We start from the raw sequence: 256,255 nt of genomic DNA, 5'->3' as shown, positions 1-256,255 counted from the left end.
GCACCACCTTCCCAAGGTTAGGAAATCCATTTGTTCTGTCCAAGTCCCTAGCACTGACCAGCATTCCTACCTTAATTTAAATGTGAACACACCTTGTGCAGCAGGAACTGTTCCACACTTACCCAGGATACAAAGCCTGAAACACGTTGTGCACAGAATGAATCAAGGATGTTGCTGGTCTTCTGGGCTTTGGCAGGACTCCTTATTCTCCAGTTTTTCTACTTCCCTGCCTCACCACGACCCTCCACAAATGCCCTCTCCCTCGGCCCCTTCCCAAAAATACCCCTACACTTTTCCTTGCTTTGTCTTTGGTTAGTTCCTAGAGAGCCAGTTGCTACCAGAAACCAGTCTGGCCTTTGAGGTTGACAATGCCTACATACACAGAAGATACACACCTAATGGTGGATAAAATGTTGCCACTAGATTGGAGCATCTTGAAATTGTAAAGCCTCAACTTCTGTGTGTCAGAAAAGAAATTAACATCCTTCAACCTAGATTCGTGTTGCCGGCTCTCCTTGGAAATTCAAGCCTGTGGCTTCTGTACTCTAAATGGTAAATCCCCAATCCTGAGCAACCTTTGTATCTGGCTAAAATTGTAAATGCAAACTCTACATTTAGCAGATGTAATTCCTGTAGGCATTAATCAATCAAATTCAGAGTAACTTCCCTTCCACCAGTTTGATATCTCTATAGAAAACACGTTTTTAAAATTTCTGGGAATTGCATTAACTCTTTATAGTCCCCTTTCATCCTGGTGCCTTAGACTACTTAAGATTAATCATGAAGCCTGCTACATTGCCAGGAGGCAGTTTTATGAGTCTCTTTATATAGCCTGGTAAATGAGAAATTACAGAGGCCACATGACTAATGACTGGAGTAGGAAACTGCCCAAGATAGCAAGGCCTTTCCTTTGATTTCCTCCCTGTTTTAACAATTTTACTACTGACTCAGTCAAGAAAACATAAGGCCAGAAACAAGATGACAATGAAGTCAAAACCTATATAAACAGATTCGAACTGGATTTATTTATTCTACTAGGGTGAATTACAGAATCTTGACAGTATTATTTTAGCACTGGATTTGTGTGTTTTGTTTAAACGGAGGAGAAGCCTACCTCAGCTCTCACCTTTCCTTTTTTAAAGGGAAAAACACATTGGTGCAAAGCCCTATAACCCTCACTATAAGTTCTCTGGACTGGTAAAAGCAGGAAAAAGTCACGTCTTTTTCACATCTGATTTTTACAGCAGCTTCCTGTAAAACGCTGGAGCTCAAAACAAGCAAAGAAAATTACTCTGGTAATTAAAGGGTTACTGCTGTTATTGCTGCTAATCCAGTTTCGGGAAAGCTCCACATAGCCAGAAACAGGTAACCAAATCAAACTAAAGAGAAAAGCAGAGGGAAAAAGAACAGGGGGGTGGGGTATTAGAGAGGACTGCTCAAATAAAAGAAAGCAATCACGGTGCAGAGTAAGTACTTTCTAGAGGCACCCAAACCCACACAATCAGGAAAGGTCAGGAGAAAAACATGGTAAGTACCTGGAACCAAGCTTAAGGAAATACCCAAATGCCACAGCTTAGTCATAGAAGGAATTAGCTTCATGTGCTAGAAGGGAAGAAGTGGAGTGTTAGTGACTATGGAATAGTCATAAACTGTTCAGGTTTCTAAAGGTTATCTTACTGTTCACTAACTGTATTCAACATGGAGGAGGAAGTCAGTTCAAAGTTTGGAAGAGCGCGTATTTGTTACAGTTCAAGCTATTCCAAAAGGCAAGTCTCTGAATTCCTTATAGAACCAACTCTTGCTAATAATCACATAGAAATAGTCCTTTGGTTCCAACCTGCAGATAAGCGGTAGCCAGTTATGCCCTGCCTTTTAGATCCAGAGATAAAAGCTCATATACCAGACTTCACATAATGGGGCCAAAATCCAAAGAACTTGGATAGCCAACATTGGAAATATGGGGAAAGGAAAATTTTCATGAATTCACTTATTCACTCACTTTATTCATTCCTAATGGTTTCTGGGAACTTCAAGGGTTTTCTCTGTCCAATTCAAAGAGTTAACTCTCTAGAATAGAAGAGTCTTGATATATAAAATCTCATTCAACCTGGCACCTCCACAGTTTGATTTTGAAAGCCAATTCTAAGAGAAAAACTATAGTTTTCTCAGGTAACATGGGTCAGTAAAGGCGAGAGTCACTCTTTTTGAGATATAATTGAGATATAATTCACATACCATACATTACACCTATTTTAAATTGTAAAATTCAGTGGGTTTTAGTATATTTACAGAGTTGTGCAGCCATCACTGCCATCAATCTTGGAACATTTTCATCACTATCTCCCTTCTGAAAAAATCCCTGCATCCATTAGGAGGTCACTCTCCCTTCCCCCTAACCTTAGGCAACCACTAATCCTTCTGTCTCTACAGATTTGCCTGTTCTAGACATTTCATATAAATGAAGTAATATAAGATGTGACCTTTCACATCTGGCTTATTTCACTTAGCATGATGTTTTCAAGGTCCATCCATGTTGTAGCATGTATAGGTACTTCATTTCTTTTTATTGCCAAATAAAATTCTATTGTTTGAGTATACCACATTCCGTCTATCCATTCATCAGCTGGTGGACATTTGGGTTGTTTCCACTTCTTGACTCAGAAATAGAGCTGCTATAAACATTCATGTACTATAAGCTTTTGTGTGAACAAATCTTCATTTGCCTTGGGTATATACTTAGGAGTAGAATTAAATTGCTGGGTTATATGGTAACTCAATGTTTAACTTTCTGAGGAACTGCCAGACTGTTTTTCAAAGTGGCCGCTCCATTTTTACATTCCCACCAGCAGTGACAAGGAAAGATTTACTCTTAGATTCAGATGCCCCCTACCTGTTAGATGTGGGACCCTGCACCAAGTATACAAACGCCTCCATTTGTCATCTGTAAACAGGAATAATGATAGTATCTACTTCACAGGGTTATAATGAAAAATAAATGAAACGATGTATGCTAATATTCCTGGTACAAAGTAAGCCCTCAGTAAATGTTATTAGTTCCCTTCCTTCTGCTTTTGGTATTTGGTTGGCAACATTTATTCTGTAATAAAGTCAGATAGAGATAAAATTATAACTCCCTGTTAACAATGTGATGCATACACATAGTTGGTGCTGAGTAAATATTTTTCATGGATAGTTGGAAAAGCAATAGCACTTGTATATATATATATTTTTTTTTTTTTTTGCGGTACCCGGGCCTCTCACTGTTGTGGCCTCTCCCATTGCGCAGCACAGGCTCCGGATGCGTAGGCTCAGCGGCCATGGCTCACGGGCCTAGCCACTCCGCCACATGTAGGATCCTTCCAGACTGAGGCACGAACCCGTATCCCCTGCATTGGCAGGTGGACTCTCAACCACTGCGCCACCAGGGAAGCCCTGTATATTGTTTTAATACCAAAATAAATTTATTTTTTTTCTACCTCTTGTGGAACTAAGACCTAGACTACAGGAGGAAAAAGCATAGAAACACATCAGCTTTTTGTTTGGTCAAGATTTTTTAGATTTTCCCTCAAACATTTTTTTTTAATTTCTCCATCTTTTTATTTTGAAGAGTTTCAAATATACAGAAAAATTAAAAGAATATTACAATCATCACTCATACACTCACCATCTAGAATCAACAATTGTTAAAGTTTTGAGCATTTGCTTTATCTATATGTGTGTGTCTTTTGTTAAGCTATTTGAGAGTAAGTTGCATACATCAACACATTGCACCCCTAAATGCTCTAGCCTGCCTCTTCTAAAAATAAGAGCTTTTTCCAATATTACCAAATGCCATTACCACACTTAAGAAGATAAGGTATAAGTCCCTAAATCTTTCACTGTCCGGCCAATACTCAGTTTTTCCAAGTTCTCCTTGAAATATCTTTTACAGATAACTAGAACAAAGATCCAATCAAGATCTTTTCTAACCTAGATCCAATCAAGTTTCACTCATTGCCTTATTGTTATGTCTTACAAGCCAGCTTTGCTTTTAATCAGTCTGAGCGCCTGTGACTATTTTGAATCTCTAACATCAGCAGAGAAAAAAAATGTTTTGTTGTTGTTTTCAGATTTAAGCTCAGCTGGTGTACCTCTATCCTACCCAGCCACCTTCTTTGTCTTGATTCTGAGTAAGCCTGAGATGGTTAATAGTATAAAACTGTGTGTTACTTTTGAAGCGTGATAATATCCAACTAAACAGAATGGATATTGATTGTCGTAGACATTACTTATTTTGGCTCCTCAATATCTATTTCTCTCTCTCTCTCTTTTTTTAATACTACCTTGAATGTTCTAACCATGTAGCCTATTGGTTATTGGCCATGGATGGATCAATCAGTTTATCCTATCTCCCATAGTGATTAGTCCAGGGAAAGATCCATGACCCAAGTCAAGCCAATCAGGGAAGACACAATAGGGCTTATGACTGAACTATTGAGAGAGTAAAGTTTCTCTTTCCTGCTAGACCTAAAGAAGGAATCCTATAATTTCATGGACTACGGACAGCCATCCTGGATCCAAAAGGGAAGAGCCAGTCTGAAAATTTTCCAGAGGAAGTAAAAGAACCTGAGGCGTCAAAAGAAACCAGGACCTGGTCACAGTGTATAAGCACTGATCTAAACCTCATCTGCAGCCAGCATGTCCACCCCCTATTCTTTAATTACATTAGTCAATAAATTATCTTTTTTGCTTAAACCAGTTTGGGTTGTGTTTTCTGTTATCTGCAGTGAAAAAAGTCCCAAGACCTTCAATCCTTTTAATTTGCTGATCAGTATAATATGCTGTTATGAAGATAAGGAAGTAACTACAAAAAATGATGATGATAAGTACAAAGAAACACAATTGTACAACTGAACAAGTTATTGAGAAACACAGCCATTTAACTACTATCCAGAAATAGAACCTTGCTAATACTCAGAAGTCTCCCATGTATTCCTTCCTATTCAAAACTGTCTCAGTAACCACAAAGTTAACCATTTTTCTGATGTAATATAGTGACTTCCTCTTCTTTGTTTGACCACCTAAGTATGAATCCCTAAATACTGTAGTTTCCTTTGCCTGTTGGTGAATTTTTTATACATGAAATAATATGGTAACTGTTGTTTTGTGTCAGGCTTTTTCTGCTTTATATTGTGTTTGAGATTCAGTTATATTCTTGGGTGAAACTGCAGTTCATTCATTTTCACTTCAGTATAGAATTCTATCTTATGAATATAACACTATTATTTATTTATTCTTCTATTTATGAACATTTGGATTCAGGAACACCCAGATTCCAGTTTGATGCTACTATGAATGATGCTGATATCAACACTTCTGCAGTTGTCTCCTGGTGCACATGTGCACACATTTCTCTTGAAGAGAACTGCTGGCCCAAGGGTCCGCAGGTGTTCAACCTTCTTAGATAACTCCAAACTGTCTTCCAAGATGTTTGCACCAATTTACACTCTCAACAGCACTCTGTCAGGGTTCCTATTACTCTATATTCTAGACTGCAATTAAGGTTGTCAGTCCTGTTAATTTTAGCCATTCCAGGGGAGTTTTTAGGTTGCATTTCCCTAATTGCTGATGAGGTCAAGTTTGTTTTCATATATTTGGTGGCCTTTTATATTTCCTCTTTTGTGAATTGTTCAAGTCTATTACCCAGTTTTCTCCTGGGTTATTTATCTTTTGCTTTTTGTTTTGTAATCCTTTGTATATTCTGAATGGAAACCCCTTGTTAATTATATATGCTGCAAAAATCTTCTTTTGTTCTGTAGCTTCCCTTTTCATTCTCTAAGTGGTATTTTTTTAATGAACATAATTTATTCATTTAAATTTAATATTTTTATGTTTAATACTTGTTTTAAGCATGTTTTCCTCCTTCTCCATAGAGCCTTCCCTGTCATAAATCAAGTGTACATATCTGAGGAGCTCTGTTTCTGAACTTTCTGTTCCAAACAACTGATTTGTTTGTCTATGCTTGTGCCAATACCAACAGTTTCAATTACTCTGGCTAAAGAAGAAGTCTTGATATGTGGTAGAACAAGTCTTCGCACCAGGTTTCCTTTCTTCTGTTTTGTTTTCTTCAAGAGGATCTTGGCTCTTTGCATTTTCTTATCAATTTTGGAGTCAAATTTGGAATTTTGGCTTGTTGAGTTTTCCAAGACACCACTGAGATTTTAAGTTTTCAGCATAGAGGTCTTGCATATCTTTTATTACATAAATTCCTAAGATATTTGAGGATTTTTATGCTATCACTAACGATAATTTAAATTGTATTTTGTTAGACTTTGAGGATATAACAGTACATCTCAAGAGTCCCTGCCTTCCAGAACTTCCAGTCTCATGAGGTTAGGGACAAACACAGAAATGGCTTTAATACGAAGTGGACTGCATTGGTTATGACAGGTAGGCAAAGGTTACCATGGAAATACAAATAAAAGAGATTAGCCCTGGATTCAGAAATCCTACCCTTGGCTTATAGATGATGTATCCATCATCACATGGCCTTTATACAGGACATCAGTCTTTAGATCCAGGGCACATCATAATCTAGTAAAAAGCTCATCTGAACTTAACTAACTATACGTACAAAAACTTTATTTCCAAATATGGTCACATTCTGAGATTCCAGATAGACATGAATTCTGCGGGGGGTGGGGGGACGGGGACACACACACACACACACACACACACACACACACACACTATTCAACCCAGTACACGTTCTGTGACTGTGCAGTCTGCTGGCTTTCCTCCTACTTCCTGGCTGGCTCCTTCTTGCTCTTCTTTGGTAGCAACTTTGTTTCCCCTGCCTCAGCTCAAAACGTTGCAACCACCCAAGGCTTGGCCCAGGGTCCCCTTGCCTTCTCTAAATGCACTCTCTCATGAGGGAATATTATCTAATACCATGATTTTGAAATTCCACTGATGACTTCCAAATTTATGCTCCAGCCCTCACCTATACTCAAATCCCAGCCACATATTGATGATAGTAGTTAACATTTATTGAATACTTACCATGTGCCAGGTCCTATAGTGAGTGCTTTATATGTATTAATTCATTTAATCCTTAAAACAAACTTATGGGTTGAGTGCTCTTTTTATCCCTAATTCATAGATGAAGAAACTGAAGCACAAAGGGGTTAAGTAAATTGTTCAAGCCCACATAGCAAGGAGAAGCCAGGATTTGAAGCTAGGTAAATTGGGTCCAAAGTCTTCTCTCTTCTCTCTTGACCACTACATACTCTGGCTTTCTACTGGGCTCCAGGCTCACATATTCAACTATACACTTGACATCTGTGCCTAGATGTCTAATAGACATCTTAGACATGAACTAAATAGAATGTCCCTTAATCTTAAACTACCATCTTAATCTTTCCTTCCCTGTTTCCGCATCTCAGTATATGGCACCACCAACACCCAGTTGCTCAAATTAAAATGTGTAGAAATCAAATTTGATTCTGCTCTTTCCCCATCCACCCTTTCCTCCATTACCACCGCCAACAAATCCATCAGTGAGCCAATCAATTAATCAATAAATCCCTGATCTGTCCATTTCTCTACATTTTCACCACCATTCCAGTTCACACTGAGTTATCATCATCTCTCGAGTTACTGCAATTACCTTCTACCTGGTCTTTCTGCTTTCACTTTTGTAGTCTATCTGTAATCCAGCAGCTAATTAGTTTTTTTGAAACATAAATCAGAATGACACACCCAAGTTTCAAAGCCTCCAAAGTACCTGCTTACATTTAGAATAAAATGCACACTTTTATTCTTAGCCTACAAGTCCCTGCTTGATCTGGCCCTGCTCACCACTCTGCCCTCAATCCTACCACTCTCTTTTTTGCTCATGCAGCTCCAGACACGCCCTCACCCCTGCTTTTCCAGAACACCCTAACCTTGTGCCTGTACCAGGTCCTTTTTACCTGTTCATCTTCAAGCTGGAAATGCTGTCATAAATGCTCTACCCTAATATCATCTTCCCACTATGCAGGTCTCAGCTCAGAGTCCTTTTCTGAACCCTTGTTTAATTTTGTTCCCCAATCACTCTCTATCACACCACCCTATGTTTGTGTTTTAATAGTATTTATCACTATTTGAAAATACCTTATTTATATATTTGTTTATTTGAATAGAGACATCCTCTGTCTTAATTACAGTTATATCCTCAATGCCTAGAATGGTGTCCAAGGCATAGCAACTGTTCTGTATATATTTTAAAATGGATGAATGAATGAAAATGAGTGAATATATGAGTGAGGTCAATCACGGAAGGCTGTTTGGAGGTCAGTTTTAAATCATAGTCTGAAAGTAGGGAAGATGATGAATTATTAGAGTGGCAAAAGAACATTTTTAGCAAAGAAGATATTCAAAGAAGTGATCCAGTCTTGAATAAGTGACAAACAGAGGCCAGTAACCATACTAATTCAGGTGATGTGGAAAGTTGGTCAATACCCAAGTAAAATTAGTTTATCAGAGCAGGGAGTCATCATCATTTGGTTAATCATACTGAACATCAACTTAAGGAGTTTAAATTCATTTATGCCTTCAACAGATATTTATTGAGTTTCTGCTGGGTGCTAGGTACCATCTAGGTGCTTTTTATACAATCATGAGCAAGAGAGATATATCTCTGTCCTCATGGTGTTTACAGTCTAGTGGAAGATTGACATCAAATAATAATATTCCATAAACATTTGCAATTGCCAAACAAACCACGAAAGTGTATGCTGGGTTAATATTTTGATAACGTTAATCAATGTGGTTTCTGTTCCCAGTATTTTCTGTTCCCCTTTGGTCCTTACTCATTCACTCAGCTTAGTATTCTGTATGTAATGACTCAGAAAAGGTATGACACAGCGGAACCCAATATACAACTAACAGTAATCTTGTCCCAGCTTTTGTCTTTAAAATCCCAGTCTTCAGGAAGCACAGAATATAACTCTGGCATGAAGAGTGATTTTGGAAAATACTTGATGAGTCAAAGCAAATCTTCCTGGCCCAAAGACTAGCACATTTCCAGGTTGGAGAAGAGGAGAATCAGATGGGAAGTGATTAGAGCTTAGATGTTGCTGGATCTCTGGGCAAAGGAGCCTCTATCCTATCTCATTGCCAGCCCATGATCTGGTGAATGAACAGAAATCCAAGGTAGGTTTGTGGTGCATGAAACCAGAAGAGAATGGTGGTCCCCTTCTCACATGGAGCCCAGGCAAGCCGACCAACCTCAGAGTAGAAATGGCTTTGTGATAGGTCTAGGCACTTGACTTTTGAAGCCTCGCTTAGTCGCCAGTGCTTCTCTTTGGTGCAGAAAAGCAAAGTGATCCAAGGGCATGGAGGAATAAAACTCAAAAAAGCTTAGTAATGTTTTGCTGACAGCAAGGCCTGTCGTTTTCCAACAACAAACAATTCTCTAATTCTCTGATACCAACAGGGTGTCCAACAATTCAATTCATTCTGATCCTAACTATGTGGAAATTAGTGCCTACACATAAGTTAAGGGGAGTTTGTGGCTCAGGCCAACAAAAATGCCCCTACTTTGCATGCCAGCCACAAATGGGATCCCCAAGCTACTCACACCTGCCCAGCTGATTATGCATTTGGGAATTCCCACTCTTCCCCTTTCCCCAGGTTCAGTAACTCACTAGAACAACTCATAAAACTAAGGAAAGCTCTATACCTACCATTACAGTTTTACTATAAAGATACAACTCAGAAACAGCCAAATGGAAGAGATGTATGAGGCAAGGGGTGGGGGTGGGGTGAGGCATACATAGAGAGCTTCTATGTCCTCCTTGGGTGCACCATCCTCCCAGCACATGGATGTGTTTGTTCACCAACCTGGAAGATCCCCAAACCTTGCTGTTCCGAAGATTTATTAAAGCTTCATTACATAGGCATGATTGATAAAGTCACTGACCACTGGTGACTGAACTCAATCTATATAGCCCCTCTTCCCTCCCCAAGGTTGGAGGTGTGGCTGAAAGTTCCAAACTTCTAATCATGTGGTTGGTTCCTCTAGTGACCAGCCCCCATCCTGAAGCTATCTAGAAGCCAAGAATCACCTCATGAGCATAATTTCAGGTATGCAGGAAAGGGGCTTGTTATGAATAACAAAAGACATTCCTATCAGAAATTCCCAGGGTTTTAGGAGTTCTCTGCCAGGACCAGGAACAAAATTCTGGGCTACGGGGATTCTGGCTACAGAATCCCTGTTATAATGAACAAACAGGCCTCAGTGTGCTGGGAGAACACAAAAGCCTAAGTCCCAGACAAATCATGGTCAATTTGTATCCTAATTGCCATCCTGCCTGAAAGATAACCCAAATTGCTTGGTTTAGTGTAACTGTCTGCTTCATCTGTCCATTTAATTCCAGGAAGTTTTTTTTTTTTTTTTTTGGCGGTACGCGGGCCTCTCACCGCCGGGCCCCCTACCGCCGAGGAGCACAGGCTCCGTACGCGCCGGCTCAGCGGCCATGGCTCACGGGCCCAGCCGCTCCACAGCATGTGGGATCCTCCTGGCACCGGGCAACGAACCAGTGTCCCCTGCATCGGCAGGGCAGACTCTCAGCCACTGCGCCACCAGGAAGTCCTATGACTGTCTTATATTTGTAAAAGTATGGGTGCATTCTGAACTGTCATATATATTTTTTAAACTTTTACTTTATATTGGAGTATAGTTGGTTAACGTTGTTGTGTTAAGTTTCAGGTGTACAACAAAGTGATCCAGTTATACATATACATGTATCTATTCTTTTCAAATTCTTTTCTCAAAAGAATTTGTAGGTTGTTACAGAATATTGAGGCAGAGTTCCCTGTGCTATACAGTATGTCCTTGTTGTTATCCATTTTAAATATATCAGTGTGTACATGTCAATCCCAATTCCCTAACTATCCCTCCTGCCACACTTTGCCCCTGGTAACCATAAGTTCGTTCTCTAAGTAATTCCAGGAAGGTTTAGAATTGCAATTAGAGATAATGGAGTAAATGATGATAACTGATTAATTCAAACTTATTATATTGATATATTGTGGTAAGTAGAGGAGTAATAGGGGTATGCTTGCTGTTTAGAATACTTGTAGTGTTTTGGAGAATTTTGTATATTAGCAAATCAAACAGAATTGCCTGTGATTTCAAATTGTAGTATAAATTGAACAATCATTTGATTTGTGATTTTAAGTTCAGTTAATAAGAACATTTTACTAAATTTAAAGACAGTATTGAAATACTTAAGAGAATCTAATATTCACCATATTTATGTGTTTAATATATTAGTTACTTAAATTATTTTTGTTAGACAATTGAATGACAAAATAACAATTACACTAAATTTATAAATGTAATTTAAAATGTTTGAGAAGCTAAAATTAAGTTTGTAAATGACCTCACACATTAATGAAGGTCTCCTTAAAAGTAAACACAAAAAGTCTTGTCTAGTGGCTTCCCTGGTGGCACAGTGGTTAAGAATCCGCCTGCCAGGTGCTGGGAAAACTGGACAGGTACATGTAAAAGTATGAGATTAGATCACTCCCTAACACCATACACAAAAATAAGCTCAAAATGGATTAAAGACCTAAATGTAAGGCCAGAAACTATCAAACTCTTAGAGGAAAACATAGGAAGAACACTCTATGACATAAATCACAGCAAGATCCTTTCTGACCCACCTCCTAGAGTAATGGAAAATAAAAACAAAAATAAACAAATGGGACCTAATGAAACTTCAAAGCTTTTGCACAGCAAAGGAAACCATAATCAAGACCCAAAAGACAACCCTCAGAATGGGAGAAAACATTGCAAATGAAGCAACTGACAAAGGATTAATCTCCAGAAATTTACAAGCAGCTCATGCAGCTCAATAACAAAAAAACAAACAACCCCATCCAAAAATGGGCAGAAGACCTAAACAGACATTTCTCCAAAGAAGATATACAGAATGCCAACAAACACATGAAAGAATGCTCAACATCATTAATCATTAGAGAAATGCAAATCAAAAACTACAATGAGATATCATCTCACACCAGTCAGAATGGCCATCATCAAAAAATCTAGAAACAATAAATGCTGGAGAGGGTGTGGAGAAAAGGGGACAACTCTTGCACTGCTGGTGGGAATGTGAATTGGTTCAGCCACTAATGGGAGAACAGTATGGAGGTTCCTTAAAAAACTACAAATAGAATTACCATATGACCCAGCAATCCCACTACTGGGCATATACCCTGAGAAAACCAAAATTCAAAAAGAGTCATGTACCAAAATGTTCATTGCAGGCTCTATTTACAATAGCCCGGAGATGGAAAGAACCTAAGCGCCCATCATCGGACGAATGGATAAAGAAGATGTGGCACATATACACAATGGAATATTACTCAGCCTTAAAAAGAAATGAAATTGAGATATTTGTAATGAGATGGATAGACCTAGAGTCTGTCATACAGAGTGAAGTAAGTCAGAAAGACAAAGACAATACCGTATGCTAACACATATATATGGAATTTAAGGGGAAAAAGTGTCATGAAGAACCTAGGGATAAGACAGGAATAGAGGCGCAGACCTACTGGAGAACGGACTTGAGGATATGGGGAGGGGGAAGGGTGAGTTTTGACAGGGCGAGAGAGAGGTCATGGACATATACACACTAACAAACGTAGTAAGGTAGATAGCTAGGGCAAGCAGCCGCAAGGCACAGGGATATTAGCTCGGGGCTTTGGGACAGCCTGGAGGGGTGGGAGGGGGAGAGTGGGAGGGAGGGAGACGCAAGAGGGAAGACACATGGGAGCACATGTATATGTATAGCTGATTCACTTTTTTATAAATCAGAAACTAACACACCATTGTAAAGCAATTATACCCAATAAAGATGTTAAAAAAAAAAAAAAAAAGCTAAACATATTCTTACCTATGATTCAGCAGTTGCACAACTAGTTATTTACCAAGTGAGATGAAAAGTTTTGTCCACACAAAATCTGCACAAGAATGTTTATAGCAATCTCTATTTACAATTTGTAAAAAATGGAAGCAAACAATATGTTCTTCAAGAGATAAATGGATAAACAAATTGTGGTAAATCTATACAATGGAATATTATTCTGAAAAAAAAATGAGCCAAAAAAAAGATAAGAAGGAAACAGTGCATATTTCTAAGTGAAAGAAACCAATCAGAAAAGGCTACATACTGTATGGATTCAACTATATGACAATCTCGAAAAGGCAAAACTATGAAGACAGTAAAAGATCAGTGGTTTGCCAGGAGGTGGGAAGAGGATGGGGAAGGAGGGTTGCATAGGTGGAGCACAGGGGATTTTTAGGGCACTGAAACTATTCTATCTGATACTGTAATGGTGGTTATATAATATTATGCATTGGTAAAACCCATAGAACTATACTACACTAGGAGTAACCCTAATGTAAACTGCAGACTTTAGTTAACATTGTTGTATCGGTATTGCCTCATTGATTGCAACAAATGCACCATACAATGCAAGATGTTCACAGGGGAAACAGAGTGCGGGGCAGGGAGGGGAGGACACAGGGCATGTATAGCGACCCTCTGTACTTTCTGTTCAATTTTCTATAAATCTAAAACTTCTAGAAAAATAAAATTTATTAACAAAAACAAAACAAAAAAAAAAAAAAAAAAAAAAAGAATCCGCCTGCCAACGCAGGGGATACGGGTTCGAGCCTTGGTCCGGGAAGATCCCACACGCCGCAGAGCAGCTAAGCCCGTGCACCACAACTACTGAGCCTGCGCTCCTAGAGCCCAGGAGCCATAACTACCGAGGCCCACGTGCCACGACTACTGAAGCCTGTGCGCCTAAGGTCCGTGCTCCGTAACAAGGGAAGCCACCGCAATGAGAAGCTGGCACCACAACAAAGAGTAGCTCATGCTCACCACAATGAGAGAAAGCCCACGCACAGCAATGAACACCCAACACAGACAAAAATAAATAAATTTATTTATGGAAAAAAAAAGTCTTGTCTACTTATAAATAGAGCAATGTATTTTTATTTTGAATTCAGAGGCTTGTGGACAAAAATATTGCCAGCTATTTCAGTAAACAAAGAATGTTGACCTGCCGTTCCAGTAAACTACAAATGTTGCCCACAATCAAGCCATCAGCCACTGCAGGTGTCCTCCAACGGTACACCCTGACAGGAATTCATGATGGAGAAAACAGGATGCCGGCCCTAGATAGTTAAGATGCGTTTCTAAGGAATGATTTCAGTGAGCTCAGACTTTTGCATCTTCCATACTTAGAGAAGCGCTAAAATCATTAACTTGAAATGTCTGTTTTTTTTAAGATTAGCAACAATTTTTTCATGTTTGACAGCTATTTTTTTTTCCAGCCAGAACTTCTATATATCCTGGTTCCTCCTTTAAGTTTTTTTTTTTTTTTTTTTTTTTTTTTTTTGGCAGTACGCGGGCCTCCCGCATGTTGTGGCCTCTCCCGTTGCGGAGCAGCAGGCTCAGCGGCCATGGCTCACGGGCGCAGCCGCTCCGCGGCATGTGGGATCTTCCCGAATCGGGACACGAACCCTTGTCCCCTGCATCGGCAGGCGGACTCTCAACCACTGCGCCACCAGGGAAGCCCCTCCTTTAAGTTTTATGAGCTATTTGAGAGGCTGTCTCCTAGGCTATAGTCCGTAGTAAGATCCCCGAATAAAACATAACCCGCAAATTTTAGGTTGTTCATTTTTCTTCAGTCAACAGGCTTAAAGATGAATAGATTTTTGATATTATAACCTTAAGTGGAGTATTAAATTTTAAAATCAAACTAATCATTGCTAATCTTTTCTAGACACAAAAACTGCCACCAAAAAGCTCACACTGACAGAACCCACTATAGTACCTTGAAGACAAAGAGTATGATGCCATGAAAGAGAGTAATTGAAGGAGTTTAATTTAGATTAGGGGTTCAAGGAAGGCTTCTCTAAGAAAATGTGTTGTGAGCAGAAACCTCAGAAAAAGGGCTTACCAGGGAAAGAACAAGGAGAGGGGAGTTCCAGGTGGGATCCTGGAAAGAGTTTGGTGGGGTGGAGGAACTGAACAAGTCCAGTGTACCTGGAACAAAATGAATCAGAGGGAAAGAAACACAGATGGGGCTGGATGGAGAGGGAGTTTGGGCCTGGTCATACAGACTTTCGGAGGTCATGTTAAGTCATCTATTATACAAATACAAATACTATACAAATTCCTAAATGTAATGGAAAACCACTGAGGATTTTAAAGAGAGGCCATAGGTGCTGAGTATGGGCACTGTACCACTCCATGGGACACTGCTGAAAAAGTCCCTAGTGTGGCACATCGCCTCCCTGAAGGTGACACAGTAAAATTAGGGTTTTTAAAAGAACACTCTGGGTACTGTGTGGAAAAGAATTATAGGGCTAGAGTGGAAGCAGGGAGCTCATTTAAATGGCTAATGCAGTCTTCAATCAAGTAGTCTAGCATAATATTTGTGATAGGGAAAATTGGACAGATCATATTTGCTGTTTCCATGGTAGGCAGTAGAAGCTCAGGTAGATTCCTAAATTTGAGAGCAACCTGTTTTAAATGTGCTTTAGAAAAATTAATCTTCCAGCCAGTGGCAGGTCAGAGCCGATCTGTAGCAGCACACACTGGCTCATTAAAGCTAATTGTGTACACTTCTCCTTAATTCCTCATTCAGTGACACCAAGTTAATAGTCTGAAATCTGTCTTGGTCGGGATATTTAAACCACGGAAATTGGCAAGTGCTACAAACGGAGCTTCTTTCTCCAGAGAATTGGTTGTGATACATTTACCAGCACACCACTCCTTCCAGCTCTTCTTGATATTTCAGCACTAGAATACTATTTATAGAATCAGTGCATAAGATATGGTTTGAAGTTATGGAACATTCACAAGGCTGCTATAGTTAAAATGAAAGAGATAATTATGAGAGGCACTGGGAAGAAAAAATTCTGTAAGATTTGATGGTTTATAAATGGCAGCAATAGGAAGAGAGGAACAGATAGTATTTTATCACCTGGAATAAGGAATCATTTCCATCTCTGGTGAAGATAACAGAGAGAACATTACACAGTTTGGTTCCCTGTCATATGTATTTTAAATGTTCCTGCTTCAGCTGTCAAGGATTTTAAGTACCTTTTTAAAATTCCACATTATTGTAGCTCAGAGTTCTGAATTCTATCACCATTTACTGGTGGAATTAAATGAATGGAATACTAATTGAATCCCAAACTTTGAGTCACTGAGTGTAACTGTCTTGCCAAAACAAAAGCTCTGCAGAGATCTGGAGAAGAACATTCTTTAAAACTCAAAAACATCTTCCACTTTGTGATGTCGCAGAATCAAGGCAGCATGGGTGGAGACAAACCCTGGCTTTAAATAGATGTGTGGAAAGTTCACATAAGGGCTTCTAAAGGGCATCAGCCAAGGAAGTAGAAGGAGATACTAAGGGATTGCTCCAAACATTTTTTTACATGAAAATAAGTATTCTGTAGAATTGAAAACTTATGTCCCAAGAATAATACTAAACACCCTTTATCATAAACTCGTACATCCAGCATTTCAGAGGTACTAAATGTATTAACTCCTAATTAATATTAAAAATATAATTACATAAAAACATATAAATATATAAAATACATTAAAAAACAAATTCAAAATGGATTAAAGACTTTAAATGTAAAACCTGAAGCCATAAAACTAAAAGAAAACATAGGCAGTACATTCTTCAGTATCAGTCTTATCAATACTTTTTTGGGGTATGCCTTCTCAGAAAAGGGCAACAAAAGCAAAAATAAACATATGGGACTGCATCAAACTGAAAAGCTTTTACACAGTGAAGGAAGCTATCCACAGAATGAAAAAGCAGCCTACTGAATGGGAGAAGATATTTGCAAATGATATAACTCATAAGGGGGGTTAATATCTAAAATATATAAAGAACTCATACAACACACCAAAAAAACCAAAAAACCCAATTAAAAAATGGGCAAAGGACCTGAAGAGACATTTTTCCAAAGAAGACATACAGATGACCAACAGATGCTCAACATCATTCATCATCAAGGAAATGCAAATCAAAACCACAATGAATATCACCTTATACCTGTAAGAATGGCTATTATCAAAAAGACAACAAATGGGCTTCCCTGGTGGCACAGTGGTTGGGAGTCCGCCTGCCGGTGCAGGGGACGCGGGTTCGTGCCCCAGTGCAGAGGGATCCCATGTGCCGTGGAGCGGCTGGGCCCATGAGCCATGGCCACTGAGCCTGCACGTCCGGAGCCTGTGCTCCGCAACGGGAGAGGCCACAACAGTGAGAGACCCGCATACCGCAAAAAAAAAAAAAAAAAAAAAAAGACAACAAATAAGTGTTGGTGAGGATGTGGAGAAAAGGAAATCCTCTTACACTGTTGGTAAGAATGTAAATTGGTGCAGCCAGTATGGAAAACATATGGAGGTTCCTCAAAACATTAAAAATAGAACTACTATACAATCTAGCAATTCGAGTCCTGGGTATTTATCCAAAGAAAATAAAAACACTAATTCTAAAAGATACATGCACCCTTGTGTTCATTGCACAATTATTCACAATAGCCAAGATATGGAAGCAAGCTAACTGCCCATCAACAGATGCATGGTTAAATAAGATGTGATATTTTATACATATATATATATATATATATATACACATATAATATATACACAAAGGAATATTACTCAGCTATAAAAAAGAATGAAATCTTGTCATTTGGAACAATAAGGATGGACCTAGAGGGTATTATGCTAAGTAAAATAAGTCAGATGGAGAAAGCACATATCATATTATTTCACTTATATGTGGAGTCTACAAAACAAATGAACAGTCATTGATACAGAGAACAAACAGGTAGTAGCCAGAGGAGAGGGGAATGAGGGGAACTAGGGAAATAGGTGAGGGAAATTAAGAGATACAAACTTCCAGTTTCAAAAATGAGTCACAGGGATGAAATGTACAGCCTGGGAAATATAGTCAATAATAATGTGCTATCTTTGTATGGTGACAGATGGTAACAAGACTTATCACGGTGATCATTTTGTAATGTATAGAAATATCAAATCACTATGTTGTACATCAGGAACTAACATAGTGCTGTGGATCAAGTATACTTCAAAAACAAAGAAACAAACTCAGAAAAAGAGATCAAGTTTGCGGTTACCAGAGGTGGGGGTGAGGGGAAGTTGGATGAAGGTGGTCAAAAGGTACAAACTTCCAGTTATAAGAGAAATAAGTACTAGGGATATAATGTACAAGGTGATAAATATAATTAACACTGCTGTATGTTATATATGAAAGTTGATAAGAGAGTAAATCCTGAGTTCCCATCACAAGGAAAAATGTTTTTTTCTTTTATTTTGTATCTATTTTAGTTGATGGATGTTCACTAAACTTATTGTGGTCATCTTTTCATGATGTATGTACGTCAAATCATCATGCTGTACACCTTAAACTTATACAGTACTGTATGTCAATTACATCTCAATAAAACTGGAAAAAACCAATAAAGAAATAAAATAAAGTGATAATGATTTTGTTATTTCTTAATTCTTTCAGCAAAACTTTGTTGAAGGTTTCCATGTGACAAGTAGTTCCCTAGATCCTGGAGGTAGGAAAATGAATAATTTGGGCACACTAATTGGGGAAGATAGAGTCATAAACAGACTAGAGTACAATGTGGACAATGAAGGAATTCAGTATTTAGAAGATACTACGGAAACCCAAGCAGTGCACACAACTCAGTGTTGGAAGAACAGAGGCGGCTTCTTGGGGAGATGATGTTAATCTGAATCTTAAACTTCATATTAACCAGATGAAGTGTGTGTATGGAGTGAGGAAATTCCAGGCAGAGAGGAAAGCATGCCAAAAGACACAGAAGTGAGAAATGACAGAGTGATGCAGCTTTAGATCCTCACCTGAAAGGCAGATGAAATAAGTGAGGAGGTTGGAGACTTTCAAATTTTCAGTGGTATATCAAGGAGAGGGCAACTGGAGGGGTTTGCCCCAGGTGCAGGCAAAAAGGGGGTGCACTATCTGTGGGGTATTTGAAAGCAATAATGATTAAATTGCCAACAATTCTAAACAATAATAAAACACTCCTCTCTTTCAAGGTGGGCACCCCACTGAATGCACCACTGCATGTTTTTCCTGAAGATCTGGGGCAAGGAAGTGACATAATCAGCTTCCTGACCCATGCAGATACAGAGATCCTGGTGGCAGTAACATGTCAGTGAGAGAACCTTTTGTTTTATCCCTACTTGCCATCCCGGACAGATGAAGAGCACCTCCAGTGAACATCCTCAGAGCACTAAACACTTTTCCTTAGTAACTTTAGCAGTTTATAATCATATCTACCAAATGAAGGAGAGAGAAAGAAAATGCAGGCGAAAGGTTTCCAGAAGATACATAGAGTTTGGGATTAGTTGAGTTGTTTATTGGCTTGTGGGAGATCAAGAAGAGATATATAGCAACTGGACATAGATTTTGTGCTGGAACTGTAGATTCAGGAGTCATTAACCTAGAGGTGGTGGTTAAATCTTTGGGAATGGAAGAGGTAACCTGGAAAAACTGAGAGAGACAGTGGGCCAAAGAAGGAACACTGAGAAGCTGAAAATTTCATGGGCAAAAGATGGAACAAAAGTCCAAGAAAGAGACAGTGAAGGGATGCTCAGAGACCTAAGAAGAATCTGGATAGCACAAAACTGTGGCAAGACTTCCCAGGACCAAGGGGAGAGAGAGAATCTAAGATAATTCCAAAGAGTTAAATATCAGTAAGTGTCCTTGAGGAAAGAGGTCAAACTCGTGGTATCTGTATTGGGAGGTGGCTAGAAGGTTGGGAATACAATGGCAAAAACCCTAGAAGTATTTGAGAATTACAGACTCTCATTATATGGCTTAAGTGGATCTACGGTTTCCCTACCCAAGTCCCATATTGAGCCCGGGAGGTGACAAGATCCCAGAGTTTACCCACAGGCCAGGGTGTAAGGGAATAAAGTGGACATGGCCCAGTATGGCTCAGGAGCCCGGTGAGTGTCTCCCTTGTCTTAAAAACAGCATGTGCCCACCAAAGAGACTCACCAGACCAGAAAAGTCAGGATCCTAGGTGGACGGATGACCAAAGACGAGGTGGGATGAGGCACATCTCAGAAGATGCCATTTTTCTAAGAGCTGAGGCCCAGATGTTCCCCACATGTGACTCAACATTACTTAAGCCTGTGCCCCCCACCCTGCCTCCACTTAAATATTATCTCAGAAAAACTCACATTATCTAAGGATAAGTTTTTGTCCCTGGGTGGAATAATAACAAAAAATAAAATTAAGGTCCAAATTTAGAAAAATAAAGTCACATTTCTTACATACTTAAGTTTGTGCACTGGAATCCATATGTTTATTATTATAGAAAAAAACAGTGTAAACTTTGTAAGTCTGAGACTCATTGGCTCTTTTCACTATATGACATTGCGTTCAAAGAAGTACAATCCAAACAGCTAAGAACAATGCAAATGAAATTCTGAGCTTTAGCTTGCACTGCTCAAAAATCTTCTAACCCCCCAGGAACATTCTTCTTCTGTGCTTTCCTCTCTTCCACATTCTCCTCATACCTACAGTTTGCACTGATATTTTGTTTTCTAAATTCCCTAATCTTTCTTTCTTAGTTTTTTATTAGATCGATTTAACTTTCCTTTCCTTCTTCCCCTCCTCCTCCTCTTTCTCTTTTTCTTCCTTCCTCCCTCCCAAGGTAGAGAAGAATTGTGAATCTACTCAGGCAAAGAGAGCAGCACCTTTATAAGAGGATAGTGGGGAAAGAGAAAACTAGAAAAACTTAAAGGTTAATTTCTTAAGCACATCTCTTAAGAAAATATGGATAAGCAAAAGAGGAAACTAAATTACCTGAAATTCTACTACTGTAAACACGTTGATATACTTTCAGACTTTTTCCTATTTATAACACACAAAATATAAATGACAAAAAATAGCCTCATAATATATATACTTTTGTAGCCCCATTCAAGCAACTTAACTATATTATGAATTTCTTTCTGTCTTACGCTTTATATGCACATCATCAATTTGAAGAGCTACATGACATTCCATTGTTTGAATATGCCATAATTTATGAACTTTGTCTCCACTGTAAGACACTTAGGTTGTTTCCCCTGTTATACAATTATAAACACTGTTGTTGTCCTTTATTCAGTTGTGCAATTATTTTCATATGATTAATTACTAGGTGTGAATACTCTGGTCAAAGAGCACACATACTACATTAATTTTCTAGGGCTGATGAAACAAAGTATCACACCTGGGTGGTTTAAACAAGAGGAATTTATTGTCTCATAGTTCTGGAGGCCTGAAATCCAAGATGAACCTGTTGGCAGGGTTGATTTCTTCTGGGGACCGTAAGGAGAATCTGCTCCATGCCTCTCTCCTAGCTTCTGGTGGTTTGCTGGCAATCTTTGGAGTTCCTTGCCTTCTTCTGCATCACCCTGATCTCAGCCTTACACTCCGCATGGCACTCTCCCTGTGTGCCTGTTCAGGTCCAAATTTCCCCTTTTTATAAGGTCACAAGTCATATTGGATTAGGGGGCCACCCTACTCCAGTATGACCTCATCTATAATGACCCTATTTCCAAAGAAGGTGACACTGAGGTACTAGATGTGAGGACTCCCACGTACAAATTGAGCGGACACAATTCAACTCATATCATATCTTTAATACTTTTTATATACGTTTAATAAAATTTTAGAGTGCATCTTTGAGAGATGTAAATGAGGTAGCACTGACAGGACTTGGGGTGACTTATTATAATTGGGAAAGGGATCAGAGGAAAGGAATGTATTGGGTGATTTCTAAATACTGTCCATGAGCAACTGAGTAAAATTCAGGAAAAATATACTGGGAGAGTGAATCTGGTTGGTGATGAGTTACGTTTTAGATAAACTGAATCTAAGGCATTACAGAACCAACAAGTGGAAAGGTCTAATGAATAGCTATATTCAGAGTTTAGGAAAGACACCAGCCCTGGTCTGGAGTTTAGGAAAGACACAAATTTGTGAATCACTACTTAAGTGGAAGTTGAAAGTCATGAAATCACCCACTAAAGTCACCCAGTAACATGAGATAGAAAGAGGACCAAGGACAGAATCCTAGAAAGAAAGAATGAGTGAACTTAATAAACAGAAAAGGTTGGAGAAGATGGGAGAATGGGCTGCTGTTATTGGAGAAAGGAACATGGATGGGATCTTGGAATTGGATATAATGAATGTTTCAGACAGTGGAGATTTCATAGAATATTAACAAAATTTTTTACTGAGGTGAAATTCAAATAACATAAAATTCACCATAGTAATCATTTTAAAGTTTACAGTTCAATGTCTTTTACTACATTCACAGCATGGCCCAGCACATCCTTCACTTCAACAATAAACATCTCTAGACAAGTGCTGGATTTTGGTTTTTGTCCACACAACTTGAAAACAGAAGTGATGCAGCTTCTAATGAGCCTATTTCTGAAGATCAGAATCATAGGAATCTTTGGATTATCATAGGAATGATAGGAAATGATAATCATAGGAATCATAGGAAAATCTTTGCTTTCTCCTAAAGTAATTTGGATATTTTCTCTCTTGGCTTCATTCCTATTAGGTGATCATTCCAAGCCTCAAATGGAAGATAGAATTATAATTCTTAAGATACTGTCTTACAACTGTAGACTATTTAAATGTGAATCTTAAAAGTAAATTGTTTCCATTTTATTATATTTGTAGGTAGAGTAATTACAGTATTTTTGTTGTTGACACATCCACTAAAATAATCCAGAAACACAGTAAGAATTTTGTCTTCTAAAATAATTTTGATTATATTCTCTTTTAGTTTCATTGCTATTAGTTAACTGATATAAAAGTGCTCAAATGGAAGCATGATAGAAATATTCTCAGGATGTTTTACACACATACATTATATGAATGGGAGTTTTATTAGTAAATTGCTTCCATTTTATTCAATATCTACATATACTATTTTTGATGTTGCTATTTAACAAGTCTCTTCTATTGGTCAAGCAAAACACAATAATTTTTTCTCTTAAAGTATTTCTCAGCGTTCTCTTCTTTAGTTTTTCTGCTGTAGTTATGTGATTACACAATTGCTCAAATGGAAGATCAATGGAACTGTAATTTTAAAAATAGTGTTTATAAATTTATGTAAAAGTGAATGCCATCTTCTTCTATCTGTAGACAGTATGAAAACAGTATTTCAACTCTTGTTGTTTACTTTAAAGTCCACAATAACGTGAACTGTAGTTGTAGTAAGAGTTTTATATGAGCAATTATAACACATAGAGACATTTGAAATTCAAAGTCTAGTTCTTTATACCAGAGGCTGAATTTACTCTAAAGGCTAATGTCTTTATCAAAACAAATTTTAGCTAAAAAAAAAGCTGTGTTAAAATAATTTCCTCTTCTGTATGACTTATAAGAGGCAATCTAGGAAAAAGCTACATTCTCAATTTTCTTATGTCAATCATGCTATATGGATTCTTGGGGATCTGGGTTTTCTTTTACCATTACAACCTTATACCAATTAAAGACAAAATATATCTTTAAAATAAAGGAAAAATGTCTGCCTATAATGTACTTTAGAGACTTACAGAGACAGCAGAAGCAAGAAGAACTTCAATCCTGCATCCTGTGGAACAGAAACCACATTCACAGAAAGATAGACAAGATGAAAAGGCAGAGGGCTATGTACCAGATGAAGGAACAAGATAAAACCCCAGAAAAACAACTAAATGAAGTGGAGATAGGCACCTTCCAGAAAAAGAATTTAGAATAATGATAGTGAAGATGATTCAGGACATCGGAAAAAGAATGGAGGCAGGGGCTTCCCTGGTGGCGCAGTGGTTGAGAATCCACCTGCCAATGCAGGGGACACAGGTTCGAGCCCTGGTCTGGGAAGATCCCACATGTCGCGGAGAAGCTAGGCCCGAGAGCCACAACTACTGAGTCTGCACGTCTGGAGCCTGTGCTTAGCAACGGGAGAGGCCACTACAGTGAGATGCCCGTGCACTGCGATGAAGAGTGGCCCCCGCTCGCCACAACTAGAGACAGCCCATGCACAGAAACGAAGACCCAACACAGCCAAAAATAAATAAAGAAATAAAGAAATTAAACAAACAAACAAACAAAAAAAGAATGGAGGCAAAGATCGAGAAGATGCAAGAAATGTTTAACAAAGACCTAGAAGAATTAAAAACAAACAGAGATGAACAATACAATAACTGAAATGAAAAATACACTAAAAGGAATCAATAGCAGAATAACTGAGACAGAAGAACGGATAAGTGACCTGGAAGACAGAATGGTGGAATTCATTGCCATGGAACAGAGTAAAGAAAAAAGAATGAAAAGTAATGGAGACAGCCTAAGATACCACTGGGACAACATTAAACACAACAACATCCACATTATAGGGGTCCCAGAAGGAGAAGAGAGAGAGAAAGGACTTGAGAAAATATTTGAAGAGAATACAGTTGAAAACTTCCCTAACATGGGAAAGGAAATAGCCACCCAAGTCCAGGAAGCTCAGCGAGTCCCAAACAGGAAAAACCCAAGGAGAAACATGCCGAGACACTTAGTAATGAAATTGGCAAAAATTAAAGACAAAGAAAAATTATTGAAAGCAACAAGGGAAAAATGACAACATACAAGCAAAGGAACTCCCATTAGGTTAACGGCTGATTTCTCAGCAGAAACTCTACAAGCCAGAAGGGAGTGGCATGGTAGACTTAAAGTGATGAAAGGTAAGAACCTACAACCAAGATTACTCTACCTGGCAAGGATCTCATTCAGATTTGACAGAGAAATCAAAAGCTTTACAGACAAGCAAAAACTAAGAGAATTCAGCACCACCAAACCAGCTCTACAACAAATGATAAAGGAACTTCTCTAAGGGGGAATCACAAGAGAAGAAAAGGACTTATAAAAACAAACCCAAAACAATTAAGAAAATGGTCATAGGGGTCTTCCCTTGTGGCGCAGTGGTTGAGAGTCCACCTGCCGATGCAGGGGACACGGTTTCGTGCCCCGGTCCTGGAAGAACTCACACGCTGCGGAGCGGCTGGGCCCGTGAGCAATGGCCGCTGAGCGTGAGCATCCGGAGCATGTGTTCCGCAACGGGAGAGGCCACAACAGTGAGAGGCCTGCATACCGCTTAAAAAAAAAAAAAGAAAAAATAGAAAATGGTCATAGGAACATACATATAGATAATTACCTTAAACATTAAAGGATTAAATGCTCCAACCAAAAGACACAGGATTGCTAAATGGATACAAAAACAAGACACATATATATGTTGTCTACAAGAGACCCACTTCAGATCTAGGGACACATACGGACTGAAAGTAAGGGGATGGAAAAAGATATTGCATGCAAATGGAAATCAAAAGAAAGCTGGAATAGCAATACTCATATCAGGTAAAATAGAATTTAAAATAAAGAACGTTACAAGAGACAAGGAAGGACACTACATAATGATCAAGGGATCAATCCAAGAAGAAGATATTACAATTATAAATATATATGCACCCAACATAAGAGCACCTCAATACATAAGGCAACTGCTAACAGCTATAAAAGAGGAAATCGACAGTAACACAATAGTGCGGGACTTTAACACCTCACTTACACCAATGTAAAGCTCATCCAAAATTAAAACAAATAAGGAAACAAAAGCTTTAAATGACACAATAGACCAAATAGATTTAATTGATATTTATAGGACATTCTATCCAAAAACAGCAGATTACACTTTCTTCTCAAGTGCGCATGGAATATTCTCCAGGACAGATCACATCTAGGGTCACAAATCAAGCCACAGTAAATTTAAGAAAATTGAAATCATATCAAACATCTTTTCTGACCACAATATTATGAGATTAGAAATGAATTACAGGGAAAACAACGTAAACAACACAAACAGATGGAGGCTAAACAATACGTTACTAAATAACCAAGAGATCACTGAAGAAATCAGAGGAAATTAAACACTACCTAGAGACAAATTACGATGAAAACACGATGATCCAAAAACCTATGGGATGCAGCAAAAGTAGTTCTAAGAGGGAAGTTTATAGCTATACAAGCCTACCTCAAGAAACAAGAAAAATCTCAAATAAACAATCTAACCTTACACCTAAAGGAACTAGAGAAAGAAGAACAAACAAAACACAAAGTTAGCAGAAGGAAAGAAATCGTAAAGACCAGAACAAAAATAAAGGAAATAGCAACAAAGAAAACAATAGCAAAGATCAATAAAACTAAAATCTGGTTCTTTGAGAATATAAACAAAATTGACAAACCATTAGCCAGACTCATCAAGGGAAAGAGGGAGAGGACTCAAATCAATGAAATTAGAAATGAAAAAGGAGAAGTTACAACAGACACCACAGAAATACAAAGCATCCTAAGAGACTACTACAAGCAACTCTATGCCAATAAAATGGACAACCTGGAAGAAATGGACACATTCTTAGAAAGGTAGAACCTTCCAAGACTCAACCAGGAAGAAATAGAAAATAGGAACAGACCGATCACAAATAATGAAATTGAAACTGTGATTAAAAAGCTTCCAACAGGGCTTCCCTGGTGGCTCAGTGGTTGAGAGTCCACCTGCTGATGCAGGGGACACAGGTTTGTGCCCCGGTCTGGGAAGATCCTACATGCCGCAGAGTGGCTGCGCCCGTGAGCCATGGCCGTTGAGCCTGTGCATCTGGAGTCTGTGCTCCGCAACGGGAGAGGCCACAACAGTGAGAGGCCCACATACCGCAAAAAAAAAAAAAAGAAAAACTTCCAACAAACAAAAGTCCAGGACCAGATGGCTTCACAGGTGAATTCTATCAAACATTTAGAGAAGAGCTAACACCCATCCTTCTCAAACTCTTCCAAAAAACTGCAGAGGAAGGAACACTCCCAAACTCATTCTATGAGGCCCCCATCACACTGATACCAAAACCAGACAAAGATACTACAAAAAAGAAAATTACATACCAATATCACTGATGAATATAGATGCAAAAATCTTCAACAAAATACTAGCAAACAGAATCCAACAACACATTAAAAGAATCACACACCATGATGAAGTGGGATTTATCCCAGGAATGCAAGGATTCTTCAGTATATGCAAATCAATCAATGTGATACACCATATTAACATATTGAAGAATAAAAACCATATGATAGGGCTTCCCTGGTGGCACAGTGGTTGAGAGTCCGCCTGCTGATGCAGGGGACATGGGTTTGTGCCCCGGTCCGGGATGATCCCACATGCTGCGGAGCGGCTGGGCCCCATGAGCCATGGCCGCTGAACCTGCGCGCCCGGAGCCTGTGCTCCACGGCGGGAGAGACCACAGCAGTGAGAGGCCCACATGCCGCAAAAACAAAACAAACAACAAAAAAAACCCACCATATGATCATCTCAATAGATGCAGAAAAAGCTTTTGACAAAATTCAACACCCATTTATGATAAAAACTCTCCAAAAAGTGGGAATAGAGGGAACCTACCTCAACATAATAAAGGCCATATACGACAAACCCACAGCAAACATCATTCTCAATGGTGAAAAACTGAAAGCATTTCCCTAAGATCAGGAATAAGACAAGGATGTCCACTCTCACCACTATTATTCAACATAGTTTTGGAAGTCCTAGTCATGGTAATCAGAGAAGAAAAAGGAATAAAAGGAATACAAATTGGAAAAGAAGAAGTAAAACTGTCACTGTTTACAGATGACATGATACTATACATAGAGAATCCTAAAGATACCAGCAGAAAACTACTAGAGCTAATCGATGAATTTGGTAAAGTTGCAGGATACAAAATTAATGCACAGAAATCTCTTGCATTCCTATATGCTAATGATGAAATATTTGAAAGAGAAATGAAGGAAACGTTCCCATTTACCATTGCAACAAAAAGAATAAAATACCTAGGAATAAACCTACCTAAGGAGACAAAAGACCTGTATGCAGAAAACTATAAGACACTGATGTAAGAAATTAAAGATGATACCAACAGGTGGGGAGATATACCATGTTCTTGGATTGGAAGAATCAATATTGTGAAAATGACTCTACTATCCAAAGCAATCTACAGATTCAATGCAATCACTATCAAATTACCAGTGGCATTTTTTACAGAACTAGAACAAGAATCTTAATATTTGTATGGAGACACAAAAGATCCCGAATAGCCAAAGCAGTCTTGAGGGAAAAAAACCAAGCTGGAGGAATCAGACTCCCTGACTTCAGACTATACTACAAAGCTACAGTCATCAAGACAGTATGGTACTGGCACAAAAACAGAAACATAGATCAATGGAACAAGATAGAAAGCCCAGAGATAAACCCATGCATCTATGGTTAACTAATCTACGACAAAGGAGGCAAGGATATAAAATGGAGAAAAACAGTCTCTTCAATAAGTGGTGCTGGGAAAACTGGACAGCTACATGTAAAAGAATGAAATTAGAAGACACCCTAACACCATACACAAAAATAAATTCAAAATGGATTAGAGACCTAAATGTAAGACCAGATACTATAAAACGGTTAGAGGAAAACATAGGAAGAATACCCTTTGACATAAATCACAGCAAGATCTTTTTTGATCCACCTCCTAGAGTAATGGAAATAAAAACAAAAATAAACAAATGGGACCTAATGAAACTTCAAAGCTTCTGCACAACAAAGGAAACCATAAACAAGACGAAAAGACAACTCTCAGAATGGGAGAAAATATTTACAAATGAAACAACTGACAAAGGATTAATCTCCAAAATATACAAGCAGCTCATGCAGCTCAATATCAAAAAAACAAACAACCCAATCCAAAAATGGGCAGAAGACCTAAATAGACATTTCTCCAAAGCAGATATACAGATTGCTAAGAAACACATGAAAGGATGTTCAACATCACTAAACATTAGAGAAATACAAATCAAAACTACAGTGAGGTATCACCTCACACTGGTCAGAATGGCCATCATCAAAATTCTACAAACAATAAATGCTGGAAAGGGTGTGCAGAAAAGGGAACCCTCTTGCACTGTTGGTGGGAATGTAAATTGATACAGCCACTATGGATAACAGTATGGAGGTCCCTTATAAAACTAAAAATAGAATTACCATATGATATAGCAATCCCACTACGGGGCATATACCCTGAGAAAACCATAATTCAAAAAGACACATGCACCCCAATGTTCATTGCAGCACTATTTACAATAGCCAGGTCATGGAAGCAACCTAAATGCCCATCAACAGACGAATTGATAAAGAAGATGTGGTACATACATACAAAGGAATATTACTCAGCCATAAAAAGGAATGAAATTGGGTCATTTGTTGAGACATGTGTGGATCTAGAGATTGTCATACAGAGTGAAGAAAGTCAGAAAGAGAAAAACAAATATCGTATATTAATGCATATATGTGGAACCTAGAAAAATCGTACAGATGAACCGGTTCGCAGGGCAGAAGTTGAGACACAGGTGTAGAGAACAAACGTATGGACACCAAGGCGGGAAAGCCACGGGGGGTTGGGGGTGGTGGTGTGATGAATTGGACAATTGGGATTGACATGTATACTCTGATGTGTGTAAAGTTGATGACTAATAAGAACCTGCTGTATAAAAATAAAATAAAATAAAATTAGAATTTTTTTTTTTTTGCGGTACGCGGGCCTCTCACTGCTGCGGCCTCTCCCGTTGCGGAGCACAGGCTCTGGACGTGCAGGCCCAGTGGCCACGGCTCACAGGCCCAGCCGCTCCGCGGCATGTGGAATCTTCCCGGACCGGGGCAAGAACCCGTGTCCCCTGCATCAGCAGGCGGGCTCTCAACCACTGTGTCACCAGGGAAGCCCTAGAAAATTTTTTAAAAAAGAAAGTATTTACAAAATGCCAAGATTGTCTTGGTAGTATAAGTAAATTCAGTATATAACACTATTGTTATATGAGAAATTAGAGGTAAAACATAAAAAGAGAAAAAAAAAGACTTACCGTGCACACTGACAATTAAGACTGCAATTTTCCTAGGGAGGAGACGGGAAAAGCAGGTAACAGATGTGTTTACACTCAGATCTCATCTCTCCCATATACTTGCCCTCCTTCAGGGCATTTTTTCTTCCTTCTGCCAGCTGGTAGTTTGTGATACTGCAGGTGCACAACAAATGTTGAGTGAGTTAAATTCCAGTTTGAACCCACAGATACTAATTATAGTTATTTTTTATGATGTTTTAAAGACTAAAGAATACCAACAACTTCATTTTCCCCCACAAATGAATTATGAATGCAATAATAGCATTCTAAGTATTTGGAAGGGGTGTTTAAATTTTTCCTTTTGAGTGGTGTGATTGTAAAAATTTCCATGCCCAAGTTATGGATTATTTCAATTCCAATACGATAAAATTTGGGGAAAGGCAAAGAAACTTTTACAAAATCATAACGAAGATATAATAGTACAGAGAAGTACTGGGAGAGGCAAAATAAAGGGTTAAAAAGGCATACTCTAAAGCTACGTTACCCAGTACAGTAGCCACCAGCCACTTGTGGTTACTGAGCAGTTGAAATATGGCTAGTATGAACTGAGATGTGCTCTGAGTATAAAAGACACAATGGATTTCTTTTTTTTTTTTCACATCTTTCTGGAGTATAAATGCTTTACAATGTTGTGTTAGTTTCTGCTATACAACAAAGTGAATCAACTATATGTATACATATATCCCCATAACCCCTCCCTCTTGAGCGTCCCTCCCACCCCTCTAGGTGGTCAAAAAGCACTGAGCTGACCTCCCTGTGCTATGTAGCAGCTTCCCACTAGCCATCCATTTTACATTTGGTAGTATATATATGTCAATGCTACTCTCTTACTTCATCCCAGCTTCCCCTTCCCCCACCTGGTGTCCTCAAGTCTGTTCTCTATGTCTGTGTCTTTATTCCTGCCCTGCCTCTAGGTTCATCAGTACCATTTTTTAAAATTCCATATATATGCGTTAGTATATGGTGTTTGTTTTTCTCTTTCTGACTTACATCATTCTGTATGACAGATTCTAGGTCCATCCACCTCAATACAAATAACTCAATTTCATTCCTTTATATGGCAGAGTAATATTCCATTGTATATATGTGCCACATCTTCTTTATCCAATCATCTGTTGATGGACGTTTAGTTTGCTTCCATGTCCTGGCTATTGTAAATAATGTTGCGATGAACATTGCGGTACATGTATCTTTTTGAATTATGGTTTTCTCAGGGTATAGGCCCAGTAGTGGGATTGCTGGGTTATATGGTAGTTCTATTTTTAGTTTTTTAAGGAACCTCCATACTGTTCTCCACAGTGGCTGTATCAATTTACATTCCCACCAACAGTGCAGGAGGGCTCCCTTTTCTCCACACCCTCTCCAGCATTTATCATTTGTAGACTTTTTGATGATGGCCATTCTTACCTGTGTGAGGTGATACCTCATTGTGGTTTGATTTGCATTTCTCTAATGATTAGTGATGTTGAGTATCTTTCATGCATTGTTGGCCATCTGTATGTCTTCTCTGGAGAAATGAAAAGACACAATGGATTTCAAAGACTTAGTATGAAGAAAAGCAGATGAAATATCTCATTAATTTTTTATATTAATTACATGTTGAAATTATAATATTGTGGATATATTGGGTTGAATAAAATTGTGTTAAAATGGATATTTCCTGTCTTTACTTGTTTTATGTGACTACTGGACAATTTAAAATTATACATATGTGGTTCAAATTATGTTTCTATTGGATAATTTTGCTGTGCAGTCAAACTACCTGGGTGCACATCTTCCACTAACTCCTTGGTGTGACTTAAACACTTCACTATGTCTCGGTTTCCTTATCTGCACAATGGTGTAATGATAATACTTAACCTGCTAGAGGCATTTCTTAGGACATGATGATATGCCACAGGTGTCAGCAGTTAGTAACTTAATAATAAGGGAACCAGCAGAATGATCAAAGGGTGAGCAGTTCAGAAAACACAATTGGAAGTGGGAATATAACTCAGAAATGGAAGGATCACTGGAGCAGCTTATGAAACAAACAAAAACAGAAAGCAAACAGGCACCTAATTAAGTAATGTCTGAAGTTCCATTTCTCATGATCATAAAAGCACCATGTCCCAAATCAGTTGATACAGAAGACATCTGGAGAGAATAGTACCAGATATCAGATGTGCTGACCATTGATTAGAAATAATAATCCAATATGACTAAAAAGCAGTGCTAATGATATGTCTTGTGACTGTTTATTGGAGTCCTAAGTTTGCATTCTCCAGCCTTGTTGAGGGATCAGAAACTGAATTAAACCAAGGTTAAAAGTAGAACATCAAGTAACAAATTGTGCTTTTAAACAGACAGCTGCCCGTGATTTTCTCAAACAATGAGTAAAATGCAGAATATACAGTTTGCTCTTTAGTTTGTTATGAGAATTAAGTGAAGTAATACAACTAAGGTGCTTACATGAATAAACAATAGCTGTTAGCATTGTCATTGTTTAATTAGCAATATTATTATGGGAAAGTAATGAAGAAAGAAGTTATACTTACATTCACTATACCAAAAAGGGAATAGTAACTGTGACTCATGTCAAAATCAGAGTTATTCAAATGTAATCAAATTCTGAGGGGCAATTCTAAGAAGAAAATAATGGAGAGATTTGTGTTAACGTTTTAAAATATTTGAGAACCATGAACCTAATTTGGAACTATTTAATATTTCTTCATATGTTTGTAGCAATGATAGCATAAAATACATTTGCAGGTGGTAGAATTTAAAATTTGTGTAAATCCAGTTTGGCAGGTCCTCAAAAAGTTAAACAATAGAATTACCATATGACCCAGAAATTCCACTTCTAGGCACCTACCCAAATGAATTGAAAATGTATGTCCACACAACTTGTACACAAATGTCTATAGCAGCATTATCTATAATGGTCAAAAAGTGGAAACAACACAAATATCCATCAACTGATGAATGAATAAACAAAATGTGGCATAGTCACACAATGGAACCATAAAAAGGAACAAAATACTAATACAGATGAGAATATGGATGAACCTTTAAAACACTATGATGGGCTTCCCTGGTGGCTAACATGTCGCAGAGCAACTAAGCCCGTGCGCCACAACTACTGAGCCTGTGCTCTAGAGCCCGTGAGCCACAACTACTGAAGCCCGCACGCCTAGATCCCGTGCTCTGCAACAAGGGAAGCCACCGCAATGAGAAGCCCGCGCACGGCAACGAACAGTAGCCCCCGATTGCCGCAACTAGAAAAAGTCAATGTGCAGCAACGAAGACCCAACACAGCCAAAAATAAATAAATAAATAAAATTTAAAAAAAACCCACAACACTATGTTAAGTGAAAGAAGCCAGACGCAAATCCACACACTGTATGATTCCATTTATATTAAATGTCCATTGTAGGCAAACCGGTTTGAGACAGAAAGCAAATTAGTGATTGCCAAGGGCTAGAGGAAGAGGGAAATGGAACACCGAACAAATATTGGATCACTTTGCAGGGTGATGGAAATTTTCGAGGTTAGATAGTGATGACGGTTGTGAATATACTAAAATTCACTGAATTGTACAGTTTAAAATGGTGAATTTTATGGTGTTAAGAAAACATAAAATAAATATTCGTTTCAAACAAAATAAAATAAAATTAGTGTAAATCCAAAGAGCTGAGATATGGATGGAGAGGATGAAAATGAATGATTTTGCTTACAGATAAAATGTGACTATTACTAAAGAACAGAGTGGATAAATAAATATTGAATTAACTAGAATGTTAAGAAGAGAAAAAGAATAATATTGAGACCTGTCAGGAAGAGAATTAACACCCTTAACTATCAGTATAGAAGATACTTCAGGAGTGGCTGTTTGACCTACAGGGAGGCCTTCTTCCCTGAGAACCCTCCCCAGTAGTCAAGGCAGGCTTAGGCAGAACCTGATGCCCTTGAAGGAGTTGACTAGTCCAGAGACAGACATGTCACCTAAGTTACGCCACCACAAGATCTGATCCCAGGATTTGGGGATTTGAAGTTGAGTGATACAGAGACTGGGAGTCAGAGTCGTATTAATAGCAGTACTCTAATGATAAGGTCTGTGGATTTATTGTGAAAGATCTTAAACTTGTCTTGGTACCTGGTTCAGCAACATTTAATTAATACCCTCTGTCAGGTACTGTGCCCTTGTAATACTTCCCTTCTTCCCCACCCCAGTCCCCACTTTTTTAACACAAGCTAGCCTGATTAAGTTTCTGTTAGTTAACACCATAAATAATATTTCAAAACAAATCACTTGAGGTAATACTTATACAGCATCAAGAAAAAAATGTATCACTTTGATATTATCAATGAAATTTTAAATACTAAATGTAAATTCTCTATGAAATTTATTTCACTATGAATAATGAAGCTCTGGAAATTCCAGGAAGGATAAACACAGACATGAGAGAAGTAATAAAAGATATCAGTGAAAAAGAACATGATTTTTCCATTTGGCTTTATGAAAATGCACTACGTGATCTTTATATTTCTAATTTTGAAAGTGAAAGGTTGATGGAAACCATGACACAAATAGGTCCATAAGCTGTTGTTTGAGAACTATTGAATTAAAACCTAGAGATTTTTTTTTTTTTTTTTTTTGTGGTATGCGGGCCTCTCACTGTTGTGGCCTCTCCCGTTTCGGAACACAGGCTCCGGACGTGCAGGCTCAGCTGCCACGGCTCACGGGCCCAGCCGCTCCTCGGCATGTGGGATCCTCCCGGACCGGGGCACGAACCCGTGTGCCCTGCATCGGCAGGCGGACTCTCAACCACTGCGCCACCAGGGAAGCCCTTAATGATTTTTTTTGATATAGACCAGTTTTTTTTTAAGTCTTTATTGAATTTGTTACAATATTGCTTCTGTTTTCTGTTTTTTCGGCCTCGAGGGATGTGGGATCTTAGCTCCCCGACCAGGGATCAAACCCACACCCCCTACATTGGAAGGCAAAGTCTTAACCACTGGACTGCCAGGGAAGTCCCCTAGATATTTTTTTTAAATAAATATATTTATTTATTTATATTTGGCTGCATTGGGTTTTCGCTGCTGCACGCGGGCTTTCTCTAGTTGCAGTGAGCGGGGGCTACTCTTCGCTGTGGTGCACAGGCTTCTCATTACGGTGGCTTCTTTTGTTGCAGAGCATGGGCTCTAGGCACGCGGGCTTCAGTAGTTGTGGCACATGGGCTCAGTAGTTGTGGCTCGCGGGCTCTACATGCAGGCTCAGTAGTTGTGGTGCACAGGCTTAGTTGCTCCGTGGCATGAGGGATCTTCCTGGACCAGGGCTTGAACCCGTGTCTCCTGCATTGGCAGGCAGATTCTTAACCACTGTGCCACCAGGGAAGCCCTAGAGATTTAAAATATAGAATTTAAAAGCATCTTTTGGTTATTCGATTAGCTCATTTTTATAAACAGGTATTGAGGTCAGGGGAAATTGATTACCTCAAAGTCAGGATAATTTTAGGCAAGGCTGCCTCTAGAACCCCATCTAATGCTTTTTGGACATTAACACATTGCTAAAGAAATGTTTCCTGACAATTAGAAGTATAATGAATAAAACAATGGTAAACTATTCATTACAGATAGCTTATTGGTGATCAAAACTTGCTTTGTCACATTGTAAATGTTTAGATTCTAACAGTCTAGACATTTCATTAATATTTATTGAAGTTGGGAGACATTAATTTATCCACTTATGAGTCACTGTGGATATAAAAAACAAATAAATGAAATTGCCCTCATAATGTGCAATACTGCAACATAATAACAATTTGATGCTCTTGTTTACGATTTCAAATTGAATGTTGATTAGGTTGCAGTATATCATACTAAATTTTTCATCTCAGAAATAGTTCATTAGTCTAGAATGTGTGGGTAGGGACATTTGTAATTATTTCTCACATGATTAAGAAGATATTGTCTCCTATGCACATGACTTTGGATATAAACCAGAAGCACAGGTTTTACAGTTAACACTCTGCATGTGTAACTGCCTGCAGGGATACTGTACTGTATATCTAGAATTGTTTTTAAGAGGATAGATCCCACGTTATGTTCTAAATCCAATTTTAAAAATTAAGCCTATTTTTAATATATATATGTGTATGTTTTGTTTATATATGTATGTATATATATATATATATATATACTCTGTTTTCAAAATGAAAATTTAAAAAATCACTTTTTTATTAATTTTAAAAGTAATACAGAGACTTCCTTTTCCGGGATGAGGCAGAGTATTTGCATTTCTCCCCATTCCTTCTGCCAAGTACAGCTAAAAACCCTGGATGCTATAAAACAAATATAAGAAGACTGAAAGGTGGAGAGAAGGCAGATTGGCTAGTTACCTGGAAAGACAAGGGAGTGAGTTCTCTAGTTACCTGGAAAGACAAGGCAGTGAGTTCTCTGAGTTTTCTTTTTACTTCATAGTTGGGGTGCTAGAGATACTGACAACCTGGAAATGTCAGTGGGCTCAGACAAAAGCCTGTTCTCTCTAGGCAAGAACCAGGAAAGCCACAGCCTAGCAAGGGAGAAAACATTTAGTTAATAACCACTTGTGCAGAAAGGAGTCAACGTGGGAGGCCTGAGCCTGTTGTCACCAGAAAGTCCTGTTCCCTTGGCTGGCATCTGGGAACTTCACTGATATTTTCCTGCACTGATATTAAACCTTCCCTAAATGAGAAGAGTGTCTCACTGTGCCTAGATTGTTCATGGAAGCCACGTGGTTTATGCTGCTCACCTGCTTTCCTTTTGGGAGTCTGAAATTGATATTAGCAAGTGAGTACCTACATGACCACACCTCCAAAAACCTTGGGTAAAGAATCTCTAAAGAGCTTCCCAGGAGAAAACCCTTCATATGTGTTGTCACAATTCACTGATTGAAAAACTGAGCACACCATGGGCCATTCCACTGAGAGAGAATTCTTAGAATCTTGTGCTTTGTTTCCTCTAGGCTTCATTCCTTGAAATTTTTCCCTTTGCTGATTTTGCTTTGTAACCTTCTGCTGTAAATCTCAACCGTGAATACAACAATAAATTGAGTCCTGTGAGTCCTCCTGGTGAATCATTGAACAAAGGAGTGTTCTTGGAGACCACTGACACATTGCCATACTCCAACCAAATATCACAAGAAAAAGTGGTGGTTCCACCACCTCTGTCAGCAGTAGCCCGGTGGGAAGTCTAGCCTTTCACCCTTGCCAGGCTATAATGAGGTACTCCAACTCCCTTCCAGGATGGTGTTAGAGAAGACTGAGTGGGAAGCCAGAACTTTTACTATCTTCCAGTGGAGGCCATGTGGGGTATAGTGATGAAGCACCCCTCTACCTCCCAACTTGGGTGGTAACACTGGAGGCTGGTGGAGAACCTGAACCCTCACCCCTGTACAAGAGTAACGGGGTGCCCTTTCCTGCCCACATGGGGTGTCAAAGGAGGCCTAATGAGGAGCTTGTATTTCCACCACAACCACGAAAAGTATGTGAAGAAATAACGTCTAAAAATTCCCAAACTGGCAAAAGACATAAACATATAGAATAAAAAGGTTGAGTGAATCTCAAACAGAATAAACCTAAATAAATCTCCACCAAGACACAGCATAGTCAAACTTCTGAAAACTAAAGACAAAGAAAAAAATTCTTAAAAGCAGCAAGAAAGAAACAATAGCTTATAAACAGCAGGAAAAACAATTTTTTTTTTTTTTTTTTGCGGTACACGGGCCTCTCACTGTTGTGGCCTCTCCCGTTGCGGAGCACAGGATCCGGACGCGCAGGCTCAGCGGCCATGGCTCACGAGCCTAGCCGCTCCGCGGCATGTGGGATCTTCCCAGACTGGGGCACGAACCCGTGGTCCCCCGCATCAACAGGCGGACTCTCAACCACTGTGCCACCAGGGAAGCCCAGGAAAAAACAATTTTATTGACAGATTTCCCTTCTAAAACTATGGAGGCCAGAAAGAAGTTGCACAGTTTTCAAGTGCCAAAAGAAAAGAACTGTCAATCCAGATTCTATAAGCAGTGAGAATATGCTTTAGTAATAAAGGAGAAGTCAAGACATTCTCAAATGAAGCAAGCCTGAAAGAATTTGTTGCTAGCAAACCTATCCTAAGAGAATGACTAAAAGAAGCTCTCTAAACAAAAAGGAATCCTGGGACATTAGGAAGAAAGAACAATGGAAAGAATAAAAATATAGGTAAATACAACACTTTCCTTCTTGAAATTTCTAGGTTGTATCTGATGATTGAAGCAAAAATTATAACGTTGTTCAATACAGTTCTCAATGTATGTAGAGGAAATATTTAAGACAATTATAAACTAGAGACAGGAAAGGAACTTAATTAGCGGTCAAGATGTTTATACGTCACTGGAACTAGTAAAATATTACCACCAGTAGACTGCTAAGTTATGTATATATAATAGAGCAATCACTAAAAATTTATACAAAGAGATACACTTTAAAACAATACAGACAAATCAAAATGGAATTCTTAACTCATGTTTGAGTAACCAACAGAAAGACAGGAAAAAGAAAATAGAAAAATCAAAACCAGAAAACAATAAAGTGGCCGACTGAAGTCTTAAAATATCAATAATTGCATTACATACAAATGGTCTATTTTATTTGTAAAAGCCAAAAAGTGGAAACAGGGCTTCCCTGGTGGCGCGGTGGTTGCGAGTCCGCCTGCCAATGCAGGGGACATGGATTCGTGCCCCGGTCCGGGAGGATCCCACATGCCACGGAGTGACTGGGCCCGTGAGCCATGGCCGCTGAGCCTGCACGTCCGGAGCCTGTGCTCCTCAATGGGAGAGGCCGCGGCAGTGAGAGGCCCGCGTACCGCAAAAAAAAAAAAAAAAAAAAAAGTGGAAACAACCACAATGTCCAATAGGTGGTTAGACAAACTGTGATAAATCCATACCAGGGAATCATTCTCAGCCATAAGAGGAAATGAACTACTGATACACACAATAGCTTGAATAAATCTCACAGGCCTTATTCTGAGTGAAAAAGGCCAATCTCAAAAGGCATATACCATAGATTTCCGTTTACATAACATCTGGAAATGACGAAATCATAGAGATGGAAACCAGATTAGTGACAGAGGGTTAGGAATGGTGAGAGAAATGGGGTTGGGCGTGAGTATAAAGAGGGAGCACAAGGCGTATCTTTGTGGTGATGGCAGAAGTCTGTACCTTGATTGCAGTGGTAGCTATATGACTCTACATGTGATAAAATGGCATACAATTATATGCACACACATTGTACCCATGTCAATATCCTGGTTTGATATTGTACTATAATGACATAAGATGAGATCATTAGAAAAAACTGAGTGAAGCGTACACATAATCTCTTTTTGCAACCTCCTGTGTATACATAATTATTTTAAAATATGTATAAACTGTGTACACGTGTATATATCTAAAGCACAGAAAAGATTTTCAAGGATAGGCCTAAAAATTAATAGTGGTAAGGATATGTTTATACTATTTTTGTTGTTGTTGTTTTAGGCCATGACACACAGCATGTGGGATTTTAGTTCCCCGATCAGGGATTGAACTTGTGTTCTCTGCAGTGGAAGCAAGGAGTCTTAACCACTGGATCACCAGGGAAGTCTTGTACTATTTTTTTTAATTATTATTATTTTTTGGCTGCGTTGGGTCTTTGTTGCTGTGCACGGGCTTTCTCTAGTTGCGGCGAGCGAGGGCTACTCTTTGTTGTGCTGCGTGGGCTTCTCATTGTGGTGGCTTCTCTTGTTGTGGAGCACGGGCTCTAGGCGCGCGGGCTTCAGTAGTTGTGGCACGTGGGCTCAGTAGTTGTGGCTCACGGGCTCTAGAGTGCAGGCTCAGGAGTTGTGGCACATAGGCTTAGTTGCTCTGTGGCATGTGGGATCTTCCCGGACCAGGGCTTGAACCCGTGTCCCCTGCATTGGCAGGCGGATTCTTAACCACTGCACCACCAGGGAAGCCGCCTTGTACTATTTTTAAAAAAAGAGAAAAAGAATGCAAAACTATTGTAAAAAATTCAAATACAGAAAAATATAAACAAGGTGAAACTCACCTGCTCTATGATGCCATTGAGAGATAATTTCTTTCGTTCATTTAACAAATACTTACTGAGTGCATCCTATGGTGCCATGAACTGTTAACATTTGGTGTGTATTTCAGAAATTTCCTGCGCAACCAGAGTCAATTACAAATTATAATCATTATAAATCACCGATGTTATTATATGTATAATATGCATTATTATATAATCTCTCTATTCTCTACATTCTATTCATCCATTATTCATCCATTTGCAAATATGTATTGAGTACCTGCTTTAGCCAACATCATGCTATGCTCTGAGGATACAGTGGTGAATAGAGCAGACATGGTCTGTTTCCTCACAAAGCTTACAGTATAGTAAAAGATTGTCACTAAACAAATTGTCTGAAATAGACAATTACAGATTATGTCAAGTTTAGACAAATGCAAACAATGCTTTGAAATGCCCAACTGTGAAAAGAAAGGATAGTAGTTATGACAGCAAGATACTGTAGCATGTTTATCATTGATGGAAATGAGCCTGTAGAGAGAAAGAGGTTAAAAATACAAGAGCAAGAGAGAGGGATACTGGATTTATACAAAGTTTCCTGAGAGGGAAGGAGCCAGAGCACAAATATAAGGGTTGACTTCGGGTAGAAGGAAAAATTGCCGCATTGAAACAAGCAAAAGAAGTGAGGACAAGTGCAGATATAACTTAGTTTGTAGATTTGGAGGTCTGAAGTTCAGGCAATTCCTCTTTGAGACTTTCTATTTTCTTAACAAAATATGAGACAATGTCATCTGCCAAAAGCAAGGATGTAAACTGGAAGATCTGAGGTTGGAAGAGAGTTGACGTTTTAAGTAGTCGTTTGGGAAAGCAAGATGAATAGAGAAAGGCAGTAGTTCACTGGCCAGGGTGAGTTAAGGGCCCGCAGAGTCTGTTCTATGGGGTAGATTCTAAACATTTTTAGCTAATTGCAGTCAGGGAAAAAACAAGGGTATAAACATTAAAAGAGAGAAACAAAGTGCTGTAGTGCACTAAATAAAAAAAAAAAGAAATTAGAAAGAGGATTGTTTTTCAACTGGAAGGACAGGAAGAAAACGGCCTGAGAAAGGGAATGAACTAAAGAAGTCAGGGGAAGATGAAGATACATGCAGAGGGGTGGTAGCTTTCTGTCTGGGGTGCAGGAATGTCCTTTTGTCTTCCAATCCAAACATGGGCACAGTGGTATCAGCAGTTTACCATCCGATTTTTTTTTTTTTTTGCGGTACGCGGGCCTCTCACTGTTGTGGCCTCTCCCGTTGCAGAGCACAGGCTCCGGACGCGCAGGCTCAGCGGCCATGGCTCACGGGCCCAGCCACTCTGCGGCATGTGGGAACTTCCCGGACAGGGGCACGGGTGTCCTGCATGTCCCCCGCATCGGCAGGCGGACTCTCAACCACTGCGCCACCAGGGAAGCCCGTACCATCTGATTTTTTGAAATTGTTCCACATTTCTTTTAATCACTTAGATGTGACAACCTATCAAAACCCTATGCAGGAATTCCCAGGCACCTTTAGTTGCTGCAGAGAAGTATGAGTGAAGCACAAGTATATCATCCTCCACACATTAGAAAAAGGCTCTAGTGAGCAACAGGAGGCAGACGTTTAATTTTTCTCTTATTGGAAGTTGTGAGTGGCTCTGAGTCCCCTTTTAGGTCCACTTTATATACATTCCTAGTTATCACGAGTCCAGTTCTTTTATTCAATGTTATCTTTCAATCCACTCCAAGTGTTTTCTTAACATTATTTTTGATTTAATGAATGTTTAGTTAAATATAAATGGACTTGAAGGAACTGAAATATAGGCATAAGATAACTTAAAATCATCTGGTAAATGGACCAAGTCTAGAAATGGACTTGGAGGAACTGAGATTTGGGCATAACTTAAAATCATCTGGTAAGTCTCTGCTACCATTATTCTCTGAGAAATACTACTGTTCAACACTTGGCTAGATAATTTGTAATTATTAAATTATTTACACTCTAGACTTATCATCAGACTCTTTGTACAATGGCTATTCCATGATTAAAAGGAATCTCCTTATGTATCCTGTTGTTTAGAATTAGTGAAGCTTAAAAATGTTTTAGTTCTCCGTTCTGTTAACAAAAACAAGTTTCTCTAACCACAACAGCAAGAATATAAAGTCGCCAAGAAGCTGTTTGGCACGTGAACAAAGCAAAAAAGAGATTGGTGTGAAAGAAAATTCATTCTGGAGTCCAGTCCCTTGTCTTTTGGCCATCTCTTTGGCTAGACTGCTAATGTGTGACTTTTGTACAAATTCTTTTAACTTTGGGTTTTCCGTTTCCCATTGTTTGAAGGATAGCGGGAATACTTGTTACTGAAAATACGTTTCATTTTTAAAAATGAGCAGATACTCATACATTGCTAGCGCAATAAAAATTACCAAAAGAGGGAAGGAAAACGTAAAATAGTTTGTCTTAACTAAAAAACTGTTAAGACACAAAACTTGGCTCTTTGCTTCCATTCCATGACAGCCAAAAGGGAAACATGGATCAGTGACACTGCTGTCAACTAGAAGGAAAAATACAAGTAATTCAAGGACCTAGTGCATACTTAGGGCCAATATTATTTTCTCCCTTTCCCTTCCTTTTCAAAACGTAAGTTTTGTTTGCCGCCACATACAACAATCTAGTAGGCAATTATTAACTTCTTTTTCTTGACTATCATAAAGTGATGCACGTTGGGAGTTCGCTGCTCCGAATTTCCATTAAACCCTGGAATTCTTTTGTCAGGGTTTGTAATTGGCTTTCTTAGCATTCTGCAGGAAGATGGAATGGACCTGGGAACGGGCGGGTGGAGACTAATTCGATACAAGACTACAGTAATCTCGATGCAGCTCTCATGAGATTTGCTTCCTTGGTTCTCTGAGACTTGGGCTTGCCCCTTCCCTGACGATCCTGTTTCCTCTTCCATTGGATAAAACGGGTAGAATTCTAAACTCCTGAAATTACTAGTGTTGGTGGCCCCTGGTGCCAGGTAGAGTTCTCAAGTCTTCAGACCTCAAATATCACCTTTCAGGCCTCAGTCGGAACATGAAAAAGCCACACAAGTTTTAGGCCCGAGTCCCAGGAAGATCTCAGCACACCTAGGGAAGTCAGTGCACCGACTCCAGCTCCGACTTTGGAGAAACAATACCAGAGACGTCATATCCCCGGCAGGGCTTGCCCAACTCAAAACCCGCCAGCGGACGCATGCGCAGAACAGGCGAGGGACGGAAGCCATTCAAGACTCGCAGGCATCCGTACAGCGGTCACATTCTCGGAAAGGCCTGGTTCCCTCGTCGCGGTGAGGAAGTCCCTGGCAACGTCTACGTAACATCGTTGCCCGGAGAGAAACAAGGGAAGCGTCCTTCCGCTCTCCGGCGCGCTTCCGTTTCAAACCCTAACTTCCGGTTCGTTAGCCGGTTCCGGTGCCCGCCTCTCACTTCCGGTCGCCTTGGATTCCGCTGCGGTCGGTTCCTGCGTCCACTCCTGCCGGTTCTGCCGCGCTCCAGGTGAGGGGACGCGGGGCACCCCGGCGCGCCGTGGGGCTGGGGGACCGCAGCTTTGCTGTCCTCAAGACCCGGCCTCCACTGTGGCCGGGCGGGCGGGCTGGTGGCTGCTCGTGAGGGCCCCGCCCGCGGCTGCCCAGGTTCGCGGCCCAGGCCTCCGGCCCCGGCCGGCTCTTCACAGGGGCCGACGCCCTCCCATCCAGCCTCGTCGCCTAGGTGGAGGGCTTCCGGCGCCTCAGTGGATTTTGCGTCCCCAAACCTTTATTCCTCTCTCTTCTGGGGTTTGTCCGTCTCTCCCTCCTCCCTGTTGAACGGATCCCGGCCCTCTCGGGTTTTGGGGTCTCTGCCTGCCTTCTGTGCTGTCTCATACCAGTTACTTCCCACAGCTCTTTCCTCTGCACTCCCTCGCAGTTGCTGCTGCCCTGCTGCTGTTGACAGTACTTCAACAGTTACCCTTTACTGGGCGTGGTTAAATTTAACTCCCTCCCCTCAATTCCCAAGGTGTTAACTTTTGCTGCTGTTACTTTCAAATTAACCGCCTTTGCTACTTTTTAGTTGTGTGGTCTCGGGCAATTTGTTTTTCCTCTTTTTCAATTTTCTAGTCTGTATAATGAAGACAGTAGTTGTCAGTTTAGGATTGTGAAGATTAAATGAGATTATTCAATTAAGTTGTTGAGCATGTTATCATTTTCCTATCTTCACCACCATTCGTATTGCTTTTTATAGTATACAAAGTGATGTCACGGCTGTTATCGCAGGGATTAACACTATTCTTGTCAAGTAAACATTCCTGCCCTGACTGGGCAAGTCACCACTGTATGTTAGGTAGAAGAATTTACCCAAACAGCCGTTCTTGACTGTAGTTTCACCATAAAGGTGTGCTCCTTGCTTACTTGTTCGGGTTTGATTGCCACATTTACCCCTAAAATCATTTTTCAGTTTATAAATCTGATAGGGTCCGCAGTGATACAAAACATTAAAATTGTGTAAGAATGAAGGCTAAATGTGAAAACATAAAATGACTCATGCATTTGCATTGCATTGCTCCATTGTTGTTAATGATCTGAATATTGAAGGAATGAGGTTCAGTAACTTTGAAAAACAGTTTTAAGGACTTTATGCGGTAAAATTTTTTATGGTGTTTGTTTTGTTGTGCTTGGTCCTTTAGAGCAATTGTCAACTTGGAGATCCCACTTGTGGCATGGGTGATGATATTTGTATACTGCTTTACTAAGCACATAGAGCCCATGCCATCTGGCACATTTTTTTTTAAGGCTGAGAAAATTGAAGAGCCTAGAGCGCTGGCTCTCACTTTAGCATGCCTCAGAGATGGGGGGAGGGGGAGACAGAGATTGTTAAAACCCAAATTGCTAGGTCTCTTCTCTCCAGACGCAGTTACATTCCCAACAAGTTACCACGTGGGGTCAATGCTGTTGGATGGTCTGGGGACCACACTTTGCGAACACTGGTCTAGAGGTGCAGTGACTTGTCCATGCTTACCTAGACTTCAGGTGATCTCACTTCACATGTTCTGCTCTGCCCAACACAGTATGCTGTATTAGTGCTATTTGCATTCCTAGCTCTTGTAAATTTTCAGTTTTATTTCCACTTCTCACAGAAAAATAATATTTAAATATCTCAGTTTGACTCAAAAGGGCCATTTGGCTTTTTATTGAGGATTATAAGGTTTGTTAGAGCAAGTTCTCTCCAAATAGAATACATTGCCCTAAAGTAACACACCTTCTTTAAAGTTTTAGTAGAGCAGGTTGTAAACATAGAATAAATGTAAGTGAATTTATGGTGGTCTTTTCTAATGGGCATGTTGAAGACATCTTAAATTTTCAAATTACGTTTGCATGTTAAGATTTATAATTTGCCTTCTTTCTTGCAGTTGGTTGTAATACTTGAAGAGTGAAGTCAAATGTTGTATTAAATATATGACAGCATTTGGAAATACCACTACTTTGAGATTAGAAAATCTAGTTCTCTGACCTGTTGGGGGAACCAACTTATGAAAACTGGTAGAAAGCTTTATGGGGGGAGGAGACCTACATGCTATTGTTGATGAGTGGCAGCTGCTATATAATCTTTGTGTACTTATATCTGTGCCTGTGGGTTTTGTATTTACTGATATTTGGTGCCTTAACTCCTGTAGGTGCAATTCAAGAGAGACAGTTGTGTAAGGGAAGAAAATGAGATTTAGTCAGAAGACTTGTTCTGTTATCAGCTATGTGCCAATGAGCAGATTACATAACCTCTCTGAACCCCTATTTCCTTAATTGTAAAAGAGGGACAGTTCTTATCAAACAACCTTGTTAAAGGAGATTGAGTAAAACCTGTCCAGTGTATTAAATATGAAACAAATAATGGCCATTTACTATTTAGCGCAGTGCCTGGAACACTTCAGTTCTAGTTTTTAAAACAACTTATGTAACCAGTACTTACTTGTTTAGAGCTTACTATGTGCCAGGTAGTATGTGACTTACAAAAATTAATTTATTCCTCTTAAGAACCCTGAGAATTAGGCAGTATTAGCATCCATGTTTTACAGATGAGGAAACCTAGGCACTAAGAGTCAGTTAGCTTTCCAAGGTTAAATAGCTAATAAGTGGGAGAGCTGACCTCTGAACCCAGGTAATCTGTCTCTAGAGTTTATGCTCTTAACAACTCACTGTCCTACATTGCAAATGGTAAATGAACGTGGACGGTCCATCATGGAGGAACTTGCCAGTAGCATAAACCTGATCAGAGAGGGAGGAATAGTTAGCTCATTTATTGCAGCTTTCCACTTGAACAAGGAGAATCTGATAGAATATTAGGAAGTTGTAACTTCAAGCCAAAAATTGAGAGGGTGGGAGAATTTTAACTTTGACTCCTGATAACTTTTGGCATTCCGAAAACATTTCTGTAAGTAGAAAATCCTGTTTCTCTATCATCCAGTTGTAAAATAGGACTCAAATGACACAGTTTATAAAACTTAAAGTTGCAAGTTTACATACATCTTTGATATATCTATTTTAACTTGTATATGCCTTTCTTTCTAGGTATCTTTTTCTGAACAAAAGCTGCCTCATCGTATGTTTCAAGGATGGCTCTTCCTATCATTGTAAAATGGGGTGGACAGGAATATTCAGTGACCACACTTTCAGAAGATGATACTGTGCTAGATCTCAAACAGTTTCTCAAGACCCTTACGGGAGTGCTACCAGAACGCCAGAAGTTACTTGGACTCAAAGTTAAAGGTAATTTTCTCCCTTCTTCAAATTTATTGCATTGATATATTTATGAATCTTTATATTAGCTATTACCTGTTCACTTTAATAAGTCTTTCCCCTTGGAGATTTCTTTGATAGGGATATCCCTAAATTTTTTTTGATGGTACAAGTAAGAATATTTAAGGATACCTGAAAATACCACCACTATTAAGATTACTTTTGATTTCCTCTGACAGTTGATGTTTGCTTGTTAAACCTGTGACACGGAAGTCCCAGGTAAACAGTGTAATTTCTTTCTTTCTTTCTTTTTTTTTTTAAGACTTATGTATTATTTATTTATTTAATTAAATTTTTTTTTGGCTGTGTCGGGGTCGGGTCTTAGTTGCGGCACTCGGGATCTTCGTTGAGGCATGCGGGATCTTTCTTTGTGGTGTGTGGGCTTCTTTCTAGTTTTGGTGTGCGGGTTTTCTTTAGTTGTGGCGCGCAGGCTCCAGAGTGCATGGGCTCTGTAGTTTGTAGCATGCGGGCTCTAGTTGAGGCGCACGAGCTCAGTTGTTGTGGCGCGCGGGCTTAGTTGCCCCGTGGCATGTGGGATCTTAGTTCCCTGACCAGGGATCGAACCCGCGTCCCCTGCATTGTAAGGCGGATTCTTTACCACTGGACCACCAGGGAAGCCCCCAGTGTAATTTCTAGTATCTGTCTTCTAGCACAGCCTTTTCATTACAGTTTGGGCCTTTTACTCTCCCCAAATTATCTTTTCTGTTTCGAAAGTATTAATGATTTGTAAATTATAGGCAGTGTTCACATTCAGTTAAAAGGCATTTTCACGGTGTTTGTCTTATCATTGAATGGTGAGTTCTGAGTAGCAGTAAATGTACAGTTATCTCAGGCACTCAATTTTCAGGACTTTCTGGAAAACAGTCATCTTAATCTTGAACAACAGAATAAAACATGAATTTATTTTGTTTAGTTAGTTGAATTAAAGGTGTTCCTCTAAGAGTTGGGGAAAAATTCCAACCTTGTGTTAATCACTACTTCTTAGTGTGTTAGAAATTGCTAATTCAGCAGTAACAGTTTGTTAATTTAAGGAAAAAAACTTGCTGTGGAATCTGTACCAAACCTTTTAATGTTAGGGTTTTAAAAATGTAATGGGATAGTGAAACCAGCACCTGAACTTTAGTGAGAAAACAGTCATTTGCTTGTATTGTAGGCAAACCTGCAGAAAATGATGTTAAGCTTGGAGCTCTCAAACTGAAACCAAATACTAAAATCATGATGATGGGAACTCGTGAGGAGAGCTTGGTAAATGTTTACTTTTGTTACCATTTGTCCCTTTGAAGATATTATGGTTTATAGCACACTGTTGTATCATAGTTTTAATTGTGGTAAAATTGTCAGTTTAGCAGTCAGTGAAAAGTAAAAGCTGCACAATGAATGTGTTATTAACTCAGCAGAAACCAAATACTGGGAAATTTGTTAGTGTATAGCTAGATGTAAGTGTAGTAGTAGTGCTAATGGTCAAATTTAACATGGTAAATCTGCCCAGTGAACATATATAACAAAATATAAAATGTGGAAGTCTTCCCGTAGTGTGTGCTTGCAAGACTCTTGGACTCAAATCGTACCTCTTATTTGTTTTTTATGCTATGAATGTATTTGTTATGTTAATGATAATATGGCCAAACAAAACTATTTTTCATCTTAATAGGAAGATGTCTTAGGTCCACCTCCTGACAATGATGATGTTATTAACGACTTTGATATTGAAGATGAAGTAGTTGAAGTAGAAAATAGGTGAGTACTTTTCATCATCAAAGGAAATTGGTTGTAATTTGAGAACAAGTGAATATTTCATCTGATCTTATTTTTCGTTAGGGAGGAAAACCTACTGAAAATTTCCCGCAGAGTAAAAGAGTACAAAGTGGAAGTTTTGAATCCTCCCAGGGAAGGGAAAAAACTTTTGGTGCTAGATGTTGATTATACATTATTTGGTAAGTCAGCTAAAACTGTGCTCTATCTTCTGTTATCCACAATGGCATTTTCCCCTTTTATTTGTTTGTTTTTCCCTTGCAATATGAAATATTTGAAAGCTTTTCTTTTTATTTTAAAAGTAAATCATTTTATTGTAAGGGAAAAAAGAAGTCATCCGTAATCCCAAGATCCAAAGATGACCACTCATATTTTTATGTGCATCTTCCAGGGTGTTTGTATGTATGTCCTTTTTATGTTTACTTAATGATATATTGAACATCACAGTCATTTAACATTCATTGTGAGTTAAATATATGTATTTTTTGGTCAGGCGCTTTTCTAGTTTATGGATGTGTGATAATTTAATCAAGTGATTCCCTATTGATTAACACTTAACATTTTATGATTATTTAAAAATCATTTTTGATATTTTATTCCTGGTTTTCTATTTAATTATGTTCAAGGCAGATTCTTTTTTTTTTTTTTTTTTTTTTTTGCGGTACGCGGGCCTCTCACTGTTGTGGCCTCTCCCATTGTGGAGCGCAGGCTCGGTGGCCATGGCTCGGGCCTAGCCGCTCCGCGGCATGTGGGATCTTCCCGGACCAAGGCACGAACCCGTGTCCCCTGCATCAGCAGGCGGACTCTCAACCGCTGCGCCATCAGGGAAGCCCTAAGGCAGATTCTTGAATTTAAAATTTCATGTCAACAAAAAAAGAAATTTGTTCTTTCATCCTCTAATATTGCCAGAAATGATTAGTTAGCTCCTGATATTAGAATGGATTTATTTACCTCTAATCCTTAACTTTAAGTACATGTCGTAAGTTAGCGTAAATTTTTAAAAAAATTTGATTAACTTAATCAAACCTGTTATTTTGGTGAAATATGATTATATTTGGTAGGTAAACGGCTAAAATGTGAGTATATGTGGCCCTAGTTTGTTTTTCATATCCTAAAATAACATCTACGTTTTAGAGATTAGATGAGAAAAAAATTTACTGTTTATTATATAAGCCTGAATTCTGGATATTGGTCTTTGCAAATTGAACAGAATTGATCAATTAAAATTGGATTGCAAGAATATTGAATTGTGTGTTTTGAAGACATCCCTTTGTCAGCTGATGTAAGTTAGTCTGAAGTAGTTTGCATTTGAGTGTTTATATTACATTTCAGAAGTTTAATTGATATTAGGTACTTGTCCATGATAATAAACTAATCATCGTCTCTAACTGATTTTCTTTTAGACCATAGGTCTTGTGCAGAGACTGGGGTAGAATTAATGCGGCCATATCTTCATGAATTCCTAACATCTGCATATGAGGATTATGACATTGTTATTTGGTGTAAGCTATATTTCTTGTTTAGATTTCCATGAAAATAAGTTGTTCCTTATATTACTCTGCTTTATAAAATGTGACTTAAATTTTATATTTTGCAAATTTCTGATGAAGCATGTTTGACTTTCTTGCATCACAATATAAACTTATGTGCATTTGCCAAATACCACTGAAATAATTAAATATAGGAAGAGAGTAGATTATGGTGTGAAAAAAAAATGGCCTTATTTTCACAAGACCCCACCTTGATTAGGATCTTTTCTTTCTGATCTTTGCTGTAGAATCTTTGATGCTTTAGTATATTGTTGCTTTCTCCTTTCTTCATCACTCTAGTCTCAAAACACTTGGAGAAAGATATGTATTTAAAAAAATTTTACAGTGATGTAGTTCAGAAATAAAGGCAATATGAATTTACTCAAGGAAAATTAATAAATGGGCTAAAGCAGTGTTACTCAGCTTGTGGTCTGCCATTCCAGGAACTTAAAAGTCTACGGTAACAGTGAGTTTGCTCCAAAAAGTAAATTTACTACATTACTGAACGCACTGTTTAGTTCAGGTGACAATCTTTTTGTGGTACGACCTTCTGAAAAGGGAAGGGGAGTGTATTGATTTACATCTCACCTTCCCACAGACATTTAAAGTTACGTCTTGGCAATGTCATAAGCAGAAAAGAGCTATCCTAATTGTGAATTAAATAAAATCCCTAAGGATGGTAATCGTACTAGATTTTTGATGAGAGGCCACATAGTTGTTCTGCAGTTTGTAAATTTCCTTTGTATTTTCTTTTATTATCAGAGTATCTCAATAGTTTAGTGTTATTATGCGTACATAGCCATTACAATTCAATACATAGTTAAATACATAATTTTCTGGTTTTTAAGATACAGAGGAGAAAGCCTTCTGGGAAATAGGTTTTTGTTCAGCAACTCTGACATCTGAGACGACATTTGAGAAAAAAGTTTATCCTCTAAATGTTATTAGAGTAGACTTAGGGACTTTGAGGACATTTTACAATCATATGCTTAAAATAAATTTTTTTTTTAAAATAAATTTCATGGTAGTATGTTGAGAAGGGCACCTCATTTTGGAGCTAAATAGACTAGGGTTTTAATCCTGGCTCTGACCTTACTTTGTGACACTAGGCAGGTCAGTTAATTGCTCTGAGCCTTAGCTTCCTCATCTGAGAAATGAAGATAAATAAATCTACATTACAGGGTAGTTGTAAGAATAAAATATTGGTAAAGCAACTAGTAACATGTCTGACATGTAATAGTTTCTTAATAATTAGAAACTCTTTTTTATTAGCTGTAAATCTTTCTGTTTTTCATCTGGGGATTATAGTCCCAAAATGTATACTGAATTAAAAAAATTGTTTTTCCCTGTTGCCTGATTGTTGTCGTTGTAGATACATCACTCCCTAAAATTTTAGTTCAACTGACCAGTTTTGCATGTAAGGTAATTTTGGTTCTTGTATGTGTGCTAAAGATTTTTTTTTTTTTTTTTTTTTTTTTTTTTTTTTTTTTTGTGCTAAAGATTTTTATTTTGAGGACTCAGCTACCTCTTTGCCCTTAAAATAATAATACACACACTCATATATACACTTTAAATAATTGAACTCCTTTTTCCATTTTTAAACATTTTACTTTGTAATACCTATATAGTTTAGTCCAATAACTTGAGATGAGTAGGGCACATAAAACTGAAGTTTGAGTTTTTATCAGTGATCTCAGAAGTGGTTGGTGTGTGACAGTGAGCAGGAACGTGACATAGATAGGGTTTGTGAATTTAGTTGCCTCAGACTTCTTGTTAAAAGCTGCTGGATTCAATGAGCACTAAGTTTGCTGAGCCTGGCAAAATGCTAATTTTCATTAGCATTTTTCGACAGTCTTCAGCCTAGCAGTCTTCAACATAAACTTTTGACACATAACATTAATCTGCTTATATTGACATATATACCTGTGTGTTGCCTGGCAGTAGGAACGCAGAAGAAAATGGAGATCCAGGCACCCGAAATTCAAGTTTAGAACTGATAGAGAACAGTATTAGGGCTGTTTTTAAAAGGGTGGTTAGGTCTTGATTTATGAATTCCTAGGTTCAGAGTTCTTTTGAGCATTGGTTACCTTACCTTTTAGATAAAAGTTGTTTAAATGTTATTGTCTTGAAGACACACTAAAATAAGTTTATTTTTATAAACAGTTAAAAGGAATTTACCATAAATATGCTAGGGATAATTTGTGATGTATTTGAACTTATAGTCTTGCTTAGAAAACTTAACTAATTTATACAGAAGAAAGATTTTTTAAATGAAATTCAAGCTTTTCATACATATTGTGTTATCATTCCTCATGTTTTAGCTGCAACAAATATGAAGTGGATTGAAGCTAAAATGAAAGTAAGTGTTAGAAAACAATCCATTTAAGAACGTTTTGAAACTGCATTTGTCTTTTTAGAAAATTCCGAATTGAATTAATTTCATTGTCATTGGAGGGCATTTAGTAGCAAAACAAATGCCAGTATCAGGAGTTAGAGGTGTGTTTAAAGTCTGCTTAATGGTGGTTTGCATTGATTACCTATGTCTTTTTCAAGAAAAAGTACAGCAAAGCTTCCTCTCCTCTTTCTCCCATTTTACGCTAATACTTTCTTTTCCTTCTTTTCTCTGGTGTGTGATATTTAAAGGAGTGATGCTCTTCTAAATGTTAAATTGGGAAGTAACCTGTTTCTGGTAGTACATTGAAAAGGGCCCCTCATTTTAGAGCTAAATAGACTAGGGTTCTTTGGACTATCATTTATCGATTTCGCTTCGTGAAACTAAAATGCTTGTTAGTCGTTGAGCGAGGTGTGGTAGCCAGGGGGTAGAAAGTTGGCATTATGGGAAATTATAGCTGGACTTTTCATAAAGCCTGGGATTTTCCACATTATTATATTTTAACCACATGAATATTTATATTTATAGGAGCTGGGAGTGAGTACAAATGCAAATTACAAGATTACCTTCATGTTGGACAGTGCTGCTATGATAACAGTGCATACTCCAAGGAGAGGATTAATAGATGTAAGAAGTCATTTTACTTTTTATTTAAAGACTTGCTTGTTTTCTGGTGTACTTTTATATTTATATTGATGGAATAAACTACACAGTGTTTAGAAATACATCTGAGTGGATAATAAAGTATCAGTTGAGTTTTGACATAAGATGTATTTCAGGTTAACAGATATGAATTTTAGTGACAAAGTTAAGGATCTTGAGGAAGGACTGTCAAGAAAGGTCATGGTTAATTGTCCCGTGATGATAACAGCGCAGTGTTGCTAAAGACAGAGTAGGTGTGAAAAAATAATGTTGTCAAGGAAGATACTAGAAACAGACCAGGACACACTTGCCCTGCCCTCTATGAAACTGATAAATAAAAGCAGGTATATCATGGTGCATGTACTTTGGGGTTATGTATGTGAAGCCCTAGAGAAAGCAATAAGAACCATCAAGAAAGAGTTGGGCTAAAAAGATTAAGGTTCTTCACTTTGTTTACGTGTCAAGTAACTAGTCATATTATGAACTTCTGCGATCTGCAAGGCCCTGTAATGGGCACTGTTGGGAATAAAGAGATGGGGAGACATGGTCCGTACCTTTTGGAAACACAGACTAATAGGAATTGGGGAGAACTTAGCAAACTAGGAAAGCTTAGGGAAGACAGTATTAAAATTGTCAAAGTCATAAAAGTCATGAATAGCATTATGTGTGTGTGGAGTTTTCAATAAAGGAAATACTGCGTACATCAAGGAAAAGTATAATTTATTACCTACTAAAGTGGTACATGAAAAAAGTCTAAACAGTAAAAAGAAGTTTGGGAAGTGTTAAACAGGAGTGTTTATAATAATGAAAAATTAAAGGAATAAAAAGAAATCCTCAATAACAAATCCCTACAACAGTAGGGAGTTGGCTGTACACATTTTTGTTCGTCCATTTAATGGAATGCAGCTAATTATTATTATTATTAATTAATTATTTATTTATTTTTAGCTGTGTTGGGTCTTTGTTTCTGTGCGAGGGCTTTCTCTAGTTGTGGCGAGCGGGGGCCACTCTTCATTGCGGTGCACGGCCTCTCACTGTCATGGCCTCTCTTGTTGCGGAGCACAGGCTCCAGACACGCAGGCTCAGTAGTTGTGGCTCACAGGCCCAGTTGCTCCACAGCATGTGGGATCTTCCCAGACCAGGGCTCGAACCCATGTCCCCTGCATTGGCAGGCAGATTCTCAACCACTGCGCCACCAGGGAAGCCCCGCAGCTAATTATTTGATGCAGTATTTAGTGCTTCAGAAAATTTTCATGATACATTATTAAAGTGAAAGAAGTATTTTAGCAGTATTTGCAAAATGTTAGAAAGTAGTTTTTAACCTTTGTTTGGTTCAGGGGTTCCCTTAGCTTTACAAAAGATCTGTGAACTCTTTGAGGTTGCTGCTGTTTATCAGAAAGACTGGAGAAATATATCAGAATATCTAGTTGCATTCTTTGGTACTAACTGGATTATAGGTAATTAAATATTTTCCTTTGTGCTTTTTTGTGTTTTCAGATTTTTTTCTACAGTCAGCAATATTACTTCCCTAATAGAAAACAAGGTAGCTCATGTTTTGGAGAACATATGGTGCTTGACCTAATTGCAAAATGACAGCACTATTTAAGAAGATGTAGGATTTCTAACCCTGGGTGTCATAAAGCTCTTATATTTTTTGAGGCTTTATGTTGGCTAAGAAAACCAAGAATCTGGTTTATTGTGTCAGTTTCTGTATATTTGGCTTCAAGTATTTGGGGGGTTTGTTTCAGTAGTAAACAAATAGTGCAAACAAATACGGCAAATAAAATTTTAGTGAAATTAAAATATTTGAATAACATTTTTTGCAGTAATGAGGACACTAAGAAAAAGGCTTTCTCCGTATTAAAAGAAATTATAGAGGAGAAAAAACATTTTAAAATTAATGACAACGCTTGTCACCATTTATTTCCTACCATTTAATCTCATATAATTATTATCATCATCATATAATCTCACATTACCATCAATGAGACTACTGCCTTCAGCAAAATGTACTTCTTCTTCTAAAAGTTAATGTATTTAAAATATTTTTGTGAGTGTGTAAAATATATTCACATGATTCACAAATAAAGTGTATAGTGGAAAGTATTCCTCCCTCCTGGACCCTCCAGCCACTTAACTTTCCTTACTACAAGCAATCACTATTATTTCTTGTGTGATCTTGCAGAGAATTTATGCAAGTATCAATAGATATGAATAACTGAGAAATTACCTTTTTGGAGGCTCATTTTAAGAATTCAGAAATAAAAGCAAGAATTTACAAATTACGGTGTTTTGAAGTTAAATAATCAGATGCCCTAGAAATTGTGCACCTATACCACTGAACTAAGGAGAAAGTCCATTTTTCCTTTACAAAATATTTAAATATTGTAATAAAAGAACCAGGTACATTGTCATTAAGGTTTTCTAGTTTTGAAAACAGACCCCATGTGAAACCTCAAGCCCTGAGGGGACATGTGAATGCTCAGCAGACATCTAAACAAATACTAGATTTTTAAAAAATTAACTACTTTTTTTGATCCCGAATCTTCATATTAAAATTATAGGAAGTCTTATAATGGGCTTAGTTCCATCAGACATGAACAGACCTTTCAGAAGTTGACATTGAGAGATATGTTGTGCATTACAGTGTGTTGCATCTTGATTCTGTTCTGTTCACACAGCCAGCCATCACTGCCTCATGGTAAAGGAACACTCTGGCATAGTTGTGCAGGGCATTTTGCAGTATTTCTGCTTTTAAGAAAGGATGAACTGTTCATGAAACTTGAGTTTAATCTAAACTTTTATTCTAAGGTAAAGCCACTTGGTGTTATATGGGGAAAGTTTTCGGAGTTTTACAGCAAAAAAAACACCATCATGTTTGACGACATAGGAAGAAATTTTCTAATGAACCCACAGAATGGACTAAAGGTAAGACATAATTTTACTTGCTATTCTCACGTATGCTGGATTATGTAGTAGAACGTTAGCACTATTGAATTTCATAAATTTTTGGAAGTAGTGTATTATCCTGTCAAGAAAAGCTGAAGTGTTTAGAAAAATTCATATAAAATTGAGCATTCTCTCTTTTTGCTTGGTATCTCCTTAGTTAACCAAGTCATCCAGATGGTTTGTTTTTTCTAATTTTTTTTTTTACATAAATTAATTTTATTTATTTATTTTTGGCTGTGTTGGGCGTTTGTTGCTGCGTGTGGGCTTTCTCTAGTTGTGGCAAGCGGGGGCTTCTCATTGTGGAGCACCAGCTAGGTGCACAGGCTTCAGTAGTTGTGGCATATGGGCTCCATAGTTGTGGCTCGTGGGCTCTAGAGCACAGGCTTAGTAGTTGTGGTGCATGGGCTTTGTTGCTCCGTGGCATGCAGGATCTTCCCGGACCAGGGCTCGAACCCGTGTACCCTGCATTGGCAGGCAGATTCTTAACCACTGCACCACCCGGGAAGCCCCCATCCAGATGTTTTATTTTCAGTTAGCTCTGTGGAGCAACATGAGCTTACTGACATTGACTTTTAGCATCAAAATGAAAGCATCAGACATTCTATTAGAGATACAAATCTTGAATTTCTGATGTTCTAGTTAGCTGGAAAGCTGGCAATAAGGGTATTTTTCCTTTTTTTTTTTTTTTTTTTTTTTTTGCCGTACGCGGGCCTCTCACTGTTGTGGCCTCTCCCGTTGCGGAGCACAGGCTCCGGACGTGCAGGCCCAGCGGCCATGGCTCACGGGCCCAGCTGCTCCGCGGCATGTGGGATCTTCCCGGACTGGGGCACGAACCCGCATCCCCTGCATCGGCAGGCGGACCTTCAACCACTGCGTCACCAGGGAAGCCCTAATTTTCCTTTTTAAACTGAAACTAATAAAAGGTTTTTGAAAATTCATATAGTGTAAGTGGAGAGCTTAGAACTATGAAATGCTGGAGCTAGAAGGAACCTCAGTCATCTTTTATAGAAACAATCTGAGGATCAGAAAGTTCATGACTTGCCCAAGGTCATGATTGTAACTGGTTAATGATAGAATTTGAGTTAGAACCCAAGTAACTTGGTTTCTAGGCCAGTGTTGATCTTAACATTAAGTCACATGCAATCTTATATAGGCATCATAGTGATACTTAACCCTGGTAGCAGCATAAAATTGGTAAGAGAGAAATTTGAAACTTAAAATTTCTGGTACCAAAAAAAAAAAATTTCTGGTACCTGTGGTTGCCTATGTGTAAATACAATATGAAAATGGAAAAAATAGCTCTATATTATGGTACAATGCAAATGGAGTCTCCATTTGAAGTGTAAATCCTGATACTAAGATACTTTTAATCTCAGTCCTGAACTTTTCCACCAGCTGAATTCTTTTTTTTAATGTTTTTTTAAAAATTAATTAATTAATTTATTTTGGCTGCATTGGGTCTTCGTTGCTGAGCGCGGGCTTTCTCTAGTTGCAGTGAGCGGGGGCTACTCTCTGTTGCCGTGCGTGGGCTTCTTATTGAGGTGGCTTCTCATTGCAGAGCACGGGCTCTAGGTGCATGGGCGTCAGTAGTTGTGGCACGTGGGCTCAGTAGTTGTGGCTCGCAGGCTCAAGAGCACAGGCTCAGTAGTTGTGGCACACGGGTCTAGTTGCTACGCGGCATGTGGGATCTTCCCGGACCAGGGCTTAAACCTGTGTCGCCTGCATTGGCAGGCAGATTCTTAACCACTCTGCCACCAGGGAAGTCACTACCAGCTGAATTCTTGATAACTTTAAAAGACAAGAGAGAAAAACTTGAAGAAGCTTAAATTTTTGAAGCTCTCCATGCAGACTGTTGATGTCGTCTTTAGTGTACAATGAGGATAGTTTAGGGACTGAATATTAATCTAGGTAATGAATTGCCACAAATATAAAAGCTGTTGACTTGGAAGAAAAGTACTTGGGGTAGACTGGTGATTATGCTGTCCTTTAAAAATGATTTCTGTTTGAGGCTTTAGGAGAAGTGCTTTTCCTGTGTGTAGTTTACGAGGTATAAGGTACAAAAGTATGTTCTTCAGTCTTGAGGAAAGATTCAGTTGATCTAAGCCAAATTTTGTATGAAACTAATGGTGTCTGTACTGGAAAGGAGGTAAAGTCATGGTATTTAAGGAATGATTAAATTTTTTTTAACTGAGGTATAATATTAGTTTCAGGTATACAACATAATTTGTGATTTGATATTTGTTTATATTGTGAAATGATCACCACAGTAAGTCTAATTAACTAACATCTGTCACCATACATAGTTACAGAATTTTTTCTTCTGATGAGAACGTTTAAGATCTGCTCTCTTAGCAATTTTCAAATATGCAATATGGTATTGTTAACTATAGTTGCTGTGCTATACCTTACATCCCCATGACTTATTTATTTTATAACTGGAGGTATGTACCTTTTGACTCCCTTTACCCATTTCTCCCACCCACCCGCCTCTGGCAACCACCAGTATGTTCTTTATGTTCTCTGTATGTATGCTTGGCTTTATGTATGTGTTTTGTTCTTGTTTTTGTTTTTAGATTCTACATATAAGTGAGACAGGGAATGATTTTTGAGAAGAGCTTTAACTTAAAAAAAAAAATTATTACTTTCATGTGTGTTTTTAGAAGAAACATTATTTTCCCAGCCAACATTTGGGCCCTCCTCATCTCTGGATGCAGAGAATTGATGATATAAACTTCTAGTTCTTCATGTTACTTTAGAGCAAGTTGTTTGTTTGTTTGTTTTTTAGCAGAGTACTCAGTAGAATCATTGAAGGAATTCCTAAAAATATGTAAGTTTCTGCCTCCAAAAATTCTAATTCAGGAGAGGTATTTTTAAGCATTCTACAGGTAATCTCTCGCGTGTCTCCTTTTGAAAGCCTCTTTTAAGAAGGTAGTAATTAATGATCTGCCCACATTGACATAGAAGTGGTTTTGAAATTGTGAAATATTCTAAATTCTGTTTTGTTATCACAGTTCCATAATGTTTCTGGTAGAAACCTCAGAGATTTCACAGAGATCTTAAAGACTGCTTATTTTTAAAGTAGTTAACTTCTAATATAAGCTTGCTAATCATAAGGTTTGAAATATATAACATAGGAGGCTTTGTCAATTATGAATATAGTACTGAACTAAAGGAACTTGAATTTTGGTCATGGATTAATCAGTAGTTACTCTGAACTTCACTTTTATTATCTATTTAAGGAAATGGTGATTTAAGAGAATGCAGATAATCTAAACATTCTTAATTTCCTAAAAATGTTTTTTGATATGAGACAGAGGTGGTAATATATGTTGTCTGCCCTTCTACTGATCACTTAGATCATTCTTGAAGAATGGAACAGTGATTATACTGAAACAATTGAAGTCAGTTAGGTGAATTTTTTCCACTTAACTAGTTTAACTTTTAGATCCAGAATCTTTGGGGTATTTTAGTTTTGTTATTTAATAATGCTTAAGACCAAATGTTTAGAAAGTAAAAGTAACTTAGCAGGGCCTTGGGTTGAAAATCTTATTTACCAGCCACTGACTCTGTACTTTCTCTTTCAGTCTAATCCCTTCCTGCTTCTATACTTGGAATCACTTTGGTACATTGTATATTAATAGTTTAGAAGTCAATATGTTGCCTTTACAATCTTTTTAAATGAGGGAGTACTTTAAAACATTACAATATTGCCCAGGATTATGCTGAAACTCATTTCACTACACTTTGATATCATGCCTATTTACACCTAGCTGTAGGGCTTAAGCAGGTCCCTGCAGAGAGTTTTCTTGATCTCCTGCAGTCACTGCTGCTGCTGTGAAGCAGCACTGCCCGCACTGCCTGTTTGGAATTAGGATCTCCTACAAGAGTTTGCTTCTGTGCAGACTCTGACAGCTCTCATTGGTGCCCTTCAGCCAGAGCTCAGCTAACAGCTGTGGAGGTCCTTGGCCTTAAACTGTTCTGATGTGAATAGAACCTGGAACGTATGGGAAAATTTTCTTCTGTCCGTTTCAAGCTGGTGGTGTGTTTTTCCAATGACAGAGAAGTAAATAAAAAAATATTTAAAACCTCTGCTCTTGATAGATATGGTAACGACTCCTATGGGCTCATTGTTCTCAACAGGTGACAATGATTAAATGTCATCTGTTTTTAAATGTCACTATGTAAAAGTGACCGGTTTGTATTTTCTCCCAGTCACAATAAGGATATATTAATGCTTTACTAAAATGATTTATTCAGTACTTACAGGCATATGTGTGATTTTTAAAAGATATATATTTTTTATAATGGAAAAGTTCAAACGTAAAAAGAACTACATTGAATTGTATAAACTAACCCCCATGTATGCATTATCCTGTTTAAACAACTTGTTAATTCATGGATGTTTGCTCTATACCTTACCTACTTCCCTCTCTGATATTTTGAAGCAAATCCCAGATACATTATTTCATCTAAAATTAGTTAAAAGTTTTTGAAATGCTGTCTTGAGTGCTATATAGATGAGCTGGTGTCTTTAAAAAAGTAGAAATCTATTGGAAGTGTAACATAAAGAAAAGTGCATAAAATGTGCAGTTTAACAAATTGTTTTACAGAGAACATATGTAACTACCATTCAAGTCAAGATGTAAAATCCCTTACTAATTATAGTCTTCAACCCTGTCCACCATCCTGACTTTTATGCTTTTGAAATGAATACTTTTTATCATAAAATACATTGAACTTAAAAATTTAGAAAATATGGCTGATTTTTATGGGAAAACTCATATAATTAAAAATATTTTAATGGAGACTTTACTGATAAAAATGCTTATAAAATGTGAGTGAAAGTAGGTTATACAAATGTGTAATATTTTAGCTATATAAAAATTTCATAGAAAATACTGATGTGAAAATCATCAGTGTTAAAATTTATCTCACTCCCCTGTAGATCAAGCATGTATTGGGTACCTTTTTATGAATGAAGTGATGTGAATGAGATTATTTAATTAGTAAGAAGCAACTGGATTGATAGAAGGGGGAAAAGTCTAAGCAGTTTTGCAAAGTAGAGAAGCCACATTAGGTTCAAGTGCTATAAGACAGCTGGTGTTGTGAGGTTCAGACTGAAAAGATAACAGAAGGTAAATTAAGTGGAAGAACTTCTCCTGTAAACATACCATGACTGTCAGTGAGATAATGTAGAAGTAATTCTTAGTATTGACAGCCTTGGTGATATTTTAATCTCATTAACTGTAATTTAAGTGATAGAATAGTGTAGATTTGTACTAGTTTTCTTACTACAATGTGAAGTGTTGGATAATGTTTGTTTTCTAATAGATAAGACCTTTTATGAAAGCACACCTAAATCGAGATAAAGACAAAGAACTTTTAAAATTAACCCAGTACCTCAAGGAAATAGCAAAATTAGATGACTTTTTGGACCTAAATCACAAATATTGGGAAAGGTAAGTGCTAATTGCTTATTCATTTCTTCTTTACATTAATGAATGAAAAATTGTCTGGCAGCTCTGGTATACACATAACTCTTATTTTTTGTTTAAAATGGGTGAATTCTAAAGCTATTTTCTAATCCAGTGACATCTCCCCTGGAAGTATTTTTCCCTTTCTCTTAACCTCTAACTTGTTCATAAACCCACATCTCTTAAGATCTTTAATACTTCTCTAGTAGAGAGGATTTAAGAGACTAGTACATGTTTGTGATGCTACCTGTTAATTATTTTGTGACATTAAATGGGTCACTCTTTTATGAATCTGTTCTCATACTGTAAATTAATGTCAGGATAAAATAAAATATACTAAAAAGTTTTCTGTTAAAAATTACAAGTAACCTCTGTGTAGCAGAAAAATTAGAAAATTTATTCCTTTAGGGAAACAGTTACTTGTGATTATGAAAGATAACCACTGTTACCAGCTTGGTGTCTAGTCTTCTAGTCTTTTTTTCTGAGCACAAACATAAGTACAAATCTACATATGGACTGCATGTAAACGTCAAGATTTTGAGGCAGGAAAAACCTCTGGAGAAGTGAACAGGATTATTATGTACTGCAAGTACTTTTTTGGAAGTAAATCTTTGAAGAGCTGATTTCACCAATACAGCAACAAAAGAAACTTCATGTAATATAACACTTTGGCTTTTCAAATTACACTTTTTACTTTTCAGATCACGCATATACTTATGTACTTATATACCTACATAATACTTATTTATATACTTCTTATTAGAGTCTCATAATCCTATTAGGAGGGTAAGGCTGGGATTTTTTTTTTTTTTTTTTTTTTGCAGTACGCAGGCCTCTCACTGTTGTGGCCTCTCCTATTGCGGAGCACAGGCTCCGGATGTGCAGGCTCAGTGGCCATGGTTCACGGGCCCAGCTGCTCCGCAGCACGTGGGATATTCCCGGACCGGGGCACGAGCCTGTGTCCCCTGCATTGGCAGTCGGACTCTCAACCACTGCACCACCAGGGAAGCCCAAGGCTGGCATTTTTAATCCACATTTCCTGTAGATGGTGTAACTTAGTCATAGAGATAGTAAATGCCACAGTTTGAGCAAGTTTTACCATCAAAACTTGTCCAGGTCTCCTGATTTTAAGAACTCTTTCCCCACCCCCATAGCTCTGAGTATATAGTAATTCATAAATGTGAGAAATACAGATGTAAAAATTTTAATTTGTTGGTAGACTCCTATAAAATAATATGAAGAAAAATTTGCTTGGTGAATTAACATCTTTGCATGTTTACACTCTTGATCAGAGTTCTTTAGCAGCTTTGGCTCACTACCTTTATGCAAGAAGATCTTCAAATGAACTTTGAGTTTTGGGGGGAAATTATAATACTAGTTAATATATTGCTTTCACATTTGGAAGTAAGGCAGTGTGGAGTGATAGTGTGTAGCCTCCAGAGCCTTGTTTTCAATCTGAACTCTGCCACTTTCTTGCTGTATGAACTTGGGCAAACTGCTTAACCTCTCTGTGACTGTAAAATAGAAATAAGTTCTCACTGAACACTCAGAACTGTTGTGAGGACTAAATGAATTAATGCATGTACTTAGAACAGTGCTTGGCACATAAACAACACGTGTTAGCGATTATTAACAGTTATTACTTACCTTGAAAAGTGTTGTTATTAAAATAAACAACTTCCTTTAGGGAGGAGAGTTAGATTGTTAAGTTAAATTTAGTGTGATACAGCTTAGACATCTTATTTTATTTCTTGCAGGTATCTCTCAAAGAAGCAAGGACAGTAGTTACAAGCTATACTGGCAGTTATTGAAGATACTTGAGATCCATGAACTTCTTTTTGCTTTTATGCTAAAGATCATTATGATAGTGCTGGACACTGCAGCAAATATCAGACTGCTTATACTTGGTCTTCCAGTTTTTTGTAAATTTAATTTTATATTTTTTGAAGATCATAGCAATACGCCAAAAAAACACACAAAAAAACCCACCTTTTTTCCCCTGTATGAATATACTGTAACTCTTGAAAAATATTTTCTCCAACATAGAGTACTGAGTTTTATTCCCACACACACACACACAGAAAGTGGACAAAAATGTATGCTTAACAATGTCATTTTGTGACTTTGGAAATAAGTATGTCTTGTGTGTTTGTCTCACTGTGTTGTTGTCTAAGCCCAAACCCACCTTGAAACTACTGTTTTTAAAACCAAAAAAAGAAAAGTTTTTAGTAAGGAACCTAGTTTAGTATGCTTAAAACCACTAAGAGTTTTTCTTATTCCTTTGTCATAAACATAATTTCTCTTATTACTCCACTACCTACATCTCTAAATTCTGAGCTGTCTCAGTTTGGTGTGTATGTGTGTCAGTGTTCTTTGAGTAAAACTGGAAAACGTCTGCTCTGATACAGATATGTCATAGTGGGACAAATAGAAAACATGAGAGTGAGGAATGAAACTAAGGAACAAGAGTGTGTTTCTTTGTGGTGGCCAAGTAGAAGCACTCCTGCCTAAAAACCGTTGTCCCTAAAAGCGGTTAAAGGCAGTACATTTTAAATGGGGCGTATCACTGGTTCAGTCCTAAAAAGCATGAACAAAAAGTTTTTGTTCTGTTCCAGCTCTGTCTTCTCTAAGTGCAAACACTGTGTTGCAGTGAAAAATATCTAGCCATAAGATTAACGAAATTTATTTGCAATGCTTTTGCCTGCAGATATGTAATGTGACCACTGTTTTGTGTTGACAGTATTGCTTTATACAGTTCTTCTATTTGAAAGGAATCTGGTTCTTTCAAATAAACATGGTATGTATTGTTCTTACGGGGGACTATTTCAGTGGTGTAAATAATAAATTCCTTTTCTTAAAACATCAGTTATCTGCTCTGTATTATCCCAAATATTTTGCCTCTTTGTTGAATCATGAAACAAACACTAGGTTCAGGCAGGCGTCTCTTGAAAAAAATTAAATGTGTATGGTTTTAAAAGTTTGGGAACCCCTAATTAAGATGATTCAATGAAAACGTCTTAATTATGAGGCTCAATTTAAATATTTAAGGATCGAATAGAATTTTTTAAAGCATTTCATTGGCACATTTTCCCAGTGTGAAAAGTAGTTTACTATTCCAAGGTAAGGCTTTATCCTTTTTAAAAAACTGAACACTTAAAAGTATTTATATAGGTTGATAAAGAGCAAACATTTTCTAAATCAGTATAAACTGAACTGCAAAAATTAGCAAGCCTCAGGAAGCAAAGCAAAGTAGGTTCTAAAAAAAAAAATATTTCCTGCCATTAGGTGGTGCCCAAACCAAAGTTTATTAGCAGGTATGCTAAATTAAGCAGTCCTGGGAGAACATTGTCAGCTTATTGAAATCACATGTCCTTGTGTGGTTAATACATTCATAGAGTGTGAGAATTTTAGTGTGTCTTGTGTGTCTCATAATTTATTGAACAGATCTATCTCTATTTCTATGTATGTGGCGTACACAGCAGAACCAGGAGATGACTTAATTCAGATGCATGTTCTAGTGAAATAGCAAATTAGTTTTATGATATATATGTTTCCAGACTTTCAAACAATTAGTGCCTAATAAAGTATATTTAATCTAAAAACTGCAGAAACATCATTAAATCTTTGATTTAGAAGGCAGGTTTGAGACCTGGTAGCCCCTCAGGTCCTTTATGAAAATCAAGTTACTGGATTAATGATAGCTGTAGGATTTACTCAGTTTTAAAGGTAAAGAATAGATAAGCAGGTCATTACAGTAAGGAACTGCAACATGATCTTCATTCATAGAAAGGAAAATGGTTGTCTTTTGGGAGGAGGTGGAGCTGTGTGGGAATAGGGATTGGTAAAGAAGGGTATGCAAAACAACAACAACACATGGGAAAATGCAAATTATATAGGGTATTTCTTGGTTTTTAAATGACAGTTAGTTGCCAAGAATAGTAATAAAATATGTGAATAGTGAATAAACTGGTTGAGCATTTTTCTCATCCCAAGCAATCAACAGAACTCTCTCAAGGAACAGATTGTTAGTTTTCCCTGAAGTATTGATACATCAAAATTTATTAAATCTGGGCTTACTTGGTGGCACAGTGGTTAAGAATCTGCCTGCCAATGCAGGGGACATGGGTTTCGAGCCCTGGTCCGGGAAGATCCCACGGAGCAAATAAGCCGCGGAGCAAATAAGCCTGTGCACCACAGCTACTGAGCCCCTGTGCCACAACTACTGAAGCCCATGCACCTAGAGGCCTGTGCTCTGCAAACAAGAGAAGCCACCGCAGTTAGAAGCCCGTGCAACCGCAACAAACAGTAGCCCCCGCTCACTGCAACTAGAGAAAGCCTGTGCAGCAACGAAGACCCAATGCAGCCCCAAATAAATAAAACTAAAAAAAACAAAATTATTAATCTTATTAGCTGGAATAGCAGCCCAAGTGGTGTCTCTAGAGATTAAGTGCTTAGATATTTATGTAAGGATATGCTGGGTTTAATTTTATTTTTGGCTGCGTTGGGTCTTCGTTGTTACGCTCGGGCTTTCTCTAGTTGCGGAGAGCGGGGGCTACTCTTCCTTGTGGTGCGCGGGCTTCTCATTGCGGTGGGTTCTCTTGTTGCGGAACATGGGCTCTAGGCGCACGGGCTCCAGTAGTTGCGGCACACAGGTTTCAGTAGTTGTGGTGCACGGGCTTAGTTGCTCCGTGGCATGTGGGGTCTTCCTGGACCAGGGCTCAAATCCGTGTCCCTGCATTGGCAGGTGGATTCTTAACCATTGCGCCACCAGGGAAGCCCGATATACTGGTTTTTTAGAATTGCCTTGGAAAAGCTGTGTGGGGCTGTGTGGGAATGCTAAGTATATAGAGCTTAAGGAGAAATCCTTGAAGATTAGTTGGATAGATTTATCAGAGACCTCTGAGAAACTAATGCATCTTAACAATTGAAACAGAAATCAGTATCAGGCATCCTGTAGGTTTAGAAAAGGGTGTCAATCATTTAATGTCAGCGAGGTTCCACGTAGAACGTAAAATCTTAAAAACCTCCCATGCTAATGATTTTTTAAAACTCTGGATGTAAGCAAGCACTTCTTAAATGCTAGTATAAGGATATTTCCTGATAAACAGTGTTACTTATTAAAACACTGATTTCCTTCTGAAAAGCTTTAAAAGTTGAACCTGTAGTTTGTATTAATAAAAACTATGGGAAACCAGTCTTTAAAAATACCAAAACCAAAGGTATTTCCATAAATCAGTATTGCCACAACAAACACAGATTAGATTGTGTATAATTTGTGATGCTAAAGGCCAAATTGATGACTTTTCAGGAATATATAGATTATCAGAATGAAGTAATTTTTGATTGAATGCCAATCACTTAATTCTATTTACAGTTCTTTTTATGTTTCATTATAATGCCTTTGAGATTTTTTTATTTGAAGTAGAGTTGCTGTACAATATTTTATGAGTTACAGGTATACAATATAGTGATTCACAATTATTAAAGGTTATACCCCATTTATAGTTATGAAATATTGGCTATCTTCCCTGTGTTGTACAATATATCGTTATAGCTTATTTTATACCTAATTGTTTGTAACTCTTACTCCCCTACCCTTATATTGCCCTCCCCCCTTCCCTCTCCCTACTGGTAACCACTAGTTTGTTCTCTGTATCTCTGAGTCTGCTTTTTTTGTTGTTATATTTACTAGTTGGTTTGTATTTCTTAGATTACACATATAAGTGATATCATAAACTATTTGTCTTTTTCTGTCTGACTTGTTTCACTTAGCATATGCCCTCCAAGCCCATCCATTTCGTTGCAAATGGCAAAATTTCCTTCTTTTTAATGACTGAGTAGTATTGCATTGTATATCCATTCATCATTCATTGTATATTCCATCTTTATCCATTCATCTGTCGATGGACACTTAGGTTGCTTCGAAAAGATATGTGCACCCCAGTGTTCATCGTTGCATTATTTACTATTCCCAGTTCTTAATTCCCTGGAGTACTTTAGATTGCTATCACTTCTTGTTGTATAATTTGTAAGGAGAACAGTGATGATTTCCGAGATGAGGCCTTAAGAGGAAAGGGCAAGTGATTTGTCAGAAAAACACTTGGGGAGAATCCCTCCTTACGAGTGGTGGTACCTTGGGCAAGTGTCTCTAACTCGTTGAACTTTTCCTTCTTCACAAAAGTGCTAATGATATAACTCATAGGCTGTTGCAAAGGTCAAATGAGACAATGTTTAAGTAAGCACTTTGAAGCAGCAAAGTCTTGTGTGAATTAGTTGTTATTAAAAGTAGTTTAGAGCATGTGGCTATGATTGAACTATATCATTGAAATTATAATTAACAGGAGTGTAGTATTAAAAGGAAAACTTTTCTTAAGTATATTTTTTACAAATATTACCTTGGCTTTCTAAGAGTTCTAAACAATCAAGGAAAGTAGAATGAGGAAACTCTTATGATCTAGATGTTTTTGTAAATATCCAAATGCTTTTAAGTCTGCAAATGCCACTTAATAATGGTCTGGATGGAAGATCTGCTGCCACCCCCCCGCCCCATAGGGGTGTATATGTTTGAAAATTTCACAGTGTTATAATATGTCTTGTATGGTGGAATATTAACATTATTTTAATCTGTTCACTGAAATTAGAAGCTTGCTAATTTTGCCATGCCATGTAAAAAATAACAAATCATTCCAAAGCAATGCATTTTTTAAAACATCTTTTTTTCTTAGAAAGATACACTAAGGTAGATACTAGTTTTTTCCCCGACAGCCTTGGCAGAATAAACTGTCTATGCAGGAACCAGGCAATCAACATTTAACTTGTATTTGTTAGTACCTACTGTGTGTTTCAGGCATGTTCTTCAGAGGTAAGCAACAAGATTCTCTACTCTCAAAGAGTGTATATTCCAGTAAGGAAAACAATTAAAAAAATTTTTTTTCAAAGAGTGAGAAGTGCTATAAGTAGTAATATGATAGAAAGTGTGTGGGGTGGTGGAGTTGTAGAGTGGTGATTGACAATAGCGTGGGCTAACATGGGACAACCTGAACGGTAAGAGGCATCGCTCAGAATATGATGAAGAGTATCGGACAAAGCTAAGAGCAAGTGCGAGACCTTAAGGCAGGAACAAGATGGGCAGATTCAGGGACTAGTGGGAGGCAAGCGGTGATGAGAGCTGAGAATGGAGAGGGAGGCAGAGCCCATGGGATAGGTAGGATTCTGTAGGTCATTGTAAGTAACCTGGTGAATTCTGAGTGACTAAGTGAAATGGGAACAAGTGAAAGGTTTTAAGGGAATGACAATTTTTAAACAATCTAATTGAGATATAATTTACGTACTCTTAAGATTCACCCATTTGAATTCAATGTGCAGTTCAGTGGTTTCTAACATTTACGGAGTTGTGCAACAGTCACCATGATCTAATTTTAGAACCTGATTTATTGTTTAAAAGATCATCCTGGCTCTTGTGTGGAGAATGGATTATAGAGGAGTGAAAGTATAAAGGACAAGATCAGGAGGCTACCGATGTTAACCCAGGTGAGAGATTTTCAAAGTGACCGAAGAAAAGTTGGCATTTTTTCACTCCTTCATTGCCTCACTTCCCAACTACCTGTTGAGCCCCTGTTTTGTGCTGAGCCCTATGGCAGGAACCAGGTCTCCAGTGATGAAGATGATGTTAGCCGTGATCCCCCCCGCCCTGTGGAGCATGCAGCAGTGCATGGACTGTGTCTCCTCGCAGGTTTGATGAGGCTGCTTATCTCACCACACTTGCAGGGAGAGTCTCTGAGTGCAGCCTGCTAAAACAGACTTGTCTTATGTGACATGAGGTAATCACGGCAGTGACACCCCACCACGTTTGCCATGTTCTGTCAGAGTCAAGTGACAGGTCCCTCCCACACTCAGGGGAGGAGATTACACAAATGTGTGAACACCAGGAGGCAGAATCATTGAGTTATTTTATGGTCTCTCTGCCACAGTCCCTGAGCCTAATCTGTAAAGTTGGTATAAAAATAACCTATTTCACAGGGTGTTTATGTGGATTCAAAATGAGGTGTATAGCAAACTCAGCCCTTTGGGCTTCACCACTTGCTAAGAGATTTCATTTGAAGAATAGAGAACTCACATATCAAAGTCAACATATAAAGAGCCTTTCTCACTTCACCCGCCACCCACAGTGAAAAAGCCCTCTGTGCTGTCCAGAACTGGACCCAGGATGGAGTGTCCAGCATGAGTGTGAGTGGCCTTTGACAGTGTCAGGAGAGTGCTCAGGAAGATAGAGCAGAGGGCCCGCCCCTTCTGTTTCTCTGGGGAGTCGCAGTGAGAACATCTCCTTCTAGCCATTTAATACACAGGCAGCCAAGAAAATCATTTACAGAGTATTTTGCTTTCGTGCTCAATATACTGCCACTTCTTCCCAGTATCTAATGGGGTTACAGTGTTTGCCCTAAATCTGTGGCTGACTTCTGCCAGATATTTCCTTAACTCCCAACCCCTTGAACCCCTTCCTCCAGCCTTCTGGGGGCTCATCTCCTGCAAACTGATTCAAAGGTGCTGCGTTACAATCAGATCTTTCAGAACATGCACTTCTATAAAGTTTTTGACGTTTTAGTCAAAGCAAAAACAAAAAATAAGCCTGAACTTATTACCCTCTACTGAGGGGATTAATGAAGGAACACTTAAGCACTATTGTATGTATCACTCAACTTTAAAAGACATTTTTTTTGGTCTACTTTTTTGGTTTTGTTTTTTTGTTATTTTTCCCCTTGGCAGTGAGAGTGCGAAGTCCTAACCACTGGACCTCCAGGGAATTCCCAAGACATATTTTTTTTAAAAAAGAATATGAGACTGTTAATATTCTTTCTTTTCCCCTAAATGGTTCTTTGCTCAGAGAGGAATGGATATGCATCATTGTTTTGGAGGATTTGTTTAGTTAACGTTAGACCTAGTGGTTAATGTTTTTTTTTTTTTTTTTTGGCCTCGAGGCTTGTCGGATCTTAGTTCCCAGACCAGGGATTGAACCACGGCAGTGAAAGCGCTGAGTCCTAACCACTGGACCACCAGGGAATTCCCTAGACCTAGTGGTTTAAAAGATCTTTAATAGCTATGCATGATTATGTTTATTTTTAAGGGCTATTTTATTTAGGAAATAAATGTAATTTTTAAAGATTACATAAAATCTCACCACCTAAAGATAGCCACGATTAACATTGTGATGTACTTCCAAGCTTTTCTCTATGTTCATGTGTACTGGTGAAATACATGTAAAAGAATGGCAAGATATGCCTCTGTGGCTCTCTGTGCTTGAATTAGCCCATGTGGTTATTTTCAGATCCATATAGTTAGAAAGCCTCTGGAAGCAGAGACCATATTTCTTTTTCTTTTGAATTCTTTCCAAGTACATAGTAGGCCTCTGAACTTGGTGGATATATGACAAATGTGAGTTAAACTAATGAATGTAAACAAGCTATAAACTATGCACTTACATAATGTCATTATTTTAAACATTTGCTTCTTTAAATGCTTCCAACTGTAACAAGACTCATGACAATACAAGATATGTATTATTTCCCTTTTCTTTTTGCATCCCTGCATATTGATTTTTTCCATCTACCTTTATAGGAGGATACATTGAAATAAGGAAAATATTTTCATAAAAGCTTAGTGTAAAGAAGAAATTTGTAAGTTCTAGTTACTGATATGATGTTGAACTGCTATAGTTTTATGGCTCATGATATACGAGAGAGAGTTTCATTTGTTTCTTAGGTACATTGTTTAGTGTAGTAGTAACCTGATTCATGTAGTTTACAAATGTCACCAGACAATAATAGAAGTGCACAGTACCATATCTAAATGCCATAATCCTTTCTCATAAATTGATATTCTTAGGGAATTCTGGGAGTTCAAGACTAGGTGATTGTTCTGATTAGGAGGACACTGATAGGTATCATACTAATGCCACTGAGCAGCAAATCATCAAAAGCCAAGTGCTACAGTATGCCTGCTGCCGTCCAGTTCACTGAGTAACTAACTAAGCATCCCCACATCCAGCCCCACTGTGGGACCAAGGGAATGTGCATGGGAGCCCATGTCTCTAGGAAGTCCTTCCAGGGCCACTAATCACTGACACTTATCAAACAGGGGCCAAGATGGGCCCGTATTATCATTGCTCCATCACGCAGCTGTAGCCTGCATGAGAAGGTAGTGAGGTCTGCTAGGTGATCCAAGACAGGGAAGGTCCTTTGGTCTGAGTGATTAGAGGAACTCAGCTGAGTCATGTTTTGGAGTGCAAGCTTGGATCTGAAACAATCTTTTTTTTTTCTCCGTGTTGGTTATCTATTTTATTTATTTTAAATATTATATTTTTATTTTCTCATGGAAGACAAAGGTGACCTTTATTCAAATGGTGAAGAAGAATGACTTCTAGATGATGTCCAAAGGTGATACAACTTTTTTTTTTAACATCTTTATTGGAGTATAATTGCTTTACAATGGTGTGTTAGTTTCTGCTGTATAACAAAGTGAATCAGCTATATGTATACATATATCCCCATATCCCCTCCCTCTGGCATCTCCCTCCCACCCTCCCTATCCCACCCCTCTAGGTGGTCAGAAAGCACTGAGCTGATCTCCCTGTGCTATGTGGCTGCTTCCCACTAGCTATCTGTTTTACATTTGGTAGTGTATATATGTCCATGCCACTCTCTCACTTCATCCCAGCTTACCCTTCCCCCTCCTCGTGTTCTCAAGTCCATTCTCTTCATCTGCATCTTTATTCCTGTCCTGCCCCTAGGTTCTTCAGAACCTTTTTTTTTTTAAAAATTCCATATATATGTGTTAGCATACGGTATTTGTTTTTCTCTTTCTGACTTACTTCACTCTGTATGACAGACTCTAGGTCCATCCACCTTACTACAAATAACTCAATTTCGTTTCTTTTTATGGCTGAGTAATATTCCATTGTATATATGTGCCACATCTTCTTTATTCATCTGTCGCTGGACACTTAGGTTGCTTCCATGTCCAGCCTATTGTAAATAGAGCTGCAATGAACATTATGGTACATGACTCTTTTTGAATTATGGTTTTCTCAGGGTATATGCCCAGTTGTGGGGTTGCTGGGTCATATGTATGGTAGTTCTATTTGTAGTTTTTTAAGGAACCTCCATACTGTTCTCCATAGTAGCTGTATCAATTTACATTCCCACCAACAGTGCAAGAGGGTTCCCTTTTCTCCATACCCTCTCTAGCATTTGTTGTTTGTAGATTTTCTGACGATCCCCATTCTTGGATCTGAAACAATCTTGAAAGCACCATGTAGATGGAGCAGGGCAGGGCTTGGCCCTGACGAACATGGGAGTCGACAGACCCAAGTAGGATATCCAGTCCCACAACTTATGTGGGGTCTAAGGTAAGAAACTTAACCTCTCTGTATTTATTTCCTATTGCTGCATAACAAATTACCGCAAACTTAGTGGCTTAAAACCACACACGTTTAGTCCCTCATGATGTTAGGAGTCTGAGCGTGGCTTAGTTGGATCCTCTCTGTTCAGGGTCTCACGAAGCTGCTACAAGGTATCTGCCAGGCTGGATTTTATTTGGAAGCTGTACTGGGGAAGAGTCTGCTTCCAAATTCATTCAGGTTGTTGTCAGAATTCATTTCCTTGAGGCTGTATGACTGAATATATGACTGAAGTCCCCCACTTTTTGGTGCTTGTCAACTGCCCTCAGGTTCTAGAGGCTTTCTGAAATTCTTTGCCACATGAGCTTCTCCCATATGGCTGCTTACCTCATCAAACCTGCAGGGAGAGTCTCTGAGTGCAGCCTGCTAAAACAGACTTGTCTTATGTGACATGAGGTAATCACGGCAGTGACACCCCACCACATTTGTCATGTTCTGTTAGAGCCAAGTGACAGGTCCCTCCCACACTCAGGGGAGGAGATTACACAAATGTGTGAACACCAGGAGGTAGAATCATTGAGTTATTTTATGGTCTCTCTGCCACAGTCCCTGAGCCTAATCTGTAAAGTGGTATAAAAATAAGGGTGGTTATGTGGATTCAAAATGAGATAACATATAGCAAGTGTTTGCATGGGTGCCTGACACATAGTAAGCATTCAGTAAATGTCAGTGATGATGATGGTGACAATCATTGGTGATAACCAATGGCTATCCTGATAAATGCTTACAATCTTCCTAAATCATGGGGACTCTTGTAAGAACTCATGAGAGTATACAGAATTTCAAGTTTTGAACTTGTGTTTTTCAAAGGAGAGCGTCAAGTCAGTTGTCTATGTGATATGGGGAGGATGGTGATGGCATTGATTATCTAAGGCAGTACAAAATTCAGGAATAATATCTAACTTGACTTTGAAATAAATTTTAAGGTTTTTTTTTTCTTTCTGATTATTTTTGCTTAGGCAAATTATTCCATATTACAGAGGAACTCTAATTACTCTAATTTACTTCATTCCTTCCCTATTGATGGACATTTAGTTTGAATCTATATTGTTACCAACAGTGCTGCAATCAACAGCCTTCTATGTATATTCTGTACATTTGTGTGTTCCTGTAGGAAAAAGTTATTCAACCATTAATTGACAGCTTGTTATGTATCATATCAGACATTGTGCTAAGTGCTGAGTAAATAAGACAGATATGCTACCTTCCCTCATGGTCCTTATAGTCAACTAAAGATTACAGGCATTAAAAAATAATTCCAAGTATGGGGTGTGTGTTATAGGAGGACCTAATATAGTAGGGAGGAGGGTGAGTATGTTGCAGGACAAGGGGAGCAAGAGAACGGTCATGTCCCTGGTCTTGGGTGAGTCCCTAGAATGGGTGCCATGTGAGGGTCCTTGGCTTTGCCCAGGGAAGAATTCAAGAGCAAGCCAAAGCAAAGTGGAAGCAAGTTTATTTAGAGAGATACACATTCCATAGGCAGAATGTGGTCTGTCTCAGAAGGCAAGAGCAGCCCTGGGATATGGGGTTGTTAGTTTTTATGAGCTGGGTAATTTCATATGCTAACGAGAGGGAGGAATATCCTAATTATTTGAGGGAAGGGGTGGGGATTTCCACCCCTTCCCTCAAATAATTGGGTCACTGCCCACTTTTTTGCCTTTTATGGTCAGCCTCAGAATTGTCATGACTCTGGTGGGTGTGTTATTTAGCATGCTAATGTATTACAATGAGCATATAATGAGGCTCAAAAGCTACTGGAAGTCACATCTTCTGCCATCTTGGGCCTAGTTGGTTCTAACCAGTTTTTGCTGTATCCTGTTTTTCTCAATAGCTCTGTCATTCTTTTAATGGTTGCACCCTTCTCCCTCCCTTTCCCTCTCAAGGTGAGGTCAGATTCAAGGACATGAAGGTAGCAAAATTTGGAGCCGCCAGAGAAAACAGATAGGCCATCTCCAGAAAAGGGATAAAATCTTGTGATCCAGGGAGTGAGGATTTTGACAACATTCCTGGGGCATGGGATTAAGATGGGGAGGGGTCTGGTCTTTGGTTGTCACTTAGCCACACTGGTATCTGCTAAAGTCTCTGAAATCTACTCTGGACTTTGGTCACTGGTCCACATGGGTCATTGCCACCTCAACCCTTGTTCCAAGTCAGGTCCAGGGATGTTCCTTGTTATGCTCCGTATTTCTGCTGAATGCACAGAATTCCTGCGTTTCCTCAGCCTTGAATCACTCTGTGAAGCTAAAACCCTGTGCTATCCCAGAGCCACTCTCAGCAGACTTCATAATTTCAGCCTTCTCCCTTCACAGAAGAGGAAGCTGAGCCTCTGGGAGGCTGTCTAGATTCTCTCTGCCTAGGCACACCACATGGACATTTCTTCTCTGAGATCATGGTACCTCTAGTGGGGACTACCTAAGAAGTGAGGCATGCCTTCACTTTGCTCTCTGATCTCATGAACCTTCATGGATAATTCTCCATGTTCCCCTCCTGGGCTCATTTTTCCTCATACGCTCCCTCTTCTTCAATTCCAAAGAACCTAATCTTCTTTGGAGGAAGCTTTGATCTAATTCATCACCTATGTTCCCAAATCTGTTGCATGGCTTTTGAGATTCAAAAGCCCAAAGCCCATTACTTTGTTCTCTGCTCTTCTCTGAGGTATCCATTCCCCAAGGCAATGAATGCCTGAATGAGGGAGAAGAGCAAGAAGTGCAAAGAAATACAGGGAAAAAAAATGTTTAATATTTCAAATTTATCAATCCATCATAAACGGTATGTTGCATTCGGTAGCCATGCAATAAATATGTGTGTGTTTGAATCTGTTAAAGGATGAAACAGTTTTCGGAGGGACTTTCTTGATGCCTTTAAATCAGGCTGTTAGGGATTATTTTCCTTGGGAAAAGATGATTTATGAGTGGCAATCACTGATAAAGCAAATATTGTTTAATACTCACTTTCCTTGGATGCATCTAAGCCCTAAAGCAAGAATTACTTAAGTTTAAAATTAGGTACATGAATATTCATAGCAGCATTACTCATAAATAGCCAAAAAGTGGAAACAACCCAAATGTCCATCAGCTGATGAATAGATAAATATAATGTGGCATATCAATGCCATGCAATAAAAAGAATCCATACTGATACATGCTATAACACGTTTGAACCTTGAAGACATTATGCTAAGGAAAAGAAGGAAGTCACAAAAACTGCTTATCATATAATTCCATTTATATGAAATGGAATAAGCAAACCCACAGAGGCAGAACGTAGATTAGTAGTAGCCTAGGGCTGCCAGGGGAGGAGAGAAATGTTGGGATTGGGGATGATGGCTAAGCGGTGCTGGGTTTCTTTTTGGAGTATTGGAAATATTCTAAAATTGATTATGGTGATGGATGCATAACTCTGTGAATATACTAAAAGCCATTGAATTGTATGCTTTAAGTGGTCAGTTACATAGTGTGTAAATTGTACTCATTATAGCTGTTAAAAAAAACTTGATATTTAAATTGTAGTAGCTTCAGTTTATAGAGTTAGAAAAGTGAAGCCTAATACGAGAGTTTGTTTCTATGTATTTGAATAACTTTTTCATTATTTAAAAGTGAAATGTTTTCCTTTTTGTAGATCTAGGGCTGAATGTAAACTCACAATTTCCTTATTGGTATATATTAGCTTTTGGGGGGTCAGTACTCAGTATTTCTCTTACCCAATGAAGTTTTATTACCGAACACTAGTTTGTGTGCCTGATACGCAGTGAGGCCAGACAAACTGAAATGCCACAGTTTGGGGCAGAGAAAGTGTTACTGAGTCCAAGTTCACTCTGGTCACCACACGACAGACCAATAAATTGGGAGACGAGGTGTTGAGGCAAGGAATAGCGACTTTATTCAGAAAGCCAGCAGACCGAGAAGATGGTGGACTAGTGTACCCAAAAAACCATCTTACTGGGGTCTGGATGCCCGTTTCTTTTATAGAACAGAGAGGGGGAGGAGGTGAGGAAGTAAAGTAAAAAGACCATTTATCTTGCAAAATATCTCCTCACTTGGCCCTCATTGGGGAGGGGATGTATTAATTTCTTCTTTTCTGCAGCCATTCGCACGTGGGCAGGGTCAGAATGTCTCTCTGTGAGCTGAACAAAGGCCTTTTAGTTTAACAGTCAGGCAGAGGGACAGGGTTCCTTGTGGCAGGCCATTATGTATGCTTATGGCTATAGACAGTGATTATAATAACAAAAGCAACGAAAAGCAAAGGTTAAAGTAAAAGAAACAGAACCAACACGGAGTCAGAATTTGCTCTTCCCTGTTACAAAAGGTTTATTGCATGGCCAAGCAAGGAGAACCAGTGGCTCACACTCAAAAAATCTGAATTCCCCAGTGGTTTTCAGGGAGAAGATTTTATAGGCAAAATTTGGGGTCAGGGCTGGAGGGTGTGTAACTGTTTTCTGATTGGTTGGTGGTGAGGTAATAGGGGGTGTTACAGGATTGTCAATCATCAGCTTTCTGGTTTCAACCAGTCTGGAGTCTCAGCATGTATAGTTACCATCTTGCACCTGGGTGGAGGCCTTAGTTACTGCAGAAGAGTTCAAAGATACTGTTATGTATATCCCTTGAGGAGGAACCAGGACCCTGCTTTAATAGCTGCACTACTGTTTCTTGATTGCTCCTCCTTTGTTTCTGCATTCCCTCACTTTCCCGATTAGCAACTGTTTGAATCTGCTCTTTGGAACTAAGGGAAAGTCTAGGAGGCTGAATGAAGCCTATTTCCTACAAACGAGAAATGGAGGACACACAAAGGATTTGTACCTGAGAGGGTCCCACAGGGTCCTGCTCGGTTTCAGTTTCAAAATTTACAAAATTGGGGCTTCCCTGGTAGTGCAGTGGTTAAGAATCCGCCTGCCAATGCAGGGAACACGGGTTCGAGCCCTGGTCCGGGAAGATCCCACAGGCCACGGAGCTACTAAGCCCATGCACCACAACTACTGAGGCTGCACTTTAGAGCTCGTGAGCCACAACTACTGAAGCCCGTGCGCCTAGAGCCCATGCTCCACAACAAGAGAAGCCACTGCAATGAGAAGCCCACGCACCGCAACGAAGAGTAGCCCCCGCTCACCGCAACTAGAGAAAGCCCGCTTGCAGCAACGAAGACCCAACACAGCCAGAAGTAATAAACAAAACAAATAAATTTATTTTTAAAAATTTACAAAATTGAAATTATACAGATTTAATTTTCAGAATTTATTTATGTACAGAAAATATACAAACCAAAAGCATTTGAAGGCAATAGTGAATTTTTCTGACAAGTGATACAACATTTGTAGTTTTCATGTCATGATCCAGTTAAATCCATTTTGTTTTATTACTGAACCAGATTTAGGTCTGCTTGCCTGCTCAGTAAAGCCAATCTACTGACACCAGGTTGTGTGAAGGAAAGTGCTGTGTTTTTTGCAGGGTGCCAAGCAAGGAGTCCAGGGCAGCTAGTGATCTAAACTCCTCCATGGATTTCAGCAAAGCATTTTTAAAGGCAGGGTGAAGGAGGGGTGTCCCAGGGTATGTGATCAGCTTGTACACAATTCTCTGACTAGTTGATGGTGAGGTAACAGGGTGGTGTCACAGGGGTTAACATTATCAATCCTTAGGCTCCAGTAGGTCTGGGGGCTACATGGTCATCAAGTAGTTAATTTCTTTCATTTGGTGGGGTTTTAACATCTATAAAACAATTCAGTGAATATGATAGGGACAGAGTAAAGGGACAAAGTAGGTGATTAAATAGTTAATCCCACTAAGGGATTGTAATTAAAGAAAAAAGTATGGGAGACCCCTGTAAATTAATGATTCCTGAAGAAAGCTTAACCACAAAACCAAGCAGTCTTGCTTAGCAACAAAACCATGCAACAGAAGCATGAGACATGACCCAAAAGAATAAAACAATGGTGGCATGAGACCCACGTCCTGCCCAGTGAGCTAGTAAGTTAACGATTCCTAGAACATGCTCCTCTGCACACACCAAAAAAAAAATATAAGGAAAAGGTGACAATATACTAAAACCTGAGATGACTTGCCGTTTTTAACGTATGTTGTTGCCTTTTTGCTTATTTCAATTGTGCCATGACAGTCCCAGCTTGACCATGTAAGGACAAGAAAACTCCCCTGCCTGACGTGGAGGAGCTGATGATGGAAGCGTGACATCTACCCAAGAATGAGGAAGAAGGTGGCCTTCTCCCTACTTTTCCTTTGATTATAAAACTGTAGCCCATTAAGTTCTCAGGGCATGGCACCCTCTCACCCTCCCACTTGTAAAAGGTGTCCTATTCTATTTATTTATTTTTTTGGCTGAGTTGGGTTTTCATTGCTGCGCGTGGGCTTTCTCTAGCTGTGGCAAGTGGGGGCTACTCTTCGTTGCGGTGTGCAGGCTTCTCATTGCAGTGGCTTCTCTTGTTGCAGAGCACGGGCTCTAGGCGTGCGGGTTTAAGTGGTTGTGGCACACGGGCTTAGTTGTTCCACGGCATGTGGGATCTCCGCGGACCAGGGCTCGAACCCGTGTCCCCTGCATTGGCAGGCGGATTCTTAACCACTGCATCACCAGGGGAGCCCAAAAGCATCCTATTCTAATAAATCACTTCTTATCTATCACTTTGCCTCTCACTGAATTCTTTCTGCACTGAGACATAAAGGACCAGAGCTTCTTTGAGCCCCCTAAATGCCACCTAGCGATTTCAAATGTGCATCAGATACTGTTATCTAAGTACTTCAGAGAGGAGCTAAAGCAGAGGATATGGGGGAAGGCCCCATAGGGTCCTGCTTGGTTACACTTTTTTCCCCTGCTCCATCTTCTCTTATTATCCATTATTCCGGTAGGAAGAGCAGGCTGTCTAAGTACAAGTGGCTGGGGTGAGAGTTGGTAGCAATATAATTCAGTTGCTGGGCCAGGCAAGCATGTTTTGAAGTCTGACCTCTTCAATACAATAACATTTTTGCATGATTAAGTCTGCACTGTTTGTTCCAAAACATTACCTTGCAAAGCAGGATGGTCTGTGCCTAGACAGCATCCCAAGCTTGGTCCTCGTGGTTTGTGAACAAGGATCTGAATACTGAAGGCTTGTATGGAGTTGACCATGGACTGGATCAAGCACAAATGGCCACACCAGGGATGCACACAGGGAAGTGGGACAGCCATGCCTCACATTTCCTATGATATTAGCGCTAGCAGGTTCTGCCTCTAAGGACCCAGGGCTTATAGGCCAGGGCACATCAATGCATTTGCAGACTCTAGAATCACCGTTAGAAAGTCATGTCCTCCAAGGCTTATGGAGAGGCTGCCTGTCCCTCACAGAGCTTGTGTGGACAGAGGATGGACTTCAGTTTTAGATTATGGCTAATTGGAAAATATTTTACTTTCTGGACTTTTTGAGCAGGGTAATCACTCCTCCTCCAAGCCCCTAAGCGGCCCCCTTTAACTCCACTGATAACAACTGCATAAAAGTGTCTTTTAATTTTTAAATACATGTTCGAATACAGAGAAGTCGAAAGAAGGATATTAAAAAAAAAAAACATACTAAGATATACCCACTGTTATCACTTTAGTATATATTAGTGCTGTCCAACAAAAAGAGAAGATGAACTAGAAATATGAGCTGTGCTTGTAATTTTAAAATTTCTAGTACCACATTAAAAAAGGTTAAAAGAAACAGGTGAAATGAATTTAAATAGTACTTTAACTTAATATATACAAAATATCATATCAACAGATGATCAACATTAAAATTAATGGGATATTTTACATTGTTTCATACCATATTTGAAGCCTAGTGTGTATTTTGCATGTATAGTATATCTCACCACATTCCAAATGCTCAGTAGCCACGTGTGGTCAGTGCCTGTAACATTGAACAGTTCAAGGCTGTGTGTGTGTGTGTGTGTGTGTGTGTGTGTGCGTGCGCACGCATGCACACACGTGCGCACTGTGAACCTTCACTCAAATTTGGTTCCAATGTTGTACCAAAGGAGGGAGCACTCAGCCTCTCTTACCAGCGTGCCCAGGTGTGCGTGTTGGGCAGAGATAAGAGGGAGAGGCGAGGCTTAAAAGCTGTCGGTTGTCAATCAACAAAAAAAGGACCTCTCTCTATGTGTGTGTGTATATATATATATTAATATCTATCTGTCTACCTATCTATCTAGTTATATAAAGTATTCTTCCAGATAAGGAAAGATATTCAAAACTACATGTTAAAAAAATTAAGTGGGGGGTAAATTGGAAGGCACAAAAAGCTTAAGACTTAGCAGAAGAAGATTGTTTTATATATAGCAAAAATGGACCAGTTTGGGGATGGACACACAACAACCACTCCCACTAGCAAATGCTGCCCAATCATGGCTCCTAAGACAGAACTGAGACCTGGGGCACTTACTTGCTGCTCCTTTTCCTGGAACGTTCTCCATCCCCCTACCCCGGGCTTCTCCCTCACTTCTTTCTGTCTCTGTCAAGTCTTACCTCCTCTACCTCATCTGAGAGGTCATCCTGTTCGTTGACACCATCTGAATAGAGGTTCCCTTGCCCCTGTTATTCTCTCTTCCCTCTTGGCTTCATGTTTCTTTGAAGCAGCCACCACTTACAGGATTTGTTATTTTGTTTGTAGTTGATCTCCCCCATGAAACTGGAAGCTCTGTAGGGCAGGGGTTCAGGTCTTTTTATTCACCACTTTGGTCCCAGCACTTAGAGAAGAGGCTGGCACACAGTAGGTTCTCAGTGTGTGGTTGTTGAATGAATGCCTGATTGATTAGGAGAAGGAAAGGATGTGGGTACTTGGAAAGAGGAGCCAGCAGGCCCCACCATTGGTGCTAATAAATGTTTTCATAAAAGACAAAGTCATGATTTTTCTTTTTTTAAGAAAAGCAATTTTGTTTTCAAGTACCTAGAATGATATTAGGCTAACTAAGGATTTCTGGAATGCTTTGGGATTTCTTTTAATGAATAGATGAAAATTATATCTAATTAGCATTAATTTTTATGTGTAAATGGGTACATCCAAATTGTATGAAAGGAGTTCTCTTGAATAATTTAAACATCCTCTTCACCCTACAAAGCATTTAGCACACTCTTCCCTCAAAGATTTTATTAATGGGAACTGAAATCATGAGGTCGAAATGCAAAATAAAAGAGATTTTTTTTCTTTGTGCAGGCACGCAACTGAATACCTCAGAAGTGGGTAGACCCAAGAATCAGATTCTAGGGATCCTGGGAAGTTAACTCAATGGCCTCTGATAACCTCAAATTTATTTTAAAAAATATAGGAAGAAGGGAAAGCCTTCTTTGTTGTAGAATTCAAATTAATATATAAAGAATGATGGAAATAGAAAATCACCATTAGGCAAAACTTTTGCTGCAGGCAGATGTCATCACTGTATGCTAAAATTAGTGGGTGAAAGTATGATGAGAAAGAGGATATTAACACAGCCTCAGAGTATCTCTCCACAAGATAGCTATATTAATTCTCAAGGGAAAAACAGAACCTTCACAGTGGAGAAGCATGGGAGACACCACCTACACCAGGTGATCGAAGTTAACATCACCAGTCCTGAGGATCTGTACATCAACTCTGAGGACCACCTGATGTGATTCACTGAGAAGGCACAATATCACTGTGTGGGATTGGCAAAAATGCAGAATCCACTTTTTTTTTTTTTTTTGACCATGCTCCACAACACGTGGGAGCTTAGTTGCCCAAGCAGGGATTGAACCCATGCCCCCTGCATTGGAAGCGTGGAGTCTTAACCACTGGATCGCCAGGGAAGTCCAAGAATCCACATTTAATCATGAGGAAATATCAGGCAAACCCAAACTGCGGGACATTTTACAAAATAACTGATAGCTGCTCTTCAAATATGTACTGATAACGAATGATTAAGGAAGACCAAGGAATTTGTATTTGAGGTGATGATGGGGACGTGAAATTATATGCCATGTTGAATCCTGGTTTAGATCCTGGGCCAGAAAAAGGACATCGGTGGGACAATTAGCAAAATTTGCATAACATCTATGGATTAGTTAATAGTCTTGTATCACCGTTAATTTCCTGGTTTAAATACTTGTACTAAGATTATGGATGATGCTAACATTAGGAGAAGCTGGGTCATAGTTATAAGGCAACTCTTATACTATTTTTGCAATTTTTTTCCATGTCTGAAATGAATTCAAAATAAAAACTCAAAAAAAGATAGATGTATTTACTTGGTAATCTGAACTAAGCATAGTAATAATGTTAACAGTAGTAATACTAGCTGTTATGGGTTGCATTTTGTCCCTCACTCCAATTCACAGGTTGAAGTTCTAATACTCTCAGGAATGTCACCTTATTTAGAAATAGGGTCACTGCAGATGTAATTAAGTTAAGGTGAGGTCATACTGGAGTCGGGTGTCCCCCTAATCCAATATGTCCTTACAAAAAGGGGAAATTTGGACACAGGCAGGAACACAGGGAGAACACCATGTGGAGATTAAGGCAGAGATTGGGGTGAGGTAGCAGAAGTCAAGGAACGCCAAAGATTGCCAGCAAACCACCAAAAGCTAGGAGAGAGGCATGGAATAGATTCTCCCTTGCAGCCCCTAGAAGAAATCAATTTTGCCGACAGCTTCATCTTGGACTTTGAGCCTCTAGAACTGTGAGGCAGTAAATTTATGTTGTTTAAGCCACCTGGTTTGTGATACTTTGTTACATCAGCCCTAACAAACTAGTACACTAGTTAGCATTTATTGAGAACTTAGAACGTTGAGCTCTTCACATGCATTATCTCATTTTATCTTCACCCCATCCCTTTGCAGAAGGCGTTATTATTGCTTCCAATTTATAGCTGAGAGGATTGATGCGTAGAGTGGGTAAGTAACTTGCCCTGGGTCACACAGCTAGCAAATGGCGGGGTGGGTTAAAACCTCTATAGTCTGACACCAGCATATTCCTATCCACTGCACACACTTCTGGATTCCAATGACAAAGATTTCTTATGGGATGTGAAATGGTTACCTTTGATTAATTTCTCTCTGTACATCATATATAAATTCCAGAGATGAAAAATAGTCAAGTGCACACGTGGGTACCCTATCTTGTTTCCTTACCACCCATTCCTCCACAACCACCCCAGCCTGGTGGAATCAAATGTCTGCCTCCTTGGAAACACTGAACTTCCTATGTCTTAGTTCTCCCAAGAAAGGAGTGTTAGTCATTAAGGAGAGATTCCATTTTGAATGTGAGCAACTAATTTAAGCGAATATTTGGGATTAAACTCAGTCATTCAGATACATGGGAGACTGCACTCTGGGGCAGTGGAGCTACTTAAAAAAAAGTAGAGAGCAAACATTTCCTCTATTTTAAAGCAAAGAATCTGAGAGAGAATTGCCCACTGGGTTTCATTTGTTTGCCTTCTTGAGTCATTCCTTCATTCAATTAACCTCTATTGAGCACCCCTGGGCTTCTTGGCGCCGGGCTCAGCCAGCATAAACTGACAAAGAAGACAGTCCTAGCTTTCAGTTAGTCTCTCATTCAGGGTTGGTCCCAAGGCAAAAAAGCTGGAGGTGAAAGCTTTTGAAAACAAATCCCCGTTTCTCAATTGTAACCCATCTCCTCATAGGCATTGTTTTCTGAATGACTGAAGCTAATTTTTTTCTATTACATGCTGGTGATTCCCAGCTCCCTATCTCCAGTCCAAATTTCACTTACAGGCTCCATATCCATATATCCAAAGTTTATTGAATGCTCCAATTGGTTGTCCCATATATATGTCCACAGATGGAACGTGGAACTCATCATCTTTATTCCCTAATCTTTGTTCCTTCCCCACTCAATCCTCCTCCTCCCCTCTCAGTGAATGGTACCACCAGTGACCAAATTGATCAAGTCAGAAACCTCTCAGTTCCATGTAAGTAAGGACTGTTTGTTTATGCTGAGGCAACATTCTGTGTCTAGCTCAGTCTTGGACCATGTACTGTGGAAGATACTAATAACGACCTGATGAGCGAATGAATGAATGGGCTTCATTCTTGCATCCTTGATTCTTCTCTCTTAGCACTCATGTCCAACCCATAGGCCCTGTCATTTCTCTCCATCATTTGTTTCAAAGTAGTCCTCTCATCTCCATCCCTTACCAGCATTTTCCCAGTCCAAACTGTCACAGTCTCTCACCTGTACCACTACTGTGACCTTTACCTGGTCCTCTTGGCTTCTCTCTTGCCACCTCCCAATCTGTTCTCCATGTAGCAACTTGAGTGAACTGGTAGAAACAGAAATCTGACCCCATCACTTCTCTGCCTAAAACCCTTCAATGACTTTCTGTTGTCATCGTGATGAAGCCCAAGCTTAATATCTGAGGACCCACTTAATTTAGTTCCTACTTATCTCCCTGTCCTTATTTTTCATCTTTCTCCTTTCCTTCTCCTCCTCCCCTACTTTGCTTCAGCTAAAATGAGTTTTCTGCTGGTTTCCAAACATGTCTTTCCCTCTTCCAGACTTGTGCTCATGTTAGTTGCTTCACCTGGCAATTCCTCTTAATTCTTAAAGCCATAGCCTGGGTACTTTGGGATCTTGTTTTAGTTTCTATTGCTGCTGCAACAAATGGCCTATACTTAGCTGCTTGCAGTAATACCCATTTATTATCTTGCAGATCTGAAGGTCACAGGTCTAGGTAGCTTTGGCTGGGTTCTCTGCTTAGTGTCTCACAAGGGCAGGGCTGCATTCCTTTGTGGAAGCTCTGGGGAACAATCTGCTTACAAACTCATTCAGGTTTTTGGCAGAATTTAGTTCCTTGTGGTTGTAGCAGTGAGGTTCCCATTTCCTGGAAATGTGGCCCCTCCATATTTAAGCCAGCGATGGCAGGTCAAACCCTTCTCATTCTTCAAAAGTCTGTGACTTCTCCCTCTAGTGCCATCTTTTTGACTTTTAAGGGCTCATGTGATTACACTTGTTCCACCTGGATAATTTGGGATAATCTCATCATAGCCACAGGTGCTAAGGACTAGGGCATGGACATCTTGGGGGGGCCGTTATTTTGCCTATCACAGATGCCCACCTTCAAATCTAGGTTCTGTTTCCCCCCTTTTGCTCCAGTGGCAGGCACTGCTGGTTGCTTCACGAATAACTATTTCCCACTCTCAGCTACTTTCCTGCTATCAGAGCCTGCCTTTCACTTTAGAGGGTGAAAATGCCAGGTTTTTGCTTTCCCAGACTCTCTTTTAGGTCGGGCACGGGCACATCTGCCCGAGGACTCTGGGAAAGATGTCTTCTCTGATTAAAAAAAAAAACTTAGAGGAGAACGGCCTTTCTGATCTTCAGCCATGGTACTATGAGGACATGATGTTGGGGGCTGCAGAAGCCATCTCGAGGGGCACATGTGAGGACGAAAGCCAGCACACTGGAGCTAGTGGAGAAGAGAGTTGAGAGGAGTCTGAGTTCTTGATGACATCATTGAATTACTGAGTTACATCCCACCACAACTTACCTCCAGGCTTTTTCTTAGGTTGCCCTAATTGTTCGTTATTGCTCAAGCCACTTTTTAGTCGACCTGCCCACCTTGCTCATGTACTCTCTCCTGCACCTATGTACCTGGCACAGTAAACACCTAGCAATTATTGGCTGAATGAATGAATGCGTGAAAGCTCTCTCTCTCCTTCAATTTCCTCTACTCCAAGTACTCTCACTATGACAAGGGCCGCCATGTATGGTTGGGCAGGCTGTGTCCTGCACAAGGGTCCCTGGTCTAGGGGGCAAATAAGGGCTGAAATCTAGCCTGTTCTCCACTTGGTAAGCCAGCAACCTGGCATGGGGCCGTGCCTGCCCAGGGGAAAGGACACGTTTTTTCTTATTAGCAGTAAGGTACTCTAGGCTAGTAGCAGTACTGTGGCAGCCTAAATTCTGACTTTTCTTTTCTGATAGGGTGCATGCCCTTGCCGTTTGTTTTCCACTCTCCCAAAGAGTGAAGCAGAGGATCCTCTTTGGGTCCTGAACACCATGTTCCAAGGAGCGCAGTGACTATTTTGAGAAACTGATTAGTACTAAAGTGCTTGTGGAGCTCCTAGGTTTTAATGTGCAGCCCTTCTCTGGCAATAGGCTGGTCATTTTAATACCAGTCTTCTGGAAATTATAACTTAATATAACAGGAACTGCCAAAATGGGAGTCAGGAGACCCAAATTCAAGCGTCAGCTCTGGCATTAATCAGGCTCTGAGTGCTTGGGTAAGGCAGCAACATTCTCTGGCTTTCAGTTTCCTTACCTATAAAACTAGAGGTTCTGGGCTTCCCTGGTGGCGCAGTGGTTGAGAGTCCGCCTGCCGATGCAGGGGACACGGGTTCGTGCCCCGGTCCGGGAAGATCCCACATGCCGTGGAGCAGCTGGGCCCGTGAGCCATGGCTGCTGAGCCTGCGCGTCCGGAGCCTGTGTTCCACAATGGAAGAGGCCACAACAGTGAGAGGCCCGCGTACCACACACACACACACGCACACACACACACACACAAAAAAACCTAGAGGTTCTCAAACTGTGTCCTGCAGAGTTTAGGCATGTTGAGGTGCCACCCCAGGGCTCTCAGTGGTGAATAGGGAGGTGGGACTGAGTGGGTGGGAAGCTTCAGTCAGAGCAGTTCTGCTTTTGTTTGCTTTACATGTAGGACTTTATAAAAAATTAATTTTTAAGTATGCAGGAAATCTACTAATATATCCTTCCGGTAAGGAATTAGAACATTGTAGACACAATTAAAGCTCCTTTGGTACCCATCCTCCCCAGTCCCCTTGTATGTTGGAAATTCATTTAAGATTTCCATTTGAACAAAGGGATCCTGGCTCAAACAAGTTAGAGAACCACTGGTCTGGTTAGCCTCTAAGGACCCCAAAAGTGCAAAAAAGGGGGATTTCAGAGAAAAGGGCAAGCCACTGCTGGAGAATGTTCCACAAGGTTGAGTGGAAACCCATGCAATGGTTTGCTGAAATGCAGTGTTGCTCTGGGTGCTGTAATTCGGGGGCATTGTCACTGCTGTGTACTGGCAGTGTACCCAGGAGAGGGCTGGTGGGTGGGAGGACATAGATTTATGAGTTAGAATGGAAAGGCTTGTGTACATGTCCAAACCTGCCCTCATTTCCATGGGGAGGGAAGATGAGGTGGCATTAGGACTGCTTCTTTTTGGCCTGACTTTAGAAAAACAGCAAAAGCAACTAACGGTTGTTGTATACTTGCTGGATGCTGGGTGCTCCGAGCCTGGTCTCAGGTAGCCCTCACAGCATCCCTGGGAGGTGATGGCACTGCCAGCATACTTGTTTTAGAGGTGAGGAAACTGATGCAGAAAGAGGTTAAGGAATTGCCTAGGGGCATATCACTGGTTAGTAGGGTGTGGGGACTTGAGCCCAGGGCCAGATGCACCCCACCCCCACCACTCTGCGCTACTACGTCCAGGCACTGCCTGCTGCCATCTTAACTCCATCCCACCTGTTTGAGTGCTGGGTGTGGGAAGGGCAGAGCTGACTGAACACTGTGGTTTGTCTAAGATTTATCCCCCTGACTTTCCCTCTCCCTCAAACTCCAGGGCCATGGGCAGAATGCTCAGTTCCCTGGAGCCCCCCTCGCTCAGGTTAGCAAGCAGCCAGGGAAGACGCCAGGTGGGCTGGAGTGAGGGGCAGTGGAGAGCCGGTTTGTGCTCCTTATGAAAGGAGATGGGAGATTAGCAAGAAGCTGCAGAGCCCTGCGGCCCATCCTGCACGGGCATCCACCAGGTGAGAGGATGAGCATGACCGCAGGCCCCGGGACCCAGGCCTGCGTGGAGGAAAGTGCAAATCAATTCTGCTTCCTGCAGAAGGAGGCTTTTCAGTATGCGTACCTGGTCTCCTCCCCCTTTGGCCCGAATGCTGATTTTATTTTTGCATTTTATGAGCTTGAGAGAGGGAATTCATTTCCTTGGTATAATATGAGCCTCTGGAGTAATCTTGTCCAAATACATTTTGCTCACAGATTCTGTCCTGGAAGAGGGGCTGTACTGAAATGAAATGGAAAGAGATGATTAAGACCTGATTTATAGGTAAGGTGAATTGGAAGGTTTACGCCAAATTATTGCATCCAGGAAGGTGAAAGGGAATGACAGCCTCTTCCTAGGAGCTGGAAACCTTTATAAAAAGAAATATTTAGGGTGCACGTACTCTTATGCCAGCCAGGCTATATTTTAATATATTCCACCATGTTTGTCCCCTTTTTCTCTCTCTCTAGACTGTACAATCCCCGAAGGCAAGAACTGGGTTCATTGCATCTTGGGCAATTTTATTTATAAGAAAGGGATTCTACACTGCAGAGGCTTTTTAATCTCAAGGGACTGAGCTGTCTCTTTCTTCCCCCTTGGCTGATTAATACTGCCTCCATCCCAACCTCATTCTTAGAGGCATTGGGGCCTCCTAACAATGATTCCTCCATCTCCCCACCCTCCAAAAGCACAGGGTCTAGAGTTATGCTTCTTCAGGTGATAAGTAGTATGGTAAGAATATTAACACCAAGCTTTTACTGAGTACTTCCATGGATCAGGTATTTTTAAAAAACTAATTTATTTATTTGTTTTTATTTTTGGCTCTGTAGGGTCTTCGTTGCTGTGCTCAGGCTCTTTCTAGTTGCGGCGAGCAGGGGCTACTCTTCCTTGCGGTGTGCAAGCTTCTCATTTTCGTGGCTTCTCTTGTTGCAGAGCACGGGCTCTAGGCGCACGGGCTTCAGTAGCTGTGGCTCGTGGGCTCTAGAGCGCAGGCTCAGTAGTTGTGGCGCACGGGCTTAGTTGCTCCACGGCATGTGGGATCTTCCAGGACCAGGACTGGAACCTGTGTCCCCTGCACTGGGATGTGGATTCTTAACCACTGCGCCACCAGGGAAGCCCTGGATCAGGTATTTTTCTAAGCATTTTCTAAGTGTTATTTCATTTAATCCTCACAACTACACTGTGAGATAGGGACTGTTATTATCCCATTTTACACATGAGGAAACTGGGGCTTGGGTTGCTCAAAATCACAGAGCTAGTCAGTGGAAATAGCTACCATTTTCTGGGTACTTACTATGGACCAGGAATTGTGCCAATCACATTAAACCGGTGATCTCATTTCATAGTGCTCTTAACCCTCAGGAAGTGACCTCCAGTGCTTAGAATTTAAAGCTTAAGCCTTTGGAAACCACGTGGGGGCAAGGTCTTTTTCACCCCTGTATCCAGAAAGTAGAGGATGGTGCCAGGGGCAGAGTGATGAACAATGTTTGTGGAGTGAATGAAGGAACAGCAAAGGTGTCTGTCCTATGGGAGCTACTTGCCCAGACCACCCCTCAACACCACACACCAACACATGTGAATCCTTCTGACACTCAGGCTGCCCTTGCAGCAGGCTTCCTGACCATGGCTACCTCTCTGCAGGCAGGTAGGGTATCACCAGGACCCAACCTGGCATCGTTGGGAATCAAGTACTCCAGGCCTTCCCCAAGGTCGCACCAGCTGTAAGGGGCAGAACCAGATTTTCTGATGTCAGTTCCTTCCCGTGCTGGCCTGGCTCCTTTTTCTGACTTGGCCAACAGCCTCTCATAGATGAGGATCTGAATGTTTAGGAGGATGTCTTTATTCAATTTTTCAGTTTATTCATTTTCTATTTTGAAAACAGAGAGTTGTTTGTTTAATGGGTACAGAGTCTGGGAAGAAGAGTAAAGTTCTGGAGATGGATGGTGGTGGTGGGTTGTACAACAATGTGGCTGTACTTAATATCACTGAGCTCTACACCTAAAAATGTTAAAATGGTAATTTTATGTGTGGTGTATTTTACCACAATTAAAAAAACACAAATATGGGTCTGGCTTTTCTAACACAACAAGACGGCTGGGTAGGTACTCACAGGGGTTGGTTCAGTTCCTTGATGATATCACTAGGGTCCCAGAGTCTTTTTATCTTTCCTGTCTTAGCATGATGGCTTCTATCCTGGGTGCAAGGCATCCTCTGAGACTTCTTAAATTTCATCTGCTGAAGAGAGGAAGAAGGAGGGGAAGGGTGATGTAAGCCATAGCTCTGTCTTTTAACAGAAGAACCCCCAGAAGAATTTTCTTACATCTCATGAGCCAGAACTGGGTCTCATGACCTTGCTGGGCAGCAAGAGCAACTGGAAAAGTGATTACTTAGCTTCCCAACCTTTGAGCTGAGGAGGGACATCAGGGAAGAAGGCAGTTGGGAGTGAGAATTGATTGTGTCCAGTGACCTGCCGAAGGTTACATGGTCACATAGCAGGGCTGGGTAGGCCCAGGGCCCAGGGTCCCGGTGCGCCTCCTGAGCTCTTTTGCTAGGACATTTGATGCATTTGTAGTGGCTAGTTTCCCAGTAAAAAGGACTGTCCTGGAGAATATTTTTCAAAGAGAAAAACTCTCCATTGCTTACATGTAACTGCAATTAATCAACTGCTAAGAGGCTGTGTTAGGAAAGCACTGGGCATTGGTGGAGCCAGGGCACCTGAGCGGTGCCCCAGGCTTGCTGGAAGTTTTGGGAAATGTCCCCAGGTCTCTGTGCTTATGAAATGTGATTATGTTTTTCTTGTTTACTGTTGTTCATTAAGTGCCCAGTAAGCGTTTTGGTATCTCTAGATGAAAGGCCCTTAGAAGAATGCATAGTTGTTATTAACCAACCATGTGCTATCAAGTGTGGGTTTACTAACACAAGATGATATGTTTCAAATGTTGGATTAAAATGATAGAAATTTTACACTATCCCTCCAGGCCAGGAGTAGAGTGCAATAAGGGGTCCAGGTGACACTTAAAATAAGGAATGTAAGCAAACATCCCTATTATAATTACCTTGCCATTGCAAGGAAGCCAGATGTGTGCACTTGGCTTTTGAAGATAGCAGAGAATGGACACCATTTTCTCTGATCCCACCACTTGTTCTTTCCGTGGCCAGGGCCTGCCAGTTCCTAGGAACTGGCAGGCCCTGGCCATCCTTTGAGCCCAAAGTGGGCACCTCCCCGTCTCTGTCGAGTCTTCCTGGGTGACTCCAGGTTATACTGATTCTTCTTCATTTTTACCCCAGGGCACCATATACACCATGTACACTGAATATTTTCACATTTCGTGGTATTGAAGTTAACTTTTCATCCCAGTCTTATAGGCTTTGCCAGGAGTGGGCACTGTTTCGGGGTGGCAAACCCAAGGTGTTTTGGAACTCCTCAACCCCAGGGCCTAGCCGTTGGCCAGGCAGATGGGAAACCCTCCATAAACACTGGAGCTGGACCTATGGGATGGGTTGCCCATGGCTCTATCAGGTGGCAAATTTGTTTCATGATGCTTTGGAAACCAGTAGAGTTGATTCCAGGTTAGAAGGTGACAGAAGCAAGAGTATCCAACCCCTGAAGGGGCATAATGCAGTTTAGTGCCCTTGCAGAGTCCCCCGTGGTCAGATCACAGGGACATTTCCTGAGCTTGGCAAGACACTGACTTTCCTATAAAGGGAAAGAGCCCATTGTGCAAAACCAGAAATGAAATTGCTTCATGGTGGGGCAGTCCTTCAATGCTAAGGGAAAAATAACACAGCCCTGGTAAGCGTGGGAACAGGATACCCAGTCAACTGAGAAAGCCCAAAATATTATTGCAAAGAAGAGTTATATTTTTATTAGTTCACCATCAGAATATAAAAATAAATAAGTAAACAGAAAACAAATGGAATCATTTTACAAAAAGCACATTCATTAGTTAAAAGTAGCATTTTAATGGCTCGGAACTTTCTAGTCATATCCGCTTGTCATGTTCCCTCATGCTGACAAGTAAGAGATTCATGGCTGTTTTCTCCGCATCTGTCTGCTTCTTTGTGTGCCTATTAAGGAACAACTGGCAATTCTGACAATTTTGTCCTTAGCCATAACTACACTTGTCTTCTCTCTTGAATCATAAGATCTTTTTACTTTCCAGACACTTACGATATCTCCATGTCATTCTCCTTCGTCTTACAGATAGAAGGGGGCAGGGGCTGCCAGGAAGGGTGAAGCTGAATTTCAATTCCAATCATCATTTTTAGCTCTTTCTAATTTCAGGCATCCAAAGACTAAACTTGTTTAGAGGTGCAAACAGCTCTGAATTATCACCACTACTTCAAGGAAGTCTTCATGGACACGGGAACTAATATCTGCTCTCCAGGACCTCCTCAAAGAGTTTGTATCTCCATGTCTATTTAACTCTCTCTTGTGTTCTAATCCATTACAAATATATTATGGCGCTGGCATCAGAACACTGTGTTCTTACTGGTTGCCATAAAACTGATGTACTTGCAGCCTCGATTGAAAAGTTGTTAGTATAAATAACACATAAATTCACATTTTGCATAATAGGGCCCATTCCTTATAAATCAGGTCATGAGTATATGAAACATATATCTTGGCACACAAATGTTAAATAACAGTAATAAATTAATAAATACATAAATTACTTAAATAGGTAAATAACATAAAAGTCAGCTGTGACCTGCTAGCTGTAAACTGTATAAATAAATTAGCTGATTGTTTCGGTGGGCATTTAGCATTTAAATATAAAAATACAGCAAAGATATCTTTATAATCGTAAAAAAAAAATAAAGCAAATTGGTAGAAAATATCTTTAGGGGGAGGGTCCTGTTCCATTGCACCTTTTAAAAATTTAGCATAATGTCTTCCACTTTTCTTCCAAAGTTTCATCCTGAGGTTAAAACCTGAAAAAGAATGGCGAGTGTCTATGAGGATTTGAAATTCAGTAGCAAACCCTTCTTATTTCACACAACACATTATCTGGGGCAGTTGGATTTTGGGGGTTCCTCGTCAGAAGGGTCCAGCCCTCTCTTATGTGGCCTAGGATTTTGCTGATACCATGCTTACCAGAGGCTATCTTGAGAGTTTTCTTTTCTTTTCTTTTTTTGGCCGTGCATTGAGGCATGTGGGATCTTAGTTCCCCAACCAGGGTTCGAACCCGTACCCCCTGCATTGGGAGCACGGAGTCTTAACCGTTGGACCACCAGGGAAGTCTCGAGAGTTTTCTTATTTATTTATTTATTTATTTGCGGTACGCGGGCCTCTCACTGCTGCGGCCTCTCCCGTTGCCGAGCACAGGCTCCAGACGTGCAGGCTCAGCGGCCATGGCTCACGGGCCCAGCCGCTCCGCGGCATGTGGGATCTTCCCAGACTGGGGCACGAACCCGTGTCCCCTGCATCGGCAGGCGGACTCTCAACCACTGCGCCACCAGGGAAGCCCTCGAGAGTTTTCTTAAAAGAATATCTGATCATGTCATTTCCTTGCTTAAAGCCCTTCAGTGGACCCCAGTGGTCTCCAGATAAGATTCTACTTCCTGGAAACAGCTTGCAGGACACCTATGCTCTGACTCTTGGCTACTTCTCTCTCCCACTGCCTTCCCTTCTGGAAGGGCAGGACCTGTGCCTGCTTTCTTTACTGCAGTGTCCCCGTGCCCAGCATACTGCTTGGAATACTAAAGGCATCAATAAGTATCTGTTAATGAACAAATGTATGTTTCTGCCTCTGGTGACTGCGTGTTGGGCATCCCACCCCCTCTTTCCTGTCCCACACAGCCCCCACCATTGTCCTGCACCTGGGTACAACTGAGTGTGCAGGTCTGGGCTGGGCTTCGCAGGCTTGCTCACCTAACTGCAGGATACAGATGCCCATTCGCTCCAGTATGAGCTGTAGTAGTGGTCCTGGGCTTGCACGCGGACGTTGGCATCTTTGTGGCACGTGACCTTGGCTGAGGTTTTGTCCGTGAAGAGTTTATCTTTCTGCAAAGGAGAGGGAAATTTTTGGCAACGCAATCACAAGGTGGGCTGGGCATATTTTGGCAAAGTACAATCTCCGAAAACAGCCACACCTTGGTCTCAGGGCACCACACTCGCAGTTCATAGGGGTGTGTGTAGAACTTGTGCCACCTACTGACAGAAGCTCTCAACACAGATGCGGCTTTTCTACTTTATAAGTCCAAAGCCCTGAGGGAGAAATTGTTTGGTCCAGTTTTCATCTTTCTAGCACAGTTGCATTGCAGGTAGGCCCCATGTGCACTCACCGCAGTACTAGGTCAGTGGTGGGACTGAGACAGATTTGCTGTCCCCTGGATATTCTGAAATTCCATATCCTGATCCTTTTATCAGAATGAAATCTGTGTTCAAGCCCAGGCATTGCTATTTATTAGCTATGTGGACACAGGAGAATATCTTAAACTCTCTGTTTCTCAATTCCTCATTTGTAAGAGAGGGATAATAATACTCCCTCATAGAGTTGTAAAAGTTAAAGTAGCAAGGTATTTAACCATGCAGAAAGTGCTCTATAAATACTACCTATTAATAAGATAGATCTTATATTGGGAAGTACATATCAAGATTTTAAATAATTTTTAGGTAAAATCTACTCCAGGATAGCCCTTCCCTTCCACAAAAAAATTCTCAGGGAGTACCTGAATCACTGAATTTCTACCACGTGCTAAACCCTATGCCGAATAAGGCCTTTGTTTAGTGATTTCTAAAACTGGCGTCCAAGGAGTCTCAGGCTCTATAAGAGGGCCTCTAGAACCTTGGGATTATGATGCTCAGGCAAGAAAGTTTGAAAGCCATTGTCTTAGCCAACATTCTGTTCAATAAGATAATTTCACAATATATGGAACAGCTGGGAATTATCTATTTTGGATGAGACACAGCATGAATGTTCTATCACCCATTATATTTGTCAATTTGAAACATTTTTAGGCTCCTAGAGCCCAGATTTCCTATATCAGGACCAATTCTGAGAGCAAGATAATGTTCAACCATACTGGTGGCAGTAGGGTGTTAGGTGCATGGCCTTTGTGTCCTGGTTGTGCCACTTTCTAGCTGGGTGACCTTGGGCAAGTCACTTAACTTCTCTGAGCTTCAAAATCTTCACTAGTGAAGTGGTACGAGTAACACTGCCTGCCTTTCTAGGGTTACTGTAAGAATTAAGTGAGATACGCAAGGAAAACCCTTAGCACTGTTTCAGGCACATAGAAAGTGCCAAATAAACATTCGCTGCTATCATCATCATTAATCTCCTTGATGTGGGCCTACATAAACCTGACTACAGAATAGACAGCACCTGAATCACATCTTACCCTTTCTCTCTTGTTCTTGCCCTGGACCTGAACACAAAATGTCAGGGAGAAGTAGGAATGTGGGGTGCTCCAGGTGTCAGGGTACTCCCAGCTGACCTCCACATACCGGGAATTCTTTAATGGCTTCAGCTGTAGGTTCTTGGGTGGGTCTGGTTTGACTGTGGAAGAGAGAGAAACACCCTTTATTTTGCTAATGGGGCTTTGGGGTAAGGTAGTTCTGGCTTCTGGTCCCACTTTCGCCTTTGACCAGCTCTGAGTCCATATCATAGTTACTTAACTTCTCTGAGCACCTGGTTGGCAGACGTGAGACACCCCTGCGGCTGGCGCTCACGCTGGTGCCTGTACAAGGCAGCCCTCACCAACTGCTGCCTCCTCTATCGCTGAACCTGAGAGAGGCTCAGAATCCTTCTCATCCCTGCGCAGTCACAGGGGCCCTGGTGGTGGAACCACCTCTGCGTGGTGCTCAGAGGAAAGTTCTCAGAGACAAGACACTCACGTCTGGGCTTGCAGGGAAGGACCACCCTCTCTGTAATCAATCCCCCTCTGCACCAAACTCGGAATTGGGCTGAGCCTCTTGCTGGGGACCAGATGAGAGATTTTCCACTTAGTGCTCTTTCTTTAGCCCTTTCGTGGAATCTGACACCGACTTGTCCTGTGGCAGTTACAGCCAAATTGTCTCTATGCTCGGTCACTCATTCATTCAATAAAAAGCCCCCATTATGTGACAGCCACTGGACTGTGCATGGAAAGCACAACAGTGAGTGTCAGAAAGACTCTGTCCTCGAGTAGTGTACATTTTTCTAGGAGGGGAGTGGCGGGGGAGAGAGTCCATGGAATGGGCTTGGGCTCTCTGGATCTAGCACCTCTCCACACAAAGACCAAGACTCCTAGCAGATGCTCCACAAATATTCTTTCCTGTTCTCAACACAGTGGCATTTTCTTTCCTTTAGGACTCAGCTAAATGCCACCTCCTCATAGAGACCTTCCTTGGTACCCTATGTGAACAAGACCCCACCCTCTCCTTTCCACCAAAGGCAATCTCCCCACAAATGCTAGAGCAGGTTCTGTGATTCTATCACTTTTTATTTCATGATGCATGTTCACTGGATAAATGGTAAAGGACAAATGGCAAAATCTCCATCTTCCAACTGAAAAAACAGACATCCATTTTGGAGGGGTTTATATTCCAATAAAGAAATCTCTTTTTCAAATGCTACAGAAAGATTGGTTGGGAATAATTGCAGTTAGTAGGGGAAGCTCTGGTTCTGCATATGAATGTAATGCTTAAGGGGCTGCTCTTGAATTCATCATGGAAGGTGCCTGAGCAGCAGAATAGAAGTGTAGCCAAGAGCCTGCTTTTCCTAGCGGGTCAGATCCAGGTCTGAATTGCTATGTGTGAGTTCTGGGGCAAGTTGTTTAACCTAGCTAGGACTCAATTTCCTCTTCCTTAAAATGCAGACAATTGTATCTACATTATAATTATTTTTCGGGGCGGGATGCAGAATAAAAGAGAGAATGCGGATAAACCCCTAACCCCAGTGCATGGAGCATTGTTAACATGTGATGAACCGGCATCTATCTTTATTAAGCACATATAATCAAGCAAACTCACTGATGTCCCTGATGAAGAAGCTGCTGGTGTAGTTTTCATACTTGAGCTTATGAACAGCTTCCACCACGACCTCAATGGGCAGGCTCTCCTCGGCGGCTGGGCAGGCGCTGCCCTCCTGACACCCCACTGTGTACTTCTTATACTCCCTGTGGTCCACTCTGACCCTCTCTGCTGAGAGCGTCGCTGCTCCACACGTCACCCCTCGGGGGTCAGAGGAGCTGAAATCAAAGACAGATATTATCCTGTGTCACATGATTGCAGGCACGTCCCTAGCTGTCTGAGGACAAAATTTCTCCAACTGGTTTGATTTCTCTCAAGGGGGTAAGAAGCTGCCCTCCCCATGAGAACAAGCGTTGCTTTGAGAGGTAATAATTGGCTTGGCCAAAAAGTTCGTTCAGGTTTTTCCATAAGATCTTACAGAAAAACCCTTATGAACTTTTTGGCCAACCCAATACAAATGTTTGCCTCTGGCCTAAATGAATCTGAAAACTTTTAGATCCAAAGCTCCTGGTTAAATCTCCTTATTAAAATTTTTAACTCATTTTCTGGATTTTAATGACAAAATCAATACATACCAATTTTTAAAAATTAAAAAGATAAAGATGGTGTATAAATGAAATGAGTATGTCTCTTTTAACCCTAATCCCCTTTTTAATCCTAATGTCACTCCTTAGATATAAATACTATTCCTGGCTTGTTGTATCCCTCCAGACATTATTCTGTGAATATTCAAAGCAATCATATATCCACATGTATCAATATATATGCATACACACATATTTATCTATATATACACACATAGATTTTATTTTTATGAAATAATATCAAATTATATATATATATATATATATATAAAATTTGGTATACATAATTCTGCAACCATCTTTCCCCCTTCTGAACATATTATGGGGAGTGCTCCATGACAGACCACATGGATTGGGTTATTCATTTTGAGGACTGCACATTAAGCTGGGGTATAATGTACCACACTTTACTTAACATTTGCCCTGCTGATCACCAAGAACACCACAATGAACTCTTGCATCTATGTCTCTGTGCACTTGTACAAGCATTTCTTTAGTAAGCATTTTCATGTTAAAGATGGAATAGTAAGACCCCAAAGGTTAATTTACTCAGTTAAATAGTGGCCAGGTCAGGATGATCACCTAGGGTTTACTCTGTTATCCTACACTGTTTGGGAACTTTGATGAGAGGGAAGGAAGTCACACAGCGGGTTAATGTAGGTTCTGTACTAAGGGAATTGGTTTGTCGGGGTAAGCCCAGCTGCATAGGACAAACAGTGAACTTCAGATTGGTGGTGTCAGCAGAAGAAAAAGGAATTGAAGTGGCCCTGGGAAAATTTCTAGAGGCCTCACAGAGTTTTGGAGTCAGCCTCAGGGCTTGCAAGATCTATGCCCTAGAGCTCTTATTTCTATTTCCGACTGGAGGTGCAATTTCGGCAAGTCCTTCACAGCTTCAATTTCCCCTTTTATCACCGCCACCCCCACCGCTGCCGTGGTGCTATGAGCCTTAATGAGGCATTGCCAGGCAATTTGGATGAGTGGGTTCAAACACAGCAGAGGCTCTTCCCAGGCCCCAATAATATCCTGTTCTAATGCATACATTTGTTCAGGCAATTAGCTTAAATCTCCATGTTCTTTCCCTAATTTAGGCAAGGGTGTGTGTGTGTGTGGATGGGGGGTTAAAAATATAGGATTGGCTTTATTTTCTCCCTTATCATTAACTGATGGGCCATTGCTAGGTTGCCCTTATTTTCTTATTGAGAAAGTTCTAGCAAAATGCTGAGAAACCCGAGTGGTTTCACTTACCCTGTGCTGCTTTGGACACTGAATTTCAAATCAGTACTGATTGCTGTCAGCCACCAGCAGGTGAAATGTCCGGAATAATTCTTTGCCTCACATTTTATAAAGCTCTTATTTTTGGGCTCTGGATTTGAAAAGAACAAGAATTCAATATTTAGGGGTTTTCTTTCTTTTAAATTGCAAAGATTTTTATTGCGATGAATCACAGGCCACCAAATGGTACAAGAGTGAAGATCTTCCATTTATTTCCTTGGAAAATCTGCTGTTCCCCAGGCAGACAGTCAGCGAGGACTGGGAATGTCCCAATAGGATGCTGATTCTGTATGCCACACACCCAACATATCGGAGGGGGGTATTAATATTTTTCAAGGCTATCAGCCCAGTGCACATTAACTAACTCCCATTAGCCATCCAATAATATCACTGTTATTTAAAAAGAACCTCAGGAAAAGCATCTAGACTTCCCATGAAACTCTCTCAACAGGAGATTTTGATGGTTGATGATAACCCGAAGTGTACAGCAAAGGAAAATGTAGGTTTCGGGTGGTTTCAGTAAGGGACTTGGTATTACTTCATTAAGTATACTAACCATGTCTTGCCTTTTAAATTTTTAATTTTTTTATCTCTTATGGAGCAAAAGAGAAAATTGATGCTACCCAAGGGAATGGAATTACCTTTCTGGTCCTTTAAGATATCAGTGGACCAGATTCCGTCTTCCTTTTTGTGAAGCAGCAGGAGCGAATGGCTCAGAACCTCGCCTCCTTTGTGACAGGTGTACTGCCCAGCATCTCCAAACTCTTTGATTTGGATGGTCAAAGTTTTGCCAGAACCCAAGACCTCATCGCTCTGGTCTGAGGTCCAGGTGATGCCATCTTCTTCAGGGGTATCGCAGGTGAGAACCACCATTTCTCCAGGGGCGTCAGGATACCAATCCAATTCTACAACATAAACTGGAGAGCACAGGGATTGGAGAACCAGACTGTGATTTTTGGATTACTCGGTATCTGGATGGCTAAAGCAGCACAACCTTGCTCATAACAGCAAATGCTTGGTAATATGATCTCAGGTTTTGGGGCACCACTTGAGTTCAAGGTTGTGGAAGAGAGAAGCAAAGAGTTTAATAGCTGCCATAAGCTCATTAACTGCCAGGGTGCCGTGAATAATTAACCTCTGATTAGCTGGCAGATGAGGAAAACCTTGATATACTGAAAAACGCAAACAGCACAATATTCTTTCCCGAAGACCTGGTGGATGTAAGAAACTTCCAGCACAGTTCACATTCAGAGAGAATAAGTGTTGAGAAAGACTGACCAGGACTGAGATCCTGTCCCCAATAGCTGGCTGGGGAATTTGGAGAAAGATACTTAATTACCATGAGCCTCAGTTTCTTTGTCTGTAAAATGACAATAATAATAGTATCTGCCTTGTAGGTTTGGCTGTGAGGATTAAATGAAAAAAGCGTGTAAAACACTTAGCACAGAACCTATCACTCAGCGTTGGTTGTTATTGTTATTCACACACCAAAGGTCAGACAACTGCATGAGAAAATGCCTTCCAATTTTCCACGGGGATTGAAGGATTTATTTCCAACTGTGTGAAACTCACCAATGGAGATTTTCATTCTCTCTGTGTTTTTAAAAGCTATTTTACCTTCTTAGAGGCAGTTCAGTAGATCTTAATCTTTCCATTTTATAGAGAAGGGTACTGAGACCAAGAGGTTAAGCAAGGTTACATCAAGTGAGAAGCACAAGAGTTATATCTCAGAACTTCTGTCTCTGCTGCTTTGCATTGGATCTTTTTTTTTGGCTGCACCGTGCAGCATGCAGGATCTTAGTTCCCTGACCGGGGATCGAACCCTGGCCCTTGCTAGTGAGAGTGCAGAGTCCTAACCACTGGACCACCAGGGAATTCCCTGCATTGAACCTTTAATACCAGTATCTAAACTGGCACTTGAGGAATGGCCTAATATAGTATTTCAAAGAGTATTTCACATCAAATCTTCATTCATTCATTCATGCATCAATTATTAACTAAATAGAGTTGTTTAACGCAGTACTTCTCAAAGCATGATCATCCAACTACTACCAGCAGCACGCGAGACTCTGTTAGCATTGCAAATTCTCAGTCGCTGAATCAAGAACTTTGAGACGGGCCCAGTGACCTGTTTTTAACCTCTCCAGAAGATTCTGAAACCCACTCTAGTTTGAGAGCCACAGCGGTGAAAAGCCTGGATGTTGGAACCACACAGGTCTGAGTTAGGCTTCAGCTCTGTCTCTTACACTGGCCTGTGGCCTTGGGCAAGGCATTCAATTACTCTAAGCTTCAGGGTCATTATCTTTAAAATAAGCAACATATTAGTGCTTGATCCAGAGGGTGGAGATGTGGATCACATAAGCTAATTTATATAAGAGCTTGACACTGCCCTTAAATGAGCTGTAACTGCTGGCTCTTGTGATTGGCGTCCAAATGTAAAGCTGTTGTGTAATATAAAGTTCCCACTTGACATCAAAGGGCTTTAAACTACTGAATGGTAACAGAGACAAGAGGTAAAAAGCATCTGGGCCTCAACTCTTGGAAAATGGTCAGCTGTGCTGACATAAACCATGTGTACCTTTGGCTTTCTCTGGTTTCTCTGTGTCCCACTGGTGACTGACCAGCAAGGCTATTTTTCCTGTCACAACTGAGATTCAGAAGCTGAAGACCCTTGCCCAAGGGCAGGGGAAACAGCTGCAGGCGGCAGCCTGATGAGGCACATCTAGAACCTAATGCTTAGCTGCATCTCATCTTGCCTCCAAAGCTGCACGCCCTCTCAGTGTTTCTCACATTGACTTTCTGGAATTTCTGTGGTTTACTAAATCAGAAGTAACTAAGGGTGTACTATGAAAGGGCCAAAGCTCCTGAGCTCACTAAAAATCCCAGGGTTGGAAGGAATCTGGCATAATCATCTGGCTCAGGGCTTTGTCCTTATTCAAGGGAGGGTCTAAAACACTCAGAACCTCCTGGGGCAGAGCAGGGATGGCTGGACTGTCATCTTCCAGAAATTCTTAAGAATGGAGGAAGAGCTCCAAATTTCTTTCAGGGACCCATTTTAGTGTTGTATTCTCCTCACTATTGAAAGATCATTTCTCATCATCAGCTGCAATGTCTTCATTTTAAATGTATGCCTATTTCCTCTTGCTCAGCTGTCCAAGGACAGAGGAAACAATTGCTCATGTCATTCTGGTAAAACCTTCTTCAAATACTTAAGTTCATAAGCGTTGAAGTGAGACAGAATTGGGATCAAGTTCCTGTTCCACCCTTACCAGGTATGTGAAATTGGGTAAGTTAGTTAATCTCTGTGGCCTCTATTTTTAATATCTGTAAAATGGGGTACACACAGTCCCTATCTCTTATGGGTGTGTTGAGAATTAAATGAGATGCTGGCCTCAATAAATATCAACTATTATTATTATTTTATTATTAAAGACAGTAATTGCCAACATTATTATGTTGGCTTCAATGAGAAATATCTGAGCGTCTTTCAGGAACAACTAACAATCAGTTAATACATACTTACCGTGTGTGAGATACTAGAAGGATAGAGGGAGCACCTTATTCTAATAATACCTATCTATTATTCTACTAATAATTTTTATTGATCACTGGGAAAGTAAACAGGTTCTCCTGAATCACCAGAGACATTAGTTTAAATAACCAAAACAATAATACTAATTAACATTTACTGTCACTTCATTATCTGTTGAGTTGTCTTCTGCATTCACTAGTACATTTAATAATCTATGTAGTAGATATCACTTCGTAATCCTCAGTTTACAGTCGAGGGAACTCAGGCTCAGAGGTGACCCAGCTCAAGGTCACATAACCAATAAGTGGCAGAATCAGCCTCGAACCCAAGTCAGTGTGGGTCTAAATTCCATGCTTTCCCCAAAGTGCTTGGTCAGAGGTAAGTCATCTTGGTGCCAACTGAGGGGGTAATATTGCGTGGTGGAGTGGAAGATGTTAGAACATAGTTCTTATACTTTTCTAATCTTTCACTTTGGAATCTTAATCATATGATACAGCTGGTTTTTAGTAATACTGGCAAATTCCATATCTCTTTTCCCACCATAGTCCATAAAAATCTTCTTCTCTGGCATCTAACATGAAAGCCAAACAGTATAGATACCCTCAAGCCATACAATAATAGATACCCTCAAAGGTAGAACAAGGACATAGGGCCCGTGTTATCCCAGAGTGATGGCTTTCACTAGGAAGACCCAAGGCCTGCCCATTTCAGTCTGATTTCCCAGCAGGGGCTGCCTGACAGTCCTGTCTTAGATCCTGGGGCCTTCATAGAGAATCAGGAAAGGCTGGTTACCATTTTTCTCCAGTTCCCATATAGCCATGATGGGAGATGCCAGCAAAACCAGGGAAAACCAGGAGACAACCAACTGCTGAGGGTACATCTGCAGGAGGGGGAGAAACAGAAGAGGAGACAGAGGAAAAGAGAAACGAGGAGGCATAAGAGAAGAGAGAATGTCAGTAGTTATGCAATCACCTTTGGAAACCATATTCACATTCTATGTACATTGTCTTTAATCTTTATCTTCCTCTTTCTTCTCTACACTGTCAGGTTAATACTCAGTGAATTCCAGGAGCCCTCTGCCAGTCTCTGGGTAAGAACATCTCCAAATAGAGAGCCGCAGACGATCTGCAGCTGAAAGACCTTATGGCCAGCTATCTGATATGATGCTCTTATTTTTAAGATGAGAAACCTAAGGCTCAGAGAAGGAATGTGACTTGTCTAGATCAACATTCAGTCATTATTTACTTGGTACTTCCTGTGTAAAGGGCACTGAGCTAGAGCAGCTGAGAGTGAAAAATGATTTTTACCTGGACCCCGACTTCTAGGAGCAAATACTTTCATTCAACAAATATTTCTTAAGTCAGTGTGTTAAATGCCTACCCTGCAGTAGGGGAGATGAGCTACATACCCGTATTACAGCAGCACAAGGCAGTATGTGCGGTGACACCCAGGACTAAAGGACTTGGGTTGGGGGGCAGAGGGAGTAATACTGAAGTGATCTTTCAAGTTCTGGCAGTGAGTCCAGCCCTTGTTGGTGAGGTTTCCTTTCTCTCCCTGCTTAAGACTGTAACTGTTCCAAACACAAAGATTATTTCCTCCCACATAAGGTAACCAGTAGTTCTCAAACTTGAGCATATGTCAGAATAACCTGGAAGCCTTGCTAAAGCACAGATTGCTGGCCCCCATTCCCAGCCTGACCCTAGAATGTCTGATTCAGCAGGTCTGGTGGGGCCTGAGAGTCTGCATTCCTGTGCGTTTCCAGGGGAAGCTGATATTGCTGGTCTGAGGACTACTCTTTGAGATCCATTGGTTTAATCCATGTTCAAGGTTCAGAGCCCCTGCAAATCAGGATGTTCTTTGGAAGAAGACCATAGAATATTGATATATTCAACATGAAAATGAAATGCATACTTTTGTGCTAAATCAGTTTCACTTATAATGAAACTCAGTCTAGATTAGTATCCAGGGTTTATGAAAATCTTCAGACTGACAATTACACCCCACCTGTGAATTAGGTGGAGATGATTATTATTTATTTTCATTCTGATACACCTCCTTCCATCTTGGAGAACACTGACGTTCTGTAGGAACATGGTTTCAGAAACCACTGGGCTATATGAAGAACAAGAATCTTTTCACAGTTTTCTGTGAAATACCTTAAAAATAAGCACCCCTTGGTTGGGGTAACAGAATATTGACAAATCATGGCTTTGTCAGAACTGCTGCTAATCCTAGGGGAACTTTGCCACGTATTTTATTCCCTTATATCATAAAGGTTGTGAGTGGCAGAGTCAGGAGCAGAAGTCAGGCCTTCCCGTACACTCTTGTTAGCACTCTTGTCACTGCAGCACGCAACTTTCAAGGGCACATCTATCAATTTAGTCCAAGTTATGACTGTAGCAAAGTTCTAGTTGCCATGGAGCACCAGTTAGTACATTTGTAGGCTTGGAGTCCAGCAGCATGGACTTGAATTCTGGTTGCACCACTCATTAGTTGTGTGAGATCGGCCAAATTACTCTCTGAGCCTCAGTCTCCTCATCTACAAAATGGGTATAATACCCATCTCAAAGGGTTGTTGGGAGAATGCAATGAGATGACATATTATAGAAGCCAACCAAATGTGTTAGCTTGTACCCAGCAGAAGAGATAAAGGAAAAATTTGATTTCTCTCTGTGTTGTCTGTGATGGATAAACAAAAAAGTCATGCCTGGCTGTAGGGAAATGCCCACAGAGGTACTGCAATTGCACAGGCCTGTACAACTCAGATGTCAGCACTCTGGGAATGGAAATGGTAGAGATTCCTGGCACCTTCTGGTGAATCCTTTATGCTCTCTTAACACTGGGATTTTCCCTTTGGCTAAGTGCCCAGCACTTCCCCTCTGGGCCTCAGATGCATCTGAGAATTTCAGGTGAACAACACTTTAGGGTCAAGGGAGCCCTGGTGATGGTTCTAAGAAACAGCTCCCATTTTTGTATCACCTACATTTTAAACCACAGGACACTGGCAGAAGGTAGAGATGGTGGTGGGTCACTTTCTTAATCAAACCCAGGGGAAACCAAAAAGGGGCAGCATGCAGTTACCCTGCTGTTTTCTAGATCATCTGATACCAAGGGCTTGGATTCCGGTTTGACCACTCACTAATCATATGATAATGGCCAAATTACTTTCTAAGCCTCAGTCTCCTCAGCTGTAAAATGTACATAATACCCATCTCAAAGGGTTGTTTGGTCGTATCCCACAGATCACATTTTCTCGGCCTGCTAAATTTGAGAGTTTTAAGGATTAAACATTTTAAAATGTAATTTCATAGGTTTTCTAAACTCTTGAAACCCTTGTATGAGGGACGCAGGGACCCCAGGTCCTGTGGTATGTTAAGGCTCCCTAACTCTGGTGCCAACATGGGCATGCCAGTGACACTTGACTAGGCATCTCTTTTTTAAGTTTTGTTCATTTCTTTTTAATTAGAAAAGAGAATTATTATTTAAAAATAAAAAGACATAGTCACAGAAGGCTTGTGTAGCATATGCAAAGGGTCCCATTTCTAGAGACAGGTAGCGTGTGTTGGCATCCCAGCTCTGCCACTTGTTAGGTGTGTGACTCTGGACAAGTCACTTGATGTCTTTGAGCCTCATACTCTTAATCTGTAAAATGGGAACCCTGCTGTGATGAAGAGGTAATGAAATAATTCACATAAAGTATCCAGCATGGTGCCCTGATGAAGTCAGGACTCCTGGCTGTTTCCTCTCAAAGCTCCATTCCTCCTTTGACAGCGCTTATATAACACAATTGCAATCATATAGTTACTTCTTTCATGTTTGTCTTCCCCACCACACTGAGCTCTCTGATGGCAGTGATCATGTCTGTCTTATTCCACACTATGTCCCTGGAGTCTAGCAGGGAGAGTCTAGCTCAGAGGGATTTCATTAATTATTAGAAGAATGAATGGACAGAAATAGTAAAATTTCAGACTCCAGTAAAATGAACTCTAAGAGGCTGCCCAAATTCTTTCTAATACCTTGAAATTCCTTATTTGAAAAAAGTGGGCCATCAGCTCAGGTTTAGTAATCTCTTTGTTAAAATGATATTTTAAACTGATCATTATTTTTTTAACCTGAAAATTATTGCACACGATTTACCTAGGCAACTATAAGACACAGTAAAGATTATCTTTTTTTTCCTTCTCACAGATTTTAAACTTCAGAAAGTAGTTTTAAACATTGGTGTTGCTTTCCATTTTTTAAGTGATTAGTTAATCCAAAAGATCTGGATAACTTAACTGTCAATCCAGTTGACTGTCACAAGCCCACGACAAATATGGGACCAACTATGCTTATAACATTCAATTATGAGGTATAAGAATGAATTCATTTACTTATTGGATTCATTATTACTTACTGAATAAAAGGCTTTTAAAAAGTTTACAATAATAAGGGAAGCACCACTCACTTTATACAATCCTTTAACTTATGAGCATTAATATTGAGGAACACACTTTTATATACATACCACTTTAACACAAGACAAACCTTTCTATAAAATGTGCATTTGTTCACAGACCTTAATATACAATTATTATTAGTTGACTTTTAAAATGAATACTTTGTATATTAATCCCCAAAGCACTGACTTTTCACTAGTGTCCCAGCAGGTAAGTCACCAGGAATGCTTCCAGGAATTCACCCACTCCACAATGCCTGGTACAGGGGTAGCGCATGAATGGTGTCTACCCTTGGACAGCCTGTGGGCCTGTGGAAGGGGTGGCAGGGCTTGGGCAAGTGCTTACCTTGCTTCTGGTCAGGCTGCAGTGTTCCCTGGGTCTGAAACCGTTTGTTTCTTCTGCTGCTGCTGCTACTATTGAAGCTTATATACCCTACTCCTATCAAGCTTTCTGATGGAAACAAACTAGAAACTGACTTGTTCCAAGTTGCAACACTGAAAACAACTCTCACAACCTTCTGGGGAATTTCAAGAAGTTCCTTTTTTTTTTTCTCTGTGTGTATCAATAAGGCAGAGGGAACACAGGCATCAAAATCCCAGGTAATGAACTAAGAGGAAATGACTTTTGGGTGGGGAAAAAGGAAGGAGATGGGATGGTCACTTCTTTGGGTTGACATCATGGCCAAGGTGGTTAGAGACAGTAACAGGCAGCCTCCCTGGGCTCCACAGACTAGAGGAGAAAGAAGGCCAAGGAGAGGTCACACAGGAGGATGAGTTCAGGTCAGGATCCCGCAGTTGTATGCTAGAGGGTCCAAAAGCAAAATCTATGGTTCTCCTGAGATTAAAGAGGATGAGATGAAGTGCAAAAGATTTAGTATGTCCGGAGCATCCTCCCCCCACATTACTCCTTTAACATCTGGATTTCAGAAACACACTTTTACCACCCCTTGTGCTTCATGCGCCACACACACACACGCACATTCATACAGACACAGCCTTCGGAAGATGATAAATGTGTGTATTACTAATAACATTCAAATCTGTAGGAATACTGCCTATGCTCATAGGTACTCACTCATAGATGGATGGGAGCAGAAAGTGAAATATCCACAGGCATATATACAACTGATGCCACACTCAAGGCACACCACTTTGGGCACCCAGACTATATCTTCACACTCATTTTCACACAAATCTATGTCCCTAGGAGCTCTAGACAGATGCACAGAGTTAGCAGAACTATCTAGAAATTTCCAGCTGAATTTGACATTGTTAAGAGGAGTGCAAAGGCGTACACCGGCGTTAGACACCCCGACACCCATCTGCACACGAACAGGAACATTAACACGAACACCTACACCAAGTACTACAGGCAGAAAGATGCGGGCCGTACTCAACTACGTACGCTGCCGACAGAGGGCGCTGCAGCGAGGCGGTCCCCGCGCGGCGACCCGGGTCCGGGAGCGCGCCCTCTGGTGACTTCTCCATCCCGGCCTTTGGTCCCAGCGGCGGGGGAAGTTCCTGGGACCGGCCGGGTTTAAGGTGGGTGCAGATTTCCTCACTAACTTTCCTCGCAGTCTCAGTCGGGGAAAACGGGGAACCCGGGCGAGAGCGGCGGAGCTTCGCAGCTGCACACTTCCTCCCTCCCGCCATTTGTCCGGGCCGTGGGAGGGCGAGGGCCCGCTTAGCTGGCAGTCCCACTGGTTATCCGGCCTTGAGCTCTGGCTTGGGCGGAGATGTTACCTCCAGCCTAGAGGGGCTTCTCCTGTCTCCTCTGCCCTCTAGGCTTGAAGGGGGAACGGAAGTTCTTCTCAAGTTAAACAACAAGGCAAATGTCATATATCTAAGATATATGGTTATGTGAACAAAGTAGGTTGCATTGCATGTTGGTGGTATGATCCTGTGTGTGTGTGTGTGTGTGTGTGTGTGAGAGAGAGAGAGAGAGAGAGAGAGAGAAAGAGCGCGCGCGCGCGTGAGCGAGCAAGCGCATGCGCTTTTTACAGTGGGCGTCCCTGAGGAGTATAGCTAGGAGGTGATGGGACCTTTTCACAGTTTGACTTTTTGTTGTTGCTGTTGTTGTTATATGATACACAGACTATTAAATATGTATTAAAATATGTACCAAGTTGGGGGGGTTCTTTCCGTAAAAATGGTTTCATTTCCCCCTGCAAATCATCAACGGTTACTGAACAGAAAATTTTAAATGAATTTGACATGAAATAGTTCCACTAATTCATTTACAATGGTAGCACCACTACAGATGGGCCCTTTTGTGACTCTCCGTAAATATATACATATGTAAAATAAGACAAAACATTAAAAAAATGTGCTCATAAAAGCATCTTCAAAATTTTAAAAAATTGATCTGAAACATAAAATCTAAGTAAAAATAGCATGCTAGTTATGCAAAAAAAACTTCAGGGTTAGCCTTGGCCCCCGCTTTTCCACTGAGATTGCAGCCCCAGGGTGAGTCTTATATGAAGAGTGTGGGACCACCATTGTTCACCAATGCCAAGTAGGCAAGTAGTAGGTGTTTAAGAACATAGGCTTTGGAATTAGAGACCTGGATTCCAGCACCTGCTCTAAAAATTACCTAACTTCTCTATGCCTCAGTTCCAACATCTGTAAAGTGTGATTAATAATAGGACCTGGTCTTAGGTTTGTTGTGAAGATTAAATGAGGTACGATGCAATGCACTTAGCACAGCATCCGGCTGAGTGATTAATAAAGCACTGCTCTTACTCATTTATTCATTTACCCTGCTTGTCCCAGGTAACTCACTAGGGGACATCGAAGATGGCAAGAGGAACGAAAGAAGTCAGGGAATTCATGTGAGGAACCAGGATTAGGGCTCCTAATCGTCCTCATGCCGTGAAACCACATGACTACAGTTGGGCCATTACTTTGGCTCTGAGCATCCAGGTAGCCAGGATGAGAAAGAAGAAACTACTTGTGCCACCTCTGCCCCAGAGGACTGACTACCTATTCTGATGAGGCCACTTCACCCTCTGAGGAAAGTAGTTCTCATACTTTATCTACAGATAAGAAAAAAATTCAGGTTTGGGGGACCCACCCTCAGAGATGGTGACTCAGTAGATCTGGAGTGGGGCACAGGAATTTGCATTTTAACAAGTTTGCAGGTGATTCTGACATGGGGACTGTGGTCCACACTTTGAGACATGTTACACAACCCTCGTGCTGTAGTGCCTGGAGATACATCCCATGCATTACTCATCTCTGGATACCCTACAAGGCCAGCCAGCACTCTGGTGATGTTAGCCAAATGCCCATGTCCTGATTTCACAGAAGAGGTTTATCACCCTGTCCCACTTCACCATTCAGACACTGACCCCAGGCAAACTGAACCAAAGCTCATGATCTCCCTGTGGCTTTTCCTGTGGGAAAGGAAGCTCTGCTGACAAACAGCAGGAGTGCTGAGCTGTAAGATAGAGAGGATCCCCCTAGAAACTGAAAATAACTTGAAGAAGTTTTTGACCACAAACCTTTTTTTTTCCTAGAAGAATGCTCCGAACTTCTAAAGTTTCAGATAAAGGGGAAGCCACATATACTCTTTACAATTGAAATATTTTTAGAAAATTACACAAGCAATACATGTATGCATGCTATTGTAAAAACTTCAAACCATACAAATAAAGATAGAATAAAAAGTTGAGGCCCTGATTCACGTGGCTCCCAGAGGTCACCAGTGCCAACACTTTGGTGTATATTACTCCAGTCTACTCTTGTTTCTTTTCTATGCCTTTCTTTCCTCTTCCTCCCTCCCTCCCTCCCTCCCTTCCTTATCTAAATGGGATCATACTGTACATATTCTTCCGCAAATTGCTCTTTCCTTGTGACAGTCTGTTTTGTGTCCAGCGGCCTCCTATGTCTTCCTACAGGTCATCTAGAATATTTATCGCTTCAGGCTTTGTTCCCCAGCCAGCTTCACTCAGGCTCCTAAAATGGCTCTTCAATTCCAGGCATTAATCCACACAGGACAGCATCTGGGATAATAAAAGACTGTCTTTTCTGGTGTCTCTCTTAGGAGCAAAGAATTTGTCCCAGAAGCTCCCATGGCCTTCTCCTTGTCTGCTTGGTCCCCTTGAGTCAATCATTGAGAAAGAGGATGGGCGTACAATGAAAGTGTTAGCCAAGTCAGGTTTGCCCCTGAGCTGTTAAAGGATCCAGATCCCACAGGAGTGGATACTCCAGTGAGGTGGAAATGGCAGTGCAGCAAGAGTCAAATGTGTCTCATAGGTGAGCCCGACTGGTTAGTTCTGCCAATGAAGTGAAGAAATATGGCCATTTTGTGGCTCATGAGGACCAAGTCTTCTTCCCCCAAATGGTCAGCTGCTTTTGAAGGGACACTTGGAGTTTAAAGGCATTGGCAGTAATTCCCACCTGCCATCTCAGAAATGTGTGTTCTTGCAGAAAACAGACTGGAAGATTTTATAGACAAAAATTTAACCGTATATTTATATATCTGAGTGGTAACAACTGTATGTGATTTTTGTCTTCTTCTTTGTGATTTCCTAAATATGCCAATATGTCCACAATGAACTTGTATTACTTTTCTAGTTGGAAAAATGTCATTGAAAAAAGAGATGAATGAAATATACAAAAAAGGCAGAATGTTTAGTGGTTAGGAATTTGACTTCTACAGCCAGACAGACCTGGGTTAGAACATGATCCGTATGTCAAATATAATTGAATGTGCTCCTGGATTATAACCTTCTCCTGGGATGAAATTTGCCAAGTCACTGTGAAGTGCTATGCTTTATGGGTAGTGATGGAGTGGCATCTGTCCTAGGTATGATGCTTCCTAGAGGCAGAAGACTGCCTGAAGTAATCTCATTCAATTATTTCAAGTGTCCTTCAAATGCCTATTTTTTGTTTTAGTGCTTTGTAAAAGATCCCTAAAGTCAGCTTCCTTTTTACAGAGACTAAGATGTCTTCACCAGCCACCTCCCCTTCAGCAATGACTCTGATTACGTTTCTATAGTGTCATCCTTCTCTCCCTGGCCTGTGCTTTGAAGGCAGCAGGTGTCAGATGTAGTCACTTCTGAAGTTCATCATCCAAGTGGGCATCTTTGACCTGCTCTACTGGACTGACTGCAAAGTAAGTCAAATATTCCACTCTGAAATTGATTTTTCAATTTGAATATGGAAATCTTTTTCTCTTCCTCTCTAAGTGCAATTTTATGTTAATCCCAGTGAAAGGAATGGTTGTGTGGACAACTGGAAGGAAGTGGGTGTGTCCTGGGCTGTAGAATTGCTGAGGTGTTTAAATACTTATGCTAGAAAGGTGTGGAGACAGTTGGTCTGGTCTTGCAGTTATCAGAGACAGGTAGAACAAGGCAAAATGGGACAAAGGTGGAGAGGGCAGGCATCTGGGGCAAAGCCCTACCATCTACTGTCTGATGGTCCCTTTCTACATCAACTCAAACCAAAAGACAATTATTGCATATCAGCTGGTCACCCCTGCATTTGTAGGATGAATTGTTAAACCACCATTTAATAAAGCATATTCCTGTTGCTACTCATCCTGGTGTACACAGACTCCTCTAACCAAGAAGTAACATGACTAAAAATCAGGGCCTGTGATTTGGTGCATCTTCCATTGTGACTGTTGATTTGAAATTCCCATTTGAGGCTACATTCATTTCTCTATTCATAGGAATTTATATTCTTCTAGACTGTTATTATATCTTGCTCTGGAAGTCTGCTCAGGAAGATAACTATTGACCCTAGTCTCTTGCCCTGTCATTTTCTCGCCAATGTTTGGGTTTAAAAATTCTATTTATCTATCTTTATTTTTGATGGTGCTTTAAAAAAATAACTCATGCTTCTGGTTTAAAAAAATCAAATAGTACAAAGGTTATTAAATGTGTTTACTTTCTTGAGGTGGCTCCTGGACTCCCCAGTGTGAAATTGCTTATACCACAGCCAAGTGAGGCTGTGCTAAACTTACCCTTCACATTTGGGGATAGTCTCTTAGTCATTGTACTTGAATATGTAACAAACAAATAGACAGAAACTTAATTTTATTTATGTTTTTTTCACCAGGTGAAACATGTTCTTTTAGGCCTTGGGAGATAGAATTGTAAGACTTGGGCACTGCCACCAACAGGTTATACTCATGTTGGGTAGACTTGATAAGGCATGAAAGTTATATGATGCCAAGACAAAAATGTGGCAAGGCACTGAGTGGGTGATTAGTAACCAAATGAATTTATGCGTAAGGCATTATCATGTTTGTGGTGTAAGCACCAGTGGTGATGAAACACCACTCTGTAGGCATTGAGAGGCCAGAGAAATTTAGCAAAAAGGAAAAACAGCATCCTCAAGTATAGCAAGAAGCAGCACAGCAAACAGACCCTGGAGTTGAACAGTCTTGTGTTTTGGCCTCAGCTCTGTTCTACTAGCTGGATGATCTTGGGCAAATTCCTTCAACTCTCTAAGCCTCTGTGTCCTCATCTGAGGAAGATGGCAATGCTCATAGTACCTACCTCAGAGGAGCTATCAGGATCGAATTATGTTTTGCGTACAAGGTGGATCAATAGATGGTAACTCTTTTTTCTTTTTTAACATCTTTATTGGGGTATAATTGCTTTACAATGGTGTGTTAGTTTCTGCTTTATAACAAAGTGAATCAGTTATACATATACATATGTTCCCATATCTCTTCCCTCTTGCGTCTCCCTCCCTCCCACCCTCCCTATCCCACCCCTCCAGGAGGTCACAAAGCACCGAGCTGATATCCCTGTGCTATGTGGCTGCTTCCCACTAGCTATCTACCTTACGTTTGGTAGTGTATATATGTCCATGCCTCTCTCTCGCTTTGTCACACCTCACCCTTCCCCCTCCCCATATCCTCAAGTCCATTCTCTAGTAGGTCTGTGTCTTTATTCCTGTCTTACCCCTAGGTTCTTCATGACATTTTTTTCCCCTTAAATTCCATATATATGTGTTAGCATACGGTATCTGTCTTTCTCTTTCTGACTTACTTCACTCTGTATGACAGACTCTAGGTCTGTCCACCTCATTACAAATAGCTCAATTTCGTTTCTTTTTATGGCTGAGTAATATTCCATTGTATATATGTGCCACATCTTCTTTATCCATTCATCCGATGATGGGCACTTAGGTTGTTTCCATCTCCGGGCTATTGTAAATAGAGCTGCAATGAACATTGTGGTACATGACTCTTTTTGAATTATGGTTTTCTCAGGGTATATGCCCAGTAGTGGGATTGCTGGGTCATATGGTAGTTCTATTTTTAGCTTTTTAAGGAACCTCTATACTGTTCTCCATAGTGGCTGAACCAATTCACATTCCCACCAGCAGTGCAGGAGTGTTCCCTTTTCTCCACACCCTCTCCAGCATTTATTGTTTCTAGATTTTTTGATGATGGCCATTCTGACTGGTGTGAGATGATATCTCATTGTAGTTTTGATTTGCATTTCTCTAATGATTAATGATGTTGAACATTCTTTCATGTGTTTGTTGGCACTCTGTATATCTTCTTTGGAGAAATGTCTATTTAGGTCTTCTGCCCATTTTTGGATTGGATTGTTTGTTTTTTCGTTATTGAGCTGCATGAGCTGCTTGTAAATTTTGGAGATTAATCCTTTGTCAGTTACTTCATTTGCAAATATTTTCTCCCATTCTGAGGGTTGTCTTTTGGTTTTGTTTATGGTTTCCTTTGCTGTGCAAAAGCTTTTAAGTTTCATTAGGTCCCATTTATTTATTTTTGTTTTTATTTCCATTTCTCTAGGAGGTGGGTCAAAAAGGATCTTGCTGTGATTTATGTCATAGAGTGTTCTGCCTATGTTTTCCTCTAAGAGTTTGATAGCTTCTGGCCTTACATTTAGGTCTTTAATCCATTTTGAGCTTATTTTTGTGTGCAGTGTTAGGGAGTGTTCTAATCTCATACTTTTACATGTACCTATCCAGTTTTCCCAGCACCACTTATTGAAGAGGCTGTCCTTTCTCCACTGTACATTCCTGCCTCCTTTATCGAAGATAAGGTGACCATATGTGCGTTGGTTTATCTCTGGGCTTTCTATCCTGTTCCATTGATCTATCTTTCTGTTTTTGTGCCAGTACCATACTGTCTTGATTACTGTAGCTTTGTAGTATAGTCTGAAGTCAGGGAGCCTGATTCCTCCAGCTCTGTTTTTCGTTCTCAAGATTGCTTTGGCTATTCGGGGTCTTTTGTGTTTCCATACAAATTGTGAAATTTTTTGTTCTAGTTCTGTGAAAAATGCCAGTGGTAGTTTGATACGGATTGCACTGAATCTGTAGATTGCTTTGGGTAGTAGAGTCATTTTCACAATGTTGATTCTTCCTATCCAAGAACATGGTATATCTCTCCATCTATTCGTATCATCTTTAATTTCTTTCATCAGTGTCTTATAATTTTCTGCATACAGGTCTTTTGTCTCCTTAGGTAGGTTTATTCCTAGATATTTTATTCTTTTTGTTGCAATGGTAAATGGGAGTGTTTTCTTGATTTCACTTTCAGATTTTTCATCATTAGTGTATAGGAATGCCAGAGATTTCTGTGCATTAATTTTGTATCCTGCTACTTTACCAGATTCATTGATTAGCTCTAGTAGTTTTCTGGTAGCATCTTTAGGATTCTCTATGTATAGTATCATGTCATCTGCAAACAGTGACAGCTTTACTTCTTCTTTTCCTATTTGGATTCCTTTTATTTCCTTTTCTTCTCTGATTGCTGTGGCTAAAACTTCCAAAACTATGTTGAATAAGAGTGGTGAGAGTGGGCAACCTTGTCTTGTTCCTGATCTTAGTGGAAATGGTTTCAGTTTTTCACCATTGAGGATGATGTTGGCTGTGGGTTTGTCATATATGGCCTTTATTATGTTGAGGAAAGTTCCCTCTGTGCCTACTTTCTGCAGTGTTTTTATCATAAATGGGTGTTGAATTTTGTCGAAAGCGTTCTCTGCATCTATTGAGATGATCATATGGTTTTCTCCTTCAATTGTTAATATGGTTTATCATATTGATTGATTTGCGTATATTGAAGAATCCTTGCATTCCTGGAATAAAGCCCACTTGATCTTGGTGTATGATCCTTTTAATGTGCTGTTGGATTCTGTTTGCTAGTATTTTGTTGAGGATTTTTGCATCTATGTTCAACAGTGATATTGGCCTGTAGTTTTCTTTCTTTGTGACATCCTTGTCTGGTTTTGGTATCAAGGTGATGGTGGCCTTGTACAATGAGTTTGGGAGTGTTCCTCCCTCTGCTATATTTTGAAAGAGTTTGAGAAGGATAGGTGTTAGCTCTTCTCTAAATGTTTGATAGAATTCACCTGTGAAGCCATCTGGTCCTGGGCTTTTGTTTGTTGGAAGATTTTTAATCACAGTTTCAATTTCAGTGCTTCTGATTGGTATGTTCATATTTTCTATTTCTTCCTGATTCAGTCTTGGAATGTTGTGCATTTCTAAGAATTTGTCCATTTCTTCCAGGTTGTCCATTTTATTGGCATAGAGTTGCTTGTAGTAATCTCTCATGATCTCTTGTATTTCTGCAGTGTCAGTTGTTACTTCTCCTTTTTCATTTCTAATTCTATTGATTTGAGTCTTCTCCCTTTTTTTTCTTGATGAGTCTGGCTAATGGTTTATCAATTTTGTTTATCTTCTCAAAGAACCACCTTTTAGTTTTATTGATCTTTGCTATCGTTTCTTTCATTTCTTTTTCATTTATTTCTGATCTGATTTTTATGATTTCTTTCCTTCTGCTAACTTTGGGGTTTTTTTCTTCTTCTTTCTCTAATTGCTTTAGGTGCAAGTTTAGGTTGTTAATTCGAGATGTTTCCTGTTTCTTTAAGTAGGATTGTATTGCTATAAACTTCCCTCTTAGAACTGCTTTTGCTGCATCCCATAGGTTGTGGGTCATCGTGTCTCCATTGTCATTTGTTTCTAGGTATTTTTTGATTTCCTCTTTGATTTCTTCAGCGATCCCTTCGTTATTAAGTAGTGTATTATTTATCCTCCATGTGTTTGTATTTTTTACAGATCTTTTCCTGTAATTGATATCTAGTCTCATAGCGTTGTGGTCGGAAAAGATACTTGATACAATTTCAATTTTCTTAAATTTACCCATGCTTGGTTTGTGACCCAAGATATGATCTGTGCTGGAGAATGTTCCATGAGCACTTGAGAAAAATGTGTATTCTGCTGTTTTTGGATGGAGTGTCCTATAAATATCAATTAAGTCCATCTTGTTTAATGTATCATTTAAAGCTTGTGTTTCCTTATTTATCTTCATTTTGGATGATCTGTCCATTGGTGAAAGTGGGGTGTTAATGTCCCCTACTATGAATGTGTTACTGTCGATCTCCCCTTTTATGGCTGTTAGTATTTGCCTTATGTATTGAGGTGCTCCTATGTTGGGTGCATAAATATTTACAATTGTTATATCTTCTTCTTGGATCGATCCCTTGATCATTATGTAGTGTCCTTCTTTGTCTCTTCTAATAGTCTTTATTTTAAAGTCTATTTTGTCTGATATGAGAATTGCTACTCCAGCTTTCTTTTCGTTTCCATTTGCATGGAATATCTTTTTCCATCCCTTAACTTTGAGTCTGTATGTGTCTCTAGGTCTGAAGTGGGTCTCTTGTAGACAGCATATATATGGGTCTTGTTTTTTTTATCCATTCAGCCTGTCTGTGTCTTTTGGTGGGAGCATTTAATCCATTTACATTTAAGGTAATTATCGGTATGTATGTTCCTATTCCCATTTTCTTAATTGTTTTGGGTTTGTTATTGTAGGTGTTTTCCTTCTTTTGTGTTTCTTGCCTAGAGAAGGTCCTTTAGCATTTGTTGTAAAGCTGGTTTGGTGGTGCTGAACTCTCTCAGCTTTTGCTTGTCTGTAAAGGTTTTAATTTCTCCATCAAATCTGAATGAGATCCTTGCTGGGTAGAGTAATCTTGGTTGTAGATTTTTCTCCTTCATCACTTTAAATATGTCCTGCCACTCCCTTCTGGCTTGCAGAGTTTTTGCTGAAAGATCAGCTGTTAACCTTATGGGGATTCCCTTGTGTGTTATTTGTTGTTTTTCCCTTGCTGCTTTTAATATGCTTTCTTTGTATTTAATTTTTGACAGTTTGATTAATATGTGTCTTGGCATTTTTCTCCTTGGATTTATCCTGTATGGGACTCTCTGTGCTCCCTGGACTTGATTAACTATTTCCTTTCCCATATTAGGGAAGTTTTCAACTATAATCTCTTCAAATATTTTCTCAGTCCCTTTCTTTTTCTCTTCTTCTTCTGGAACCCCTGTGATTCGAATGTTGGTGCATTTAATGTTGTCCCAGAGGCCTCTGAGACTGTCCTCAGTTCTTTTCATTCTTTTTTCTTTATTCTGCTCTGCAGTAGTTATTTCCACTATTTTATCTTCCAGGTCACTTGTCTGTTCTTCTGCCTCAGTTATTCTGCTATTGATCCCCTTTAGAGTATGTTTAATTTCATTTATTTTGTTGTTCATCATTGCTTGTTTCATCTTTAGTTCTTCTAGGTCCTTGTTAAATGTTTCTTGCATTTTCTTTATTCTGTTTCCAAGATTTTGGATCATCTTTACTATCATTATTCTGAGTTCTTTTTCAGGTAGACTGCCTTTTTCCTCTTCATTTGTGAGGTCTGGTGGGTTTTTATCTTGCTCCTTCATCTGCTGTGTGTTTTTCTGTCTTCTCATTTTGCTTATCTTACTGTGTTTGGGGTCTCCTTTTTGCAGGCTGCAGGTTCGTAGTTCCCGTTGTTTTTGGTGTCTGTCCCCAGTGGCTAAAGTTGGTTCAGTGGGTTGTGTAGGCTTACTCGTGGAGGGGACTAGTGCCTGTGTTCTGGTGGATGAGGCTGGATCTTGTCTTTCTGGTGGGCATGTCCACGTCTGGTGGTGTGTTTTGGGGTGTCTGTGGACTTACTATGATTTTAGGCAGCCTCTCTGCTAATGGGTGGGGTTGCGTTCCTGTCTTGGTAGTTGTTTGGCATAGGTTGTCCAGCACTGTAGCTTGCTGGTCGTTGAGTGAAGCTGGGTGTTGGTGTTGAGATGGAGATCCCTGGGAGATTTTCGCCATTTGATATTACGTGGAGCTGGGAGGTCTCTTGTGGACCAGTGTCCTGAAGTTGGCTCTCGCACCTCAGAGGCACAGCACTGACTCCTGGCTGCAGCACCATGAGCCGTTCATCCACACAGCTCAGAATAAAAGGGAGAAAAAGTAGAAATAAAGAAAGAGGATAAAATAAAATAAAGTAAGAAAAAATAAAGTTATTAAAATAATTATTAAGAAAAAAATTTTTTTAAAAAGTTAAAAAAAAAAAAAAGGACAGATAGAACCCTAGGATAAACGGTGAAAGCAAAGCTATACAGACAAAATCTCACACAGAAGCATACACATACACACTCACAAAAAGAGGAAAAGGGGAAAAAATAATAAATCTTGCACTTAAAGTCCACCTCCTCAATTTGGAATGATTTGTTGTCTATTCAGGTATTCCACAGATTCAGGGTACATCAAGTTGATTGTGGAGATTTAATCCGCTGCTCCTGAGGCTGCTGGGAGAGATTTCCCCTTCTCTTTGTTTGCAGAGCTCCCGGGGCTCAGTTTTGGATTTGGCCCTGCCTCTGCGTGTAGGTCGCCGGAGGGCGTCTGTTCTTCGCCAGAGCGCATCTGTTCTTCAGACAGGACGGGGTTAAAGGAGCCGCTGCTTTGGGGGCTCTGGCTCACTCAGGCTGAGGGGAGGGAGGGGCACGGAGTGCGGGGCGAGCCTGCGGCGGCAGAGGCCGGCGTGACGTTGCATCAGCCTGAGGCGCGCTGTGCGTTCTCCCGGGGAAGTTGTCCCTGGATCACGGGGCCCTCGCAGTGGCGGGCTGCACAGGCTCCCCGGAAGGGAGGTGTGGAGAGTGACCTGTGCTCGCACACAGGCTTCTTGGTGGCAGCAGCAGCAGCCTTAGTGTCTCATGCCCGTCTCTGGGGTCCGCGTTGTTAGCCGCGGCTCGTGCCCGTCTCTGGAGCTCCTTTAAGCAGCGCTCTTAGTCCCCTCTCCTCGCGCACCAGGAAACAAAGAGGGAAGAAAAAGTCTCTTGGCTCTTCAGCAGGTCCAGACTTTTCCCCGGACTCCCTCCTGGCTAGCCGTGGTGCACAAACCCCCTGCAGGCTGTGTTCACGCCGCCAGCCCCAGTCCTCTCCCTGCACTCCGACCGAAGCCCGAGCCTCGGCTCCCAGCCCCGCCCGCCCTGGCGGGTGAGCAGACAAGCCTCTCGGACCGGTGAGTGCTGGTCGGCACCGATCCTCTGTGTGGGAATATCTCCGCTTTGCCCTCTGCACCCCTGTTGCTGTGCTCTCTTCCGCGGCGCCGAAGCTCCCCCCTCTGCCTCCCGCAGTCTCTGCCCGCGAAGGGGCTTCCTAGTGTGTGGAAAGCTTTCCTCCTTCACAGCTCCCTCCCACTGGTGCAGGTCCCGTCCCTATTCTTTTGTCTCTGTTTATTCTTTTTTCTTTTGCCCTACCCAGGTATGTGGGGAGTTTCTTGCCTTTTGGGAGGTCTGAAGTCTTCTGCCAGCGTTCAGTAGGTGTTCTGTAGGAGTTGTTCCACGTGTAGATGTATTTCTGATGTATCTGTGGGGAGGAAGGTGAACTCCGCCTCTTACTCTTCCGCCATTTTCCCCGCCGTCACCACTACACCTTTTTATGTCCACAGCGATTTCTTGAATGACAGTTACGTGCTAAGTCACTGTGCTAAGTTCAGTGGACACAGCTGTGAGCAGACAGACTGTGTCCCCACAGAGGTAAACATGTATATGCAGAGGATAAAATCATATGAGGGAAATGAACTGTGGGTGAGACAGGATAACAGGGAGACCTCACTGTAATAGGTCAGGGGAGGCTTGTGGTCCAGTGTTTAAGACTCCGTGCTTCAAATCTTGGGGGCACGGGTTCAGTCCCGTATTAGGGAACTAGGATCGCACATGCTGCACAGTGTGGCCAAAAAAAAAAGGTCAGGGGAGGCCTTTCTGATGAGGTGGAATTTAAGATGGGACCTGAGAGTAAACCAGGATAAGAGGCAGCAAGACGTGCCAGCAAGACGTCTCCATCATGGGAACGGGCTTGCTGTGTGTGAGGAACTGAAAGGAGGTCAATGTGAGCAGAGCATGGAGGACAGAGAGGAGGGACGCCCAGCAAGGCTGAGACAGGCCTGGGCTAGATGCTATATCACAAAGACCTTGTGTACTGGCACCTTGAGCACCAAAAGGTAGAAAAGCCACTGAACTGAAGCAGCCCCAACATCCAAACCAAGATCAGGTACAAATGAGGTCCCTGAGAGCTGCAAAGCATTATTGACTGGACCAGAGGTTTCCAAACCATCTCAGTTTATGGAGCCCTTAGTACCCCAGTGATTTTTTTCATGGTGCCCTTAGGCCAAAAGAAATACATAATGGTTCCATTTATTAAGTAGTTAGTTCCAAACAATGTAATGTCTTTATGTCCTAACAACTTTTTAGCAGTCATTTGAAAAAACGATACTCATAAATTGAAAGAAAATAATCCTATTTTTATTGCATTGTTAAATCACCTGGTTACTAAAGGGATGCACATGCCTGTTGGGCACTGGACAACAACTCAACCTTTGGAATCAGATTAGACACTGCCACCTTTATTTCCTGTTCCACAGACTTCCTTATGGGACTTGGTTTGTTTTTTTTTTTTTTATCACAGTTACTGCAGAAAACATGATTTTGCAAAGGTATGCCATCATTGAAAGAAATGCAGCATGATATAATGTTGACATTGAACAACCCTAAATTGGTGCAGTGTTCAACAGATGCTGAGTATTTCACGTTTCCCTTAGGGAATTTCAAGTATCTCCTAGCACTTCCGTGAATTTATATGGTGCCTTGGGGTGACTTGGTATACAGTTGGGGGACCACAGAAATAGACATATTACTTTCAGACTGTGGAACGAATATATTCCTTTGCCGCTAAATCCTTTCTCAAATCCATATTTGAACACATAGTAATATTATGTGTGAGAATTCCAGGAAGGAAAATCACCACCTTTCTGGAAATTGTGTCCTATTTGCGCATAATTCAATAGGGGTGGCCCCAGAGTGCTAAGCCAGCCTGGCTGTTTTGGATAGAGGAGAGGAGGGGAAAGGTGAGAAATGAGTACAGATCTTCAGCAACAGCATGAAAGCATGTGCTGTTGAACAGAGGAAATGAGTATGCAATGTGCAATAGAGATTTGGGGACCCCGATGAACCAATGAATGCCGGGATTCTGAAGGGTTGGTTGTTGTCAGAACCCGCAGTTAAACTGGCTAAGCCTTGGGGCGTTGACCCTCGTAGTCAGGAACATCCGGCTAGAAGATGATTATAGAACATGCAGAAAAGGAATTCAACACCTAGCTCCACAGGCTCTGGACGCGCAGGCTCAGCGGCCATGGCTCACGGGCCCAGCCGCTCTGCGGCATGCGGGATCCTACCACCGGGGCATGAGCCCGCGCCCCGTGCATCGGCAGGCGGACTCTCAACCACTGCGCCACCAGGGAAGCCCTCATCTGTTTCTTTAGATGGATGCCATTCTTGGTGACTGAGAGAAAGTGTGAGGATTAGTGAGCAGATGAGCAGACCTGTATTTGGAATGCTCCAGAACCTTGATGCAGTATAAGCACCGTGTTGTTTCAATGAATGAACAGTAGCCAGTAGAACCAGTTGACTTTAAGGCAGTTTAACTTTCTCTTTCTGCATGACATCATTTATGCAAATTTTCCAGGGTGGTTGAGACACTGATGAAACCAGTTTGCATGGAGATAACCTTATATCATCCTTGTGATGGCTGGACCCAGGAAATCAGCTGGAGGATCCACAGTATCACTCAGAGGTGAAATGTGTCCTCATTGGTCAACACTTTAGGCATGAGAAAATCCACTCTGAATGAAGAAGCGCTCTTAGGTTGGCTTAGGCCATCTATCTGGTAGATGATCAGAGAGAGAGAGAGATACTTCCCTGGGGGAAATCCCTAGCCTTGGAAATTTTGCACTTGTTGGCATATTGAAGGGTCCAAGTTCTCTTTGCAAGGTGTAGTCATCTGGGTTCCCTCCTGGATCCACTGACTTGTCACGGTTTGCCACATGGAGAGTGGTTCCAGTGGTCAATTAACAAAATTTAAAAAGCATGGCTTTATTGGGGGCTGGGAGTGGGGATGGAAAATAGCAATATATCCCTTCGAACATGGATGACCTGGACTGGAGCCACCTTTCCTCACTACATATTACATTTAAAGTAAGCTCGTGCTACCTTTTGAGGTGGAATATAGGGCATAGTTAAACGTAATGGTCTCTAAGAGCCCAGATCCTTAAACACCAACTACCATTTATTGTTTATATGGCGTTGGGAAGGGTACTCGATCTTTCTGTGCTATACTTTCCTCATGTTACAATGGGGATGGTTTTTCTAGTACCTACCACAAAGGGCTGTTGTGAAGATTGGAGGAGATACTGAACAAAGAGGATTCATATGCTCTATGAACAGGACCTGGTTTACAACAGACATTCAGTACTTGTTTTTTTTTGAGACTCCTGTCATCCAGGACTAGATAAATAGATTATAAGGTCCTTTGAGTCAAGATGCCTATTTTCTCTTTCTCTTGTAAGTCTTTCAATCTTTAGAACAATGTTGAGCACAGAATTGGTGCTGTTGATTAATAACTTATAAAAATATTTCCCAGTGAATACTCAGGCACTTCTGAAAGTTGCAAGAGCTCTCAGGGTACTTGGTCATAAAACCAAGAAACACACCAAGATAGTCCTTGATTACAGTTCCAGATGCTCATATCTCATTTTCTTCAATATCCACTTGAAAATTGTATTTATTTATTTTAAAATATTTATTTATTTTTTGTCTGAGTCGGGTCTTAGTTGCCCCACGTGAGATCGTTCGTTGAGGTGCATGGGCTCTTCATTGTGGTGTGTGGGCTTCTCTCTAGTTGTGGCACACGGGCTCCAGAGTGCGCAGGCTCAGTAGTTTTAGTGTGCAGGCTTAGTTGCTCCACGGCATGTGGGATCTTATTTCCCAGACCAGGGATCGAACCGGCGTCCCCTGCATTGCAGGACCGATTCTTAACCATTGGACCACCAGGGAAGTCCTGAATATTGTATTCTGTCTTTGTTGAGATGATCTCATTGTTCTATTGGAACTTTTTGGAGTTAAGGCTTGAAGTAAAGACCCTTTATTAGCCTAAACTTGCAGGATGACAAAATCTAGGGCTTTTAGGAGCCAGGTAGAAAAGGTAAACAGGGCTTCCCTGGTGGTGCAGTGGTTGAGAGTCCGCCTGCCGATGCAGGGGACGCAGGTTCGTGCCCTGGTCCGGGAAGATCCCACATGCCGCGGAGCAGCTGGGCCCGTGAGCCATGGCCGCTGAGCCTGTGCGTCCGGAGCCTGTGCTCCGCAACTGGAGAGGCCACAACAGTGAGAGGCCCGCGTACCGCAAAAAAAAAAAAAAAAAAAAGCTAAACAAGTGAAGGGTGCCGTGTATATGGTTCTGGATGGTCCTGGAGACATCAGAATACTAGGACAGTCATGTCCCATCTAAATGCATTCAAATTCAATTTTTCAAAATTTAGACTTCATTTTTAATATCAGTTTAAGGTTTACAGCAAAATTGAGGGGAAGGTACAGAGATTTCACATAAACCCCCTGCCCCCCCCACATGCACAGCTTCCCCCATTATCAGCATCCCCATCAGAGTGGTACCTTTGTTAAAACTGATGAACCTACGTTGACATGTCATTATCATTCAGAGCCCATAATTTACATTAGAGTTCACTCTTGGCATTGTACGTTCTGTCGGTTTAGACAAATCTGTAATGACATGTACCCATAATTGTGGTATCATGTGGAGTGTTTTCACTGTCCTAAAAATCCTCTGCCCTCTACCTATTCATCCCTCCCCTCCTCAACTCCTGGCAGCCACTGATCTTTTTACTGTCTTCATAATTTTGCTTTTACCAGAATGTTATGTAGTTGAAATCATACAGTATGTAGCCTTTTCAGGCTGGCTTCTTTCACTTTGTAAATATGCATCTAAAGTTCCTTTGTGTCTTTTCATTATTTGATAGTTCATTGCTTTTTAGTGCTGAATAATATTCCATTGTCTGGATATACCATAGTTTATCTATTAATCTACTGAAAGACATCTTTGGCAACTATGAATAGAGCTGCTATAAACTTTATAAAAACCATTTGCAGGTTTTTGTGTGGACATAAGTTTTCAACTCCTTTGGGTAGATACCAAGGAGCATGATTGCTGGCTTGTATAGTAAGAGTATGTTTATTTATATTTTATTTTTGGCTGCGTTGGGTCTTCGCCGCTGCGTGCATGCTTCCTCTAGTGGAGAGCAGGAGCTACTCTTTTTTTATTTAAATTAATTAATTAATTTATATTTTATTTTTGGCTGCGTTGGGTCTTCGTTTCTATGCATGGGCTGTCTCCAGTTGCGGCGAGCGGGGGCCACTCTTCATCGCGGTGCACGGGCCTCTCACTATCGTGGCCTCTCTTGTTGCGGAGCACAGGCTCCAGACGCGCAGGCTCAGTACTTGTGGCTCATGGGCCTAGTTGCTCCACGGCATGTGGAATCTTCCCAGACCAGGGCTCGAACCCGCGTCCCCGGCATTGGCAGGCAGATTCTCAACCACTGCGCCACCAGGGAAGCCCAAGAGTATGTTTAGTTTTATGAGAAACTGTCAAACTGTCTTCCAAAGTGGCTATACCTCAATTCAGTTTTAAAAATAATATTGTAATCACTACAACAAACATGTCTAGGGGTGGAATTTGACTGTACTGACTGATTGTAACCTCTGGAAAGGGTGCTTAAGACTTGCCAAGGTATAATACAGCTCAGAATTCTATACTAGGAATCATAGTGAATACAACTTCTCTTGATATCTCCTTGGTCCACATGAAAAATATGATGAATGAACAATTATCTCCTCTTCAAAATGCTCAGGACAAAAGTGTTTTCTATGCAATGCGGATACCAAACACATCCAGGAAGCTAGGGATCCTCTCCAAGGAAACATGAAAACAAGTGCATTTATTTATTTATTTATTCAGCCATTCCTTCATCCATGAAACTTTTATTGAATTCCTAGTGTATTGTTTGGTTGAGGGTAAATCCCTTTTCTTTTTCTTTTTAAAAAAATATTTATTTATTTGGTTGTGCTGGGTCTTAGTTGCGGCAGGTGAGCGTCTTAGTTGCGGCAGGTGAGCTCCTTAGTTGCGGCTAACTGGCTCCTTAGTTGTGGCATGTGAACTCTTAGTTGTGGCATGCACGTGAGATCTAGTTCCCTGACCAGGGATCAAACCCTGGCCAGCCCCCTGCATTGGGATAACGGAGTCTTAACCAGTGCTCCACCAGGGAAGTCCCTAATCCCTTTTCATAAGGAGTTTACAGTTTAGCGGTGGAAATAAGCCAAGGGCTCAGATGTCTATTAAACAGGACAGGATGAGAGAAGGCTCAAAGTCCAAATGAACCGCTAGGGGAACAGAAGGGGTGGAGAGACCACGCCCACTTGGGAGGTTGAAGGCAAGATTACATGAAGGAGGAGGAGTCACAGTAGATTTGAAGGAGAGGCTGTACTGTTACAAGGAGAAGAGGGTCAGTCGGGGAGGGCTAGGAAAATGCGCTAGAAAAATGCAGGGGCCCAGTGTCTAGGAGACACCCATTTGTTCTACCCTGGAGTTTAGTGTCCACAGGAGGAAAAGTGAAACAATGAAGCTGGAAAGATGACAGCAGACAGGTATGCAAATAATTGACGAGAACAGTTGAGCACTATGAGCAAAGCCCAATTTAGGACCAGAGAGAGAAGTAAAATTCTTGCTCTTCACTGAACGTGGGCTGTTTACCCTAAACTCTCTGTGCCTTGGTTTCCTCACCTGTAAAATGCGGATAATACTAACGCATTATTATTTACTTCTTGTAATGTTCTTACAAGAACTAATGCTACTTGCTGAGTAAAAACCATGTGTCATGTTTTATGTGCATTAATTTATTTTATTGTTACAACAACCTTATGAGGACGATACATTATAATCCCCACTGATGTCTGAGGAAAATGAGGCATAGAGAGAAAAAGTAACTTGACAGATGTCACAGAGATAGAAAATGGCAGGGCAGGGATAATGAGATACTGTCTAGTGTATGATTTGGTCAAGATCAAACGTGAGCTCTTAGCTTAGTGCCTGCCAATAGCAAGCGCTTGATAAATGCTAGCTATTATTATTATTATTAATTCTATTATTATTATTATTTGGCTGGAGAAGTCATCTCAGGCTTCATGGAGGAGGTGACATTTGCAATCAGCCTTGAGGGTGGGTGGGCTTTGGACAGGTGGGGATGGAGCAGAAGGACATTTTAGACTTACGGACATAGCAGGAGCTTTGCAGCTTTGGGATAGAGAATCAGGGAGGAGACCTGGAGGCTGGATCACAGGCTCTAAGGGAAACAGGAGAGAAGGGTTCAGCTGGTGGTAGTGTGTCAGCATTTGAGTTTTAAATATAGGCAGTGAGGAGATCAGAGCTTTGTTCAATTTTCTGTCTGTGAACCAAGCTGCCTGCTCTTGAGGCCATGCTGTCCTCTGGGGGCAGCTCTGCAAACCTGAGTCTGTGCAGCCAGGTACCCAGTTCTAGGGGTGCTGCCCAGGCCAGAAGAGGAAACGTCTTGGAGATCAGGAGTCTCCACTCAAAAGTCCAGCTTTCATTCTAGACTCATCCCTTGATCAGGACAGGTTGTCATTGAGTGCTTGTGTGTGCTCAGAGATGAAGGGAGAAAAAGAAACTGAATAGCAGAAGCCCCTCTGCAAGTCTTGTGGCTTTCTGCACCATCTCTCCTGCTGATACTTCCATTTAAGATCCAAAAGGGCACAGCTGACTTAAACCATCTCCAGGGCCAGATATTCCTGGGTGAAAATGAGGGGCTTCTTGGGAGGAAATGAAAGAAGACAGAGATGTGGTTTTGCCTTAAGATTTTCTAATGTGAACTGCTGGACGGATTCATTTTGAAATAGAAAGATGGGCCTGAAAGTGTGATGTAAGTGCAGTCATTTGGAGTCCCTGCTGGAGAACAGACAGAGGTGAGTAGGGGTTCTCCAGAATTACCTTGGTGGAGTCTTTGGCTGGGAAGTGGGAGTGGAACACGCACAGAAATAGAAACTAGACCACCGGTCCCGTGTTTTCCAAAGGGCAAGTGCTGTGTGAGGTAATTTTAGACTGTAAGGGAACAACCCATTAAACAGTTACAAATCACAAATGATAACGTTTTTCCATTTCATAGTTTTTCTGAAGGCATCGAGGAGGAGGTCTCAGTTTGGGGCTAGATGTGTCTTTAATGCCTCTCCACCACTTGTTGGTCTCTTTAACAGAGAGCGGGCCTCAGGTGCAGAGGTTTTAGAAGGCAGAAGTATCAATTCTAGAGGGTCTCATCCTTGGCTCACACTGCTATTTCTTGAAAAGATCTTTAAAAATTACTTTTGGGGGCTTCCCTGGTGGCGCAGTGGTTGAGAGTCCGCCTGCCGATGCAGGGGACACGGGTTCGTGCCCCGGTCCGGGAAGATCCCACATGCCGCGGAGCGGCTGGGCCCGTGAGCCATGGCCGCTGAACCTGCGCATCCGGAGCCTGTCCTCTGCAATGGGAGAGGCCACAACAGTGAGAGGCCCGCGTACCGCCAAAAAAAAAAAAAAAGAAAAATTACTTTTGCCTGGTCTTCTCCTCCTCCCTCTGCCGGAATTCTGTTTTGGTAGGTCCGGGGGTATGGCCTGGGCATTGGGACTTTTAAAAGCTCTCCAGGCAACGGTTTCTGATTAGAATTTTACATTGTATTTATTAATCTATTTTTGGCAAGTGATGGTTTTCTATTTCAGGTAATGAAGTAAAATTTCTTCTCAGTATCAATTGACTTAAGAAAATTAGTAAGTGCCCATTTAAAAAAAACCCCACAAAATGGCATTTGGATATGGTAAAAACAAAATATGCATGGAGTGAACTTTGGGAAATCTTTGGGTCCTTGCTTCATGCTACAATTTCTGACCTCTTGTCGGTCCAGTCTCCTCAAAAATAAAATAGAAATAATTATTCCAGGTCACCTTTTTCTCAGTGGGTTTACTCTGGGAATCAAATGATTGAGCTTTGTTAAGTTTTGTTGATTTGCTAAACAAATGTGAGGAAGGAAATAATGGTGCAGGGAGGGCTAGTTGGCAGATTTACTGAGGGCTGGATTTGGGGCATCTTAGACCAGGCTATTTGGAAGTATTGATTTCCAGGTACCATCTTCTCTCTCTTCCCACCAGAATGACCCACTGGTTTCCAGTAAAGTTATCATAGCCTACAGTAATGATTGATTTGCTCCAGTGGTAAACTAAAGAACAACTCACAGTCCCACCAAGGCCTCCAAGGGTTGCATGTTCTAACAACAGCTGGACATCTTGTGTTCCTGCCCCCTCAGTCAGGATCTTCCACACGTTGGTGAGTATGGAGGAGGTGCTGGCCTGGCTCTCTGCAGACTGAATTATAGTCCTGGTTCTGCACCTACCCGCTGAGTGTCCTCCTCCATGGGCTGCCGTTTCTTCAGCAGATAAGTGAGGGGCTTGGACCAGTTGAAGACGAAGTCCAAACTCAGATGCCTTCAGCACCAAAGAGGTGACCCAAATGTAAGGCTCTGCCAAGGGAATTGGGAGTGGTTGGGCCTGTGGCCAAGTGGAGAGCACAGTCTCACAATAAAGATATTCAGATTCAATTTCTAAAAACCATGGTGTGGTCTAAACAATAAATCTGCAAGATGACAATTGGCAATTCTTGGATGCGGTAGTTTCTAAGATCCCTTTTAGTTCTAAAAATAAGTTTATTTTAGTAAAATAAATTCACAGTTTCTGCTAGAGGTTTTTGATATGATGGCTGTATTTGGTAATACCCAGGGGCTTCCTTGATAAAAAGACCCAACATTTAAAATAAGAGCTAAGGTTCACATGCTAAATTCTCTAAAACCATTATCTCATTTAATCCCTGCCACAGCCCTGTGAGGTCAGTACTATTATAACTGCTTCATAAAGAATGAGGAAATTGAGGCTCAGAGAGTTTGTCTTTTAAGTAAGATCTCTAAAACAGCACCATCCAATAGAAATATAATGTGGGTCACATGTCATTTTGAATTTTCAAGTAGTTATGTTTAAAAAAAGTGAAAAGAAACAAGTGAAATTAATTTTAATAATATATTTTATCAACTTGGAACATTATCGTCTCAAAATATAATCAATGTTAAAACTAATTAATGAGGGACTTCCCTGGTGGCACAGTGGTTATGCAGGGGACACGGGGTTGAGCCCTGGTCTGGGAAGATCCCACGTGCCGCAGAGTAACTAAGCCCGTGTGCCACAACTACTGAGCCTGCGCTCTAGAGCCTGTGAGCCATGACTGCTGAGCCCGTGTGCCACAACTACTGAAACCCACACGCCTAGAGCCCGTGCTCTACAACAAGAGGAACCACCAAAATGAGAAGCCTGTGCACTGCAACGAAGAGTAGCCCCCTCTTGCTGCAACTAGAGAAAGCCTGTGTACAGCAACGAAGACCCAACGCAGCCAAAAAAAAAAAATTAATTAATGAGATACCTTACATTCCTTTTTGTACTCAGTCCTTGAAATCTAACGTTTTCTCCTTTTATAAGACATAGCTCTATTGAACTGTAATTCACATACCATACAATTCTCCCATTTAAAGTGTACAATTAAATGATTTTTAGTACATTCACATATGTGCAACCATCTCCATAGTCAAGTTTAGAACCTTTTCATCGATTTGAGATGAACCCCATATTCTTTAGCTGTTATGCTCCTAATAACCTGGTTGCTTCCCTATGCAACCACTCATCTACTTTCTGTTTCTATAGGTTTCAATTCTGGACATTTCATACAAATGGAAACATATAATATGTGGTCTTTTGTGACTAGCTTCTTTTCTTCTTTTGTTTACAAGCTTCATCCATATATAGCATATGTCAGTGCTTCATTCCTTCTTATGCACAAATAATATTCCATTGTATGATTGCATCACATTTGGTTTATCCATTTGTCTGTTGATGGATATTTGGGTCGTTTCCACCTTTTTGCTGCTTTGAATAATTCTGCTATGACATTTGTATGCAAGTTTCTGTGTGGACCTATGTTTTAATATCTCTTGGGGTTGTTACCTAGGGTTGCAATTGCTGGGTCATATGGTAACTCGATGCTTGATCGTTTGAGGAACTGCCAGACTGTTTTCCAAAGTGGCTATACCCTTTTACATCCCCGTCAGCCGTGTATGAGGGTTCCAATTTCTCTACAGTCTTATCAACACTTGTTGTTCACCCGACTTTTTTTTTTTTTTTTTTGTGGTACGCGGCCTCTCACTGTTGTGGCCTCTCCCATTGCGGAGCACAGGCTCCGGACGTGCAGACTCAGCAGCCATGGCTCACGGGCCCAGCCGCTCCGCGGCATGTGGGATCTTCCCGGACCGGGGCACGAACCCACATCCCCTGCATTGGCAGGTGGACTCTCAACCACTGCTCCACCAGGGAACCCCTACCCAACTTTTTTTTTTTTTTCCGGTATGTGGGCCTCTCACCGTTGTGGCCTCTCCCGTTGCGGAGCACAGGCTCCGGACGCGCAGGCTCAGCGGCCGTGGCTCATGGGCCCAGCCGCTCTGTGGCATGTGGGATCTTCCCGGACCGGGGCACGAACCCATGTCCCCTGCATCGGCAGGTGGACTCTCAACCACTGCGCCACCAGGGAAGCCCTACCCAACTTTTTGATTCTGGCCATCTTTAGTGGGTGTGATGTGTTATCTCATTGTGGTTTTGATTTGGATTTCCCCATGACTAATGATATGGAGTGTCTTTTCATGTGTTTATTGGCCATTTAATACCTTTCTTGTAGAAATGTCTATTCAGATCCTTTGCCCATTTGTTAATTGGGTTATTTGTCTTTCTATTATGTAGATATATGTGTTCTTTATATATCCTAGGTACTAATTCCTTATCAGGTATGTGATCTGTGAATATTTTTCTCATTCTGTGGGTTGTCTTTTTACTTTCTTATTTATTTATATTTTATTTTTGGCTGCTTTGGGTCTTTGTTGCTACACATGGGCTTTCTCTAGTTGCGGCAAGCGGGGTCTTCTCTTGTTGCAGAGCATGGGCTCTAGGCGCACAGACTTCAGTAGTTGTGGCTCTCAGGCTCTAGAGCACAGGCTCAGTAGTTGTGGCGCACACGGGCTTAGCTGCTCTGCGGCATGTGGGATCTTCCCGGACCAGGGCTCGAACCCGTGTCCCCTGCATTGGCAGGCAGGTTCTTAACCACTGCGCCACCAGGGAATGTCTTTTTACTTTCTTGATGGTGTCCTTCAAGGCACAAAAGTTTTAAATTTTGATAAAGTTCAATTTATCTATTTCTTCTTTTGTTGCTTTTGCTAAAGCTCTAAGATGGAGGTATATAGTGATAGACACCTACATTAAGTAAAAAGAAAGATCTCAAAGAAATAATCTTACTTTACACCTTAAGAAACTAGAAAAAGAAGAGCAAACTAAGCCCAAAGTTTGCAGAAGGAATGAAATAACAAAGATCTGAGTGGAAATAAGTGAGAGACTAAAAAGACAATAGAAAAGATAAATGAAACTAAGAGCTGTGTTTTTGAAAAGATAAAATAGATAAAACTGTTAGCTAGATTTACCAAGAAAAACAATGAAAACTCAAATAAATAAAATTAGAAATGAAATAGGCGACATTACCCATATGAAAAATATGATGAATGAACATTTTTCTCCTCTTCGAAGTGCTCAACATTTTTCCCTTCTTTCTTGAGATAATCATGATTTTTCTGCTTACTCTTTTAATATGGTAAATTACATGTATAGGTTTATAAATGTCAACTCAACTTTACATTCCTGGAATTAACTCTACTTGATTGTGATACATTGTTCTTTACATATTGCTGGCTTTGCTGTATCAGTGTTCATGGGTAAGATTAGTCTGTAATTTTCCTTCCTCAGAATACCCTCCTCAGTTTTTAGTGTCAAGGCTATGGTGGCCTCAAAACCAGTTGATGAGGGTTCCATTTTATTTATTGTGAAGTCTGACATGATTTCTTCTTTATATGTTTGGTAAAACTCATCAGTAATGCTATCTGGGCCTACAGTTTTCTTTTGGGAAGGTTTTAAATTATGTAATTAATTTATTTTATGGTTATAGTATTATTTTAATTTTCTCTTTCTTCTTGTATCAGCTCTGATAATTTATATTTTTTTAGGAATTTGATTATTCAAAAATTTGGAATTTAGAAATACGTTTCAATATATTGTCCCTTATGATCTTTTTAATGTCTAAAGTATCTAGAGTGATGCCCTTTTCATTTCTGATATTGATTATTTTTGTGTTCTCTTTGATCTCAATTTGTCTCACTAGGGATAAGTTTTTTATTCAATTACTTTCTACTCTTACCATTTTTTTTCCTCCCACACTTTCTTTGGGTTTAATTTGTTATTTCATGTCTAACTTCTTGAGATGGAAGCATAGATCATTGACTTTTTTCAGTCTTTCTTTTTTTTTAAACATCTTTATTGGGGTATAATTGCTTTACAATGGTGTGTTACTTTCTGCTTTATAACAAAGTGAATCAGTTATACATATACATATGTTCCCATATCTCTTCCCTCTTGCGTGTCCCTCCCTCCCACCCTCCCTATCCCACCCCTCCAAGCAGTCACAAAGCACCGAGCCGATATCCCTGTGCCATGCGGCTGCTTCCCACTAGCTATCTACCTTATGTTTGTTAGTGTATATATGTCCATGCCTCTCTCTCACCCTGTCACAGCTCACCCTTCCCCCTCCCCATATCCTCAAGTCCGTTCTCCAGTGGGTCTGTGTCTTTATTCCTGTCTTACCCCTAGGTACTTCATGACATTTTTTTCCCTTAAATTCCATGTATATGTGTTAGCATATGGTATTTGTCTTTTTCTTTCTGACTTACTTCACTCTGTATGACAGACCTTTCTTCTTTCTTAATATAAGGGTCTTAAGATTGTAAGTTTCCCTATAAGCTTGATCTTAATTGGTGCCCCCCAATTAATTAATTATTATTGGTTATCTATTGTTACATCACCAGTTCCTATCAGAGTGCCCAGTCTCCCGTATGTTCAAAGTATTCCAAAGCCTTCTTATTTCATTCAGGAGAAAGCCAGAATCCTTGTATTGGCCCACTTGTCCCTCCGTGATCTGCCTTCTACTTCCTCATTGGTTTCATCTCCTATTGTTTACTCACTCCTGTATTCATCCCAGATTGGCCCTCCTGCTGTTCCTTGGAAGCATCAGATACACTCTTGTCTCAGGGCCTTTGCACTTGCTGCCACCCATATCTGGAAAGCCTATACTACAAATAGATGCCTGGCTTGCTGCTTTCCTTCATTCGGGTCTCTGTTGAAATGTACCTTTTCATAAAGGCCTTCTGTGACTACCTATATAAGATAGCACCCTTTAGCATACTCTGTCCTCTTTATCATTGTTTATTTTTCTTCATTATGCCTTTTGCCAACTGACACCAAATTATGTGTTGTTTTGTTTTGTTTTGTTTGGCTCTCCTCATCTCCCCTCTCTAGAATGTAAGCTCTCTGAGATAGGAATTTTTTTTTTTTTTCTGTTTTATTTACTGCTGTATCTCCAAAGTCTAGAACAGTGTCTGGAATATAGTAGATAATATACAATTATTCATTGATTGAATGGACTCTGTGCTTGGAGTAGATCTGGATTAAATATTTCTGAATCTATCATTTATCAGCCATGTGAACTTGAGCAATCAAATGAAACTTTCTTAGCGCCAGTTCCTTTATTTGTATAATGGGGATAATAATGTTGCCCTGAGATACTGAATATACAAGTTCCTTATGAAGTATAAAATTATAATGAGACATTTTTAATATGATAGTCAGAAATGTCTTAATATGTTTAAATTTCTTTCTCTTTGGACTTCCATGCTATTAAAAATTCACTCCTTTGGGATAAGACATTTTGTTGCATTTGGCTCTAGTTGAATTTATAAGTATGTTTCTTGGAAAGGATAACATTTTTATGCTTCTGTAGCTTTAACAAGTCAGCAGGAATTCACATAGAATTCATTGTCCCTGAGGGCATGGGATATAGGAGGGGTGTTTTTCAATGGAGAAAGCAGCAAGTAAAGATCTGAAGCATGGGGAGAGGAAGTTCTGGAAGGGCAGTTTTAAGTGCACACTGGGGAAAAAATTAAGAAGTCTTTTATTAGTCAGGTAAGGATAGGTTATGCTACAATAAAAAAACCACCTCAAAATTTCAGTAGCATGACCAAGAAAAGGTTAGTTTCTTGTCCATATAAAGTATGCTGTGAGTCCATGCTACCCTCCAGGGGAGGGGGGCAGGAATAGTTGTGTTATTATATATGTCTGTGTGTGGGACTTAGTAGGAAGTCTGAATTAAACAACTTTAATAAATTTAATAAAGTTTTATAAGATAATTGCAGTCCTATGTCCTGGCAGAAGATTTTAGAGTTTATGTAGGAATATACTTGAATATACTATTGTGATTCTGTAGCCCCTTCCACATAGAGTTTAGATGCAATTATTGCATTCCCCAACTAAAAGTTGTGTCATATATCTTTTGTGTGTGTGTGTATGTGTGTGTGGGGTGTATCTTGATGAATATATGTGTTTATGCGGGAATGGGACACATTATTTGAATTAGAACTTTAAATGCCACCATTTATTGAGCACTTTCTATGTACCAGGTACACTCCCAGGTACCAGGGGCTTTAGACATCTTATCTCATTTATTATAATTCTGAAAACAGCTCCTTGAGGTAGGTACTATTGTTGTACGCACTTTATAGTGAGGAACCGATGTTCAGCAGTGTGAAGTAATTTGACTTTAGTCACACAACTAAGTGGCAGAACTTAGACCAAATTCAGGTCTGCTTGGCTCCAGAGGCCATGATCTTAACCATAATGCAGTGCTGCCCACCCCTCCGCATTTCCAGATAGTACGTCCTAGATGTATAAGTGCCGTTAAGTTTATCAACAAACCAAAATTGATGATGACAACATGATGATGATAAATGTAGTAATATGGTGGTGGTTATATTTGATTTGACAGCATTTGGGCCTAAGTTAGACTGCCAAAGATGTCCTGTTGTATGTGTAACATTCCCAGCATTATAATTACTCCTTTGGGTTCAGACTTTGCATGTGGCAGACCCCAGTTAAAATGCAAATGTATTTCCTGGGAGCAATAATATGTTAACACCAATCATTATGACTGCATCAGCAAGAAACAGCTGATTTCTATCACCAGGGAATAATCAAGCAGAGAAGACAAAATTTAAAATAGTCAATGTGCTAGAAGGTAATTTAATGTAGTATATACTCAAATGAGAAATTAAATATAATTAGTGGAAGTTATATTTCACATAAATATAATGGGTAGGCCAGTGAGGGAAGGGTCTCATAATTGGCAGTAATTATCAGGAGAGGTTTCTTGGAGTAGGTGGCACTTGATATGAGTCTTGAATTCCTGGGTGACTTGAAAACCATATGTTTGTCTCATAATCCTGATTTCGTAAACACTCTGTAGTAATTCTCTCTTATTATTTTTCTGCCCATAACAGTCTATCTTTCTCCATATTCTCTTCTCTTCTTTCTCTACACTAATTTAAAAAATGTGACTTGAGTGGGAACTTCATCTTTTTAAAGATCTTTGTCCTAGATAGTGTTTAATGGCTCACAGATAGGCACTTAATCTGATATGAGCCAGTCCTAATACCCAAACTTAAACAGCCATAGTTGATGAGTTCAATGGTGGGTAGCTGACCCAAGATTAGCCAGTTAGATCCGTTTGTAGGATTTTTGAGTTTGGGATAGAGAAAGTAAGTCTCAGTTCCTCTGTGGGTTTGTGCATTGTGAGATTTGAGATACGGAAGCTATGAATATAGTTCAAGAAAGAATAAAGTTGACGTACAGAATGAAACACATGAGACACACAGAGAGGGTCTTGGTGGAATTTAAGTTTCTGATTCCAGAGGTCTCTGAGATCCACCATTAAGCACTGATGTGGTTATTCAATCTTCATATGAATAATTTCTAAATAATCTCCTCCCCCACTCCACCCCCCGACCCCCCATCCATCTTTTGCCCTTAGCTAGTCTGAGTTGAATTTTTGTCACATGCAACTAAGACAGTCCCGGCAAATATTGTATTTTGTTTTATTGTAACTTCATGTTGAAATAGGTAGAATAGAGATTATCTTTATTTCATAGAGAATAAGATGAGGCTCAGAAAATATAATGTAGTGAAGACACTGAAAAATATGAGAAGTTGATCCAAAATTTCTCACACTGGAGAAAACACTGGTAGGTACAGGGAGATGCAGGCAGGAAAAGTCTGCTAGTTTAGGAAACTCAGTGTATAAACTATGAATAAAGTAGCTTTCCATTGCTGTATTCTGAGTGCTCTGACGCCGAATTTGGTATCATTTTAGCTTGCGTTTTTCGTTTTTTGTTTTTTTGTCAGCAAAAGCTTGGCTTTTGAGGGAAAAGGAGGAAACCCAATTCCACCGCAGCACCTATTTCCCATTTTACTTAAGGTCCATGGGGTTACCCAGGTGTGAAGTCAGTCATAACTCTCTGTACCTCAGGGATGTAATACTGACAAGGGTGGCTTTTGACAAGGGCTGATTTCAAAATGAAACTGAATGCTGATTGTTTCACTCTTATCAAAGCACGCTTGAATCTGTATTAACCTAGGGACACCAAGAGATTCAGAAAGAACAATCCCTGGAGTTTAAGGACAAACTTTGCTTATGCCATCTTTAAGTAAAGAAAAGAAAAAGAACTTAGGACATTTAACAATTTATCTCCTCTTTTATTTCAAATAAGATTTAAGGTGGTTTAAAGGATATGAAAATATAGGAAGACAATAAGTTAAACGTAGAAGAGAACTGAAAAAATAAATGACCATAAGAGTTAGGAGTGAGGCTCATGAACAATGAATATGATACAATCCTATACATTATGTGATAACTGGTCCCCAGTTTAGGCTTTAAGCTTTCTTGTCAGTGCAAACAGGGAAACCTAATTGATTACACAGTTTGCAATGTTCATGAGATAAACCAAAGCAAATCCTTGGGAGAAGTACAACTGCATCTGATCCTGTGACCAAAAACAATGTGTCCCTGGGTTCTTACAAAGAGAGTACTGTGTTATATAATGTAAAAGGCCTCGAGTGCTCCTTCCAGGAGACCCAAGGATGAGATTCACAGCCCTGGCAGTATTATTTCTCAAATTTTAATCATCTTTATAATTTCTGCTATATCTACATTTAAAAAATTATTAACCTAATATATTTCTAACATAGGTTTCACTTGGATTCCATTTTATTTTATTTTTTTATTTTTATAAATTTATTTATTATTTTTAATTTATTTTTGCCTGCGTTGGGTCTTCGTGGCTGTGCGTGGGCTTTCTCTAGTTGCGGTGAGTGAGGGCTACTCTTCGTTGAGGTGCGTGGGCTTCTCATTGCAGTGGCTTCTCTTGTTGTGGAGCATGGGCTCTAGGTGCACGGGCTTCAGTAGTTGTGGCACGTGGGCTCAGTAGTCATGGCTTGCGGGCTCTAGAGCGCAGGCTCAGTGGTTGTGGCGCACGGGCTTAGTTGTTCCACAGCATGTGGGACCTTCCCGGGCCAGGGCCGGAACCCGTGTCCCCTGCGTTGGCAGGCGGATTCTTAACCACTGTGCCACCAGGGAAGTCCCTTGGATTCCATTTTAAACTTAATTTCATCTTAGCAAGGTAGATGGGCTAGTTCTAGTTTTCTAATACCCTTTAAATTAAGTTTATAAGTATTAAAATGAAAAAGTCTATTATAACCCCAAATTTTCTGATGTACCCCCTTGGTGCTACACCTTGGGAAACACTGGCTTAGAGAAAAAGAGAAATATAACATTTGAATAACCATGACCTCATTACATCTTAATATCTCTCTTATGAAGTATTATGACCATCAGTGTTGAGAATTCTGAGGTTACACAAGGTCCCACAATAACCAAGCCAGGATGAACCTCAAGTCCTCTGATGAAAGTCAAGTTCCAGCTTCTAGAGGAATGCATGGAGGGCCTTATCCCCAAACCAAAGTTCAGACCCTCCTTGACCGTTTGCCCCTTTGCTTCCTCCCAGAATGCCTCATCCCCTGCTTGGTCCATAGTGCTGCCAGCCTGTGGTTATTGGAACCTGGTCTGCCAGACCAAATGGAGGAAGTCTGCCAGGCAGATGTGGAACCCAAAAGAGGAACTTCACCAACTGCTGTGGACAGCTCTAGCACTTCATGCCCCCGTGGACTTTTGGGGAAGTATTTTTGTGGCTCACCAGTCTCTCATTAGGCAAAGGTCACTTGTCCTGTCTTGGCCTTCTCTACTGGTGGAAAGTACGGCTGGGAGATTTGGAATGGTTGCTGTTTGACTTTGATTCTTAGCACGACTGTCACCATGAGCTTTTTTGGTAAGATCACAAGCTGAAGTTTGTTGTTGAGGATTGCAGGATTCCTTCTAATCTTTGGGAACGTTTTGAATCATAACTGGCAGTGGCTTTCTGATGGCAACTTGAGCAAGCTCAGGGGGAGAAGCCATCATCCTCTCTCACACGAATATGACTTTGGGTAAATTACCTTGAACTCTTTACCTAGGGGTGTAATCTACATTCTTTCTGAGCCCTGATTTATAGTGTAAACATTTTTCTTCTTATCTTAATGAATAGAAGTAACGTTTTCTGCTCCATCCTTCTCTTAAAGTTGTAGATTCACATGCATCTGTACAAAATGCTACAGAAAAATCCTGTGTACTTTTTTACCCAGTCTTCCCTAATGGTAACATTCTTAAAGAGATTTAAAATTTGCTGAGGTATAATTTAGATATGATAAAAATCACTCTTTTAAAGTGTACAGTTTGATGAGCTTTGACAAATATATACAGCTGTGTAACTGCTATCACAATCAAAAGATAGAACATTTCTATCATCCCAAGAAGTTTCTTCATGCCTCTTTGTAGTTAACCCCCTCTCCCCATTCCCAGCCCCTAGAAACCACTCATCTGTTTTTTGTCCCTATACTTTTGCCTTTTCTAGACTGTCTTTTAAATGGAATCATACAGTATGTAGTCTTTTCTGTCTTTTTATTCACTTAGAATATTGCTTTTGAGATTCATCCATGTTTCTGAATGAACCACTGGTTTGTTCCTTTTTATTGCTGAGTAGTATTCCACTATATGCCACAATTTGTTTATCCACTCACCAACTGATGGACGTTTGTGTTTTTTCCAGTTTGGGGCTATTAAGAATAAAGATACAATAAACATTCCTGTATAAATCTTTGGGAGGACGTATGTTTTCATTTCCCTTGGGTAAATTCCTCAGAATAGAATTGCTGTGTTGTGTGGTTAATGTCAGGGTAATGCCAACCTGGTAAAACAGGTTGGAAAGTGTTTTTTCCTCTTTTATTTTTTGAAAGAGTTCATGTAGAATTGATACTGTATCTTCTTTAAATGTTAGGTAGAATTCCCTAGTAAAACTGGAGTTTTTCTTTGTGGGAAGGACTTTAACTACGAATACAATCTCTTTAATAGATATAAGGCCACCCAAGTTTTCCCTTTCTTCTTGAATGAGTCTTAGTAAGGAATTTGTTTATTTCATCTATGTTATCAAATTTATTGTCAGGAAGTTGTTCATAAAATAACATTATCCCTCCTAACATCTGATAGATCTGCTGTGACAGTCCTTCTTTTATTCATAACATTGGTAATTTGGGTCTCTGTCCTTTTTTCTTGATCTGTATATATAGAGGTTTACCAATTTTATTGATCTTTCCAAAGCACCAGCTTTTGGTTTCATTGTTTTGCTTACTAATTTCTGTTTTCTATTTCAATGTTTTCTGCTCTTATCTTTATTATCTCCTTCCTTTTATTTACTTTGGGTTTAATTTGCTCTTAATTTTTTAGTTTCATAAGGTAGAAACTTAGATAATTGATTTTAGACCTTTCTTCTTTTCTAGTATGAGCATTTAATACCATCAATTCCTCTTTAAACACTGCTTTAGCTGGATCCTACAAATTTTTAAGATTTCTTATCATTTTAATTTAAACATATGTTTAATTTCCCTTGTTATTTCCTCTTTGACCTGTAGATTATTTAGAAGTGTTCTGTTTATTACCCACATATTTAAGAATTTTCTTGGTGTCATTCTGTTGCTGATTTATAGTTGACCACCATTGTCATCAGAAAATATACCTTTCTGTATTTTTAATCCTTTTAAATTTATTGAGATTAGTTTTATGCCCCAGAATATGGTCTACGTTTGAATATTTCATGAACATTTGAAAAGAAAGTAAATTCTCTGAGATGAGGTATTCTATACATTAGGTCAAGTTGCTTGATAGTATTGTTCAAGTTATCTATATATTTAATAATTTTTGTCTAATTTTTCTATCAATTATTGACAAGAAAAAAGTTGAAATTTCCAACTATAATTGTTGATTTGTCTATTTCTCTTATTGGCCATGATCTGTTCACATACTTCATCTGCCCCATTCTCTCTCTTCTTCTGGCACTCAGTTTCATTTATGTTGGGCAATTTGATATGGTCTCACAGCTCCTGGGTGTTTTCCCACTGATTGTTCTTCTCTTTTCATATTTGTAAAAATAACCTCTATCTTTAAATTCACTTATCCTTTCTTCTGCTGTGTCCCATTTGTTGACAAGACTGCCTGGGCAGTTCTTCATCTCTGATGTTGTGTTTTCATGTTTAGCATTTCCATCTGACACTTTTTTAATAGCTTCCATCTCTTTGCTGAAATTCCCCATGATCCATACATTTCGTCCACCTTTTTATTTATTTTATTTATTTATTTTTTGTGGTACACGGGCCTCTCACTGTTGTGGCCTCTCCCGTTGCAGAGCACAGGCTCCGGACACGCAGGCTCAGTGGCCATGGCTCATGGGCCCAGCTGCTCCGCGGCCTGTGGGATCTTCCCGGACCGGGGCACGAACCCATGTCCCCTGCATTGGCAGGCGGACTCTCAACCACTGCGCCACCAGGGAAGCCCTCGTGCACCTTTTTTTTTTTTTTTTTTTTTGCGGTACGCGGGCCTCTCCCGCTGCGGAGCACAGGCTCCGGACGCGCAGGCCCAGCGGCCATGGCTCACGGGCCTAGCCGCTCCGCGGCATGTGGGATCTTCCCGGACCGGGGCACGAACCCTCGTCCCCTGCATCGGCAGACAGGCTCTCAACCACTGCGCCACCAGGGAAGCCCTCGTGCACCTTTTTAATGCTAAGTCCTTTAACATGTTCATTAGAGTAGTTATAATGTCCCTGTCTGATGCTTCTAACATCTAGGTTATTTCTGGGTCTGGTTCTGTTGCATATTTTATCTCTTGACAGGAGGGTATTTTTTTTTTCTTGCTTCTTTGTGTCTCTTATTATTTTCAATAAAGTGCTGAACATTCTGGGTAAAAGAACAATAGAGACAGAGATAAATAACATATGATGCGGGCTTCCCTGGTGGCGCAGTGGTTGAGAGTCTGCCTGCCGATGCAGGGGACACGGGTTCGTGCCCCGGTCCGGGAAGATCCCACATGCCGCGGAACGCCTGGGCCCGTGAGCCATGGCCGCTGAGCCTGTGCAGCCAGAGCCTGTGCTCCACAACGGGAGAGGCCACAACAGTGAGAGGCCCGTGTACTGCAAAAAAAAAAAAAAAAAAAAAAAATTGATGCCCAGAATGGCTTATGTGCCATGGAATTTATTAGTATTTAAAACGCTTTTTGGCCATCCAAGGTGGGTATTATTATTCTCCCATTTTAAAGGTGAGGAAAGGGTGGGGAGGGGAGGACAGCAACACAGTGCCAGGGATGAACTTGGTTTTGAATTATGGCTATGTGGCTGATCCCTTCCCTAACTGTTATGTGGGATCTGGTGGCACTGGGAAGCATGTCTGTGGAGCGGTAAAGACTGGAGGCTGGGAGGCCAGTCACAGCTGTCCCAGCAGTGCAGGGTGTGGTGTTAAATGCCCACCAGGGATCATTAATTCAAACGCTTAGAGTATACATGGCTCATTTAAGTGAATACACGTAGGCAGAAATATACGGCTCAGTATTAAAGACAAACTAGGGAGTGATGGGGACCGTGGTGAACTGGATGCACATGCTCCTTTCCAGAAGGACAGCTGTGACTCAGTTCTGGCTGACCGTGCCAGGTGCAAAACCAAGATTAGTGTTAGCAGTTCTTGTGATGTTTTGATGGAAGCCAGAAATCTGAACTTAAATGTGAAGTATCCTGATTTTAAAGGTTGGCCACAGGTATAATTTTTAAAAATGTTTATTTAGGCCATACCATGAGGATTAAGCAAAACATGTCTGTAGGCTGTCAGCCTATAGGCCACACAAGCCTGGGTGGTGGCAGAGAGACTGCCCAGGTACTGCTTCAACTGTGGACATGCAGTTTTACCAGGCATGTTTTTGGTCAAAGGGCTAAATGGCAGACTCCAGAGCATTTTCTATCAACATGAGACCATTCATTAGGTTTACTCATGGCTTTAGACTTTGCCAGCCTGGAGGTACATCTGTGTTTACTTTGATATCAATACCTGCCTTACTCCATATTTCATTTTTCTTTCTTTTTCATTGGCAAATTCTTTTTTTTGAATTGAAGTATAGTTGATTTAGAATGTTGTGTTAGTTTCTGGTGTACAGCAAGTGATTCAGTTATATATATATATATATATATATATATATATATACACACACACACACACACACACATATATGTGTACATTCTTTTTCAGATTCTCTTCCATTATAGATTATTATAAGATATTCAATATAGTTCCCTGTGCTATATGGTAGGATCTTATTGTTTATCTATTTTTAATATAATGGTGTGTATCTGTTAATCCCAAGCTCCTAATTTATTCCTCCCCTGCCTTTCCCCTTTGGTAACCATAAGTTTGTTTTCTATGTCTGTGAGTCTGTTTTATAAATAAGTTCATTTGTATCATTTTTTTTAGATTCCACATATAAGTGATAGCATATGATATTTGGCTTTCTCTGTCTGACTTACTTCCCTTAGTATGATAATCTCTAGGTGCATCCATGTTGCTGCAAATGGCATTATTTCATTCTTTTAAATAGCTAAGTAGTATTCCATTGTGTATACATACCACATCTTCTTTATCCATTCATCTGTTGATGGACACATAAGTTGTTTCCATATCTTGGCTATTTGTAAATAATGCTGCTATGAACATTGGGGTGCATGTATCTTTTAGAATTATAGGTTTCATCTTTTCTGGATATATGCCCAGGAAGGGGAATCTCCATACTGTTTTCCATAGTGGCTGCACCAATTTACATTCCCAACAGTGTAGGAAGGTTCCCTTTTCTCCACACCCTCTACAGCGTAATCAAATTTGTAGACATATTGGTGATGGCTATTCTGACCAGTGTGAAGTGATACCTCACTGTGGTTTTGATTTGCATTTCTCTAATGATTAGTGATGTTATGACTTGCTCCATCTTTCTACTTGTCTCCTACAGTCTCTCCCCAAGGGTGGCTGTTAGCCCATGTATGCTCTGAGTAAGACAGTTTGAGAAAAGCATTGTAGCATAGTGGTTCATAGTTTGGTTTGCTTCTTTGATCTTCCATTTTCCACCTTTGTCAGAGGATATGTTGTTACTCTCTTTGTACCAGTTACTTATCTATAAAATAGGAATAATTTGACCTACCTCCAAGGATGGTTGTGAGAATTATAAAAGATAAATATTGAGGGCTTGGAAAAATATCTGACATATAGTAAGTGCTCTACAAATGTTAGCTATTATCGTTTATATTTCTTCCTTCTTGGCCCTTCTATTGGAGGCATCTATCTTCTGTTTCTGAATTATTGGCCCCCTGGGAGAATTCACTTGGTGTTGCCCAGAACCCTCAGGATGCCAAGGCTGCATTTATTAATTCATTCAAAATATCCATCAAGACCTGCAGGTGCAGTTCTGTTCCAGGCATTGGAGAGTTGTCAGTGTTGCACACAATAGAAGGAGCTTGCATTTTAGAGCACAAGACTGACAATAATTGTGAAAACAAAGAAATGAGTGAAACTATTTCCAAGTGCTTATTGTTATGAAGAAAAAGAAAATGGTGATGTGATAGAGAATGAACAAGTGGCTACTTTATTTTTTATTTTTAAAATTTTAAAAATACTTATTTATTTATTGCTGCATTGGGTCTTTGTTGCTGCACGCAGGCTTTCTCTAGCTGTGGTGAGTGCGGGCTATTCTTTCTTGTGGAGCACGGGCTCTAGGCGAGCGGGCTTCAGTAGTTGTGACACACGGGCTCAGTAGTTGTGGCTTGTGGGCTCTAGAGCACAGGCTCAGTAGTTGTGGCACATGGGCTTAGTTGCTCTGTGGCACATGGGATCTTCCTGGACCAGGGATCAAACCCATGTCCCCTGAATTGGCAGGCAGATTCTTAACCACTGCGCCACCAGGGAAGCCCCAATAGGTGGCTACTTTAGATTGAGTGCTCAAGAAAGGCCACTCTGAGGAGTATCATTTAACATGAGGTTTGAATGACAAGAAAATACCTTTTCATTTAAAAATCTAGGGGAAGAGTGTTTCAGGCTAGTGAAATAGCAAGTACAAAGGCCCTGAGGCAGGATTGAGCTTGGTTTGTCCAGGCAACAGGCAATAGGTCAGAGTGGCTCAGAGATTAAGGGGATAGGAGGAAAGGAGATGAGGTCACTGAGCTAGCCAGGAACCATACCACACAGGCTTGGTAGACCAAGGCAAAGATTTTGGTTATATTTTAAGTCCTAGGTGGAGGGTTTGAAGCACAGGAGTGACAAGACTTTATTTATATTTCAGATGACTCACTCTTGCTGCAGCATGGAAAGATGGATTGGAGGGGAAGCAGAAAGGCCATCAGCCTCACTGTGAACTACTGTGGAATAGGCAAGGGAGGTAAGGGAGAATGGCTCTTTCCTAAGCTGTTTTTTCTTATTCATTCATTCATTCATTCATCATTCAGTGGCTCTTTCTTGAGTGTCTGTTATGTGTCAGCAGTGTGTTAGGCCCTGGGACTACACTGATAAATGATATTGTCATGAACTTTGCTACCATTGAACTTTCAATCAAATGTGCCTCTTGGTTTCCTGGGTCCTCAAACAGTGCTGTCTGTACACATGATCTTTAGTGAACATTAATCCTAGAGTGGTTCATCTCAACCACATGCATCTTCATGTGGGCTCACCACTGGAGCGAATAACCACGTAGGATTCTTTCCTCTGTAGACACCCGCAACATCCTACCTCTCTGGGCAAAACGCAAGGGATGCAAATGGGGGCATGCAAAACGGATAAGGCGGGAGAAGGAGACCTCTGAGCTTATGTGCCAGAAGCCTAGAACCTCCTGGAAGCCTGAATGCGTTTGTGAGGATCAGGTTACCCGGGCCTCTACCTCCAGGGGAACATGGAGGGAATTACAGATCGTAAAGGTGACTTTTCTTTCTGGGCTGTTCTCAGTAAGGTCATGTTTTTTTTTTTTTTTTAGAGAATTTTTTTAAGGTAGTGAAACAACATTGCCTAGTATGGAGAGCGCTTTTTCAGATTTAATTCACAACCACAGGCTCTCGTGTGAAATTCAGGGTGTAACCACATTTCTCAAATGGTAAAGAAAATGGACAATCAGCTTTTTTCAAATGAAACCAAGCACCTAATAACTGTCTTTCACTATGTGATAGGCCTGTGAAACAAACTCCCAAGAAAGTCTGCTGGGTGGGCTAAACTCCTCGATATCTTCTTTACAGAATAGAAATGTCAGTTACAATTTTTCATGGACAGAGGGAGGTTCAAGTTCAAGGAAGCAGCGGGGAGTGGAACAATGATTTAGGAGGTTCTAAGTGTCTTTGGAATGAACACAAAGAGGAAAATACTAGGAAAAGGACAGGTGGAAAATCAGTTGAAGCCAGTTCCAGAATTTTTCTCACGGCAATGGAATCCTTTTTTCAGAATATTCTTCAGAGACCCAACATGAAAAAGAGAAAAAATAGGATCTGTTTTGAAAGTGGGAGAGTAAGTAGGGCTCAACCTGTTGCCATCCACCACACACCTCTGCATCCCTGGCAAGTGTTAGAGCCTCAGACCTTCAAGGAACCCAGCTGGAACCTTATTGACTTAAACCACAATACAGAACAAAGACTGTGTTAATTTAAATTTTATTTAGAGTATACCATATGCTAGGCAAGTTGCTAACAAAACAGTTTACATAACACAGTGTTATCCTTGACCCCATGAAATGAGTATTGTTACACCTGTTGTCAAGATGAGGAAACTGAGGTTCAGGGTGGCCAGATCATATGGCCAAACTTACACAGCTGCTAAGTGGCAAATCTTGGCTTCAAACTCAAAGCTGATACCAAAGATTCTGCTTTTTTTTTTTTTTTGCCACGCAGCGTGGCATGTGGGATCCCAGTTCCCTGAACAGGGATCTAACCCATGTCCTCTGTGGTGGGAGTTAACCACTGGACTGCCAGGAAAGTCCCCAGAGCTTCTGCTTTTAACTAGTAAATTCTCCTAGCTCTCTCTCTTTGACAGATTTCTTCAGTTCTCATCAGGAGCACAAGCCTTTCCAGGAATGTTTACAGAAAGGAGACAGGGAGGAGGAGAAGGAGGAAGAAAGAGGAATGTGGAGGGAGGCAGAGGCAGAGGGAGAGTAGGACTTAGACAAAGAGGAAGTTAGTGTAAGATGATAAAACCCAGGGAGCCAGCTGCTAAGCAATGAAACTCCATGGAAAATCCAAAGAAAGATAATACCACGAGGAGAGAGAGAAAGAGGAGGTGGGGTTCAGCTGTAAGGTCATTGCTTACTAGTGACCAAAATGCCAAGATTTCAGCCAGGGCTGGACCCCCCTGGTTTCTATTGTGATCTGGTTGACTTAGTCATTGAAAGTCAAGTTAATGGTGTCATTGAAAGTCGAGTTAATGGTCACGAACAAACAGATCAGGAGACTGGCCCAGGGCACAGGAGTCCCACCAGTGGATCAGCTAATTGGAGCTGGGCAGTCCTTTTGGGCACCCAGCTCATGAGGCCAGACAGTGCCCAGCCCCTTGGTGGTGGCTTTCCATGATGTCAGAGGATCATTTTGCCCCTGTTGACTGAAGTTTTAGCTAGGTTGCTGAGATGACTGGCTGGGTTGGGCTCTGTGGGCTGACAATGAGCTGACCCAGGGGACAACCCAAAAGACAAGCATCTGACTGGGGGAGGCATTGTTCTTCAAAAGAATAAAGCAGGGAAAAGAAACTAGTGAGAAACCTCTTAGCTTGTTTGTTGTTACTGGTCTCTGCCATTGGCTGGTTCACTTGTGTGGAATCAGTGGCCAAAAGCAGTAGTATTGACACCATGCAGCACCCAGGTCATGGGTAGCATTGGCGGCATAGCTCCTACCGCTATTAGGAGTTGGCTGGGTAACTGGGTGACAGTTGTAGTGGAAGTGCCTGCCTTGAGTGATGAGGGGCAGATCACTTCCTGATTCTCTGCCTCCGTTCACCCTTCTGAAGCACCATAATCACATGTGCTCCTTACCTACTTCTTTAGGTAAGGGATGTAGAGTCACAAGGCAAGAGTGTTGGAAAGCATCTTGAGTCTTCTGGGAAGAAAAGGAAAGAAACATTCAATGAGGACATACTGTATCCCAGGCAATTCACATGCCTTCTCTGATCAGATTTTTTTTAAGGATAGGCAGTATTAACTCCATTTTATAAGAGATATTCAGAGGTTTCTAAGATTTGGAGAGATTGTATTGTCTGTCCAATTCTTCCACTCCTTTTTCCATCCCCTTCTCCTTTAGGTGCCTGTATACTTATAGATGCTTAGCCCTAACCAAAGGGCACCAGGATAGGTACCAAAAGGTTGGACACTAGCCCTGGCAGGGCCACTCCATGGGCCAAGCAGATAACATGGCTATGGGTGGCAGTCAGGAAAAGGATAAAAGGGAGAGGAGAGTGATAATGAAAAGTGCATATAAAGGCATTCAGCTGTGAGAAAAACACACCATTACACCGGTGAACAGGATAAATAAAGCCAGAGTTTTTCAGTTTACAGCATCCTGACTAGATCATCTCTTAGGTCATTTTGAGTTCCAATGTTTAATTTTTTTTGCCTCCCATCAAAACTAGCATATCCTTTTTCTATTCTCTTCAGGCTCTGCTTTCTGTTGGTAGAAGTGGGTGGTGGTAATGAGCTAATCAGATTAGCTAATCACTACTGTGGGCAAATTAGCTAATGGGCAACTCTTCCCATGACTTAATGCCATAATTGGATTAAAGCACCTCCCTTCTGATATTGACCTGGGGGACTGACAAATGGTGGGAATTCACACTTCTATACCCAGAATCCCTGCAACTACACCCTGGGAACAGCACCCAGCACAGGGCTGGACAGGAACTGACATGTGACCCAGCTTTGTTTCCCTGCACTTATGGCATTAATAAAATGGCCAGAGCCTAATGATTGGACAAAAAACTCTGGTTTCCGTATTATGTGGTGGCCCCATAGTGGGTGGGAGGTGGCAGGGGTGGGGGAACCATGACAATTTTAAAGTCATTTTTCCCCAGTTTTATTGAGAAACAATTGGCATACAGCACTGTGTAAGTTTAAGGTACACAGCGTGATAGTTCAATTTACATAGATTGTGAAATGATTGCCACAATAGGTTCAGCTAACATCTATCTTCTCATACAGATACAATAAAAAGAAAAGAAGAAAAGAGTAAAGGAAAAAAATTTCTCCTTGTGATGAGAACTCTTAGGATTTACTCACTCAACAACTTTTTTATGCTGTATACACTTGAGTGTAGAAAACATTGTAATAAATATAGAATGAGGGGGCTTGCCTGGTGGCGCAGTGGTTGAGAATCCGCCTGCCAATGCAGGGGACACGGGTTCGAGCCCTGGTCTGGGAAGATCCCACATGCCGCGGAGCAGCTGGGCCTGTGAACCACAATTACTGAGCCTGCGCGTCTGGAGCCTGTGCTCCGCAACGGGAGGCTGCGATAGTGAGAGGCCCGTGCACCGCAATGAAGAGTGGCCACTGCTTGCCACAGCTAGAGAAAGCCCTCGCACAGAAACGAAGACCCAATACAGCCATAAATAAATAAATAAAAAGAAAATTATTTTTAAAAAAAATATATATATATATAGAATGAGGGATCTGGAAGGAATTTTCCATAATTGTGGAAGCTGAGGCCCCAGAAAAATGAATACATGCACTATCTTGGGTTTGTATAATGTTTTACTGTTTACAAAAGGGCTTTCCTGTTCATCATGATATTTGATCCTCTTACCAACTCCCCATATGGAAACAGAGGTAGGCAGTGTTATTTCCACTGTACAGATGAGGAAACTGAGGTTCCCAGAGGTTGACTTTCCCAACAGCCAGTGCACTCATTGTCTTAGGGGCATTGGCATGGCAAGCCTTATACCTCATTGGCATCAACAGTCTTGTGGTTGGATTTCAGGTGTGGTGAGGAGAGGGTGGAGATGTAAGATAAGTCCTCAAATTGCAGTACTTGGAGAGGCTGGCTATTTTGCACAAGCTGACAGCCAGCTCTGGTTCAGGTACTCTCCTGACTTCACTTACCAGGTTTAAATTGGCTCCTGGCCCTGGGTTTCCCAGGCATGGAAATGGCACCATCACTGCTTGAAGCAGAGGAGCAAGTGGAGCGCCTGGCACTCAGATGGCATTGCTCTCCCACACCTGAGCAGGTTGGAGGCTGGGTCGGTTCTCCCCAGTGTCTGCGCTTCACATGCTGGAGCCAACTTCTCTTCACGCTTTCCTTCGCCCTTCCCTTAATTCTGTGCCATGGAATCAGAAATGTCTGTTTCCTAACTTCATCTCTTTTGCCTCCATGGCAAGAAAGTCAGAGTTGGTCGAGGTCAATACAGTGACCCAGGTGCTGTGCTCCTGACATCGGTACAGAGGCAAGCGGTACTTTGAGTTCACTCTTGAGGACCACACAGCTCAGTGGGATAGTTGGTCAGCCACATAGCAAAGTAAGTGAGTTAGGAATTGCATTTGGTTTCAAGTCACAGAGAATCAAAGCAACAGGGTTTAAACAAGTCTTTTGTTTCTTCCACATTCCGTGAAATTTGGAGCTGGATGGCCCAAGGCTGGTCTGGTTGCTCTGTCAACATGGTGTCACCATGATCCCAGGTTCCTTCTTTTCTTCTGATCCTTTTTTTTTTTTCCTTAGGATTGCTTCATGGTCAAAAGATGGCTGTTGGAGATCCAGTCTTCGTGTCTCAAACAGGAAGAAGGAGAAAGGGCCAAATGCAAATGGTACATAATAGCAGAGTATACCCTCTTTGAATGATTTCCTGGAAGCCCCACACCAAGGTATTGACTTACGTTGACTTACGTTTCCTAAGCTACCCTATCTGCAGAGGGGTCTGGGAGAGGTTTTGTTTATCTTATTTTTTTTTCTTAAATTGGACACATTGTTATCTCTGACAATACAGTCTTTGATATTACAAAAGAGGAGGAGAAGGGGTGTTGGGTAGATCACTAGCAGCCTCAGCTAATCTGGGCAGTTTCGGGGCGTGGTGGTGTATTCCATGCATTCTGCTCAATGTGTGGTTTAGCTAAATAATGAAAACACTCTAGGCCTCAGTTTCCTCACCTTTAAAATGGACATAATAACACCTACCTTGTAGTGACTAAATTTTATAGGACTTATGAAAGTTCAATGAGAAGGTGTACGCCAATGTCTTAGAGCTATGGAGGTATACTGTAAGTGCCCAATAAGTGTTAGTTGTGATGGTGAACACAGGAGATGGTGATGATACAGATCCTGAATGCAGTCTGCCTGGGTCGTATCCCACCTGCAGCACTTTCTGCTCAGCCGTGGGTGCGTTACTATGATTCAGTTTCTTCAGTGGTAAAATAGTAGGATGAGAGAATCTGCCCTTTAAAATGCTCTCATATTGGGATGATCCGTGTAACGAGCTTAACAGAGTGTGTGGTGTATGACAGGTACTCAAAGAATGCTGTTCATTAAGATTGGAAGCATGGAGAACGGGAGTGTAAGGCTCAGCGAGGTGCAGTATCTGGGTTGTATTCAGGCCAAGGGGGGAGCCGGTAAAGAAGGTGGGGAGGGTGTCACAAACAGAGCGAGCGGCACGCAGGTGTGAAAGCTCGTGGTGTGTGCTCAGAGTTCATGGTGAGAAACGTCTGGTGCGTCTGGGCCCCAAGGTCAAGGTAGGAAGCAGGACAGGCTGAGGTGGAGAGGAAGGCAGTGTTTGGGACTTGGACAGCTTGTGTGACATGATGAGGAACCCACAGCCCTGCTGCCCCATCTCCTGGGGATGGTTTCTGAGGGTGGATGCGATCACATTCACAGACAAGGAATTAGCTGATCTGAACAATGCTTGGATTATTGGCATCTGTCAGCTGCTACCTGTTAACGAAAGGCCCAAGGCTCAAACTCTGCCAGGCTCCTCTGGGAACAGGCCATGAATCATATAATGATGGCCACTTTGGCAGAAAGGGAATGCTAATAGCTGGAGGCTGATCTTATGACTGGAAGAAAGGAAGGCTGTCGTAGGTTTTCATAGGGATAGAAAAACAAGTTCACTCTAGGTTTCTACAGGGCTTTATTCCCCATTAGCAGATAAGAACAGATGTGTTTATCCGATTCCCCTAGAAATTAAGGTGTTAAGGCAGCCGAAGAGGTAAATTCTGAGGTGAGAGGAGGAGGAGGTGCTGGGGAGACAGGGGTACATTATAGTTAAGCAACGACAGGGGCAGCAAAGGGCCAGCTGGGGCCTCAGCAGGGAGGTTGAGTAGAAAGAGCACTTGACACAAGTTCAAAGTCTTGGGACCACCTCTGACCCCAAGTTCCCAGAAACGATGTACAGTGTTCTGTAAAACATGGATGATAACACTTGCTCGACTGGCCTGACAAGGCTGTTTGATCAAATGAGAAAATATATGTCTGCAAAGACACTTTGTGAGGGGCATCTAGAATAAAATCCACCCTCCGCCTCAATCTCCCAGGCCTTCTTGAACACACCAGCCTCTTTCCCACCTTTGTCCACATGTTCCTTTTTCTGCCTAGAACATTCTTCTGCCAGTTCTTCCTACAGTTCATCTCAGCTTATATACCACTTCCTCAGAAAGGCCTTCCCTGCCCTATTGAAAGCACGCACTCCCCTTTGACCCTCTCCTGCCCAAGATAGCTTGTGGTTAAGGACTCAGGCTCTGAAGCAAGGCTCTGGGGTTCAAGTTCAGCTCTGACACATACCAGCTGTGTGACCTTGGGCAGTCACCCAAACTCCTTGTGCTTCTATTTCCACATGTATAAGATGAAGATCATAATAATATTTATCTCACAAAGTGGTAGAGACAAAGATGACTTCAGTAGGTGTCAGCTATTATTACTGTTCATCAGAGTGCTCTATTTCCTTTCTAGAACTAACCGTGTCTGTAATTAATTTGTCTGTATATGTTTATTATCCAACACTCACCCTTTTCCATAATGGGCTCCCCATGAGGGCAGCGATCATGTCTTGCTGATCCATTCTTTTTTTTTTTTTTTTTCATTTAGTGTTTGTGTTGTTGGGGTTGGGTACATGTGTTGATATCTATCTCTGAGCACAACTTATAGGAGACAATCTTTTTTATTTATTTATATTCATTTATTTATTTATTTTATTTTTGGCTGTGTTGGGTCTTCGTTGCTGCGTGTGGGCTTTCTCTAGTTGTGGTGAGCGTGGGCTATGCTTCATTGTGGTGCACAGGCTTCTCACTGTGGTGGCTTCTCTTGTTGCGGAGCACGGGCTCTAGGCGCACAGGCTTAGTAGTTGTGGCGCATGGGCTTCAGTAGTTGTGGCTCACGGGCTCTAGAGCGCAGGCTCGGCAGTTGTGGTACACGGGCTTAGTTGCTCCAGGGCATGTGGGATCTTCCTGGACCAGGGCTCAAACCCGTGTCCCCTGCCTTGGCAGGCAGATTCTTAACCACTGTGCTACCAGGAAGCACTGATCCATTCTTATATACCATGTGTATAGCACAGTATAGCCTGGAACCTAGAAGATGCTCAAGGAATAGTTGTTGGATGAGGAATGTACTGAATGAGCATTTCCCAGAACCAAGCCCTGGGGTGACCCAGGCGGTCCCGGGACCAGCCAAGGAAGTGGTCAGATGGCCCTGCTTTGCATTTCATTCTCCCCTTGGTAGGGCTTTCACTTATGTAATGGAACAGCAGTGAAATCCCACGATACCTAAGTGCTTCCCCTCCAGCCAGCCCAGTATACGACCACAAAAAGGAGGAAGAAAAAGTAAGAGAAAGAGAAGAGCTCCAAACCGCATGCTTCTTGGGACAGAAAAATGAGCTCTGTTTTCTCCCAGAGTCATGTGAGGGCACAGTGGCAGACGGGGGGCATGTTTTGCTGAGCTTCAGAGCAACCAAGCAGTGAAGAATCAAGGGCCCCAGCCTGAGTGTCAGCAGTTGAGGCTTTTTCCACCTCTGCACCTAACTTGCTGTGCAACCTTCATCAAGTCACCTTCCCTCTCTGGGTCTCCTAAGTGTCCTCATCTGCAAATTGAGGGGATTGGAATAAATGATTAAGGTAGAGCCGTCATGCAGTCCTGGTTTTGCCTATAGATCTGGTATAATTATTAACAATAACCTCTTTTATTCTCTAAGTGACCTGTACTAGGTGATAAATTATAAAATCAGTTTGATTCAAATCACACTGTTTCCATTTTTTGGATATGATAAAGAATACTGCAGTGAAGTTCCTTATACATTCCTTTATTCAACAAATATTTGATAAGCATCTGTTATGTACCAGGTATGGTTCTATGCTCTGGGGATACTGGAGGAATAAGATAGATAAGATCTCTGTGTGGAAAATACATTCTTGTGAGGGAGATAGATAATAAATGAGAAAACAACAACAACAAAATAAATTTTAGATAGTTATGAAGAAAATAAAGGAGAACAGTGTGCTAGATAGTGATAGGAGGTGCTACTTTATAAAGTGTGGTGGGGGAAGGTCTCTTTGAAGAGGTCACGTTTGAGCTGAGACCTGAATGATAAGAAGGAGCCAGTTATGCAAAGTACCAGGGAGAATGTACAGCAAATGCAAAGACCCTGAGGTAGGAACAGCTCTTTGTGTTTGAAGAGTAGAAACAGAGACAGTATGACTAAAGTATAGCAAGGGGTTGGAAATGAGGTTAGACATAATAGGCAGGGGCCAGATCATATAGGGTCAAGGAGTTTGAGTTTTGTTCTTAGTGCAGAATATCTGGTTGTATTTTAATCACTGGAAAATCCTAGAATAAAACTAACTCTATGTAGAATGGACTGTGAGCAAAAAATTTCGTGTATCTGGTTAGCTACAGCACAGAAAGCCATAACTTCACCCTAGGGTGTGTGGCACCCTGGGAGAGAATGAACAGCAGAGTCAGAGAGATCTATGTTCAAATTCCAGCTCCATTGGTATATATCCAAAAGAAGTGAAAGTGGGGTCTCGAAGAGATATTTTGTATGTCCATGTTCATAGCAACATTATTCACAATAACCACGAAATGGAAGCAACCCATTCATGGATGAGTGGATAAACAAAATGTAGTATATAAATACAATGGAATATCGTTCAGACTTGAAGAAGGAAGGAAATTCTGACACATGATACAATATGGATGACCCTTGTGGGTATTATGCTAAGTGCAATAAGCCAGATACAAAAAAACAAATACTTTAAAGTTCCACTTACATGAGGTACCTAAAACAGTCAGATTCAGAGAGATGGAAAGTAGAACGGTGGTTGCCAAGGGCTAGGAAGAAGTGGGAATGGGGAGCTGTTTAATGGGCATGGAGTTTCAGTTTTGCAAGATGAAAAGAGTTCTGGAGATTGGCTGCACAGTGATGTGCATGTACTTGATACTACTGAACTGTATACTTAAAAATGGTAAAAGATAGGAAATTTTATGTTATTTGTGTTTTACTATAATTAAAAAATTTTTTTTAATTCCAGCTCCATCACGTACGGGCAGTGTGATTTGGCCGTTAATCTCTCTGAGCCTCAGTTTTTACATATGTAAAAGGGTGACAGTAATACCTCCTAGCTCTTGTGTAGACAGGCTCAGAGGCTGTCTATTCCAATATTCCACTGCACAATTTGGAATCTCAGGCTTCTCAGCCTTCCCAGGCAGCTAAAAGACCCTTTCAGTGAATCTTTTTTTTTTTTTAACATCTTTATTGGAGTAGAATTGCTTTACAATGATGTGTTAGTTTCTGCTGTATAACAAAGTGAATCAGTTATACATATACATATGTTCCCATATCTCTTCCCTCTTGCATCTCCCTCCCTCCCACCCTCCCTATCCCACCCCTCTAGGTGGTCACAAAGCACGGAGCTGATCTCTGTGCTATGTGGCTGCTTCCCACTAGCTATCTATTTTACGTTTGGTAGTGTATATATGTCCATGCCACTCTCTCACTTTGTCACAGCTTACCCTTCCCCCTCCCCATATCCTCAAGTCCCTTCTCTAGTAGGTCTGTGTCTTTATTCCTGTCTTGCCCCTAGGTTCTTCATGACCTTTTTTCTTTTTCCCTTAGATTCCACATATATGTGTTAGCATACGGTATTTGTTTTTCTCTTTCTGACTTACTTCACTCTGTATGACAGACTCTAGGTCCATCCACCATCTTGATTGAGTTGCCCTTGTACCTAATACACAGTAGATGCTCAATGAACATTTGTTGATTGACTTGCTGACTGGATCCGCTTCTGTAGTAGATATGATCTAGAAGGAGCCATATGTGTAGGGAAATATGTACCTGGTACCTAGTTGGCATTCCATAAATATTTATGGAACAGGTGAATGAACAAAGTGGATGACACATCTGGCCATGAATTGTAAAACAATCTGCCTGTTCCAAAATATGTGAGAGATTTTTTTTTGTTATCTGGTACCACAATAGTTGCTTCAGAAAGCAAACTAACTGAAAGCCCTGCTGACTGAGTCTCATATTAACATCTGTATTAGTTTTCTATTGCTAGAAAATAACTTCCACAAATATAGTGGTTTAAACAACACCAATTTATTACCTTACAGTTCTGTAGGTCAGACTTTTGACATGGGTCTCAGCAGGGTAAAATCAAGGTGTCAGTAGAGCTGTGTTCATAACTGGAGGTTCTAGGGGAAGGATCTGTTTCCTTGCACATTTGGATTGTTTGCAAAATTCAGTTCCTTGTGGTTGTAGGACTGAGATGCTGTTTCCTTGCTGGCTGTCATTGAGGACTATTCCCAGCTTCTAGAGCCACTCACATTCCTTGATTTGTGTCCACTTCCTCCATCTTGAAAGTCAGCAACTCTTCTTCTTCCCTCTCATCTTTCTGACCCAGCACAGAGAGGTTCTCCATCTTTAAGGAGCCAAGTAATTAGGTTAGGTTCACCTGGATAATCCAGGCTACTCCTCCCATCTCAAGGTCCTTAACCTTAATCCCACTCATGAAATCCCCTGGAAAAATTGAAAGATTCTGGGGTTAAGTCATGAATATCTTTGGAGAGTTATTACTCTGTCTACCACTGCATCCAGTATCACTTTGGAAGGATTGGCTTCTCAGAGCAGGTAATTTTCTCTCAGCAAAGAGCTATGGGAAATGAGGCCGGTGAAAGGGAATTTTGGATAAAGGGAAGAGAGATGAGGCATTGGCCATAAATGTGTTAGCAGGCCTGTGAGGGATGCGACAGAAAGAGGTTCTTGGCTTCATGGAATCCAGGTTGCTCAAAGAAGAAAGAAATACTTAACAAATGCCAGAAAGTTAAACTTTGTGTGTCTTACAGTTTCCTTTCTGATTCTGATCTGTCCTGCCAAGGAGGAAGTAATCTTCACCTGCCATGAATAACCGTTAATACCTTGCCCCATGATTTTTTTTTTTTTTTTTTTTTTCTGTATGCAGGCCTCTCACTGTTGTGGCCTCTCCCGTTGTGGAGCACAGGCTCCGGACGCCCACGGGCCCAGCCGCTCCGCGGCATGTGGGATCTTCCCAGACTGGGGCACGAACCCATGTCCCCTGCATCCGCAGGTGGACTCTCAACCACTGCGCCACCAGGGAAGCCCCATGATTTTAAGTTGTTGATTGATGGGTTGTCATTGGTTCATTGCTACCAATAATTGAAGGATATTTTCTTTGCTGGCTTGGTGAAGCTTCCAGATGTTATCAGAGCAGGCATGACTTTGGCTCACCCAGCTCATGGCATTGGCTCTGAATGCTGTCATTGGCTCCTATAGTGAGCTCAGCCACTAATCAAGGACCTGGTGGTGTGTGACACAGACCTTTACATCATTTCTGGATCTTCCTCTCCACAGAGTCCAGTAAGTTATTTTGCTAAGATGCTGTCTGTTTCGAGTCTTTTTCTTTCTGTCTGTCTCTTTGCCATCCTCCTTTCTCTCTCCTTCCTCTATTCTTTTCTTTCTAGTTTTCTGTTGTTTTAGGATCAAAATAATGGAAAAGAACAGAAACCAATTCAACTCAGGAAATAATCCAAAGGTGTAAGAAGGACTGTGCAGGGGCTTCCTTGGTGGCACAGTGGTTAAGAATCTGCCTGCCAATGCAAAGGACACGGGTTCGAGCCCTGACCCAGGAAGATCCCACACGCTGCAGAGCATCTAAGCCCGTGCGCCACAACTACTGAGCCTGAGCTCTAGAGCCTGCAAGCCACAACTACTGAGCCCACGTGCCACAACTACTGAAGCCTGCGTGCCTAGAGCCCGTGCTCTGCAGCAACAGAAGCCACGAAAATGAGAAGCCCGCGCACCGCAACGAAGAGTAACTCCCACTCACTGCAACTAGAGAAAGCCTGCACACAGCAACGAAGACCCAACACAGCCAAAAATAAATAAATAAATTTATAAAAGAAAAAGAAGGAGTGTGCAAAGTTGTTGTGCGGTGGTTTGATATGATATCAAATCCACTTGCTTATGACAAAAATGAAATTGTTTTTAAGAGGGAAGTTTGTTTTGATATAAGAATGAAGTTGTCTTTATAAGTAAAGTTGTTTTGATATGAAGAAGCTGCATCAGGATGACATCTCTTGACATCTGTGGCTGCCGATAAGCCCTCAGTAGCTCAGCTGCCCAGGGGCGCCGCTGGGGACTTAGCAATAATATGAAGAAGCATCTATGGCCAGGGGACCTTTAGACTATAAATACCCAGAGTTTGTGAGGACAATCTGAGAGTTTAGGTCTGGGCAGGGTGACCCTTTGCTGACCTAAGCAGCTCTCTGAAGACCTTGGGGCATTAGTTACTGTGTGGGTAACAGGGTAAGGGCAGTGGGGAAAGTGGTGCAGCGCCTCTCTCAGGAGATCATCTTGCTTGTCAACACCGGCATCTTGGTTCCCCAGCAACGTGCTCCAGCAACAGGGAACTTGCGTTTTGCTGGTAGCTGGATATCAGGCTCTCAGTTGGTTAAGCTGACTCTCCCAGGAACCAACTCATGTAGAAAGGCACACCTCAGTTAAATTGGGACTTCATTCCTTTCATCTCCTCTTGCCTGGAACAATAGTGTAATTAATCTATTGTTGGTTTGGAGTATGTTATTTCTTTATTGGCTTATTAAGAGATATTATCCTGTATGCCATTAACTTGTGAAATTATTATAATTCCTGCAGTGAACCTGTGTTAAATATTGACAAGACAGTCTCATACTCTGAGCATAATTTCCCCCCACAAAAAACAAAGTTTACTGCTGTAATCTTCCCTGTTCTGATAAAAGGAGTTTATAGCAAAGGAATATATTTCCTGGTTCTCTCTGGGGGAATGAGGCAATAAGAGGCTGAAGTACCACTGCCTTGGGGAGTGGGTGGTAGTTTGCTGCCTGTTGATGTAATGCAAACTAAGGCCAGAGGGAGGAAATGGCCACTTCTGAGGCCACAGGTGGTTATAGATTTCAGGTAAAGCGTGGTTGTAATTCTCCCACATGTCGTCCTGGAGAGGGATGGTGGGGAGATTCTTGCTCACAGTTTGTTCCCAGAGAAGTTATGTGTTGGGCTTGGACCTTCTAGATGCTGCACAGTGGGAAGCCAGAGTCTTATCAAGTGTTAACAGAGGTTATAGCTCTTGGGAACAGAGGTTGTGACACAGAGGAAACTCCCCCCTCACCCTGTTTCCAGGAAGTTTCCAGGAAGGAAACTTCCCTGACCACACCCTGGCTTCTCTCACCCAGTCACACAAATCATTCCAACAGAGGCAGCTCTGGGCAGGACATTTGGAAAAGGCATTAGAGGGGTTGAAACCGTTTCTGTGGTGTCTTCAAGAATACTCCTTGGGAAACCCAAAGGAAAAAGAGATAGTGGAGCCAAGAAAAGCTACTAGAACTTTCTTCAGCTTGAGGTATTTTATATATTTGAGCCATAATAACCAAATTAATATCAAGAATTATAATATGACTGTTGAGGCACAGTTATGTGCTAATCATGGTTTTACATGGATTCTCTTTAGTCATTACACTAACTCTGCAAGGTAGGCATTATCTATATCCTACAGATATTGAAGTTGGGAAAGAGAGGGATTAGGAGAAATGTCAAAAACCATCATGGTTTTACATGGATTATCTTTAGTCATTACACTAACTCTGCAAGGTAGGCATTACCTATACCCTACAGATATTGAAGTTGGGAAAGAGAGAGATTAGGAGAAATGTCAAAGACCACAGAGCATGTGTGGTGGGGGTGAGATTCAAGTTCAGGTTCATTGATTTTAAACTTTATTTTCTCCTTCCTTCCTTCCTTCCTTCCTTCCTTCCTTCCTTCCCTCCCTCCCTCTCCCCTCCCTCCTTATCTCCTTCCCTTCCTTCCTTCCTTTCTTCCTCTTCTATTTTCATTTTGCCATGCTTGCTTAATATCTTCTTTTAAAAGAAAAAAAATGTCACACACTTAGTGGAGCTCCCTTTGTGTCCCTCCCTTGTCTCATCCCCCTGCCTTCCTATCTAGAGGCAACCTGTCAACTGACCTTAGTGAATGTAACTTCAGTCCTTCATTATGTATGTCCATGGCCATAAATATTATATAGTATGGTGTGTTTTAAAATTTTATGTATATGAAAAAGGGCTAAAAGTATTTATTTACACAGAAAGAAATACAAATGGCTATTAAGAAGAGAGTCACTGTCTCATTCATCAAAAGAGCAATACAAATTAAATCCCATTGAGATATTTTTTAAACCTGTCAAGTTGGTCAGTACAGGCACCCAAGATTTGGTAAAACAGTGCATAGAAGAGGTTGTGGGGAAAGGGGCACTCAGACTGCTCGTGCATGAGTGAATTGGTATAATCTCTATAAATGGTAATTTGACAATCTCTATCATAAAAGCAAACGCAGAAAATTACAAAGGAAATTCCATTTCTGGGAATTTGCCTTTAGATACATTTGTGCTTGTTCGAAAGCACATGTGTTTAAGGTTATTCATTGAAGTATTGCTTGTAATAAAAAAGACTAGAAAAAAATCCACATATCTATCAATAGGTGACTGGTTGAATAAATTGTGGGGCATCCCCTTTATGGAATCCTCTGCAGTTCTAAAAAAGAATGAAGACACTCTCTATGCTAACATGGAAATTTCTCCAGTACATATTAAGTGAAGACAAAAAAAGTGCAGAAGAATGTGTATAGTATGCTACATTTTGTGCAGCAAAGGGGAAAATGAGCCTGCTTATCCACTGGTTTTTGTATGTGCATAAAGAAAGTCTGAAACTTTACATACAAAAAACTAAAAACAATTTTGCATGTGGGAGGAAAGAGGGGTGAGAGGAGGAAAGAGGGGTGAGAGGAGGGAAGGAACATATTTAAATGAATTCCTTAAAGATTTTTTTGAACAGTGTGGATGTACTATGTTACCTATTCCAAAAATTAAATTAAAAAGTTAGAGTGGTATCATACAGTACATGTCATTCTGCCACTAACCTTTTCCAGTTTGCTTTATGTTTTCGAGGCCTATCCATGTGGTCATGACCTTAATCTTTCTATTAATTTTGCTGCCTTGAACTGTAGGATCTTACAACTGAAAACGCTCCTTGGGATTACCCAGCTCTCAACTTTCACATTACAAGAAAGAAAACTGAAGGTGCAAAAATGGCAAGTAGTTGGCCCAGCAGGTCGGTGGCAGAATTGGGGTTGACCTCAGATCTTTCCACCCTGACTGGGAGTCTGGCTGTCTTTCTACCCCCTCGCCCAGTGCCCAAAACACCTCCCGATTCTAAAAGGTTAGTAACTTTATGTGTTATCCTTTCCTAGGGACATCTGCCTTTAAGAAACAAAACAAAGATAAGCAACAACATTCAACAACAAACTGAGTGGTCACCATTTTATGTAATAGGGATTATTCTGCCCTTAGAAGTCAGAGAGAGATTCTTTGGGGTGAGGGGAATGGTTGGCGGGAACGCTAACAGTGGTGGTGTTGGCAGCCAGGGCTGGAGTAAACTTTCTAGTATCTCCTCTCCCTTCTCCTCCAAAATAAATAAATAGGAAAAGAAAAGGCAAATATAAACAAAAAGCAACTAGGTCATCATAAGATAGGTTCTGCCTTCAGCTCAGGAAGGAACTAATTAGTGGTTTGGATTGGTGATGGTATTGTTGCAAGTATTGTTAAGGTAACGGAATGTTATTAGATTTTTTGTTGCCATAGAGACAGCCAAAGCACTAATAAGCCCCTTGCCCTGCCCCCATAGCGAAGGAGACCTCTGCTGGTCAAGTCCTCTGGTCCATTCCTCTGCCATTAGGCAGGACCCCATTAACCATCCTGACAGGTGAGGACCTTTTAGGATTTATCTAGATAAATGACTTCAGACCTTCTGGAGTTGTTATAGTCAAGCACTGTGTCAGAAGTGGTGAGGATACAAAACCATATAAGATACGTACTTTCACCTCAAATTAAATGGCATTGATGGGTACCTCCCCAAATTTTATACCAAAATGTTTGTAACAGTGGAGGAGCAGCAACAATGTGAAGCAGCCCTTCCCAAGCTTGGAATTTTGGTCGCATTTGGGATTTTCACATACTATTTCATGCAAATGCTGGAATCCACTTCTTAATATAAATATGTTTGCTTTAATGTCCACATTTACATTCTATTAACCATTTTTTCTCCCCAGTCTTCTAGTAAAATCGATGCTCCAAGAAGATACCCTGGGTTGACCAGTGACTTTGGATATCTTATATGTGGATCCCAGCCTGGATCTTTGTGTACTCAAGTTTGAGAAGCATGGATTAGACAGGAGTTGGCAAACATTTTTTTTTTTGTAAAGAGCCAGACAGTAAACATTTAGGCTTTGTGAGCCATACCGTTTCTGTTACAAATACTCAACCCTGTCTTGTAGTGTATCAAGAGCAGCCACAGACAATATACAAATGAATTGGATGGCTGTGTTCCAATAAAACTTTATTTACAAAACAAACAGATTTGGCCCATGACCTGGATTTGGCCTGCAGGCTATAGTTTACCAACTCCTGGGTTCAACAATAAATGCCCAAGAGATTATAAAAGGAAAATATTTTCAGCTGGGACAAATAAGAAAGAAGAGTGGGAGTAGAAATTCTATTGATCATTGAAGGCTACACAGTATTTCAAAGAGCAGAGAGGACATGGCAGCATTATTAATAGAGGGCCAGTATAGACAAAAGTGAATATTTTTAAGTTTACATATAGGTAGGGGACAGGAAGTACAATAAGTAAATCAGTTTGGCTTGAGGAAGGAACTCATGTCCAAGGGAAGCATTCTAAAATATCAGGGCTGGAAGGGACTTTGCTGATTATTTGCTTCTCATTGTATTTCCCATTGATGGGGAAATCGAGGTCAAAAGAGACCCCAGATCTGGAAAGAAGCTGAAGAGTGGTGTGCCTTGAATACTAAGGTAAGGGATCTCTGTTGTGCCACGTACCAGCTAGTGATGTTTCAGCATTTCATCATTTGAATGTTTATTCATTAATCAGCTTCCTACATATCTTGTGACCAGATGTCCCAAGAGAATTTCCTTTGGGGTGGAGTTAATTCTCACCCATTGTATACCATTGTGAACTACCCCGTAGAGATAGTGACAAGACACACCTGGAGCAATCAACAGGACAATTGCCAAGGATCCAGAAACTTTAGCTTCTCTTGCTGTCAACTTGCTCTGTAACCTGGGCCAAATCCTGAGCCCTCCTCTGGTTTTCCCCTTGGTTAAACAAGAAGCACTCATTCTTGTCCTTCCATCAGAACTGGTGACCTGTTATTTTGTCACTACTCTGCCCCTTTCTCCCACCACCAACATCAAAGTCATAAATGACCAGAGGACCCTGGAGTGGGAGGTGCCACAACTTTGCGTGACCCCGATGTTCATTCACTGATTTGTTTTCCCACTAATTATTGACCACTTCCCATGCACTGGTTGCTGAGGATAAACAGTGAAGGAGGTAAGCAGGCTTCTGCCCTCACAGAGCTCACATTCTAGTGGTATGAGATGGTGGGGAACATAATGTACAAGTCAACAAATAAAAGAATTTCAGCTGGAGATAAGTCCTGTGAAGGAAATTGAACAAGGTATTGTGATAATGACTAGAGGGGCTCTTTTGGCTGGTCTAGCAAGGGAAGACCTCTTTGAGGAGAGACTGAAGGATGAGAAGAGCCACCGACGGAGCCTTCTGGGCCAAAGGAAGAGCAAGGGGCAAAGGCCATGAGTGTGCACTGTTCGAGGTACAGAGGGAAGGCGTGTGTGTCTGCAGGGTGGTGGGTGAGGGGAAGATGGATGGTAGACAAAGATGAAGAGGTTGACAACATGAAATTGATGAGTTTTCATCTGGGCAATCCAGTGACTCAATCTGGTTTATATTTTTAAAAGAGCATCCAGGCTGTTACCTGGAGAATGACTTGGAGGGATTAAGAGTAGAAGTAAGATAATCAACAAGCCTTGTCCAGGTGGGAAATAATGGTGGTCTAGATCAGACAGTAGCCATGGAAACTGAGAGAACTCACTGGATTCAGGATATATTTTGGAAGCAGAAGAAACAGGACCTGTTGAGCGATTAGACGTAGGCATTTGGGGTCGTGCTGGTGGTGGTACTAGGTGAAGGGAAAGCGGAAATCGAGGATGACCACTCAGGTTGGGGCTTGAACAACCAGTAAGTTGTGGTATCTTTTACATTGTTTGTAGAGACTGGAATGCTAGTTTTGGGTGGGGAGTGTGGGGAGTGTGGGCAGTCAGTTGGTCCAACATGGGTGTGCTGAGGCGAAGATGCCTGTGACACCTCCAGGTGGGGATGTGCCGTTGGCAGCTGGAGATATATTCTTTGTGTGTCTCCAGTCTTAAAGGGTTAGTATTCTCTCTAACACCCAAACAGCAATCTCGTGAGAGTTCATTTGCTTGACCACACATTTTATATCTCTTCCCTGGAATATCTGGGACATTCTGTGAATGTCTGTGAATTCCATGGATCCGTCCTAGATTCTACATTTCGCCTCCACCAGACATCCTGCTCCCATCTCTGTGCAACCCTTTGCTACCACATGACTTCTCTCCTCATCCTGCTTGGTCCCAGCATGGACACATTTAAGGGACCTGATACATAGTGGCAAAAAGCTCTTCCCATCAACAGCAAAGGCCTATTTCCCCACATTCTCACCAACATCGGGCAGTATTATTTGCCAATTTGATAGGTGATAGATGGTGACACGTTTCAATTTGTATTGCAAAGATGTGCTTTTAAACAATAAAGCACTCTCTGTGTAAATTGCAATACACAGAATCATTCAAGTGCTCACAATCACGATTAATTATTCAGAAATTTCAGGGTGCAGATAATAACAGTGGCTACCGTTTGTTGAAATCCCTCAGTGTACCAGGCACTGCAGTGGTGATACCTCTTTTAATCCCCATAGCATCCCAAATGTTGTACATGTTATTATCATCTCTCATATAATGGATGAGGAAACTGAGGCCAAGGAAAATTAAGTAACTTGTCCAAATGGCATAGCTGGGAATCACACCCCAGGTCAGGGAGAGTGTTCCTAACCATTGCCTGCCTGCCTTCTGCTGTCCTGAGAAGGGGGCCAGCCCAGGACTGCTCCTCACCTAGGATGACAGCATTAATTGAACTCCTTATGGAAATTCTTGTCGCTTCTTAGCCTCCCCTTCTAACCTTTCTGTTTTCTCTTCCCAGGTTTCTAGATCCTTTGGGGGGTTTACTTCTCATTGACATCTGATCATTATAACTCTCTGATCCTCCCTCAGCAAAAACATCCAATTCTACAGAGTTCTATAGAAATAAAATGGGACTGAAAAACCTGTAATACAATTGGACCAAGATGATTTTAAGCATTGTTAAACAGGGTTTGAGAGCACACAATTTGTGATGTTTGTGTTTGAAACCCTGGCAATCTGAGGCTCCTTAATAAATTGGGTATAATTGGAGTTATTGGGTATCAGCCTTTTAAAGACTCAATTCTGATGGCCAAATGCCCTTCCAGGTAGACTGGACCCCCGCCAGCTGCCCACTTCACATGATGATGTTCTTTCAGGCCTGGAGAGGTGCAGTCTTGATCCATTGGCCATCAAAGGCAATGCTACAGGGGAAAGAAGGGGGGCTGTCAACAGAAGAAATTGCAGCCTCAGTAATTTGTGTGGAAGTGAGTGACAGAGCATGACTACCCCACTTACCTCTTGGGGGTGATGAAAAGTTATGAAGTGAGTGTGTATGAATGTCAGACCTTTTAAACCCATGTTTATTGCCAAATCCTTCCCTTCTGACTCTGAGTCACTGTTCCAGCCACCTGTTTCTCACAGCAACCTGAAGTCCTAAAATCATGGGGTCTAGGATGTCACCCTAATTCCTCTCAAGGCATAGCTGTCCCTTTAGAGTAGAATGAAAGTAATATCATGGCTGATAAATCAGGAACAGAGAATTAGAAAGATGGGCTATTTGAAAACCAAAACTGCCTATTATACACTCTGTCTTGGAAACAGGAAGAGGAAGATAGACTGAGAGGGGACGTTAGTTTTTAGTAACTGTTTTTTAAAACTAACAACAGAGGAAAAAAGACCAGAACCACAAACAAAGTTAACATTTCGTACTTCAGAATCATTTGATCGTTAAAAAACTCCCTAGTCTTAGGAGGGGTTGTCCCTAGATAAGTGGTTCTGTTCTGAACTGGGTGAACATGGATGAAATATAGGGTCTCTTCCCCAAATCACTCCTCCTCAGTATCCCATGATGATGGAAATCCCCAGGGTTAACTTTTCTTTCCTTTTGGCTAGAGTTAGGAATCTCATTTAATGCATTCCACTACTGTGTCTCAGTTTACAAATGAGCTAATTGAGGCAGGGAGAAATAAAACAATTAGAGCAAGTTCATACAGCTGGTAAACCACACAGCCCAGGATTAGAACCTGGATTTGTTTGATTCCAAACTCTATCACACCAGTGGGCCCAGTATATATTCACTCTTTTAGGATTGGGTACCTTCTCTGTCAACTCCGTTACATGGTTCACTAAGCAAGTAGCCAAGAGCTCAGACTGTGATGGACTTTGGGGTCAGGAGGGAGTGGGTTTGAGTCTTGACTCCATCACTGATTGATCAGTTGTGTGACTTTGGAAACCTAACCTCAGTCTACTCAAAAGGAGTCTAGGCTGTGAGGATGAAGTCCAACAAAGCATGTGGTAAATATTTCACAAGACTATTTTAATATTTTAAAGCTATATATTCTCTAGTCATGAACAAGCAATGACAGAACCGAAGAATAGACAACAGTGATCAGGACAGTAACTAACACTTACTGAGCGCCCAGGATGGATTAGACACTGTGCTAAGTCCTCTCCATGTACTATCTTCATTCGTTCTCCTAACAATTTAATGAGGTCTGTACAGTTAACAACCTCAGTGCACAAAGAAAAAGCACATCCAGCTACAAGTAGAGGAGCCAGGAATTGAACCTTGGTGGATGGACCTGGGAGCTTGTGCTCACCACCAGGAGGTAAGCTTGCATGGGCCTTCTTGGGAAATTGGAAGGAGGTGGTGATACTTAGGGAGGGTACATAGGGGGCTTTGGTCCTGGGGGCAGCACGTGGGCTTTGGGCATTGCAGGGCGGGGAAGAAGGTGACAAGAACAAAGGTAAGACAAGAAACCCATGGAATGGGGAGTTGGGTGTTTGAAGCAGCTGTCACCTGTAAGATGATGTTGAGGTAAAGCGACTGAAGCTGAATTCCCAAAGTGAATCTATTGGATCTACTCTTTCCTTAGAGATGGTCTAGTCTGGTGGTCCCTTAGAGTCCCCCAAGGGGTGGGTGGATGGAGGTTGTGCGGTGAAGGCTTAACAAATGGATCTTCAAAACCCTCTCGTTTACTTCAGCCACAGGAATTCCACTTTTTTCTTTTGAGGTACAACTTACATGACATAAAGCACAGGAATCTCAAAGATAAAGCTTGATGAGTTTTTATACATGTATACATCTGTGTAGCCACTACCCAGATCAAGATAAAGAACACTTTCTGCACCCCTGGGCAGGCTCTGTGCTGTCCCCTCCCAGTCAGTATCCTCCCCAGAGGTAACCACCTACTTGATCTTGCTTGTTTTTGGACTTCATGTAAATGGAATTACAAAGTTTATCCTCTTTTGTGTCTGGCTTCTTTTGCTCAAAATTATATCTGAGAGATTCATCCGCGTTTTTGTGGGTAACAATAGCCTGTCCTTTTTTGTTGCTGTGTGGAATTGTATTGTATGACTACACCGTGATTTATTGATCTTTTCCACTGTTGATGAACATTGGCATTGTTTCCAGGTTTTGGTATTATGAACATAGCTGCCATGAACATCCACGCACAAGTCTTGTGGTGGACAAATGAACGCATTTCTGTCGAGTGTATACTCATGGATGTATCGTGGGGTGGCTGCATGTTTAGCTCTGGTGGGTAGAGCAGCTTTGCTTTCGAATAGATGTTGCATAGAATGGGGAATCCTCATAAGGTTTCACTTGGGGAAAGGGTGTGGTTGCTTAAATTTTTTTTTTTTTAAAGAAAAAGTTTAAACTCCTCCAGTGTAATCCTCTGCATTTACAGATGCAGAGACTGAGTCTCAGAGAGGAAAGTGATTTGCTCAGACTCAAACTGCAGCAAAGCCACGTCTAGAACCCGATTACTAGACTGAAAATGTCTTACGGGTTTTTGAGCTCTCTAACATGGGGGCTAAATATCACTCAAACTGGATGCTGGTCAGATGTGGAAAGGACACCACAATTTAAGTCAGAAGCCCTGGGTTCAAGCCCTAGTATTGTCACTACACAGTGTGTGACCCAGGGCAAGGCACCTACTGCTGGCAACCTCAGTCTCCTTCACTTGGAAGTGGATGACCCTGCTTGACAGCATTGCTGGATTAAAGAAGATCATGATATGGAGACACTGTACAGGCTGAGAAGCATCATAAGTATCATTATTGTCAAACTATATTCTAAGGGGATGCTTTGGTAAGCATGCTGTTTTCTTGCAATATTAATGCCTATAATAATTCACTGCTTTACATTTTATTTTTCATCCTGATTTATTAATTTTTAATGAAAGCTTTTCCTCTTTCATTAAAAAGCTAGTGTGGCAGATAAAGTTTTCCAAAGATAGCCACAGTAACTTATATCTCATCCTACATGCTGGTCTTTGATGGGACATTTTTATAATGTGACACATCTCCATTGAAGTTGGGGTGGGGGAGGGTCAGCTTTCTCTCCCCTCACACCTGGGCAGAGGTGTGTAACTATCTCGACTAACCAAACTTGGCAGCAATGATGATGTGTGAGCATGAATCCAGAGTTAAGAGAGGAAAAGTCTACACTTTGGGATATTTCCTAGAGAGAACAGAAACATCCCTGGGAGGAGACATGCAGTGTTGGTTTTTGTTTTTTTTTTTTCTGATTTCACTTTGTAGTCCTTTTCATTTCTCAAGGTTCTTCATTTAAACTTTCCACCAAAAGGAAAAAACCTATCTAGCTAATACCCCCTCGGGTTAAACCTGAGATTAGACATGGGTGCTTCATACATTCCAACTCAGGTGGAGTTTTAGTCCTTAGTGAAGAGCCCAGTGACTCCAGGAGAAAGGCCTGGAGGCCAGATCCTCCTCTGGGAGCTCAGGGGGGATGGGAGTGTGGGTGAGGATGCGCCTGGGATGATGGTAGCTCCCCTGAGCCTAAAAGGCCAGCGGACTCCTGGTACCCCGAGCCCTAAAGGCAGGAGGGCACCGACAGGTGTGTGGTTGAGACTCACACAGAGAACTGAATTTTTCCCTCTTGACTTTCCCGAGAGCTCTCAGTTTCTGTGAAAGAAGGTCCTTCTGTAAAGAAGGTCTTTATTACAAATTTAAAAATAGTTAAGTTCCTCACATACGTAAATTGCTTCACATATTGGGAAGCAGGTTCCCATATGTTACTTATTTGATTTTCCCAATAGCCCTGTAGAAAACCAGAGGCTGACCCATCATCTTCATTATCGTGAGCATCTTAATTTTCTGTTTAAAGGAATTGACAGGGTAAGGGCTTTGTCCAAGATCCCACAGCTAGCAGGCAGAAACGCCAGTGAAAAAACCATGTCTTCTGGCTTCTGGGCTAGTTTCCTTTACTGCCTCACAGACTCTGTCTATGGGGGAGTAGGAGTTTGGGGCACCATAGCAGATTGGCAGAGCTAACTTGAGGGAGTTAAATTACCCCCTCACCCTTTCACCCCTCAGACTACCCTAAAGCTCTTTGCTCTATGCATGGTGTTGTCTCTATGAATAAAATGCCTTTGGCTGGTCACCTCTATTGCCTCTATCAGAAAAGAAACACCCTATCGGTCATTTACATTTTAGTGAGAATTTAAGGACTTAAGTTTTCTCTCTCAGAGATACTTGCATTTTACATTTTAGCTCTCATTGTGATTTTTGACACCTGAAAAAGTCATTTTTAGCATCAGTGAGCAGATAAGAAGAGGCATTTTCTCAGGGGCAGGGTGGAAGTGCATGGAGAAATTTTATAGACACCCCCCCCCCGTCCCCAAAGACATCTTGTCAGTAGATGCTAACTACCTGAATCAGAAAACTTCAGTTATCAAATATCTGGGTGCTGAGTGCTGGAGACACAGTGATGAGTAGACTGTGGTCCATGGAGGGAGTCACAGTTTGGGTGGGGAGACAGGCAAGGAAGCAAGTAACGGTAATACGATCTGGTCAGTGCTATATAGATGTGAGTGTTCAGAGCACTATGGGTGCATGGGGGAACTGGGGTAGGAGTGGGGGGCACATCAGAGCTTCCTTAGAGGAGGTGACATCATTTGGGTTGAATCTATAAAAGGCAGTGGAACTGCCATCTGTTGAGTATCTTAGTCCAGGTTCTCTGCAAGAGCAAGTCTGAGGGATTATGTGCTGATACTATGGAGGAGTGCAGCCCCAGGGAACCAGGCGTGAGGAAGAGGTGAGTGTGTGGAGAGAAACAGAAACAAGCTGGCTGATTGCTCCATCGGGCTGGGCGTCCTCCGAGAGGCCTTATGGAGCTCTGTCCCAGCAGTATCCTGTGTGGGGGATGGAGAGGAACTATTTCTTCTGGTTCTTTCCCATTTCTGGTCCCCCAGTGGCTAAAGTTCACCCTGGGGGGAGTTAACTCTCATGCATTTTTAGTTCAAGTCGCAGGCCCCGCAGCTGGCAATTTCTTTGAGTCTGAGTCTCACTGGTGAACACTGGTGGCCATGGTGCTGGCAGAGGAGATCAACGTAACCTAGAGGAGGTGCATCGGTGAGGTGCCAGGGTGTTTACATGCACTGGAGTGTCTCATCCTCACAGTAACCCTGGGTTGTGGGTTGCATTGTGTCTCCCCCACTCGAAGATATGTTGAAGTCCTAACCCCTGGTATCTATGAATGTGACCCTATTTGGAAATAGGGTCTATGCAGATGTCATCAAGATGTAAATGAAGACAAAGTCATACTGGTGTAGGGCTTCCCTTAATCCAATATGACTGTTGTCCTTAAGAGAAGAGACACAGAGACAGTCATACTAGAGAGGAGAAAGCCACGTGATGATGGGGCAGAGATTAGAGGGATGCATCTGCAAGCCAAGGAGTGCTGACAACACCAGAAGCTGAGAAAAAGGCATGGGGCAGATTCCCCTCTAGAGCCTCTAGAGAGAACATGGCCCTGAAGATAATCTTGGACTTCCAGCCTCCAGAAGAGTAAAGCGAGAGAAAAAATTTCTCTTGTTTTAAGCCACCCGCTTTGTGGCACTTTGTTACGGCAGCCCTAGGGGGAGGGATGAGCCTGAGCAGAGGCACAAGATGCAAATGAAACCTGTAAAATGAGACAGAGGTGAGATGGTGATGTTGATGATGGTGAAAGCTAAGAGTTACTGAGGACATTCTACTCAGTGAACGCTGTTCTGAGTGCTGTATGTTTATTTACTCATTTGATCCTCACCAAACCTTGTAAAGGGCAACTTTTATAATTCCCATTTTCCAAATAAGATCAAGAGGCAGAGAGGTTAAATAACTTGCTTAATGTCACAGGTAGTGGGGTTGAAACCTTGTCCGCTGAGCCTGTGGTCTTTGCGTCCACCCTGCATTCATTCACCTAAGGTTGAAAAAATGCCCCCTCTGTGCTAGATGCTAGATACGAGGGTGCAGAGATGGATGCAATTTGGTCCCCTCTCCCCAAAGCCCTCACAGTCTTTCTGATCCAATCTAGTTGACTCCACGCACACACTTGAGAGCTGTGCTGTCCAATATGGTAGCCACTAACCACGTGGCTGCTGAGCACCTGAAATGTCACCAGTCTGAACTCACATGGCTGTATGTGTAAGATACACACCGGGTTTAGAAGACCTAGTACAATAAGGGTGTAAAATATCTCATCAATAATTTTTAATACTGACTTTACTGAAACGATTATGATTTGCATATAATGGGCTAAATAAAATATATCATTAAAATTCATGATAAAAAAGTGGCTATAAGAAAAAAGTGGCTTTAAAAAAAAGTGGCTATAAGAAAATTAAAGTCACATATGTGCTCACATGACATTTCTATCGGACAGCACTGCTCTAGAATGTGAGTTCCCTGAAGGCAGGGGCTATCTCTGTCCTGTTCACTTCAGGTCCTAGGAGCCAGAACAGGACCTGACACACAATGGTCCCTCAATACATAATTGTTGGATAATTGAATGAATGAATAAATACACAAATAACCAAATCCAGTCCTCTTCTGCATCTGCTTATCTGTTCCCTGTAAACATAGGTTGAACCTCACTTTTACTTTGCTTTGTCTCTCTGGGCAGTCCCTCAGTTTCTCTCAGGCTTATAGAGAGATTGGACGCTACTTTGTGCTAGGGAATTGAGAGGCTGGATGTGTGGTAGAATTTGGAGAATAAAAACGGTCAGAGTATTTCCAACCACAACAGCAGTAACCACTTACTGGAAGCAAATTACTGAATACAAAAAAACATGCCTGGTGTTGTTCTCAGCAGGTATCTGGAGTGAGTCATTTAATTCTAACAACCCTATGACATCAGTCCCACCATCAACTCCATTTGACAGATGGGAGAAATTAAACTTCAGACAGGATAAGTCTTGCCCCCAGGACTACTTAGCTAGTTTCGTACCCAGGTCTGTCAGATAAGACACCGATATGACATAGAGGATAGGGAGAAGGACCCCAACAAGAGTGATCCTGCCCCGGGTCCCTTCTGTCCTGAGGCCCCAGAGCAGCCTCAGACAGCCGATGTCCCAGTTCTCAGGGTTCTGGGGAACCTATCGTCTGTGTGTAGTACCACAAAACATCTGGCCGCGTATTGTCTCTGCATCCAGCCATGTCCTCTCTGTGCATCTTCTTCACCAGATGACTGGGCCACCCGTAGGCTGGCTCACCTTCTGTGCCTGTGATGTGGTCATGAGCAAGTGACCATCCGGGGCAGGGAACAGCCTTCACCATGCCCTCCGATGAGACGTCCCTTCCTGCCCTGCTGGACCTCGGCTTCTACGTAGTCCTAGAGCGCAGGACCTCACAGAGAGGCCCCAAACCACATATCCTGGCACCACTGCAGGAGAAATGTCAATCTTCCACGTGTCTGTGTTAGTCCATTGTCCCTTTAGAGATTGTGCCTGCCTCTTTGTCTTCCCTGACAGAACCACGGGAAGGCTTGTCCCGGTTAGGTCCCAGCTGCCTCTTTTTCAGGAGTCAGTTCACGACTAGTTGCAAAGCATTCTGGGAAACAAGGAAGATTGCAATGAATCCTCCTTGTAATGGAGAGAGTGATGGGTTTACACCTGATCTCGGGACCTCGCTTCCACCCAAGCTCCTCACACAGTCAGCCCTCTGAGGGCTATAGGAATTGGGAGGAAATAACAGCAAGGGTGGGCACTTTCTTTCTTTCTTTCTTTTTTTTTTTTTTTGTGGTACACGGGCCTCTCATTGCTGTGGCCTCTCCCGTTGCGGAGCACAGGCTCCGGACGCGCAGGCTCAGCGGCCATGGCTCACGGGCCCAGCCACTCTGCGGCATGTGGGATCTTCCTGGACCGGGGCTCGAACCCATGAGGGTGGGCACTTTCTAAGTGTCAGCCTCTGTTCAAGGCTGTACCTGTGTTAACACCTTTAGTTCCCATCGTGTGTCATTGAGGGAAGAATAGTTGTTATTCCCATTTTACAGATGAGACAATCAGAGAGATTAAGTAACTTGTTCAAGGGTCAGTCAGTGAGCGGAAGAGGGGGATTCAAACTCCAGAGCCCAGCCTCTTAACTGCTGTCCTCTGCTGCTTCTCCATTTTCAGATATGATGTTTATTATTTTTGCAATGATCATAGCTCCTATATTATTTCCCATTTCATAAATGAAGAAACCAGGGTTCAAAGAGCATTCACGGCTGCCCCAGGTCACACAGCCAAGCGAGTGGCAGAGCTGGGACTTGGACTCACGTCCGTCAGACTCTGCAGCCTGAACCCTGCCTCCCAGGAAGGGGAAGGAGTGAGAAAAGATAAGAAAAGGTAAGTATAGGGGCCCGGCTTGGAATCCCTCACCACAGGGCAGATGTTCCCCAGCCTGTGATGTTTGGGTCTGTTGTCTTCAAAAGGATGAGTTTTGTTTTCATGGTTTGGAAATCCCACAGTAGGACACAAACATCATGAGCAATGGCTCTGCCCCAGCTACACCCACCTCCACTCTTGGCCAAGACTGCTTTCAGGATGTGACAGCAAAATCTTGCCTCAGAGTTGGAGCCTGCAAAAGTCAGGGCTCCCCTCTGGGTCTGGGGAATAGGTGTTTCAGGAAGTGGTTTCATTCTGAGTGGAGAAAACTGCTGTCCAAACCCCAACATATGTCACATTTCAAAATTCTGCTTCAAGGTGATGGTATCGGTGTGCATCCCTGATGAGTAACAGACACCAAGTGATGGAGCTGGAATCGTTGTTTCATGGCCACCAAAGGCTGGGGAAGAGCTGAGAGGCTGGCATATAATGAATTAGGCATTGCCTGGTTTCCTGACCAGCATCACCATCAACTGATGCTCAACATGCAGAGCTGGCGTTGAGGGAATCCAGAATCAGTGTGACAATAACTCACATTTATGGAGCACTTGTTATGAACCAGGAGTCAGGCTGAGTGTGATACACACACTATCCACCGAATGCTCAGACAATACTGTGACATCGGTTTTATCACTCCTGGTTGGGAGATGGGGAAGCTGAGAGTTTAAGTGGCTTGCCGCAGGGTTGAGCCTGGATCTGAACCTAGGTCAGACTCCATGTGCACAAACTGAACACTTGCACCTTGACTGCTGTGTGGAGCATAGACTGTATGGGGGCAAGGGTGGAGCTGAAAGACCAGTTAGGAGGTGACTACAGTAGTCCAGGTGACACAGATGGATGCTCAGATTAACATAGTGTTGGAGAAGTATAGTTTATTTACAGTATTATATTAGTTTCAGGTGTATAACTTAGTGATTGAATATTTTTATAGATTATGCTCCATTTAAAATTATTGTAAAATATTGGTTATATTCCCTGTGCTATACAATACATTCTTGTATCTTATTTATTTTATACCTAGTAGGTTGTACCTCTGAATCCCCTTCCACTATCTTGCCTCTCCCCACCACCCTTTCCCACTGGTAACCACTAGTTTGTTCTCTGTAGCTATGTCTGTTTCTGTTTTATTATAGTCATTTGTTTTATTTTTTAGATTCCACATATAAGTGATAACATACAGTATTTGTCTTTCTCTGTTAGACTTACTTCACTAAACATTTAACCCTCCAAGTCCATCCATGTTGTTGCTAATGGCAAAATTTCATTCTTTTTTATGGCTGAGTAATATTCCATTGTATATATGTACCACATCTTCTTTATCCATTCATCTGTTGATGGACATTTAGGTTGCCTCCATATCTTGGCTATTGTAAATAGTGCTGCTATGAACACTGGGGTGAACATATCTTTTTGAATTAGTGTTTTCATTTTCTTCAAATATATACCCAGGAGTAGAATTGCTAGATCATATGGTGGTTCTATCTGATCATACACTCTTGGTGTGAATCTTGGTTTAACACCTGACTTCACCACTGGACTCTAAGTGCATGAGGACAGGGCTGGGTCTGTTTTGCTCACCAGTGCATGCTTCGTGTCAAGCCCAGGGCGTGGCACACAGTAAGAGTGCAACACAAAATTGTTGACTGAGTGAACGAGCAGGTGTTTAATGCAGTGAATAAATGAGCAGATGGCTTTCCTTTTGCAGAGCAATGCAGGCGCCTCTGAAAGGTTGTTTGAAAGGCAAATATAATACCAAATCTTATTCCATTTACTTTAATTACAGTACTAAGGAGCGGGAATAAATCTTGCCCTTGAACTATATTAAAGTCATATTTTAGAATCTGGATTGTCTCTTCCACTCACTTATTTTTTAAAATGATAATTTCCTGATAAGACATAAATAAGTTCCTGACTTGGCTCCACCACTAACTAGCTGCTGATTGTAGACAAGTCAGTTGAACTCTGCCTGTCAGTATCTACCTTGTGTGGGCCGTGGGAGACTGTGAGTTGGTGGTGTGAAAGCACTTTGAAAGCAAGGTCTTATTTATTATCCATTCTTCTCAGCCTTGTTAATAACAAGAAGGAACAGGCTGCCTGCCAGAGAGAGTTGAGTTGATTTGCAGGGCTGGAGGATTGAGGCCACAGAAGGAAATGAAAAGGAATGAGATTGGTTGAGAAATACTTAAGGTGGGGGGATAAAGGGGAGAGGGGGCCAGAGATCATGAAGGCTGGGGGTTTATGTCTACCAGGCTAAGCAAAAACGGGGAGGGGACTGATGGTTTCTGAGCTGGGGAAGGTGACCTGAATAAAATCACCCTGCTGGCTAAATTCCCATATGAGGGAAGGAAAAAGAATAATCCCCCTTGGCTGGCCCTGTGGTTACATAGGAGCGATGCTGGGCGTCCCCCAGGTGACCTTGGCTGCTCAGGGCTGCAGCTCTGCAGGCAGGTCTAGGAGGCTGCACCCTGCCTGGCAGCCATGGGAGGGCAGAGCACCAGGTGAAGTCCACTGCCCAGCACAATCTGGGTTCAGTCACTGGGAGTGGGCAAGGAAGCCCCCAGGCCCAGATCAGGAGCAAAGCCAGAAGGGCAGAAGCAGGAGAGGCCCGCGATACAGGGCCCTGGAGCCAGGCAGGGAATGTGAGGAGTAGGCAGCTCAGAGGGGGCATCCTGGAGAGCCCTGCCTGGGTCAAGAGGCAGTGGCTCCACAGCAGCAGGTTGCTGGTCCCCTGCAGGAATGGGGCTCCGTCGTTGCCAGCAGGCTTTTCCAGGGAGCCTGTTTTTTTTTTGCGGTACGCGGGCCTCTCACTGTTGTGGCCTCTCCCATTGCGGAGCACAGGCTCCAGACGTGCAGGCTCAGCGGCTATGGCTCACGGGCCCAGCCGCTCTGCGGCATGTGGGATCTTCCCGGACCGGGGCACGAACCCGCGTCCCCTGCATCGGCAGGCGGACTCTAAACCACTGCGCCACCAGGGAAGCCCGAGGCTGGGTTTTTAATGTGGAACCATGCTTTTGGAGGAAAAACAAAAACCAACCAAACAAAAAAACCCTGCAGGTCCAACAGGACTTCTGATGGCTGTACTTGGGATTCCCATTTGTGATCCCATTTGATCCCTTCCCTTCCCCCTCCTCCTCCTAGGGAAAAAGCCCTGCAAACTCAGCTAACGAATCCTCTCTCTTTATGAGGGAAAGACAGTCTCCTGTCCTGCTTACACAGAACTGCTGTTGTCAGTTAGTTCTCCCCCAGCCCCGTTCTCCTCGCTGGAGCATTTAGTAGCAGCAACGTTGGTATTAACTGGAGTCAACTGAAAAAGAGACATTCATTCATTCAACAAACCTCCCTCTAGGTGTCATACCCCTTGGCAATGCGGACACCTTGGTGATGAACACAGAATTTACATTCCAGGGGGCGAGGCCGACTACTAGAAGTAAACAAACATAAAGTGTCAGCTTGTGATAGGCACTGTGAATAAAGATACGCAGGGAGAGGAGAGTGAGTGACTGAGTCAGTTATTTTAGTTGGAAGACCTGGAGAGGCCTCTTCACCCTCCCTCCCTGGCTTGCTCTCAGTGATTTAATAAGATTTCATGGGGCTTCCCTGGCCTCACTCATGGATGCTAAGGAGCAGCTGGGGGTTAGCTGAGTAGCTGCAGGGATTAAAAAAGGGTTTCCCCTCCACCCTCTGGCCTCTGAAGTAGGCTCAGCCGCCAAGGGGAGCAGGTGCAAAGCTCAAATCCTGATTACCAGTAAGTATTTCCATTTGCCTGTACAGCTGGAAACATCTGACCCGTTGCGTCTGCTGGGAGGAAGGAGGCTGTGGGCTGCAGGACAGCGAACAGCAGCGGCAGGGGAAGCTCCAGGCTATGGTCGTCCATCTCCTGCTCAGACTGCCTTACTCGAAGGGGAACAGACAGACACACAGGACAGGGTAAGTCAGAGTAGGCCTCACTGCACCAATGTGTTTCCCCCTGACCAGGTCCCCCCCACCCCCGACGGAAATCTTGCTATTGGATGGTCTCATTTTTTGAAGGTGAAATTGCATCTTGAAATCTCTTCTTTACCAAGGCAGATAATTGTGGGAGGTGTGACTACTTCCCGTCTCAAAGAGAAAAAGTTCTTACCGTGACCCACAAGGCCCTGTGTGAAAGGCAGTCCCCACTCCCTGGGTGGGCTGCATAATCTTTGGGGCCCAGTACAAGATGACACACTGGCCCCTGCATTATTGTGACCCCCCTGAGGACAGAGTTTTGTCTGTTTCGGTTGGATGGCTGCTCTATTGCCAGTGCCTGGCCCCAGACAGAGGCTCACTATGTGTAGTTGTTGAATAAAGGCACAGTGTTTGAGGCATGACGTGGATGTGTTGGTAGGGTTTCTTTTAACATGTGTTAAGGACTTTCTCTGTGTCAGGCACGGGACTAAGGCAGTGGTTTTCAACATTGGCTACAAATGAGAATCACTCCAGGAATTCTTAAAAATCCCAGTGCTGGGCTCCACCCCGCACCCATTCTATCAGAATCTAGAGAGGGAGGTATTTTTAAAGATTCCAACGTGAGGCCAAGCTTGGCGACCAGGGGGCCAGCTGTATTCCATTTGTTGTCAAAGACTGCTGTACATCGGGATCACCTGGGCAGCTTGGCTCAGATGCCTGGGGCCATCTTCAGAGATTCTGGACTAGTAAGTTTGAAAAGGGGCTGTCCTGTTAGCAAAATCCCCAGGGGCTTTTGCTTACACTGAAATGTGAGAATGTGAATTATCTTGTTGAACCCTATGTTTATGCCCATTTTACAGACAAGAAAAAAAAAGAGACTAAGAGAGGTTAAGTAGTTTGTCCAAAGTAACAAGGCAGGTAACTGGCAGAACTGGGATTTGAACCCAGGGCTTCTGAAGCCATGGTCTGGGCTTACGCATTGGCTCTCCTGCCTTTCCTCTGTGATGAAAACCTAAGTGTGCTCCAGGAATAGAGGGGCAGGTTGATTGTGAAAATTAAATAAAAATTAAGGGGGTGCATGTAATACTATTTTGAAGATGGGTAAGGGGGGAGGAAACAAGTCCAGCAGGGAACTGACCTTCGTCCCTGGGGTCACTCAGGCTTTAAGGGGCAGAGCTGGGATTCCAACCCTGGTTTCTGTACTCCAGATCTGGCCTATTTCCCCCAGACCCTCAAGTTCCACATTAGCAAATGAATCACTAAGTACCTAGGGCATCCAGAATCTTTGTTGCTTGCGCATAATAGGTTCTCAAGCAATGATGTCTAAATGAGTAGCCATAGGGATGGCTGGCTGGCTGGGTGGGTGAGGGAGTAAGGGAGTGAAGGGGTCTGGGTGGCACACTTGTCTCTCTGGTGGAGTTACTTTCTCTATTTTTCAATTAGGTTGGAACCACTAGAGGGCGGGATTGGACAAGAGAAAACAGTGGCTTCACCACTGTTTCTAAGACTGGAGAAAATAATACGTTTGTGGTGTGGATTTAAACCAAAAGGGGAGGCTCTAATTCACAGAGCAATTAAAGTCAGCATTGCTTTCCCCTGGGCTTGCAGGCTTCTGAGAACCTTTTTCAAAACCACAGGAACACGTGTGGCCACCCTTGACCTTTCTAGATTTAAAATCAACAGATCAAGGGGAGGGGGGGCTGACATCTTGGTTGGCCTGAAAAGTGGATGTTTATAGATAATAGGGAGTTTTTTTTTAAAAAAAGATGTTTTGTAGCTTCCCAGGCTTTTACAACATTGATGGGAGTTAATGTTTCGAGAAATGGCATTATGATGACGTTGTATGCTGAATTCATTTTTCGTAAATAAAACCATATATTTTCACAGATTGCTTTTTCTGCCCTATCATGGGGGGTGTGTGCTCTCGGTGGATGAACATTCTTTCCCCTTACTCCACCCACCCCCTCTCCTGTCCAATAAGCCCTGGAGTAAGATAGACCTGGCTTTGAATCTGGGCTATGTTGCCACTGGTTGTGTGCCACTTACGTTCTTGGAGGTCAGAGTCATCAACTGGTAAAGAGGGAGAGGGATGATATTGCAGGTTTGTCATGGGGGTTCAAAGAGAACACGTGGAAAGGTCCCACCTTGGTGCCTCAGGCAGAGCCCTTAGCACATGGGAGCCATCTTTCATGTTACACCCCTTTTGCTTGGGACCAAGGTCAAGACCAAGAAGTAGGCACAAGTCTCCTCGGGAACTCCTTCTAGCTTCTGCTCCTTCCCCGTCTCTCTTCTCCTTTTGCATGAGGCACAAAAAGTTCTGTTGTCAAAAGAACAGCTGAGTCTTCAGTGAGAATTAACTAGTTGCTCCTCCCTGGGGCTACCAGTAACTCACCCCAAGATTTGTGTTTTAGGAGATACCTGAATTGGGAGAGAGACCCAGAGGAAAGAATTTCAAATGGTGACCTTTACAACTTAGTGCTAATAATCATTATAATTATAATAACATTTGCTGGCACATATGATATGGTGTGCACTGTGCTAAATGTCCTATACGCATTATCTTTTTTAATTCTTATTGCAAACCCTGTAAGGTAGGTGTTTTATTCTGTTCTTTTTACAGATGGGGAAATGGAGGATCAGAGAATTTAAGAAACTGGGGCTGAGATCACACAGCTATTAGGTGGCAAAGCTGGAGTCAAACTCAGGTCTGACTCCAAAGCTTGCCGTTGAGAAGGGGGCTGGGAATAAAATACGTGCCTCATTCATGCCACTCCACGTTGAGGTCACAGAGAGGTGTAGCGTGTCAGGGAAGTTGAAGGGAAGGAGAGGGCGCATGTGACAGAGACCCAGAAAAACTTGATGGAGGTGGTGCCATTTGAGTAGTGCCCTGCGGATTAGGTAGGGTTCCAGCGGGCAGAGGTGAGGAGGGAAGAGGGCTTTACAGATGAAGGAATCAACAAGACCAAAGGCAGAGAGGCTGGCAAGCATGGGGTTTGTTTGGGGGACATGGATGTCTTCAGTAATGCATCACCGTATGAGGCTGGTGCTACCAATCATGATTTGCATTTTATGGAGGAGGAAAGTGAGGCACAGAGAGGGTAATTAACTTGGCTAAGGTCACACAGCTAAGTAGTAGACCTGGCATTTGACTGACTCTAGAACCTCTTTAAGGTGGAGATCACATATGATCTCAACTCAGTCACTAAGAGACTGCAGCTTCTGGAAGGATTCCAGGCCCAGAAGCACAGCCACACCCAAGGCAGCCCACCAATGTGTGCCCCACCTAGAAGTGGGTGGGGGCCAGGAGAGGGGAGAATACTGGAGAATACTGGGGAGCAGGACAACTATAGTAAGACTGTACCTTCACACCACACCTGCCTTGCTTTTCCTCTGCCTTGGCATCCGGTTACTCTCTTGCATTCTTTTACACTGAATAATAATAATAGCTCATTAACCACAGGCTGAGCCTGATATAATAATGCGGTAAGCGGTGGAAGTTGGCTTGGAAACCTGTGGGTCACGTAGAAGATTCAAGTGCAGCCACCACTCTCCTGCTTCCCTCCCTGGTGGTTCTCTTCCTGGTCTCACAACAGCTCCAGAAAGGTCCTTGAGGCTCAGGGAGTCTGACTGGCTTGCAGGGCTTGAGACTGCTGAGCAGCCTGGGAGGCCGGATCCTGACCCCTGGCCCAGTGCTCTCTCTGTTGCCCCTGCCCTCCAGCCCTCAGAGCCTTTAGGCACTACCGCTCCCTCCTGTCTGTCCTCAGGCGGCAGTTGCTCACGGAACCTGAATGTCCCCAACACCACCACAGATCCCGGCCTCAGGCTCTTGTCACCTGAGAACTCTGCCTAAGGGGGCAGGAACCCCAGGCCACTGGCAGATCTGTTTATGTGGGTTTTAGGATCCATGGAACCCTGACTCGTTTCACATCTGTGACCAGAAACCGCCTTGGCCCTGGAGGGACATTTGTAGGGCAGGGGCATAGCCACAGAGGGACCAGGTGCAAATGGAAATCTCTTTTAGAGGAAGGTGAGGGGTGAGGGGCGCCGGAGGGGATTCCCAAGGTAGTGGGGAGGGTGGAGACCCACCTCCGTGTCAGTTATTCATCCGTTCACTCAACATACACACATCGAACACCATATTCTGTGCCAGGCAGTGTTGAAGGTGCTACAGAAACAGCAGGGAATAAAACAGATAAAATCCTTGCCCTTGTGGTCCCCCCTCCCCCATTCTGCTGGAAATGAGGGGGGCAGGGGTGAGCAAATAAAGCAAATACGTAGTAAATTAGATGACGGTGACAAATGACGTGGATGAAAACAAACCGGGGAAGGGGGGCAGGAAGGGCTGGTGGGTTGGATTCTGTCTGCATATGCACCCTCATTCTAGTTCCAGATGGAGCTAGAATCAGCTTCTCTTTCTTCTAACTAAGCAGGTCATTATTCAGAGAACCCGGATTCACTCCATTTAGGTAAAATGCAGACAAGTCCAATATTTGGCAGGAGACACTCAGAGTCAAAGAGGGACTTAAGGGTGAAGCTGTTTTCTGCTCCATATGGGGCCAATGCACAGAGCTGAGCTGACAGGGTGCAGGGGGTGCACCCTGGAACCCGGCCCCCCCTCAAATGGTGCGGGTGGGAACAGTACCTCTGTTAGTGGATCTCAGTGCTAAAACGCAGAATGGACACATGTCCTGGTGCCCCAGAGAAACAGAAGGCTTCTTGCTGGATGTTGTGGAGGTGGCCAGGCAGCTAACGTGGCGGGGAATTCTGGGGCTTGGTTTTCCCTGACGCGAGGCTGTAAACCCAGAATGTGGCTGTAAGGCCATCAGGTTGTTACGTGTTAAACGGGGCTCTGGTGCCCGAGCCAAATCAGCGTCAGTCACCTTCTATTTAGGGCCCACAAGCATCTCCTATGTTCACAGTCCATATGGAGGCCCAAGAAACACAGATTTATGAGACAATGGCTTTCTTTTGGCCATATAGTCCCACTCTGAGTTACTGGGGGCTGGGCTTCAACATATAAATTTGGCAGGGGACACAATTCAGCCTACAGCAGATGAGCAGTGGCTAGATCAAGAAAGGCCCGGGAGGGCTTCCCTGGTGGCGCAGTGGTTGAGAGTCCGCCTGCCGATGCAGGGGACACGGGTTCGTGCCCCGGTCCGGGAGGATCCCACGTGCCGTGGAGCGGCTGGGCCCGTGGGCCATGGCCGCTGGGCCTGCGCGTCTGGAGCCTGTGCTCCGCAGCCTGCGCTCCGCAGCGGGAGAGGCCACAGCAGTGAGAGGCCCGCATACCGCAAAAAAAAAAAAAAAAAAAAGAAAGGCCCGGGAGCTGCGTGAAGGAGTGTGGGCTTCATCTGAAGGCAAGAGGGAGTCTCGCATAGAGTGGTGATGCTCGTGTTTGCATTTTACAGGGTTCTTATAGAGGCAGCGAGGGGAAAGACTTGGAGAAGGACAGGGATGGGTTCAGAAGTGCTGGGGATGCTCTCTAAGAGAACCTGGCAGAGAGAAGGTGCAGGGGGTAGAGACAACAACTTGTGATGGGTCATCTGGGGGAGAGGCTGGCAAGGTGAGTTAGCTTTCTGGTTTGGACTCCTGGTTGCACCGTGGAAATCGTCACTGAGAGTCCTGGAGGAGAGCTTGGTCCAGGTGAAGGGGTTGGAGATGGGTCCAAGGTGGTGGTAGGGACATGCTGACTTTGAGGGGCCGGTGGGACATCTGACTGAGTGGAGGCTGGTCTCCAGCTCTGGAAATAAATCTGGACTGAGACATGGATTTGGGACTCATTAGCTCTGGGGGGGTAATTGAAGCCATGGGAATGGAGGAAGGAGGGGTACTGGCCATAAGTTTGAATATTCGGAAGTGAGCTGAAAACTCTTCTTGTTAAAGCTGGAGATGTGTGTGCCCAGAATAACTAATGCTCTGCTGATATGGAAACCCTGCTAATTTTCATGCCCATGTTCTCCTGTCTGAGGAGTCACTGGGGGCCTCGGGTGAGGAGAGATCCTTGGATCTCCTGGGTGTTAGCTCCCTTCCTGAGGCCCGAGAGGAATCAGCTCTTGAGACTTAATGAGTCACTGGACGCCCTCCTAGCTGAGTCAGCCCAGGTCCCCCTGCTGAGAAGGGCTCCAAGTAGCTCTTGGAGAACCACCTGCCTTGTTTATCAGAGGAGCGGGAGGGCAGGGGTGTGACTCCCAGGCCAGTGAGATGCAATGTCTGGTCTACACGGGGTGAATAATGATGCCAGTGAACAAAAATCATTTGCTGGGCTTTGAGGGTACATAACATAATTTTGGTAGTCATAGCACATTCATCTTTTTAAGATGTCTTTCTTGGACTGCTTTTAAAATAATAACAGCTGACATGTATAGAGTCCTCACTGGATGCCAGCCGATGTGCAAAGCATTTTACCTGCGCCGTGTCAATTCATCCTCACAGCTGGACACTGTAGTTGTGCCCATTTTGCTAATGAACACACGGAAGCTCGGAGAGGCAAGGAGCTTGTGCGAGGTTGTGTGGTTTGAAGTAGAGGGGCCTGGATGATCAGCCCAGCAGGCTGATGTCAAGCCTCCCACCTTGTCCCATGGCTGCTGCCCAGTGTGTTCATTCGTGGAAGGCAGATCTTTGTCTCCCCTGTTTCCCTGGCCTCACAAACACACCCGGGGCTCATTCCTAGCTCTCTCCCACGGGCTGGCATATGACTTGGGCGACTTGCTTACCTCTCTGTATCTGTCTTCCTTCTTTTGTAAAATGAGAAAATAGCTCCCACTGGAACAGGACTTTGGAGTGAGTTTAAGGATAATGAGGCATAATTAGCTCCATGCTTGGAACATAGTAAGTGTCCGTGGCAGATGGTACTGCCTAGAGATGGCCATGACAATATCTATTCCATCCCACAGGCTTCTTTTCTCATGTGATGGTGACACTTTTGCATTGACCATTGGGTTTAGATTGCCTCTGCTTGAACCAGGATGTACCTTGGTAATCACCTTGGCCAACAGGGTATGATGGAAGTGATGCTAGGTGACTTCTGAGGCTAGGTCATAAAAGTGTCTGCCTAGCTCTCTCACTCTGTCTTGAGACACATGCCCATGGAGCCCTGAACCAACATGTAAGTTGTGTGGTTACCCTGTGGCCGCCATGCTGGAGAGAGCATGTGGGGAGACCCCTCAGAGGTAGAGCCCCAGCTCTTCCAGCTCCCAGACCTTTGAGTGTGTCCAAAAAGTGTATCAACTCCTATTGGCTGTTTGGGAGTTAATGAGTGGCAATAAAGGCTAATTGGATCATCTGAGACCAGAAGGTTTGGACTGTGCAAATGAGGGACAACCAGGATGAAAGCCCTGTATGTGGCAGCTTAGGAAGGGGCGTTCATCCCTCATCTCTTCCCTGCGAGCCCTCTGTAGGCTAAGGTAATAAGACGTCCTTTGTTACATCATTTTAAACTTTCCCCAACACTTCCATATCAATAGTCTCATTTCAGCCACATCATATGCCTCCAGGATGGAGTAGGACAGGGATTATTTACTCCATACTCTAGCTGGGCAAACTGAGGCACAATAAGGGGAGGTGACAAGATTCAAGAACATACAGTTGGTTAGGGGCAGAGCAAAGAAAGTATATTCTCCTTGCCTTCAAAGCCTAGTTCTTCAACTTGCTAGCTGTGTGACCTTAGGCAAGGTACTTAACTTCTCTGTGCCTCAGTTTTTTCATCTGTAAAACAGGGATAAAGATGGCACTCCTTTAGAGGGTTGTGGTGAGGATTAATTTAGATACTTCATGTGAAGTGTTTAGGACATTACTAGCAGGTAGGGGAAAGCTAGGAAGTGGCTGAATTGGGGTTTCAATCAGGTAGTCTAACTCCAGACTCCACACTGGTGAGCCCAAGTCCTGGAAATTCCCACCAATCCCCCAAAAGGAGGCCAGATAGCAGTATCCCAGGTACTCCCACCATCTCCCAGAGAGCCTAATTTTTGAGTCCATCTTGGTCACTCTTCTCTGTTCACTGTGCCTTGAATACACGATTCCTGAACTGAAGGCAGCACCATCACCTCCTCTTCTGTTAGTGCAGCCCAAGATTTCATTGGTTTTTTTTGGCAGTCAGATCACACGGTTGACTCATCCTGAGTCAAATCCTAAGTGTTCTTACCATAGGTGCTAGCCTCAAGCTGCTTTCCTACCCATCTAGGATGGGTGCAGTTGGAGATTTAACAAATCTGATGACAGCATTGTGCAGTTTGTTAGGTTTTGCTTGTTGGCGTCTCCTGCTTGAGAAAGAACCCAGATGAGCTCCTCCTTCCTGGGTACCTGGGGATACCCTCTATGCTTCTAATATACCCTCCCTTTTCTCTTAAGTTAGTTTGAGTGGCTTGCTGTTACTTGCAGCCAAAAAAGTAAGCCATGGACTGACTTCTGGGCAGTCCACAGGTAGGAAGGAAGGAGGTGTGGCATGGATGTCGTGAGTGGTAGAGTGTGGAGAAGGCAAACACTGGGAGCTTGTGCCACATCCCACGTCCAAGCCCGTGGCTGGCATTGCAGTTGATCACGAGTCTTTTTCCTGCTGAGTCTGGATATGGCCTCAAATTTGATCAACTGTCTCTTGAATAGGACAAAGACAGTGTTCTAAGAGGCATAATTAGTCAGGCGTCTAGAATTTTGGTTGTTTAGATGGCTCCCTAGCTCTCTAAATGTACTGCCATCTAACCCACATTTTTCCAGCTTGCCCACAAGGATGAAATGATATTTTTGTCATGTCTAATTTCTTGCTGAACTACAAATTCTCTAAGTGGCCACATTGCTTGATCCTACTAGTCTAGCAACACTGTGTATGGTGCTTGCTCATATGGTCACTGGGTGGTTGTCTCTGGACCCCACAGTGGGTGGGTGGGTCAGAGTGGATGGAACCCAGTCCCAGAGCCCAGTGGGCACCACTTTTGCAGTTGGTGGTGAGATGGATGCCAAGTCCTGTGAGGGGATATCCACCAGGTGCCTTTGCTCAGGTGACATATGGCACACGGTAGATGGACTCTGGTATGTCTGCAGCTCTCTGCGAAACTCCTGTGCAGTATCAAAAGACAGTGCTGACTCAAGTGGAGGCTGAGCCACCCCCAGATGCTTTTCCACCTTGTCCTTGGATCCTGCAAGTTATGTCCTAATTGGTCCCCATTCTTCCCCCACCTCAGTCCCTAGTCTAGGGACACCTTTCTATTCTGGGAAGAGGTAGCTTCACCCTTACTTATATTCTCTCAAATATATTGTCTGTGCACAAGCCCTTCTTATTTGCCTGTGCCTAGGCTTTTGAAGCTCGAAGTTAGTCATTAACTTTTCTCTTTTCCTCTGCTTTCTTTTATGCCATCGCTTCCTTGAGGGAAGGAATGCAGACTGCCAGGCTGAACAAAAAAGGAGAGAGGCACAGGGGTATGAGGAAATGCCAGAATGAAAAAGCACATCGGTGCATGTTTTAGAAATGTAATCCCACTACACAGGTTATACAAACTTGGTCAAGCCAGTCTGAGCACATTAGGGGAGTTTATGGTAAGAGTGAAGTTTAGGAAGGGCAGGGGTAGAAATTTGTCACAAAGGATGGGGATCAGGAGCCGGGCAGCATCGGAAGCTTAGAGGAAGGCGCTCTCACCGTTGTCACTGTGTTGGGTGCCGTGGTCTCTCATCTCTGCCCCTCTCGGAATGTCTACATTTTTTTTTTTTAACATCTTTATTGAAGTGTATTTGCTTTACAATGGTGTGTTACTTTCTGCTTTATAACAAAGTGAATCAGCTACACATATACATATATCCCCATATCTCTTCCCTCTTGCATCTCCCTCCCTCCCACCCACCCTATCCCACCCCTCTAGGTGATCACAAAGCACCGAGTTGATCTCCCTGTGCTATGCGGCTGCTTCCCACTAGCTATCTATTTTATGTTTGGTAGTGTATATATGTCCATACCACTCTCTCACTTTGTCCCAGCCTACCCTTCCCCCTCCCCATGTCCTCATGTCCCTTCTCTACGTCTGTGTCTTTATTCCTGTCCCTAGGTTCTTCTGAACCTTTTTTTTTAGATTCTATATATATGTGTTAGCATATGGTATTTATTTTTCTCTTTCTGACTTCACTCTGTATGACAGTCTCTAGGTCCATCCACCTCATTACAAATAACTCAATTTCATTTCTTTTTATGGCTGCGTAATATTCCATTGTATATATATGCCACATCTTCTTTATCCATTCATCTGTCGATGGACACTTAGGTTGCTTCCATGTCCTGGCTATTGTAAATAGAGCTGCAATGAACATTGCGGTACATGACTCTTTTTGAATTATGGTTTTCTCAGGGTATATGCCCAGTAGTGAGATTGCTGGGTAGTATGGTAGTTCTACTTTTAGTTTTTTAAGGAACCTCCATACTGTTCTCCATAGTGACTGTATCAATTTACATTCCCACCAACAGTGCAAGAGGGTTCCCTTTTCTCCTCACCCTCTCCAGCATTTATTGTTTGTAGATTTTTTGATGATGGCCATTCTGACAGGTGTGAGGTGATACCTCATTGTAGTTTTGATTTGCATTTCTCTAATGATTAGTGATATTGAGCATCCTTTCATGTGTTTGTTGGCAGTCTGTATATCTTCTTTGGAGAAATGGCTATTTAGGTCTTCTGCCCATTTTTGGATGGGGTTTTTTTTTTGATATTGACCTGCATGAGCTGCTTGTAAATTTTGGAAATTAATCCTTTGTCAATTGCTTCATTTGCAAATATTTTCTCCCATTCTAAGGGTTGTCTTTTGGTCTTGTTTATGGTTTCCTCTGCTGTGCAAAAGTTTTTAAGTTTCCTTAGGTCCCATTTGTTTATTTTTGTTTTTATTTCCATTTCTCTAGGAGGTGGGTCAAAAAGGATCTTGCTGTGATTGATGTCATAGAGTGTTTTGCCTATATTTTCCTCTAAGAGTTTTATAGTGACTGGCCTTACATTTAGGTCTTTAATCGATTTTGAGTTTATTTTTGTGTATGGTGTTAGGGAGTGTTCTAATTTCATTCTTTTCCATGTAGCTGTCCCCTTTTCCCAGCACCACTTAGGAATGCAAGATATTTCTGTACATTCATTTTGTATCCTGCTACTTTACCATATTCATTGATTAGCTCTAACAGTTTTCTGGTAGCATCTTTAGGATTCTTTATGTATAGTATCATGTCATCTGCAAACAGTGACAGCTTTACTTCTTCTTTTCAGATTTGGATCCCTTTTATTTCTTTTTCTTCTCTGATTGCTGTGGCTAAAACTTCCAAAACTATGTTGAGTAATAGTGGTGAGAGTGGAGGAATGTCTACTTGACTCCTCTTTCTCAGGAATGTCTTTCATGGCTGTGGTGGGCATATGACATGTGGATCCCCAGCGCTGCCTCTAGCTCAAATGGTGCTTTTGTACCAATTAGAAAAGCTGCCGTTTCACAGAAACCATCTACTGAGGAGTGTCTTAAAAACACACAAATAAGGGAGGACCACAAATGTAAATGTCCCCTCTAGAGTTGTTTAGTGAACCACTTGTAGAGTTGTGTGCTGTGACTGAAAGGATGCCTCCAATTATCCTCAGAAGCAGTCACAGAGAAAAATCAACATTCTTGAGTCCTAGCCCCCAGAGAGAAAGAAACTTATCGGTCCAGTCTGGGCCAGGCATCTGCCTGTCTGTGCTTCAGTCAGCTGTTGTAGGAGGCAGGCTCGCCTGTACATGCATGTCTTCAGACAATTGGCTGTGAAGGTTGGGCAGATCACCCCAAAATGCACATTATAGAGGTTCATCACGTTCATGTTAGGGTATTTCTTTGGCAAATCTCCCAAATTTAACACATCATTTAAAATACTGAATTAATAAATCTCAGGATAAAAGTTCTTTAGCAGGATCAACGTGGTAGTTTCTTTAGGGGCCAGTCACTCTACAGGTCACTTAATGCATCATTGTCTGGTGGTGTTGCTTAAAATGGGATGTATCAGCTTAAATGTCACTTCTTCAGTAAACCTTACTTGATCCCCTATAGGAAACGATGTTCCCTTCACTCAAACAAGGTAAATGAAGGGTGCTTTTCCAAAGGTAAGGGCAGAGTTAAGGGACTCCACCAGGGAAGTTGATGCCTCCTTGGAGCTAGCAAGGGCTGGCAGCCTTACCTCTGTTGGACTTGAATAGGCAGGGGTGGGAGCAGCTTTTGGGGCCAGGAGAAAGTGGTGGAAGTTGTAGGGATTGTGTAGAGTTTGCCTGGCAGGACCTGTGACCTCAGGTAGAGGGAGGCAGCTAGCCCACCAGGGAAGGAGCTGGGAAAGTAAATATCTCGCCCTCATTCTCTCCTCCTCTCCAATCTCCTGCCAGTGCCTTGATTGGCTGAATCTAACTGGAAGCTAGAGGACAAGAGATCCTGTTGAAACAATCCATACATGTCAGCCTCCCGAGGGCACAAACGATGGAGAGAGATTGAAAATGGATCTGGGAGTGGCAAATGGAAAATATCCAGCACGTCCCAAACTAGGTACCTCCGCTGTTTGCCACTCCAGCGGAGTGACTGCATTTCCCCATCATAATGCTCATTCTAATTTATTGTATCTATTGGGAGATTAAGCATATGGTAAGGATTGTGTCCAACTTGTTCATTGCCCTATTTCCAGTGCCTACCACTGTGCCTGCTTTGCAGTGGTGTGCAATAGAGCTTGGGAAATGAGTGGGTGGATATGTCTGATGTCCTCTCACGGGCCATAAATGTCTTTGGGAACAGTGAATCTCCCAGCACAATGATTGCACATAAAAGGAACTATCTGGTGAATGAATATCTGTGCAACTGTGTGAATGGATGAATTCTAAGGATGGGGCACCTAGAAAATCCCATGGTGCCAAGTTTATGTTAGGATTCAACCCCAGATTCATTAAATTTATCAAGACCTGTTCCTTCCTGAGAGGCACGAGAGCTTATACCTGAGTCATCTTCTCCCACGCTGTATCCACACCACCTTGATCTGGTAGCATCCCCTCCATTTCCTTGGAAGCAGACTAGGGATGCTTACCTCCACCCTAGTTGAGGAATAAGCTGTGACCCAGGCTGAGATGATCAGACTGTCTCTGGGAATCAGCCTCTCAAATCCACCGGCGATGGGAAATGTACCCCTCTCCTTGCCTTCTACCTTTTTTATTCTTAAGTTGATCAGAGGTAGTGTTTGTTGCATGCATTCAAAAACTGATACACTTGAACACCAGGAGGAGGATTCCAGACTTACCAGGCCTTATGGTGATGTGGTTAAGGTCTTGAACTTTGTAGCTGTACTGCTTGATTTGAATCCCAGCCCTGCCGCTTCTTAGCTGTGTGACTTTAGGCAAGTTACTTGTCTTCTCTGTGCCTCAGTTTCTTAATCTTTAAAATGGGAGGATTCAATGAGTTAAAGCATGCAAAAGCATGTGCCTGGAACATGGTGAACACTCAGTAAATATTATCAGGGTCTTGACCATCCAAGCAACTTGAGAAAAAATAATTGATGGAGTTATACTTCTTTAAACAATGGAGAAAAAAAATCACAATCATGGAATAAATTGGAATGAATTAGACATTTTTCAAGGGTTGCTTGTATCTTCCCACCCACTCTGCTGTAGGGTAGGTATAGAGAAAAAAAGGATCTAGAGCTATTTCTAAAGGAGGCATTAAAAAAATGAGCTGCTGCCTTTTTAATTTTTCAAGAAAATCTAGAGGCCAATGGCTGTTTCTGGTGTTTCCTCTTCCTTTTCTGTGAAGTTCATGGATTCTTGGCTCTAAATAAGCTTAGTTCTCTATAGCTTTCCACAAGGAAATTAAATTTTCAGGTCGTGCACAAAAGTTCAGTTATCACTAATATAATCATCGGTGCTGTCACTGCAGGGCTGTAGGATTCAAGACGGGGGAGGATGGGTTTTGACAGCAATAAAATATTTCCTCCTCTGGCCCTCCCTCTCAGACATGCAGACACGTGTCCCTCAAGTACACACCAGCACAACCATACACGTCTGTGCACAAAGGCATGGGCTTTCTCAGGAACAGTTATTATCCTGAGTGATTGTTTTAAACTCAAGCCAACCAGCCTTTTGGGGTGCCTAGTTAGCCTGAGCCAAGCATTGAGGGCACGGGAGAGAGGGGGTGCTCTCAGCATGATTATGTCCTGGTCCTGCCTTCCAGGACATGCCACAGTGATGTGCAAGGGGAGAGAGAGACACATACCAGGATCTAATAAAAGGTAGACGGTGATAAGGGCTACTTGAGAGGTTAAAAATTTGCTGAAGTTTGCGTTCTTTTTTTAACTTATTTTTTATGTGATTCTGGAGTATTTTCATACACTCTCAGTGTAGTTTTTGGAGTCAGCCAGCCTTGTTCTGTATCCGTCTGGATTTGATTGTGGGATTTACTACTTAAGAGTGACACTCTCTGAGGCTGGTTTCCTCGTCTGTAACAGGATATTAATATCACCTCTCTGTATGTGCTAAGATTGTGTTCTGCTGCAAATAACAAAGGTCAGATGACAGTGACTTAACTGAATAAAAACTTACATTTCTCGGGCTTCCCTGGCGGCACAGTGGTTGAGAGTCCGCCTGCTGATGCAGGGGACACGGGTTCGTGCCCCAGTCCAGGAGGATCCCACATGCCGCGGAGCGGCTGGGCCCGTGAGCCATGGCCGCTGAGCCTGTGCGTCCGGAGCCTGTGCTCCGCAACGGGAGAGGCCACAACAGTGAGAGGCCCATGTACTGCAAAAAAACAAAAACAAAAAACAAAACAAAACAAAAACTTACATTTCTCATGGAAAAAGTGGTTCAGAGGTGGGCAATCTGGAGTTGGTACCAGTGCTCAAGGGACTCCTCAAGGATCCAGGGTCTTGCTGCCCCAGCATCCAGGGCCACAAGGTAGCTACTCCAGTTCCAGGCAAAGTGGTAAGAGGCCATCTGTGTCTGTCCCACTTTGGAGAGCTTTCTGGAGAGCCCTACTTAGTGACTCCATCTTACCCTTCATTGGCCACAGCTATGCTGGGATGACCAACGCTACCTGCAAAGGAATCTGGGATATCAGTATTTTAACTGGACATGTTGTTGCCTCAAACAAAACTGAGGTCCTGTGAGGAAGCAAGATGGGGAGACCCCAGCATATCTGCCACACTCTCTTGGGGATTGTTGAGAGGATTCCCTGAGAAATGTCAAACTCTTGGCCCATTGCCTGACGTGTAACTATCATTACCAACTGAGACTCTTTCCAATGTCTTCCCCAAGGAGGATCCCCCAGCAAAGTGGCCATTGGAGACTTAGGCTCCCCACTGTCCTGGGACTCCCCCCGCCCCCGCTCGTGTGAATCTGACTCATGCCTCATAATGAGGCAATCTCAGCTCCTAGACAAAGTCTTCCCTCATCTCTCTGGTCCTCAAAGGCATCACCTGCTCTTTTGAAAACCTGTAGCATGAAACTTACTATATTACTCAAATGTAATTTAACATGTGTTTCCTGGTATGACTAAATTTATATCTCTGTGTTTATTTTTTCTCTCAATAAGATTATAAATTTCTTGAGGGCAGAAATTATGTTTTATTCCTGCATCCCTGCCTCAAAGCTTTCATTACTGGTTCTTACACATAGTAGATGCTCATGGTGAATAGACTGTAGGGTATTGTGAGGTTGCTCGTATGGCTGGGGATATGGTACTCCAGAGATTTATCTACATATGTGCAATAATGAATCACATTCTTCGGGTCATTTGCTATTTTGTCCACGTTGGTTTTCAGAGTGGAGATGGACAAGATGTGGTCTAGTCAACATGGATTGTGGTCACTCTCTGAAAAAGAGCGGGATAAAAAGCAAGGTTTAGAATGCCGATATGGAATCAAGTATTCACTCATTCATTTATTCATTCATTCAGCTGAGGGCCTGCTGTGTGCCAGGCACCATGCTGAGTTTGAACCGCCTGATCCTGTGTCCCTTCCCACAACTTCTTCCCATCCTGAGTCAAGATGAGCTCCTTTGCTCAGCAGTACTCACTTTCTTTAGGTTTTCACTCAAGGGGACTTCCCTGAGCCCATCAATTTCAAAACCATTTCCTAATCTCGACTCAGCCCCTTGCTTTCAAGGGGAGCCCTGACAAATAATTAAGAGAGAAGAACATGAAGTAGGACTATTGTGGGTGGGAAAGCCCCATACATACTTGCCCCTTTTTTCACCAGCTCATGTCCCTGGTCCCCAAATGAGCAATCAGTACCCCCTTTTCTCCCAGTCCAGTGGAAAGGAAAGGATTTGTCTTCAAGCAGATTAGATTTCATCCCTCAAAATGAATGAATTTGGCAAATGATTTCTGAGCCCTTATTATGTATAAAGTACTATGCTGGTATGGGTGACAAGAACACAGTTAAGTAACTGACTCAATGTTTGATTAGATTGTGCTAGCTAATGGGGGTATCTTCATCTTTGTAAGAAAGACTGATAGAGCACTTTCTCTGTGCCAAGCCCTGTGCTTAATGCCATACCTAATTTTTCTCCTCTGAGGATTTACATCAATACTCTGAGACAGGTGGAAGGTAGAATAACTAACCTTTATCTCCTCCACCCCACCCCCTACCTCCTGCTTCCTGTTGAATCCATGAGGGAAGGGAGAGTGTTGGAAATCTAAAGTCAGGGTCTGAAATTCTGGGAAGAGACCACTTGTTGGTGGGGTGCCCTTTGCCAACATGGGGTGACTTCAGTAGAGCAGAAATGGCAGCATTTTTGGGTGGCAGAGGCCTGAGATGTCTCTCCCACACCTTGCCTCTGAGTCTCTTTCAAGCCCGGAGTGGGTAGTTGAGATCTAAAAATGTCCCCATGTCCCTTGATAGGGGAGAGGAAGTTAAAAAGTCAGAGCCAGATGCCGGTCATGGGGTCACTGTGATGTGGTTTGAGGTGATGTCATGGCAGAGTCTTTGTATGGATGAGCCATAGTTGGGGCCTCAGGATCAACAGAGCCAAGGAGATGCTGAGTCACATGGAGAACAACCTGCATTTACTGTGCCACTATTACATCAGCTGTGAACACTTTAGAAGTGGGTGTGACAGGGAGAAGCCAACACCCAAGCCCAGAGTGATGAAGAATCTCAGTGGAGGCCAGCCATGATGTTGGGTGGTACCTGGACCTGCCGGGATGACAGGCTTTATCTGGAACAGATGACCTTCCCATGAGGCTAGGAGGGTGGGAAAAATCCTCCTGGGAATTTAGCTTCCCCCTCAAGGGAGACAAGAAGGAGAGAGAGAGGGGAGAACTTTCAATTCAGTGGAATAAATTACCCCAAAGAGACGGGCTTTGGCCAGAGAAGTGTTGGTGTTATCTTAAAGTGGAAAGATTAAGAGTTTTATTCACCATTTGCAGGAAGAGTGGTTCCAAAACTGTGATTGAGAAGTTTATATGCACAAGAGGAATTTAGGTAAAAACATCCTCAAATATTTCCTTTTCTAGTCTTCTACTCTTGGCTTTCCTCTCAGAGAGCCTCCTCGTAATCTGAAGTGCCTGCCAGGACTCAGTAGATATTAAACCCATGAATAATGGCTGAGGCTTCATTTGTTCACTCCATGGTTTCCCGGAGGGAACATGTATTTCATATTCATCTTTTAATCAGTGGAGAAATGAGAGGATGACTCACCCTTCAAAGCTGAGGGGGAAGACATGATGCCTTTGACTAGAGTCCCTCTGGCTTCTGGTTCCTTCCAGGTAGGATCAAGGTGGCCCAGTGAGGAGGGCACAAGGGAAGGGGCAGGAGGTGCTGGTGAGAGAGGTGGTGGCTATTTTGAACAAGGGGCTCTTCCTGTCAGGGGCTCCATCTTTACTCAGACCCAGGCTCCAACTCAGAAGTTCGGCTCCCTTCTCCAACACCCACTCTTAGATTCACACACTCACATACAAAACCACTCCTCACCAAACAGCTAGCAATGACCGTGCCCTAAGGCCCTTGCATCTTCCAGAGGCAGGAAGAGGAAGGAATTATGGAAAAAACAACAAAACCAAAAAAACCTACTCCCTTCCTGGGAGTATAAGCAATTACAGTTAATTTCTTTTGCACCAAATGAGGGTGCCGAGGACATTGAAATGGGGTGACCTCCACGGTGTGTGTTCAACTTACAGAAACTCAATATACCAATTTACAAACCAGATCAATTAAGAGCTGATTATGCACTTTATAGGCAACTGCTTTGCTTCAACCTGTGATTCCTTTGAGCAGTTGCTCCCTAGGCATTTAGGAATTTGCTTATAGATCATGACTATTGATGGAAGGCAGAGGGAAGCAGAAAAATAGTTAGGAGGCATTGTCTGCTATAGATCCAGGAGGAATGAAGAAAAAAGATGAAGTACCTCTGAAATTATGTAAATCAATGGGAAAGCAGGATGGACTTCCCAAATTTAATGTATATGCAACTTTGCATAGCATTATAAAATAATAGCTTTTGCCAAAACCTAACATTTACTTTATATAACGAACTTGATAGTTAACTTGCATGCATCCTCACAAGATCTGTAAGAGGTAGCCATTATTGTCCTCATTCTGTAGATGAGTAAAACAAGGCCCGGGATGTGAAGAAACTTGTCAAGGTCCCAGATGTTTCAAGTTCACATTACTCCATCAATCAATAGTCATAAATCCAACAGTTGGTATATGTCTCTCTCCCTTTCTTTTTTGGTACAAAGCGCAAAGGGTTAATGAGTATTCATGTCTCTATTTGAAAAATGTTCTTAAAAAAGGAAACTATTTTTGGATAGAGTGAATTAAAGAGTAAACACAAGTCTCACTGCTGGTTTATTTTCACTGAGTGCACACACTCCTCCAACGATAATTCATCCAGGATGTGAGCTGGAACTCATTAGAAGTCACTGGGCCTGGGGGAGAAGATAAAACCATGATTAAAGACATCTGCGCCCTTAAGGACAATTTATTATCTTGGATTTCTTTTTTTTTTTTTAATTTCATTTATTTTTGGCTGCGTTGGGTCTCTGTTGCTGCTCGTGTGCTTTAGTTGCAGAGAGCGGGGGCTACGCTTCATTATGGTGCGCGGGCTTCTCATTGCGGTGGCTTCTCTTGTTGTGGAGCACAGGCTCTAGGCACATGGGCTTCAGTAGTTGTGGCTCGCGGGCTCTAGAGCACAGGCTCAGTAGTCGTAGTGCCTGGACTTAGTAGCTCCGCGGCATGTGGGATCTTCCTGGACCGGAGCTCGAACCCATGTCCCCAGCATTGGCAGGTGGATTCTTAACCACTGCGCCACCAGGGATTTCATTTTTAATAGGAGATGCTAATTCATACAAGAAGTCCCCGGGGCAAATGAGTGGTGCACTGTAATTATTGTGGGTCTCTGCAGTGTCCAAGTATGTGCTGGCTCCTGGGCTGGGTGAGGTACCAGGTCTGCATGGAGGTGCCAGGCCTGGGAACTCCCTGGAACCTTGACCAGCCTGGCGTGGTGGAAGGACGATCTCTCTCAGTGCCACGAAACAGAACATGACTCCAAGTGATCCCTTATGAGTTGGATAATTTTTTCTCAAAAATTTCTCCGGTTATCACAATGGGAGGCTAAAAACTTGGCCCTTGAGATCAGGTTCAAAGCATTAAGATAGGTAGCAGGTGGCAGAGAGGAGTGACTATACTGAGAGTCAGATTCTCCCAGTTAGCAAAGTGGATGCTAATGATCCACGATGGACCTCAAGTCCCTTGTCTGCAAAATGAGGAGGTGATGACACGGCCTCAAGGTCCTTTTCAAATCTGTGATAGAGTTAGAAATGTAAGGGATTGGGGGAGGCATCCTGGAGTTCAATTTCTTGCTCAGTCCCTTCCTTTACTGGGATGTTGGAAATATGTATAACAACAGCAGCAAAATAATGTTGGTTATTTACTGATGGTGAGACATAATGCTAAATTCTGTAAATATTGAGGCAATCCTATGAAGTAGGCATTGCCATTATCTCCATTTCATAGTGAGGGAACTGGAGCACAGAGGGACTAGGTGACTTACCCAAGGTCACATGGGTCCAGGTAGTATAACTTCAGCACCTGCATTCCCAGTCACTACAGTCTTCATCTGTAAAATGGGAGTAATGACATATCTACCTCGGAGGGTTACAGTGAGGATGAAATGACATCACGAGCTAAAGTGCTGAGCATAGTTCCTGGCACATGACAATAGCTTGTTAAGTAAATTGGGTTTGTTTAGCTTGGAGAAGCTAATGAGAACAGGAGACTTAAATACATGAAGGATTTTTAATGATTCACTTATATTTGATGAATATTGAGCCCCTAACTGAGCCAGACTAAATGCTTTGTATTATTCTCTTTTTTTTGCGGTACGCGGGCCTCTCACTGCTGTGGACTCTCCGGTTGCGGAGCACAGGCTCCGGACGCGCAGGCTCAGCGGCCATGGCTCACGGGCCCAGCCACTCCGCGGCATGTGGGATCTTCCCGGACCGGGGCACGAACCCATGTCCCCTGCATTGGCAGGCAGACTCTCAACCACTGCGCCACCAGGGAAGCCCTGCTTTGTATTATTCTTAAGTCTGTGTCATTCAGGAAGAGAAGTTAATTTTAAACAGGAGAAATTTAATTAGCCATAAAAATAACTTGACCTTTTTACTGGGTATAAAATTCCAGAGTAAATGATTGCAATCAGCTGTGAAGGTTGTATTCATGGTGTTTAAATGAATAGCTTCCAGGTACAATTGTGCAGGTTGTATACTGCACAAAACCAGGGGCTGCCATTTACACCATAGTGAATGTGTGAATAAGCATTCTTTGGAGCTGCATAATACACAACCTGCATGGCCCTTTGTGGCAGTCCGGCCTATTAGTCCTGAGGTGTTTAGGCTGAAGCTCGTCCTATTTCAGCTGAAGGAATCATGGCTTTGAATAAAAGTTGAGAGTTGAGATAATTATCTAGGAAAGGTAAATATGTGGCTTATACAATACAGCTCACCATACAGGGTTCCATGGCAGTCGTAGATAATAGATCATGGCCTCAGAATCCCTCTCAACACAATGCTCCAGGGAGTTGCTAGCAATAAATCAGGTCTGTCACTTTGGCTGAAACAAAAGTTGTTCAGCACAGTGATGAGTAGTCAGTCTGGAGTCAGAATGACTGGGTTCGAACCTGAGCTCTGCCACCTATGATACTGGTGACCTTAGTGAATCAGAAGGGCTGCTTTTGGCTGCAAGTAACAGAAACCAAACTAAAAGATTACAGAGAGGGACCCTCTTGAGAAACACTGTATCACCAAAGCTCTTGATGGAACAGGATAATCATATATGGAAAAACTTGAACATTGATGACTCAATGCAGAAGTGATTCAGGAGAGATTAGACGTTAAGTGTAAAGCAGATTTAGGAATACCTTGACTAATTTACTTCATATATATATTTAATCAATGTATAAGAGTGATAAGTGGTAGAAAAAATCTAGGAATAAGTACGTCTAAATGCACTCTTTCACCAAGTATAATATAAAAATTCTAAATGATCAGAGTATAGTGTCATAGTTTACTTGGCAGCATTTTCTTTTTTTTTTTTTTTGCGGTACACGGGCCTCTCACTGTTATGGCCTCTCCCGTTGCCGAGCACAGGCTCCGGATGCGCAGGCTCAGTGACCATGGCTCATGGGCCTAGCCGCTCCGCGGCATGTGGGATCTACCCAGACCAGGGCACGAACCCGTGTCCCCTGCATCGGCAGGTGGACTCTCAACCATTGCGCCACCAGGGAAGCCCTACTTGGCAGCATTTTTTTCTTTCTAGTTGGACACAATGCAGTGGTTCATCTTACAACTGATGGCCTCTTAGGTTAGAAGAAATGCAGCTTATCCTATCACAAGAAGGCCAGAGGAAGGGCAGTGCCAGGGTTGGCTAATTCAGCAACTCACCAACATTGTTAGGGGCACAGGTTCTTTTCATCTTTCCACACTGTCATCCTTAGTCTGTCAGCCTGTTCTTTTAGGTGGCTCCCCTCATGGCCCCCAGATGGCAGCCCCAATTCTAGGTACCGTATGCAGGTGACAATGTCCAGGGGCAGATAAGGGAGTGCCTCTCCTGTATCTTGCTTTGGTCTGCAAGGGTTCCTATCAGACCTCTCTTCACGTCTTGCTGTCTATAATTGTGCCTCACGTTCCTAATCGTTGTCAGTGGGAATGGGGTGAGGTAATGATAAATTGTGTTGCAGACAGAGGGAAGCGTATGTGCAAAGGTTAGGAGGCAAAAGGCTCTCTGCTTGTTTTCCAAGTGTAAGTCTTGCCTCTATAACCAGAACATAAGCTCCTCAAGCTTTTAAATCTTCCTAGATTGTGAACAACACCTAGTACAGAGGACTTGCTCCCCAGAAACCTTGCTGACTGACTAACAGCTGTCCTAATCTCTGAGGTAATTCAGGCCCAGATTTTCCTTTTCTTCAATGGCAGGTGGGGATTTTACCTATCTAGCTTTAGAGTGGCGTTATAATTATAATAACAAACAGAATAAGAACAGTACCAATAAATGCTAACACTTTTTGGGTCCTTACCATATATCAGACACTATCCTAAGCACTTGATATGTGTTATTTAATCCTCAAAACCACACTTCAAGGTAGTTATCAATATTATTCTCACCATTTCATTCTTGAAAGAGTCATATGGCCAGGAGTGAAGTTGAGATATAGGTTTCCTCTCCTGCAGCATATAAACGGAGAGTAAGAGAGGTAGTGATTCCCATGGGGAAATTTGGGGTACTGTATTAGAAGAGGGGTTTTGGATGCTGGACCACAAAACAATAGACGTTCACTATACAATGAACAAATGGGTGAATGAATAAATTATATAGGACCAAGTAATAAAATCAGATATTGAGAGGAAAGTGCTATAGAATTTGTGGCAGGGCAGAATAATGCACACCGCTCCCCCTTCCCCCAAGATGTCCCCATCGTAATCCCTGGAACCTATGAATATATATTACCTTACATAGCAAAGAGGAATTTAAGTTGTAGATGGAATTAAGGTTGTTAATCAGCTGACCTTAGAATAAGGAGATTATCTTGGTATGCCCAATGTAATCACAAGAGTTCTTAAAAGGAGAAGACAGAGGCAGAAGAGGATGTCAGAATGATGTGATGGGTAAAATACTCAACTCACTGTTGCTGGCTTGAAGATGCAGGAAGGGGACCAGAAGCCAAGGAACACAGGCATCCTCTAGAAGGTAGAAAAGTCAAGGAAATAGATTCTCTCCTAGAGCCTCTAGATAGGAATGCAGCCCTGCTGATAAGTTGATTTTAGCCCAGTGAGACTCATTTTGGACTTCTGACCTTCAGAACTGTAGGATAATAAATTTGTGTTGCTTCAAGCCACTATGTCTGTGATAGTTATAACAGCAGTAGAAAATGAATAGCGTTCAAACAAAATAAATGATATTCCGGACAGAATAAATGAGTGAATAAATGAATGAATGATACAGGATCATGTAATGAAATCAAGGTAGAGAGAAGACTGCCATAGAGTTCAAAGGAGGGGGAGCTCTTTTTTTTTTTTTAAACATCTTGATTGGGGTATAATTGCTTTACAATGGTGTGTTAGTTTCTGCTTTATAACAAAGTGAATCAGCTATACATATACATATGTTCCCATATGTCTTCCCTCTTGCGTCTCCCTCCCTCCCACTCTCCCCATCCCACCCCTCCAGGCTGTCACAAAGCACCGAGCTAATATCCCTGTGCCTTGCGGCTGCTTCCCCCTAGCTATCTACCTTACTACGTTTGTTAGTGTGTATATGTCCATGACTCTCTGGAGGGGGAGCTCTTTGTTGATGTAGTCAAGGAGGGTTCTTGGGGAAGGCAAGATTGTAATTGTAGTATTTTGTAAGCTCAACAAAAGGGGAGAAACTTCTGGCTGAGGAAAATGGAATGTTTCAAAGGCAGGAATGAATTGACATATTGGGGACTTCACTGAAATTGCATGTTACGATTGGAGAAGAGTATGAGATGGGGTTGGGTAGGTAAGAAAGAGGTGACTGTTGGAGGGTCTACAGATCTGGGATAAGATATTTCTATTTGTTCCAGTTAGCCAAGAGAAGGCAATGTAGGCTTTTGAATGGAAACCTTTTATGATGAAAACACTGGTGTCAGTATGGATTAGGGACAGTGGAGAGCAGAGCTGGGCCAGGCTGGCAGTGTGGAAATGGAGACAGGCAGTCTGTCTCTAGGAGCAATGGCTGGAACTCAGCAGTTAAATAGAAACGAGGGAGTCAGCAGAGAACCGTGGAAGGCAGGGCCTCTTACCCTGGGGCTCTCCTCTGTCTGTGACCTCAGGTCATCAAAGACACTCCTAAGATTAGATGCAAAATTTAGAGTGTGTGCAAGTTTCCCTAGGAGAGGGCCCACATCCTTTATTGGATTCTCAAAGGGCTCTGTGACTCCAGAAAGGTACAAGCCACTGATGTAATTTTAATTCACTTTATTGAAGAATAATATACATATAGAAAAGTGCAATATTATGAGTGCACAGCTTACTGCATTTGCACAAATCTGAATATCCCTAAGTAACCAGCACCCAAATCAAAACACAGAACCCTGCCAGGACCCCAGAAGATGCTTCTCAACCCCTTCCTATCGTACCACTGCCGCCTCCTGGCCACCATAACCACTGCCTTGATTTCTAACTGCTAAAGTGTGAAGCTGGGGCTGCATGGGGCTAGCACCATAGGAATTGAGCCACCGTTTCTAGGAGCAAGTATAGGCTAGAAAACCACCTATTGTGGTTTTCCTCCAGCGGTTTTAAGATGGAATTGGATGAGAAAACCACTTTCGTACTTTGCAGACATCCCCATATGGCTTTAGCTCAGGGCAGAACCCCTCCAAGCTGACCCCCTCCTTGGGTCTATGACCATCTGACTTGCTGCCAAGGCCGGGCTCTCCCCCAGGGCCTAAAATCTCTGTGCTTCACTCCGTTTGCTGCATTAGTCCCCGTAATCCTGGGGGCTGGGCCTCGGGAAGAACAAAATCTAATTTGGGCATTTCATTTAATGAGTTGATCATTATTTGGTTTCCTCTCTGGTTCAGAATCAAGGGCCAAGAACACAGGCTCTTAAGTACATAGTTACCGTGGTGTGTTTTCACGCTGCAGCAAGTGGCTAAAATGCGTTGGAGGGTAAGAGGATTAGACAGAGAACAGTGTCTAGTAAATATTAATAGGAAGTCATCCTGCGAGGTGATGCAGAGCATTCCAGCAGACCTGAGGCCGGAGGAGACATAGACAGGACGTAATAGGGTTCAGGATCTATCTATTTGCCTTTTCAAACCATAGTCAAATGAATAACGGTAACTGGATTTCAGATACGGCTTCTGCCTAAGCACATGAAAGCAGGGAGCCCACGCAAAAAGAAATGAGGTGAAGCTCTTTGTGGCCTCACCAAGAATAATGGATACTGTCAGGGAAAAAAAAAACCACACAGGAAAATTAAATTTCCTCAGAGAAACAGGGAGGGTGTGGGGAGGGAGGTGAGACAACGATGGCTTCCTTGGCCCGGGTCCAGTGAGCCAGCCCTCCCTGCCAGCCAAGCCAGGTACCCGGGCGGGTCACAGCCCATCACAACCAATTACCAGGGGCTGCCCTAATTCTTGAGTTCTGTTGGGATTTTGTGGTATTGATTTGTGTTGGGCTCAGCATCGTCTGGGCTTTCAAACTCTTTCTGTTTTGGAGAGACTTTCGTTAAGATGGTATTTGTTCTCCTGGGCAGGCCCTGAGCCCGGGAACGACTGTGAAGGTGGTGGGATTGGTTTGAGTCACTCTTCCGCACTCTCCGTCCCCTCCAGGCCCCTTGCTCTTTATATTTTCCCTCCGCTGCCCCTCACACTCAGCTCTCCCTCTTTCTCCAACTTGAATTGGCCCTACAGGCCAGGGAACTCTAGCCCTTTCCGGGGCCCGGGCTGTGTTATTTATCTACCTATCTATTTATTTAACACCTTCTTTTTTTTTTAACATCTTTATTAGAGTATAATTGCTTTACCATGGTGTGTTAGTTTCTGCTGTATAACAAAGTGAATCAGCTATACGTATACATATGTCCCCATATCCCCTCCCTCTTGAGTCTCCCTCCCACCCTCCCTATCTCACCCCTCTAGGTGGTCACAAAGCACCGAGCTGATCTCCCTGTGCTATGTGGCTGCTTCCCACTAGCTATCTATTTTACATTTGGCAGTGTATATATCTTCATTCCGGGCTGTGTTTTTTAATGTAAAAAAGCTGTCATGGGCAGAGATGGTACTTTTAGTGTACCCTCTGTGTGTTTTTTGTTTTGTTTTATTTGAGAAAATATATGGCCAAAGCTAATCAGATTTCAGAAAAGCTCTTTAAGGTGCTAATTCATTCCTAATTATAATAGGAAATAAAATATATTTATTTGAACATAAAATAAATAACATTAAAAAGGTGCTTTAACATAAAAAATTAAGGTACCGTGAATACTTCCATTTAAGTGTGGTAGAGTGAACAGCTCTATTAATCTGGGTTTCCTCCCCAAACCCAGCTAAAATGATGTTAATTAACTGAAGATGGTAAAACCCATAAAGACAAAGAAAGGAAATGAGAGAAGTCAACAGGCTGGAAGATGGGAGGTAGGAGTGATAAGGGGCTTCTTAAAGAGTTAGGGAAGCTGAGACCTAGGAACCTTTAAGGTGGGGGGCTGTAAAGAGCATGTTGACTCACCCCACAGAATGTCTAGAGATTCAGGAATTGGAGGCACTGGGCTCCTCTGCAAGCCAGGGTGCAGGTGTCCCGAACACAGGATGATTTAAAAATCTGATTAAGGAGCAGTTAGACCCCAGGGCCCTGCTCCCAGTCTGAGCAGCTTGGCAACTCTCCCTTCTTCATCCCAGCTGAAGACAGAATGTGTCTTCTCTGGAGAGGTTGAACTTGAGAGGTTCTGGGCTTGGGACACAGCTGAGGGTAGAAGTGATGTGCTTCATTGGAAATGGGTATTAAGTGAAAGGCTCTTCGTTGAGTATGGAGGGCCTCAGCTTCCTTTCATCACTCAGCTCCCAGAATGCTGTGGTCAGCCTCACACCTCTACACAGGTAAGATGGATGGTGGTTCTCAGGGGTACTGGACCAACGCAAGAAACAATCCTACAGCTACTGGGTCCTTCCTGGTCGGTGCTCCCCTCATAAGTGAATGAACAGGCAAAGCCTTTTAGTCTGTTTGGGCTGATTTAACAAAATACCATAGACTGGGTAGTTTATAAGCAATAGAAATTTATTTCTTACAGTTCAGGAGGCTGGGAGGTGGTTTGGTGAGGGCCCCCTTCTGGGTTCATAGCTAGGACCTTTTTGCCGTGTCCTCACGTGGTTGAAGGGGATTCAACCCTTTGTGGTGTCTCTTTATAAGAGCATTAATCCTACCCATGAGGGGTTCCATCCTTATGACCTAAGCACCTCCCACAGGTCCCACCTCCTAATCCTATCACATCAGGCATTAGGATTTCAACATATGAATTTTGTAGGGGGCACAAACATTCAGACTATAGCAGCCTCCTCTCATTATAGCCAAATACTGAGGATAGCTTCTAAACAGAAACACAGAAACTGAAGGAAAATAATGGGGAAAACAAAATATGGAGGAAACTAAGACAATGCAGTGATAAAAAGAACGGCTTAAAAAATTAGTATCTTCAGGGGCTTCCCTGGTGGCACAGTGGTTGAGAGTCCGCCTGCCGATGCAGGGGACGCGGGTTTGTGCCCTGGTCCGGGAAGATCCCACATGCCGCGGAGCGGCTGGGCCCGTGAGCCATGGCCGCTGAGCCTGCACATCCGGAGCCTGTGCTCCACAACGGGAGAGGCCACAACAGTGAGAGGCCCGCGTACCGCAAAAAAAAAAAAAAAATTAGTATCTTCAGAGAGCTAAGAAGTTATATCTACTAGACAAGAATAAGATGTTGTAAAAAGTACTCAACTTTCTAACAATTAAAAATGTGTTAACTGGAGTAAAAGTTTCAATAAAAAACTGTGTGATAAAGTAGAGGAAATCTCCCTGAAAGTTGGTGGAAAGGAGAGAAAAGAGAGAAGACAGGGAGAGAATAGAGGATCTATCTTGGAAGTCAAGCATCAGTTAATAGGAATTCTAGAAAAGGGGAAAAGGAAACTAAAGGAAAAGATAATGTCAAAGAAAGAATATTTCCTGTAACTGAAGGATCTAAGTTTCTAGATGCAAAGTGTCCGCCGAAGTGTTCAAAACAAAGACAGCAATAGGACCCTCACAGGGTGCATCATTGTTAAATTCCAGAATGCCAGAAACAGACACCTTAAAGCTTCCAGAGAGAAGAAACAGGTCATGTACGAAGGAGAGAAATCAGAATGGCATTGGGCTTCTTAACAGCTACACTGGAAGCTGGAAGTTAGGGAAAAAGTGTCTTTACATTGTTGAGGGAAAACGACATTCTTTCTGGAATTGATTTCCCAGACAAGCTGTGAATCAGTTGTGAGGAATGAAAAAAGACATGTATGATCTCAAAAATTTTACATCCCATAGCAGCCTTTCTCAGTTTGTGTTCTACCCTACTGAAGAAGTACAATAAGAGAGAGAAATTCATGGAATACAGGAAACAGGGGATCCAACACAGATGAGAGCTGAAGGGAATTCCCAGGCAGATGATGAAAGAGGTTCCAAAATGACAGCTGCTTAGCTGGTCTAGAGAGCACCCAGTACAGGTTGGAACTAAAGGATGGAGGGTTCCAGGATGGGTGTCCCTAAGCAAAAATGTCCTTGAGAGATTGCCAGTGGATTTGGGTATGCTGGGAGAAATTCTTAGAATTCCACGGGAATGTCTGGGGATAAATTAGTAACAGGCACATAGAACGCTAAGCAAACAATAATCTCAGTCACAATCACAACAAAAATAAGGCAAGACAACCGCAGGAAAATCAGAAACTTGTGGAAGAAAGAAAATGAAGTCATAGCATGGCCACTTCTATGAGCAATACACACACAGTTATATCATTTTAAGTGCTACATTATGGTTAACAGAATCGTGATCAGAATATGTTAGGCGAGTGGAGAAAGAGGACGGGCGTATGGGGAGGAGAACCGTGGAAGAAGGTCAAGGCCACTGTGGGAAGTCTATAGAAAATGTCTAAAATGGAACATTCAAGAAATACTGGTTCATGAATTTTATTTTCATATATGAAAATAAATATCTGGAGAAACATTTCAAAGAGCTGAAAGTCACTGGCCTTGGAGAGGGAATCAGGGGTACAAAGACTGATAAAGGGAACTCTTGTTTTTCTGGCAAAGGCCCCGTGGAAGTATTTGACTTTTTAAAGGTTTTATAGTAATTGCTCTGATAAATTGAAACTTAAATTTGACAGAGGAAAAAAGGATCTTCTAATCTCACCTTCTACATATTAATTGTCAGTAGTTCGGTGAATATTCTCTTGGCCTTTTTTTCTATGCATACTATAAAAAATATAAGTTTTAATTTTCCCATCTTTGGATAGTTGTCTTAATGCAAATTTTCTTCCATTTTCTTTTTCACTTGTATCTTCAATACGTTTTCCATGTTAGAGAGGTTAGTAATACTAATACATTTTATTGAATGTATGTTTCAGTACTCACAACTACAACCTTATACTTTGGGGAAAGAGCACTGCCTGTGAGTGGGAGAGCCAGCCCTCAGGGCCCCATTTGCTTTGGGGCTTCCCTTCAGCTGGCTCACCATTGGGTGTCATGTCCAAACTCCTATTCAGGTATCAATCAATGAGGGTTTAATAAATTATGGCTCCTCCCAGACATATTTGCAATTTAATGGATAACTCCTGAAGATTAAATAACAAGCATATAACTTTAAGAATGAGCTAGTAATGAGAAAATTCCAGGTGCTTTCACAGAAAGTAGAAGGAATTGTTTTTGTGTAGGGAATTTCCAGTATAAATATTTTCCTAACCCTGCTTCTTGTTCTAGAAGAGGGACTTCCCCACTGTGCGAGGTAGTGCCCTGCGCTCCCCGTGGAACTCCTCTGTTTTCCCCCAGCCCCAGACAGCGAGGGTATGGGCACATGCTCCAGGCTTGACACCCCTCTGCCCAGAGCTTTGACTCTTGAGAGTAACACAGAAGTGAAGAGATGCTATTCATGGTGGTGTGCTGTGTTAGCACCACATCCCTACTCTTCCTCCCGGCCCCCTTGTCTTGTCACTGTGCTGTCATCCACTGCTGCCTGTTCTTGCTACACCCTCTCTGGCTCTAAGGATGGGGTATCTGCTCTCCCCGTACATCTCCATCTTTGGGCTGAGCAGAAACCTGGTCCCTCAATTTTCACAGTGCCAAGAAGCCAGGAGGCAACTTCTAAGGGGAACATAACGATGGCTAGGGACAGTGGAAGAGGAACACACATGCAAGAGCAATACCGCACAGGATAGAACTGCCTCTGGGTCTAGGGCAGATCTGCCTTGCTCACAGCCAACCTCTGTGTTACCTGGAGCAGAGACTTTCCACTTCTGACCTCCTCTTTTCTGGAAGTGCTCTAGGTATCTTTCAAACCCCAGAGAGCCGAAAGTATTTCTTCTCATGCCTGTATAAGGACTGGCCTCTTTCCAGGAGTACTGGGAATGCTATTTCTCTTCAGGGCGAACCCCATCCTCTTCAAGGAATTTTGGTCAGGTCCTGTGGCCCAGACAAGACTATCACAAAATAGTTTGAGATGGGTACTTTTCCTAAACTCTGGGTGATTTAGTCTTTCTTATGCTCACCTGTCACCCTAACACCCTGCAATTACCAGTACGGCCTGGGATTGGCAGTTGGAGATCTGCCACTCAACACATGTGTCTGCCTAACCAAGGGAGGACAGACATGCAAGTCTCAATATGTAGATGGGAGTCGCAGTCCTGGCAGCCAAGTGAGTGCCCAGTATCCATGTGCAAAAGCTCTGGTTAAAGCTGGAGTAGAATATACGGCTCAGGCTCGAGGCCAATTAGGCCTCTTCTTTGCGTCCTGAATCTAAATCTGGGGACCACATACTCAGGCATGCTGACAAGCCGTGGGAGACATGCAGCGGATCCCACATCCATTTGCCCAACCTGCAGCGTGGACCGGGATGGCAAGCTTGCCTCCACTATCCAGCCGGGATGGGCCAGGAGAACCAGCCAGAGTAACACTGCTCACAGTAAAATGTCCAGGGATGGTCAGTTGGATTATCCTCCCCTCTTCCTGTGCGGAGGAGTAGATAAGGGATGGAGAGGGGGACAGAAGCGTGTCCTTCCAGGAGGGAGAAGGGGAAAGGCTGCCCCACAATACCTAACAGAGTGTCTGGCACTTGCTGTCTGCTCAGTAAATGTTTATGAATGAGAAGCAGCAAATGATCAGAAGCTAATAAGAAACACAAGACAAAGAGGAGCTCAGAGAAGGCTTCATGGAGGAGGGTCACCTAGAGTCATCTTCCCCATCCCTCTGTGGCCTGAGACTGGGGCATAGCTCATCTGAGATTGTATAATTAAAATGTCTCCCTAAGTAGCTATGGAGGTCTATGGCCATGGGAGCAAAATTATCTGTCATCAGTTCGGTTGGGCTGGAACTTTTGGATCCATTAGTAATTGTCACTGAAGTTGAATATAAATAAGTGATATGATCTAGATGTCCTTAAATTTCACCCCACTAAAATTACCTCATAAAACTAGGACCTTCTGCAGGATTACTGACAAAAAGAAAAATAAATCTCAATAAAGCTTCCATGTACCCTTGACTAACAACTGAATCATATCCAGAAGTCATATACTAATTGTGGAGTCCCTCACCCACCATTCTGATCAGTAAATCACTCCAGCAGCCAGCGCACACCCACACATGGATTTTGGATGACAAGTGGCACAACTGGAAAAACTTGAATGTCCCTGGAATCAATGGCAGGAAGGAGGAAGCACACTGAGTGAGAGAACTGAGTACGGAGAAAAGCTGGACAAGAGACATCCAGGGGGTGGTGAGCACACCCAATTGGCGGATGAGCTAATCTCCTCATTAATCACTCTGCCGCTCTGTCTACAGGAAGCATTTGATGCTGGTTTCCCAGAGAAACTGTCTTCTTAGGGGCAGGAGGTTATTGAAAAGAATTCACAGGTGCTTAGGGGATATTCCTAAAAATTGTGCATGACCAACAAGTGTGCCCCTGTGTGCCTGTGAGAAACAATGTTTGGACTGACCTGCTCAGTTCAGGCCTCTGCTAAGAAGCCAGCATTTTAGTTTAATTAATTAATTAATTGATTGATTAATTAATTAAAAATTGAAGTATAGTTGATTTACAATGTTGTGGCAATCTCTGCTGTACAGCAGAGTGACTCAGTTACACACATACAGACATTCTCTTTTTTATATTCTTTTCCATTATGGTTTATCACAGGATATTGAGTATAGTTCCCTGTGCTATACAGTAGGACCTTGTTCTTTTTTTTTTTTTAACATCTTTATTGGAGTATAATTGCTTTACAATGGTGTGTTAGTTTCTGCTTTATAACAAAGTGAATCAGTTATACATATACATATGTCCCCATATCTCTTCCCTCTTGCGTCTCCCTCCCTCCCACCCTCCCTATCCCACCCCTCTAAGTGGTCACAAAGCACTGAGCTGATCTCCCTGTGCTATGCGGCTGCTTCCCACTAGCTATCTATTTTACGTTTGGTAGTGTATATATGTCCATGCCACTCTCTCACTTTGTCCCAGCTTACCCTTCCCCCTCCCTGTGTCCTCAAGTCCATTCTCCAGTAGGTCTGTGTCTTTATTCCTGTCTTACCCCTAGCTTCTTCATGACCATTTTTTTTTCTTAGATTCCATATATATGTGTTAGCATACGGTATTTGTTTTTCTCTTTCTGACTGACTTCACTCTGTATGACAGACTCTAGGTCCATCCACCTCACTACAAATAACTCAATTTCGTTTCTTTTTATGGCTGAGTGATATTCCATTGTATATATGTGCCACATCTTCTTTATCCATTCATCTGTTGATGGGCACTTAGGTTGCTTTCATGTCCTGGCTATTGTAAATAGAGCTGCAATGAACATTGTGATACATGACTCTTGTTGAATTATGGTTTTCTCAGGGTATATGCCCAGTAGTGGGATTGCTGGATCTTATGGTAGTTCTATTTTTAGTTTTTTAAAGGACCTTGTTCTTTAACCGTCCTATATATAATAGTTTGCATCTGCTAATCCCAAACTCCCAGTCTGTCCCTCCCCCGTCTTCCCCTTGGCAACCAAAGTCTGTTCTCTATGTCTGTGAGGCTGTTTCTGTTTTGTAGATAGGTTTATTTGTGCCATATTTTAGATTCCACATATAAGTGATATCATATGGTATTTGTCTTTCTCTTCCTGACTTACTTCCCTGAGTATGATCATCTGTAGTTGCATCCATGTTGCTGCAAATGGCATTATTTCATTCTTTTTTGTGGCTGAGTAGTATTCCATTGTATCTTCTTTATCCATTCATCTCTCAGTGGACATTCAGGTTGTTTCCATGTTTTGGCTATTGTGAATAGTGCTGATATGAACATAGGGGTGCATGTATCTTTTTGAATTTTAGTTTTGTCTGGGTACATGCCCACGAGTGGGATTGCTGGATCATATGGTAATTCTGTTTTTAGTTTTCTGAGGAACCTCCACATAGAAGCCAGCATTTTAAACACTAAGAAGACCAGCTGGCCCTACCTCAGACCATGCTTCTCTCACCCCACCCAGTCAAGAAATCTATACCAGTGACCTAGTTCTTTCTCAGAGTGGTCATGCCAACCTCACACTTTTGTTGCTGGGGCAAGGGCAGGCTCTGAGTGCTTTGGGATAAAGGAGGCACTTAGAATCTATGCCTTTCCCTTGGCCACCAGATGCAGAGCCCCACATTTGCCAACAGAACCCTCCCCCAATCTCTGTAGGCAGGCCTCCTTCTCTTCTGCTGTAGCTGGGCTTCTACCATGTGACAGAGGACATAGGGGCATGGCCACAGTCACCTCCAAGTGCACAGTCACCAAACCTAGCAACCTCGGGAGAAAAACAGAGGACTTAGAGTTCAGAAGACTTAGAACAGCGGAAAAGACTCTATTACTCTGTCTTGGGTCCCTTGCCCTGTCTTTGAACCAGTCTCTCCAGCCAGGGAAATGGAGATGGGCCATATACTAATTATTTCGGAGGGATGGAACTGGATTGGCAGTCCCACCAGACTAACAAGGGAAGCCTAGTGAAGCAGCAGCAATGCCATGAATGGAGGTGTGTGTGTGGGGAGGCTGTTATCCAATGAACCAGAGGAGAGAGATTAGATAAAGCAAAGCAGCAGATGTCTCGCACACGAGGGAAATCAGAACACAATGAGCAGTAAGGTTTGGCAGAACGTGGAGAAATTCTGAAGTAGATGGCAGTACCTAAAGATTTCTTTAGGGTACCAGAGGCTTTAGGTGTGGATGGAGGGGAAGTTGGTAAGACATTGGCCAGGCCCTGACATTGCTGGGAAAGTGACTGCAAGAGCCAGTCACGCCTCTTCCTACATAAATGTCAGCAGACTATGCCTGGCTGGAGGGAGCACGATACTGACCCTTGGTGGCTTCTTGGGTTAAACTTATTTTCTCTAACTTAAATAACAAAGATGTCGGGGCCTCTTTCTCACTGCTTTAGGAGGTTTCTTTCCCATTGCTGGTGGTCATTGAGCTGTCAGGAAGGCTGCCAATTTACGAAAAGGAAATTTAGTGCTTTTGTTTAAACCCTGGAGAAATTCATTGCATCCAGAAAGGCAGTTTGCATCATGGCACATTGGGCTCTGATGGAACCCATGAACAGGGAGGAGGGTATTGAATGTTTAGAAACATGAGAGTGACCACAAGAACCACAGGGAAGATGGGGTCAGCTGAAAGGAAATCTGCTGATTTCCTAGGAGGGGGAAGTAAATAAAAGTGACGTGGTCCCCTGACGTATCGCCCAGGTAATATTTTGGTGTGGCAGTACATATCAAAATCATAAATTTGTTTGCCAGGTGTGGTTCCTGAGGCTGAATGTTAAGGGGTGCTTGGAGTGTTGTGTTAAGAAGGATTCTGAAGCAGTGTCTGGGCTCAGCCAGAAGCAGTGCTGTAATGGATACAGGGAAGCATTCCAGTGTCATCAAAATGGAGCATGGTGGTATATATCCACTATATTTGTCTTCTTCAAGGGTGCAAGAGTCTAATTTCCAAGGTGTTATCCCAGGAAACAATTACAGTGGAAGAAAAAAATGCTGTATACCTCAAAAGTGTTCTTCTTGCTCTCATTTACTGTAGCAGCAATTTGTCCTACAGAAGGGTAATGGTCACTTGTCAGAATTAAATTGTTGACCATGAAGATCATGGAGAAACACAGGAAAATGTGGGACATACTAATGTTGCAGAAAAAGAAAACATTTATATGCAAGAAATGATTGCAAATAGGTATAAAAAGGACATATAATAAATACATATTTGTGTGCATGTGGGGGCCATTTCTTTCATGTTCATTAGTGTATAGAACCCAGTTCCTATCACACAGCAGGTACAGTAAATACCTGTTGACTAGTTTATTGCTAACTTTATACATTTTTACAATAAAATAGTTCCCCAAAGAAGGAATAAAAGCTAAAACAAAAAATCCAAACTGCTGAAAATTAATGTGTTTGCAGAAATAACAATTTGTTCTGCTTTCTCCAGTCAGCTTGGCATCACACTTAGACTCATTCTAGGACTTCACTGAGTAACTCCAAAGACATCTGTTAAATTCTTCCAGGCAGTCACACTTACCAGTAAAGACGTATCCACTCTTCTTTTACTTCCAGATGCTCAGGCTTGGGCTTCTGAAATTCTGAAAGCACCCTTGTTTATTTTTCTTCCAGAGATTGTTGACTTGCCCCAAAGAAAGTTTTTCTTTCATTTTGTGTAGTCAGCGAGGTAACTAACTGTAAGAATGACTTCAGTAGCATCTCCAAGGCCAGCTGAAAGCTTTTGATGGAATTCAAAATTCAGATCTGAAGTCTATGAATATGATTACTGAGTGATTGACAGATCAAGGCCAGGTATCAAACAGACCTCAGATATTGACAAAACCTCTGCTCACTGGAGTGAACTCCAAATATGTGGACAAGTGATCAAATACTGTGTAACTTCACTAACTTCAGAAACTCTCATAATATTCCCTAATTCCATCAAACAGTAATTATTCTTTTCTCTGAACTACACAAAGCACTCATAACCCTCAACTAGGAAATTAAAGTTTATTTTCAATTTCCTTGGGCAAGGCAAAGGCAAGGGTAAATTCACAGTCTGTAGCATGTCTGGCACTAGAAAAGCATTGGAAATGTGATGGGGAGTTACAATGTAGGAAAATCACCCAAAGACAATGCAATATTTAGCTGATGGTAATCTCAGAAGATGAGAGATGAGGACAGAAGCTGCTGGATGAACAGCCAGTATCTCTGGGAGCAAAGAAAAAATGGAGAGGGGAGGCAGTTATTGCAGTGGTTTAGACCAAGAAGAAAAAGCCATGGTGTATCTGTCTGTACCAGTCTAATATACTAGAAAACACAACATCTGTCTGTTTCACTGGATCCAAAATAGTCAATTTACTGTCACATGTAATTTACTCATTATACAGTAATAGTTTTCTGTCTCTCTTTACTACTCACCTAAATATCTTCTGTTCCTAACCCTTTGTTTTTAATACCATCATTTTTAAAATTATAATAATTCTCGCATGTATCTATTCTACCGATTTTGCTGAATGTCTACCGTGAACAGGCAGTATGTGAGCATAACGGTTAGAGAGTGAGCAATAAAAAATGGTCAGGGACACAGGTAATTACAATTTGGTGGTATGATACCAGGATGAATTAGGTGCTCTCAAAGCACTAAAGAGGAGGCCTAACCTTGGTTGGCAAAGGCTTTCTGGAAGTGGTGACAGATAGTCTAGTTCTGAAGATAAAATGGCTTGGGTGGTGCAGAAGCATCCTATATCACCTACTATCCTTCTCAGATAAAAGAACTGTTAAAATTTATGTGTGTTTTATTCTAGTGTTTTTTTTTTTCTATACACAGACAGGTAGATAGATATATAGATATGGTAATAATAATGATTATACAGATATACATAGGTTTATAGAACTGTGATCATAATCTCTGGATCTTTCAGTGCTGTCTTTTCCATGCTTTTAAATATGTATTGAAAACATGGATTTTGATAGATGAATAATACTGTAATGAGTAGATGTTTCATAATGTATTTGATCATTCTCTTTGGGTTCATCAGAGTTTTTGTTTCCAAGCCACAAAACCCAACCCAGGCTAAATTAAGTGGAAGAGGAATTTACTGGAATAATATTACGTAGTTATAGAATTTATGGAAGGGCTGGGAAAATAGGCTAAGAACAAGAGCAGGAATCAAGATAGACCCAGCACTGGGAACTGTATTTAGGGTTGACCACAGAAACAATGCCTTTAGCATTTATTGATACTTAGGTGTCAGTGTTCTGAGAAGGAGCATCTTTCTGACCAAGCCTAGAAAGTAAGTCTGACTTACTTTTGTAAGTACTTACTTATTGTAAGTCTTTTGTAAGTACTTACTTATTGTAAGTCTACTTTTGTAAGTGCTTACTTATTGTAAGTCTTACACCAGACTTACAATAAGAAGTGGGGCCCTGTGTCCCATCAAGACTCAGCCAATAGGGCCTTTCCCCAAACAGGAAAGGCATTAGGATATGGCTAGCAGAAAACCCCCAGGAATATCCAGTACCTCCTTATTGTTGGATGTTTATTGTTAGTTGTCTCATTTTTCCTTTGTATTATAAAACTATTGAATGTTCCACAGAATCGTTGAACATCTCTCTGATTATCTCCTTAAAATACATTCCCTAGAAATGGAATTTCTGAATAAAAGAGTGTGAACATTTTTAAGTATCTTGACACCTATTGCCAAATTACTTTTCTGAAAAGTTGTATCAATTTAAACTCACTCTTGGAGTGTGGTATGTATGAGTGCGCCCATTTTCTGTGCCCCACATTGGGCATTATCGTTTTGGGGAACCTTCATGTTCATTCCTTTCTAGTCTGTACTCATATATTCAGCCTGTACCTCTTTAAAATTACATTTTGAAGTCAAAGCACCTAGTAGCACAGCAAACAATTCAGTAAATAAGTTGTTTATTTTCTTGAGTTTATTTGAAGTAATTACCTTTATTGATTTTCTTCCCCATTAATTTGATTAATTCAGGGGCTGATGCTTTTAATACGCTGTAGAGAAGCTGCTTCTTTTTCCATTCTGGAAGGGAAGTGTTTACAAAGCAGTGAGTGCGTCTAACAGAGGATTGAATTCTGCAGGTGAGGTTCTGAGGCTGTTGCTGTCCTGGGCATCTTCCTCTCAGACCTCCTGGCAGCAGGGGAGGGCACATCTCCAGGAGTAGGTACTTTCAGAGAGCCATGGCAGTGATGTAAGTCCAGCAGCCCTTAAACTGGGATGAATATGAAACCCAGAGAGGTGATGAAATATTTCATGAATCTTCTATCAACTTAGAAGAACATCTTTTTTAGCAAGAAATTGAAAGGCATGAAGAATGTTAGGACCTGGGCTTCCATCAAGAGGATGCAAGTGGGGTCCAGGAAGAAGCACTTAAGGAGAAGTCTGGGCCCCAGAATGCTAGTCCCACTTTGCCATCAACTAGCTGTGTGGTGTTGGAGAAGCCACTTACACCTCTCTGGATTTCACCAGGGAGTGGACTATAGGATCTTAAGGGAACTTTCTCTTCTGATAGCCAAAGATTCTAAAGTTACTTACTTTGGATTTTTCAACATTGTTTGACTTCAAATGGCAGTGGTACTCAAACCATATCTTTCACTTTGCTGTCAGGTAGGAAATAACTGAATCATTAAACACGTGTCTTTTCCCCTTACCCTTGGGCTCAGAAGCTTCTCTGGGGCCTGCAGGACTAGCCAAAAGTCAGGCATAAAACAAACTAAATTCCTCCAGAGAAAGCCACTTTTTTCCTCTATTTGCATAATTTGATTCTAATGTTCTGCCCTTGTCAAGTTCTTTCCTACTTGTAGACATTTATGCAATGGGTTATAACTGTATTATTTTATTGTTGGTCATTAAACATGGGTGAGTCACTTTTTAAAATGGACTTATGTGGCTTATTAAGTATTCCATTCACGAGGACTAGAGATAAGCCTGGACTAGAGATTTTGGATCACTGACATGAACAACCATCAATGGGTGTCTGCTTGGCAGGCAGCCAGGTTGGTGCCAAGCTCTGATTGGTTGGATGCTGTCATGACCATGTGGTCTCAGGTCCACATGGGACAGTGGGCAGGGGTAACCTTTCTGTGAGGGGATGTTCAGCTTATTGAAAAGTTTACATAGCACAGAATTGTTTTCAATTTTCCCTAAGTAACTACCTGGCAAGGCCCAGAATTGGATCAGATCCAATTCTGCAGATAAAATGCCCCCAAACACATTTCCCCTGGAGAAAGACTGAAAATGTATGCACATTTATATCTGTCTATTTAAGCAAAACTAATTAACATGAATGGTGCAGAAAAATATACAGTGATGGAGTGGTTCATATTCTCTTGCTAGTCTGGAAGGGACTTCATTATGGTCCAGCAGAGGTTAGCATTTACTGAGGCTTTCAATACATGAGGTTTTTACAAATATAAGACCCTAGTCCAGGGATAGCAAATACATGGTACTTGAGCCTCAACTCTCTCTCCCAAACCCAGAGCAGACATCACTAATGGAAGACGGCATTCTTTCCTGCTGAGACACCAGTCAGACCTCCAAGGAAGAACCTAATCTCTCTCCCTGCCCCAAGGTGTCAACCAGCTTGTCCATATGGGAAGTCACCTCTCTTGGAGAGGAAAGGAGATCCTGTTACTTCTTGGATACGACTGATGGAACAAAATCGAGTGCTTCTAAGCTCATCAACCAATGTACCAGGATGTTAAATTGATTTTCATTGTATTCTCAGAGGCTTAACTAAGTCCCCAGAGTTGAGGGCAGTGAGTGATAAGTACTCATGATTTCTGGGGAGAAAAAGGTGCTAGACACTAGAATCATCCCTGGAGAATTACTAAGAGTCAGCAAAAATGGTGCCTCCTGTCTATTGCTTACTTCCAGCCTACATAAGAGGAAGACCAGAAATTGGAGAAGATGGGGTTAACAGAGGGGATGTCTTAGGAGAGCACTTTGGTTTTCCCCACCACCACTACCACTTCCAGACAAATAAGAGAACTCTAGAATGAATATCTGGAGGTACTGAGGGTGCATCCCCTTGCCTAGAAGACTCTGCAGGCAGGAGGCTGGCTGGAACTGTCTGCGATGTGGAGTCAGGAGGGAGGGGAGCAGTGGCAGCAACAGTCCTGTGTCATTTGTGGGACAGGACGAATGTGTTTCCCATGGGCTGGGTAGGCACAGTGGAGGGTAGGCAGAATCCAGCCACTCTGAAAGGGCTTCCACCCCAGAGGGCTGCCTGCCTACTCCTTTTATCCAAGTGTCAGTTCAGAGCTTACATCCTCAGAAATGCCTTCTCTGACCACCTAGACTAATACAGTGCCCCCTCCAGTCAACCCTTTATTACACCTCCTTGTTTATTTCCTTGGTAGCACTCTGGTATCTGTCAAAAAAAAATTTTGGGGGTGGGGGGTGGGGAGGAGTTAAGTGTGGAGAAGTGAAGTTTTAGAGAAGGAATCTCAAAGAGGCCACTTTTTTAAAAAATAAATTTATTTATTTTTGGCTGCATTGGGTCTTCATTGCTGCATGCGGGCTTTCTCTAGTTGTGGCGAGCGGGGGCTACTCTTCGCTGCGGTGCGCGGGCTTCTTATTGCCGCAGCTTTTCTTGTTGCAGAGCGTGGGCTGTAGGTGCATGGGCTTCAATAGTTGATGCGCGGGCTCAGTAGTTGTGGCTCGCGGGCTCTAGAGTGCAGGTTCAGTAGTTGTGGCACACGGGCTTAGTTGCTCCGTGGCATGTGGGATCTTCCCGGACCAGGACTCGAACCCGTGTCCCCTGCATTGGCAGGCGGCTTCTTAATCACTGCACCACCAGGCAAGCCCGAGGCCGCTCTTTAAAGAGTAAAAAAAGTTCCATGAGAGCCGGGACCATATTCATCTTATTCACCATTATTCCCAGTGCTCAGAATAGAACCTGGTCCATAGTAGCGGCTCAATAAAAATATATAGAATAGTAAATCTCTTCCAACCAAGAGCCCTAAGAGATCAATAGACAGCAACTGGTTCTGCGAAATGCAATTTCTCAAGTCTACGGCCTGCTTGTCAGTGTCTGAGTTAGAAGGGTTTAGTGGGAGAAGAGGGTAGGAACTCTCAACTGGAATAAAACTTGTGTCCTCCCCAGGTTTCTATTTTTCCTATGCTTCACTGCCTGGATAATTGAGAAGCAACTCTTTAGTGAAGTTCTTTCCTTCTATCCTGGGCTCTCCTAGTCTGCAAAGTCTGCTGTCCCCTGGAAACTCACAAGGGCTCTCAGTCAGTTTTGACTGATTTGCTCTGCAGTGATGCGCTCTCCTCAGCCTTGATATGCCTCCAGGCTTCAGGGAAAGTTGAGCACCTGCCCGGATGTTTGGAGACAATCTAGAAATTTGGAAACATACAAAGGCCATACATTTGCTAGTACTGCTTGTGGCTTTCTATACATTCTCCCGTGGGATGTGAAATTAAAATCATTTAACTTAAGCAAGTGTGTTTCCTCAGTGATAAGGACCCCAAATAAACACATTTATGAGAAGAACATGGGAAAACCAGGGTAGTTTTTAAAGTCATTCATTTTTCCATGCTTCTGATTAGAATCACAAATGAAATCTCTAACAACCCCAGTCATATAGTGATGAAGGAAATCATAGCCTGTCCTCTCTGTAAGATCTTTTTTTTGAAAGACAGAAATAAAAATCCCTTACCTTTGAATAGCACTTTGCAGTTTACAAGGATTTCTACCTATGTTATAGCATTTGATTGAAAAAAAAGTAAACCATCGGATAAATTTTAAAGCCCTCATAAAGCTGAAGAATCTCCTGGGTGTTCAGTAAATAAATGAATGCCTGTTTGAGTGCAGTGTTGAGACAGAACTACCACTGCATGTTCCCTTTAGAGTTAGGATTATACATCAGATTGACCTTGAGTGACAGATCACATTTAAAAAAATCAGGTAAGGCTGTCTTGAAAACTAAAAGGTACAAAAAGTTCCAATCAGGTCCATGTTTAAGATTTTCTGGGCCCAGAGTGAGAGTACCTGCAAATAGAGGTTCACTTACATATGTATGAATATTTAAAAATGTGTAAACCAAGCCAGGAGACTGCTAAATAAAATATATTCCATCCTCCTACCTTGGTAAGTAGACCTTCATAATGCTCTGGAAGGCCGTCTTTGAATTGGGAATTCTTGAACACCTCAGAGGAGTTCCCCTGTAGAACATGGTGGGGTAAGGAGAGTCTGACTTGGGTGCCCCTCCTTTTCTTCCACTCTCCATCCTGAACCACAAGAGACCTTGAGTGCAGGTGAGCGCACACCCAGCCCTACACCAAGCAACATCCATACCCTCTTAGGAAAGTGGACCCTGGGTAAGAGGTCTGCGTGGTCCCAGAAGTGAACTCAGGGCTATTTAGGCAAGAAAGAGGTGGGTGCAGGAGCCAGGTAGACAAGTTCCCTAGGGCCCTGGGAGTCCTCACTCCATGGGGAGAGGTGTGGTCAGAGGAGGGAGCAGACAGGCCTCTCTAAAGTGCAGGGGCCCAGGCAGGGCCCCTCTTGTCCAGGTCTAAAGGAGGTACTAAATCCAATGATAGTTGGAATTTAACTGAGTGTTGTTTGCTCTTCAGCTTGTATCTAGTTACCCTTTACTTTAAGTAAACATTTATAAATGCTGCACTAATCAAGGGCCTATTTAAAATGATGCTCAGTTTAGTTTTGATTTTTAAAAATTATTTGAGGCTACTTGGGATGGAGCATCTAATAGTTAGAACACATGGACCTAAATTAGAAGTAGGAAGTAGGAAGATAAAGTATGCTGACACTAGTCTATACAGATGAATCAAAAGAGCAATAACCATAATAATAATGCCTTTAATAGTATAATTCTCTGGTTCCAAAGCTCTTTCATTTATATATGTATTCGTATATATGTATCACTTTATTCTTATAAGAATAAGCATCAGTGCTTGAAATTTGAAAGATGCATACTCCAGGCAAATAAAAAGGAAACCCTGCTTGACATTTTGAGGAATACCTTTACAGAGTCCATTGGCCTGAGGAGGCAGTATAGAAGGAAGAATCAAAGATGCCAAATAGACTTCAACTTGGGGCCAGCTCTGATCTGTCCATAGTGGCTGCCTGAAGTGCTTGATTCAGAAAGTCTCAGGCCATGCCCAGCCTTAGTGGCTGGTATGAATTAGGTCAAGGGAGGGGCCGGGATGGGATGTATGCCATGAAGGTGCCACCTCTGGGCTTGAAGAATGCATGTGACAGACAGTAAGGGTAAGCAGGATTCTTGGGGTCATCCTTAATATTTTGAGGTTGTCAGTAAGGAGGAAAATCAATCCAAATTCTTAACAAGAATTCTGTTATTCTTGAATATTTGTCTTCCTCAAGCAAAAATGATCCATTCCGGGTTTCTTTGAGAAAGATGCTGCTTTCAACATGCTTTCCTGGTATGGAAAAAGATTGGCTAGATACTTGCTAAGGTGTTCATTGGTGATAACTGGATTTATATGAGACTTGGGTTCTCTTCTCATCTCTGTCACTAACTAGCTGTGTGACCTTGAGCAAATCCCTAACCTCTGGACCTCTATTTCCTTATCTTCAAAACAGGGATATTATCTCAGTGATCTCTCAGAATTTTGTGAGGCTTAAAAGAGATAGTACCAAAGCAAGCCTTTGAAATTAAAAAAAGCGAACAAACATTGTATAGATGTAAACCATTTTGACTCCACTTAAAAATGAGCAGATTGGACTAGGGTAGCGTTTCCCAAAGTGTGTTGCTTGGAACTTTAGTTTCATGGGATGTCAATAGGTATTGCACTAAAGCCATCAGACAAACAAAAACATGTTCTGTGGTGAAACAAATTTAGGAAACTCTGGGCTGAACAAACTTAAACAGGCACCATTACCACAGGAATTATTAGCTTTTACTATTTTTTTAAAAAATAAATTTATTTATTTATTTATTTTTGGCTGCATTGGGTCTTCGTTGCTGCGTGCAGGCTTTCTCTAGTTGTGGTGAGCGGGCTTCAGTAGTTGTGGCACACGGGCTCTAGAGCACAGGCTCAGTAGTTGTGGTGCATGGGCTTAGTTGCTCCGCAGCATGTGGGATCCTCCCAGACCAAGGTTTGAACCCATGTCCCCTGCACTGGCAGGCGGACTCTTAACCACTGCGCTACCGGGGAAGCCCAGCTTTTACTATTTAATGTGCACTGTGAATCTTTAAGATTGAACAGTCCTTTGGAAATCATTGAACAATCTGCTCTCTAAGTTCCGTCAAACTTGAATGCTCTCTGATTCATGTATTTATTAACAAAGGTTTACAGAGCCCCTATTATGGGCAGACACTATTCAGTGTACAAAACAGAGACAAGAAAATCCCTGCTTTCATGGAGCTTACATCCTAACGGGATTTGATGTCACTCATCCAAAGGATGCTTGTGCTTAGAGAAGAGACTGCTATCCCTTAACTCAAAGAAATGAAACTTTCAAGTAGAATTGTCACACACAGAGTGAGGAAGGACAGTTTGTGGGCAGGTAGGGACGACTGCTCTTAATTGTGACTTCTGTAACTCAGCCTCTGAGCTGAGGTTAGAACATGACCTTTGATCTGAAGAAGATGGCTACTGCTTCCTGGGGGCACAAGATCACATTCATCCATTTATTCACTCATCCATTTATCAGATACCTCTGGGCATGATCTATGTCATACATGGAAGTGTGCAAGACACAATCAGTACCCTCAGAGCCAAATTCCAGGTGGGCAGGCAGATAAAGATGTGAGTTTGCAGCTCAGCATGTTCTGTGTGCTATAGTGGGGGTGTAAAGGGTGATATGGGAGCATGGTAGCAGGGTACCCAACCTCACACTTCAGAGAAGGCATCTCAATGGACGTGACCTTTAAGCTGAATTATCCAGAGGTTGATAGTTTATTTAGTGAACTGGCTTAGGGTGAGTGGGGGAAAATGGTGAGCAGGAAAAGTCTTTAGATAGTAGAAACAGCATGTGGAAAGGCCTAATGGCACTCCCACTGAACTTGTGCAACCAGAGTGGAATGAGCAGGAAAAGATAGCTTCACGTCTATCTAGGATTCTGTGCATGACAGTCTCTGAAAAAGCATTTTGTTGTTGAACTAAAACTTGAAAATCACACGGGTTTTTGAAAAGGAACTTCCTGAAGCCCCTGCCATCTTTATAAGTCTTAGATTCTTCCCCTTCTATCAGTCTCCCTCCCCAAAGTGTTTACATCCTCATGGGGAATTTTGGAAGATTTAGAATCTCTCAGTTCTCAAACCCAAAGGAACACATTACTACTGGCACATATATTCATTAGAACTATTTTGGTGATAAATGACAGAAAACACAACTCAAGATGACTTTAGCAAAATAGTATATTATCTTACATAACAGAAAAATCTGGAGAAAGTTTGATCTGGAGGCTCTAGACCCAGTCTCTCTCCATCTATTACATTCTCTGTCCTCCAGGTATTCTTCATTTTTAGGCTCAATATGGTGGCAAAATGGCTGCCAGCATCTCTATGTCTACATCTTCCATGTCCAAGTCTAGTGGAAAAGAGGGTTGTTTTCCTGAAACTACCATACAGGTATCTGTACTCACTCTGATTGCACCACCCTATGTCATGTGCACATCCCTACAACCAATCACTGCGGCCCCCTGGGATAAAATTACAATGATTGCACAGGCCTGGATCACATGATCCAATCCTGAAGCAGGAATTCAACTGAATAAATTTAAAAAATCTTATTGGCTTTATTTGTGATTCATGAATTGAGCAGCTTCCCATCGAGCACAAAGAAAGGAGCTCTGAAGAGATGTACAAAATGAAAGACTTTTATAGGCAGAAGGGGGCAGGACAAGTTACTAGCGAAGAGTGGATTGTCTGTGGCAAAATCACCTTCCTTTATGGGACAGCAAGAGTCTTGACTGGTTTAAGATCCCACTCCTGGAAGAGGTTGAAACTGTAATTAAGTTAGGTATTATGTCTCGGTTTGGTGACTTGGGATTAGTATAAGTGGCTCCATTTTGGGCCTGCTGTCTCCTTTTTAAATTTATAGTCCTTACAGCGATCTGAAATCTTCCTCCTTGTAACTCTCTGCTGGCTTCAGTTCTCTCGTGTCCGTAAAGAGAAATCCTTAGTTCATTGGAGGTAAAATGGTAGACTATGGCCAAATCTGGTCCGAGATGAGATCATTGCCCAGCACACTGTTTTAAATACAGTCGATCGTGGGTGCTTCAGGCGGGCAGGCAGGGTCTTTTCCCTGTGGTCTCCACAAGTCCCTGTTATCATATTCCCTGAGAGCTTCAAATATTTATGCCTCCTGCCTGAAGGGATTTGATTTTGCAATTCTGGTCTAATTCTTTCATGTGGTATTTGATCAGGTACTTGAAGACTGTAGTGTGACAGATAAAAAAAAAAAAGAAAAGAAAAAGAATGGAACTTGAATTTACATAGCCCAGTGAATTCTTGTCCTTCAAAGCATCACCTTGGGGGTGTTGCACACTTTTTCCAACGATACTGCTTTTGCTCAAAAGGATTTTCAAATTCCTCTTGGAATTGTTTTCAGAGCCTGAAGCAGATTCTTTGAATATCCTCACTGCTGGCAAATCCTCATTCTTTAAGAGTGGTTCTGATTTTTGGAAGAAGCCAGAGTCATTGAGAGCTGAGTGTTGATGAACAGGTTGGCTGACACGGCTGCCTGCCTCATGCTTTTTTCTGTGTCTAGAGCAAAGTGCAAGTAAGCAGTCATGAGGCTGAGGTCCTTGTAGGCTCATTTACAATTTTTTTGTTGTGTTTTTTACTTATTTATTTTTAATTTCGTTAATTGAGTAACCAACCCATTTGCGTGGTTCACATTTCAAAAGGCACTATAGGATAAGCGGTGAAAAGCTTGCTTCCCATCCTTGTCCCCCGGCCACCCAGCTTTCCTTCCAGGTTTTGTATGTATTCTTCCAGACAGTCTCTGTGTATCCCTTAAATGTCTTGAAGAAGGCCCAGAGAGGCATCTGTAAATAAGTGAAGTGCTCGCTTCGGCAGCACATATACTAAAATATAAATAAGTGAAGCATTGCTTGAATGCCTTTCAGGATCACTTCACTACGTTGTGTATAAATTCTGATCTGTTTATGCCAAATACAAGTCTCATTATTTTATAGTTATCTGACATTAGGTGTAAACTGTTGCCTTCCTTAGGGATAAATTGGGATCCTGAGAAGTCTCTGTAATGGGAGGTGGTATCCTGGCTTAGTCACCTGAGCTGTGTGAGAGACCTGGTAAGTGACTTTATCTCTTTGAGATAAAGAGATATCTCTTTGGTTTCCTCATCTGTAAAATGCAAAGCAGCCCCCTCATAGGTTATTGTGAGGATTAAGTGAAATGATGCATGAAAATGATCCAAGGAGAATGTGATGGTGAATTTTTAATGGTAAATTTGGCTAGGCTATGACGCCAGTTGTTTGGTCAAACACCAGTCTAGATGTTGCTGCTGTGAAGGTATTTTGTAGATATGATTACCATTTACAATCAGTTGACTTTAAGGAAAGCAGACTACCCTCCATAATATGAACAAGCCTTATCCAATCAGTTGAAGTTTTCCAGAGAAGAAGGAATTCTGCCTCAAGACTGTAACATAGAAATCCTCCCCGAGTTTCCAATCTGTGTGGCCTGCCTTATGGATGTCAAAGTCAAGACTATAACATCAACTCTTGCCTAAATTTCCAGCCTGCCGGCTTGCCCTAGAGATTTTGTACCTGCCAGCCTCCACAATCATGTGAACTAATTCCTTGAGAACCCTGACTGATGCAGCGGGAGAAAACTCTGGATTTTTGAGTGTGTGTGTGTTGGGGAAGGGATTGTTTAAAAAACAAAACAAAACAGGTTTTGGTCCTGGCTCTTCCACTGGCCAGCTGAAAAGCCCTGAGCAAGACTTGGTACTATTAAGCTTCTAGTTTCCCCACCTGCCTAAAGCCTCTCAAGGTTGCTGGAAGAAAGATGCTATGAAAATGATTTGTCAAGCATCAGACACATGCAGGTGATTATTATTTGGTTATGCCTTCCTTTGAATGAACACATACCTTTAGGGTCACCCTTTGGTGGCCCCCAGACCTACATCTCCCTAAGATGTCCCTTTCTTGGGCATTGATTCTTATCTCTGTCTAGGGCTGTCGAGCCCATACCTGGGAATGAAATCCAATCCTGCAGCGAGTAGTTGTCAAAGGGGCTGCAGAGCCTCAGAGGGCTGTGCACCCACAGGCATGGGGAAGTAGAGGAGGAGGGTAAGAGAAAGTAGAGAGAGGAACTTGTGGAGGTGGGAGCAGGGAAGGGGGAGGGGGGATGAGAGAGGAAGGGGGTCATGTGCCAGGCTGGCTTCCAGGAGGCCAGGGCTGATTTGCTGGGGTAGCTGGGTCTGCACTGCAGATTGCAGGCTGATTGCAACAGATTAGCTGGGACTTAAAAGGGGCCTCATCAGAGCACATGAATACAGCACTGAGTGTTCTATTTCTCTCATCCTGGGGCTAGAGCCAATCAAACAGGAGAGGGCCAGAGGGTGGCGGGGAGAGGCACCATGAATAACCTGCCTCCTTTACCATCACAGTGCCTCAAAATACCACTTGGTCCCATTTCCACTATTTTTTCCCTCTGCCAGGGACTCAAGGGCTGGCACTTGAGAGGGGTGAAATTTTCTGTAGTGTCTGAGACTCCCCCCATGTTGCTGCCCACCCCATTCTGATGTTCTTTATCTCATCACTCAGCCCTCTTCTTTCATACCACTTATCACAAGCTGAAATTATTTGATAAGCAATTATTTACAAAAACCCCTGCTCTTTCCACTAGAATGTGCCATGAGATCAGGAACCTTATCTAACTTGTTCATTCCTGTAGTTCCAGCTCCTGGCAGGGTAGTACATGGTAATGCTCAAAAAATGTTCATTAAGGAATGGGGTGGATATATAACGTCTGCCGAGCGCTCTCTCTGCGCCAGGCAAGGAGCCCAGAGATGTATAGGCATTTCTCCTCTTAATGATAGTTCTCTCAAGGAAGTATGACAATCTTTGTTTTGCTGATAAGAAAACTAAAGCTCAGACTGGTTAAGTAACATGTTCCTGGTCACACAGTCAGAGCTGGGATTCTAATATGGGTTTGACAAAGTATATAGGCTCTTAATCACTATGCCAGGAATAGAATATGCTTTATCTGCAGTGCCAGCATTAATTGACTGGCAGTTGCTTCCAGGAGTCCTTTAGCTAGAAGAATTTTGAAGCAGTTTCCTGACTTAGTGGGAAGAGTGCTGAGATCAGTTAGTAATGTCTGCAAGGGGTGAGGTGGGATGTCTAGTGGTAGTGGTACATGTGCTGTCTATTTGCCATTCTTACAATATATGATATCACCTCCCTAAAGATGTACAACAGAGGCAAAGAAAAAAAAGAAGAGAGAGAGAACAACTAGGAGGCAGAGTGCTTGGCTTCTTTTCTGTCCCTAGTTTTTCACTCCTTCTTGCATTTGTCTTTTCTTTGCAATGGGAACACAGCTACCTACAGGATTGTTTGGAGGACAGGAATGTAATCAGAGGTAGGAACTAGCTTTGAAGGGTCTTGCAAGCAGAGGTTGAGATATTGCTTCATAAGCTGACATCGTGATGATGGGGGGGGTCCTCAGGTAATGTGATATTTCTGTGGGACTCCAATACCTCTGTGCAAATGTGCTGTTATTATTTCCCAAAGGCCCTTCAGTGAGCAAAGGGAGCAGGGAGTGTGGGAAGGTAGGTGACAGTCAGACTGCTGAGCTGGATTTTGGGGATTGGTGCCTGGTTGCAGGTAAGCCTTTGCAACCCACTGGTCATGGGGTGATCACCATGTATTTACTCTGCCCAACAGAAACCTGGGAGGGGGTACAGTATATTGTTTAAGATTGGGGCTTGTAGATTTTAGGTCCCAAGTTTGCCACTTACTGTGTAACCTTGGATAAATCATATAACCTATTTGAGCCTTGGTCGCTGACTTAAAATAGCATCTGTCTTAGGGGCCTGTTGTGAGAATTAAACGAGACAACGTGTGGAAGGGAACAATTTGGCTCTGGTATACAGCAAGTACTCAATGCATATTTGTTATTGTCTGTGAGGAACCTATATGCCTATGTGGAAACTGGAAAATCAGGGCAGTTATCTGAATCTACCTGTCTTGCCCCAAACCAGGTGACTGATGGTTTTTCATTTTTGTTTGTTTTTTCCCCTAGTTTACATCTGGGTGTTTTGAATACCCAGTATTTTCAGGACCTGAAAAGAGAAGGGCAGGGTTGTTCAGACTGTGTTCAAATACACAGTCTGAGGTCCTTGTTGCTGCTGTCAGGCCTCTCTCTAAACAAGGGGAAAATCCATCCTCCCTCTGCGTGCTGAAAACTGTGCTTTGAGAATATTAAGTTGGGCGTTGCTTCATTTGCCCACAATGGAAACCCACTGGGCCAGGACAGCCCTCCTTCCCCTCATTTTCCATAAGAAATGGCTTAGATCACGGTTACCTGTGGTGATGGCTGTCATTTATTGAACACTAAGTGTGTGCTGGAACTTTATGCTCTTGACAGCCCTCTAAGGCAGCCACTATTCCCATCCTGGTTCTGCAGATGAGACGATTGCAGCCCAGTATGTTTGAGTTACTTGTCCATAGCCAGGTAGTGGCAGAGCTGGGATTCAAACCCAGGCCAGCCGGGCCTCAGCAGCAACATGCTTACCACCAAACCACACTGTCTTCCGGAAACTCTGGCTTGATGAAGATGTCTGTTTGGCAGGGGGAGTAAAATGCCAGATGTATAAGTCAGGGGCAGTGGAGACCATGGAGGGATGGGAGCTGTGGTTCTTACTCCCTGCTGCACATCTGAATCACCTGAGGAGCATTCATGAGCTAGGGATGCCTGGTCTGACCCCCAAAGACTTTGATGCTCTTGATTTTGGATGGAGGTGGAGCTTCACAGGTGGTTCTGACAGGTTTCCAAGCTTGAGGACCACCGGAGCAGCAGAAGAAGGTCAGGAGGGGGTTAGCAAATTCCTCATGGTTAGGAACCTTTCCACTTCCTCCTTGGAAGGGGCTGATTCACATTGCAGGTGGTGTACCTTTATCTCAGTATCCCCATTTGCAGTGTGTGGGCAGTGGAGCTTGACAACACTGCAGGGTGCTGGGTAGATAAACAGCTTGTAAAGTGCCATTTAAATGGAAAGCATTGGGATGAAGTGTTCCTGGGGCTTTGACGTGACCCCATTTCAGTTTCAGTGTGGTGGTACTCTGGGCCACATCCCTAGCAGTTCTGGATCATCAATAACCACTTGGGACCAGGATTCGAGGTATCTGCTTGCACAGCCTGGGGTAAGCGGGGAACTCTGATTGCCCCATCCTCTGGCTGAGGAACAGTGTGAGTGGATGCATAATTCGAACCATTAACTTGCTCTCAATATGGAGAATGAGATTTGTGGCTCCCTGTCACAAAGGAAATATGAAGCAGTAAACACACTTCCAGTTATGGATGGGGCTAAACACACCATTAAACTGAATGCTAATGGCTGTCTTCTGTTTCCTGTGAACATTTCACCGTGGCAACCAGCCGGTGCCCTTTTCTTGCCTTCTCTTTCATCTTCCCATAATTCTCTTCTGCCACAGCTTTTCGGATGATAATGGGCACATGCCTGAGATAGTAGTTAAAAGGAGAATTAGAGTTTTTTTTAAAAAAAGCAAGTTAGATTGGAGTAGATTTCCAGCTTCTCACACTATTTGCTTGTAGGATGTAGCAGTCTCAGGTACTGAGAACAGGCCAAGACAGGTGAACATCTTTAATTGATGTATCTTTATTATTTTTTTTAAATAGATCTTTATTGGAGTATAATTGCTTCACAGTACTGTGTTGGTTTCTGTTGTACAACAAAGTGAATCAGCCATATGCATACACATGTCCCCATGTCCCCTCCCTCTTGAGCCTCCCTCCCACCCTCCCTATCCCACCCCTCTGGTCGTGGCAAAGCACCGAGCTGATCTCCCTGTGCTATGTGGCTGCTTCCCACTAGCTATTTTACATCTGGTAGTATATATATGTCGATGCTACTCTCACTTCGCCCCAGCTTCCCCCTCCCCGCTGTGTCCTCAAGTCCATTCTCCATGTCTACGCCTTTATTCCTGCCCTGCCACTAGGTTCATCAGTACCATTTTTTTTTTTTAAGATTTCATATATATGTGTTAGCATATGGTATTTGTTTTTCTCTTTCTGACTTACTTCACTCTGTATGACAGACACTAGGTCCATCTACCTCTCTACAAATAACTCAATTTCATTTCTTTTTATGGCTGAGTAATATTCCATTGTATGTATGTGCCACATCTTCTTTATCCATTCATCTGTCGATGGACATTTAATATACTGCCTACTGAGGGCATCAAGCCTGGCCTGACGACTTCTTTTTTTTTTTTTTCTTTTTTTGCGGTGGCCTGACTTCTGAAGCTTGGTCACTAAATTGTGGAAGTAGCATAACTTAGGGCTTAAGAGTAAGAGCCCAGGAGTTTGACACTTGGATACAAATCCTTTGCTGTTGCCTAAAAGCTGGGTAAATTTCCCTCTATGTGCCTGCTTTCCTGTAAATTGGGGATAATAATAACCACTGTCTTATAGGGCTGTTGTTGGGGGGTGGGGTGGAGGTGGAATGGGGTAAGGGAGTGGGCTGGTTAATGAAAAATGAGTATAAAGTTCTTAGTATAGTGCCTGGCACAGAGGAGGCGCTCAGTAAATGGTAGCCATCCATTCTGATGATGGTGGTGATGAGTAACATTGGCTGGGCGATTTTAGGCCGTTAACTTCCCTGAGCTGCAAATCCTTCATCTGTACGAGGCAAGCTAACCACAGCACCTGGGTCATTTGTTTAAAGCTCTAGATAAGAATTACATGATGGGGCTTCCCTGGTGGTGCAGTGGTTGAAAGTCCACCTGCCGATGCAGGGGACGCGGGTTCGTGCCCCGGTCCGGGAAGATCCCATGTGCCGCGGAGCGGCTAGGCCTGTGAGCCATAGCCGCTAAGCCTGCGCGTCCGGAGCCTGTGCTCCGCAACGGGAGAGGCCACAACAGTGGGAGGCCGGCGTACCGCAAAAAAAAAAAAAAAAAGAAGAATTACATGATGAAAAGTACTAGGCACAGGGCTTGGCACATAGTAAGAATTCAATAAGGACTTGCTGAATGAATGGAAAAAAAAAATGCTATACTGGCTGAAGAAGCTCAATCATCAGACCCAAAACGTTTAATATTAGACACAGAGAGAAAAAAATACCAGTAGCCCTGGACTTTCTGTTAGTTTCATTTTTTTAGCAGCTGTGGACCTTCCTTTGCTTCCCCTCTCCTTTCAGTGCTTACCAAAAGCCTATGCTGAAAAAGAGAAAGCATGATTCTGACATACATAAATGAAACCCCTGTATCACGATGGACACCGAGCAAGGCCTCAGACAGGAAGGGCCGTAAATAACAGAGCCGTCTGTGCACAGTCGCTCAGCTAGCAAAGCTGGCCATGGGCTCTTTGTCTCCTGCCCCAGCCCCTCAAGTGTCCAGCATCCTCACCTTGCCCGCCCCCCCCCCCCGCCCACCGCCGTCGAGCGCCCCCTCCCAGGTCTGCTCTGCAGGGCAGTGACTCATGCTCTGAATCTGCCTCCTCTCAGTCTTCTGCCAACTGCAGCTCCCCTAGCTGTCCCATCCCAGCCCTCCCTGGAAGAAAACAACCTGGTAAACCAGGGTCTGGCATAGCTGCTTAGTCAGCTACTCTTGGGAGTAATTGAAATGTTTTTGGATAGCATTTATGGTTTTAATTTCTAATTATAAAAGGGATACATGTTTATATTAGAAAATTTCGGGAAAAAAATTTGCAGAAAGAAACCAAGCACACAGAAGAAAATAAAAATCCTGAGGCCCAGGCAACAACATCCCAGGCCAAGTTAAATCAGCATTACTATGGATGGGGTCCTGTATCATTAGTGTTTTTTTAAATTTCAGAGGTGATTCCAGTGTGCAGGCAAGCCTGAACAATCAACTTACAGATACTTGCCAGTAGCACTTTGAAGTATTTCCTGTATTTTTTATTTTTATATTTGGATCATACTGTATATACCATTTGAAACCTGATTTTGGGAATTCCCTGGCGGTCCAGTGGTTAGGACTTCACACTTTCACTGCTGAGGGTGTGGGTTCGATCCCTGGTCACGGAACTAAGATCCCACAAGCTGCACAGCGTGGCCCCCCCCACAAAAAAAAAGAAGAAAAAAAAGAAACCTGATTTTGTTTTCTTTGGCCTAACAATATGTTATGAACATCTTCCCAAATCATTAAGATTCTTCTATGACATGATTTTTAAAAGTGGCTGTGTAGTTTTCCATCTTACGCATGCACCATAATTATTTTTAGCCTATTACCTATTGTTAGACATTTTTCTAAAATTTTGCTGATTGAAATAATACTGAGATGTATTTCTACTCCTACCTGTGATCACTTACTTAGCTAACACATATAGTATATAACCATATGCTGGACACTATGCTAAGGCATTACATATATTTCATTTAATCTTCACAACCAGCCTATCAGGTACCTACTATTATCACCCCCATTTTAGAGATGAGGAAACTGAGGCTCAGAGAGGCCATGCTCTGGAATTAAAATTGCGGGATCAAAAAACATGAACATTTTCAAGGCTTTTGAAACACATTGCCAAATGGCCCACCACAAAGGTTTTATCCTTATTATGTGAGACATATGTGAGACAGAGCAGGGGGTCTTTGAGTTTGAAAATAATTCTATAACCCAATGAAATCTATCAATTTAAAACCTCTCCTTATTGTAGGTCTTTTATGTATGTTAAAAAAATCTTTTATAGTAGGATTTTAAAAAATGATATCTATTAGGTGTAAAGTGTGGTTTTATCATTTGTAAGCAATGTGCCAAGCATAAGAGCTGGCATTGTTTTGTGGTGACAGGGAGGGGGGACTGACCGGAATTCTTCACTTTGTGGTCTTCTCAGGGGGCTGACTTCTAAGGACGAGCCTGAGTATTCATCCCTCTCCAATTCTCTTCTGTTTTCTAACCCTCTTCTTTGGGAGAATGTTTTTGGTAAAGTAGAGCAATATCTCCTGGAAGAGGTGCTACAAGAGGAGAGGTGGCATTATCAGGTAGAGAAAAGTTTGTTAGGCTTCTGATGAAGTGACCCGAAGCCTCTTCCTCAAGGGAATCTGATTTGACTCCCTCCAGCTGCTCATGGGAATGAATGGAACTGGTTTTTTGGGAGCTCAGGAAGGAGGGCAGAGGGGCCCTCACAGCCGAGAGGACAAGGGAGCCCCAGGAAAGAGCAGCAGACAGGTGAGAGAGAAGAGACTTCTAGAGGCCCCTTGAGGGGCTCCGTAGGCCCTGAGGTGTCTCAAATACAAAGCTTTGTGTACCACCCCCCTGGCTTCTCTGTGTATTTGTCAAGTTCAATCATTAGCTTGGATATTATTTTTTTTCTTTTGAAAGAGGATTGCAACTCTATAAGACTCTTCCTGTCATCCCCCCGACCACACACACGCTGATAGTACAGTACCCACATTTTTGAGAGGTTTCCTACTTATAGCAGGAGAGCAAAAGAACTTGCCACTACTATGAACTCCTTGAGGACAGGGACCCGTGTCTTTTTGTTTTTTTAATTATATTCATTCTCAGTGGCTCTGGCAGGTAATAATTTTCATTTCTATTCACAGAACGCCCCATCCTGTTAATTGACGCTTGGATGAGAGTTATGCTAGTGAGCTTTACTTTAGTTGCTACAGAAGCTCAATTCAAATTCTATTAAAAAAAGGGGGAGAGTCTAGGATGGAGAGGAAATATGGTTGAATTCAGAGTTTTGAAGGATGTTGTCTGTCTGTCTGTCTCTCTCCTTCTCTGGGCTGGCCTCATTCTCTTAAAAATGGGCTCCCTTCACAAGGTCCATGCCTTCTCTTGGATTTTACATGTGAATACTGGGTGAGAAAAGTCCTCTTTTGTCTTGGGCCCAGCTAATCTGGGTTGATGAGTCTGGGAGCTGCCTGTACCTGTCCCTTGCTGTGTGATCCCAGCTTAACCTCGTGGAGAGAGAGGACTGTTCTCCCTAACCTCCATATGTCAGTCCTAGAGAGGGACTGGCTGACTTGGCTTGAGTCACACCAAATCAATCAACTACTGCATCTAGTGGAATAAAGTGTAAGAGAGGCCGGACCCTTTATATGGCACCTTATGTGGTAACAGGCTGCACCTGGCACCCACAGAAAAGGACTGGAAAATAGTGTCAGGAAGACAAACCAACAAAGAACTGTGTTCAGACTCACTGTGTTCCTGGCCTAGGATTTCAGCTGGTCAAATTAATTTGGGTTTTTATTTCTGTTGTTAATGGCATATTCCTTCTAGTACTTTTCAGTCTGTAAATAAGGTAAACACTTGTTTTCATCAAAATCTGAATTTTTAACCCTTCTCCTTCAGTCATTGCTTCCCTGTAATTTTAAAATATGCAGATATCTTCACATTTATTGCCAAATTTTTCAAATGATGAGGTCAGTCTTTGAAGCCTCCATGTCTAGACCAGTTACTTGCTCTAATTCCTTTTAAATATGGGGTCCGGACACACTCCTCCACTGAAGCAGCCTCTCGCAGGCCACTCATGACCCCTGGGTCGCTGAATCCACTGTTCTTTCTTGGTCACGTTCTCCTGGCCGTTGCCAACACTTCATAACGTGTAATCTTACTTTTGAGTGCCATCTCCATTTTGGGAGCAAAGAATGTCCTCATGAAGGACCTGGAAAAGCTGTTTCTCTACTTGGCATTTCTGCCTTTTGGGGCTGTCTCGTTTTGTTCTCTGTCTATAAATAGAAGAGGGACTCATTGTTTGCCCCTCCACCTTTCATCTGGCTATATTTTGCCTTTGGCTGGCAGAATGGACTTGTGGAAAGAGCACAAGCTTTGGAATTAGACAAACTTGGGTTCACATCCCAGCTCTTACTGCTTACTTGCTGTGGGGCCTCCAGTGAGATGCTTTCTTTTTTTCAAACTTCTTTGAGCATCAGTTTTCCTCTCCTGAAAATGGAGGGAAACAATAGCACCTGCCTCGTAGGATGGCCCTATAGCTTCATGAGTAATGTGGAGGCACAAGGCCCAGCACCCCAGCAGGTACTCAAAAGATGTGGATTCTCCTACTCCCCCCAAAAGATATTTGGTTTGTCCTCTGACCCCTTGGGAATAAGCTCTGTGATGAATCACCACATTTATATGTCCTATAAAAGTTGCCAATCTGTTATATATATTTTAAATATATTCATGCTTTCTATATTGTAAAGCAGCTGGCCATTAGAAACAAACTTAAAGCTAACTACTCTTTGGTTAAGCCTTCCCTACTCTTTCTTCTATAGAACACGGCCTTTTTCTTTTATTCTTTCTGGTGTACAGACATTTCTCCCTTGCCCTCTCCCCTCCATCCTGTTCAGCATCTGTTCCGTTCTCCTGTGGAAAGGGCACACTCCCTTTCAGGAACTGTTCCTCTTTCACAGCATCTGGTTCTGGCGGGGGTGGGGGGTGCTAAGGAGAGTCATGTGACCAAAGCTCGACCAATCGTAGTACCTCATTCCCTTGCCATAGCAGTTGGCTCAGTGGTGGCCACGTGATCCAAGTTTGGTTTATTGGTGTCCTTCTCTTGAAATTTTACTTGTGGGTTCTGGGAGAGAGAAATCTTCTTTCTCCTTGGGCGTTGCTAATCTGGATTGATGAAGCCTGGAGGTGCTTCTGCCTGGTCTCCTGCTGTGTGGATAAAGCTCTTCCATCTTAGGAGAGAATGAATCCAACACATGGAGAGAAGCAGGGAGCTGAGATATGGGGTGAGGAGAGAGGGAGAAGGGTGGGAGAGGTGATACCATCATTTGATTTCCTGAGGACATACTACTCCTGACCTTCTAAGATATGAGCCAGCGAATTCTGGTTTTTCCTTAAGCCAGATTGGGTTTGGTTTCTGCTCCTCTTGAAGTCAGGCCCCCTAATAAATTGATCAGTCTGTTTAAAGTAACGGCTACCTTATAAATGAGACGTGTATATGTCACCACAAAATCTGACAGCCAGTCAAAGTTACTGATAAGGCATAGAGTCATATACTGAGTTCCTACTAAGGGCAAAAGGATCTACAAAGCCCCTTTTACATTTGTATCACTGGAACCCTGCCTAGTTCCTGGAACATAGAAGGTCCCAGTATGTATATAGGAATAAAGCAGGGCATGAAGGAGGATCTGATTGGTTCAGCTGGACAGTCACCATCCAGTCCAGGAGAGTCTCATTGGCTAGGCCTCTGACTCCCACGGGGCCTTGGCCAGTCTACAGCTCGGCTATCAGTAAGTCAGGCCAGTTGCGGGTAGGGATCTGTGATGCAGAAAATAACCTCTTTTGCATAAGGAATTGTTTAATTTGACTGTGGGATAGCAAGTTCTTGAGTTTCACAAAGGGGACAGAATAGCAGCCTGGCACTTAGCTTGGCTTGACCAGGCCATTTGAGCCCTCAGGGAAGGGTTTGGAGAACTACTGGGGGAGCTCCAGGAAAAGCTGAGCTATTCCTGTCCTGCTGAGGGTCTCCCCTTGGGCTTCTCATCCAGAGGAGAGCAGTGACCCCAGACCAAGGGGTCTGTGAAGCCACGGGAGCCTGAGCACCTGCCAGAGGATGGCTGACTCCAGAGTGACCTGCTGAGGCCTGCCGGTGAGAAACAAGCCCATGCCGTGGGGAGGCCAGTCAGCCAGCGCAGCAGCCATCTGTGCTGGGGATGAGAGCCTGGGGAAGCAGTAACACTGCTGGTGGCGGCCTGTCTCTGGCCCTATCCCCAGGCCTTGTTCCCACTGTAAGCTGACACTGGTGGAGCGGGGCCTCTCACGTCTTCCTCAAGGGGTCAGGAGGGCTCAGGGGCAGAGTCTATTCTCAGACACTGAGCAGCTGCCTGTAGGGGCTGCTGAGAGTATGAGGAAGGCAGCCCCTACAGAGCGGGCTTGGTGAGGAGGACTTGGAATTGGAGGGTTGGCATTTGAAGCTGATTTTAATCTTGGCCCTGTCTCCATAGCAACAGAGTAAACTGGGAGGCAGTGAACTGTACCCAGAGGGGTACCAGATAGAGGTCTGGAGACTCAGGGATTCACCCAGTTCTCTCTAAGCGGTTGTGGGACCAGGGCCAAGTCTCTGTCTCCTTATGGTACATTGAGGGAACTTGGGTCACATGCTCTTGGAGGATTTCTCTTGGTGAGTAATCACACCTCCCATCAAATGATTGATCTAAATTCACTTGCTGTGTTGAGATGACCGATCTGGAAAAGGTAGGCCTCACAGTTAACTTTCTTTGTAGGCAGTAGGGGATGGATGAGAAGCAACATTATTCCAAACATAATGACAGTAGTAATAATTGTTACAATAGTGATAACAAAACAGACATTTAAAAAATACGCACTCTAAACCAGGCACTCTATTTTATGGTACATTAGCTTATTGATCTTTTACAACACTCCTCTGGGGTGGGTGTTATGAAGATGTTTTGGAGATGAAACTATTGACCTTCAGAGAGGTTAAGTTACTCGCCCAGCATCTCACTATTAAAAAGGTGGCAAAGCTGGGATTTGAAGCTAGGTCTGCTTGCTTCTAAACCCTATGTTCTTGTCTACTCTGTTATCAAGTGGATGAGTGGTGCCTTCTACTTTCTGCTGTGAAAACATAGATACATAGTGGCTCAGAGCCCTGCCTAGAAGACAGGGCTGATTGTTTTTCAGTTGTCAGTATGTCATACAAAGCCATCAGCAACACAGTCCCAGACTTTTTTTTTCAACTTCATCCCTCACTTTTCCCCATCACCCCCACCAAACTCATGGTCCACTCAACGCCATTCATGCTCAGGCAAGATTCAGGTGCCATCACATTTTTAAAGATGTTCTCTGATTTCCAAGCAGTTAACCACAATACCCTTTTGCTTCTGCTGTGGCATGTATCATATTCTGTAATTATGTTTTAGTCACCATTCATTTAATGAATATTTGCTGGGGGATTCTGTGTGTTTGGCATTGTGTTAGGTGCTTGTGAATTTTTCCCTGCCCACTTTCCCTGCCCTCCAGGTATCCAACACATACTAAAACTCACAGATTTCTTTTCAGAGATGTGTCTTATTTCCCTTGAATCTCAAGTAACTGACAAAGCCTGATATATTGAAGATGCTCAACAGCTATTTGAAAAGTGGACGCATGACCCAGAACCTACCTACTTTTGAATAACTGCCTGTTTCATCCCTATAGATCCCCCAATAGATTTTTAGATGCTTGTAGACAGGAGCTGGGTTTTATTTTGCTTTTGTCCCCATTGCTGGGTCCAGAGAAGGAATTTAATACATGTTTATTGAATGAGTCATTAGTGAGAAGGATGAGTTCTGGGGAATGAATATGCTAATTCTGCAGGTGTTGATCAAGCACCCACCATTTGGATACCACCAAGATCATTGCTTGAGTGGGCACCATGGTGAGTAAATACCACGTTGATCTTACGTCCTCAGGATGCTGAGTGTCTAGTGATCGGCTTATGCTTACAAACTAACATGGGAAACAGCAGAGAGAGAAGTCAGGCACCAACCAGACACCTACCCTGTCCAGAATCACTGCTGGTCCCTGGCCATGTCCTCAGCCCCACTGTGGCTCTGATTCCCACAGCTTCCCTTCCTCAGAGGGCTCTCTGCCTCTGGGTAGAAATGAATGTGGCCTGTGAAAGAGCCCTGAGTTCTTGCAGAGATGATTGCCCCATCTAATTCAACATGAAATAAAGTAGAAGGAAGGACTGTGACCCTTCCTGAGCCCAGAATCATTGCTCTTATTATTGGAAGGAGCTAGAACAGGTCATTTGTCCTGATTCTAATATTCTGTTTGTAGAAATCATTGTAATAGGGTGGAACTATGTTAACACCTGGCCACAGAATTCTTTTTTGGAGGAAAACTGTCTTGGGACCCTGAGGACAAAGTTGGCAGGGACAAAGTGATGAAGAGAGAACTGATTTTTTGGCATAAAAATAAATAGGGAGTTTTGCAAGAAGGAATTTGAAAGAAGAGAGGAAATAGAAGGGAGAGGACCCAGCAGGGGAATATTGGAACTTGAAATTTGCATTAGTGGAAATTTTAAGAACAGGGATGTGTAATTTTATTTATTTATTTATTTATGGCTTTGTTGGGTCTTCATTGCTGCTCGTGAGCCTTCTCTAGCTGTGGCGAGCAGGGGCTTCTCTTCGCTGCAGTGCACGGGCCTCTCATTGTGGTGGTCTCTCCTGTTTGGGAGCTCAGGCTCTAGGCGTGTGGGCCTCATTAGTTGCGGCACATGGGCTCAGTAGTTGTGGCTCGCGGGCTCCAGAACGCAGGCTCAGCGGTTGCGGCACACAGGCCTAGTTGCTCCGCGGCAAGTGGGATCCTTCCGGACCCGGGCTCGAACCCGTGTCCCCTGCATTGGCAGGCGGACTCTCAACCACTGCGCCACCAGGAAAGCCCGGGATGTGTAATTTTTGACTGCATGTTTTTTGTGTATGAGTGTCGTAAATTTTCTGTCTTCAGTAAAGAGACACACATACTCACACACACCCCTGTATAAGTGAGTCTTGGTGGGAGGAGAAAAGAAAGAAATTGCAGAAAAATTGCTGAGTTTCTTGTTTGTATTGGCACACACAGCTCACACAGGATGGTGAGATTATCTATAAACTAAAGTAATTCAATGGAAGCAGGTGATTAAGACAAGAGGTAATAGATATCCTCAGAAGGGTGGGCAGGAATGAGTATTGTGCCTCACGTGTAGGATGGGATTTCAAACCAGTTTTTTATTTGACCTTCAAAGAACAGCAGCATTCACTAGGGTTCTTTGGTTTTAAGTAACAGAAATGGATTTTGGCTAAAAAACAACTAAAGGACTTTATTAGGTGGATTCTGGGTAGCTCACAGAACTGAAGAGAAAATTGAATAGTCAGGTCACACTGAGTAGGAAGTAGAGGATACCTCTTCAGGCATCCCCACAGAGGTGAGTCAGCCCAGCTTTTTGCCATGCTAGTGAGGTTCCCACCAAGATCAGACCTCAGAGAGAGGAAGTCCTACGGAGGAGTCTGGGTCACATGTGCTACCATCCTTCCCCCTACTTGGCTGCAGTAACATGGAGTCATTGATCGTCATCACTGACTGTCTTCTGAGAGAACAAGAGGAGACTTTTCAAAGAAGGGAAAGGGGGTGCTTTAGCCTAAGCTCAGAGGAAGGGATGCTGGGCAAGCAGAAATAGCAAATGTCCACACTCACAGGGTACCTCAGCTAGGAGATGTTGCTGCTCTATGTATTGTTTGTAAAAATACTTAACACAAGCACCTGGTACAAAGTTCAACCATGCAAGAAGGTATAAAGATACAGTTGGGCTTCCCTTCACCTCTGAGCTCAGTTTGTCCCATAGAGGCCACCACTCTTTCCTGTGTCTCCTTGCACAACACACACACACACACACACACACACACACACACACACACACACACACACACACACACTACAGCTGCCACTGTGAGGGCCTTCTCCCCAGACTCTGAGCCCTCTGAGGGCAGAACCTCCTTATTTGCCTCTGGTGTACTGACAAATGGAACAGTTTGGCTCCCTGCAGAAGTTCAGCAGCCAATTGCTAAGAGCCAACTTCTTGCAGGAAGGAGAAGGGGGAGGGAAGGGGGACAGATTCTGTCTGAGATCACTTGGTGCCTCGCTCTGTGATCTATGAGTTGCTTTTAATTTCCTGTGCTTGGCCGCCAGCAGCCTGATGAAATAAAGGAGATAGCAGGGCTGGCCCTGCCTGGCCTGGGGCTTGTCTGCTTGCTGCAAGGCCATGATCTCCAGACCTTGAAAAGACAAGAGCTGAGTGTGCTCCCCTTCCCCCCCCCCCTCAGCCTCCTCTATGTGGAGGGGGTGCAGAATGGGCTGCTCGAAACCAATACGCTTCCCAGGGGGCAGTGCAGAGTTCACTCCCTGGGCTTTGGGGGCAGACAAGGATGGTTTGGCTCCTGGCTCTGTTGCCTCCTGGCTGGTTGCCTCATTCTCTGAGCCTCAGTTTCCTCAATCATAAATGGAGGATATTAGTAGAACCTACCTCACTGAGTTCTTAGGAGGATCCAAAGAGCATGAATTCAATGTGTGAAGCAAGGTGCCTGGGACCTGGCACATACTAAGTTGGTGGTTGGTATCAGTATCATTCTTTCTGTTTACCACATGGTCACAAGGATCACTCTCAGCAAAATGGCCCAGTTGGTGACTTTGTCTTCTACCTTTCCTTTGAACACACCTTTCCCTTCCAGGTACAGTGTGGTCTGATCTTTCCTCATCTCTTCTGACATAGACAATATTAACTCCTTCTACTGCCGCTGCTGCTACTGGCATTCCTACCAGCATCACCACCTGCCACTGATTCAGTGTTGACTTTGTACCAGGCATGATGCCCTGAATGTGGGGTGTGCCACCTAATCTTTACAACAACCGCTATTCCCACTCCAGGCTGAGAAAATGGAGTCACAGAGAGTCAAGGTGATCTCCTCCTGATTGATTGAATAATTAAAATTAGCAGTCTGATGGTCGTTTACAGAAGGACGTAGAGATTTAATGGATTATCTCCATCATTGGGTTTGTATTTTCAAAGTGTTCTTCAGAAAGAGGTCAGAGCTTACTCTGAAGGAATGAGTTGATGATGGGAGCAAGTTAATCTTCTTTGATGGGTCTAGGGAAGAAAGAGTTGTGTGGGGGAAGAAGGAATGCTTTCCTACTACTCTTGAAATAAAGCAGAAGCCATTGCCCGCTCCATCTGAAATTAAGATCAATCCTAAATGTATCCATGAGAGAATAGTGCAAAATTCCCTTCTGTTTTTTTGTGGAACAGGTAATAGAGTGGTCATTCCCTGAGAATTCTACTCCCTGGTGCATAAGATTGGTTAATAAACACAGACTCAAGATCTAAAGAAAACCAAAGACCTTGCCCCAACTTCAGTGAAGTTCCACTGTTGGCTGCTGAGCCTTCACCCTGAGCAGCCACAGGGTTTTCTGCTCGTAGATGCAGCAGGTTGTTGCTGCAGTGACCTGCTGACCTGGTGCCTGGCCGGTGACAGGGACAGGACAAGGGAAGGGGGACTCAAGAGAGTAGGGGCTGGACACTGACCCCAAACATGACACATCATTTAGCTCCATCGGCTCTTAAGGGATGACCAGTCTCGTTCTTTTTACAAAGACTTCCAAGGAGTGGGAAGTGATCAGGCTTAGGTTCCATACCCACAGTCAGTGACTGCCTTGCCCAGAATTCACTTGAATTAGTGTCTTTGGTGAAAATAATCAGAATATGAAATATTTACACAGCTCACTGTTAATCAAGGGCTTTCACCTTCTTCTTTCCTTCTTTGCTTCCCTCTTCATCTTTCCCTCCTCCCTCTCCCAACCTTGTGTGTTTCCAACCTTTTAAAGATGAGTAGAAAGGACATCTCATGCCTACATCACACTAATGTGAGTGGCAGAAGGGGGACCGAGAGTCTAAATGCCAGCCTTAGCAGTGGGGCAATCCTGGCTCTGTTACTGGTAGCCATAAGTCCAAGAGCAAGTTTCTTCATCTCTCTCATCCTTTGCTTCCTTGTCTGGAAAAGGACAATAACAGCAGCTACTTTAGAGGGTGACTCTGAGGGCTAACTGAGGTATATAAAGTGTTTATCAGAGTACCTGGTACTTAGCAAGTGCCCAGTGAATGTCACTTTATCCCTACAGTCCTAAACATTGTCACCATGTAGACTGTGTGCAAGTCAGCTGACTTTATGTGTTGGACTTGAGTTTATACTGTGCTTTGCATTGTAAAAGATATATTTTGCAATGCCAATTAAAGTATAATTCACTTTTCACTTGGCGAAGATGTTACTACCCAGTGCTTGTGAGCTTGTGGTGAAATGGGAGATGGGCCTTCTCATCAGGGCTTGCTGCATTCACACAGTGGCAGGGGCACCTTACTGTCTTACAAGGAGGTGAGCCTGGTTCTCGTGCACCAATGATGGGATGGAACATGGTGTTAACTCTGGGAAAGCGAACTTTGATGTTGTGCTTTGAATGCTGTAGAAAGTCCCACTGGAGGCAAAACAAGATAAACTAATGTCTAAAGATGATAAGAAGTGACCTGTAGGGATTTGGACAAATCAGTAAGCATTCTTCAGGGAGTGGCATTAAAACAAGGGAAAGAAATTGAAAATGACCCATCCACGTGTGTGTGGTCAAGTGGAGGAGGAATGTTTCAGACTGTTGTTCATCGAAATGGAAGAGTGACTCCTGAAAACTGGAGACCTTAAAAAACTACCTGCAAGCCCATTTGGATGACTCACAGACCTCTCGACCTTACCTGTCCACACCTGCATTCTTGATTCCATCCCACCCACTGAACCCACTGCGGTTGGCTCCACATGTGCTCAGTTCAAAAACCCAGGAGACTTCCTCAAGTTCTTCATTTTCCTAACCCCCATCCAAGTGATCCGAATTCCTGTGTTTTCCACCTCCACCATGCATCTCTCATCAGTCCCCTTGTCTTCTCCCTGCTACTCACCTCATAACCTGTACAACTACAAACACTGTAACTGCTTTCCTTGCTTCTGCTTTTGCTTCTGTGGATCCTTTATCCACACAGCAGGAAGTGACTTTAGGGATCTGGGCAAAGACCTGGAGAGGGCCTTTGACAATATAAATCAGGTCATGTCACTTCCTTGTTTAAAATCCTCATCAGTAAGATGAGGATGGCGAGCACACCTTCCTCCTAGAGTTGATGTGAGCGGTAAAGGAGAGACCTCACCTTCAAGGGTCAGCACACGTGTACTCAGGAATAGTAACTCTCCTTATGCGGGGCATGATGGTCCCTGCCCTCTTGGACCAGATTCCTTTGATATTGACTAGGAGACAAGGGACCTGTCCTCATTTGCTCATTAGTTACCTGACTTCATTAGCTATGTAGTCTTGGATAAGCCACTTAACATCTTCTGAGCCTCAGTTTTGTCATCTGTGAAATGGGAGTAACAATAGTACCTGCCTCTAGGTTCTGTGTATTCATTGAGATAGTGCATAAAGTGCCTGGCATGATGCCTGTCACATAATAAGTGCTGAAATAATGGTAGCTGTGAGTTCCTGTTATAATTGTTATGTCTTGTGCCTGTCTGGGAGGTGGTTGGCTTTCACCAACCACCATCTATGGTGCCCCCCACTGGCATGATTGCTACAGTTTGCCTACCTTTGGCTTAAGGACAAGACTCCAGTACTCATTATCTGGCAAATAAAATAAAGACGGACACGCTGGGAGCATTTTCTCTTGCGTTTGCCTTGGCTCCTTGCTATTTTGGAACTGTGTGCTGTGTACCTTTTGCAGGTGAGGCTGCTGCCATAGCAGGACTGGGATGCCACATGCAGGGTAACTGGCTCTGGGTTCTCCACCCCATTGTTGACTTTGGCATTCAGGACTTTGGTGGAGGGCTGCCATGGTTGCATTCCTCAGAGCAGCAAAGAGAAGAGAAAACAGTGCAACTCTTGCCAATTTCCTTGAGCTCCAAGGGAAAGAAACAAGTAACATGAGTAACAACATGAAAATGAGATTGGGTTGCGTTGGAATGAGCTGAAAGCCTTAGGGGCATGCTTCAGGAACATCGCTGTTCCATCTTGGCTGCCCAGGGTGTTTTATTCTGCTGGGTGACGGGGGTAGGGGTGGAGACAAGAGCCCTAGTGACGTGGTGGCTGCGGAGAGGGAATAGACTGTGGGAAGACTGGAGAAAGTAGTGATGCTATGGTAGACTAACAGATTTCCTGTGTAGTGTGTGACATAAACCTTTGACCTTCCCCAATTCAACTCACCTGCATTCATCTCCAAGGTATGGGGAATTGGGTTTGTTTTGGGGAATGTGGCAGAGTACGAATGTAAAATCAAGGTTGGCATTAAGCAAGAGCAGAGGCAGTCAAAGGGAACCCTGCATGTATTGATCACTATTGTATAAAGATGCAGTAGCTTGCTTAATTATATAGATCTCACCCTCCACATGAAATTTAAAAAGTGGTATGCAGAAAGTACTCAGATTGCTGTATTAGTGTGAATTAATAAGAAAAGCTGGTTGGCATAAACCTCTTCTCCTCCCACCCTTACTCCTTGGAAATAGAAGCAACATTGTTTAGCTAAAGTCAAATGGAAGGAGATTGTATGGACTCTTTGGAAATGGGGAGGAGGAGATAGGAAGTATTTCTTCAGACTAGAGAGAGGCAGAAGAAGCTGCTGATACCTCGAGACTTTTTTTTTCTTTTTAAATCTATTGCAGCTTAAAGAAACATTCCAAAACTTGGTGACGTAGAACAGCAACAACGTTTATTTTGCTCATGGATTGGTAGTTTGGCCAGGATTGGGTGGGAACAGTGTGTTTCTCTCTCCACTCAGCTGGGGCGGCTGGAATCCTCTCATGGTTTGTTCATTTGCACGCCTGGCAATTCATGCTGGCTGCCCTCTGGGGCCCTGTCTGGGGCTGCCAGCCAGCACACCTACACCTCTTCCTGTGGCCTGGGCTTCCTCTTCATCACATAGTGGCCAGGTTCCAAGGGTGAGCACTGTGGGAGTGAGAGCCAGGCAGAGCTGTGTCGCCTTTTCTAACCTAGCCTGGGAAGTCCTGCAGCATCACTCTAACAGCATTCTACTCATTAGAAGTGAGTCACCAATTGTATTAATTTGCTAGGGCTGTCATAACAAAGTACCACAGGTTGGGAGTCTTAAACAACAGAAATTTATTTCTCACAGTTCTGGAGGCTAGAAGTCCAAGATCAAGGTGTCCGCAGGTTTGGTTTCTTCTGAGGACTCTCTCCTTGGCTTGTAGATGGCTGTCTTCTCCCTGTGTCTTCATATGGTCTTCTGTGTATGCGTGTCTCCTGATCTCCGCTTCTTACAGGGGCACCAGTTGGACTGGATAAAGTCCCAACCTAATGGCCTTATTTTATTTACCTCTTCAAAGTACTATCTCTGAATACAGTCACGTTTTGAGGGACTGGGGGAGTAAAGCTTCAACAAAGGAAAGCTTTATTCTTTGATTTAAAAATGGAGCTGGGACAAAGTGAGAGAGCGGCATGGACATGTATACACTATCAAATGTAAAATAGATAGCTAGTGGGAAGCAGCCGCATAGCACGGGGAGATCAGCTCGGTGCTTTGTGACCACCTAGAGGGGTGGGATAGGGAGGGTGGGAGGGAGATGCAAGAGGGAGGAGATATGGGAACATATGTATATGTATAACTGCTTCACTTTGTTATAAAGCAGAAACTAACACACCATTGTAAAGCAATTATACTCCAATAAAGATGTTAAAAAAAAAATGGAGAAACGAGGCGAGCTCGCACTCCAGAGCACGCGCTCTCCGCAACAGGCAGTGGGCGGGGCTGCTTTATAGGGCTTTCGTCAGCGGGGAGGGGAGGGGCCGGAGTCCTCGCGGGGCTGGCACAGCTGTGCTGCTCCCGCTCGCGTGCGCGGCGTCTGCACGCAGCTGCTGCCGCCGCCATCTTGGATTGAGGTGTCCGGTACGCCCCTTAAGCACTAGGAACTCTGGTCTGAAGTGCTGGGTGTAAGGCCTCCGCACGCAGCCAACTGGGAGCGAGTGAAACCAGACTAAGCACAAAGGAAAAGAAAAAAAAAAGGTTAGACTTTGTTTTATTACCGGATTCTGTTTTATTCCGCGGGAATTGTTAATGAGTTTTTCTGGTGACAAGTCCCTCCTCTGTCCCGCTCCTCATTCTTGAGGGGCGCTGAGGGGCAATGGCCCATCTCTGTAAATGTTTCCTGCTGATTTCGGGTGTCGCCATAACCCCAGGTAGAGGTGCAGAGCTTTTCCCCGGCAGCCTTTAGATGTGTTTGATTGTCGCCAGGCCTCAGCCCCGACAGCTTGTAGCCCTGAACGACCACCATTTGAAGTTTTATAGGTTCTAACTTTTGGAGACAAAGGATACCATACAGTTTAGGATGCATGGCCGAAATATTAGTAAGAAGTTAGTGGTCATTAAGGGGCCCAGGAAAGGTAAAAAACAAGCGATGCCAAGAGGGCCTGTTTCACCCCGCTCCAAATTATGCTGAATAGTTTGAAGGTAAGGCCGGTCTTGTTTGCCACCGTTGCCACAGTGGCTGTTACCTTTTTTTATGGTGACAGTGTTATATATGGTTCCCGTGGCCAAGGTCACTAGCACCCCTATGAGTGCAGTGATTCCTGCAATTAGTAGTCCTTTCCTGTTTCAGGTTGGCCGTGACAGATCAGTGAAGTTCTAGCCTTCTTCAGTATCCCTGGTCACACTTTTGTTGTTGTTTGGAAGAGAAGCTTCAGGTCAGGGAGAGGTTCATACGCGTAGTCAGGGGGGGTCCATTGCCGCAGTATGTCTTTCTGGAGTTTGGGGCTTGTGGGGGGGTCTCTTCACTGGAGTATGATGTCCCAACGGAGTCATCCTCTGCAACTTCAGGGCAGAATGAGTGGTTAGGATCACCAAGTAGGGTCCATTCCACTTAGGAGTGAGTTGGTCATGTGGGCTGCCGATTTTCCAGGTTTTTAGGTTCACCCAGCCACCTGGCCAGAAGGAGTGGAAAGCCAGGTCCGTGGGTGCTGGCAGCACCTGGTTACCGTATTCTGTGAGGACTTTCATGGTTTCTCCTACCTAGAGGTATACTTGAGTTGTTCCATTTCAAGGGTGTCCCTTCTCTCAGGCTTGGGGAATGGGTCTAACCTACATGAGTTCAAACGCAGTTACCTTTAACTTATCTGTTGGAGCTAACCTCATGTGGAGCAGGGCAATTGGGAGTAAACTTAATCCAATTTTCTGGAGTCTCCTGGTGCAGCTTGGCTAAGGTTCATTTTAAGGTCTAATTGGATCTCTCTACTTTCCCTGTTGATTGGGGTCTCCAGGCTGAGTGTAAGGCCTGTTTTATTCCTAGGGAACTTGTTATCCTTTTTGTCACTTGAGACACAAATGCTGGGCCATTATCACTTTGTAGGGATCCTGGGAGTCCAAACCTGGGCATTATCTCTTTTAGTAATACTTCAGCCACTTTGGCTGCTATTTCAGTTCTAGCAGGGAATACTTCTACCCACCCTGAAAACATGTCCACTAGTATCGAGAGATAACCTGAAGTTGCCTGATGCCATTGACATGACAGTGAAATTGATCTGCCCAATTCACACGTTTACACACACACAGATTAGACTGTTTTATTACATGGATTCTATTTTTATTCCCCAGGAATTTTTAATGGGCTTTGCTGGTGACGCCTGGTCAGAGGTGCCCATGCCTCCTTCTACCCTGCCCACAAGTATCCTTTCCCATAGAACCTGTATGTTATTTACCTCCCTTTTTATATTTCTTAAAATGCCACCAATGAAAGATTCAATTATGTTGACATATTCCTCTGGAAGCCTTGAGGGGCGATCAGTTGGTTCATTAATTTTGTAACAGGACATTTTGGTTGAATCTGGGACTCATTACCTACCCCTCCATTAGTATGAAGAAGCCTTGATTTCTTCTGGGGTAAGATGGCTGAGCTCTTTGTCCTTATATGGTTAGGAGCACAGTGCCCCCCTGCTCCCCCGGGAGAAAGACATAGAAACTCCATCTTAATCTCCTGGAGGCTCAGAGTTTGAAATTTGCCCAGTGGCCTGTAGTAACCTCACCATAGTCAGATTGCAAAGGGCAGTGAGGCCCCAGAAAGAATTCTCTGTGAGTGTGAAGGAGCATCGAATAGATGGGCTGTCTTTTGAATCAAAGGTGAGACACAAAAGGGGTGTCATTCTGGGTCTGTGGGAGAGGCTGACCCAGCATCATTCCTGGCACTTACAACAGGTGGAAACACAACCCACAACCTTCTATCCACCCTTCTTTCAGCCTCAAATCAACTCCAAGACTCTGGCACCAGAAAGGACAAACTGCCCAAGTAAATGCCTATTCTTTGCCTACTCTTCCCCCATCACATCAGTTTCCATAGAGCAAAAAATTAATAAGTTTGACTACATAAAAATTCAAATGTCTTTATGGAAGCAAATTCCACAAAGTCGAGAGACAACAGTAAAATGGTACACAATATTTGCAATACATACAATAGACTAAGAGGTAATTCCCTTATTTTACAAAAAGCTCATACAGATCAATAAAAATAAATATGAACAAACCAACCAAGAAATGGGCAAAGGATATGAAAGGCAGTTTACACAAAAGCAAATGCAAATAGCCAATAAATGTATAAAGAGTTGTTCAACTGTCTTCTAATTAAATACGTGCAAATCTTAACAATGAGATGCCATTTTTCATGTATCAGATTGGCAGCAATCTAAAAAGTTCGGTAATACCCGATGTTGTTGAGTGAATAAAGAAACAGAGACTCATTTACAGTCGATGAGCATGTTATTGGATGTCCTATTTTAGTTGGGCATTTGGACAATATCATTCCTAATTGTAAATGCATATACCCTTTGATCCATGGGCAAGAGTTTAATTCACACATACATTCACAAAATATACCAGATTATAGCTACAAGAATGTTCCTGGCAACATTGTTTGTAAAAGGGCCATAAATAGGGTTGGTTATTCCAGTTATGGCATGTTCACATGATGGAATATTTTGCAGCCATTAAAAAGAATGTGCTAAGCCATTTCCAAACTCTTAGAGGAAAAAAGCAAATTGTAGAACAGTATGCACAAAATGGTCCCATTTGTGTGAATAAAAAAATATATATGCTAATGTATGCATAAAACACTTCTGGAAAGATTGACACAAAAAAATTTTGAGAATGGGATAGTAAGGAGTGAGAGAAAACAATTTTACTTTTTGTTTCATACACTTCTATTCATGTTTTTAAAAAAATGATTTGCATGTCTTCATTTTATTTTTTTGGGAAGGTTTACAGAAATCTCCCTATAGCATAATAGCCTATTTACATGTCAGTGTTCCATATGAGTGTGAACTTACTGGTTAGGGTAGGGCCCAGGAGAGGACATCTCTGCATGGGCCAGATGACTGACATGTAGGAATGCCAGCCTGATTTATGACATCACATGAGACACTGGTGGGAGGCTTGGGAAGCTGAGGTCTTCTGTGAACAAAGTAGGACAAAAACAGTGAAATGTCTGGGTTAGTGTTGAAACGCCTCTGTACTTACAGACTGGTGGCAGATAGGAAAACTTGGATCACAGTGATATATATGCTTTATCTCCAGCCCCCCAACTTCTGGCCAGTTCTGGTTACAGTTTTAGGTAGGATTGTAGTTTGGGGCAGAAGTTAAATGTGCCATCCATTACTGAAGGAAAAGAGCGTTTTGCAGGTGTCAGTTCTTGAACACAGTACCCCAAGGATGAAAGGGCAGTGCTTTGACTACATCCTATGACTTATTTTCCAAGCAGGAGTACTGGCCCATGCAGGGACAAGAAAGAAGTCTGGTGACTGTAGAGTGATTCTGCATAAGAGCATAGTGAAGATACATGGCATCAGACCACTCTTGTGTGCAATGAGTATCGGGAAGAAAAGTGTAACCCGTCATGTCAGTCTTACAGCCAGAATGTGTGGCCAAAGAAAGAGTGTAAAAATTTCAAAAGAACTCAAGTTTTTTACTTCCAGTTCTCATTTACTGTGGAAATAACACACAATTTATGACAGTTCTTGAACTTGAGCAGGCATCAGAATCACCTGGAAAGCATTTTAAAAAGATTGCTGGGCCCTATCCCCAGAGTATCTGATTCAGTAGGTCTGAGACGGGGCCTGAGAATTTGCATTTCTAGCAAGTTCCTAAGTGACGCTGATGCTCTTGGTCTTAGGACCACACTTTGAGAACCACTGGTTTAAAGGACACTTTATCAATTTTTTTCTCTCCCATCAATGACCCTTACATCCCTTAGCTGTTCTCAGGATCTGTCCTTAAAACTCACCTAGAAACCCATCTTCTTTTATGATCCCTAAACCTTATACCTCTTTTCCCCTTTCCCTTTTCTTGCCATGTGCAAGTGCCAGAGAATGCATCTGGCCTCCCTGAAAGGGTTTGTTCCCTGAGAGGAACACATTAAACAGGCAAAGCCAGACTCCTCTTTCAAGGACAGGGAGAGGACTGGGAATACACATTATGTTCATTTTTGTCTACTCCTCAGACGAGTGGAAATTCATCTTTTATCAGGGGCTGGGCATACCCGAAGCACGCAGCAGGGGGTAGCTTTGGTCTCTGAATCTGCCCTGAGGCTGCCTGAGGATGGGGCCACCATTCCCAGAAGGGAAATTTTGGCAAGAGTAGAGAAAAGCCATCCAGAGTGCTTGTTTTTAGAAGCTCACTCAGTGGGGCCTGGCTCCCTGCAGAGCCCTCTCCGCTCCTCTTTCCTGCTTCTCATTTTCTTACTGCCAGGGCCTCTCTTCTGCCTCCTCAGCTGGATGCTCCAGGGGGCTGCCTTCTAGGGCAGGGATTATCTATCCCAGAGGGGAGCAGGGCTCCTGGGGAAATGGAAGTTGGATAATTCTTTTGTTGGAAGATAATAGGACCTTTCTTCTTCTCTCCATTTTCCAAGTAGGAAAGAAAAGAAGGAAGGAAGGAGAGAAGGGAAGGAGGAGGAAGGAAGAAAGGAAAGAGGGAGAGAAGGAATCTGGTTTACAATTTACTTAGGTAGTATGGGTTGAACAAACCCTGTTCAAAATGCCATCCTTCCTCCTCCTCTGAGTGACATTAATCTCCTACTAGACACGGCTCTTGTGCAAATTCAAAAGTACTTTTCTGGAAAAAGGGGAAACTCTTTCCAGAGGGCCCAGCTGTTAAATGTGTGGTCTCATAGAGCAGTGCTTCCTAAACTTCGAGAGTATAGGAATCTCCTGGGGGGTCTTGGTAAAAAGCAGATGCTAATTCAGGAGAGCTGGGTGGGGCCTGAGACCCTGCAGTTCTAACAAGCTCCCAGGAGATGCTGACGCTGCTGGTCTGTGGACAATACAGTGTAGCAAGGTTGTAGAGTGCTTAAAACTAGAAGCAACCTTAGAGATAAATTTGAATCCAATCCTTTTACAAATAAGACACCTGGAGCCCTGAGTGGTTGTGTGACTTCCCCAAGGTCACACAGCTGGTTAGTGGCGGAACCACTATTACCAGTTCAGCACTCTTTCTACTTCCCCAGGAAGGAAGCAAGGCAAAAATATAAACCAGGTGCCAGACACACTAGAATATGAATGCTTAAAAGGAGCATCTGGACCTGGGGAAGCCAACGTCCAAGTCCACTCTGCCAGTGGTCCCCAGTTTGGGACCCTGGACTGTGATCCTCTTCACTAAGGAGCTGGTTGCTACTGAGCAGTCACCTGACAGCCACAGATTTGGGAAAAGCAAAACTGCTGGTGTTTTCCCAAGTCTTGGTTGGGCCTGGTAATTTATGGTGGTTGTCAAGTTAGAATCTTTTTTTTTTTTTTTTTTAAGTTAGAATCTTAAGTGAGTGCCTTTATGGTCCATCAGGTACCTCCTGAGGAGACAGAATTGCCTGGAATAATGGGGCTGTGCTGGGAAAGCTGGCATCCTCACCAGGACAAACCCTCAGGAGAAAATCTAAGAAGAACTGAATGGTATACTAGAAACCCAGTGGATGTTTGATTCCGGAGGGCCCTTGCACCTTCCAGGCCCTCTCATTTTCATATCACTCCTCGTCGTCGTTTTGAAAGTAGCACTTTGTTCAAGACACCTGGGAATCCTGGAATTGGAAGTAAAGTTTCCCAGGAGGGAAAACATTTGTTCTGTAGTGCTGATCAAGCCAAACCGCTGTGACGAGCTGGGTTACTACAAGAAGGCACCCTAGACTGGATGTTTAAAGACCTAGATTTCAGGCCTGATTCTGTTACATATCAGCCCTTGTGAGGGTTTCTGGGGGAAGTGATACTGTTCATTCATTCATTCGTTCACTTACTCATTTATTCATTCAGTCAATCCATAAACATTTATTGAGCACCAATGCATGCATCAAACTTCAAAGACACAAAAAACCCTCTATGCTCTCAAGGGATTCATAGTCTAATATGAAAGATGGGTAAACCAACTATTTATTATCATATAGCTATGGGAGGTGCAGGAGAAAGCATGGTGCTTGGAGCATAAAAGAGAAACAGTGACATCAGATGTGTTGGTGGGAGAAGGCTTCCTGGAAGAGGTGATAGTTGAATTGAGTCTTGAGAGAAGGCTGGGAAGGGTGGAGTCACAGAAAGGGTCTTCTAGGAAGAGAGAACAGTATGCACATGGCTGGGGCCTTGGAACTGCACAAATCACTCAGGGGATTGCTAGTTTTTATGTGCAGTTGGACCACAAGGTTCGTGGTGGTGTGTTGTGGGTGGGGTCAGGCCACAAAGACCTTGTGTACTAAGGTAAGGCCCAGTTTCAATTAGATAAAGCTGTGAAGAGAAATTTTATGTAATTAGTTAATAATAATTGTAATCATCATAATTATATTCATTAAACCTATTACTAAAAAAAAACAACAAAAAAACCTATTACTATTATTTAATCCTCACAGTAAACCTATGAAGTAGGTACTGATATTGCACCTGTTGTTGTGTAGATACGAAATTTGAGGCCCAGGGAGGGTGAGTAACTCAAAGCCATGCAGCTGAAGTTCTGATACAGAGGGCTTGCTCTTGGCCCCATCAGATCCAGAGCACCCTTTCCTAACAAATATTTTTGATTCTCCTTTATTATTGTGAAATGAAATTCAAACATGATATTCATTTAGATACATAATTTAAAAAAACAATATAATGCCCACCTGTAATATAAATAAAAATAAAACAAACATAATTTATAATAGAATAATACATATTTCAAAGTGGAAATGCTCAGACCTGACTATTTTAGAAGCTTTAGGAAGTAGTTGATGGTTGTACATATATGTAGAATCACCTTGAATGCAACAGCTATAGATGCAGACTTATATCTCTGTGTTGAAGGAATGAAGTAAATATTGTGACCAGTGATGCTGAGAGTGAACTGATTTTCTGAAATAGTGAGCCATCCTTGGGAAAGTTTGAATGACAAAGTGCAGTATTCTCTCAAAGAGTGGTGGCAGAAGTGGGATATGAACCCTGATCAGCTAATTGCGCAGTTTGAGCAAATAACCCCTACAT

At 42.2% G+C, this 256,255-nt stretch overlaps 2 protein-coding genes and 1 long non-coding RNA gene across 5 annotated transcripts; 2 read left to right on the top strand and 1 right to left on the bottom strand.

Moving 5' to 3' along the window:
• The first annotated feature begins 41,683 nt into the window (after window positions 1-41,683).
• Window positions 41,684-64,627, top strand: UBLCP1 (ubiquitin like domain containing CTD phosphatase 1). The gene is made up of 11 exons (XM_032628428.1): window positions 41,684-43,755; window positions 46,797-46,994; window positions 48,178-48,269; window positions 48,676-48,761; window positions 48,843-48,958; window positions 50,180-50,278; window positions 52,627-52,664; window positions 53,226-53,324; window positions 56,151-56,267; window positions 61,620-61,747; window positions 63,520-64,627. Exons 2-11 carry the CDS (start codon window positions 46,841-46,843, stop codon window positions 63,545-63,547), a joined length of 957 nt encoding a protein of 318 aa, XP_032484319.1. The 5' UTR covers window positions 41,684-43,755; window positions 46,797-46,840; the 3' UTR covers window positions 63,548-64,627.
• A 4,011-nt stretch (window positions 64,628-68,638) lies between these two features.
• Window positions 68,639-167,313, top strand: LOC116751766. Of its 3 annotated transcripts, XR_004349327.1 has the most exons (13): window positions 68,639-69,292; window positions 72,135-72,192; window positions 73,019-73,163; window positions 84,024-84,077; window positions 93,252-93,368; window positions 100,518-100,637; window positions 102,928-103,050; window positions 112,689-112,867; window positions 130,112-130,286; window positions 140,035-140,355; window positions 146,757-146,852; window positions 152,140-152,282; window positions 162,947-167,313. It is a non-coding gene; the product is annotated as an uncharacterized LOC116751766 (long non-coding RNA). The 3 variants fall into 3 exon arrangements; XR_004349329.1 differs by lacking the exon at window positions 130,112-130,286; XR_004349328.1 differs by lacking the exon at window positions 140,035-140,355.
• Window positions 92,802-108,143, bottom strand: IL12B (interleukin 12B). The gene is made up of 8 exons (XM_032628062.1): window positions 108,095-108,143; window positions 104,103-104,190; window positions 100,420-100,695; window positions 99,752-99,869; window positions 97,923-98,140; window positions 96,311-96,468; window positions 94,842-94,973; window positions 92,802-93,901 (listed from the first exon to the last, which is right to left on the bottom strand). Exons 2-7 carry the CDS (start codon window positions 104,188-104,190, stop codon window positions 94,842-94,844), a joined length of 990 nt encoding a protein of 329 aa, XP_032483953.1. The 5' UTR covers window positions 108,095-108,143; the 3' UTR covers window positions 92,802-93,901.
• Window positions 167,314-256,255: the final 88,942 nt, after the last annotated feature.

The sequence above is a fragment of the Phocoena sinus genome, chromosome 3 (assembly GCF_008692025.1).
Source record: "Phocoena sinus isolate mPhoSin1 chromosome 3, mPhoSin1.pri, whole genome shotgun sequence".
In the NCBI taxonomy this organism is placed as follows: domain Eukaryota; kingdom Metazoa; phylum Chordata; class Mammalia; order Artiodactyla; family Phocoenidae; genus Phocoena; species Phocoena sinus.
The sequence above is the reverse complement of the archived record's forward strand: the minus strand, read 5'-3'. Positions and strand labels throughout refer to the sequence as shown.

Excerpts from the sequence above, each read along its gene's own strand:
- IL12B (XM_032628062.1), bottom strand. The coding sequence starts at position 104,190 with ATGTACCCTCAGCAGTTGGTTGTCTCCTGGTTTTCCCTGGTTTTGCTG. Across the intron at positions 100,696-104,102 it reads ATGGGAACTGGAGAAAAATG|TTTATGTTGTAGAATTGGAT; the intron begins GTAACCAGCCTT and ends TGTGCTCTCCAG. Across the intron at positions 96,469-97,922 it reads CTTCTTCATCAGGGACATCA|TCAAACCAGACCCACCCAAG; the intron begins GTGAGTTTGCTT and ends TCTCTTCCACAG.
- UBLCP1 (XM_032628428.1), top strand. The coding sequence starts at position 46,841 with ATGGCTCTTCCTATCATTGTAAAATGGGGTGGACAGGAATATTCAGTG. Across the intron at positions 46,995-48,177 it reads ACTTGGACTCAAAGTTAAAG|GCAAACCTGCAGAAAATGAT; the intron begins GTAATTTTCTCC and ends CTTGTATTGTAG. Across the intron at positions 50,279-52,626 it reads TTATGACATTGTTATTTGGT|CTGCAACAAATATGAAGTGG; the intron begins GTAAGCTATATT and ends CTCATGTTTTAG.